Consider the following 253011-nt stretch of genomic DNA (forward strand, 5'->3'; position numbering starts at 1 on the left):
AGTGGCGAAGAAAGTTGATATTGCCTGGCTATCAAAAGATATAGCACTTGAAATCTTAAAGGCTTGAAGGTAAACAAGCGGCCATCTAGCTCAGAAGCAACAAAGCCCACATGGAAGAAGCACACCAGCCTGTGCAATCACAAGGTGTCAAGGGATCAGGCATCATCAGAACAAAAAATCTTACCATAGTGAATGAGCGGGGGAGTACAAACTGGAGACCCAAAGCCCATTTGTAGGCCACTGGACATACCCATATAGAATGGTCTTGGGGAGGAGATGAGCCAGTCAGGGTGCGATGTAGCAATGATGAAAAATACAACTTTCCTCTAGTTCCTAAATGCTTCCTCCCTCCCTCCCCCCACTGTCATGATCCAGATCCTACCTTGCAAGTCTGACTAGACCAGATGATGTACACTGGTACATGAGAACTGTAAACACAGGGAATCCAAGGCGGATGATCCCATCAGGACCAGTGGTGTGAGTGGTGATACTGGGAGGGCATAGGGAGGGCGGGTTGGAAAGGGGGAACCGATTTCAAGGATCTACATGTGACCTCCTCCCTGGGGGACATACAACAGTGAAATTGGGGAAGGGAGATGTGGGACAGAGCAAGATATGACAAAATAATAATTTATAAATTATCAAGGGTTCATGGGGTGGGGTGGGGAGGGAGGTGAAAAAAATGAGGACCTAATGCCAGGGGCTTGAGTGGAGAGCAAATGTTTTGAGAATGATGAGGGCAACGAATGTACAAATGTGCTTTCCATAATTGATGTATGTATGGATTGTGATAGGAGTTGTATGAGCCCCTAATAAAATGATTTAAAAAAAGAAAAATGAGGAGCTGATGCCAGAGGCTTAAGTGGAGAGCAAATGTTTTCATAATTATGAGGGCAACGAATGTACAAATGTGCTTTACACAACTGATGTATATATGGATTGTGATAAGAATTGTATGAGCCCCTAATAAAATGATTTTAAAAAAACAACCAGGAACAGACAACAACCTGAGATTAAGATGGATGATAACCCCTCAGGAACAATAATGGGAGTAACAATACCATGAGGGTAGGGGGAAGGTGGGGGGTGGGGAGAAAGGGGAACTGATTGTAATGATTGATGTATACCCCTGATCTCCACCCCCACCACCCAAGATAACAAACAACAGAAACATGGTTGGGGACAGTGGATGGTTTAAGATATGAAAATAATAATAATTTGTAATTAATCAAGGGTTCATGAGGGTGGGAGGGTGGGGGAGGGAGGAAAAACATGAATTGCTGATACCAAGGGGTCAAGTAGAAAGAAAATGTTTTAAAAAGGATCATGGCAACATACGTACAAATGTGCTTGACACAATGGATGTACGAATTGTTATAAGAGCTGTAAGAGCCCCAAGTAAAATGATTTTTTAAAAAAGATAGATGATAAAACTACTCAGAATTCAACCTAGATATAAAAATACCCAGAGAAAAACCTACCTGACTAAAAAAATCTGGAACCAAAAATATAAATTTATAATGAAGACAATTAAAAAGCAAATGGAATAGTGTAGTTACAGTAATTTCAAATGGAGAGGAACTCAAATACATTTGAAGATAGAACAAACTTTTAAACTTGGAAAGAAATAAACAATTTACAGGGTAACTTCAAAGAAAATTAATTAAGCTCATTAAAATAAAGTGAAAAAGTCATAAAGATTTCATAAACACAAAAGAGCAGCAATGAATAAAATGAAAGTCACAAATAAAATGAAGTTGTTGTTAGATGCCTTTGAGTCAATTCTGATCCATAGTGCTCCTATGCACAGCAGAAGTAAACACTGCCCAGTCTGGTGCCATCCTCAATTGTTTTTATGTTTAAGCCCATTGATGCAAGCATGGTGTCAATTCATTGAGAGCCTTCCTCTTTTTCTTTGCCCCTCTATTTAACCAAGCATGATATTAGTTTCTAGGGATTGGTCTCCCCTGATAACATGTCCAAAGTATGGAAGACAAAGTCTCATCATCCTTGTCTCATCAACCTTCAAAGATGGATACTTTCAATATTTTTCTCCAGCACAATTCAAATGAGTCAATTTTTCTTTGGTCTTCCTTATTCAATATCCAATTTTTACATGCATATGAGGCAAGTGAAAATACCATGGCTTGAGTCAGATGCACCTTAGTCCTCAAAGTAACATTCTTGCTTTTAGCACTTCAAAGCAGTCTTTTGCAGCAGATTTGCCCAATGCAACCCTTCTTTTGATCTTTTGACTTCTGCTTCATGGGCATTAGATGTGGATCTAAGCAAGACAAAACATTGACCACTGTAATCTTTTCTCCATTTATTATGTTGTTGCCTATTGATCTAATTGTGAGAATTTTGGTTTTCTTTACATTGAGTTGTGATCCATACTAGAAGCTGTAACCCTTGCTCTTCATCAGCAAGTGCTTCAAGTCCTTCTTGCTTTCAGCAAGCCAAAGTTATGTGATCTCCATATTACAAGTTGTTAATAAGCCTTCCTTTGTCTCTGATGCCACATTCTTTTTCTTTTAAAAAAATCATTTTATTGGGGACTCCTATAACTCTTATCACAATCCATACATCCATCCATGTGTCAAGCACATTTGTACATTTGTTGCCATCAACATTCTCAAAACATTTGCTTTCTACTTGAGGCCTTGGTATCAGCTCCTCATTTCCCCCTTCCCTCCCACCACATTCTTTTTCATATAACCCAGCTGCTCTGATTGTCTGTTCAGCATACAGATTGAATGAGTATGATGCTAGACTTGACACCTTTCCTTATTTTTAATTAATTAATAAATTAATTCTTTTTCTGAATTCCTAATTTTTAAACCATGCAGTATTTCTTTGTTCTGCTTCTTGATCCATGCGCAAGTTCCATCCAAGTTTCTTCTGACATTCATCTTGATCTTTCTTTCTTGTCTTTTTAATGACCATGTCTTTTGCTTACATCATGAATAATGTTCTTGATGTTCTCCTACAGCTCATCAAGTCTTTTGTCATTGGTATCCAATGCAGCAAATCTGTTCTTGAGATGTTAAAATTCACATGGGATAGACTCAAACTTGTATTTTGGCTCCTGTGGACTTTAAGATTTTTTTTCTTGAGCTTTAACCTTAATTTACATATGAGCAATTGACTATTCCACAGTCAGCCCTGGCCTGGTTTTTGCTACTAATATTGAGTTTCTCCATCATCTCTTCCCACAGATGTAGTCAATTTGCTTTCTTTGCATTCCTTCTGGAGAAGTCCAAGTGTATAGTCACCTTTTGTGGTGTCCTAAAAGATATTTCCTATGAACAAACAAGTTGTCGGTCCTGCAAAATTCTGTCATGTGATCTCCCAATTAATTTCTATCAGAAAGTCCATATTTTCCAACAACTGTCCCTTCCTTTTTGTTTCCAATTTTTGAATTCTAACCACCAATAATTATCAATTCATCTTAATTTCATGTTTGATCAATTTACAACTGAAGATGGTGGTAGAATTCTTCGATTTCTTCATCATTAGCTTTCTTGATTGGTGTATAAATTTGAGTAATTGTTTTTATTGGATTTCCTCAAAGGGAGATAGATATAATGTCACAGACAGCATTGTACTTCAAGATTGATCTTTTTTTTAAAGATAGCTCTTAAAATGTCCTTTTGGACAATGATTGCAACCCCATTCTTTTTGATTGTGTCATTCCTTGCATAGTAAACCATAGGATTTTCTATTTCAAAATTGCCATTACCTATCCATTTCAGCCAACTAGTGCATAGGATATTCATCTTTATGCATTCTGTTTCATTTTTGACGACCTTCAATTTTCCAAGATTCATATTTTGTAGGTCTCAAATTCTGATTATTAGTCGACTTTTGCAGTTTTTTGGGTCTTTCTTTAAGTAGTGCCCCATCAGCACATGAAGATCTAGAACAGGTTTTAATCCATTCATATCACCATAGTGGCCTCCTCCTCCTCAGTCACATTTAAAATGCCTTCTAACATGAGGCACTCAACACATAAATTTATGTGGAATTAAGGAACCAGTAACACCACAAAAAACACATAATGAAATGACAGCAATACTTTTAGTTATTAATAATTACCTAGAATGTAAGTAAATGCACCACTCATCAAGAGGCAGAGAACAGTAGAATGGATAAGAAAACAGGAGAATGGATAGGGCAAGATATGACAAAATAACAATCTGTGGATTATCAAGGGCTCATGAGGGAGGGGGGAGCGGGGAGGGAGGGAAAAAAAAGAGGACCTGATGCAGAGGGCTTAAGTGGAGAGGAAATGCTTTGAGAGTGATTAGGGCAAAGAATGTACGGATGTGCTTTATACAATTGATGTATGTATATGTGTGGATTGTGATAAGAGTTGTATGAGCCCCTAATAAAATGTAAAAAAGAAAAAATGGAAATGATTAGGACAAAGAATGTACAGATGTGCTTTATACAATTGATATATGTATGTGCATGGATTGTGATCAGAGTTGTATGAGCCCCTAATAAAATGTTGTTTTTTTTAAAAAAAGAGAGAAAACAGGACAAATCAATGTGTTATCTACAAGAGACAAGAGACACACAATAGAAAAAAATAAAGTGAGCAAATCAAAGTTTTAAACACACAAACCCACTCACACACAGCTAATGACAATCTAAAAGGAAGAGTGGCAATATTAACTTCTGACAAAATAGACTTTATGGCAAACTCTAATATTAGAGACAAAAATGCATTATATAATTATTAGAGTCAAGAGAACATAATCATAATAAATGCCTGTATACCTAATTAAAAAGAACCTCAAAGACATTAATCAAAGTCCTACAGTAATGAAGACAGAAAAAGACAATTCCATAATAATAGTAGGAGACTTTGAAACTACTTTAGTTAAAGGAGAGAGTAACTAGAAGGAAATTCAACAAAGATACAGAAGAACTAATCAATATGACATCATAGCATCTAGAGTGCTCCACCCAAAAAAGGCACATTGTGTATTATTTTCCAGAGCATCAGGACACAAAGAAAGTCTCAATAAATTTAAAAGCATCTAAATACTATAAAACATCTCAGAACACACCACCATAAAATTAGAGATCAGCAATAGGAAGATCAAGGAGAAAAACAAAATACAAGGAAATTGAATAACACCTGAGTTAAAAAATAGAAAGAAAACAGAAAAAAAAATTTAAAAGAAAGAAAGAAAATTACTTGAATCAAACAAGAATGAAAGGAAAATATACCAAAACGTTTGGGATATAGCAAAAGTGGTGCTCAAAGGTCAATTTATAATATTAAATACATACATCAAAAAGGAAGAGAGAACCAAAGCCAACATAACTTAACTCAACATCTATAATAATTAGAAAAAGAGCAGCAAAATAAGACTGCAGCCACCAGAGGAAAAGAAATAATACAGAGTAGAGCAGAAAAAAATGAAACAGAAAAACAATAAAGAGAATCAACAAAATAAGAAGTTGGTTCAATGAAAGGATTAACAAAATCAATAAACCAATGGCAAATCTACCAAATGAAATAAAGGAGAAGGTACAGATAACAAGAATAAGAAATTAAATGGGCAGCATTACAGCAGAACTAACTGTAATAAAAAGGATAATAACAGCATATTATGAAAAACCATACTCCATCCAATTTGGAAACCTAGAAGAAATGGAAACTTTTCTAGAAACACACTACCTTACAAAACTAACATGGATTAAAGCAGAAAACCTGAAAGAAAAAAACATCTAAATAAACCTATTAAAAATAAGAAATTAACAAAAAAATTTTAAAAACAACAACAAAAAATAAGAAATTGATTAAGTCGTTAAAAAAGTGTCAGTGGAAATAGTCTAGGCCAGATAACTTCACTGGCTAATTCTACCAAACATTCAGAGAAGAACTTACACTAATTCTATGACATAGGAAAAAATGGGAAATTTCTGAATTCATTTTATGAAGTGAGCATAACCCTGATACCAAAACTGGACTGAGATATCATTTTTTTAAAAGTACACACTAATATCCCTCCAGAACACAAATGCAAGAGTTATCCACAAAATCCCAGCCAAAAGAATGTAAAATATATTTTAAAAATACATCATGACCAGGTATGCAAGGATGGTTCAACATTAGAAAATCAATCAATGCAAGCCATTACAGAAATAAACTAGGGGCAAAGAACCACATGATCATATCCATTGACACAGATCATACTTATTTGACAAAGCAGAATACCCACTCCTGATTTAAAAACAAAACAAAACTTGCCAACAAAACAATAATAGTAAAGAAAGTCCTCAACATATACACAAAACCAACAGTCAACATGGAAAGAAATGGAAAATATTCGCCTAGCAAAAGGGAATGGACAGGATGCTTATCATCACCACTCCCATTCAATATTGTACTGGAAGTTTTAGCCAGAGCTATCAAGCAACAAAGGGAATGAAAAGCATCCAAAATTGGGAAAGAAGTAATTCTCTCTTTTTGCAGATGATTTAATCCTATACATAGAAAAGCTCAAAGACTTAGCAAGAAAATTGTTGGAATTAACTGAAAGATTTAGTAAAGTGGCAAGGTACAAAGTCAACATACAAAAATCAGTTGAATTACTCTACTAGTAGAGATGCAATCCTGTAATAGTTATGATCAACACGTAGATGCTTAGATAGATGTGTAGTAAGACTAAAAGATATGGGAGGGAGCACTGGAGTCTATCCACAAATATATATATAGGTTTGACAGAGGACAATTGTATATGTATACTTACCTTTGCTGCAAATATATCCATGAATGTAGTGGAGTATACAAGAGCCAACGTTATGAATACTTCTTAACTTTGAGGGAATGGATTTCTGAGCCTGGGCAATCCGGACCATAATATCAGAGGATACCAAGGTAAATTGACATAGCATAGTTCACAAAGACAGTTTTCTATATTTTACTTGTGCAAATAATGTCGAGTCTTAAAAGCTTTTGAACACGAACCATAAATTAAGTGGATTCCTGCCCCTCCCCCAAAAAGAATTTGTTCCAAAGGACGACATTGACTCTGCAGCCCCGGGAGATGAACATATCTGATCAGAGCACATGGGAGAAGATGAAGGGGCAGGAGGAGAGAGTGGAGCACAGCCTGGCCCACCAGGCCGTGATGATGATGTTCCTGAGTAGAGCAGCCAGTCCACAGAGAGAACAACATGGCTGGCCCCACTATGAGAAATGATGCCAACCAGTGACTAAGGGCGATACAGGGGACAGCACTGGAGACACAGTGTGGGAATTGCACCTGACCTGATCCCACCACACGGAGGCAAATCACTGGGGGAGTGCAGCGGAACAGCAAGGGAATGGAGTGGCAAGGTCCCCAGGGAATGCTTAAAGTGGACTTTGGGGCCAGGGCGTGGTGCCCCAACAGACTGGACTGGAAAACGCTCCTAAGGGCCAGCAAACGATCCCTGAACTAACTATAAGCTTTTCTCTTGTGAAAAAAAAGAAAGAAAAACTTAATTCAATCAATTTGCAAAAAAAAAGCTTTTGAACACAAATTCTAAGGTACAGTCTAAGGTACAAATATTGGTCTCTCCTCATCCAGAGGAAAGAAATGACTAAAATCAAAGGACACACAGAAACAATGAGTCCAATGGATTATTAGACCATGTAAACATCAGTCTCCACAAAAGACCAGAAGAACTAAATGGTACCCAGCTACTACTATCAACTGCTCTGGAAAAAAATCACATTAGAAACTCCTTGATACACTTTGAGAAACATTTGGAACCTAACTCAAAATCATAAAAGAAACGGGGCTTATTGTTTGGATAGACACTAATGGGACGCCCCCAGACTATGGCCCTTACTCTTTAAATCTGTAACTGAATTCACCTCTACATTAGATCAAAAGGGTAGCATTCAACCAAGGACAAAGTTCAGAGGGTTCGGAAAGAAGGAGGAATGGACACAAGAAACATGGAGGAAGTGGGATAAGTAATAATACATAGAGGGGACTGCAATAGATCAGCTAAATCAAAATGTATAGGAATGCAAAACTGATGATCTTTGTAAACCTTTACTTAATTCACAGTAAAAAGTTTATTTTTAAAAAATGAATATGCTAAGCACCTGTTAACATGATTGAAACTGGAGGACATCACGCTGAGTAAAATTAGTCCATCACAAATGGACAAATATTGTAGGAGACCATTATAAAAAGTCAAAAGATTTCACAATAAAAGAAACATTCGGTTGGTTAGCAGAGGCTGGAGGGGGAAGGAGGCATGAGAAGTAACAGGCTAGACAGATCGTAACGGGTAAAGGGGACAACAATTCACAAATGGGAAGTTGGTAAAAAAAGAACAATTATAGAGGAAGGGCAAAACACAAATGGAGGAAGGCTGGCAAGAGTTAAAGGCAACAGAAGTAAATACTCGTAGAAACAAAATTCTGCAATAAGGTGATCTAAGAGTAGATGATTAGACAGACATGAAGGCTGAACAGGTGTATGAAGGAGTAGGAGTATAACTTAAAAAACAAACAGAAACTCTCAAACTTCACTGCCATCAAGTTGATTCTAACTCATCACAACCTTCCGAGACTATAAATCTTTACTGGAGCAGAAAGCCTCTTTTTTTCTCCCACGGATTCAAACTGATGACTTTGAAGTTAGCAGCCCAATGCGTACACCACCAGGGCTTCTTGAGAGAGGAAGAGCATACCCACAAATATAGGTGTATATAGATTTGACAGAGGAGAGTTGTTTATGTGCATTTATCTTTGCTGCACATATATCCATGAATATGGTGGAACATACAGGAGGCAAAGTTATGAAAACATCTTAAGATACAATCACATTCCTTGGGGAATGAGTCTCTGGGTCTAGGGGGTCAGGACCATAGTCTTGGGGAGACCAAGGTCTATTGACTTAACATAGTTCACAAATGAAATATTCTACATATGACTGGGACCTTAAATGCTTGTAAACAGGCACCTAAATTACAATCATTGGTCTTTCCCTGTCTGGAAGAAAGAGTGATTAAAAAGAAAAAAAACATGGAATAATTAGTCCAATGGACTAATGCACCATGCAAACACCAGGCTCCACAACTCTGAGACAAGAAGAACTAGAGGGTGTGTGGCTACCACTATCAATCACTCTGAAAATGATCACATTAGAAAGGCATGGAGTTCTCTTACCTTCTATTCACCCCTCGGTAGCGGGCTTCATTCACGCTTCCCTAGCTTGGGGAGGGGGCGGAGGCTTGTGCCGGATTCCAGTGGGCTCAGCACACCTGTTATTTGCCTGAGCTCCCTGCCCTAGGTCCTGCTCTCAGCAGGAAGCCGCAGAGAGCAGCTGCTGCAGAACCGACCCAGCAGGTGGCTGCAGGCAGGGATGGTGAACAGTGAGCGGCCATGCATGGGCTCAGACTACTGAGGCAGCATGGAGTGTGGGGACGGGATGCCTCCAGTCACGAGGATCATGGGGCTTGGTTCCAGCAGCAGCAGCGGGGGGGGGGGGGGGGGGGAGGCGTTGTAGGGGGTGGAGAAGAACCTGGCGCTGCTCATCGCCAAATTCTGTCACTGCTCTAGGAGGCCAATGATGGTGTCTTAGGTCCCAAAGCAGCTGCAGACACTTTGGCTGTGAAGTGAAAAAGATTTTATGCTATCGCCAATATCTTGGAAGGAATTGACCCAGTTGAAACAAAAGTAAAAAAAAAAATAGCATCCACCGGAAAGATGTTATATTATAAGTAGCACAGCTGTAATACTAAAGAAGTCATAGGTAAATTAAGATATCATAAAGCGGCCATCTAACTAAGAAACAACAAAGCCCACAAGGAAGAAGCACACCAGCCTACCCCGACGCGAACGCTGAAGACAAAGTGGGTGCAAGGGCGAGTGAGGTGAAGAAAGCTGATGGTGCCTAGTTGTCAAAATATATAGAATCTGGGGTCCCATAGGCTGGAAGATAAACAAGAGGCTATCCAGCTGAAAAACAACAAAGCCTGCATGGAAAATGCACACCAGCCTGTGAGATGACAAGACATTGAAGGGATCAGGTATCAGGCATCAAAGACAAAAAAAAATCATAGCATTGTGAATGAGGGGGAGTGCAGAGTGGGGACCCAGGGCCCATCTGGGGGAAATTGGACATCCCCTTGCAGAAGGGTTGTGGGGAGGTGACGATCCAGTCAGAGTGTAGTGTAGCAATGATGAAACATACAATTTTCCTCTGGTTCTTGAATGCTTCCCCCCCCCCACTATCATAATCCCAATTCTACCTTACATAACCAGCTGGACCGGGAGATGTACACTGGCATGGATAGGAACTGGAAATACGGGAATCTAGGACAGATGAGCCCCTCAGGAACAGTGGTGAGAGTGGCGATATCGGGAAGGTGGAGGGAGGGTGAGGGAGAAACGGGAAACAGATGACAAGGGCTACATGTAAGCTCCTCCCTGGAAGATGGACAACAGAGAACTGGGTGAGGAAGATGTCGGATAGTGTAAGGTATGATAAAATAATAATTATTTATAAATTATCAAGGGTTTGGGGGAGGGGGAAGCGGGGAGGGAGGAGAAAATGAGGTGCTGATGCCAGGAGCTCAGGTGGAGAAAGGGTGTTTTGAGGATGATGGCAACATATGTACAAATGTGCTGGACACAAATGATGTATGTACGGATTGTAAAAATAGTTGTATGAGCCCCTAATAAAATGATTTTTCTAAAAGATATCTTAAAGCTGAAATTGAAGATCTAGAACTTGGTCAGCAGAAGTTATGGTTTACAGCAAAGCATAAAACATATGATGGACAACTCCATAAACAATTGAATTTCCTATGTAACTCATGAAGACATGTGTAATCATTTTAATGGTGATACATGGTTGACCATTCAAGCAACTTCTGTTACACAGCTACAGCTACCTATTGCAGAAATGGGCCAGAAGACAAAAGAAATATCCACATCCTGCTTATAAAGAGCCCATTTCCTCCAAGCTTGTGTTTTTTCTTGTTACCCCACCTGGTGACCTCAAACAACCTTTAGTCACCTAATCTGGTGTCAATTGAGGATTAAGTGGGTAGGGGTGGAGTCTAGCTTGTCAATCTGGAGATGGCCAATGAGACCTCTTTGAGGGCATGGCCTTCTCCTGAGAATTCTGGGAAATCCGGTACTTCCTTCTTGGAAGCAGGAGACCCTTCTCTCTCTGCTCACAATGGGAGACAGCAGCTGACAAGACACATGGACCCACCCTGATACAGAGACCCCTGACAGAGCTGAGATGTTTCCAGTGCCACTGAATCTGACTCACTGGCCTGTGGTCTTCTACATTCGGCATCATTGCATGTGTTTTGTGAGTCTGAAGAGGACTGAAATAGTTTATTGTGCCAAGTGGGATTAATTGAACGGCGGAGAGATAAATGTCTCAGTGAGCCTCACCTTTCTTGTCTCTCGCTCTTTGATTGTTGAACTGTGTGGCTGCCTTGCTTGTTCTGTGCCTCAATTTAGAGGCTACACTACCTGTGGGATGCCTAGCTGGTGGACTGTGTCGCTGAAAGTTGAGGTCCCTTTAAGTCCACATGCTTGGAATGTACAACTCTGGAGCTGGGAACCGACAGTTGTTGACCCGCCTTGCTGTTTGCTGCCTGGGTATATATAGCCCAGCTCTCTCTACAGAGGGGGGAACTGGCGGCCCTCAAGACTTAAAGGGGAGTGAGTTGCACTGAGCCATTTGTACTGTTTTATAATTTAACTATTCGTTTCTTGTATTATATATCTATCTGTATATGATTTAACGGTTCATTTCTTGTGTTATATATCTATCTTTATATATATATATATATAATTACTAGAAATCTGGTTTTGTCTCTCTAGAGAACCCTGTCTAACACATTTTGTGTTACCAGGAATGCTTCTAGAGAAATAAACCCATAAATATGGGCTTCTTAACTTGGCTCTCCAGCCTGGCTAGTCTTAACACTAGTGAGGCTACTTCAACACCCCCAAACATGGATAAATCTGCTACTCTTCCTAATCCATGGTGTCAAATAGCAAAGATAGTACCTAAAGTAGCACCAGTTATAGATGAGGTGCTGGTTAAAGGAGAGGTTCTGGGTGATCATATGTTTGATATTTTCCAGGAGTTTTGTAATGATGACAAGTATAGGGAAGCTGGTTGGCTGGTCCTTCTTACAATTGGATGCATGATTAAGGAGAGGGATGATCTCAGAGCCTCAAAAGTGCGCCTCAGGTGCAGACTAACGGATTTGAAAACTTCCATCTGTGCTACAAAGGAGACCCTTCTATCCTCTAGTAAAAGAGCTGACATTGCTGAGAACCAGGTCCAGAGTCTCATTATACTAGTGGCTGAATTACAAAGGCAGCTGAATTGCAGATCTAGAGTAGTGTCTGAAACCAAAGTAAGGGCATTAATTGGGAAAAGTTGGGATCCTGAAACATGGGATGGGAACATATGGGCTGATGATACAGAAGAGGAGGATATTGAAACACCTTAGAAACACCTGAGCAGATTAGCCAAACTATTCAAGTTGATATGCCAGGTGGGGCTGCATCAGTAGCATTGCCTGAGGGAGATGCCTTACAAGATGTTGCTGAGAGCACCCAGGAAACACCCTCACCACCCATTATTTCCACTAGACCTGTCACTAAAATTAAGTCTCAGAAAGCTCCTAAAGGTGAGGTTGAGATGATTATCCAAAAAGAAGTGTGCTATACTCATAAAGACCTGCTTGAATTTTCAAATACATACAAGCAGAAGCCTGGGGAATATCCCTGGGAATGGTTACTAAGGGTGTGGGATACTGGTGCATGAAATGTAATATTAGACCGGTCTGAGTTTCTGGATATGGGACCCCTAAGCACAGACTCTTCTTTCAATGTCTCTGCGAGAGAGGCTAAAAAAGGATCTAATTCTTTATTTGGTTGGTTCAATGGAGCATGGACTGCCAGATGGCCTAGATTAGACAACTTGAAGTACCTGACCTGCCTTGGTACACTGTAGAGGAAGGCATCCAAAAGCTTAGAGAAATTGGTGTGTTAGAAAGGATCTATCAGGATATTCCTATAGACCCAAAAAGGGGGTGTCCTGAGGACATACCCTTTACTACAACCATAGGAACAAGTTTGTGAAGTGGGCCCCAGCATCTCTTAAGACTCCTGTAATTGCTATTTTATGTGCACCAGGATTAACAGTGGGCACTGCCCTAAGCGAACTCTGACATTTGCCCACAATGGGGCTGATTGGTCCCTGTGATGGTAGAGGGCAGGTGTCAGCACTGAATCAACAGAGATAGGGTGGGTGTGGTTATAATAGACAACAAGGTTTCAATAGTAATCAAAGCAACCTGTCTTGTGTGGAAATATGGCATTGGCTGCTTAGCCACGGTGTTCCTAGGAATGAAATAGATGGGAAACCTACAAAATATTTACGTGATCTATGCTGGTGAAAGAATGGTAGATCAGATAAACAGCAAAATAGACAGTCACGATCGCTCAATCAATTCCCAGACCTGAGCCAGTTTACAGACCCACAACTCCTTGAATGAGAGGGAGGCCGGGTCCCTTTGAAGAAGGACCCTGCTACATCACTGAAGGTCTATACTGTTAGTCTTTCTTCTAGTCTTCCCCCAAAGGGATCTGCAGCTTTTCACATGAGTGACTGTTCATTGGGGGAAAGGAAATAAACTTTTCAAGGATTACTGGATACTAGCTTGGAACTGACACTAATTCCAGGAGACCCAAAATGTTTAGAAGGCCCACCAGTCAGAGTGGGGGCTTATGGAGGTCATGTTATCAATGGAGTTTTAGCTCAGGTACACTTCACTGTGGGTCCATATTAGTATCAGATATATGGGCTAATATTGGGTTTGTGGACTTCGTCTGGACTGGGTTGGGATGTTTTCTCAATGCTCAATTGATCTTTTATATAAATCTCTTTCTTATACACATATGTGTGTCCATGGATTTGTTTCTCTAGTCTACCCATACTAACACATTATGGTACATTTGGAGTGGGTACTAGAGAAACAAATCATAAAGATGAGAATAGATGTTTGTTTGAATTTTGCCTCATGATAGTGTTCCTTCTTTGGCTACCCAGAAGTCATGTATATCCTTGCAGTTTACTGAGTTGTTTTCTGCAAAGAATATAGGAAGTCAAAGTTTTGATTATTATGTTTGGTTGTAGTCTTTGGTTATTCCTGTTTGAAATGGTAAAAATGAATGTTGTTAATGTATATTTTGAGCTCAGGGATAGAAGTCACCATTTGAATTTCTCAGAGACCATGCTGTCTAGAGTAAATGGTTGACAGGTCAAAATGGCTGACAGAAAGCATGGATCTGTTTTGATGCTCTCAGAGGCCTAATCCCATATTTTTCTATCAATAGAACAGTTTAGATAAGGATTTAGATAAGCTAAATAAAAGTTGAACTTGACTGTTTAAGACTTGAATTTATGGCGTTTCATGATGCTCACTTTCCCAACACAATCACAGAAGACAAAACGGGTGAATAAGCAAATGTGGTGAAGAAAGCTGATGGTGGCTGGGTATCAAAAGATATAGCGTCATCCCCTTATGGAAGGGTTGCAGGAAGGAGATGAGCCAGTCCGGGTGTAGTGTAGCAAAGATCAAACATACAACTTTCCTCTAGTTCCTAAATGCTTCCTCCCCTCCCCCCTATCATGATCCCAATTCTACCTTACAAATCTGGCTAGACCAGAGGATTTACACTGGTACAGATAGGAACTGGAAACACAGGGAATCCAGGGCGTATGATCCTTTCAGGACCAGTGGTGAGAGTGGCAATACCGGGAGAGTGGGGTGGAAAGGGGATACCGATTACAAGGGTATACATATAACCTCCTCCCTGGGGGATGGACAACAGAAAAGTGGGTTAAGGGAGATGTTGGACAGTGTAAGGTATGACAAAATAATAATTTATAAATTATCAAGGGTTCATGAGGGAGGGGAGATCAGGGAGGGAGGGGGAAAATGAGGAGCTGATGCCAGAGGCTTAAATGGAAAGCAAATGCTTTGAGAATGATGAGGGCAATGAATGTACAAATGTGCTTTAAACAATTGATGTATGTATGGATTGTGATAGGAGTTGTATGAGTCCCTAATAAAACAATTTTTAAAAAAGAATTGAGTTTAGTATCTGATTCTACTTTGTTTATACTGATTTCTTCTGTTTATTATTGTAGATATAAGGATGTATAGAAATGTTTATTGGGAAGTATGAAAATAGTTTGTAAACCCATTTGTCATTAACCATTAAAATTGGATATTTAGATAGGTTTAGGATACACCAGCAGAGAAATCTCTGAAAACATAAGCCCCACCAAATGCTTTGGAGTACTTAGGACATTTGCATTCCAAGAGACTTGCCTGGGGACAAGATTGATCAAAGATTTTTAAAAAAGGAACTCTTTGGATTTGAAGTTTGAACTCTAGTGGTCTTTGTCAGAAGCTGGAAAAAATCTGGAACCATGAAGAAAACTCCTCCCTGGGACTGAATATTAAAGGGGGCCTGTGGGCAGGCTGAGATGCTTGCTAGGTGACCACCTGGATCTACTTGTTGAGTAAAAGTGGGAGAAATGCAGCAATAAAGAGATAGGTTGAGTTTGGCCACTGACACCCATGGAGAGCAAATGCTTTGAAAATGATTAGGGCAAAGAATGTACAGATGTGCTTTATGCAATTGATGTATGTATATGTATGGATTGTGATAAGAGTTGTATGAGTCCCTAATAAAATGTTTTTTAAAACCCCCAAAAAACAAAACAAACAAACAAAAAAGAGTTCCAGCTTCAGAAATGCTCAGGGGCAGTTCTACCCTGTCCCTGTGAGTCACTCTGAGTCTGCATTGACTCATGGCAGTGAGTGAGCTTGAGTGAGGAATACAAAAAAAAAAAAGAAGAAGAAGAAGAAGAAAGTGTCAAATTGACAAGGGGTGGTCTCTGGTAGTCACCTAATCTGGTTTCACTTTGAGGATTAAGGGGGTAGGGGTGGAATCTAGTCTGTCAATGTGGAGATAGCCAATGAGACCTCTGTGGTTATGGCCGTCTCCTGAGAATTCTGGGAAATCCGGTTCTTCCTCCTTGGAGGCAGGGGACACTCTCTCTCTGACACTCCCTGGGGAAAAAAGTGACCCATCAATATGCTGTATACAAGAGATACATCTTACATGCAAAATAAACAGATTAAAATTCAAAATATGGAAAAATATATCAAGCTAATAGCAATTTAAAAAGCAAGTACAGCAATACTGATTTCTGATATTAACGCAAAATTTAGCATAAAAGGCAAAAAAGCACTATATAATGATTAAAGGGTCAGTTGAACAAGGGGACATAACCATAATAAGTATGTGCTCAATGAAAGAGCTGGTGGGGATCAGAAGGGGGGTGTTGGTAAAAGGGAGCTGATGTCAAGGAGATCAGGAAGGAAAAGATTGTTTTGAAACTGATTGTGGTAGAAATTGTACAATACTGCTTGATGTGATTGAACTATGGAGTGCTATAATATCTGTATTAACTCTCAATAAAATGGTTCTGGAAAAATACATAAATCAAATTCCAAAAGAACTGGAGAGAGAAATAGAGAACTCTACAATAATAATAGGAACCTTTAATACACCACTTTTGATGAAAAACAGAATTAGTAGAAACTTAACAAAGACCCTAAAGAACTAAATAATATAATCAACCAATTTGACTTCATAGATCTATGCATGACATTTTACCCAACAACAGTATCATTCGTTTCCAACATACATGGGCCATTATGCAGATAAACTAACAAAGGGCAGATCAAGAAAAAATGTATATGGGAATTGAATAACACTGCTTAAAAACAACTGGGTGTCAACTATAGCCCAATCCCAGGGGGACGAATAAAGGAAAAGTGGTTGAGGGGCAACAGAGGACGATGTAAGATATGGAAATAATAATCTATAACTTATCAAGGGTTTGTGAGGGAGAGGGTGGGAGAGAGAGGGGGAAGAAATGGGGAGTTGATATCAGGGGTTCAAGTGGGAAGAGAATGCTTTGAAAATGAAGATGACAGCATATGTGAAAAGGTGCTTGACACACTGGATGTATGTATTGATTGTGATAAGAGGTGTAAGAGCCCCCAATAAAAGTATAAAGATAAATGAAGGGGGAAGTGCAGAGTGGAGACCCAAGGCCCAAGTGTCGGCCAATGGAGATCCCCTCACAGAGGGGTTTAGGAGAGGAGATGGGTTAATTAGGGTGCGAGGTAGTACCGATGCAGACACAGCTTTGCCCAGATCCTGGATGCTTCCTCCCCCCAACTACCATGATCTGAATTCTACCTTGCAGGGCTGGATAGGACAGAGGCTGTACACTGGTACATATGAGAGCTGGAGGTACAGGGAATCCAGGGTGGATGATACCTTCAGGACCAAGGGTGTGAGGGGCGATGCTGGGAGAGTGGAGGGTGAGTGGGTTGGAAAGGGGGAACTGATTACAAGGATCCACATGTGACCTCTTCCCTGGGAGAGGGACAGCAGAAAAGAGGGGAAGGGAGACTCCGGATAGGGCAAGATATGACAAAATAACGATGTATAAATTACCAAGGGCACATGAGAGAGGGGGGAAAGGGGAGGGAGGGGGAAAAAAAAGAGGACCTGATGCAAGGGGCTTAAGTGGAGAGCAAATGCCTTGAGAATGATTGGGGCAGGGAATGTATGGATGTGCTTTATACAATTGATGTATGTATATGTATGGATTGTGATAAGAGTTGTATGAGTCCCTAGTAAAATGTAAAAAAAGAAAAAAATGTTAAAAAAAGTATAAAGAAACAAAACAACAAAAAAAACCCAACTGGGTAGAAGAAGAACAATTTTTAAATGAATTTGAAAAAAAATCATTCAATCAAACAAGGATGAAGTACAGCATGCCAAAACCTTTGGGATACAGCAAAAAAAAAAATGCCCTCAGAGGGCAATTTATTGCAATTGTGTTAGGCTGGGTTGACGAGAGAAATTCAGAGACACTCATCTATGTGAAAGTCCTATGCATGGATTGTGATAAGAGCCGTAAGAGCCCCCAATAAAATTATTTAAAAAGAGAAAGACCTATATATCAAGAAGTAATTGTATATAAGGAAAACATCCTGGCCCAGTCCAGATCAAGTCCATAAATTTAAGACTAGTTCATAAGTCTAATACTAGTCCATAAATCCCTCTTCAGACTTGTGCAACCACAAGGAATAATGCAAAATGCAGGAAGCTCACAGGCTGGCGGATGAAAAGTCGTGTGGATCAAATGAAGTATCTCCAGGACTCCCGCAGGCCTCAGCATGATTCCTCAACAGGAAAGTGAAGGCAGAGAGGGAGAGAGGGTGGCACCTCTAAATGTTGTCATCAAGCTGTGAACTCATTGACAGGATAAACTCTCCTTTTCTTATAGGTGCCATGTTGGCACAAAAACCTGATCACAACAATAAAACAAAAAGGAAAAGACAACCAAAAATCAACACCTTATTCCAACATTTACAACAATTAGAAAAAGAGCAGCACAATAAGGCTATAACCAACAGAAGAAAGAAAATAATAAAGATTAGAGCAGAAATAAATGATACAGAAAACAAAAACAATAGAAATAATCAATGAGTTAAGCTGTTTCTTTGAAAAGATTAATAAAATTAAACTACTGGCAAATCTGACAAAGGAAAAGAAAGGGAAGATTCAAATGACATGAATAAGAAATGAGATGGGCATCCTTACAACAGAATCAACTGAAATAAAAAGGGTAACAGGATTGTATGAAGAACTGTATTCCAAGAAATTTGAAAACGTAAAAGAAATAAATGTCTAGAAACACACTTCCTACCTAAGGTAACATGGACTAATGTAGAAAACCTGAACAAATACATAGCAAAAGAAGAAACTAATCATGTCATTAAAAAATGCCCAGCAACCTCTTACTCAAGTACACCCTCAACACAAGAGCACTGGGTTCTAATAATCCAGCACTCTTAGATGCTCACCTTCTTGACATAATCGCTGAAGATAAAATCAGGTACATAAGCAACTGTGGTGAAGAAAGCTGATGGTGCCCGGCTATCAAAATATAGAGTGGCTGAGGTCTTAAAGGCTTGAAGATAAACAAGCCACCATCTAGCTGAGAAACAACAAAGTCCACATGGAAGAAGCACACCAGCCTGTGTGATCATGATGTGTCAATGGGATCAGGTATCAGGCATCAAAGACCCAGAGCAAAAAATCATAATGTGAATGGGGAGGGGGGTGCAGAGTGGAGGCTCAAAGCCAATCTGTAAGCAATTGGACATCCCCTTACAAGAGGGTCGTGGCGAGAAGACGGGTCAGTCAGGGTGTAGTGTAGCACAGATCAAACATACAAATTTCCTCTGGTTCTTTAATGCTTCCTCCCCTCCCCCCCATCATGATCCTAATTCTACCTTACAATTCTGGCTAGACCAGACCATGTACATGGGTACAGATAAGAGCTGGAAACACAGGGAATAGGACAGATAAACTCCTAGAGACCAAAATTGAGAGTAGCCATACCAGGAGAGTAAGGAAAAGTGGGAGGAGAAAGGGGGACCTGATCACAATGATTTACCTATAACAGACAAGGGGGTGGGGGGGAGACATCAGACAGTGCAAGACATGAAATAATAATAATAATTTGTAAATTATCAAGGGTTCATGAGGGAGGGAGGGAGGGCGGGAGAGAAAGGGGGAGAATGAGAAGCTGATACCAAGAGCTCAAGTAGAAAGAAAATGCGGGCTTAGCTAGGAACGCGCGTGCAGCTCCGGAGTGAAGGGAGTGCCGCCACCATCATGTCTCACCTGCCGATGAAGCTCCTGTGCAAGAAGATGGAGAAGCTGAATCAGAAATTTCAGGGAAACCTAAAGCTACAGGGGGCAGCAGGTGTGTGCATATCAGAAGGGCAGAATGGAGATGTGTCTCAACCAACCGTGGGAGATGAAAAAGATAGAAAATCCTTAAAACCATCTATGCAGATGGGCTTTTCAGGACCCCAAAATCAAAATGTGTCTAAAGAAACAGTGGAAAATGTAAAAATTAAAAATTCTCCTAAGAAACCTGTTATTTTATCCAATGGGGGAGCAACAACACAACCTCCTAATTCAAAATTGAAAAGGAAAAAAAAGAGAAAAAAATGGAGGATGCTGCCAGGCCTGATATAAAAAAGGCAAAAACTGAAGACACAGACAAGTCTAAAATCTGTGGCATCAAGACTCCGGCAGAAGCAGAAACAAGAATGGAACAGCCAGATGGTGACGAAGAGGATAATGAATTGCCCAACCTGCCCCTGGGACTGACGGGTGCTTTTGAAGATATTTAATTTACTTCACTGGCTAGTCTTGTCAGTGAAAACACTCTGAAGTCCATTAAAGAAATGGGCTTTACAAATATGACTGAAATTCAGCATAAAAGTATCAGACCACTTCTGGAAGGCAGGGATCTCCTGGCAGCTGCAAAAACAGGCAGTGGTAAAACACTCGCGTTTCTCATCCCTGCAGTTGAACTCGTTGTTAAGTTAAAATTCATGCCCAGGAATGGAACAGGAGTTCTTATCCTCTCCCAAACTCAGGAACTGGCCATGCAGACATTTGGTGGGCTGAAGGAGCTAATGACACACCACGTTCACACGTACGGGCTGATCATGGGGGGCAGTAACAGATCTTCTGAAGCACAGAAACTTGCTAACGGATCAACATCATTGGAGCCACACCAGGCCGCCTCCTGGACCATATGCAGAATACTCCAGGGTTTATGGATAAAAACCTACAGTGCCTGGTCATTGATGAAGCTGATCATATTTTGGATGTTGGATTTGAAGAGGAATTAAAGCAAATTATTAAACTTCTGCCAGTACGCAGACAGCCCATGCTTTTTTCTGTGACTCAAACTCAAAAAGTTGAAGACCTGGCGGGGATTTCTCTGAAAAAGGATCCTTTGTATGCTGGTGTCGATGATGACAAAGCCAATGCAACTGTGGATGGTCTTGAGCAGGGATACATTGTCTGTCCCTCTGAAATAAAGATTCCATCTGCTCTTTACATTCTTTAAAAGAACCAAAAGAAGAAACTAATGGTGTTCTTTTCATCCTGCATGTTTGTCAAATACCACTATGAGTTGTTGAACTACATTGATTTGTCTGTCTTGGCCATTCATGGAAAACAAGCAAAATAAGCAAACAAACATGTTTTTTTTTCCAGTTCTGCAATGCAGATTCAGGCACCTTATTGTGCACAGATGTGGCTGCTCGGGGACTGGGCATTCCGGAAGTCGACTGAATTGTTCAGTATGACCCTCCAGATGACGCAAAGGAGTACATTCATTGTGTGGGCCGAACAGCCAGGGGCTTAAATGGAAGAGGGCATGCCTGGCTCATTTTGTGTCCAGAAGAATTGAGTTTCCTTCATTACTTGAAGCAATCCAAGGTTCCACTAAGTGAATTTGAGTTTTCCTGGTCCAAAATTTCTGATGTTCAGTCTCAGCTTGAAAAACTTATTGAAAAGAACTACTTTCAAGCCCACACGGAAGCAGCACACCAACATAGGCGATCGTGAAGGGCAGAGGAGACCAGGTCTCCAACAACAAAGGTGGGGTGGTGGTGAGAATCACATCACCGTGAAAGAGGGAGAGTGCGTGATGGGGACCCAATGCCCATCTGGAGACAGCTGGACACCCCTTCCAAAGGGGTAGTGTGGAGGAGATGGGCCACTCAGGGTTCAGTGTAGCAACAATGAAACTAAAAACCTTCCCCTAGTTCCTGAACGCTTCCTCCCCTCCCAATCATCATGACCCCAATTCTACCTTGCCTTGCGGACCTGGTTATACCAGAGGATGTACAGCGGTGCAGTGTGGATCTGGAGGCACAGGGATTCTAGGACAGATGAACCCCTCAACACCAGCGGTGGGAGTGGCGATACCAGGAGGGAAGGGGGTGTAGAAAGGGAGAACCGACCTCGGAGATCTATGTGTAACCTCCTCTCTGGGAGATGGGCAATGGGGAGGCGGGGGAGGGGAGACGCCGGGAAGTGTAAGATAAGATATAATAATTATTTATAAACTATCAAGGGAACAGGGGTGGGATTGGGGAGGGAGGGGGACGGGGGGAAAAAAGGGAAACCGAGCTGATTCCAGGAACCCAAGTGGAAGGTGAATTATGAGAATGACGAGTGTAACGAATGTATAAGGGTGCTTTGCTCAATTGATGTATGTACAGACTGTGATAAGAGCCTTATGAGCCCCAATAAAAAGATTAAAAAAATAAAAACAAAACAAAAGAAAAAAAAGAACTACTTTCTTTATAAGTCAGCCCTGGAAACATACAAGTCATATATTCGAGCATATGATTCTCACTCTCTGAAACAAATCTTTAATGTTAATCATTTAAGTTTGCCTCAAGTGGCTCTGTCGTTTGGTTTTTAAGGTGCCTCCTTTTGTTGATCTGAATGTGAACAGCAATGAAGGCAAACATAAAAAGCAAGGAGGAGATGGTGGATTCGGCTACAAGAAAACCAAAAAATTCAAAAGTGCAAGATCTTTAAGAATATTGGCAAGAAATCATCTGACAGCAGGCAGTTCTCACACTGAAGACATGCCTTCCTTCTCTTGAATAACTGCCCCAAATGAATGTTCTTGACCTTGATCTAACCAGGAACTGCTGTAGCTGTAAGGATTTGGACTGATTTATCAGAAGTTTAAATTGCAAGGCCAGTGGACTGACTTCCAGCAAATCCTTTTTTGGGGGGGGGAGGGGTGGGGCATATATTGGAGGGGTTAGGGCTCACCATGGTCAAAAAAGGGAATATTTTTTATCTTCAACCAATGATAAAATAATTTCTTTTAAATAAAAAAAAGAAAATGCTTTTAAAACGATGATGGCAACATGTGTACAAATGTGCTTGAGACAATGGATGTATATATGGATTGTAATGAGTTGTATGAACCCCCAATAAAGTGATATTTTTAAAATGCCCAACAAAAGACATCCAGGGCCAGATATCTTTACTGGTGAATTCTACCAAACATTCAGAGAAGAGCTGGTGCCAATTATGCTCAAATTATTCCAGAGAGTAGAAAAGGATGATAAACTCCTGTATTAATTTTATGATGCAAGAATAGCCCTGATACTCAAACCAGGTAGTTTTTCTTGTTGTTAAATCATGGAGGTATGCACCCAATGATATCAAGTTGGTTGCAACTCAGCAATCTTATGTACAAGAGAACAAAAGAATTCCTGGTCGTCTGTCATCCTCACACTCCTTACAATGTTTGAGCTCTCTATTGCAGTCAAAATCTAATGATCAGAATTTGAAATGTAAGAATGGGTACAAATGTGCATCGTTGGCCATGGACATCTTCAAGAATTCCTAGCATAGATGAATGAGTGCTTCCAGAACTTTATTAGCTTATGGAAACATTTCATTTGGCATTCCATCAGTTCCTAGAGCCTTATTTTTGCCTAATATTTTCAGTGAAACTTGGACTTCTTCATTACCATTGGTTCTTGCTCATATGTTACCTACATCTTCTTTTATAAAAACTATTTTGTTAGACATAATCCAGATATACCATTCAATAGTTCAATCATATCAAAAAGTGTTATATATAATCACTACCACAATCAGTTTCAAAACATTTTCTTCCTTCTTGTATTGCTTGATATTAGTTCCCGTTATCCTCCCACTTCTTCTGCTGTAACTCCCAGGAACTCTTTTTTAAAAAATCGTTTTATTAGGGGCTCATACAACTCTTATAACAATCCATAAATACACCAATTGTGTAAAGCACACTTGTGCATTCATTGCCCTCATCATTTTCAAAACATTTGTTGTCCACTTAAGCCCTTGGCATCAGGTCCTCATTTTCCCTTTTCTTCCCGCTCCCCCCTCCCTCATGAGCCCTTGATAATTTATAAATTATTATTTGTCATATCTTTCCCAGTCTGACGTCTCCCTTCACCCACTATTCTGTTGTCCATCCCCCAGGGAAGAGGTCACATGTAGATCCTTGTAATTGGTTCCCTCTTTCCAACCTACTCTCCCTCTACCCTCCCAGTATCACCACTCACACCGCTGGTCCTGAAGGTATCATCCACCCTGGATTCCCTGTGTTTCCAGTTCCTATCTGTACTAGTGTCCATCCTCTGGTCTAGCCAGACTTGCAAGATAGAATTCGGATCATGATAGTGCGGGATGAGGGGGGGAGGGAGCATTTAGGAACTAGAGGAAAGTAGTATTTTTCATTGGTGCTACATCTCACCTTGACTGGCTTGTCTCCTCCCCTAGACCCCTCTGCAAGGGGATCTCCAGTGGCCGGCAAATGGGCTTTGGGTCTCCACTCTGCACTCCCCTCCCCCTTCTCATTCACTATGGTAAGATTTTTTTGTTCGGATGATGCCTGATACCTGATCCCTTCGACACCTCATGATCACACAGGCTGGTGTGCTTCTTCCATGTGGGCTTTGTTGCTTCTGAGCTAGATGGCCGCTTGTTTACCTTCAAACCTTTAAGACCACAGACACTATACCTTTTGATAGCCAGGCACCATCAGCTTTCTTCACCACATTTGCTTGTGCACCCATTTGTCCTCAGCGATCATATCATGGAGGTGTGCACCCAATGATATGGTTTTTTGTTCTTTGATGTCCCAGGAGTTCTTAATCTAGTTATTGCTTCTCTAGATTCACCCATCATCAATTTCATATATAAAAAACAACAACATAGAAAACACATATCACTATTTGAAATTTATGTGAACATCTAACAGAATTAACTTTAAATTTACTAAATAAAAAATAAATGTTTATATGCCAGATGACCATTTGTAAAATACTGTACTAAAAGCAACAATTATCCTAATTATAAGCAATAGCTAAATAGAATATCCACTACTTATCTATCTATAAGTTTGTTGTACTATGGTGGATTGTTTGTTGCTATGATGCTCAAAGCTATATCACTGATATTTTAAATACCAGCAGTCATCCACAGTGAACAGATTTCAGAAGAGCATCCAGACTAAGCCACAAAGAAGGAATAGGCTGTCCACTTCTGAGGAATTAGCAACGGAAAACTTTATGTACAGAATCAAAACATTATCAGATACTGAAAACTTCATGAAAAGAAGCAGAACATTGTCAGAGATACTGCCTAAAAATGCCTCAGGCCGGGGCACTCAAAATATGACTGAGGAAGAGCTGCCTTCTCAATGTAGAGTCAACCCTAATGATATGGATGGAGTAAAGCCTATGGGAGTAAAGAACCTTCATTTGCAGATGGGGCATGACTCAACAAGAGAATAAACGGTGACTCAAAATGAGAAGAAACAGCTGCAAACATCAACTAATAATTAGAACTTGGAATATAGGAAGCATGAATCTAGGAAAATTGGAAGTTGTCAAAAATGAAATGGAATATATAAAATTAACATTAGTTAGCTGAAATGGATTGGTAGTGATCATTTTGAATCAGAAAATTATATGGTTTTCTATGCTGGGAATGAAACAATCAAAAAGGAATGGCGTTACATTCATCACCAAAAAGGATATTTAAAGATCTGTCTAGAAGTACAATGCTATCTGTGATAGGATTATATCTACCCACATTCAAGGAAATCCAATCAATATAACTATTATTCAAATTTATGAACCAACCAGCAAATCTAGTGTTGAAAAATTTGAAGAATTCTACTACTGTCTTCAGTCTGAAATTGGTCAAACATGCAATCAAGATATATTGATAATTATTGGCAGTTGAAATACAAAAGTTGGAAACAAAGTGTTAATCTGGAAACTATAGCCTTGGTGATTGAAGTGAAACCAGAGATCGTATGATAGAATTTTACAAGGTTAACCATTTCCTTATCATAAATATTTTTCCCCCCAAAAGTGAAGGAGAATACATGTAGATTAAGCTCTTGGTGAATCCTCTCTGACCATGACCAGTGATATGAATTGCCTTGTTAATATGCAGAATGCATTGGAAAGAGGATTGTTGCATATACAGTTACATTAAAATTTGGACACTATCATTTGATATCCCTTAGGATCCATTTAAATTTGTTTTACTTTTTAATATTTTCTGCTTCCTTTTAGATTGAGGTTTGTATTTGTTATTCTTAGTTTAGTTTGTTTTTTGAAATGTTTTTCTGTATAGGAAATCCAGAATATGTAAAGCTATAGAGATAGTAACTGGATTAATGGTTCCTTGGGAGAATGGCAGGAGAGGTTGAATGAAATGGGAGTTAATAACAATGAGGACAAGAATGAAGAAAATCTTCTAAAACTGATTGTGGTGATGATTGTACAACTCTCCTTCATGTGATTGAATTACTGAATTGTATAATATGTGAATTATATGGCAATAAAACTGTTGAAAAAAACTTATTTCAACAACAGTAAAGGTAACTGTATATGTGGACTTCTCCAGATGGAATACACAGACATCAAATGGACTACATCCATGGGAAAAGACAATTGAGAAGTTTAATATCAGCAGCTACAACCAGGTGAGGGTCTGACTATAGAACATCATTTGCTGATATTTAAGTTCACATTGAAGCTGAAGAAAGTTAAAACAAGTCTACAGGAGTTAAATTATTACCTCCAATGTATCCCACCCGAATTCTGAGAACATCTGAAGAACAAATTTGACGCATTCAAACACTAATGACAGAAGATCTGATGAGCTGTGGGTTGATATAAAGAATATCATTCTTGAAGAAAGCAAACAGTCATTAAAAAGACAAAAAAGGAAGAAAAGATCAGCATGAGTGTCAGAAGAGACTCTGAAACTTCCTTTTATTGTTAGAGTAGCTAAGGCACATAGAAGAGCTGAATAAGATATTTCAAAGGGCAGCTCGAGAAGACAAAGTCAAATATTAAAATGAAATGTACATAGACTTAAGAGTTAGAAAACCAAAAGGGAAGAATATGTTTGGCATATATTAAACTGAAAGAACTCAAGAAAAAATTCAAGTATTGAGTTGCAATATTAAAAACTATGGGAAAAATATTGAATGGTGCAGGAAGCATCCAAAGAAGATGGAAAGAATACACAGTTACTGTACCAAAAAGAATTAGTCTACATTCCACCATTTCAAGAGGTAGTATATGATCAAGAACCAGTGGTACTGAAGGAATAAGTCTATGCTACACTGAAAGCATTAGCAAAAAGAAGACTCTGAATTGATGAAATAGCATTTGAAACACTTTAACAAGCTGATGAAGTACTGGAAGCATTCATTTGTCTATGCCAGGAATTTTGGAAGACAGCTATTTGGACAACTGACTGGAAGATATCCATATGTGTACTCACTCCACAGAATGGTGACCCAACACAATGTACAAATTATAAAACAATACCATTAATATCACATGCAAGTAAAATTTTCATGACGAGCATCAAAAAAGATTGCAGCAATACCTTCACAGGGAGCTGCCAAAGATTTGGCTGTAGTCAGAAGAGGATGTGGAGCAAGAGATATATATCATTGCTGATGTCAGATGTATCTTCACTGAAAGCAGAGAATACCAAAAAGATATTGAGTTATTTTTTATTGACTGTGCTAAGGCATTTGACTGTGTGGACCACAACAAACTACGGATAACTGTTAGGTAGCAGGATAGGAGCAGAGGGTTGTCCCTCTCCATGCCTGGAGGATCCCTACAGGAAGTTGCTGTGGAGAAGCAGGCAAGCTTCAGCCAGTCATAAAGACTACTGGGCATGCGCCAATTCAAGCCTGAGCCAGGTAGGGGGTACACCTGGGAGGCCCAACAAAAATTTCCATAGAACGCAAAAGTAGTATCGTAATATATATTTTAAAATGTCAACATAAGTACAATTTACAAATATAATACATTAAAAATTATGTATAGAATTTTATTCTTTGGCATACTTCTCATTTGAGTGAATTTTTTTAGTAGATTGCTGTCGTTGTTTACAAGGTCATGATATTTTTCGCAAGAATTTGTTAAATTATATTTCACACATAAAATGGCTTTCAAAGTCTCAACACTTAATTGTGATTTCTCTGATGTCCACACTTTATTTACCATAGGAAAAATACGTTCAGTCGCAGCACTAATTCTTGGTAAGAACAGCGCATATTCCACAATTTTTAGTGCGTTCTTGTATGGACCATGGTTTGTTTCAAAATGATGAAATATTTCTAACCATTTGTTCCTCTATTGTTATTTTTGCTGATGCCCAATATTTAACCTTTTCCTTACCAATATATTTTTAAAATAATGATACCTGCTTAAAAAGATCATTTTCGGAAATATTATTATATGGGAAATTTTGAGTAATATGATTGAATGATTTTTGCACATCATTCCAATTAAGTTCTTGTTTTAATGTAACCCAATGAAAATGGTCAATATCATTGTAATGTACCATTCACTCTTCTAAATAGTCTATGCAGTTACTATAGAACTTTTTAACGTGATTCATGATATCTGCACGATTTATTGCACCTTGTTCTTCTAACTGGCTTACACTATTACAGATAGTTAATGGAAGAAAATTAATTTCTAACCGCTCTTGACACTGAAATTTTAAATTATTAACTTCATTTGCTACTTCAATTACCGAAATTGTGTCACCTTCAATAATTTTATAGCATTTTGAAAAAGTGCTGCTTGATTGTGTACAAACTCTAGCCAAATTTTTGAAGATTCTTTTTCAAAAAACTCTTCTCAAATTCTAGGACATTTATCCTGTGATAGAAAGTAGGATTTCAAAGGATCATATATTTTCAAAATTTTTTCGACAGCTGGCAAAAGAGCTAACCAACGCATTTTACTGTATCCAAGTATTTTCTTATATTCGACTTCTGCAGTTTCACAAAATTCTTTAAGCATTTCAACGTGCACAGTGTATATATAAAAATAAGAATATATTTTAATAAGAATATATGGATATAAAATTATTTTGTCTAGTTTTTTGTTTAATTCTGAAAATGCCTATGGGGAAAGCACATTACACACACTTGCCTTGGATTTTGTTCTAGCACAGGCAAATTTTTTGTTGGTTAACTTTGGTTAATCCATAGATCTGAAGGAATGATTGTGATTAATAGCATGAAAAGACATGTCCTTCTGCTAATGCTAATTTCTTTTCTTCATCCCCATTTTCCAAAAAAAAATTCCTGTATTTTGGAGGAAGATGCAGCAGTATTTAAATATCTTTTATGTTTCTGTGTCTCTAAGTGCTTTGAAATATTCTTCCCACCATGTGAAATAGAAAATTCACCATTACATTTCTCACATTTTATCATGTAATCGCTTTTGGTATTTTTAATAAAAGGAAATTCACTTAGATCATCGTTGAATTTGCATTCTCTTTTTTTACTCATTATGTTAAAAATTAAAAAATATAATTTAAAATTATATTATAAATTATTATGTACATATTGCATAAAAACACAGCAAGTAGGTACATAATTACGTGAATATATTTTATTGTAAGTTTATAAATTAAATTAATTTTATTGTTATAAAGTAACTATATATTTTAAAATTATTTTAATTTTAATCCTATATTTCTTTCTAAGTAATAGCAATACTAACTTGTATTATTTTTTCTCTGAATTTGCAGTAACGTAAGTCATAAGTGTTACTTTCAAGGTCGGCACTAGACTTTTTGCCACCACTATAAAATATAAATAATACGGGTACTGTCTGCTAAATCCAAGAAAATTAATGTATTTATAAAATAAATAAATTACTTACCTAAATTATCTGAATAGCTGATTTGTTTACATCACTTGTTTAACTAGCACTAGCACCCAGTATGATGTGTATCGTCTGAGAGACAGTTACAAAATGTTTTCGTTGTTGCCAATGCCCCCAAATGCCATTGTTCATTAAGTCCAAACAACGGTGGTCTAATTCTAACAACTGATCAACAGTGTGAACTTAAATAAGCAGTTTTCGATAATCAGTTCTCAATAATTATTTGTTGTTATTAAGTTCAACATTATAAAATTAACAAAAATCATCAAGGAACCAAAAATCATATCATTGAAAATGTGGGTGAGTGCAGAGTGGAGACTCAAAGCCCATTGGCAGCCAACCGGACACCCCTTACTGAAGGGTTGTGGGGAGGAGATGAACCAGTCAGGGTGCAGGGAAGCAACAATTAAACATATAACTTTCCTCTAGTTCTAAAATGCTCCCCCCCCCACTATCATGATCCCAATTCTACCTTACAAATCTGGCTAGACCAGAGGATGTACATAGGTACAGATAGCAACTGGAAACAGGGAATTCAGGACAGATGACTCCTTCAGGACCAGTGGTGAGAGTGGCGATGCCTAGAGGGTGGAGAGAATGTGGGGTAGAAAGGGGGAACTGATTACAAGAATCTACGTATAGCCTCCTCCCTGGGGGAGGGACAGCAGAGAAGAAGGCAGGGGGAGATATTGGACAGTATAATATATGACAAAATAATAATAATTTATGAATGATGAAGGGTTCATGAGGTAGGGGGCAGTGGAGAGGGAGGGGGAAAATGAGCAGCATCTATTAAGGGCTCAAATAGAAGGCAAATGTTTTGAGAATGATGATGGCAACAAATGTACATATGTTCTTGACACAATGGATGGATGTATGGATTGTGATAAGAATTGTATGAGCCCCCAATAAAATGATTAAATAAATAAATAAATAAAATTAACAAAAATAATATGAAACTCATATCCAGGCGAAATAGCCACACGGCAGCCGAAAACCCTATATTCCCTTCCCGTTCTCCTGCCGTTCCTTCGCTTGTCGTGCATTCCTTCAAAAAATCGGGACTTTAAAAAAAACGCTGTGGGATGTGGGACAAATTGTTAAAAATTGGGACTGTTCCAATTTTTGTTAAAATTGTTTTAAAATTTTTTGTTAAAAATTGTTAAAAGCGGGACTTCTGGTCACCTTAGCTTAATTCAACCAATGGGGTCAACTAATATCTTTGACCATGCCTCCCAGCTGAAGGCCTCAAATACCGGGACCCCAGCCCCCTTCTGTTTTTCTTCGCCTTCCGTTCAGCTGTGCAGTTGTCTCTCTGGCCTCAGGCTTCCATGTTTGGGTGTGTATTCCCACAAGGTTGCCTGTGTTTAGTGACGGTAAAACCTGAAATTTCCATGCTATATAAAAACTCACTTGGATAACAAATCAGGCTTCGGCTTGAATTCTTTCTCATGTGAAGCCAAGAACTGAGGTATTTTCCATCCGAAAAACCTAACATAACCTTAAGAAAACTCTGAATTCTAGAATACTACATTATGCTCATTCAGAAACTGTACCTGGATCAATAGGCAATTGTGAAAACAGAAGAAGGGATTACTGCATGGTTCAAAATCAAGAAAGGTGTGTGTCAGGGCTGTAGCCTCTCACTGTACTTATTCAATCTGTATGCTGAGAAAATCATCAGTGAAGCTGGATTAGATGAAGGAGAATGTGGCATCAGGATTGGAGGAAGGCTTATTAACAATCTGTGATATGTGGATGACACAACCTTGCGGAAAGGGAGGACGTAAATCACTTGCTGATGAAGATCAAGGAGTGCTGCCTTCAGTATGGATTACAATTCAATGCAAAATATGAAAACAAAAAAATGCTCACAACTGGACCAGTAGATATTATCATGATATACAGAAAAGAATGAAATTGTCAAGGATTTCAGCCTGCTTGAATCCACAATCAATGTCATTGATGTATCAATCAAGAGATTAAATTGTGGGAAACTAACACTGAAGGAAATATGATGAGGACTTTATTCCCTAACTTATAACACAGGGAATCTGGAAAGCTGGTATTCCGTGCTAGGAAAGCCTCCACTTTGGTAAATTAGAGGTAAAATCCAAGTACATTATCCTGCTTTAAATATCGTTCCCACAGATTCTTCCTGTGGTTGTTATATAATCATTTGTCAATTTGAGGATTAAGAATACAAGGGTGGAGTCTAGCTTGTCAATTAGATCTTAGCCAATGAGGCCTCTCTATGGATATGGCCTTCTCCTGAGAATTCTGGGAAATCCAGTACTTCTTGGAGGCGAGAGACACTTCTCTCTCTGCTCACACTGGGAGACATAGCAGCTGACAAGAGACATGGACCCACCCTGATGCAGAGACCCCTGCCAGCGCTGAGATGTTTCCAGTACCACTGGATCCAAAGATTTTCTACCCACTGGCCTGTGATCTATATTCGGCATCATTGCATGTGTTTCATGAGTCTGAAGAGGATTTTATAGATTGGTATCAGACATATGGGCTAATATCGAACTTATGGACTTGGTCTGGACTGGGCTGGGACGTTTTCTCAATGTTCAATTGCTCTTGTATATACATTTCTTTCTTATACATATATTAGTATCTCTATGAATTTGTTTCTTTAGTCTACCTGGACTAAGACACTCCCTTAACAGCTATGCTGCCTTAAAGTGAGGCCATGGTTGATTGAATCTCCCTATAGAAGCAGACAGCCTTTTGCTATCTCTTCCCGCCATGTCACCCAACCCCCTCAGATCTTTCCCCAATGCAAGTATTAGGTTTCCTCACCTATGAGCTCAGGGACCTTTATGTAGTTTCCACCCACCTTGTGACACATGTAACCGCTGAATAAGCATGTCTTAGGCTACCTATAAATATCCCAAATAAGTAAGAGCTCTCTCTCTTCTCCCAGTTCCATGTGGACCATCAAGAAGGGCTGAGGTGAGCATGCGACCTTAAAATGTGTCTGGCACCTTTGCTGTATTCTCTAATCTTTTCTATCCTCTATGACTTTATAATAATTGTTATATATTATCACTGTACAGTTGCGCCTACTGGCCCTTCGGTTGTTGGAGGCTGGTTTCCTCTGACATTAAATGATATATTGCATTGGGTACATGCCTTCCTACTGTTAGTGTTCATTGTATATGTCTATCTATTGTGTGACTGAAATTGACCCACAGAGGTGTGTTCAGGTCCAGGCCTGAAGGATAACTAAGGGTCATAGTCTTGGAAGTGTATAATTACATTGATATGAAATTCTAGAAAGACATATCTAATATGCAGGGACAGAAAGCTTTTAAAGTGATTATATGGGTGTAGGGAGGTAGGGACTAACTGCAAGAATACAAGGGAAATATTTGGCATGATTGTGGTAAGATTATATCTTGATTGTGGTGGTGATGACATAATTGCACACATTTATCCAAATTCACTAATGTATATACACACATAAGTGTATTTTATCATATCTAAATTATAGGTAAATAAATTTGATCTAAAAAGAAAAAATACAATTTGACTATTAGTATTGATATATACTATAACATGGATGAACCTAAAAAATATTACACTAAAAATTATACTAAGTGAAAGAAGTTAAAAAAGACTGTATGTTATATTCCATTTATGTGATATATTCAAGAAGGCACGTTTATGGAGGTAAGTACAAAGTGGTATACACAAAAAATTGGAATTTTTTCAAAGCTCTGTATTTAAAGTTTTTTTTTAACAATTTATTGGGGCTCATACAATTCTTATCACAGTTCATACATATACATACATCAATTGTATAAAGCACTTCTGTACAGTCTTTGCCCTAATCATTTTTTTCTCCTCCTTTCTTTTTTTACATTTTATTAGGGACTCATACAACTCTTATCACCACCCATACATATACATACATCAATTGTATAAAGCACATCCATACATTCCCTGCCCCAATCATTCTCAAGGCATTTGCTCTCCACTTAAGCCCCTCGCATCAGGTCCTCTTTTTTTTTTCCCCTCCCTCCCCTTTCCCCCTCCCTCATGTGCCCTTGGTAATTTATACATCGTTATTTTGTCATATCTTGCCCTATCCGGAGTCTCCCTTCCCCCCTTCTCTGCTGTCCCTCTCCCAGGGAAGAGGTCACATGTGGATCCTTGTAATCAGTTCCCCCTTTCCAACCCACTCACCCTCCACTCTCCCAGCATCGTCCCTCACACCCTTGGTCCTGAAGGTATCATCCACCCTGGATTCCCTGTACCTCCAGCCCTCATATGTACCAGTGTACAGCCTCTGTCCTATCCAGGCCTGCAAGGTAGAATTCGGATCATGGTAGTTGGGGGGAGGAAGCATCCAGGATCTGGGGGAAAGCTGTGTTCTTCATCGGTACTAATATTTAAAGTTTTTTACAAAACAACATTATCACCTTAAAATTACTCTCTATTACACTTAATACATTTGTCAAATTTGTGATTCCATTCCTGGAAACATTTTTCAAACTCATTTGTTTGGATAGCTGACAGCACCTCCCTTGTTTTTTTCTTCACCTCTTCTGCATCATCACATCACTGTCCTTTCATGTCCCTCTAAATTGATGGAAACAAAAAGAAGTTGCATGGGGCCAGGTCAGATGAGTAAGGTGCATGGGGCAAGAGAGGCATGCTGTTTTATTCAAAAAAACTGACTCACTGAGATGGCTGTGTGAGCAGGTACATTGTCGTGTTGACAAAACCAGTCCCCCAACTGCCACCAATCAGGCCTTTTTTGTCATATACTGTTATGCAATCTTTTCAGAACCTCTAAATAGAAAGCCTGATTAACAATCTGATCTGGTGGAACGAACTCCAAATGCACTGAGTCGGCATTTTTGTCCATCCAGGATGTTGATAGATGTCCAGAATGAGATTTGTCATTAATCAACATTTCACATTTTTTGAAACAAGAAAACCACTCATACACTTGCGTTTTCCCCATAGCACTGTCCTTGTAAGCTGTGTTCAACATCACAACAGTTGCTGCAGCATTTTTCCCGATGGGAAACAAAATTTCACAGCTGCATGCTGTTCTCTTAAATAGGCCATCACAAAAAGTGAGGTTTGAGCGAAACTGCTTTTATGAAAAAATTCACTGTGACCAGAGAGAACCTTCTCAGGCACCACTGGGTGCACTAACTCAGAGCGAGTTGCTCGATGCTTGCTGAGCATGAAAAATGCATACTACAGAAGCTCCACTCCACCCAGTGCAATTTTGAAGGTTTTTTGGTACCCTCTCATAGATTAGTGATTTCCTGGGGCTATGGTGGGAACAAGGAATGATTTAGCTAGGTCTGGGGGAAATTTTTAAAATACAACAATAAAACTAATTTTAAAAGAAATTTGATTGTTTAAACAAAAATAATAATAATGTATTGTGGGGTATTGTGAAGTAAACAAACTGTATGGAAGCTTATTAATATAAGGTTTTTATATCCTTTGTGAACTGCTATAATGACATGTGATAAGTTAAAAGGTTGCTATTATCAACTTTTAAGCAATGACTAAAATAACAAAACAAAGACTGATAGCTAATAACTCAACAAAGGAGACAAAATGGAATAAAAATCCCAAAGAATGCAGAAAAATAGAAAAAGGAAACCAAGAACAGTTAAGACAAATAGAAAGATGATAGACCCAAATTTAACCCTATCAATAATCACATTTTTTTTTACTGTACAACCTGCTTCATTGCCTGAAGCCCATGGGGTAAAGCGAGGCAATGGTTCAGGGTGACAGTTTGCTTTCACATGGGACACTGTGAGAGGCCCACGGATCGGACCTGCCACAAATCCAAACCCATGCACAATAATCACATTAATATGCATTGTTTAAACACTTTATTTGAAGGGCAGAGATTATCAGGTTTGATAAAAAAATCAAGACTCAAAAAACAAGAAGCTTCAACTGTAAGCTGTCTGCAGGAAATGCTCTTTAAATATAAAAATAGAAATATAAAAGAACTCAAGAAATTCATTAAAATAGAATTTAAAGATAATGGAAAAGCTATACCAGCTGGGGTCTAAAAGGCTTGTAGTTAAACATCTATCAGGGAAGCAACAAAGTCCACATGGCTGCACACCAGCCTGTATGATCATGAGGTGTCGATGGGAAGAGGTATCACAAGTTCAAAAAATAGGCATTCAAATGGATATAATGGAAATCCAAAGTCCAGAACCAAGACAATTGGACAGTCCCTCTTAGAAGGGCCTCACAGAATGGAGGGTAAGTCCTGGGTGCGGTGTGGCACTGATGAACCACTTAATTATCCACTAGTTCTTTAAACTTTCCTCCCATTACTATTATAGTGTACACATGATATACCTCGTTGATCATTTCAAATTTGTATATGTTCATTTGTTCACTTAAGATTGCTCTGAACATGGTAGTCAAGATAGATGACCTCTCAGAGACACTAACAGGACTAAGGGTTCCCTGAAGGTATGGGAAGTGAGAGGCTGGGAGGAAGATAGGGAGCGGGGAGTTGATAGCATTGATCATTGTATGTCCCCACCCATGATGGGATTGAACAACAGAACTGTATGGGAAGGGAAGGGATCTAATGGAAGGAGTAAGGTATGTCAATAAAAAATACAAAAACATTATTCGAGGAAGAAAAAATAAAACAGACTAGGGAAAAAAAGATAATGGAAGTTTTCTACTAATTTTTTGAAGCTCCCTTTTAAGTTAAAAATAAAAAGATGTAGGAGGAAGGTGAGGGAGAATGGGGAGAAAGGGGGGACTGATCATAATGATCAACTTATAAAGCCCTCCCCCCAAGGGACTAACAACAGAAACATAAGTCAAGGGAGACAGCGGATGGTGTAAGATAAAAAAATAAAAATAATTTATAAATTATCAAGAGTTCACAAGGGTGCGAGGTTGGGGGAGGGAGAGGAAAAAACAGGAGCTGATACCAAGGGCTCAAGTAGAAAGAAGATGTTTTGGAAATGATGATGGCAACATATGTGCAAATGTGCTTGATACAATTGATGTATGGATTGTTATAAGAGCCCCAAATTACATGATTTATTAAAAATAATAAATAAAATTGGATATAAATAAATAAAAATAAAAGGATGTACATAAAATATTTCAGGAAAAGAATAAAAAGAGAATGCGTAGACTGGAAAAAAATTTGATGATGACATATTAGATATGCGACTAATTTCTAAAATTTCTAGAAAATGTTAAGACCTCAACAAGAAAAGCCAAATAATCAAATTTTTAAATGGGCATAATGTGGATCTGGGGTGGGGTCACCCAGAGAGGGAGGTGGCCCTGTCAGAAGGATGAGGGGCAGCATATGAGAGGGCAGAGGAAAAGGTCATGTTTCTTGGGTACATAAGTACATGTCTGTTGAGTGAAGAGGAGGGGCTGACCTTCAGGTGGGGGAGGAGAGACTGAGGATACTTTTGGGAACACTAGGTGGGGAGTGTCTTTAGTGGCGTGCAGCAGGTGGGCAAAACTAGGGTGTCTGGGAATATCCTGGGAACCCAGGTTGGGTGCTCTGGAATGCTGGGACACTGAATCCTGGATCTTCGGGGCCCAAGGCATACTTCAGAGGCTACATTGGTAAGACCCCATAGGGGAACTCCATTGGGTGAACTGGACTGTACCTCAAACACACTTGTAACCTGAGGACTTAAGCAAGAAAATAAATGGTATCTGAGAAAGCAGAAGATAGCTGTATCAAAAGTGATACACTTTGGTTGTGTTGTACATGAACTGAACAAGAACAACTCAGTTTTTGGTAAGAAGCAAAACAGTGTATTAAAGGGGACAGAAAGGAGAAAAAGAACCTGCGCAGGGACCAGCCCTCTGAAGAGAGAGGGTGGTGCCAATCGCTCACAGACTTGGGTTTTTAATAGGGTGGGGTAAACAAGTGGGCTTTACAATTGTACAAGCAAGCCAGCAGGAACAGAAGCAGACCTTGCAGTTAGCCTTTAGCTGAACATTTTGGGAACTTTATCTCTAAGTTTCTGATCACAATGTCCTGAACATTCCGGGGATCTTATCTGTAAGTTTCTGGTCATTACGTCCTCTAGCCCCTTTGTGCTTAAACAAATGTTACTAAGTTTTGATTTTCCAAGCATCTGAGTCATTTACAGGAATTTTCCCACCCACCCCCTTTCTGTATGACTTTTAAATACAAAATGGCTTTGCTGAGGCTATGTCCCACAGTTGGTGGACAAACAAGTTCTTGATATATCAAAGCTCTATATGCTGTATTAAAATACGTATTATTCCAACAATCCTGTGATGGTCTTTATGTTATACTTTGATTATGCTTGTTCATATTAGGGTGTATCTCAGAGATGTGTTGTCATTGGGGATCAACCTCTTGTAGCTGTTTTATTTGTTTCTCTGGTTTTTTGCAAATAAAACCCAGGGGTGTTGAGCCTATAAGGAAAGCAAATAAACAAGAGTTTCGGGGGGAGGGGCATAAAGAGAGGTGGGGACGTTAAGAGGGAGATGATATGAAGTACTCTAGGAAGGAAAAGTATGCTTGCAGACTGATTATGGAAGCAATTGTACAATTCTGTTTGACGTGATTGAATTATGGAATGATATGACATATGTATTAACTCCCAAGTTAAAGCAAAGTTAAAAAAAGCATAGATCCAGGAATGGGTTTTGGACTTGCACTAAATCCTAGCTCCAACTTAAGAACAATTAGTTCTTACATCATAGCCCTGATAGATGCTTACCCTTAGGAAGGGAACACAGAAGATATGAGTACTATAGCGAAATGTGGCAAAGAATTTAGATGGTGCCCAGCGATCAGATAAAATAGTGTCTGGGGTCTTAAAGGTTTGTCTCCAAACAAGCATCCATCTAAGTGAGATGTCAACTAAATCTACAAGGACGAAGCACACCTAATCAATCACCAAACGTTTGGAATCCATACAATCTGAGGTCAAAGGAGGGATCAATATCAAAGCCAAAATTGTGAGATTCTGGTGTGCAGAAGGCAATAGATGATGGTGGGAGCCCAAGACTCATTTGTGGAGCTACATGGGAAATAACCCTCCAGAGAACTCCTCCTATCTAACTGAGGCATGAGAGGAAAGTGGTCACAAAACAGAGTACTTGGGAGAGTTGAGTATAGAAGATCAAAGGCATAAATCTCACCTGAACAGTTAAAATTTTGTCAGTAGATCCCCCTGTGATGCAATCTGGACCTTATCTGATTTTCAAAATTTTCTGTATTTCCGGTTTTTACTGTTTGGTTTGATTTTTTTTGTTTGTTCATATTATAGTGTGTTTCAGAGGTGTTATGTCAATGGAGGTCACCCTCTTGAAGCTGTTATATGTTTTTCTGTATATGAAAACCAGGATTAATGAACCTATAGGGACAGCAAGTAGAATAAGGGGTTCAGGGGGAGGCCAGGTACAGTGATGGTGGTGGAGGAAAAGGGAGATGATGCCAAGGAGTCCATGTAGAAAAAGAAGGTTGAAAACTGATTGTGGTAGCAATTGTACAGTTCTACCTGACATGATTGACATATGGAATTATATATGTATTAAATCCCAAACTAATTTTAAAAATGGGCATAGGACATGAACAGATAAATCAATAAAGAAGACATTCAGGTGTCAACAAACACATGAAGAAATCCCATGATCATTAGCCCTTAAAGAGATGTAAATCAAAACAACAACAGGATACTGCCTCACTTCAGCATTAATAGCAATATTCATTAAAACTGTTAAAACAGCATTAATAGCAATGCTCATTAAAACAAACACCAGGGCAAAACATTTAGAGCATGCAACAGAGCAGCAAGGGGAGCAAAGCAATGAAGTCCCTAGAAAATACCAAAAATAACCCCACTCTGATACCCTGAGCCCACCCAAGCACCCTATGGCCTGCCCCTCATCTGTGGCCTTTCCTGGACAGCTCTCCTGGGTCCCTGGCTATCGAGGGCGAGAGGAGCCCAGGCCTGACGTGGCCGTGTTCTTCCTCTGCCTCCTCCCGGTTCGTCCCGATCCCTCCACACTGCCACAAAGCCACCCAGGGCAAGAAGGGCTGCTCCTCAGGGCTACCTGGCCTGTCACAAAGGCCTTTCTTTGGGTCCCACCGAGTGGCTTTGGATGGCACAGGGCTGGCTGTGATCTTTCCATCCAGACACACTCACATGTTTGCGCGCGTGCTCACACTGAAAAAAAAAAAGAAAATACCAAAAATAGACTTTGGGGCCAGGGCGTGGCACCTGTCAGACCCACCTAGAAAACACTCCTAAAGGTCAACAAACACACCTGGAACTATTTATAGGCTTTCCTTTTTTGTTGTTTTTTGGTGTTGTTGGTTTGTTTTTTCTTGTTTTGGTGATTATTATTGCCTCTGCATGTCTATATAGATAAGATAGGTGGGATAAATAATCCAGAGGCGAAAACAACAGGACTGACAGCTCTGGGGGACATGGGAGAGGGGGTAAGGAAGTGGGGTGTCAACAAACCCAGAAACAATGGTACAACAAGTAATCTAAAATTGGTGGGGAGGAGGGCATAGTATGTCTGGTGGGGCTTGATCAAGGGCAATGTAGCCAAGAGTAATTACTGAAATCCAAATTAAGGCCGAATGTGATAGTGGGACAAGAAAAAAGTAAAAGGAAATACAGGAAAGAATTAGGAAGCAAAGGACATTTACAGACGTCTAAATACAAGCATGTACATATGTAAATATATTTATATATAACAATAGGGAAATAGATCTATGTAAATATGTTTGTTAAGTATTAAGGTTTCAGATGGATATTGGGCCTCTATTCAATTACTCCATCAATGCAAGAACACTTTGTTCTAATAAACTGGCATTCTGTGATGCTCACCTTCCTGACTCGATCTCTGAAGACAAAATGGGTGCATAAGAAAATGTGGTGAAGAAAGCTGATGGTGCTCGGCTAGCAAATGATATAGTGTCTGGGGTCTTAAAGACTTGAAGACAAACAAGTGGCCCTATAGCTGAGAAGCAACAAAGCCCACAAGGAAGAAGCTCACCTGCCTGTGTGATCATGAGGTACTGATGGGATCGGGCATCAGGCATCAAAGACCCAGAACAAAAAATTTTCAATGTGAATGAGGGGGAGGGCAGAGTGGAGACCCAAAGCCCATCTGTAGACAATTAGACATCCTCCTACAGAAGGGTCACAAGGAAGAGACGTGTCAGTCAAGGTGCAATGTAGCACCAACAAAACATACAACTTTCCTCTAGATCTGTGGTTCTCAACCTTCCTAATGCCATGACCCTTTAATACAGTTCCTCATGTTGTGGTGACCCCCCCCCAATCTTGCAACTTCATAACTGTAATTTTGCTACTGTTATAAATTGGGTGACCCCTGTGAAAGGATCATTCTACCCTCCAAGGGGCTATGACCCACAGGTTGAGAACCGCTGCTCTAGATATTTAATGCTTCCTCCCTCCCACTATCATGACCTCAATGCTACCACACAGATCCGGCTAGACCAGAGCATGTACACTGGCACAGATAAGAACTAGAAACACAGGGAATCCAGGAGAGATAAACCCCTCAGGAACAATAATGAGAGTAGCAATACCAGAAGGGTAAGAGGAAGGTGGGGTAGAACCATGGGGTAGAACCATAGGTAGAACCCATAGGAAGGTAGGGTAGAACCGATCACAATGATCTACATATAACCCCCTCACAGGGGGACAGACAACAGAAAAGTGGTTGAAGGGAGACATTGGTCGTGTAAGACATGAAAAAAATAATTGATAAATTATCAAGGGTTCATGAGGAAGGTAGGGAGGAGCAGGGGGAAAATGAGCTGATACCAAGGGCTCAGGTATAAAGAAAATGTTTTGAAAATGATGATGGAAACATATGTACAAATGTGCTTGTCACAATGGATATCACACAGAATGGATTGTGATAAGAGATGTAAGAGCCCCCAATAAAATGACTAAAACAAATAACAAAACTGAAAACAATAGTGGTCAGCCTATTTAGATTTAACTATATTGGTTTCTTTCTACCTGAAGCAGTAAAGAAAACCAACAACTCAAGGAAATAATTAATCCAAAGGAATAATACCAATACAAATAATCTCCTCCGGCCGGGGAGCAGAAAAACTAGGTGATACCCGGCTACCACAATTGACCACTAAGATCAAGAACACAATAGAAGTCTTGGTTAGGTCTTGGTTAGAATGGGAGGAAATTGTAAAACAAAAACTCAAATTGATTTAAAAAATAGACCTGACTTATTTGTCAAATAGCAACTGGAGGAGCCCCTGATATTATTCCCTTAAGTTACCTTTCTATTGTGGAACTGAAGCGACTTCAAGAGTAACCAAATAATAGACAGTAAACCAAATAATAGACTGTCCTATAAAATAAATAGTAACACTTGTGTGAAATGTGCCCTAAGAACAACCAACCATGTCCCAACTATAAGGAACAAAATTATGAAAATTTGGACATAACTGAACACCTTGAGAGAATATATTGCTGAGCCTAGGCTATCAGGACCATAGTTTCAGAAGACACCAAATAGCAACTGGAGGAGCCTCTGGCATAACAGTTCGCAAAAGCAATGTTGTACATCCTAGATTGGTGAATTGTGGGGGGAGGTCAGATGCTCACAGGCATCTTCCCTGAAGGTGATCAGTTGCCAGACTGCAGAGGGCCCCACTCCCTGCTGTTAAAGACAATGGAGGCCTGCAGTCATCTATTTGGTTCCAGTAGGTAGGGTTTACACCCTACTGATAATGGTTCCTATGGAGATCTAGAGACTAGGTCAAAGTTAAACTGCCATCCTAAACCTAGGATCCGCCCATCTTGTCACATATATACCCCCAATCCCTCCTCTTCCTGTTGCGTGTATGTCCCTAGACCACCCCATCTCATTACTGTATTACCTACAGCATAGCCCCTTCCTGTGATGTATGTCCTCACCTGTAATTAGGGGGCTTGCATGTCCCCAGAGAAGATAAAAAGCCTGGGCTAGCATTAAAATCTCTCCCTCCACGTGAAACATCAAGCGGGGCTGAAGTGAGCATGCTACCATGAATCGTGTCTAACTCTATTTATTTCAATATTTCACTTCTATCTCTCATGCTCTCTATAGCCTTACTATGATCTTTACTTATTATCACTGTATAATTGTGCCTACTGGATCCGTAATGATGTGTTAGGGGCTGAATTCCCCTGACAGTGAATAGTGATTAGGTTCTTAAAAGATAATGAGCAGCTATTTAAGGCGTGTGACTATTGGTTTTTTTCCCATCCAGAGGAAAGAAAAGTGATTAAAATATGGCTGGCCCCACTATGAGACATGACATCCCTCACTGACCCATAGCCATACAGGGGACAAAACTGGACACACAGTGTAGGAATTCTGCCTGATCTGATTCCACCACACTGAGGCAAAACACTGAGGGCACGCAACAGAACAGCAAGAAGAACAGAGCAACTAAGTCCCCAGGGAATACCACAAGTAGACTTTGGGGCCAGGGCTTGGAACCCCATCAGACTCAACCAGAAAACACTCCTAAAGACCAACAAACAGTCCTTGAACTAACTACAAGCTTTTCTTTTTTGGTTGTTGTTGTGCTGTGTTTTTTTGTTTTGTTTTTGTCATTGGATTTTTGTTGTTGTTTTGTTTAATTTTGTTGCTGAGTTTTGCTCTGTCTTGTTTTTGTGCATGTTATTATCTCCGCAGATCTGTCTAAATAAGATAGGCTGGGTGAACAATCTGGAGGAGAAAACAATGAGACTGACAGTTCCGGGGGGACATGGGAGAGGTGGAGGTGGGGGGAAAGGAAGTGGTGTTAACAAACCCAGGGACAAGGGAAAAACAAGTGATCGAAATCGGTGGTGAGGAGGGTGTACGAGGCCTGGTAGGGCGTGACCAAGGGTAATGTAACTGAAAGGAATTACTGAAATCCAAATGAAGGCTGAACATGATAGTGGGACAATTGAAAGTAAAAGGAAATAGAGGAAAGAGCTAGGAGGCAAAGGACATATACAGAAGTCTAAATAAAGGCATGTACATATGTTAATACATTTATATATGAGGATGTGGAAATAGATCTATGTGCATGTATGCATAGGTTTCATATTAAGATAGCAGATGGATATTGGGCCTCCACTCAAGTACTCCCTCAATGCAAGAATACTTTGTTCTATTAAATTGACATTCCATGATGCTCACCTTCCTGACACAATCACTGAAGACAAAGTAGGTGCATAAGCAAATGTGGTGAAGAAAGCTGATGGTGCTCAGCTATCAAAATATGTAGCATCTGGGGTTTTAAAGGCTTGAAGGTAAAGAAGTGGCCATCTAGCTCAGCAGCAACATAGTCCACATGGAAGAAGCACAGCAGCTTGTGCGATCACGAGATGTCAAAGGGTTCCAGTATCAGGCATCATCTGAACAAAAAATCATATCATTGTTAATGAGGGGGAGTGTGGAGTGAAGACCCAAAGCTCATCTATAGTCAATTGGATATTCCCTTATGGAAGGGTCGCGGGCAGGAGATGAGTCAGTTGGGTGCAGTGTAGCAATGATGAAACATATAATTTTCCTCTAGTTCCTAAATGCTTCCTCCCCCCTCACTATCATGATCCCAATTGAACCTTACAAATCTTGCTAGACCGGAGGATTTACACTGGTACATGTAGGAACTGTAAACACAGGGAATCCAGGGCAGATGACCCCTTCATGACCAGTGGTGGGAGTGGCGATACCAGGAGGGTGGAGGGAGGGTGGGTTGGAAAGGGGGAACCGATTACAAGGATCTACATATAACCTCCTCCCTGGGGAATGGACAACATAAAAGTGGGTGAAGGGAGCTGTTCCACAGTGTAAGGTACAACAAAATAATAATAATTTATAAATTATCAAGGGTTCGTGAAAGAGGGGGGAGCAGGGAGGGAGGGAAAAATGAAGAGCTGATGTTAGGGCTTAAGTGGAGGGTAAATGTTTTGAGAATAATGAGGGCAATGAATATACAAATGTGCTTTACATAATTGATTTATGTATGGATTGTGATAACTGTTGTATGAGACCCTAATAAAATTATTTTTTAAAATATCTCCCAGGCCAGACGGCTTCACAGGTGAATTCTACCAAGCGTTCAGGGAAGAGCTGACACTGATCCTTCAGAAACTATTCCAGAGCATAGAAAAGGGTGGCAAACTCCCAAACTTACTCTACGAAGCCAGTATAACTTTGAAACCCAAACAGGGCAAGGATCCCTCAGGAATAGATAACTATAGACTGATATCTCTAATGAACATAGATGCAAAAATCCTTCACAAAAGATTGGCAAATAGAATACAAAAGTATATAAAACATATCATCCCCCCCAAAAAGAATTTGTTCCAAAGGACGACATTGACTCTGCAGATCTGGGAGATGGACATATTTGATCAGAGCACACGGGAGCAGATGAAGGGGCAGGAGGAGAGAGTGGAGCACAGCCTGGCCCACCAGGCCGTGATGATGATGTTCCTGAGTAGAGCAGCCAGTCCACAGAGAGAACAACATGGCTGGCCCTACTATGAGACATGATGCCCCTCAGTGACTAAGGGCGATACAGGGGACAGCACCAGAGACACAGTGTGGGAATTGCACCTGACCTGATCCCACCACACGGAGGCAAATCACTGGGGGAGTGCAGCGGAACAGCAAGGGAATGGAGTGGCAAGGTCCCCAGGGAATGCTGAAAGTGGACTTTGGGGCCAGAGCGTGGTGCCCCAACAGATTGGACTGGAAAACGCTCCTAAGGGCCAGCAAACGATCCCTGAACTAACTACAAGCTTTTCTCTTGTGAAAAAAAACAACAACATATCATCCACCATGATCAGGTGGGATTTATCCCAGGGATCCAGTGGTGCTTTAACATCCAAAAATCTATCAATATTTTACACCACATTGAGAAGAAAACGTTTAAGAATCACATGATAATATGGACAGACTCAGAAAAAAGCATTTGACAACAACCAATACACTTTCCTAATTAAGACACTCAAAAAGATAAGAATAGAAGGAAAATTCCTCAAGTTAATACAAGCTATCTATGAAAAGCCAACAGCCAACATAACAGTCAATGGAGAAAAGACAAATACAATCCCACTGAAAAAGGAAACCAGACAAGGATTCCCCTTGTCTCCACTTCTACTCAACATCATACTGGAGGTCCTAGCTTATAACACAAGACAGCAGAAGGACATTAAAGGTATCCAACTGGGAGAGGAAGAGGTGAAACTATCGCTATTTGCAGACGACATGATTCTATACATTGAAAATCCCCGAAGCTGCACAACAGGAGTACTGACAGTGATAGAGGAATATGGAAAGGTGGCAGGATACAAGATCAACAAGCAGAAGTCTATAAGTTTGCTATATACATCAGACAAGACCATGGAAGAGGAGACCAAGAAATCAGTTCCCTTCACAATAGCCAAGAACAAATAGAAATATCTAGGGATATAGTTAACCAAAAAATCCCCAAAAGACTTATACAAGGACAGCTACAGGACCCTATTATAGGAGGAAAAAAGCAACCTCCACAAATGGAAGAATATCCCATGCTCATGGATTGGAAGAGTAAAGATGTCAATCTTACCCAAGGCACTATATAATTTTAATGCTATCCTAATTCAAATACCAACAACCTTCTTCAAAGAATTGGAAAAGCTGACCACCAATTCTGGGAAGAAGCCCAAAATTAGCAGAGAATTCCTTAAGAAGGAGGACACAGTCAGAGGGCTCACCGTACCTGATTTGAAATACCTACTACACAGCCATAGTAGACTTGAATACCTATTACACAGCCATAGTAGTCCAAACAGCATGGTACTGGTATAATGACAGATACTCAAAGACAAATGGAAAATAACAGAAACCCCAGAAATAAAACCATCAGAACATAGACAACTGATTTGCGACAAGGGCCCTAAAAGCATCAAGTGGGAGGTGGAATGCCTTCTTTAACAAGTGGTGCTGGAATCAATGGATATCCACCTAGAGAAAAATTAAACAAGATTTGTACCTCACCCCATGCACAAGAACAGAGGTAGATCACACTCAAGGTGGTTCACAGACCTAGAAGTAAAACACCAAACTATCAGGACCATCAACGAAGGAATTGGGACTAACCTAAGAACACTGACTCAGAGAATACATAGGTTAACTGCAATAGGGAATGATACATACACAGGTGAACTTGAAATCAACAAGTGGGATTTACTAAGGTTAAAACACCAGTGTGCATCCAAAGACTTCACAAGAGGGTAACAAGAGAACCCACAGACTGGGAGAGGATTTTTAGCAATGACACAACAGACAAAAGGCTTATTACTAAAATCTATAATACCCTCCTAGCCTGCAAGAAGAGGAAAACAGTTAACCCCCTGAGGAAGTGGACAAAGAATCTGAAAAGAAGTTTCACAATAGAGGAGGCCCAAATGGCCAATAAGCATATGAAAAAATGATCCTGATCATTAGCCATCAGAGAAATGCAAATTAAAACACCATGAGATATCATCTATCTCCCTTGAGGATAGCTCAAATAATCAAATCAGAGAACAACAAATGTTGGAGTGGGTGTGGGGAGATAGGAACTCTCCTCCATTTCTGATGATATTGTAGATTTGTATAGCCTTTGTGGAAAGTGATCTGGCGATATTTAAACCAAATGTTAATTGAACTTCCGTATGACCCAGCTATGCCTCTACTGGGCATATACCCAGAAGAGGAAAGAAATAAACCACGACCAATTATATGCGCTCCAATGTTTATTGCGGTGCAATTCACAATCCCAAAGAATTGGAAACAACATATATTTCCATCAGTAGACAAGTGGATTAGTAAACTTTGGCATATACATACAATGAAGTACTATGCATCACTGAAAATCTCTGATGATCACAGGAAACACGTTTCATGGGAAGAGTTGGAAGAAATTATGCTAAGCAAAGTTAGCCAGTTATAGAAGACAAGTACAACATGAGTCCCCTGAGATAAGTACAATCAGCACAGGTTTAGAAGAAAGCTACTTATCTCACGTGATACGGATTGAGGTACAGGTAGTCAAGAAGATGTTGGACCAAACCCAAGGATGTACTGGTTAATCCAATACAAAGAAGGGGAAATGGGGGGAGAGAACTTGGCAGGGGAGAACATGGCACAGGGGGAGCAGGGCACTAACCCACCCAGGGCAAGAGTATTGGTTATATCTCCAAAGAATTGGGAGTGTGCATGCAGACCCCACCACGCCTGCACAGTATGCCTATATGGGGTCTAGACTGTCCCTTTCTCTATTTCCTTCTTGGCTTGCTTCCATGCAGGCATGGTAGGCTGGCCCCTCTCCCTAGTCTGTAGGTTTAGTGTTGTTCTCTTTGACACAAATATCTAGGGAGGGGTCAGTTTGACTCTGATTAGGGCCGGCCCTGTAGCCCATTCTGTTCATGCATTGCTTCAAGTGGTTACTTTGCCCTCAAGGTTTGGTGCCCTGCATGGAGCTACTAAGGCTCAGAGAGAACTGTAGGGCCAACAACAGCTCTCAAGACATTTTGTCCCTTCCCTGGAGTATACCGAAACAGAGGACAATACTAGGGAAACACAGCGGGGAGTGAGTCCAGTATGAATCACTCTGCAGAGGGGCAAAACAAGAAGGGAACATAAAAGAACAGCAATGGGAGCAAAGAAAAGACACAAAACCCCTGAGAAGTCCCCAAAATCAACTTTAGGCTAGGAGGGGCAGCTTCCAGAATTCCCCCTAGGCCAGTGGGGAGACAGTAATAAAGGTCAATGACAGACCAAGAATTATATATGCTCTTTATTTCTTTTTTCAAACTTTTGTTTTCTTTTTGTTTGGTCTCTGTCAGTGTTGGGTTGCCTAGTTATATAAAAGGCATGGGAAGCAACCTTGAGGAGAAAGCAATGGGACCAAAGGTCCTAGAGAGACTGGGCGGGGAGGGGGGGTGGAGGAAGTGGGGGAAGGGAGCAGTGAGCAAACAATGCCATAGACAGGGAACAATTAGGGAATTAAAACCAACAACAACAAGGACATAGAGATCCTGGAGGTGTTGGAGACACAGCAATCTAATTAAGAGGAATAGGGCGAGTGTGATGGTGGGGCAGGAGGAATGATCTATGAGGCAAAGGTATGGATAAAAGGTATAAGAATGGACATGTACATATGGGAATACATAATTCACAACAATAGAGGTTATTGGCCCGTGTACATATATTTATATGGCAATACACTGAGGTTGTGGACAGACTTCGGACCTCGGCTCATGCCCTCCCTCAATGCAATAACAATTTGTTTCAACAACCTGGCATTCTGTGATGCTCACCCTCCCAGCACAATAGCTGAAGACAAAATGGGTGCATAAGCAAATATGGTGAAGAAAGTGGATGGTGCCTGGCTATCAAAAGATACAGTGTCTCAGGTCTTAAAGGCTTGAAATGGCCATCTAAGAGAGAAGCAACAAGCCCACATGGGAGAAGCACACCAGTCTATGGGATCATGAGGTCTCACCAGGACCAGGTAACAGGTATCAGAAGACCCAAAACAGACAAACTAAAAAACATATTGTTGGGAATGAGGGGGGTTGGAGCTGAGACCCAAAGCCCATCTGTAGACAGGAAGGGATGAGTCGATCACAGTGCAATAAAGCACTGATGAAATACACAATACTCCTCAGGCTCCTTGAGGATTCCTCACAGTCCACTAACATGACCCTAGTACTGCCTTTCACTGTTGGCTAGACCAGGCCATGTGCACAGGTACTGATAATACAAAAGAGCTATTACACACAAAATCAAGAAACAGGAATGGGAGTAGCGATACCAGGAGGGCAGGGGGAAGGTAGGGAGAGGAGGGCAGAAATGGGGAACCGATCATGATGATCAACACAGAAACCATGGGGGAAGGGAGACAGCATTCGGTGTAAGATATGAACATAATAATAATAATTTATCATTTTTCAAGGGTCCATGAGGGTGAGGGGGAGAAGGAGAGGGGAAAAAGATGAGCTGACATCAAAGGCTCAATAGAAAATAAATGTCTAGAAAATGATGATGGCAACATATGTACAAATATGCTTTATACAATTGATGTATGGATTGTTACAAGAGCTGTAAGTGCCCTCAATAAAATGTTTAAAAATATATATCTTTCATTAAATGCAATCTTCTGCATCTGGTCTGAATTTCTGTCCATTTCCTGTTGATGTACTGCTGTAACCTGTTGTGGATTATCTTTAGCAAAGTTTTACTTGAGTGTTATATTCCTGATATTTTTGATAGTTTCCACATTTAAAACATTTGAAAAATTCTGTTGTACAAATTAAAGATGGATTTTCTGTAATTTTCACCTAGGATGTAGTTATACACTCTATTGTTTAAAAGATTATGCCTGTGATGAGGGTTCTACACCAACTACCACATCAGAAAACTCATCAGCTCAGGCTGAAGGGAATAGAGAAAAGCCAAAAGGAAGGAAAACCTTTTACCTTTTAGAATACCACAAGCAGGATGCAGGCCAAAGGAGCTCTATCCTGCCCTCCAAGAAAAGCGAAAGGTCATCTTTAGAACAGCTTGTAGATCCGCAGAATCGTTGGAAGGAGCACAGGAAGCAGCTTTACCAGCCTCAAAGGTTGGAGCCATGGCCTCCTCGGTTTCAAAGATTCAGCTTTTCAGCAACTTGCTCCTGGAAGGCAGCCCTACCACACACAAAGGTCCGGAGGATTGGGCCTCCATCCAAAGCTGAGGGGGTAAGGCTGACATGCATAAGGGGCAAGAGTACGTTGTTTGTCAGGGCCCAGGGGTAAGGTCCTCACTCAGGTGGACTAGAACAGTGGTTCTCAACCTTCCTAATACCATGACCCTTTAATATAATTCCTCAGGTTGTGGTGACCCCCCCAACCATAAAATTATTTTTGTTGCTACTTCATAACTGTAATCTTGCTACTGTTATTGTGTTAGTCTGGGCACTTTAGAGAAACAAATTCACAGAAACTCATGTTTAAGAGAGAGTTTTATATAAAGGTTAAGTGCACATCAAGAAAACATCCCAACCCAGTGCTGCCCAAGCCCTTAAGTCCAACATTAACCCAATAAAACATATGTCCAACACCAAACCACAAAGTCCTCCTCCAGCTCACAAAATACACGCAATGATGCCGACTGCAGGAGGAAAGCCGAATTTGTGAACATGTAAGCATCTCAGCATTGGCAGGGGTCTCCACACAGCTGCTCCAGCACCCAGGGCTGCATCAGGGTAGGTCCATGCGGCTTCTCCTCGGGGATATCTTGCAGGAAGTGAACCTTGTCCGCTGAAGCAGGGAACTATCTAAGGCAGTTGCACCCTGGTCCGACCAGCACAAAGTAAGAGACCCAAGAACCGGAAAGGCAAGGCTCACCGAGCCATTTATCTCTCCGCCCTTTAATTAACCCCATCAGGCGACCCCTGTGAAAGGGTTGATCAACCCCCAGAGGGGTCTCGACCCACAGGTTGAGAGCCACTGGACTAGAAGAGTGGGTCCACTCATAACACAGGAACCCAACTTGCTAAACTAATGGGTCTGGAAGGTAAACCTGAACCTAGGGTCAAGAGATCTTCATTCAGAATTCAGATGGTATGGACAACACCCAGAGTCTGGACAATGGGGCCCTTTTCCACATTGTGCCTGAGAAAATAGAATTGTTACTTTTCAAGCCTTCAGAACTAATATAATTTTTGTCTATTGAGTTTTTAAAAAAATAAATCATTTTATGGAGGGCTCATACAACTCTTATCTCAATCCATTGTGTCAAGCACATTTGTATATTTATTGTCATCACTATTCTCAAAACATTTTATTTCTACTTGAGCCCTTGGTATCAGCTCATTTTGCCCCTCCCTTCCTCACCCTCTCTCCCTCATAAACCCTTGATAATTTATAAATTATTATTTTTTCATACCTTACACTGTCTGATGTCTCCTTTAACCCACTTTTCTGTTGTCTGTCCCCCAGGGAGGACTTTATATGTAGATCCTTGTAATCGGTTCCCCCTTTCGACCCCACCTTCCCCTTCCCCTTCTGGTATTGCTACTCTCATTATTGGTCCTGAGGGGGTTATCTGTCCTGAATTCCATGTATTTCCAGTTCTTATCTGTACCAGTGTATATGCTCTGGTCTTGCCAGGTTTGTAAAGTAAAATTGGGATCATGATAGTGAGGATGGGTAGGGGAAGCATTAAAAAACTAGAGGAAAGTTGTGTGTTTCATTGGTGTTATACTACACCCTGACTGCCTCCCCATGACCCTTCCGTAAGGGGATGTCCAGTTGCCTAAAGATGAGCTTTGAGTCTCCACTCTGCACTCCCCTCATTCACAATGATACAATTTTTTTGTTCTTTGATGCCTGATACCTGATCCCATCAACACCTCACGATCACACAGGCTCATGTGCTTCCTCTATGTGGGCTTTGTTGCTTCTCAGCTAGATAGCCACTTGTTTATCTTCAAGCCTTTAAGACCCCAGATGCGATATCTTTTGATAGCCAGGCACCACCAGCTTTCTTCACCACGTTTGCTTATGCACCTACTTTGTCTTCGGTGATCCTGTCAGGAAGGTGAGCATCATGAAATCCAGGTTAATAGAACAAAGTGTTCTTGCATTGAGGGAGTACTTGAGTAGAGGCCCAATGTCCATCTGCTACCTTAATACTAAACCTACAAATATATATACATAGATCTATTTCCCTATCATTTATAAATATATTTACATATACACATGCCTTTATTTAGACCTCTGTAAATGCTCTTTGCCTCCTAGCTCTTTCTCAATTTCCTTTTTATTTTCCTCTTGTTCCACTATCATGTACAGCCTTCATTTGGGTTTCAGTAATTCCTCTTGGTTATATTGCCCTTGATCAAGGCCGACCAGGCCTCCTACACTCTCCTCACCATCGATTTTACATCACTTGTTGTTTCCTTGTCCCTGGGTTTGTTAACACCCACTTCCTTTCCCCCACCTCTCCCTCTCCCATGGCCCCCTGGAACTGTAGGTCCTGCTGTTTTCTCCTCTGTATTGTTTATCCTGCCTCTCTTATCTAGATAGATCTGCAGAGATAATATGCACAAAAAAACAGGAGCAAAACAAAGCAACAAAAGAAAAAACACAATAAAAACCAGTGACAAAAAATAAGAAAAGCTTATAAATAATTGAACATCTGTTTGTTGACCTTTAGGAGTGTTTTCCGGTTGAGTCTGATGGGGCACCATGCCCTGGCCCCAAAGTCTATTTTTGGTATTCCCTGGGGACCTACCATATATACTTGTGTATAAGTGGAGTTTTTCAGCACATTTTAATGCCGTTTTTGTGGTAAAATTGGGCACCTTGGCTGATATTCGGGTTGGCTTATACTCAAATATATATGGTAGTTGCTCTGCTCCCCTTGCTGTTCTGTTGCACACCCTTAGTGTTTCACTTCGGTGTGGTGGGATGTCTATTGAGTTTTAGCCTTTTTTGGGAACCATTATCCCTTCCTTTTCTCCAATTTCGGCCATTCGTAATAGAAATGTTTACTTTGTAACTGTTTCAACATTGTATTTTGAAAAAGAGATAACTTGTATTCCAGTTTTGGGAGGTTCACAGATGAACATGATCCCCCCCCCAGGGTAGAACATGCCTACCCAAGTAAAAAACCATACCCACTGTCATCATGTTGATTCCAACCCATAGTGATCCACAGGACAGTGTAGAACTGTTTTGTATAGGGTATCACAGATTGTAAATATTTATGGAAGTAGACTATGTAATAGTTACCCTAAATAAAGCCATTTTATATTAAGCAATCATTCTGCACCAGTCCTAAAGAGCAGCCTCAGGCCTTATAAAAAAGGGGAACCAAATAGCCCTTATTCCTAAAAAACCAGCAAGAGACTATCCTGGACCAGGAAATTGTGCAACCGCAAAGTCTGCTTCTGTACCAGCTTACTCAGTTGCGCTGCTTAACAGCAAGTTCTGCTCTGTACCAGCTTGCTTGCACAGCTCAGCAGTTTAATGAAAACTTATAAAAACCCAAGTCTGTAAGCAGGGGGACCGGCGATCCATTTTTTCTTTTCAGGTCGCTGGTCCCTGCGCAGGTTCTTCTTCTTTTTTGTTAATAAACTTTTCTATTTCTTTCAATCTCACGTCTCAGTTGTTCTTGTCCGGCTCATGTACAACATTTTGAAGGTTCCACCGAGATTCTTGGTGACCGGGTTGTGCATCAGCTGGACAAGCGAGACCCCGGGAACGGGTGATCTCCTGAGCCTGTGCCGCAACTAGGGGAAGGCCTTGGAGAGACGTTCCTCCACCCCAGTTGTTGGATTCTGTCTTGTACCACAACTAGGGGAAGGCCTCGGAGAGATGTTCCTCCGCCCCAGTTGTTGAATCTTGTCATGTGCCTCAACTAGGGGAAGGCCTTGGAGAGAAGTTTCTCCGCCCCAGTTGCTGGGCCCGGTCCTGAGCGCTATAGTAATTGGTGTGCACATCCTGAATTGGGAGAATAGGTTCGGTTGGACGCAACATTCGGACACTCCCAGAGGACCAGGGAGACGTCCCTGTGTTCTCCTGTTCCTGTAAGTTAATGGCCTGGTGGTCTTATTTTGTTATTTGTCTTGTATGTCTAAGATTGTTGTTCCTTGTTTATTGCTGTTTTCGTCCTTGTGTGGCTTGCTCTTGCTCCGGCTCGTGACCTGTTATTATTTGATTTCCAGTGGCCAGAGTAAAGATCATGGGACGACAGCAGTCGACCCCACTTCAGTGCCTCTTAATTAATTTTTTTCTGATTTTTCTAAAAGGTCTATGTCAAATTATGGATTCAAAACTAAGGCATTCAGCCTTAGGTCCTCCTGTGAGACGGACTGGGTTGCAGAAGTACCCAATTGGCCTTAGAGGGTACTTTTCCCTGCCCTCCTACATCAAGTTCGAAGGTTTGTCTATGGAAAACCAGGTCACCTGGACCAAATCCCGTACATTGATGTGTGGGTTAATATAGCCCCTAACCCTCCTCCATATATTCGAAAGTTTCTTCCTCCTAAGCAGGTCCTGGTGGCAATGGAGAAGGAAACCCAAGCTAAAAACAGGAAGCCTGAGAAACTTTATCCGGTCCTCCAGAGTGCTGAAGAAGAACTTGAAATTCGGCTGCCGCTGCCTCAAGCTCCCCTTGAGGCAGCCGGGCCCCTGGCCCCCTCCTCTGTACACCACGGCTGGGATGGGTCCAGCACCTGCCCCTGTAATGTCTGTGCCTTTCAGTCCTCCCCATACCCGGGGGTGGGGGGGTGGGGGGGGATGGGGGGACGACAATATATGTAAACACCAAGAGTGAGCAAAATAAGCCGGACGAGGCACCAGTCGGCATTTTCCCATTAAAACAAACAGTTCCACCCCCAGGAGCAGAGCAGGCAGTCCCCTTTATGGCTTATGTTCCTTTCTCTACTAGTGATCTTTACAAGAGAAAGCAACAAAACCCATCTTTTTCTGATAAGCCCCAGGGTTTAATCTCTTTACTGGAAACTATCTTCCACATCCATCAACCCACCTGGGATGTTTGTCAGTAACTCTTACAGGTCTTGTTCACTTCGGAGGAGTGGCAAAGAGTCCAGCAGGAAGCCCATAGTGTGCTGCTCAGGGCTGACGGACAGCCAGTAACTGCCCCCCATCTGCAAGAAGCCTTGTTTCCAACTCAGCCTCCTGCATGGGACCCCAATGATGCACAGGGCAGGGGAGCCCTGACCAGGTACCACCAATATCTGTTGCAGGGCCTCTGGGGGGCTGCTAGAAAGCCCATCAATTTGTCTAAGGTAAGCGAGACAGTGCAGAGAGCTGCAGGTGAGTCAACAGCCGCTTTCCTTGAATGCCTAATAGAGGCTTGTAGGCTGTATACTCCAATTGACCCTGAGGCCCCTGAAAATCGCCGGGCCATAAATATAGCATTTGTAGCACAGTCAGCCCCTGATATCCACAAAAAGCTAAAAAAGCTTAAGGGGTTTAAAAGTAAAAATCTTAGGAAGTTAATAAAGATAGCTCCCAAAGTTTTTAATAACAGGGAGGATCTACCTGTAACCTCCACAAAGCAGATGGCAAAAATCATGGTGGCTGCCGTGCAAGAAGAACAAGACCAAAAGCCCTGGCAAAAAAAAGAAATAAAAAGGCCCAACTATGTGTCACAACAGCCACATATGTGGGTTACCAGCTCCAGGCGGGCCAAGAAAGTTATCTACCAGCAGATCAATGTGGTCTTGCAGATACCTTTTCCAGAGACAAAGGGCATGGTGGAGTACTGCCATCTGTGAATAATTGGTTTTGCAGAAATAGCCAAGCTACTGTATGAAAGCAAAAAGGAAGAGGGACAGGAAGTTCTGAAAACTCCTGAGCAAGAAGCTGCCTTAAAAAAAAATTTTTTTAAGGGCTTTTCTGTCGGCCCCAGCCCTAGCTCTTCTGGATGTGCAGAAACCATTTAAACTGTTTGTAGCAGAAGGTAAGGGGGTCACTAAGGGGGTCCTTACGCAGCACCTGGGACCGTGGAGAAGACCCGTGGCCGACCTATTAAAAAGCTGGACCCAGTAGCCGCCGGCTGGCCCGGATGCATGCGGGGCATAGCAGCCACTGCAATGTTGGTAAAGCTCACGCTGGGCCAACACATTACTGTCACGGAGGACACTCGGTGCAAAGCCTACTAAGAAGCTCACCTGACCGCTGGATAACAAATGCCCGCGTGCTCCAATACCAGGTACTGTTGCTAAACCCACCCAGTGTCCAGTTTTCCAAAACAGCCACTCTCAACCCTGCAACCCTGTGGCCCAACAAGCTGGCCAAGGAGCCAATCCATAGCTGCACGGAAACCCAAGGAAACTCAAAAGCAATTAAAGAAAACAACCTGGCTAACCATGTGGCCAAGGAAGCAGCCGTGGGTGCTCAAAACCTGGGAGTGACAGTAGCCCTAGTCGAAGGTAAAAAGCCCCCTACTCTACTTCAACCTAAACTACCTGTTCACCCTATCTATTCTGAATCTGAACTTAAGTTAGCCCAATGGCTGACAGAAAAGGCAGCCCAGCTGGCTGCCAGACGGATGGCTAATCCTACCCGACCACTGCAGACTAGTCCCAGAAGCAGTTGGGCGAAAATTGGTGGACGATCTTCATAAAACTACTCATTTGGGGGAAACTAAGCTGTACCAATATCTGTCTACAAGGTACAAAACTCCGAGCCTCCAAAAGTGGACTCAAGCAGCTGCTGGAAAGTGCATCACTTGCACCCAAGTAAATGCCCCCACCAGGTTCGCCCACCACCTCAGCATCGAGAGCGAGGTCACTCCCTGGGCCAGTACTGGGAGGTGGACTACACTGAGGTAAAACCAGGACTGTATGGCTATTAATATCTGTTAGTCTTTGTTGACACCTTTTCAGGATGGACAGAAGCATTCCCAACCAAGGCAGAGACAGCCACCGTGGTATGCAAACTGCTTTTAACTGAGATCCTCCCCAGGTTTGGCATTCCTTTACAAATTGGCTCTGATAATGGCCCGGCATTTGTAGCTCAAATTTCTAACATTATTAGCAAAGCATTATGCATTAATTAAAAACTTTACTGTGCCCACCGGCCTCAAAGCTCAGGACAGGTAAAAAGAATGAATAAAACTTTAAAAGAAGCTTTAACTAAATTATGCACAGAAACTGGCGAAAGCTGGGTCAGAACTTTTGCCTTTTACCCCGTTGCATGCACGGAGTACTCCTTACTTCAAAAATCTAACACTATTTGAAATTCTATATGGCCGGCCACCTCCTCTCTTACCAACCTGTCTTACTAACGCTGACCTTTTAAAATCTATACAGGTAGTCCAAGAAATCTGCAGCACCAACAACGCCTTGGTGGAACGCCATCACCGCCTTCCAGAAGGGGCTGGACTCCATCTGGCCAATAGGCCAGACCTGGCTAAAAAGCCTGAACCTCTCTGTATTGGGTCTGGGTCAAAGGTGGACTGGACCTTACCAGGATTAATGTATTTTTAAACATCAAGTGCATTATTGAGAGAAAAACAAGTCACATCATTGTTAAAGCCCTTTCTGCTTATTTTATTTGTAATTTATAATTTGATTTAACTAAAGAAATGGGGGGAGAAAATTGCTGGAGAAAATAATAATAACTTAATTGATAACTTAAAAGAAGCTCAGTATATCTGCAGGGAAAAAGTAAAACAAGCCTTCAGAGCTATTGACCATGGAAATTACTATGTAAAAGGGCTACAGAAACAATGCTTACAAAGACTTGGCCTGGAAGCATGGCAACATGCACTTAGCAGCCCCAGGCACTTATTCTGAAGTTATGGAAGCATTGCAACTTCAACCAGAATTGTCTTTTCTTAACCTGGAAAGTGGAACCGGATATTTAAGTATAATGGTGGGCTTGATTTTAGGTAATTTTATTTTTGTAAAAATGTATTCTCAAGTAAATTAAGTTGTTTATATTTCTGTATATGATTTATAGGGTATATTACTTTTCATATCTTTTTAAGTGTGTGTATTCACAAAGTAATTTTTCTTAGATGTGTAAACACAAGGTAATATTCTTCTCATCCCAGTCCTAATTTTGGTAGTTATACTTAGGTCCTGCAGACCTTCAAAACTTACAGCAGTATGCGCCAATAGAGAGAGGCTGGAAAACAATCTACCTTTACCCTAAAAAGCTTACAAGGGGAAGGGCACTGTTAGCAAGGAGCCCACCAGTATAGTCAGTATCGTGCTACTGTCTCTGTAATCCCCTCCTTAACAGACCCTTATCTAGTGGTTGCGCCTGCAGGGATGTGGTTTGCCTGCTCCATTAGAATCACTCCCTGTTTGTTTTCCCTAACCTTGAGTGCCTCTAAACAGTATGAATTGTGCATATTGGTACATCTTTTACCCCAAGTGTACTTGTACTCCCAGGAAGCTGGATGGCAGCATTTCAATACTTACTCACGGGTTAAAAAAAATAAAATCACCCATCCTAGTTCCCCTGCTCTTGGGTTTAGGCATTGCTGGGTCCGCCTCAATGAGCACAGCTGCCCTAATACAAGGAAATAAAAACTATAAAATACCTAGCCATCAAATTAATAATGACTTGCAAAACTTAAATAACTGTCAGCCATTAAAAAGTTTTGCTTAACTCTTTAGCTAAAGTAATACTGCAAAATAGGCAGGGTCTTAATCTATTCCTCAAGCAAGGGGGTTTATATATGGTCCTGGAAAAAACTTGTTTTTATGCCAATCACTCAGAAATAATTAAAGATAGTCTAACCCTAGTAAAAAAAAAAAGACTTAATGAACGGAAAAAAAATTTTTTTAAGTCAAAAGGGATGGTTCCAACAAATATTCAACTGGTCTCCCTGGCTCACCACTTTAGTGTCCAGCTTAGCTGTCCCGCTACTCTTGCTCTTAGTAGGACTGACCTGCGGGCCGCTCATCATCAACAAGCTAGTCCAATTTGTGCAGGACCAAATACAATCTGTTAACTTGTTAGTGCTAAGCAAATCATATGAGCAACTAGTCCAGAGTAAGCCACCGCCACAGTCGTATAAAGGCACACACCTGGAAGATTCACAAGTGTAACAAAAACAGGGGAAACAGGGGAAAATATAATAGTTAGCCTAAATAAAGCCATTTTGTATTAAGCAATCATTCTGCACCAGTCCTAAAGTGCAGCCTCAGGCCTTATAAAAAAGGGGAACCAAATAGCCCTTATTCCTAAAAAAAACAGCAAGAGACTATCCTGGACCAGGAAATTGTGCAACCACAAAGTCTGCTTCTGTACCAGCTTGCTTGCACAGCTCAGCAGTTTAATGAAAACTTATAAAAACCCAAGTCTGTAAGCAGGGGGACCGGCGATCCATTTTTTCTTTTCAGGTCGCTGGTCCCTGCGCAGGTTCGCAGGTTCTTTTTTCTTTCTTTCTTCTTCTTCTTCTTCGTTAGTAAACTTTTCTATTTCTTTCAATCTCATGTCTCAGTTGTTCTTGTCCGGCTCATGTACAACAACTACTTTATCTTTTTCCTGTGCAGTAGCTGGTGAAGGTTAAAAGACTGACATCTCAGTTAGTAGTCCAATGCTTAATCTACTGTGCCATTAGGGCTCCTGAATATGCCTAAAATTTTATCTCTATTTGATTTTGATGATTCAAAAATGAGATTTTAGACTTGGATTTTAAAACTTCTGAGATGTGATGTAGTTAAAGTGCTTTGCATGTGGGCAGGACATGAATACTGGGGTGTCAAACGGTGAAATGTTATGAATTGAATTCTGCTTAACCCAAACACCTGTTGTAAATCCTAATCCTAGTAGAAGGTATAATCTCATTTGGGAATGTTTTTCTTTATTATGTTAATGAAGTATTATTAGTATAAGCCATGCCAATTTTATTTTTCCATTGTTGAATAATTAAATTTGGATGACTTTTCCCAAACCACATTAATATTCACCAGTTTAAAAAAACAAAACACTCGACTTCTGTATTAGTTAACTACCGTTATATAATTTATCTCCTTTTAGACAGTAATTTTATTGCCAATCTCCCTCTTTGTAGTTATACACACAATATATATTATTGCTGATAATATGTGACAATTTCTCAAAAGTCATATATTAGAATACTGGTTATTTCTGATTCTAGAATTTTTTTTCATATTTGTCAATGGTTTGTAGATTTTATTAATCTTTTTAAAGAACCAACATTCAGTCTTGTTGATTGTTTCTATATTTTTTCTCTTTTTTTGGTTCTAATTTTATTAGGGACTCATACAACTCTTATCACAATCCATACATACATCAATTGTGTAAAGTGCATTTGTACATTCATTGCCCTCATCATTCTCAAAACATTTGCTCTCCACTTAAGCCCTGGAATCAGCTCCTCGTTTTGCCCCTCCCTCCCTGCTTCCCCCTTCCTCATGAACCCTTCATAATTTATAAATATTATTTTGTCATATCTTGCATTATCCGATGTCCTCCTTCACTCACTTTTCTGTTGTCCATCCCCCAGGGAGGAGATTATATGTAGAGCCTCATAATCGGTTCCCCCTTTCCAGACCACCATCCCTCCACCCTCTCAGTATCGCCAGTCTCACCAATGGTCCTGAAGGGATCATCCGTCCTGGATTCCCTGTGTTTCCAGTTCCTATGTTTACCAGTGTACAACCTCTGGTCTAGCCAGATTTGTAAGGTAGAATTGGGATCATGATAGTGGGGGGAGGGGAGGAAGCATTTAGGAACTAAAGGAAAGTTGTATGTTTCATTGTTGCTACACTGCACCCTGACTGGCTTAGTCTCCTCCACACAAGCCTTCCAAAAGAGGTTGTCCAATTTCCTACAGATTGGCTTTGGGTCTCTACTCCACACTCCCTCTCATTCACAATGATATGATGTTGTTTTTTGATGCCTGATACCTGATCCCTTTGGCACCCAGTGATCACGCATGCTGGTGTGCTTCTTCCATGTGGGCTTTGTTGCTTCTGAGCTAAATGGCCACTTGTTTACCTTCAAGCCTTTAAGACCCCAGATGCTATGTCTTTTGATAGCCGGGCACCATCAGCTTCCTTCACCACATTTGCTATGCACTGGCTTTGTCTTCAGCGATTGTGTCAGAAGGTGAGCATCATGGAAAGCCAGTTTAATAGAACAAAGTATTCTTGCATTGAGGGAGTACGTGAGTGGAGGTCCAACATCCATCTGCTACCTTAATACTAAACCTATACATATATGTACATTGATCTTTTTCCACATCCTCATAAATATATTTACATATGTACATTCCTTTATTTAGACCTCTATAAATGCCCTTTGCCTCCTAGCTCTTTCCTCTATTTCCTTTTACTTTCCTCTTGTCCCACTATCATGCTCAGCCTTCATTAGGGTTTCAGTAATTCCTCTCAGTTACATTAACCTTGATCACACCCTACCAGGCCTCTTGCATCCTCCTAACCACCGATTTGGGTCATTTGTTCTTCCCTTTTCCCTGGGTTTATTAACACAGTACCTTTCCCTCCCCCTCCCCCTTTTCCCTGTCCCCCCTCCCGGAACTGTTGGTCTCTTTGTTTTCTCCTCTAGATTGTTCATCCAGCCTATCTTATTTAGACAGACCTGTGGAGATAATAACATGCACAAAAACAAGACAGAGCAAAACCAAGCAACAAAATAAAAACAAAACAACAATAAAAAACCAATGACAAAAACAAAACAAAACAAAAACACACAACAACCAAAAAAGGAAAGATTGTAGTTAGTTCAAGGACTGTTTGTTGGCTGTTAGGAGTGATTTCTGGTATGGGGAGAAGGCAGGTGTCCATGTAGTTGGGATTGGGGCTGGCCCCAAAGTCTATTTGTGGTATTCCTTGGGGACTTTGTTGCTCTGTTCCCCTTGCTGTTCGCTTGTATGCCCTTAGTGTTTTTGCTTCTGTGTAGTCGGATCAGACCGGGCAGAATTGCCACACTGTGTCTCCTGTGTTGTCCCCAGTAGGTCTATGGGTCAGTGAAGGATGTCATGTCTCATAGTGGGGCCGGCCATGTGGTCTTCTCTGTGGATTGGCTTCTCTGAGCAGGAATATCATCATCAAGGGTTGGTGGATCAGGATGTGCTCCACTCTCTCTTCCTCCCCCTTCATTTGCTCCCATGTGCTCTGATCAGACATGTCCCTCTCCCGGAGCTGCAGATTCAGTGCTGTCCTCTGAAATAAATTCTTCTGTGGGGAGGGGCAGGTGTCCACGTAGTTGGGATTGGGGCTGGCCCCTCAGACCTCTGCACTGGGTACCTACTCCATGCCGGCATGTTGTATTCACATCTTTGAGCACTGGCTTGAAGTATGGTTCTTTCCCTGTGGAGATATAAACAATACCCTCCCCTAGGGTGGGTTAGTGCCCTGTGCTATCCATTAAAGTTTTTTTTCTCTTTCCCCCACCCCTCCTTTTTAGTTGGCTACCATATGTATCCCTGGATTTGGTCTGGCCCCTAATTTTTCTCTTTTCTATTTCATTTATTTATGCTCTAATCTTTATTATTTATTTTTTTCTGGCGATATTTTACTGGTCTTTCTCTACCTGTTGGAGATGCTTGGTTAAGGTATTGATTTGGTTTTTATTTTTTTTTAGATGTATGAGTGTGGGAAGCAGAGAACAGGAAGAGAGTGTATACAGATGAATCCTTTATTCTCAAATATTAAGAAGACTAGCAGGCTGGGTTTCTGGGCTTAAGGGAGGCCTTCACCCTTTTGAATTGGAGATGAGTCCCAATCACATTCTCATGATTAATATTGTTCTTCATTATATCCTCCCATAATAATGCTACCTTAAAGTTACCTCTCAACAAGCACATGGTTGGTTGCTATGTAGCCGGCAGTTTTATCTATAGGAGCAGACAAGTGCTATTGCTCTCTAGGCTCTGAAGGCAGCCACTATCCCTTACCTGGCCCTAGCACTAGAGTTAGGTTACTCCTCCAATGTAGTTGGAGACCTTTAGGGTTAGGACACAATCCACTTTGTTACGGATATGGTTACCTATAATTATAAGGGCTTGCATCCTCCTAGTGTGTATAAAAGTCTTAGTTTGAAATATATTCTCTCTCGGCATAGACCTGGTTCCTGAAGTCATGGCGATCCCAGAGGTAAGCACTTGCATGCTTTATTTTGTCTTATGTCTCATTAATTTGACCTCTCAATTACACAACCACCCTTGGACACATTTGATTGTGGGGGCTGGTACCTGATATATTAATTTATTACTACAAATTGCCCTTCGAGTGCTGCTTTTTCTGTGTCCTAAAGGTGTTGATATGTCATATTTTCATTATCATTTGAATCAGGGAATGGTTTTTTTCTTATTTCTATTATTTAATTATTTTAAAGCAGGGTATTTGATGCTGTGCAGTATTTATCTATCTATCTATCTATCTATCTATCTATCTATTTATTTATTTATGCCTTAAGCCAATCTCTCGTGAGACTATGAAACAGAGATTGGGGGCGATAGATGTCATACCACATGAAGATAACCAATGAACCTTCCCCCAACAGCTACCCACAGAAAGCCTTCTCCTAGAGCCAGGACCTTGAATTTGGACTTCTAGCCTCCTAAGTTGTGAGAAAATAAATTTGTTTTGTTAAAGCTACTTGTTGTATTTCTGCTACAGCAGCATTATGTAACAGCCATTCATTACCATATATTATTGTTTTTCTTTTTTATATGGGCCCTACCTTTGCCACAAGACTCTAAGTTTCTCGCACACAGGAATATCTTTTAACCCCCTTTTCCTGCCCTCATAGCAGTGCAATGGAGGAACCCTCATGGCATGATGGTAAAGTTTCAGCTGTTAACCAAACTGTCAGTGGTTTAAACCCATCATCCTCACTGCAGGAGACAGATGTTGCAGTCTGCTTGCCTAAAGATTTATAACCTTGAAATACCTATGAGGTAGTTTAACTCAATGTCAACAAGTTTGGTTTATCTTCTTTTAGCACTGCACCAAATTGTACATAGATGTGGCTAGTGGTGAGGATGAAGAGGCGAATGCTGTGGTTAATCCTTAGAGGGCAGCATCATGTTATATCCTGCAACACTAATAAATAAAATTTTCTTTTTTCTTTGTTAGTTCAAGGATCGTTTGTTGGCCTTTAGGAGTGTTTTCCAGTCCAGTCTGTTGGGGCACCACGCCCTGGCCCCAAAGTCCACTTTCAGCATTCCCTGGGGACCTTGCCACTCCATTCCCTTGCTGTTCCGCTGCACTCCCCCAGTGCTTTGCCTCGGTGTGGTGGGATCAGGTCAGGTGCAATTCCTACACTGTGTCTCCGGTGCTGTCCCCTGTAGTGCCATGGGTCAGTGAGGGGCATCATGTCCCATAGTGGGGCCAGCCATGTTGTCCTCTCTGTGGACTGGCTACTCTAATCAGGAACATCATTTTCACGGCCTGGTGGGCCAGAATGTGCTCCACTCTCTCCTCCTGCCCCTTCATCTGCTCCCGTGTGCTCTGATCAGATACGTCCATCCCTCGGAGCTGCAGAATCAATGTCGTCCTTTGAAACAAATTCTTCTGTGGGGAGAGGCAATAAAATTTTCTTATATAGATGTTGTACAGCCTACAATAACAGCTTTTCCTTATATCTCTTAACCTCTCAAAGTCCCAAACTCTTTTAAAAGGTCTTATTATAAATTTTAGTTATTTTGAATCTTTCACATTTTACACATACACACAAGTAGAGAAAATAATATAATGTACACACTGGCCAAATAGGTGAATTGTAGAAAGTGACCTCAAAAACATTTTTTAAGTGACCTCAACACGTTTGCTACAAGCAGAGGTCTATGTAGAAAATTGAGATTGCTTTAGGTTTTGTTTCAGATTTGGTATGTTCTAGCTCTGTTTCATCATTTAGGCCCTAAATCATCAGTGTGCTTTGAGTGTCCACTGTCTGAAGATCATCTATACCAGGACTATTAATAGATGTAAACAAGTAGATATTAGTGCAGATTCCTGTTCCAAGTTATAGAGCTAAGGAACTGAGCTAGGGGCACAAAGCAGTTCTTATAACTGATCATTTTGCTGTGGTTTAAGAATCCCCTGAGTTGCACTGCTGTTCTGGAAACAGTCAGTTTGAGCAAATGGTGGGCATTGGCTGGTACTTAGAGGAAACTGGGAAGATGAATTGTATAGGTAGTAATTGCGAGAGGAATTCAGAGAAGGGAATTCATCCAGACTAGGAAAGTCAGAGAAGGCTATGCTAAAGGAATGACAGTGTAACTTTATCCTATTCCCATCTACCTTATGTTTGATCCATATGCCTATGCCTAGATGGAAAAAATTGATAGTGAACACCTTGCAGGTGATTTATCTGCCAGAGCAAAATTAAACTCTGGATTTCCTTTAAATGTGAGACCTATTGCTAAAGAAGGCCTCTAGCTGGAATGCCTTGTTGGTCAGAAATGGCTCTTTGTGGGGAGAGAGCTACCTCTAGTGGGCCTGTGTGATGCATACTCTGTGGACTAAATTTTCTTTAAAACAAAATGAGGTAGATTTTTTTTGTTTCATTTTTATGCCTGTGATATGGCCCTAATACAAACCTTAACTAATAAGACAGCAGAAGGAGGATGTGTCCATTTACTCAAATTCCCAGAGTGACAAAATGATTGTTTTTTTGATGTAACAAAAAGGGCATATGATTATTTATTCTTTCCTTTTATGTGTTGACACTTGAAAAATATTAATGTTATAATGATCAGATCAGAAATTAGAGCTATAATTAAGAATAGATTGAGGGTAAAATACTAACATAGTATTGATAAGGGAGAAAAATATGGGAAGTCAGTAAACATGTATTCTATTACCTTCAAACACTTGATTAATGAAAAATTGATGAGGATATGTTAGTATGATGACCTGTGTTTTTTTAAATCATTTTTATTGGAGGCTCATACAACTCTTATCACAATCTATACATACATCAATTGTATAAAGCACATTTATATATTCGTTACCCTCTTAATTCTCAAAATATTTGCTCTCCATGTAAGCCCCTGGCATCAGCTCATTTTTCCCTCCTTTCTCCCCACTCCCCTCTCCTTCATGAACCCTTGATAATTCATAAATTATTATTTTGTCATATCTTTCACTGTCCGTCTGATCTCTCCCTTAACCTGCTTTTCTGTTGTCCATCCCTCAGGGAGGAGGTTATATATAGATCCTTGTAATCCGCTCCCCCTTATCAACCCACCCTCTCAGTATTGCCACTTTCACCACTGGTCCTGAAGGGATCATCCATCCTGGATTCCCTGTGTTTCAAGTTCCTATCTGTACCACTGTACATCCTCTGGTCTAGTCAGATTTGTAAGGTAGAAGTGGGATCATGATAGTGGGTGGGGAGGAAGCATTTAGGAACTAGAGGAAAATTGTATGTTTCATTGTTGCTACACTGCACCGACTGGCTCGTCTCCTCCCGTGACCCTTCCCTAAGGGGGTGTCCAGTTGCCTACAGATGGGCTTTGGGTCCCCACTCCGCACTCACACTCATTCACAATGATATATTTTGTTCTTTTGATGCCTGATACCTCATCCCTTCAACATCTTGTGATCATACAGGCTGGTGTGCTTCTTCAATGTGGGCTTTGTTGCTTCTGAGCTAGATAGCTGCTTGTTTACCTACAAGTCTGTAAGACCCTAGACACTATATCTTTTGATAGCCAGCCTCAAGCAGCTTTCTTCACCACATTTGCTTATGCATCGGCTTTGTCTTCAGCAATTGTGTTGGGAAGGTGAGCATCATGGAATTCCAGTGTAATAGAACAAAGTATTCTTGCATTGGGCAGTACTTGAGTGGAGGCCCAAAGTCTATCTGCTACCTTAATAATAAACCTATAAATATATGCACATAAATCTCTTTCCCCATCCTCATAAATATATTTACATACGTACATGCCTTTATTTAGACCTCTGTAAATGCCCTTTACCTCCTAGCTCTTCTATTTCCTTTCACTTTCCTCCTGTCCCACTATCATGCTCAGCTTTCATTTGGGTTACAGTAATTCCCCTCGGTTGCATTACCTTTGATCATGCCCTCCAGGCCTCCTACACCATCCTCACCACCGATTTGGGTCACTTGTTTTCCCTTGTTCCTGGGTTTGTTAATAACACTTCCTTTCCCCCACCTCCCACTCTCCCATGTCCCCCCAGAACTGTCGGTCCCATTGTTTTCTCCTCTAGATTGTTCAGCCAGCCTATCTTATTTAGACAGGCCTGGGGGGATAATAGCATGCACAAAAACACGACAGAGCAAAACCAAGCAACAAAAGAAAAGAAAACAACAACAAAAACAAAAAGCCAATGACCAAAAAAAAATACCCACAGATATGGTGGGAAGGAAATGAGACCCCTAATTTGTCTGGCAGTATAACCACATTACAAAATCTTTCCCTCTCTAATGGTAGAATAGCAGAATTCTACTTACTAGACATCACAGTAGCTTTATTTATTTTTTAAGGGATAAATAGAAATGTATTTTAAATAAACATGCACTCTGTACACAGCCTAGGGAAACAAGGCTCAGTCATCAGCTGTCTTGCACAGCACATCAAAGCTGCCACAGGGTCCACACAGTTCTGCCAGCAGGGCGAGTAGCTGCCCATGTTCCTGCTGCACGTTGAATTGAAGGCCAGCCAGCTCACTGCATAGGCTCTGCCCCACCATAAGGCCCAGGGCCCGGCGCAGGACAGTAGCTTTTAACATTAATAAGTACGTCCTATGTGGCAAAGTCTAATAAACACTATACATACCTTCATTCATCTAAATGTCAGGTTAAAAACTTGCCCACGTTCACAGAACTTAGGAAGAGCTAAAACTGGATTTTTTAACCTAAGCAGTATGATTTCAGAGCTTGCATTCTTAGCCACTTCTTTGTATGGTTCAATCTGACTGGTCTACCCTTCTCTCCATTATTATGATGCCACTATTTTTAAGGAATAGAGGTGGTACCTTTGACATATTAAAATCAAAACCCATTGCTATCTAGTGTATTCAGATAGTGACTTACAGAACAGAGTAGAACTGTTCCTTTGAGTTGTCAAGGCTATAATTTTTTAAAATCATTTTATTGGGAGCTCATACAACTCTTATCACAACCCAGACATCCATCATTTGTATCAAACACATTTGTATATTTGTTACCATCATCATACTCAAACCATTTTCTTTCTATTTGAGCCCTTTATATCAGTTCCTCATTTTCCCCTCCCTCCCTCTCGAACCCTTGATACTTTATAAATTATTATTTTTCATGTCGTACACTGTCTGATGTCTCCCTTAACCCACTTTTCTGTTGTCTGTCCTCCAGGGAGAGGTTTATATGTAGATTCTGTGATCGGTTCCCCTTTCTACCCCACCTTCCCCTTCTCCTCCTGGTATTGCTACTCTCATTATTGGTCTTGAGGGGTTATGTCCTGAATTCCCTGTGTTTCCAGCTCTTATCTGTACCTGTGTACATGCTCTAGTCTAGCCAGATTTGTAAGGTAGAATTGGGGTCATGGTAGTGGGAAGGGGGGAGAAGAATTAAAGAACTAGAGGAAAGTTGTATGTTTCATCAGTGATATATTGCACCCTGACTGGCTCATCTCCTCCCTGTAACCCTTCTGTAAGGGGATGTCCAGTTGTGTATAGATGGGCTTTGGGTCTCTCCACTCCACACTTCCCCTCATTCATGATATGATTTTTTTTTACGGATTTAGCCCTCTAATCATGGTGGTATCTTGCATGTAGAATCTGGTGATCAGATTTGCTCTCAGATTCTAATACCTCTATGGGTCTGGTGATTTGAAATTACCACCACCACCCCCCATCCAAAAAGCTGTGTCCCACTGAGATTTTTGTGTTGTCCTTTTCTCTCTCCATTACTTTTTGCTATAGGAAAAGACTACTCAAAGTTAATTCTCTAAAGAAAAACAAATGAAGAAAATTTCCTGCATTTCCTTTTCAGGGAATGTAATCTTTCCCATTGAGACTTCTCTTGTGCATTCATCCCTGGGCTTAACTGTTCTGAGTCACTCTAAAGGCTGCCTTGCTATCTACTTATCCCTCCCTCCTCATGCATCTTCCCTCTCCCCCAGCTCTGTGTGTATGTGTTCAGATGTCTTTTGAGATCTTGTCATGCTCTAAAGGAGTTAAAGTACATATTATGTTGGATCAATGTCTTCAGTCAATGGGGCCATTCTCTTTATGACTATGTGGGATCTCAGATTTTGCTGGAGCCCTTGGGGCAATAAGAAGTCAGATTTTATATCCCAGGAGTCTGCTTCTCCTCCTGCCTCATTATATATACATGAGGGGAACCCCCCCAAAAAAACAGAATTGCACTGGGTAGAGTGGAGCTTTCATAGTATGCATTTTCTCCCTCTAGGTGAGCATCAAGCAACTCACTCTGAGTACTGCACCCAGTGGCATTGTCTGGGTAAGTTCTCTCTGGTCACAGTAAATTTTTTTTTTTTTTTGCTAAAGCAGTTTTGCTTGAACCTCATTTTATGATACTTGATTTAAGCATGCCGCTGTGAAATTTTGTTTCCCACTCTGGAAAAATGCCACAGAAACTGTTGTCATGTTGGCACAGTTTACAAGGACAGCTCTATGGGAAAAACTCAAGTGTATGAGTGGTTTTCTCATTTCAAAAAAGGTGAAATGTCCCTTGATGACAAACCTCATTCTGGACATCTGTCAACTTCCCAAATGGATGAAAATGTCGACTTGTAGTGCATTTGGATTTCTTTCCACCAGGTCAGACTGTTAATCAAGCTTTCTATTCAGAGGTTCTGAAAAGATTGTGTAACACTGTACAACAAAAATGCCTGATTTGTGGCACACAGGGAACTGGTTTTGTCACTATGACAATGAGCCTATTTACACAGCCATTTCAGTGGGCCAGTTTTTGGGAAAAGCAGCATTCCTCTCTTGCCCCACGCACCTTGGCTGGTTCCACATAATGTGTTTTTGCGAATGCAGAGGGACAAGAAAGGACAGAGATTTGATGAAGCAGAAGAGGTGAAGAAGAAAAAAAAGGGAGGTGCTGTCAGTCATTCCAAACAAATGAGTAAATGAGTTTGAAAAATGTTTCTAAGAATGGAATCGCAGACTTGACAAAGTTAAGCGTAATGGAGAGTGCTAGGAAGTGAAGGTGATAGGATGTTTTATAAAACAAATTTAAACACATAACTTTGCAGGAAAGACATTCTGTTTTTTTTTTGGGGGGGGATATATATATATATACATTTTATTAGGGGCTCATACAACTCTTTTTTTGAAGGACTAAGTCTTTATTGGGCTCAGACCAGGAGTCCATGGGTCTTTAGAACCTTGTGTACTTGTTGATCTTTGTCTCCAAGTTCTTCTCGGCCTGTTTCCGCAACCTCATGAGCTGCTGCTTCTTCCTGTAATGGATCTTGGCCTTCTCTTTCCTCTTCTCCTCCAGGGTTGCTGTCACCGCCTGGTACTTCCAGCTCACCTCATGGGCTAGTCGGCCCAGGTAAGCAAACTAGCGTGTGGGCTTCAGTCGCACCACCTTGAGGGCAGCAGGGACCACCATCCGTTTTTTCTTGTCATAGGGGGGTGGGATCCCATCAAACACTTTGAGCCAGTCCAGGGCAGCCTGGCCCCGCTTGGTCTTGTGGAGCAGCATGCCTCGCACGGTTCTTCAGAAGATGCGGCTTGGGGCCCGGAAGTGGTAGGGGCCACGGGAGTTGTTGGTGTTCATGTGCTTCCTGAGGAAAGCCAGGTACTTCAACTTGTTTCTGTAGAAGTTTCCTGAAATGTTGATGCTCTCACAGCGCACCACCACCACCTCATACAACTCTTATCACAATCCATACATATACATACATCAATTGTATAAAGCACATCTGTACATTCTTTGCCCTAATCATTTTCAAAGCATTTGCTCTCCACTTTAAGCCCTTTGCATCAGGTCCTCTTTTTTTCCCCCTCCCTCCTCATATATATATATATATATGTTCAACATCTTCATCTAACTCATGAGCCCTGATTGGTGTAGTGTGTAATGAGTTGGGTTGCTAACTACAAATTCAGTACTTCTGCTCCCATAGATTTACAGTTTCAGAAACCAACAGGGGCAATTCTACTCTGTCCTGTAAGGTCACTATGAATTAGAATAGATTTGATGGCAGTGATGTTTCCATCTAATTCCATTATTAGATAAAAATTAAAAATATATAACTCCACTGTGTACACACAATTTGACCCTGCTAAAATAGTATTATTTTTGTTTGTTTGGGGGAGACGGGAGTATGGTTATTTCTTTTGCTGCTGTTGGGAATATGTACTGTAAAACAGACCAATTCCACAGTTTCTACATATATAATTTAGTGAAATTATGTTGAGTTGTATAATCATTCTCATACTTTTTTTCTGAGATGTTCTTCTGTCATTAACCCAATCTCACTACCCCCTAAGGTTTCCATCTAATCTTTTAGGTTGCTATTGTCAATTTGATCCCATATGGTTCTCAAAGCAGCACAGTGCTTAAGGAAGTAATTTTTTACTAGCTAAGCTAAACTACCATTTAGTTTTAAGTAGTTTTCAATGTATACTTTTGGTTTAAGGTTTAAAGGTATCTCAAGCCAATAGTTTCAGGGGTTCATCCACCCTCTGTGGTTCTAGAAAATCTGGATTCCAAGAGAATTTGAAATCCTATTCTACATTTCCCCCAGTAATGGCAGCCAGGTACTATCTAGTTTTTCTGGTCTCACAGCAAAGAGGTGGTTGTTCTTAGAGGCAATTAAACATACCTTAAAAACCACAAACCAAGTGGAGAGCAAATGCTTTGAAAATGATTAGGGCAAAGAATGTACAGATGTACTTTATACAATTGATGTATGTATATGTATGGATTGTGATAAGAGTTGTATGAGTCACTAATAAAATGATAAAAAATAAATGGATCAAAATGGGAAAAAAAGCATTTAATAGACCTTAGTTGTCACTGTTAATATTTTTGAAATTATAATTATTTTCAAATGAAGTTAATAAAACCAAGCAAATTAAGATGGGCAGTATATGATAAAGTCAAGTCAGGAATTTAAATAACTTTGCTGATGTATAATTGACATATAATAAGTCATACATATTTAAAATGCCCACTTTCATAAGTTTTGACTTGTACGATTTATGAAATCCTCAGCATGATGAACATCTCCATCACCACTACAATTGGTCTCATGCATTCCTGTAATCTCTGCTTCACACCTTTTCCTGTCCCTCAAGCAGCATCCAGAAAACTAATGTTGTCTTTTGGCACTTGTGGTAGTGACATCATCTGTTGTCAATTTGAGATTTAAGAATGAAGGGATGGAGGTTCACCTGTCAACCAGGTTGCAGCTTGATAACCTCATCTGGAGTCACTAAGGAGATAAATAGCTGGCTGGAGGCGGGACACACGCTCACTCCCTGGGAGACATTGCAGCTGACAAGACACATGGAGCTGCATTAAAGACCCCTGCCAGTGCTGAGATGCTCATATCGCCTCTGGATCCACAAGACTTTCCACCCAGTGGCCTGTGATCATCCTTCATTCAGCATCATTGCATGTGTTGCATGAGTCTGTAGAGGAATTTATAGATTGGTATCAGACATATGGGCTAATATCAGACTTATGGACTTGATCTGGACTAGGCTGGTATGTTTTTTCAATATTCAATTGCTCTTTGATATAAAGCCTTTTCTTATATCAAAAAACAAAAACAAACCACTATTCCATTTCTTCCTCCTATCCCTGACTTAGGAGCTCTAGTGGTACAATGGGTTCAATGTTGGGCTGTTAACTGAAAGGTTAGTGGTTTAAATCTACTAGCAGTTCTGTATGAAAAAGATGAGGCTAATTGTTCTGGAGCAGTTACATTATATAGCAGTTCTACTCTGTCCTAGAGTCAGAATCTACTTTATAGCTATGGGTTTGTGATAGTTACATAATCTGTTGTCAATTTGAGACTTATGAAGGGGTGGAGTTTAGTCTGTCAATCAGGTCATAGTTTGATAACCTCATTTGAAGGCACTAAAGAGAAAAATAGCTCGTTGGAAGCAGGACACAGGTTCATTCTCTGGAAGACATTGCAACTGACAAGACACATGGAGCTATGCTAGAGCCTTGGAGCTGAAGGAGCCACGTGGAAACCCCTGCCAGGACTGAGATGTTTTCAATGCCACTGGATCCACAAGACTTCCCAACCACTGGCCTGTGATCTTCCTGTATTTGGCGTCATTGCATGTGTTTTGTGAGTCTGAAGAGGATTTTATAGATTGGTATTGGACATATGGGCTAGTATCGGACTTATGGACTTGATCTGGACTGGGCTGGGATGTTTTCTTTTTTTTAAACATTTTATTAGGGGCTCATACAACTCTTATCACGATCCATACATATACATACATCAATTGTATAAAGCACATCCGCACATTCCCTGCCCCAATCATTCTCAAAGCATTTGCTCTCTACTTAAGCCCTTTGCATCAGGTCCTCTTTTTTTTTTCCCCTCCCTCCGGGATGTTTTCTTAATGCACAATTACTCTTTAAATAAAGCTCTTTCTTATACACATGAGTCTCCCTGGATTTGTTTATCTAGTCTACCCAGACTAACACAGGTTTATTACTGACTCTGCTTCTTCCTCTGTTGTCCCATGGAATTAGAGACCAATGGTTATGCTATGGATAGTATGCTTGCAAGCACCACACAAGGAACTAGGAGGTATAATAGCACTAGACACATTGATAGGACAATTAACTGGGATGTCCCATGAAATCATGTCTCTAAGCCTCTAAATCAAAAGATCAAATCCCAAAAAAAGCTTTAACAGTTATGCTTTTTGTTTGTCTGGATCATTGTTGTAAATGTATCTATGTTTGCCATTTCAACGTTTCACAGATGTACAACTTAATGAGAGCAATTACATTAATTGACCATCACTTGTCTGATAGTTTATTGTACTGTGTTGCTATGATGCTGGAAGCTATATCATTGGTATTTCATATGCCAGACAGGTCACCCAAAGTGAACAGGTTTCATTGAAGCTCCAGACTAAGAACAAAGAAGGACTCCACTCTCAATTTGAGAGGAAGAGGCACTGAAATCTTATGCATAGCTTCTAAGCATTGTCAAATACTGAAAGCCTAAACTAAGGAAGCAGAACTTTGTTGGAGATACTGCTCGATGGGCCCCCTAGGTCTGAGGGCACTCAAAATGTGACTGAGGGGAGATGCTTTCCTGGAGGGAAGTTGACCATGCCAATGGGAGCCCTGTAAAGCCTGTAGGAGTGCAACCTTTGGGATCTTCATTTGCTGATGGGGCACCACTCAATGTAAAGAGAAACAGCTGCAAGAATCTTCTAATGACTGGAACTTGGAATGTGTGAAGTATGAATTTAAAAAATTGGTCAAAAATTAAATTGAAGGCATGAAGACCTAGGTATTAGTGAGCTTAAATGGATTGGTATTGGCTATTTTGAATCAGAAAACCATATGATTTACTATGCCAGGAATAACACAATCAAGAGGAATGGATGGCATTGCATTCATTGTCAAAAAGGATTGTGTTAGTCTAGGTAGACTAGAGAAACAAATCCAGGGAGACTCTCATATGTATATAAGAAAGAGCTTTATATAAAGTGTAATTAATTGTACATTAAGAAAACATCCCAAGAACTTTATATATAAGAGCAGATGAAGATTGAGAAAAGTTCACAGCACAGTTAAGATCAAGTACATAAGTCTGATATTAGACCATATGTCTGATACCAATCTATAAAGTCCTCTTCAGACTCACAAAACACATGCAATGATGCTGAATACAGTGTTTGCAGGGATCTCCACGTGGCTTCTCCAGCTCCAGAGGTCTGGATCCATCAGCCTCTCTCCATGTGTCTTCTCCACAGGGATGCCTCCCAGGGAGTGAGCATGTGTCTTACCTCCAATGAGCTATTTACCTCCTTAGCGCCTCCATATGAGCTCATTAAGCTACTACCTGATTTGGAGGCTACACTCCACACCTTCACTCTGAATCCTCAAATTAACACCAGATTATATAACTACCACAAGGATCTTACTAAATCCATCATGACGTACAATGATGACTGTGATTGGATTATAGCTATCCTCAAGGAAAGCCAATCAAGAAAACTATTATTCAACTTTATGCACTAACCACACAAGTTAGTGATGAAGAAACAGAATAATTCTACCAATTATTTCAGTCAGAAATCGATCACACATGCAATCAAGATGATTAGAATGCAAAACATGGAAACAAAGAGGAAGGGACAGTAGTTGGAAAATATAGACTTGGTGATAAAAAAAATGAGGCTGGAGATCACATGATAGAATTTTGCAAAACGATTTGTTCATAGCAAATACCCTTTTCAACAACACAAAAGGGGACTATACGTATGCATTTCCCCAGATTGAATACAAAGAAATCAAATTAACAACATCTGTGGGAAGAGCCCATGGAGAAACTCAATGTCAGCAGTTACAACCAGACCAGGGGCCGACTGTCGAAAAGACCATTAATTACACATAAAGCTGAATAAAATAAATCCACAAGAGTAAAAATATGAGCTTGAGTCTATCCCATTTGAATTTCAAAAACATTTCAAGAACAGATTTGATGCATTTTTTAAAAGTACTCATTTTATTGGGCGGCTCTTACAAATCTTATCACAATCCATCATTCAATTGTATTAAGCACACTTGTACCATCAACATTGTTGCAATCAATAATGTTGTCATCAACATTTCCAAAATTTACTTTCTATTTGACCTCTTGGTTATTTAATGCATTTTGAACATTAATGACATAACACCAGATGAGCTGTGGTAGGACATCAAGACTATCATTCATTATGAAAACAAAAGGTCATTAACAAACGAGAATGAAAAAAAAAGACCAAAGTGCATATCAGAAGTGACTCTGTATCTCAGAATAGTTAAAGCAAAAAAAAAAAAGAATAGTTAAAGCAAATGGAAGAAAGGACGAAGTCAAGGAGCTGAATAGAAAATTTCAAAGAGCAGCTTGAGAAGAAAAAGCCAAATATTATAACAAAATGTGAAAGGACCTAGAAGTAGAAAGCCAAAAAGGAAGAACACGCTCATCATATCTGAAATGGAAAGAACTGAAAAAAATTTCAAGCGTTAAAATTTGTTTAAAAAAGTTCAAGCCTTGAGTTGTAATTTTGAAAGATTCTACAGGAAAATTACTGAATGATGCAGGAAGCATTAAGAGAAGATGGAAAGAATACAGAGTCACTGTACCAAAAAAGTCACTGTACCAAAAAGAACTACTGTATATACTCGAATATATGCCAACCTGAGTATAAGCCGAGGTACCTAATTATTACCTGGGAAACCAGAAAAACTGATTGACTCAAGTATAAGCCTAGGGTGGAAAATGCAGAAGTTATTGGTGAGTTTCAATAATCAAATGAAAATAAAATTACTAAAAATTGAGACATCAGTGGGGTACTGTATTTAATTATTTATTTTAAATAAAAAGCATAAATAAAAGGACAAGTCATTTAACATTAGTAAACCAGCACAGTAAGTGGATAATAGATTCAACAAAAACAATTAGGTATCAAAAATGATACCTTAAGAGTACTATTCCCTGATCTCAATCAGCAACCAAGCTCAAACGTAAAGAGTTAAAATCCTTCAAAACTGGATTCCTCATTATCATCTGTATCCCAATGCAGAGCTTCAGCCGATGTGAGGTCATCATAGACGCTGTCCTCACTGAGATCGCCGTCATCACCATCACTGCTGTAATTTTCATACAAAGCTCAGTCTTCACTGCCATCCATAGCATGACTAATATTACATTTCTGGAAGGCACGTCGCACCATGTCTTCTGGAATGTCTTCCCATGCATCTCAAACCCACTTTGCTATTAACTCTATGTCAGGCTTCATGAGATTTCTTCCTTTTGTCAGTCAGGCTTGGCCAGATGGCATCCATTCATGCCACATCCTTTGCACACGGTCTTTAAAAGGCTTATTCAAAGATACATCCAGAGGCTGCAGTACTGATGTAAGCCCGTCTGGAATAACGGTTAAGTAACTTTACTAGATTTTGCCAATTTTTTTTTATGTCATCCGATAGGTGGGCTCTGAACATATCCCAAACAAATAACGATGGCTTTTTCTTTAAGGCTGCTCCTGGTCGTCGGTTCCAAATTTCTTCTAGCCATTGTTTTGTTCCGTCTTCATCCATCCAGCCTTTAACATGTGCATGCACAGTAATTCTTGGTGGGAAATTGATCTTTTTAGGCAAGGTCTTTCTTTCAAAAATAATGACAGGATGCAGCTTAGTTCCATTAGCCAAACATGATAGAACAACTGTAAGTATGGGTTTTTTTTCATTTTCTGTGGTTTTGAGAAAAATGGTTTTTTTCTCCTAAACTTGCCAGTTATGTTGCTCAGAAGATCAAAAGTCATGGCAGTTTCATCCATATTCCCAATATCTGCCAGGTCATAATTATAAATCCTTCTTTGTTTTATAATAAATGACTGGAATGACATAATTTTTTCTTCAAGGTCTTATGGCAATTTCTGGGAAATCTTTGTTCTTTGTCTCAAACATAGTAGGCCAAACGTATTCATGAAGCGGGTACACCATCCTGCTGATGCAGCAAATTTTTCAATGCCTGGTGCTTTATATTTGTCATCCTTAGCCATTTGTAGAGCACGTATGCAGATTCCCATGCGTGTTATGCAGTAAACATTTTCACGACACTCCATAACCCACTTATGCAATTCACTCTCTAGAGCCCCATAAAAAGACGTTAAACCACGATGAGCTTTTTTAGCTTTTGGAATCTGTTCCAAGTCAGCCTTCATTTTCCGCCACTCCCTCACTTGCTTTTCGTCAACACAGAATTCCCTACTTGCAATACTATTATTGCTCTCTTCTGCGCTTGACACAATCTTCATTTTGAAACCAGCCTCATATGACCTGCATTTTTGTTTTGGTTCAAGAGTATCCATTTCTAATAGGATAAAAAAACAAGACTTTGAAAAACAACTTTTATGGTAATGCCTTCCCACCCCCCGCGACATGTTAGCCGGGAGGAAGGGGGGAGTCCATGTGGGCGGGGGATGCAGATGTGAATTAACACAGAGACTACAGGGGAGAGACGGAGTGCAGTCACAGACACATCCTTACCAGTTCAGCTGCCGGCATAAGTAAATCACTACGGGTGCTTCTGTGAATTGGAGCAGTCCACGTCATAGGACGGCTCTGATTGGTTAGATGTGAGTAATCAAACATTCAAAGCCCTGCAGTGTCAGCGGGGGCTTTGAATGAATAGCAGAGAAACAGCAATCGCCCGCGAGATAACCTGCGAGATAACAGGCGCTCATCCCGTTACCTTGGGGGGGGGGGCAGCGAGATGTTACGCCTCGCTGGGATACCACTGACCTGTGTATAAGCCAAACCCCAGTTTTTCAGCAAATTTTTTTTGTGCTGAAAAACTCGGCTTATACACGGTAGTGGACATTCTACCATTTCAGGAGGTAGCATATGAACAAGAGCCAATGGTGCCGAAGGAAGAAATTCGAACTGAACTGAATGCATTAGCCAAAAACAAGATTTTAAGAATTGATGGAATATCCATTAAAATGTTTCAACAAAGCTGAAGCAGCACTGGGATCACTCACTTCTCTATGCCAGGACATTTGGAAGACAGCTACTTGGCCAACTACTGGGAAGATCAATATTTGTGTCCATTCCACAGAAAGGTGACTCAAAAGAATGCTCAAACTATAGAACGGTATCATTGATATTACATGCAAATAAAATTCTGCTTAAGTTCATACAACAATGGTTTCAGCAGTACAATTACAGGGAACTGCAAGTTCAGGCCAGATTCAGAAGAGAATATGGAACACGGGATATCATTGCTGTGTTAGCCTGGGTAAACGAGAGAAACAAATCCATAGGCATTCATATGTGTATAAGAAAGAGCTTTATAAAAACAAAAAAGAGCTTTATATACAAGAGCAATTGAATATTGAGAAAAGATCCCAGTCCAGACCAAGTCCGTAAGTCCAATATTAGCCCATATGTCCAATACCAATTTATAAAGTCCTCTTCAGACTCATGCAACACATATGATGACAATGAATGCAGGAAGATCACAGACCAGTGGGTGGAAAGTCTTGTGGATCCACTGGCAGTGGAAGCATCTCAGCACTGGCAGAGGTCTCCATGTGGCTCCTTCAGCCCCAAGGCTCTAGCGTAGCTCCATGTGTCTTATCAACAGGAATGTCTTGCAGGGAGTGTATGTACTACCTCTAGCGAGCTATTTATCGCTCAAGGTAGTCGACAGCCAAAAAATGTTTACCTGTGTTGTATTGACTATGCAAAGGCATGACTGTGTAGACCATAAAAAACTGTGGATAACCTTGAAAACAATGGGAACTCCCAAATACTTCATTGTGCTCAATTTAAACTTGTACATGGATCAAGCAGAACAAGGGAATACTGCATGGTTTAAAATCAGGAAAGATGTGTGTCAAGGTTGTATCCTTTTTACCATACTTATTTAATCTGTATTACATGAAGAAGATTATATGAAGAACAGCGTGGAATCAGAATTGGAGGAAGGCTTATTAGCAATCTATGGTATGCAGATGATACAATCTTGTTGCTGAAAGCGAGGAGGACTTGAAGATTTGCTGATGAACATCCAGGATTATAGCCTTCAGTATGGGTTACAACTGAATGTCAAGAAGATCAAAATCCTCACAATTGGACTAATAGTTAACATGATAAGTGGAGAAAAGGTTGAAGTTGGCAAGGATTTTGTCTTGCTTGGATCCACAATTAATATTCATGGAAAAAGCAGTCAAGAAATCAAAAGTAACAAAAATTCAAAAGTCATATTACATTAGGTAAATCTGCTGTTCAAGACCTTAGAGAGTTGAAGACCAAGATGTTACTTTGAGGATTAAGGTATGCTTGACCCAGGCCATCATATTCTCCACTGCCTCATATGTATGTGGAAGTTGGGTACTGAATAAGGAAGATCGAAGAAGAATCGATACATTTGAATTGTGGTGCTGGAGAAGAATATTGAATGGACTCCTAAAAGGGCAAACCGATCTGTATTGGTAGGTGTAAGGCTTGAGTGTTCCTTAGAGGCAAGGATGGCAAGATTTTGTATTATATACTTTGGACATAGTGTCAGGAGACCAATCCCTGGAGAAGGACATCATGTTTTGCAAAGTGGAAGGGCAGCAAACAAAGAGGAAGGCCCTCAATGAGATGGATTGACACAGTAGCTGAATCAAAGGGCTCAGGCATAGGAACAATGGTAACTATTGCACAGGACCATGTAATGTTTCATTCTGTGTACAACACGGTCACTATGGGTCAGAACTGACTCAATGGCACCTGACAAAAACAAACATTACTTCAACTGCTCAACCCTACTCTTAATCAATGTGATTTTTCCATCACTCATTGTAAACTTCCCTCTTCCGGGTTTTTTCCCTTAAGCTTTGGTCTTTACATGTTTGCCTGTTGTTACCATTCTATGTAAGTGTGGACACACAGTATTTGTCTTTTTGTTATTTCACCCAACAAAATATCTCAGAGGTGGATTTTAATAGTGGCTTCTGTTTTTCCTGCAAAATCCCCATATGGAAGCCTGGGTTTTGTTGGGGCAAACTTAATTTCCTCTAATAAATGAAAAAGTAATTCCCAAGTCTGTCATCCTCTTTGTATTATTAGGCTGATTTGATGGTCCTGAGTATATACAGACATCTTGATTTTATTCTTTAAAAGAATATGTATGAAGATCAACATGCTAATATTATTTTAAATTACTTATAATTTAATGGCAATAAACTTTTAAAAATAATAATAAATTTTAGAAAAAACAAGGCAGAGCAAAACCAAGCAATCAATATACAACAAACCAATGACAAAACAAAACAAGAAGGAAAACTTTGTTGTTAGTTCAATGATCATTTGTTGGCCTTTAGGAGTGTTTTCCAGTCCAGTCTGTTAGGGCACCACGCCCTGGCCTCAAAGTCCACCTTCAGCATTCCCTGGGGACCTTGCCGCTCCATTCCCTTGCTGTTCTGTTACACCCCCTTCGTGTTTTGCCTCAGTGTAGCGGGATCAGATTGGGTGCAATTCCCACATTGTGTCTCCGCTGTTGTCCTCTGTAGAGCTATGGGTCAGTGAGGGGGGGTCATGTCTCATAGTGGGGCCGGCCTTAATGGCAATAAACTTGTCTGATTTTACTGGTTTTAGAAAAAGAGTAGGCTTTCTACTCCCATAAAGAGTTAAGTCTCAGAAACCCACAGACAGTGCTAGCATGTTTTATAGGGTTACTAAGAGTCAGGATTGACTTGACGGCAGTGAGTTTGGTATTTTTTGGTTATTGCTTTCTAAAAATCAAAGCATTTCCACTCCTCCTCCTTTGAGTGGTTTCTAAATTTGCAAAGGATTAAATAACTGTCATATTGCACATATCCTGCTCTGCAACAACCAGGCTAGGAAACTGTATGCCTTAACACTGATTCTGCAGGCTTCTATCCCATCTATTCACCTCCAGGATTTAGTTTCATTTCTAGTTTATTAATGACATCAGTTAATATCCTGGAGATAATTTTCTTCACTTGTTATAATAATTCAGTAAGCAATTACTAATCTTCCTATTATGCTACAGGCATTATTGTAAAGTAAGACACATCATTTAACATCTGTTGCTATTTCCAGTTACCTCAGAAACTGGAGGTTTGCTTCATAAAAACAATTTCTTTGTTATAAAAATTAACTAATCTTGGCTGTTAAACTTGCGTCATGCCAGTGCACTATTAAATGTATAAGTAAGAAAAGCAAAACATGGTGCTAGGAGGGATCAGTTCCTAGAGGACTTCATGCTTGGTAAAGCATGGGGTCAGTGGAAAACTCTTGAGGGAAACTCTCAACAAGATGGATTGGCACTCTACTCAAGCACTCCCTCAATGCATGAATACTTTCGTTTATTAAATTGGTACTCTATGATGCTCACTCTCCCGACACAACTGCTGAAGCCAAAGTGGGTGAACAAGTAAATGTGGTGAAGAAAGCTGATGGTGCCCGGCTATCAAGAGATAGTGACTGGGGTCTTAAAGGCTTGAAGATAAACAAGCGGCCATCTAGCTCAGAAGCAACAAAGCCCACATGGAAGAACACACCAGCCTGAGTGAGCGAGTGATCCCAAAGGGATCAGTTACCAGGCATCAAAGAACAAAAAATCATCATATCATTGGCTGCACACCTGCATGATAGGATTGCTGAAGACAAATGGGTGCATAAGCAAATGTGGCGAAGAAAGCTGATGGTGCCCGGCTATCAAAAGAGATAGTGTCTGGGGTCTTAAAGGCTTGAAGATAAACAAGCGGCCATCTAGCTCAGAAGCAAAAAAGCCCACATGGAAGAAGCATACCAGCCAGTGCGATCACGAGGTGCCCAAGGGACCAGGTATAAGGCATCATGCAAAAAAAAAAAAAGAATATGTGTATGTGTGTGTGTGTGTGTATATATACCATATTGAATGAAGGGGGAAGTGCAGAGTGGAGACCCAAAGCCCAAAGTGTCGGCCACTGGAGATCCCCTCATAGAGGGGTTTAGGAGAGGAGATGGGTCAGTCAGGGTGCGAGGTAGTACCGATGAAGAGCACAGCTTTCCCCCAGATCCTGGATGCTTCCTCCCCCCAACTACCATGATCCGAATTCTACCTTGCAGGGCTGGATAGGGCAGAGGTTGTACACTGGTACATATGAGGGCTGGAGGCACAGGGAATCCAGGGTGGATGATACCTTCAGGACCAAGGGTGTGAGGGGCGATGCTGGGAGAGGAGAGGGTGAGTGGGTTGGAAAGGGGGAACTGATTACAGGGATCCACATGTGACCTCCTCCCTGGGAGAGGGACGGCAGAGAAGGGGGGGAAGGGAGACTCCGGATAGAGCAAGATATGACAAAATAACGATGTATAAATTACCAAGGGCACATGAGGGAGGGGGGAGCGGGGAGGGAGGGGAAAAAAAGAGGACCTGATGCAAAGGGATTAAGTGGAGAGCAACTGCTTTGAGAATGATTGGGGCAGGGAATGTATGGATGTGCTTTATACAATTGATGTATGTATATGTATGGATTGTGATAAGAGTTGTTATGAGTCCCTAATAAAATGTAAAAAAAGAAAAGGAAAAAAAAGAAAGAAAAGAAATGATTAGGGCAAAGAATGTACAGATGTGCTTTATACAATTGATGTATGTATATGTATGGACTGTGGTAAGAGTTGTATGAGCCCCTAATAAAACGTTTAAAACAAACAAACAAAAAGAAAAAAAAGATGGATTGGCACAGTGGCTGTAACAGTGAGTTCAAACCTAAGAACGACTGTATGAATAGCATAGGATTAAGCAGTGTTTAGCTGTGTTATATATATACAGGGTCACTAGGAGTAGGCACCTACCAGCAGTTTTACTGAGGTATAATTTAGAGAGTAAAGAATCTACCTATTCGTTAATACTTATCCCCACTGTAGCCCTAAGTAACCAATCATTTTTAATAGAATTTTCTTCTCTGGACATTTCCTACAAGTGGAGTCATAAAATGAGTGGTCTTATGTAATGGGTTTTTTCCAGTTGACATACTGTTTTCAAGGTCCACGAACTTTGTAAAGCATAACAAAGCTTCATTTTCCTTTATGGCTAAGAAGTAGCCCAGTATATATGAGGGTAAGTAAAAATATATTATTACTAAGGCTTTATGAATGGATTTATTCTAAACAAAATGTTTAAAATGGCTCTGTGATCAGTGGATGGCTGCAGACAAGTTCCCTCAGTAATACACTTACCTTAGTCTCATTAACTAACTAACTCTAAGTTACAGCCATCAAGTCAATGCTGACTCATAGCAGCCCTATAGGACTGGGTAGAACCATGCTTGTGGGTTTCTGATACTGTAACTCCTTATGGGAGTATAAAGCCCCATCTTTATCCCATGGAATAGCTGGTGGTTTTGAACTGAACTTTCAGATTGCTGCCCGATGAGCAACGACTACATCACCAGTCTCCTTAGGGTGCCATGTAAAAATTGATTTTAAAGTCAGGACTAGTATACAAATTTTAACAAAACTCAAGTGGACATTTCCAAATAATTCATGAGAATGCTGTCCCACATAAAACAAGTTCTTAGATGGGTCAAGGGTTTTAAGTTTGGGAATATTTCAAAAATGAGCCAAGAGAGGGAAGACCAGCAATGAATTAAGACACCATTGATGAGATAACTACTGAAGTTGGAATTTCACATAGCTCAGCATTTTCATTTTAAGCAAATATCTGTGCCTCTGTAAATTTTTGCTGAATGAGTGCCAAAATTTTTGTGTGAACAACAGCTAGCTCAAAGAGCTGATCTTGACTTTACACCAGTATTTTAAGCAATATTAAAGCTAATGAAGATGATTTTATAGAATGAATCTTAACTCTGGATGAGTCTTGGATTTACCAATGTGATTTTTAGAGAGCTAGGACCGACTAAACAGTGGCTTTTTAACAAATCATCCTATTGGGAGCTCTTACAGCTCGTATAACAATCCACATATTAATTGTTATCAAAGACATTTGTACCTATTGTCACCATTTTCTTTCTTTTTTTTTCATTCTATTTTTTTTAAATTTTAACAATTTATTGGGGCTCATACAATTCTTTTCACAGTTCATATATATACATACATCAATTGTATAAAGCACATCTGTACAGTCTTTGCCCTAATCATTTTTTTCTCTTTTCTTCTTTTACATTTTATTAGGGACTCATACAACTCTTACCACAATCCATACATATACATACATCAATTGTATAAAGCACATCCATACATTCCCCATTTTAAAAACATTTTTTCTACTTGAACCCTTGATATCAGCTTTTATCCCTCCCTCCCCCATCCTCCTGAATATAATAAATTATTTTCATATTATACACCGACTGCTGTTTCCTTTTACTCACTTTTCTGTTATTCATCCCCTAAATAGTGGCCTCTGAAAGGGTTTACTGGGTCAGTTAACCTCAAGATAGGTCAGTTTAGATTAAGGGTCCTCAAACTGTGGCCTGCGGAGGACAGTGATCTGGCCTTTCAGGTGTTTTTGCCCCATTTATTTTTTTACTTCAAATTAAGATATGTGCAGTGTGCACAGGAATTTGTTCATAGTTTTTTTAAACTATAGTCCGGCCCTCCAACGGGTCTGAGGGACAGTGAACTGGCCCACTTAAAAAATTTTGAGGACCTCTGGTTTAGATAGTTGTAGTGACTATTTTTGGGGGGTGGGGGTGACTCCCAAGGTATAATCTTGGACAGATCAGGATCACAGGGGCTCATTAGGAAGTTTTCAAAAAATTAAAATTGAAAACTGCCTCAGTAAGATAAAGTCCAGGAAAGTTGCACTGAGGAATGCACCTGCTTTCATGGTAGCAAGGGCATCCATTGTGAAACTTAATCCCATCAGAATAATGGTGATGCAAAAGAAAAAAAACATGCATCAAAAAAAATTTTTGAGAAAGAGAACAAAAGGCAACAATTATTCTTTACCAAATAATTTCAGCTACAAAATGTAAAAGGAATTTAATAATTAGAAAAATGATCCTTTTGCACTTTCCTAATATAATTGATTCAGGTAACTATCAGGAATGGATGTTAAACATGTGCAAAGATCTTGCTTTCCGGTAGAGTGTCTTGGAAAGTAGATTACCTCCACAGTGCTCTAGCCATCCCAGGGCCTGGGTGTGTTCTTGATGGGGACAATACAGGGGATCACAGTCATGAGTCCTGCCCCATCAGTCTGGTCCAGACAGCCTGTTGGATGGCCCTGGACTGACCTTGTAATCCCTTCTATCTAATAAGGTATGGGTCCCAATCATGGCTCCGTTCCTGTTGCTATAGTTCCACCTATAACTCTGAAGTATTGATCTGCCACCGATCACGATTTTGTGACAGTTTTCTTTGTTCAGTGCCTTCTTTAACTAGTATCCTGTGGATCCTTGGATGCTATTTTGACTTCATGCCGTGTCTGTCTTTGTTCCTCACAAGAAAGACTTAATAAATTTTGTCCTTAAATTATATTTTTGGGGTCTCTTTTTCACCTAAAGCAATTCCTAAAAAAGTTACATCATGAGAAAAAAACGACGTAATGAAGAGGTCTCTAGGAAATATATATTTAAAAATTAACATAATGAAAAACAAAAAAGACATTGGATTCTAGATAAAGAAAAATCAACCAAATGTGATGCACCAACCTTGGCTGATACTTGAGCTGAAAAGTGTAAGATGCCCCAATTTAGAACAATTGGGGCAATTGAGTACTACAAAAAAACAATCTTCCATCAAGTTGATTCCGATTCACAGCGACCCAATAGCATAGAGCAGAACTCCCCGAGGGTGTCCGAGACTGTAAGGGGTAGAAAGCAACAACTTTTTCCTGCATAGAAGCTGGTGGTTTCATACTTACTACTGACCTTGCGGTTAGCTGTCCAACACGTTACTATGGCTCTTCAATCTTAAAAGCTGCGGTGATGTAATTGTGCTTAAACAGCAAGATGTTTATTTTCAGGTGTGAGGAATTATTTTTGTAACTTACTTCCACGTGGTTTAGGGAAAACCCAACCCAACCCAATCCACGTGGCAAAATGTTAAATGTTGGTCTAGGTTCATGTTAGACCTTCCACTTTCAATTTCTCCTAAATAAAACGTTGAGAAAATAAAGCCAAAAAAACCCACCCAGTCATTCCTATTGGGAAATGTTAATTTGATACAACTACCTTACAATGGGGTTTTTTGGACCTTCTGGATAAAGTTGCAGGAGAAAAAGAGCTAAAATGGAAGTCCTGAACCTTACTTCCAAATATTGTGGCACAGCAACTTGAAACCGCCAGGACACAGGCTCTGGGACTCCAGCAACTCCTTCTGATTGGAGGAAGAACAGCTGTTTTGATTGGAAGCAATGCAAACGCCGTGTGCGCAGAAGTGGAAGGGGCGGGACTGAACTTTTTTATTGACCAATCCCTTTCCACTTACTCAGCCTTCCGGTCACGTCGGTTCAAATGAAAAGTCTTTAGTAAAGTAGGAACACCTAGTCCCCTTTCTCGCAGGACTGCCGGCTTTCCGTTTCCGTTTTCTTTATTCCGCTTCCGGTAGTGGTTGGTGGGGGGGTCAAGGAGCTCTGGAAGTCATTTCTTGCTGATTGATTTAGAAATTTCCGGTCTATGAGACCAGACTGGAATTTGCTGCGGCACTGCGTCGCTACCAGCGCTGCAGCCGCCGTCATGTCAGACTCGGACAGCGATGAAGATTCGGCTGCAGGCGGTCCATTTTCTTTAGCGGGGTTCCTTTTCGGCAACATCAATGGAGCCGGGCAGCTGGAGGGGGAAAGCGTCCTGGATGATGTGAGGGGGTGGGCGTGGGGAGAGGGATGGGGGTGGTGCGGCCGAGGCGTGTAGTGTGGGTTTGGGATAGTGAACGTTGAGCACTTGGGGCTTTCTTGGAAAGGGCGCAGTGAACGTAAGTGAAGAGGAACCGCGTGCCACCCTGCTATTTACTTGGGGAGCGGGGTAGGATGGGAGAGTTCCCTTGTGGGCGTGGGCTTGGCGAGGAGAGGAGCCTGATTGGCAGACACAGACCTCCTTGTAGGTAGGCGAACTGAAGTGGGCTACTTTGGAGAGAACACTACCTGCCCAGACGCTAGCAAAAGCAATCCTTTAACCGAATGTAGTCGTGGATTGCTTTCCAATCGTGTCTGGATATCTTGGAGAGTCTGGAAACTTTGCAATTTTAACATCGCTGTTTGGAGGTAGCTCAAGAAAATTGGACAGGACCTGGCACAAGTGATGCCAGCACCCACTGTTAAAGCAGTGGCTATTGGAACCATCTTTTCCAGTCCTCGTAGGATTTTAATGTAATGTTGCCCCTTGGCATTCCTGAAATTGGTTCCTGTGTCCAACTGAAATACCTCCTTTTATTCAGGTTCATTTTTTCAAGGAATAAATCTGTACATGCCCCGTAATCAAAGAGAGCAGAAACATCACCTGGCCAAGTGACCTCACTAGACTTAACCTTTAGCCTCAGAGGTACTACTTGCGCGTTCTTTTGGCCTTGGTTTTGAGAAACTTGGTTTTATCTTTAAAGTGTGGTGACTGAAATTGGATGAGGTACTTTAGTAAAGATCTGGTGAATGTGGAGTTTGGTAGAAGATTTACATGAGAGTTCTTGAACGTACTCCCCCCCCTATTGTTTTAACCTACTGTAGAGTCAGTTTTCATACGAATTTTTGGCTTTGTCATGGACCAGGGAAATGAGTCTTGCGGTGTGGGAAGCTCAGGTGTAGTTGTTGTCCTCCACTCTGGTGCTGTCCCTTTTTCCAGGAGTGTAAGAAGCACTTGGCAGGCTTGGGGGCTTTGGGTCTGGGCAGCCTGATCACTGAACTCACGGCAAATGAAGAATTGACTGGGATTGACGGTGTCCTGGTAAATGATGAAGGTGAAGTGTGGGTCATGGGAAGTAAGGAGGGGAGGAGGCTAGCCACTTGCTATATGTGTATTTTAAAGTGGGATTTATCTGAGGGCATGAGAGTTGCGTTCTATATGTTGACGATCTCCCCTTTTTAAATTTAACAGGATGGATTAAAAGTACGGAAGATGCTGTGGACTATTCAGATATCAATGAGGTAGCAGAAGATGAAAGCCGAAGGTATCAGCAGACATTGGGGAGCTTGCAGCCCCCTTGCCACTCAGGTGATTCTTCAGTATAATCAAGGGAGCAGTCAAGGCATTTCCTTGCTTCTTTATTCATTGCTCCTGTTTTCTGTGTGTTTGCTTTATCTCTGTCCCTTAGTTCCAAGTGGTTCCTGTCTTTTGTGTTCTGAGACAGTCTCACTATACTCAAGCTTTTTTTTTTTCATACCATTAAGACTTAATTCTTAGAGAATGCAAAAAAAAGGATGATACTACTTTCTTCCTTGTCACCTGGTATTTGAGTGTAGGGTTTGTGGCAGGAGTTCTGGTGGCATAATGGGTTATATGTTGGGCTGCTAAACCAACCGCAGGGTCAGCAGTTCAAAAGCACCAGTGTTCCCTGCTGAAAAAAGATGAAACGTTTTACTGTGGTAAGGAGTTACAGTCTTGGAAACCCACTGAGGCAGCTCTACTCAGCCCTATTAGGGTCGTTATGAGGCAGAATCAACTTGATGCGTGTAAGTTTGTTTTGGTTTCTGAGGGTTCATGCATGGCATTGTTCTAGATGCAGTCTTTGTCCTCAAAGGATTTATAGTCCAAGAAGAATTAAATATCAAATATAAATGAATCCATGTATTTATTGGCCCAGATTTTGATATTCAGCTACCTAGGTGCTGATAACAGAAAACAAAAACATTGTCCTTGAGTCACTTGTGATTCACAGTGATAAACACACTTAATGCTTTCTTTCAACTTAAATAGTTCTCCCTTGTATAAGATGGGAGATGCCTTGTGGAATCAAGAATGTCAGACCTGGAAAGGATGTATCTTAGCAGTTCTTAACCTCTTCATACATAAGGAATTCCCCAAAGTAAACAGTTAATAATCTGATCTGGAGCTCAGAGTTTAGTTGTCTTGGAATCGAGAGCTACTAGTCATAATTTATTATACCTTACACTCCCTCTGGCGACGTGAAATTGTGTTATGAGTTGTATATTCATTGTCTACCTTTTCTTTGAGTTTGATTTTTGAGTGCTGAGAAATATAGATAAAACCATGATAAATACTTGAACTTAGTCACTTGAAGACCAGGTAATGGATTTGACTGCTTTTAACTGTGTCTCATTTCACAAGACGTATCCCAAGAAAAATAGAGGATTGCTTATTTTAGGGGGAAAATGGAATATGCAAATACAAAAATAATTGTTCATAATAAGAAGACATAAATCAATTTACAAACTCATACTTCTGTGTAGAATATATTTAGTATTGAGTAGCCAGAATAAGTCAAATAGAGCTAATTTTAAAAAATTATTAACCATTTTATTGAGGGACTCTTACAAATCTTATAACAATCTATCATTCGATTGTATTAAGCACACTGGTACATATGTTGCCATCAACATTTCCAAAACATTTTTTTTCTACTTGAGCTGTTGGTATTGACTCCTCTTCTCCACTCCACCCCTGTGAATCCTTGATCAATTATATAATATTGTTAATTTGTATCTTAACTTTGTCTCCCTTCACCACATTTGTTATTTGTCCCCCTCAGACAGGGGCTATATATCCAACCTTGTGATTAGTTACCCCCCCTCTCACCACTCCCCTACCCTCATGATATCGATACTCCCACTACTGTTCTTGAGGGGTTTATCTGTCCTGAACTCCAGGTGTCTAGATCTCTTATCTATACCAATGTATATACTCTGGTCTAGTCAGATTTGTAAGGTAGAACTGGGTAATGGGGGTGAGGAAGCATTCAGGAACTAGGGGAATAATGTCTGTAGAAGAATGATTTTGTGTTTGTCGGTGTTATACTGCACCCTCATTTTATCGTCCCTTGTATCCCTTCTGTGGGGGTATGTCCAATTTTCTATAGATGGGCTTTTGGTCTCCATTCCAACCCCCCTTATTTGCATCGACAGAGCTACGTAATGTTTTTGAGTGTTAATACTTTATTTGACTAAGGCTAATGAAGTGATTTTTTTACTTGTGTTTTTTCTGAACAGTTTTATTGGCATATAATTTGTGTATCATAATTCAATGGTTTGATTGTTTAATCATATCCAGGAGAATTGTACAATCACAATCGCACCAACTATTTATTTATTTTGTTCGCTACATCAATTTTAGAGAGCACACCCTCCCCTCCATGGTGAAATCACCTTTAAAATGAGTTATGTAGTCAGAATCTGTTCTAATGCTCCCTCCCGGCTTCATTTTTTACTCCAGAAATCCCTACCATCCACTCGCATCCCTATATCCCCTTGTAGCAGTAAAATCATTATGGATCCACTCCTCCTGTGCTTCACAATTGGGAGACCCAACAAAACAATAAACACACTAAGATGATATGGATAAAAACATAATAGTATAAAAAACAAAAATACAAATAATGATGCAAGGAAAAGACCCCATCAACATTCAAAAAGCTGGAGAAGAAATTTCTGTAATGGAACTAGTAAGAGATAATTGCACCCAGAACAAATTCAGGTCGAGTCTACAGGGTGGTCAGCTGGCCAAGTACCTAGTTCGATCCAGCATAATCAAGATTACAATGCCCTCTGCCTGATAGGCTGATGGAGATTCTTGCCTGTGGCTAGAGTGGATCTGCCAGTGGCTCTATATGACTAGCTACTCTTCAGATGGGTTTGGGTCTCCTACCATTCCCCCATGGTCCTCCACAAAGTAGGTGTTCATAATTTTAGCTCTGATGCTTTTCTCCTCACCATATTTGAATTTTGTCGTTGCCATCTTTGGATCGCACAAGCTGGTGTGCTACCTCTGTGTGGATTTGCTTGACTCCTTGCTTACATGGCTGCTTATTTGAATACAGCTTTTAAGACCCAGACACTATTCTGATTGAGAGCTGGGCACTATCTGCTTTCTTCACCACACTTTGCTATAGCGTCCTTATCTTCAGTGATGATTTCATGCAGGTGAGTATTTAGTAGGGCCATGATGTAATAATTGATTGTTCTTAAGTTGGAGCTAGGATTTAGTGTGAGCCCCAAACCCATCCCTGGATGTATGCCTTTTTTTTGCTGCAACTTGGGAGCTAATACATATATCATTCCATAGTTTTGTCATTTCAAACATAATTGTACACTTGTTTCCATATTCAGTCTCCATAAGGAAGCAATTCTAATTCTCAGTAGGAGGTATAATTTTCAGGAATGGGTTAGGGGCCTTCTAGTTGGACTTTAATGAGCTGACTTTGTGGAAAAGGAATGCTACATTTGATAGTTTCTATTATGGAATGCTAAGTTGAAGATTCTGTTGTCCTCTAGGGGTACCTTAACTATGTCCTTAGCTTCCCCCTTGATTTATAAGGGTGGTTCTTTAGAAGTGGGTAGATGTCATTAGGGAATGCATCATGGAGATAAAATAGGAATACATTTTTCAGAGAGGTAAGTAACAAAGTAAGCAGCAGGGCATTTTGATTTGGAACCTGTATTTCTAAAGGTTTAGAAATAAAAAATATGTGATAGGGTTGGCTAACAGGTTTGTTCGAAAAGAGTAACAAGCAAGTGTTTGCTTGAAAGTACTGGAAAGAATATTTAACAATTACTGATGATACTTAAGATACTGGGAACAGTTTGACAGCACCTTGGGAGTTGGATGCTAGGTAGAATTATAAATCAGTGTGGATTGTTAAATAAGAGGCAGAGTGATAAAATGAAAAGAAAATGTTCTTTTAAGACTGTCTTAAGTTCAGAATGTCCCAGATTCAAAACCTAACTGTAGTTAAATCTGAAGCTTGAATTTTTCATTTGTAATTATTCCTTAGGGTTTTTGTTTATTATGAAAGTGGTAACACTTGTTTCATTAATTAAGTTTTTGTGATAACTTGAGTTTTGTTATGTGATGTGAAATCAACTCTACAGTGCCAGGGTTGTGTAGATACTAGTTTCCTTTTGAAAAGGATGATAACATGTGTACAAGTATACTTGACACAATGTATGTATGGATTGTTATAAGAGCCGCCAATAAAATATTTTTTAAAAAGGGAAAGTGGTACTTGTTTTGGGGTTTTGAGTAGAAAGGGGAGAAGTATCAGACTAACTTGGAGACTTTGCTAACATACTTGTAAGGCTAGAGGTCTGGATTTAGGTGACAGATGTGGAAAATGGTAGGACAAGAGGAACTTGGGATTTACTGAGAAAAATCAGTGGGACTTGGAAAAGGAGATACATTGAAAAGAGTACAAACTGTCATTAACCTAGGTTTGAATTCAAATTTTGTAATTAAAAGGTATATTACCCTGAATAAGTGACTTAAGTTCTGTTTCTCAGAATAGTTCATGTTATTGGGAAGATAAAATAACTACAAATACTTGGCACATAGTGAAAGCATAATAAATAGAAGTTGAGATGCCCGGGCCGTGCTTGGCGGTGCCCAGGCTCGCGGGCATTTCGCGAGAACAGTTCACGCAGCACCTCTACCTGCAGAGAAAACCACTTGTGTTGGAAGGAGTTGATTTGGGGCCATGTACAAGCAAATGGACCATGGACTACCTAAGCCTGGTTGGAGGGACGAAAGAGGTCAAGATTCATGTTGCTGCTGTTCCACAGATGGACTTCATTAGATGAGAAGTACTACTTATAGTCAATTGGGGAAGATCCTAGAAAGGATATTGCAGATATCAGAAAGCAGTTTCCTTTATTAGAAGGAGATATTAAATTCTCAGACTTCTTCAGAAAGGAACAGTTCTTTTCAAGTGTTTTTCATATTAGCTCACCAGGATTGCAACTCTGGACTCATTATGATATTATGGATAACTTCTTAATACAAGTGACAGGAAAAAAGCGTGTTGTACTATTCAGTCCTCGAGATGCCCAGTATTTATATTTATCAGGTACTAAATCAGAAGTACTGAATATAGATAAGCCAGACTTGGCAAAATATCCACTGTTTTCCAAGGCGAGAATATACGAGTGTTCCCTTGAAGCTGGAGATGTGTTATTCATTCCTGCCTTATGGTTCCATAACATAATTTCTGAAGAGTTTGGAGTGGGCGTGAACGTTTTTTGGAGGCACCTCCCTTCTGAGTGCTATGATAAGACGGACACCTACGGAAACAAAGACCTGGTAGCGGCAGCCAGAGCGGCCCAAATTTTGGACAGAGCTCTAAAGACACTGGATGAATTACCAGAGTAATACAGAGACTTCTATGCACGGCAAATGGTTTTACACATTCAAGACAAGGCCTATAGCAAGAACTTCGAGTAAATAGGGCCGTACTGATGGATGTAAACTTTTTAATAAAATTCAAATATTAAAAAAAAGAAGTTGCTATAATTACTGCTATTGATAATAATCTCTGAGTAGCATTGTGGGCTAGGCATTGGGGAGCTAACAAGTTTTGAGGTTTAAACCCACCAGCTGCTCCATAGGATAAAGATGAGGCTATCTGCTCTGCAAAGATTTATAGCTTTAGAAACCCTAAATAAAGGTCACTCAAGAGTTGGAATTGACTTGATGGCAATGGAAGTCGCTGGGTGATACAAAATGGTTAAGTGCTAGACAAATAATACCTTAAAGATTGGGTGAGAAAACATGCAGAGGCATCTTGGAAGCCTGACCTGGTGATCTAAAAGGTCATTCATGGCCCTATGTAGCAGTTTTTCTGCATATATTAGTTGAAATTGACAACAACTAATAGCAATTATCTGGAAAAGATATGTTGGGAGTTACGAGATTAATGGAGAGAGATTAAAGTCACAAGAAGGAAAAGTGAGGATAGCAGTAGTATTGATAGTAACAAGGAAACTAAAATGAAATAATTTCAGTGTGTTACAAGATAAAATCAAGTCTTACTGTCAAGTAGTTTCCAACTTATGGTGACCTCATATGTTAAAGTAGAACTGCACAATAGGATTTTTTTTCTGTAATTGTTAAAGAAGCGTATTAGGCCTTATGTGGTGCTGCTGTGTGGGTTTAAATTGCCAACCTTTAGGTTAGTTGTGCTAAAAAACCAAACCCATTGCCATTGAGTCAGTTGCAGTTCATGATAACCTATAGAACAGCACAGAACTGTTCGATAGAGTTTCCAAGGCTGTAATTTTATTTTTTGTTGTCTTCAACTTTTATTTTTGTTTATTTTTAAGGATCATTTTATTGGGGACTCTTAACAAGCCATACATTAGTTGTTTCAAGCATACTTGTACATATGTTGCCATCATTATTTCCTAAACATTTACACATTCTCTTTGAGCCAATGGTATCAGCTCCTCTTTTTACCCTCCCCTCCCCTCCCACCTTCGTGATCCCTTGATAAATTATAAATCATTACTATTTTCATATTACACCAACCGCTGTCTTCTTTCCCCTGCTGTTTCTTCCTCCTCTCCCCACTTTACCCTTACCCTCCTGGTATTTACTCCCATTTCTTTTCCTGAGGGTTTTTTCTGACCTGGATTCCATGTGCTCTGAGCTGTATCTCTACCTGTGTACATGCTCCGGTATAGCCAACAGTTAAAGGCAGGATTGGGGTCATGATAGTGGGGGGTGAGGAAGCCTCAAGGAACTAGAGGAATATTGCGCTTCATCAGTGCTATAGTTCACCCTGGTTGACTCATCCCTTCTTTGTGACCCTTTTGTAGGGGGATGTTGCACTGTCTACAGATGGGTTTGGGGTCTGCGCCAACCCCCCCTCATTCTCAATAATATGGTTTTTGTTTGGGGTTTTCTGTTGACTATTACCTGATCCTACTAACACCTCATGATTGCACAGGCTGGTGTGCGCCCCTGTGAGCTTGTTGCTTCTCTGCTACATGGCCACTTGTGTAACTTAAAACCTTTAAGACCTCAGATGCTATATTTTGTTTCAGTAATTTTATTAGGGGCTCATACAACTCTTATCACAATTCATGCATACATCCATTGTGTCAAGCACATTTGTACATTCATTGCCCTCATCATTGTCAAAACATTTGTTCTCAGCCTAAATTCCTGACATCAGCTTCTCATATTTTCCCCTCCCTCCCCACTCCCCCCTCCATCATGAACCCTTGACAATTTATAAATTATTATTTTTTCATATCTTGCACTGTCCGATGTGCCCTTTTCTGTTGTCTGTCCCCCAAGGAGAAGGTTATATATAGATCCTTGTGATCGGTTCCCCCTTTCCAACCCACCCACCCTCCACCCTCCAGTATTACCACTCACACCACTGATCCTGAAGTGATGACCCGCCCTGAATTCCCTGTGTTTCCAGTTCCTATCTGTACCAGCGTACATCCTCTGGTCTAGCCAGACTTGTAAGGTAGAATTGGGCTCATGATAGTTGGGGGAAGGAAGTCTTTAAGAATCAGAGGAAAGTTGTATGTTTCATCGTTGCTACATTGCACCCTGACTGGCTCGTCTCCTGGAGACCCTTCTGTAAGGGGATGTCCAGTGGCCTACAAATGGGCTTTGGGTCTCCACTCCGCACTCCCCCCCTCATTCACTATGATAAGATTTTTTGTTCTGATGATGCCTGATAACTGATATTTTGATAGCCAGGCACTATCAACTTTCTTCACCACTTTTGCTTATGCATCCATTTGTCTTCAGTGATCATATTAGGGAGGTGGGCACACGGTGATGATTTTTTGTTCTTTGTTGTCTGATAACTGATTCCTTTGGCACCTTGTGATCACGCAGGCTGGTGTGCTTTCATGTGGGCTTTATTGCTTCTGAGCTAAATGGCCACTTGTTTACCTTCAAGCTTTTAAGACACCAGACGCTATATCTTTGGATAGCCGGGCACCATCAGCTTTCTTCACCACATTTACTTATTCACCTGCTTTGTCTTTAGTGATTGTGTCAGGAAGGTGAGCATCGTAGAATGCCAGTTTAATAGAACAAAGTATTCTTGCCTTGAGGGAGTACTTGAGTGGAGGCCCAATGTCCATCTGCTACCTTCACAATAAACCTATAAATATATGCATATAGATCTATTTCACCATCCTCATATATAAATATATTTACATATGTACATGCCTTTATTTAAACCTCTATAAATGCCCTTTGCCTCCTAGCTCTTTTCTCTACTTCCTTTGACTTTCCTCTTGTCCCACTATCATGCTCAGTCTTCATTTGGGTTTCAGTAATTCCTCTTGGTTACATTACCCTTGATCATATCCTACCAGGCCTCCTACACCTTCCTCACCACCGATTTGGATCACTTGTTCCCTTGTCCCTGGGTTTGTTAACACTACTTTTCCCCTTCTCCTATGTCCCTCAGAACTGTTGTCCCATTGTTTTCTCCTCCAGATTGTTCATCCAGCCTATCTTATTTAGACTGACCTCAGATGCTAAATTTTTTTATGGGCTCCATCCCCTTTCTTCACCAAATTTGCTTATGCACTCATTTTGTGTTCAACAATCCTGCAGGGAGGGTCAGCATCACAGAATGCCAGGTGGTTAGAACGAAGTGCTCTTACATTGAGGGAAGCCTTGAGCAGTGGCCCAAAGTCCTTCCGTCCATTCCTCAATGTATTGATACATAATATATGTACCTATTCCAATACCTATTCCAATATTTATGAATTAATATATTTATGTAAGTGCCACACCTTTTTTTGTACCTCTATCCATAGCTTTGCTTCCTAGATATTTCCTCTTTCCTTTTACCTTTCACACCATCATGGTCACCCTTCTTCCTCTTGGTAATTCCTCTCAGCTAGATTGCTGTTCCTCCAACACCCCCAGGATCTCTACATTCTCCTCGTTGTGTATTTTAATTCCCTAGTTGTTTCTCTGTCTATGGCATTGTTTGCTCACTGCTCACTTCCCCCACCACCTCCACCCTCGAAGCCCCTCCAGAACCTTCAGTCCCTTTGCTTTCTCCTTGGGCTTTCTTCCCATGCCTGTCTTACATAGATAGGCAAACCCAGAATAACATAGACAATACAAAAAGAAAACCAAAAAAATTGAATAAAAGGAAAAAATAATAATAGTAGCTAGCAAAAAAAAACCCTAAAAAAGCAGATAATTCCAGGCCTGTCTGCTGGGGGGTGGGAGGGTTTCAGGGAACCACCCCCCTAGCCTGAAGTCTGTTTAGGGGGACTTCTCAGGGGCTTTGTGGCTTGGCTTTGCTCCTGTTGCTGATCTGTTATATTCCCTTCTTGGTTCCCCCACTGTGGGGTTTTCAGACATAATCACTCCCCACCATGTGTCCCCAATATTATCCTCTATTGTGGTATGCTCCATCGATGGGTCATCATGTCTCTAGGTGTTATCGGCCATACAGTCCTCTCTGTACCTTAGCAGCTCCTTGCAGGGATGTTGTCCTTCAGGCTTGGTGTGCCAATATCAGTCTAGACCCTCACTCTCTTTTTCCTTCTTGGTTTGCTTCCATGTGGGTGTGGCAGGCCAGCCCCTCTCCCCAACCTGTAACTTTAGTGTTGTCTGTTGTGGCATATACTTATAGGGAGGAAGTCAGTTTGACTGATTGGGGCTAGCCCTGTAGCCCACTGTCTTCATCTATTGCACCATGTGGTTACGTTGGCTTCAAGGTTTGTGTGCTGTGTTGGGGTCTGCATGCAGACACTCCCAATTCTGTGGAGATAAAACCAATACTACCCCTGGGTGGGTTAGTTCCCTGCTCCCCCAGTGTCCAAGGCTGTAATTTTTATGAACAAATTGCTACAGCTTTTGTGGAGTGGCTGTTGGGCTTTAGCCACTAACCTTTTGGTTATCATTTGCGTGTTTAACTATTGTGCTAACAAGTTAGTAAAATAAAACCAAAACTCCATGCCATCAAGTCGATTCTGACACAGCTCCTTATAGGCTGTAGTGGTTATGGTAGTAGATAGCCTAATCTTTCTCCCAACCAGTTAGCAAATGAGTGCAGATTATTTGTGCCATCCAGGCAACTTATGATATAAGATAGAGTTGTTGAATATCCTAGTGTAACATATTTAGATGATGCAATGGAATTGCAGAGGTTAAGAAGTCATGACAGTTTGGGTTTAATCTGGATGTGTAGGTGGTTAGTGTGTAGGGAGATTAGAAACAGTGTTCAGGATCAGAGGTTGAATGATGTCCATGATTCAAAAGAATTAAACTGTAGAAGGTTGGGAAAGAAAGTCCAATTTTATAGGACACGAATGAAGAATGATAATTTCAATTTATGAGTTTGAGTCAGGTGAAACAGGATTTGAACAGAGGAAGTGCCAAATGTTTCCTTTAGGTCTTGTGAGCACCCTACATTTCTGTATACTTAGTGTTAAGACATTTGTCTATATCATGAAGTTTTATTTGTCTATATCATTAAGTCTTTCCTTTGTGTGAGCTGCATCTTCTGTGTGTTCTTAAACCCCCCTTGTGGTCCTTTGAAGTTCTTGAATAATAGGGAATGATAACTTGAAATTGGTATTTTTGCTTTATTAGAGTACGATGATGATGACTATGATGCTGATTGTGAAGACATCGATTGCAAGTTGATGCCTCCACCCCCACCACCACCAATATCAATAAAGAAGGATAAGGACCAGGATGCTATTGCCGATGGTGAGTGGAGCCTGTCTGGTTTTGTCTTAAGTATCTATTCATTCATAAAGATTTTGGAACACACATAGGGCTATTAAATTAAAAATTGCTAAGAAAGGATGAAACTGAGGAATGATTCATTCAAATCTTCACTTTTGGGCATTGAAATAAAATTATACTTTTAAAGTAGTAAGCAATAGTATCTTCACATACATTCAAGAAAAAGTGGTTCTCAAGCCTAGCTACCCTTCAAAATCCCCTTCAAGTCTTTAAAAGATTTCCAACTGCTATTCCTGGAGAGTCTGAATTTAGAAGATGCATTAGAGTAGAGCCCAGAAATTTTAAAGTATTGCCCACAAGTGATTTGCAATGCAAATGATCTATATACTGGTATTTGGAAACTACCTGTTCACATGGCTGTACTTAAAAAAATAGTTAAATGAGGAAGGCAGCCTAGAATGTGCCTGGAACTAACTTTCAGCTAGATGTTCAGAGGTTGCAAATGTTGATGAGAGTTTTTAGCCATTATTTTATCTGTCTTTGTGCCTGTCAGAGTAACATAAGGTAGAACATTGGGGAAGAGCAACAGTTTTTGTCTTTATAATTTTTCCTATTACAATTTTAAACCATTTCCTTTTTAGTTTGCTGGCTAAATAACATGTTGTCTTTGTGTTTTAAGTCTTAACTTTAGGCTAAACAAATTTCATTGTTCTTTTCTGGGCTAAAAAAAATCTGGTATGTAGATCCCTAAACTGGAAGTGATAAGACCTGACTGTACATAAATTAATACACAAGTTTCCTATCGGTCACATTTATTTAACCTAATACACGTGTAAAAATTAATAAGTGTCATAATAGCATATGTTTTCTGTCTTCACAACCATAGTGCACTGCCTATAAGGTAAGATGAGGATGGTAGGAGATAATGAGTTGAAATGAGTAACCTGGGTGTTTGGGGCAATACTCTGCCATTGAGGCATGGGTCTAAAGCCTAGAGTGAGTATTAGCTGAATTTGAAGAAATATGCTAACAGTTACATGCCACAGGGGTTTCTCTTCCTTATTGCAGTGTCTGAAGATGGAGAAGGCATCATCTTGCCCTCCATCATTGCCCCTTCCTCTTTGGCCTCAGAGAAAATGGACTTCAGTAGTTCCTCTGATTCAGAGTCTGAGATGGGACCCCAGGAACCAACACATGCAGAATCTGAAGATGGAAAGCTGACTCTACCATTGGCTGGGATTATGCAGCATGATGCCACCAAGCTGTTGCCAAGTGTCACAGAACTTTTCCCAGAATTTCGGCCTGGCAAGGTACTTTCTATGGGAAATAGTTATGTTGCAAATTACTAATCTCTTCCAAATACTGAGTTGTCTTATGGGATGACGAATATAGACTAGTTAAAGGTCTAAGCCTATAGGGTCACCATGAGCTTGGTTTTTCTTGAAAGGCTTAAGGGTTTTCTTATTCAGTAACATATTGACTATAGGAACTTTTAATACTCTCAACAAATCTTACTGCCATAGAGTTGATGCCAACTTATAGTGACCCTGTAAGTATAGGATAGAAGTGCCCCTGTGAGTTTCCAAGACTGTAACTCTTATCGGAGTAGAAAGCCTCATCTTTTTCCTGTGGAGATGCTGGTGGTTTTGAGTTGTTGACCTTGGGGTTAGTAGCCTGACTTGGAACTCTTTATTGCCACTAGGGCTCCTTTTAATACTGTATTGTCTTTTTTTTCAAATTATATATCTTGATAAATATGATTTATGCTGCTGTCTTTAGACAGTATCTTGTTCTTTAAAAGAACTAGTCCAAACTACTACCGAGGGATGCTTTTTTATGTACTTGGTAGATGTTGAAATCTGAATTAGCGTTCTTTGTTCCTTTTCTAGAGTTTAGTAGATCTTTAGGGAAGTTTCCAGGCCCATGTATACCGCTATTCTATCTGGCACTGAGTTTTTGACAGAGTAACTTGTTCTGTATTTTAGGTGTTACGTTTTCTACGTCTTTTTGGACCAGGGAAGAATGTCCCATCTGTTTGGCGGAGTGCTCGGAGAAAGAGGAAAAAGAAGCACCGCGAGCTTGTACAGGAAGAACAAATTCAAGAGACAGAATGCTCAGTAGAACCAGAAGTCAACCATAAGTCTTTGTGGAACTATGACTATGCCCCACCACCACCTCCAGAGCAGTGTCTCTCTGATGATGAAGTAGGCAAAATAAAGACCTGAGATTAATCCCTACAAGGGGAATAAATGAATTACCCCTCACTTATGTCTAATTTAGAAATAATAACAGGCAAAATCCTGTGCTGATTATCAGTGAATTATGAGTTCAGTTCAGTGGGCTCCCCTGTGTCTATGGTCATAGAAAAGTTAATGGTGGTTGGAGGCGGGTAGAGGGTAGATGGTACGAAGATTGAGATGTTAAACTGTTTCATGATATACTTCCATTTTCTAAATTTAACTCCAGGAAAAGATTCTTGCTTTTGGATTCAGCCTTGTGACTTCTCCTAAGTCCCCCTTCTAACATTTAATTCTCTATAGTTTTAGATCATCTAGGATTGAGAAGCCTTTTCCCTTGTACTTTTCCTCTGTTACAGATCACAATGATGGCTCCAGTGGAGTCCAAGTTTTCCCAGTCAACTGGAGATACAGATAAAGTGACAGATAACAAACCAAGAGTTGCTGAGTGGCGTTATGGCCCTGCCCGACTGTGGTACGATATGCTGGGTGTTCCTGAAGATGGCAGTGGGTTTGATTATGGCTTCAAACTGAAAAAGACAGAACAGGATCCTTTGATAAAATGTAAACTGATAGAGGTAAGCAACACTGGGATGTAAGAAGGAATCAGTATGTCCATGGCCTATCAATTTTACTAACTTGGATGGGAGAAATTGGGTACTATTTCTTTGGTGGGGCATTTAGATGTCTAATAGTTTTGCTTGGTGTATAGTATATAAGCATGGCAACTAGGGTCCCGTTCCAAGGATTCTGTTTATGAAATGAATGTTGTATCATACTAGGAATGCAAGGAGGCAGATACTCCTCCATTATCAGGCACTTCTCAAGGACCATTTAAGATGTGCCTCTTACATGGGATTAAAAGTAGAAACGGACCAGTCAGTATTTACTGTTCCTTCTGTATTTCTGCAGGACTTTAGGATGCTTGATGAATGCAGTAGCACTGATCTCTTGGCTGATGAAAACTTCTTGATGGTGACACAACTGCATTGGGAGGATGATATAATATGGGATGGGGAAGATGTCAAACATAAAGGGACAAAGCCTCAGCGTGCAAGCCTGGCGGGCTGGCTTCCTTCCAGTATGACTAGAAATGCCATGGCTTACAATGTTCAACAAGGTGTGTGTGCTTTCATATGAGCTCTGTCCAGAACACTAGCTTACAATTCAGTCATCCTAAGTAGGCCCAGCTCTGTGATAATTATGGGCTGCTGATGGAGTGTAAAATATTTTGAGTCTGAGCCTTAATTATATATATTTTACTCTATTAATGAGTTAGAATGAACTCTGGGTTTTTTCTTATTAGAAAAATTTTAATAAATCATTTTATTGGGATATTAGAAGAATTTAAAGCCACTTTGAAGTTAAACATATTTAACTACTATATTTATAGTCTACTTTTGTTTCTAAAACCCCTTTGCTTTATTATAGAATTTTTTTTCTCTCCTTAAATGGGTTTAAATAAATAAATAAAGTAAGCCACGCTAAATGTAGAAAACTTTGAAAAAATACATTGGAGTGTAGTGTTCCCTCATGCCCCCAAACTATATATGTATACACGTATCACTAGTAGTCCTATACAGAGATTATCAACTGTTAATTTTGTGGCATATTTTCTTTCAGTCTTCTGTCTTTGTGTCTCTGGATAGTTTAGGTTATTTCTGTATTGATACTTTTTTGGTATACTATGCTTTTCACTTAGTTTTCTATGTCAACAAGTTCATTTAAAAAATTTAATATGTAATGACTGGAGACCCAAAGCCCATCTGTAGCCAATTGGACATCTCACAGAATGGTCACAAGGAAGAGATGAGTCAGCCAGGGTGCAGTATAGCACCGACGAAACACACAACATTCCTCTAGTTTTTAATTCTCTCCCCTAACTCCCCACTGTCATGACCCCAGTTCTACCTTACAAATCCGGCTATACCAGAGCATGTACACTGGTACAGATAAGCGCTCTTGACATGGAATCAGGACATATAAACTGCTCAGGAATAATAATGAGTGTAGTGATACCATGAGAGTAGGGAAAAGGGGGAACCAATCACAATGATTGATGTATAACCACTACCCCACCCCCGATAGGGACGGACAACAGAAATGGGGTTAAGGGAGATTGGATGGTGTAAGATATGAAAGTTATAATTTATCAAGGACTCACAAGGGTAGAGGAGGAGGGGAAAAAGAATTGGTACCAAGGGCTCAAGTAGAAAGAAAATTATCATGGAAACATGTATAAATGTGCTTGATACAATTAATATATGGATTGCTAGAAGAGCTGTAAGAGCCCCCAATAAAACGATTTATAAAAAAAATTGTGACTGGACTGGAAAACACTCCTAAGGGCCAACAAATGATCCTTGAACTAAAAAAAAAAACAGACCATTTAAACAACTCCCACCTAACAAATGTGGCCCTTAGTACAGAGAACAGTATCAAATAGCTTGTGTTAAGCAAAAGCAGGGTAATTATCTGTTCAACAAAACTACCTCAGTTCATGGAAATACTTTAGTAAGGCTTAAACTAGAAACATTTGGAAGCATCTGTATGCAGAAAGATAATGACCAAGATAGTGTCCTCATTAACAATGGAATAGTTTAAATAAGAGTTTATTATTTTTTCTCTTAAAATTGATGTGGGCCTAAATATTAATGTGAATTTAATTTATAGATAGTAACATTGAGTAAACCCTTTTAAAAGCAGTATACTTTATTTTACTCATTCATGAAAATAAATACTGAGAGAAAAATGTTACGGCAACATATACAAGTGTGCTTGATAAAATTGATGTATGGATTGCTATAAGTGCTGTAAGAGCCCACAATAAAATGATTTATCAAAAATTAGTAATTGTAAAAAATGTTTAATGGCATAGAAAATATGAAATGGTATATTTGGTAACCCCCACTTGTGCAAATTAAAAAAAATGCGAACATAGAGAACTAAAATATACTAAAAGATTCAGGGTGGTTATTTCTGGTCTGTAGGATCATAGCTTCAATTTTATTTTTTATATCTTTCTGTATTTTCCAAATTTTCTTCAGTTAACTGGATTATTTTGCAAGAAAACCAAAACCGTAATTTTCAGTAAAATAATTTTTTCTTTCCATTTTTCTAAGTACTTTGTAGCTGCATAATCTTATATTGACATATCATAATCTTTTGACATACAATTTACTACAAATTATATTTGTTCATATATTTTACCTTCATTTCTTGTTAGTAGTTTTATCATATCATTTATTACCCTAATTTATTTAATTGTCCTTTATTATTAAAAATTGAGACCATTTAGTTTTGACTATTATAAAAAGTGAAATGTACATATTTGCTACACTCTTTTGAAGTGAGAAATAGCATTGAGTTCATATGTTTTCAGTAGCTACATGAGTAATTAACATTTACTTCTCCACTCCAATCATGACTGTAATAGACATAAGTATTTAGTCTGTTATTAGGGTTTTTTTCTTCTGCTTTGACTAGGGTTTGCAGCCACCCTGGATGATGACAAACCTTGGTACTCCATTTTTCCAATTGATAATGAGGAACTGGTATATGGACGTTGGGAAGACAATATTATTTGGGATGCTCAGTCCATGACCCGGTTGTTGGAACCTCCTGTTTTGACACTCGATCCCAATGATGAGAACCTCATATTGGGTATGGTACTTTATCAGAGGCCAATATTCCTTTTCCATCTTTAACAGCTTGTTGCTAATTTCAAGGGGCGAGATGAAATCAGAACAATTGGAGAAAGTCGGTACTAGATGTTTCCAAAAAAGCAATGTGAGAGCACAAAGTTGTGGCTATCAATTTCTAGTATTTGTGAATTATTTAGGGAAAATACTTTTAAATACATAAAAGGAACACCTTTGAAATCAGGAGTGTAGTTTGTTTGAGTAGAGTGAATCATGGAATAGAAATGATCTCGATTGGGGAGGAACAGAGATCTAGTTAGGTATTTGTTGTAAAGATATGAGGAAAGGTGAATGAGTCTTCAGGGAGTGCCATGCCACAGTGACTTCTTTCATTCTCAGAAATTCCTGATGAGAAGGAAGAAGCTACCTCTAACTCTCCCTCCAAGGAGAGTAAGAAGGAATCATCACTGAAGAAGAGTCGAATTCTCTTAGGAAAAACAGGAGTCATCAAGGAGGAACCACAGCAGGTCTGTGAAGGAAAGGAGGGTCTTGGCGAGTAAAGGAAACCAAGAAAGCTAATGAGGAAGGATAATCTAAAGTTTTTCTTATTTAATGATCTGTTATTAGAACATGTCTCAGCCAGAAGTGAAAGATCCTTGGAATCTCTCCAATGATGAGTATTACTATCCCAAACAACAGGGTCTTCGAGGTACCTTTGGAGGGAATATTATCCAGGTAAAAAAGCATCTTTGGGGTGGGTGAGGACTCACTGTTTAGTTCTGATGGATTTGCCTAGTTAAAATTGGCCGGTCGAAACCTTTGCATTTCTTGTTTTTAGCATTCAATTCCTGCTGTGGAATTACGGCAGCCCTTCTTTCCCACTCACATGGGGCCCATCAAACTCCGGCAGTTCCATCGCCCACCTCTGAAAAAATATTCCTTTGGGGCACTCTCTCAACCAGGTCCCCACTCAGTCCAGCCTTTGTTGAAGCACATCAAAAAGAAGGCCAAGGTATGAATGAATCCTATTTAGGAAGGAAGAAAAGAAGGAAAAAATATATATATATATATATATATAGTGGTACAAATTGGGGAAATTAACTGTGCATTAGATAATATTGGAGAATTATTGATTATTTCCTAAGGTAGGATCCAACTCAAACCCTCTGCCAATAAGCTGATTCTTACTCTTAGTTAGCACATATAGGGTTTTTGAGGCAGATAGCTTCAACTTTCATCTGTACAGTGATTTGAATCATCGACTTTGCGGTTAGCAGTTAATTGCTTATCAGGCAGACAGATTATGATGTGGTTATTAGGAGAATGTCCTCTAAAATGTGCATCTAAAAATGGTAAAGTGTCATAAATGCAACTTTTACAATAGTTTGGCAAAATCTCTAGAGATATAGCTGAAGATAAAGACAGTCGTATTTAGGTGGTGGGTTAATATGAGTTCATGATACTAGTTGGTACAGTGTTTACAAAGTGGTGGGGGGTACCACCCTCTGGAGGGCACTGGAATGATCCAAAGGGCTGAAAAAGTAGATAGTTAACACTTTGTCCTGGGGCATGGGCTTTAGTATAAATGTTTTTAATTGTTACAGAGTGCCGAGGAGTTTAATTTCCTGAAAAGGAGGTGGTAGGCCGAATAAGTTTGGGAAACTATATACTGGTATTTGAACTTTATGTTTGAAAATTTCCATAATGAAATTGGTAAAAAGCAAGGTAGAAATTATCATCTGATTTGATCTCATTTTTGACCCATTTAAAAGTTTTATCAGTTAACAAAAAAGTACAGGGAAAATGCATGTGGATTACCATAAGTCTCCAGGGAATCCCTCTGAACATAGACCCAGAGTTGTGAATAGCCTTGTTATACAGAGTGTATTAGAGGATTGTGGCAGATTAAAATCTAACATCATTTGATCTCCCTTTTGACCCATTTTACAGTTGTTTTTAATATTCTCTGTTTTCTTTTCAACTGGAATTTTTCTCTTACTTTGTTACTGTTATTAGCCTTTTTGTTATTTGTTGTTTTGGTATGTTTTTGGTATATGAAATCCAAGATGGTTGCATCTATAGAGATAGTAACTGGATTAACAGTTTCTTGGGAGTATGGCAGGGGAGGTTAGGGGGAAATGGGGAGCTAATAACAGAGCAAAAGAAGAAAATGTTTGAAAATTAATTTTAATAATTGTATAACTCTTCTTGGTATGATTGATTTATATAATATATGGATTATATCCCAATGAAACGGTTCACTTAAAAAATAGCAAAGTAGAAGCTTTTTGGTAGGTTTGCCTCAGAATAAATCACATCAGTGAATGTAATTATTGCCCTTTCATGAAATAGACTGTTCTTATTCTGGACAGATGAGAGAACAAGAAAGACAAGCTTCAGGTGGTGGAGAGATGTTTTTCATGCGCACACCTCAGGACCTCACAGGAAAAGATGGAGATCTTATTCTTGCAGAATATAGTGAGGAAAATGGACCATTAATGATGCAGGTTGGCATGGCAACCAAGATAAAAAACTACTATAAACGGGTGAGTCTGCTCAAAAGGTCATTGTTAATTCAGTCATAGTTTAGGTTCCATCCAGGAATAATCTGTATATGTAATTTTTTTCATAGTGTAAGCTATTTGATAGAAAGATTGTATCGTTTTTGAAGTTAGTCATGTTAGCAAAATGCCATGCTCATAGAATATTTTGTGTTGACTTGTACTATCTGTGACAGTAACTTTAATATTACTGTGTTCTTCATAGAAACCTGGAAAAGATCCTGGAGCCCCAGATTGCAAATATGGGGAAACTGTTTACTGCCATACATCTCCTTTCCTGGGCTCTCTCCATCCTGGACAATTACTACAGGTGAGGAATTCTTTTCCTAAAGAAATTTATATGTGTCAGTCCAGACAAAAACAGTTGGATGAGACAATTCCTATATCGAGTATGAAGAAAATCAATATACTCCCAAAATGGTTATACTAGCTATATTTGAAATAAGTTTTAAGTATCTTTTTTTATAATATTAAAAATTTTAAATAATTTCTTCAAATGCACAATGGTAAGAAACCCAGAAATACCTGGGTAGCATAGGGAAATCAACCTAGATTAATAATTTTTGTAATTAATTCTTTTCAGTCACATCAAGCAGTATTATACAATTGCTACCACAGTTTCAAAACACTCTTTTTCTTGAACTCCTTGATATAAGCTCTCCTTACTCCACTCCCCCTACTGTACATCTCAAGAATCCTTATTCTGCTTATCTCTGTAGGTTCATCTGTCCTGGGTTTCATGTACCAAAAAAGAGAAAAACACTTACCAAAACTCAAGAGGGCTACCCACAATGACAAAATACATCAGAGAAAAAGCCCAATATGAAAAAAGCAAAACATACAAAAAGTTGAAAACCTGATCAGGCCTAATGTGTATCAGTGGGGAATCAAGTGACAAGTTCTAACTATTAAAGTCAGGGTCATCATTTTGATCTCCGATAGTCATCTCTCCAATGTAGTTAATTTTAAAAATGTTGATTAGTATGTGTAAAATTGATCTTTTTGGTTACGTGTGAATTTTGAACGATACCACTACAATGCCATGTAACCATATTACAATGCCTTTTGATTCTCCTTTGTTCTGGTGGATATAGAGGAACCATCTGGTAACTTTGCTTTTGCATTTTTTGTTAAAGGAAAGTACAGATCCCACCAGTGACATAGGAAGAAGTCTCTAGCACATTTCTTTTTTTTTTTAACAATTTATTGGGGCTCATACAATTCTTATCACAGTTCATACATATACATACATCAATTGTATAAAGCACATCTGTACAGTCTTTGCCCTAATCATTTTTTTTCTTCTCTTTTTTTACATTTTATTAGGGACTCACACAACTCTTATCACAATCCATACATATACGTACATCAATTGTATAAAGCACATCCATACATTCCCTGCCCCAATCATTCTCAAAGCATTTGCTCTCCACTTAAGCCCCTTGCATCAGGTCCTCTTTTTTTCCCCCTCCCTCCCTTTTCCCCCCTCCCTCATGTGCCCTTTCTAGCACATTTCTACTTTGACTCTTTTCTCCATTTCATTTCCCTTGGCAATCTTAATCCTTTTGTATTTGGTTTATTCCACTATCACTGTTTCTTACTTTGTTAAAAGTATTTGTGAAGTCTGTTTTGTGGAGAATGACACAAACGGTTCTCGACTGAAAGGCCTGCCTATATGCTTCTGTAAAGGCCATAGCCTTGAAAACCATCTAGAGTTTAATTCTACTCTTACAACAGGGATAGCCATGAGCAACTGGTTTGGACTTTACATCTGTCGTCTAGATTCTAGAAGATTGTGACCCTCTTAAGTTGCTTGGCATTTTCTCTCCCTGTAACTTTCTCTTGAAGTTTTCTAGGAATTCATCACCTTTATTTGTAATCTCTCAAGGTTTTCTTTCTGTCTTTTCCTGTATTTCTTTGTCTTACCTGTTTTACATTTACAATGTTTTATCTATATAGTGACAATCTCTTTTTCAGTCCACCTAAGAAGACATAGAATCACAGGCTTGTTGATTCCCATCTGCTTGCTATTTTAATTAACAAAATGTTTCTGTTCTCTCTGTGTATTGAATTTTATCTCTAGCACATCCTACCTCATTGGGTTTTTTGGTATTTAAATTAATTCACTCATAGAACAAAATGTAATGTTGCCTATTGTGTGTCTATTAGAAAAGGACATCCTGCTTATTAGTAAATTTGAGGGTTTGTGAAATGAAAATGAGGGAAACGTTCTTTGAGATAGTTTGACACAATGGCCATGTGATCATGAAGAGGTGTAGAACCAGACATTTTGTTTTGTTTTTCTTGGGGTCACCATAAGTTGAGCCAACTCGAAGGCAATTAACAACAACAGCATTTGTGTGTCAGGCTATTCCTGGAGTCTGTGGTAATAGTTATTGTTAGTTTATAAAGCAATTTTTGTATGTAGTACTCATAACGCTGCTATAAGGTATGAGCATTTTCATTTTATAGATTAGGAAAACACAGCACAGATATGTTACATAACTTGTTTGGTATCATACATTGAGTGGAAGAATTAGTGCCATCTCATCCCCAATCCTGTAGTTTTTCTATTACTGGTGAAAATTGTGTGTCTAACCCTATTTTCTTTTTCACATAATTTATGTGATTGTTGAGGTCATTATTAGTATGTATGGAGCGCAGATAAGCTTGACTTTTGTCTCCAGAGACAGAATTTCCTAGGACTTCTTTGAATATAATCTTTGTGTGTTTTTACTCTTGTTAGGCATTTGAGAACAACCTTTTTCGTGCTCCAATTTATCTTCATAAGATGCCAGAAACTGACTTCCTGATCATTCGAACAAGACAGGGCTACTATATTCGGGAATTAGTGGATATTTTTGTTGTTGGCCAGCAATGCCCCTTGTTTGAAGTTCCTGGGCCCAACTCCAAGAGAGCCAATACACATATTCGTGACTTTCTACAGGTAAGGATAGAGGAGTAGCGAGGAAGTCGGGGTTCACTTTGAAAGGTATGTGAACTTGAGGCCAGACCAGGAAAGATCAGAACACATTGCTGAAAAGGTCCCAGTTTAGACCTTTTATCCTTTACTTTGTCAAATTGAACGTATTTGGTTTGTTGGGCAGGTTTTTATTTACCGCCTCTTCTGGAAGAGTAAAGATCGGCCTCGGCGGATTCGAATGGAAGATATAAAAAAAGCTTTTCCATCCCATTCAGAAAGCAGCATCCGAAAGAGGCTAAAGCTTTGCGCTGATTTCAAACGCACAGGTTGTATCTAGTTATTCGTCTTTTCTAAACTTCTCAGGGGCTGAGGGAGGGGATGTGATGACCTGAGTAAAGGATAAGAAATATTGTAATAAACTAGAACTGATCATCATTGAAAGGAGAAAGTAAAATGTCATCTTATACTATGGAGGCACTTAGTGTTGTTTTCATTTTGACTGCCAGGAAGTAAGGTGTGATTGTTGGAAAGAAGTACTGTATGATTTAAGTTTTCTCATGGTGAGTGAAGTTTTTCCTAATGTTGAATTTTAAAGGAGAAATCTTGAAATACAGGTAGCATTTCAGTTGTCTTTCTTGGCCAGATAGATAATTATGGATAGGCCTTTTTCTTTATAGGGGACAGCTTGATTCATTCTTTTTTTTTTATTTCACTTGCTATCAATGAGTGTTGGGACTGTTGAAATTTAGAGCAGTTTCATATTCCATCTCTGTATCTTTCCAGGAATGGACTCAAACTGGTGGGTGTTGAAGTCTGATTTTCGTTTACCAACTGAAGAGGAGATAAGAGCTATGGTGTCTCCTGAGCAGTGCTGTGCTTATTACAGCATGATAGCTGCAGAACAGCGATTGAAGGTGAACACTTTCCACTCTTGATCACTGTCTGTGCCAATGAGTAGGGGGAGAAACTGTTTCTCAGACTTAAGACATCATGGCTAGTAGATGTTTACCAATTATTTAAAACTTAAAAGCTGTATTAAGTATTCTGTGTATTTCAGTTCTATGTCAGATATCGGTGGTAAGACTTAATGTACATTACTTTGAAAATGTTGGCTTATCCTTATGGATGGGGACTTAATTTTATTTTCTTTGTAAACCAGGGTTGTAAACAAGGTAAGTGCTTGTCAGTTTCCCTTGTCCTATGTGAATAAAGATGGAGATTGAGCTAGAATTGTGTTTTAGAGAAGCACAGTATCTTTATTAGGCCAAAATAGAAACAGTTCATCTAGAGTGGGACAGCATTGCACTGTTAACACTGAGTTAATGAGATTGAGCTGTTGGGTATCTCTTTACCTTTTGGGCCCTGATTGTTTATCAGCTGGTATCTTCTATTTAAGGATATTGACTGATGATACAGACCTGACTATGCATTTTTTATACTTATGCTGTACTTGGCCATTTAGTATAAAACCTGTGCTTTGTGTTTTATCAACCATTTGATTGATATACGGATGGATTTGTCCTTTTCAGGATGCTGGCTATGGCGAAAAGTCTTTTTTTGCCCCAGAAGAAGAAAATGAAGAGGATTTTCAGATGAAGATTGATGATGAAGTAAGATTTACAGTAGTTTCCATAGATTTTAATTAGAATATTCTATGTATCATTTTTAAAAACTTTATTCAGATATGATTAACATATAATAAACCATATATTTAAAATATACCATTTAGTATTTTTTAACATGTATAACCTGGGACAAGACAAATGCATATGATAAGATGTAACTATATCCACCACCCCCTAACTTATCTTAGTGCCTCATAGATAATGTTTTCCTGTTTCCACCTTTCCTATCTTTCTATTCCCTTGGCAATCACTGTTGTGTGTTTTCTCTCCAAACCAAACCCAACTCAGTCCCACTGAGTCAATTCCAACACATACCTGCCCTACTCAACAGATTAGAACTGCCCTCTGTGGGCTTCTGAAACTAGAGAAAGCCTCATCTTTTTCCCATGCAGTGACTGGTGGTTTTAAACTGCTAACCTTGCTCTTAGCAGTTCAGTATACAACCCACTACACAAACAAGGCCCTGTTTTCTCTCACTATTGGTTACCATATATACTAATGTATAAGACAACCCGAACATCAGCCAAAGGCAACTAATTTTACCACAAAAACTGCATTAAAATGTGCTGGAAAACTCGGCTTATACTCGAGTATATATGGTACATTTTCTAAAATGAAGTCATATAGCAGCTTATGTTTCTTTTTTTTTAACAATTTATTAGGGGCTCATACAACTCTTAACACAGTCCATACATATACATACATCAATTGTATAAAGCACATCCATACATTCCCCGCCCCAATCATTCTCAAAGCATTTGCTCTCCACTTAAGCCCTTTGCATCAGGTCCTCTTTTTTTCCCCTCCCTCCCCGCTCCCCCCTCTCTCATGTGCCCTTGGTAATTTATACATCGTTATTTTGTCATATCTTGCCCTATCCGGAGTCTCCCTTCCACCCCTTCTCTGCCGTCCCTCTCCCAGGGAGGAGGTCACATGTGGATCCTTGTAATCAGTTCCCCCTTTCGAACCCAATCACCCTCCACTCTCCCAGCATCGCCCCTCACACCTTTGGTCCTGAAGGTGTCATCCACCCTGGATTCCCTGTGCCTCCTGCCCTCATATGTACCAGTGTACAACCTCTGCCCTATCCAGCCCTGCAAGGTAGAATTCGGATCATGGTAGTTTGGGGGAGGAAGCATCCAGGATCTGGGGGAAAGCTGTGTTCTTCATTGGTACTACCTCGCACCCTAATTAACCCATCTCCTCTCCTAACCCCCTCTATGAGGGGATCTCCATTGGCCAACACTTGGGCCTTAGGTCTCCACTCTGCACTTCCCCCTTCATTCAATATGGTGTGTGTGTGTGTGTGTGTGTGTGTACACACACATATATACACATATATACACACACATATCTTTTTTTTTTTTTTTTGCATGATGCCTTACACCTGTTCCCTTTGGCACCTCGTGATCGCACTGGCCAGTGTGCTTCTTCCATGTGGGCTTTTTTGCTTCTGAGCTAGATGGCCGCTTGTTCACCTTCAAGCCTTTAAGACCCCAGACACTATCTCTTTTGATAGCCGGGCACCATCAGCTTTCTTCACCACATTTGCTTATGCACCCATTTGTCTTCAGCGATCGTATCATGGAGGTGTGCAGTCAATGATATGATTTTTTGTTCTTTGATGCATGACAACTGATCCCTTCGGGAATACTCGATCACACAGGCTGGTGTATTCTTCCATGTGGACTTTGTTGCTTCTGAGCTAGATGGCCGCTTGTTTATCTTCGCATCTTATGTTTCTTATATAACTTTCATTCAATTTAAAGTAGCTTGAGATTTAATTATGTCATTAATTTGAAAGAGTAGTTTAATCCTGCGTAGTGAAATATGTAGTTCATTCCAAACTATAGTACAATGGTTTTACCATTCACTTATTGGACATTTTGACTGTTTCCAAGTTTTGGCTGATAATGAATAGGGCTGCTATGAATATTGTTACATACATTTATGTATGGGTATGTGTTTGCTTTGTGGGGGTAAATACCAAAGGATATGGTGACTAAGATTGAATAATATGATAGGTGTATGGTTCTGTCCTAGTCACCATATTCTTTGGTAGATTATCATATTCTATCGTAGTTGAACTTTTGTCGAAACTGTTGGAAAACATCCATAAAGGTCAACAGACCTGCAACTATTTATAGTTTTTTGTTGTTGCTGTGTTTTGTTTTTGTTTTTTTCATGTCTATCTAGATAAGATAGGATAAGCAATCCTGAGGAGAAAACAATGACACCTACAGTCCTGGGGGGCATGGGAGAGGGGGAGGAAAGCAAGGGGGGAGCCAACAAACCCAGGTACCTGGAGAAACAAAGTGATCTAAAATTAATTGTGAGGAAGGCATAGAATGCCTGGTGCAGCTTGATCAAGTGCACTGTAGCTGAGAGGAATTACTGAAAGCTAAATTAAGGTCGAACATGATAGTGGGACAGGAAGAAATTAAAAGGAAGTAGGAAAGAACTAGGAGACAAAGGACATTTTTAGAGGTATAAATACAGGTGTATGTATACAAGTGTATACATAGCTAAATCTATTTTTATATAACAATAGGGACATAGTTCTATGGATATATATGTTAAATAATAAGGTAGCAGAAGGTAGCTGGGCCTCTACTCAAGTATTCCCTCAACGCAAGAACACTTTGTTCTAATAACCTAGCATTCTGTGATGCTCACCTTCCTAATACCATCACTGAAGACAGTGGGCGCATAAGCAAATGTGAAGAAAGCTGATGGTGCCTGGCTATCAAAAGATAGCCAGGATCTTAAAGGCTTGAAGGTAACGCAAGCTGCCATCTAACTGAGAAGCAACAAACCTCACATGAAAGAAGCACACCAGTCTGTGTGAAATTGAGGTGTTGATGGGATCAGGGATCGGACCTCAGAAGTCCCTGACAGTCAATCATGGGAACAAGGGGGAGGGCTGAGTAGAGACCCCAAACCCATCTGTAGACAGTCTGCATCCCCTCACAGAAGGGTCACAAGGAAGGAATGTGCAAGCCAAGGATAGCACCAATGAAACACAATATTCCTCTAGTATTTTAATGCTCATCTTCCCCCTCTTCCCACTATCATGACCCTAATTCTACCTTACAAATCTGGCTAGACTAGAGCATATACAGCAGTATGGATAGACCTGGAAACACAGGGAATCCAGGACAGATAAACCCCTCAGGAGCAATAGTGGGAGTAGCGATACAATGAGGGTACGGGGAAGGTGGGGAGAGAAAGGGGGAACCTATCACAATGATCACCATATAACACACACACCCCAAGGGGGATGAGCAACAGAAAAGTGAGTGAAGGGAGACAGCGTTTGGTGTAAGATGAAGATAATTTACAAATTAGGGTTCATGAGGGAGGGGAGAGAGGGGGATGGAAGAAAAAATGACCTGATACCAAGGGCTCAAGTAGATAGAAAATGTTTTGAAAAGGATGATAGCAACATAAGTACAAATGTGTTAGCACAATGGATGTATGGATTGCTATAAGAGCTGAAAGAACCCTCAATAAAATGATTTTTTTAAAGTGTCAAACTTTTCTAAAGTGACTATTTCCCATAGCCACCAGCTGTGCATAAGAGTTCCACCTAATCCATGTCTTCTTTATTAGTTGGTATGATCAGTCTTTTTGATGTTGGCTATTCTAATAAGTGTGTAGTGGCTTTTCTACTGGTCTCTCAGTGGCATGAATATTTTTAATTGACTGCTAACCGAAGAGTTGGTGATTAAAATCCACTCAGGAATCCCACAGAACACCTGGCAGTCTGCATCTATAAAGATTACAGCCAAGAAAATCTTAAGGAACACTTTAACTCTGTAACATGAAGAGTTGCCATGAGCTGGAATCAAATTGATTGCAACGGTTTGTTGAGTAATGGCTAAGGAGGTTAATTTTTTTTCATGTGCCTATTTACCATCCATATACTTCCTTTGGGGAAGTGTCTGTTACATATCTTTTGTCCATTTTTACTGTTATTTGGTTTTTTTTTATTACTGAGTTTTGGGAATTTATATTCTAGGATGAATTTTCTTTATCAGATGTATAATTTGTAGAGTGTCTTAGGAAAAGTAGAAGTCTAACTTACGTTCCTATGGTTTGGTGTCATATCTAAAAAACATTTTGCCTAATCAAAGGTCATAAGGTTTTTCTCTTTATACTTTGTTATACAAATTTTATTGTTATTTTTTGTCTCCCCCCTCCCACCTCTCCAAATTTTATTGTTTTAGGTCTTAATATTTAGCTCTATATCCCATTTTGAGTTAATTATTATATAGGGTACAAAATAGGGATAAAATTAATTTGTATCCAATCTGCTCTTTCTCTTCACTAATGCATTGAATTATTGACATACAATGAAATTATTGGTATGAATTTATTGCTGTCATTTTGCTGTTTTTTCTCATGGTTCTGCTGGTTTCTTTACTCTAAAAATTCTGTGCTGAGTTTATTTTGCTGATGAGTTATCTTTTCATTTCTGTTGTTTTGGTGTTGAGTAAACATTTATGAATCTGTTTTGATGAGATTACTCATTTCCTTGTGTTTACCCTGTAATTTATTTCTTCCCAAGTTTAAGACAGTCTGTTCTATTTTGAAAACTACTTGATTTCCTCTCAATTTGAAAGTTCTATAACTACATTATAATTGTTTTTGTTGCAGATTGATATCTCCAGTTCCCTATTTTCAGTCTTGTAGTTTTATTTTCCTTTGGGTTATTGTATATCTTGTTTGACTTCTGGGTGCTGTTGTCATGTAGATTAATCTAAGATTATCACCTACTATTAGTTCTCTGTCCTAAAAACTCCCCTTAGTGTTTCTTGTAAGGTTTTTAAAAATTCCTTAATTTCTATTTTGAAGTATCCTATTTGAAGAAAAATTTTGCTGAGTATATGATCCTTGCCTGTCATTTTTTCTTTCAGTTTTATGTAGCTCATCCTGTACTGTATTCTTGCTTGGATGGTTTCTGCTAAGAAATTAGAGTGTGGTTTTACTAGTTCCCCTTTGTATGCAGTGTTCTATGAAGCCTGAGCTACTCAGAATTCTTTTCTTTTTGAAAGTTTGATTATAATTTTGAAGTTTGAATATTATTTTCTTTTGGTGTCTCTCTTGTTAGGTGTTTTTTCTTCTTTGGGTTTCATTCACCTTCCTAAATGCATAACTTCTTGTCATTTATGATGTTAAGAAAGCTTTGTTCAGGCAATTCCTGAACAGTTTTACTCTGCTTTTTGTTTCTTTCTGTCCTGGAATTCTAATTATTCTTGATGGTGCTGCACATCATTCTCAGGCTTTCTTTGGATTTTTTCATTGTTCCTTTAGGAGATTAGTATTGATTTATCTTCAAACTCATCAGTTCAGCCTTACATTGATGCAGTTCTCCTTTGCTCTTATATTGCAGTTTATCTTTCTGAAATCTTAGTATTAATCTCCTGGAATTCTATTTGCTGGTTGTGTATGGTTTCTAAGTTTTCATTTATTTTTGTCATTTTGTTCTAGAGATAGGTGGAAGATAAATACCAAAGAGTGGAATGACTGCATTTTCCAGTGGTTTCCTGAATTCTTCTAAATATTTTCTCCTGTTTTCCTACTCTTTCTTTAAATCCAGTGAAGAGATCTATAAACTATTCTTTTGAATTTCTTCTCAAATAGATTCAAGTCTTCTGTTACCTTTTTGAGCCATTGTTTCTGATTTCTTAGTGTGACCTAACTTGTCTCTTGTCTATGAGATGCTGCTATTAGGGGCCACCAAGTAGATTCCCATTTATAACAACAGAAGGAAATACTATTCTGTCATGTGCCTCCCCACAATCTATATTTGAGCCCATTGTTGAAGCCACTGTGTTAGTACATCTCATTAAGAGCCTTCCTCTCTTTCCTCTGCTTTTCGTTTTACAAAGCATGATGTCCTTTTCTAGGGACTCGTTTCTTCTGGTAATATGTCCAGTGTATATGAAACAAAGTCTCACCATCTTCTTTTTTTTTAATTTTAACAATTTATTAGGGGCTCATACAATTCTTATCACAGTTCATACATATACATACATCAATTGTATAAAGCACATCTGTACAGTCCCTACCCTAATCATTTTTTTCTCCTCTTTTCTTTTTTTACATTTTATTAGGGACCCATACAACTCTTATCACCATCCATACATATACATACATCAATTGTATAAAGCACATCCATACATTCCCTGCCCCGATCATTCTCAAAGCATTTGCTCTCCACTTAAGCCCCTTGCATCAGGTCCTCCTCACCATCTTTTCTAAACATTCTGGCTGCACTTTTTCCAATACTGGTTTGTTTATTCTTTCCATAAGAAAATGGTGCCTGGCATGTAGTTAAGAGTTCTGTTTGCAAACAGAAGCAGAACATGAGTACAGAAGCATTGCTTGTGCTCTTCTTTAAAGATTAAAATGAATAATTAAAAAATGAGTAATGTGTGGATGTCTAAAAATTTGGGAAAGTAAGGACTTGTTGAATGACCTTCAAGATTGAATCTTAGAGAATTGGCTGCTATTAGCTAATTGCTGAAGCTTGTATACTGTTTTAATTCCTTAATTACTGAGCCGGGTCTATAATACTCAGGTTCCTGAGAAGGATAGGCTGCTTTGGTTAAACATTCAGTGCCATTGAGTGGATTTTGACTTGTTTTTTTTTTTTTAATTTTTTGTTGTTTTTGAGACCATATACCAATCCAATAATTTCTGATGTACTCTTGATGGAATTTTATGAATGAAGCAACCATTCTCACCTTTTCTGAGCTGTTTCTTCCCCATTAACAGTAAACTCACTACCCCCTGATATTCCTATCCAATCTTTCACCTTGTTAGGCATTTTGATCCCATATACATTGGTCTTAAAAATGCATAATGAGTAAGGCAAACTTAAAAAAAAACTTTTTAGCTAAACTTGTACTTGGTTTTGAGATTTCAGAGGATATTTTTGCTTTTAGCTTTAAAGATCTCAAGGCAAACTTTCATAAGTTTATCCGGTTTTTATGGCTCCAGAAAGTCTGTAGTCAATGTGAATTTGAAATTCTCTTCTGTTTTCCCCTCATTTGATCAGGATTTTGCTATAGAATCTTTGGCCAAATAGTTCAATAATAGTAGCCTGGCACCATCCAGTTATTCTGATCTCACAACAAAGAAAATTACCACACTTTCCTTTTCCTCCTATTCTTGACTCTCCTTGCTCCATTGCTTCAAGCAGATGCAGACCAAAAGTTCCTTGGTGGGGTACTTGCAAGCTTTTAAAACCTGAGGGACTCTACAAATAATTTGGAGGTATGAGCAGAAGCATTAACTTGTCATTAGAACAATTAAGTGGGATGTCTCATGAACCATTGCCCTAAGCTTCCAAATCAGGGAACTAAATTCTTGGTTGGCTATATATAAGCAGCCACAGCAGCTAGTAGCTACTCCTTTTATTTTGTGGGGGAAATAATCATTATTCTTAATATGAATATATCACCAAACTTCAGCCAATTCAACTTTTTGCAGGCACACAACTTATTTACAGCATTTTTAATAATTAGTGGTACAGCCCATCAACATGATTTTTCCATCAGAATTTAATACTAAATGAGCATTCCCTCCCTACCCCCACCCCCTCCCTCCCTCCCTCCCTCCCTTCCTTCTTTCCTTCCTTCCTTTCCCTGGTAACCACTTATAAACTTGTCTTTGTACATTTGCCCGTCCTTGTTTTTTGCATGTGAGGTCATATAATATTTGTCCTTTTGTGATTGACTTATTTTACATTGCATAATGTCTTCAAGTTTTATCCATATAGTAGTAGGTATCAAGATTTCCTTTGTCCTACTGACTGAGTAGTATTCCATTGTATGTTTGTGCCACATTTTCTTTATTCATCTGCTGATGGCCATTTTGGTTGCTTACCCATTATAAATAGTGTTACAGTGAAAATTGGTGTAGAAGTCTGAAGTTTCTGGGGAGTATACCCAGGAGAGGAAATGCTGGGTTATGATGGTTTTACTAGATCTTTGAGGAACCACTATACTGGGTTTTTTTTTTAATCTTTTTATTGGGGGCTCATACAACTCTTACCACAATTCATACATACATCAGTTGTGTAAAGCACATTTGTACATTCATTACCCTAATCATTCTCAAAACATTTGCTTTCCACTTAAGCCCCTGGCAGCAGCTCCTCATTTCCCCCCTCCCTTCCCTATTATACTGTTTTTACAACATCTGTAGCTATCTTGCATTTCTAGCAGTAATGGATAAGAGTTCCAATTCAATTTCCCTACACTTTCACCAACGTTTATTTTCTGACTCTTTTTAAAAAGTACTATTCATCCTAGTGGGAATGAAAATGGTACTCATGTTTTTTATTTCTACATATGATGGTTAATGATACTCATCATCTTTTCATGCATTTGGTGTCCATTTGAATGTTTTCTTTAGTGAAATTCATATTTAAGTCTTTTGCCCATTTTATGATTGGATTACTTGTGTGTTGTTAAGTTGAAACTTCAGATAAATGTTGGTAATTAGATTGTTATATTCCACAACTTTAATAACTTTTCAACCCTCCCAAAACCTTGTTATGCCATTTCATTTTTTTCTTCTTAACTTTTGCTGGCTTTTATCTTCTACTTCCCCAAATTAATACATGTCTACCCTCTACTCTATTTCTCCATCTCTCCCTTCCCCTCCACCTTTAGTAGCCATTAAAGTCTGTTTTGGAAAGGTAACCTTTATGTTAATTTTTTTGTATTAGTGATCTCACACAATGTTTGTCCTGTTGTGTTGGCTAGCTTCACTTAGCATAATGTTCTCCAAATTCATCAATGTTATGATGTGTTTCAGTTTCAACATTATTTGTTAAAACCAAAGTTTTTCCATTCTTCCCCCATGGGCATTTTGATTGTTTCCATCTTCTTGCTGTTGTGAATAGTACTGTGATGAACATGGGTCTGTGTATATCTGTTCTTACTTTGTTCCTTGTTTCTCTAGGGCAGTGGTTTTCAACCTTCCTAATGCCACAACCCTTTAATACAGTGCATGTTGTGGTGACCCCCCAACCATAAAGTTATTTTTATTGTTACATCATAACTCTAATTTTGCTACTGTTATGAATCGGGTGACCCCTGTGAAAGAGTCGCTCCACCCCCCCCAAGGGGTCGCGACCTACAAGTTGAGAAACACTTAAGTACATTAAGTAGTAGAAAGATTGCTGGGTATTTCTATTCCCAGTTGTTTGAGGAAGTGCCATAGTGCTTTGGACAATCAATGGTTGTAAAATTTTACAGTCCACCAATGCATGAGGCTTCCAATCTGTCTGTACCCTACCCTCCACAGCATTTATTTTCTGTTCTTGTGTTTAACTTTATTATCAATGACAGTTTGAGGTAGTATCTTATCATTTTCATTTTGTTTGAATAGCTAGTGATTGCAAGCATTTTTCCCCCATGTTTGTTGGCCACCTGGGTGTCTGGTGAATTCTGTCCCTTTCCCATTTTTTTATTGACCTACTCGTCTTTCTTGTTGAGGTGTTGCAATTTTCTATAGATTTTTTAAAGAATAGTCTTGTCCAATATATCATTTTGCCAAAATTTTTCCAACTCTGTAGGTTCTCTTCTTACTCTGAGTGAAGTCTTTTGATGCACATGTGTGCCTTATATTTAGGAGATGCTATTCATCTAGTTTTACCTTCTGTTCTGTGTATGTGTGTTTCAGTGTATTTAATGGTATGTTTATGCTGTATATTTGAACTCTCAAGTTAGTCCTACTTTTTCATTGATGATCTTTATAGTTCTAAGGTTGACATTTAGGTCTTTAATCTGTATCTTGAGTTGATTTTTTTAATGCAGTTGAGGTATCGATCTTGTTTGTAGGAATTCACTTTTGCAAATATAATTTGCTGAAGATACTTTCACTGTCCATCTCATTTAATATATTTCGCCCCTTTGTGAAAAATCTGTTGTCTGTAGGTGGATAGAATATTTCTATGTTCTCTATTCTGTTCTATTGGATATTGGAATACATATGTATTATACTATTACTGAACTATTCTGACTAACATGGCTATGTAATAGGTTTTGTGTTCTAGAAGTGAGGGGGCTCGTACATTGTTCTTCTTTAGTAGTGCTTTGCTTATCCTGAGTCTTTTACCTTTTCATAAAAAATTATTGATTAGTTTTCACCCTTTCTTTAAAGAATAATGTTAGGATCTTTATCAGCATTATATGTATACATTGCTTTGGTTAATATTGACATTTTCTTTTCTTTTTTTTTTTTTTGGCCTTTCCATTTTATTTCATATTCCCGCCACCATAACGACTCTTTAATTTATACTAAAAACCATAGAGGATTCTTGAAGGGGTGGCAACAAAGGAACAGGGGTGTAAGAGACTGAAGACCAGGTGGAGAGTCAGCGAATCGTCTTGACTGGGCTCTTGAAGTTGCTGGCGGCTTGGAGCTGCAGCTGGTAGGCCATCGGGTGGATCTTGAAACCATAGAGCCTGGGTACAAACTGGTTGGCAGGCCTCTTGGGCCGGTACTCGGGGTGCACCATGAAGAGCATGTGAAGGAAGCCAGTGCCGAAGTAGGCGCCGTCCGTGTGGTGATGCCTGGATGATTTGGGCGTGTACACGTCCATGCACTTGGGGCAGTAGAGCTTCACCATGGCCTCGCCTGGGATGTCCGACAGGCCAATGGGAAGCATTGACTGGTTCTCACAGTACACACGGGGACAGTAGCCAAAGTCTCCCTGCTGGTACTTTTCCAACATCTGAGCGATGCCACGGTTGGTGAGGATGTAGCGGGCGTGGATCAATCCATACAGCATCTCTGCTGCCTGCTCGATCAGGTCACGCTGGTTGGGATTGTCTTCCAACTCTTCATCAGGCTCTAGGTCCAAGATCATGTCTAGAGCCTGTCGATAGTGGGGGCACCTGCTCATTGAGTCCTGTGAGGTTGAACTTATCTTGGATGTACTCTTATCCACTTCGCAGAAGAATTCATTGCCACGAAGCCCACAGAACCAGGAGATCCAGGACACCTCCTCTGAACTGCTCATCTTCACATCGGCTGCTGGGTGGGGGCCGGGACTGGGGCAGGGAGGGGAGTCGTGACCGAGGGGCGGCAGTGACCGCTACAACGAAGGCTGCGGACCCAACCGCGGCAAGCGAAGTGCGGTGGGTCAATATTGACATTTTCACAAGGTTAAATCATCTGTTATCATTGAAGCTGCCTCCGTTTATGTTTGTCTCTCTTAGTTTCTTGGATAATGTTTTCTAGTTTTCTTTAAGTCTTCTGTTTCTTTGGTTAGGTTTATTCCTAGGTAATTCATTATTTGGATTATTTGGGTAGCTATTTTAAATGGTATTGTTTACTTGATTTCCTTTTGAGAGCTGTCAGTGTATGGGAATCCATTTGATTTTTTTTATTCTTTAATATTTTTTACTCTAATATTTAACACATGAGTTAACCCTTAACCTACCCCTGAACGCTTAATACTTAACACATATGTTAACACTTAACACTTTACCTAACTCTGACATTAAACCTAACCCCAATCCTGACCCTAATCCTTAACTCATTTAAAATTTTTTAAAAATAAAAGATCATTTTATTGGGGGATCTTACAGCTTTTATAACAATCAATTGTATCAAGCATATTTGTACATATGTTGCCATAATTATTTTTTAAACATTTCTATTGAGCCCTTGGTATCAGCTCCTCCTTTTTTTCCTCCCTCCTCCTCCCACCCTGGTGACACCTTGATAAATTATAAATTATTGTTTTCATATCTTACACTGCTGTCTTCCTTCCCCCACAGTTTCTATTGTTTGTTCCCGTGGACAGGTGTGTGTGTGGTTATGTGACAATCTTTATGATCAGTTCCCCTTTACTCACCTCTCCTCCCCATCTTCCCCGTCCCTTGCGGGTATTGCTATTCCCATCTCTTCCTGGATTTGGTGTGTCCTGAGCTCTTATCTCTTATCTGTACCTGTGCACATGCTCCTGCAATGAAAGGCAAGACTGGGCTCATGATAGTGGGACATGAGGAAGCCTCAGAGAATCCATTTGATTTTCATATCTTATTCTTATACCCTGCCATTACAGTTTAGTCTCCTATTGCCAACAAGTTTCTTGTCAAGTCTTTGGGGTTTCTTGTCTATAGAATGATATCTGCAAAAAGAAGTGTTTTTCTAAGACTTTCAGAACAAAAGTAAAGAGGGGTGATAAAGGGCATTTGTGTGGTTCCTATTCTTAAGGGGAATGCTTTCAGTTTTCTCCCCACTGGAGTGTGGTTTTGCATATGTGCCCCGTATTACCTTGAAGAATCTCCCTTCTAATACATACTTTCTTTTAAAAAATTATTTTATTGGGGCTCATACAGCTCTTAATCACAATATTTACATGCGTCCATTGTGTCAAGCACGTTTTTATATTTGTTGCCATCATTTTCAAAACATTTTCTTTCTACTTGAGCCCTTGGTATCAGCTCCTTATTTTCCCCCACCCTCTCTCCCTCATGAACCCTTGATAATTTATAAATTATTATTATTTTCTCATGTCTTACTGTGATATCTCCCTTCACTCACTTTTCTGTTACTCATCCCTGCGGGAGGGGATTATATTATAGATGATTGTGATCGGTTCCCTCCCTCTCCCCTTCTGTTATTGCTACTCTCATTATTGGTCCTGAGGAGTTTATCTGCACTGCTTTCCCTGGGGTTCCAGCTCTTATCTGTACCCATGTATATGCTCTAGTCTAGCCAGATTTGTTAGGTTGAATTGGGGGTCTTGATAGTGGGGGGAGGAAACATTAAGAAAGTAGAGGGAAGTTATATGTTTCATCGGTGCTATACTGGACCCTGACCGGCTCATCTCTTGTTGTGACCCTTCTGTCGGGGATGTCCAATTGTATACATGTGGGCTTTGGGTCTCCACTCGACACTCCCCCTCATTCACATTGATAGGGTTTTTGTTCTGGGTCTTTAGTGCCTGATAACTTATACCATCGATACCCCATGATCGCACAGGCAGGTGTACTTCTTTCATGTGGGCTTTGTTGCTTCTTAGATAGATGGCCTCTTGTTTATCTTCAAGCCTTTAAGACCCCAGATGCTATATCTTTTAATGGCTGGGCATCATCAACTTTCTTCACCATATTTGCTTATGCACCTGCTTTTGTCTTCAGCGATGGTGTTCGGAAGGTAAGCATCACAGAATGGCAGGTTATTAGAACAAAGTGTTCTTGCACTGAGGGAGTACTTGAGTAGGGGCACAGTATCTGTCTGTTACCTTAATACTAAACCTATACATCTGTGCACATTGATTTATTTCCACATCCTCATATATAAATATGTTTACATGTGTATATTTAGACCTCAATAAGTGCCCTTTGCCCTCCTAGTTCTTTCCTCTCATCCCACTATCACGTTCAGCTTTCATTTGGGTTTCAGTAATTCTTCTCAGTTATATTGCCCTTGATCAATCCCTACCAGGCCTCCTACACCTTCCTTGCTATCCATTTTAGATCACTTGTTGTCCCTGGGTTTGTTAACACCCACTTCCTTTCCCCTGCCTCCCCCTCTCCCATGTCTCCCTGGAACCATCAGTCCAGTTGTTTTCTCCTCCAAATTTTTTATCCCTCCTATGTTATCAATGTAGACCTGCAGAGGTAATATGCACACGAAAACAAGACTGCAAAACAAAGCAACAAAAGAAAACAACAAAAAACAATAAGCCTGTAAATAGTTCCAGGTCTGTTTATTGACCTTTAGGAGTATTTTCCTGTGGATTCTAATTGGGTGCCACAACCTGGCCCCAGTATTCCTGGGAACTTCATTGCTTTGCTCCCCTTGCTGCTCTCTTGCACCCTCTCTTGCACGCCTTGGTGTGGTTGGGTCCGATTGGGCACAATTCCCGCACTTTGCCTCCAGTGTTCTTCTTAGCCCTATGGGTGTATGTCTCGTGGTGGGGCTGGCCCTATGGTCCTCTCTCAGCAGGAATGTCATCCTCTGGTCTTGGTGGGCCAGGATGTATTCCACTGTCTCTCCTTCCCTCTTCATTTGCTTCTGTGTACGCTGATCAGACGTGCCCCTTTCCCTGAACTGTAGCTTCAGTTCTGTCCTCTGAAATGAATTCTTCTGGGGAAAGGTGATGGGGTGTTCACATAATTGGTGTTAGGGCCAGCCATGCTCATTTCATTTCTTATCTGTGCTATTTGTATCTTTTCCTTTAAGTTTGCCAGTAGTTTATCAATTTTGGTAATCATTTTGTTTCATAATTTTCTGTTTTCCGATTAGTTTATTTCTGCTTTATTGATGATAATAGATAATGAGAGTAGTCTTTATTTCTTTTCTGGTAGCTGACAGTTTACTTTGCTGCTCTTGTTTTAATTGTTATAGATGGTGGGTTAAGGTGTTGATTTTCGTTATTTGATGTGTGTGTTTATTGCTATAAATTGCCCTCTAAGTACTGCTTTTGCTGTGTCCCAATGGGTTTGTTATATTTTCATTCTAGTTTGTTTCAAAGAATTCAAAGTTTTCATTCCTTATTTTTTCAATTACCCCATAGTTTTTAAGTCAGGTGTTCAGTTTCCATGTATTTGATTTTCTTTCTTTTGTCCTTTTATTGTTTTTTTAATCATTTTATTGGGGACTCTTACACCTCTTATCACAATCCATCCATTGTGTCAAGCACATTTGTACATATGTTGCCATCAGTTTCAAAACCTTTTCTTTCTACTTGAGCCCGTGGTATCAGCTCCTCTTTTTTTTTCCTCTCCTACCCTCCCACTCCCACTAACCCTTGATAAATTATAAATTACTTTTTCCTGTCTTGTTGCTGTGTATTATTGATTTTTAATTTTATGTTAAGATCTGAGAAAATAATAGCTCACTTTTTAAAATTTAATAAGATTTGCTTTTGTGGTCTAATGTATGATCTTCTTTGAAGTATGTTCCTTTAATTATTATTATTATTTTTTTTGGTCTTTACTAAGATTTTTTTCTAGTTGTCTTTCCTCAAGAGTGCTATATTGAAATATCTTAATGTTACTGTAGTATTGCCTGTTTCTATCTTCACCCCTACAATAATTTGATTAATTTACTTTGAGGGTCTTCAGTTGGATACACACATTTGTAGTGTTTGTTTTCATGTTCATTCGTCTGTCCCTTATGTAATGACGTTCTTTGCCTCTCATGTTAGATTTTGTCTTGAAATCTATTTGACAAAAGATTAATATTGCCACTTTGGTGTTTTGGATTTTATTTTTTATTGCTACTAGCTTGATGAAGGAGCCTAGTGGTGTAGTGGGTTATGATGTTGCACCACTAACTACAAGGTTAGCAGTTCAAAAACACTAGCTGCATTGTGGGAGAAAGATGAGGCTTCCTACTCCCATAAAATCTATGGTCTCAGAAACCCACATGAGCACTTCTACTCTGTCCTGTAGGGTCGCTCTGAGTCAGAATCAACTTGATGGAGACGAATTAGGGTTGGGTTTTATTTGCTTGAGTCTCCTCTCCCTCTCCTCTATCCTTTGGGTTTTTTTTTAAGTCTCTTTTTGTCATTCTTTCTGAAGTGTATCTCTGTCTCAACTGTTGAGTTTAATCTGTTCCTATTCAGCAACCTTTTTTTTCACCTCAAGAGGAGCTACACACTAACCAATGTTATTAGCTCTCCATCCCCCCCCCCGAATGAATTTTTTATAAAAATGAATTTATTGATGTCATTTTATGTTCTTTTGTGGTGTTAGTCGTGTCTTTGTTACTTGTAAATTTCTATGCTAAGTTTCTTTTGTTTGTATTTTATTTTTCCTTTTTTTTTACTGTTTACTAGATCTTTGTGATTTTCTTCTTTTTTATTTGATGTGGTTTATCCATTTTCTTTGAGACTAATGTTATTGAAGCCAAGTATGTTCTCTCTTTAGAACTACTTAACTTTCTCTACGAACCTTTTCCTCTGTACTATCCTCTCTTAATTTATTTGTAATTATTTTCATTGTGGAATAATATCTCCGACTCCCTATTTTTGTAAGTTAGTTTTATTTTGGGTACAGCTCTAAGTGTTTTGATTCTGAGTGGTGCTATCTCAGGTTGATGTCTGCTGCTCTTGTTGGTTTTCTTTTATTGTTACATCATTTTATTGGGTACTCTTACAGCTTTCATCGTAATACATACATAAATACATAAATGTGTCGAGCACGTGTACATATGTTGCCATCATTTTCAAAGCATTTTTTTCTACTTGAGCCCTTGATAGCAGCTACTCATTTTTCTCTCCCTCCTTCACCCTCCCTGCCACATGAACCCTTGATAAATTATAAATTATTATTTTCATGTCTTACATTGCCCAATGTCTCACTTCACCCACTTTTCTGTTGTTTGTCCCTTTGGCGGGAGGTGTTATATGTCGATCATTGTGATCCATTCCCACTTTCTTCCCCCCCCTCCCCTTCCCATGGTATATCTATTTCATTATTGGTCCTGAGTGGGTTATCTGTCCTGGATTCCCTGTGTTGTGGGCTTTTATCTGTACCACCGTACATGCTCTGGTCGGGCCAGATTTCTAAGGTAGAATTAGGGTTTTGATAGTTGGAGGGGAGGGAAGCATTAAAGAATTAGAGGAAAGTTGTATGTTTCATCGGTGATATCCTGCCACCCTGACTGGCTCATCTATTCCTTGTGACCCTTCTGTAAGGGGGTGTCCAATTGTCTACAGATGGGCTTTGGGTCTCCACTCCATACTCCCCCCTCATTCACATTAATATGAATTTTTCTTCTGTGTCTTTGATGCATAATACCTGATCCCATCAACATCTCATGATGACACCGGCAGGTGTGCTTCTTTCATGTGGGCTTTGTTGCTTCTCTCCATTATCTTTTCATTCCATTTTATTTCCACAAACTTTTTGAAGACCTCTCATATATATGGCTATATATAGCTAAAATTTAGATACATATTGCAAATTATTAGTAAGCATGAAGTTCTGAGATACTAAAAGATACTGAATAATTTTGGGAAAGTTTGTATGCTAGTTACTTAAACTGGTGTCACCTTGAGATTAAGAGTCAAGTCTAGCTTGTTATCAGGTCACAGTTTGAGGACCTCATTTGGAGGCATGATAGATATAGATATAAATAGCTCACTGGAGGCCAGACAGACACTCTCTTTGCCTTGGCTTCCTCTTGACAAGACACATGGAGCTATGCTGATGTAACCAGAACCCTGGAGCTGGAGGAGCCCTGTGGAGATCCTTGCTAGTGCTGAGATACTTCTACCACCACTGGATCCACCAGACTTTACATGCACTAGCCTGTTATCTTCCATTGCATGTGTTGTGTGAGTCTGAAGTGGAAAATTAAAGACTGGCCTAATATCAGACTTTTGAACTTGATCTGGACTGGGTTGGGATGTAGTCTCAATATACAATTGCTCTTTTATATAAAGCTCTTTTTTTAAATCACTTTTTTGGGGGCTCGTATAGCTCTTACCACAATCCACAAATACATCCATTGTGTCAAGCACATTTGTACATGTGTTGCCATCATCATTCTCAAAACATTTGCTTTCTACACGAACCCCTGGTATCAGCTCCTCATTTTTCCCCTCCATCCCTGGGCCCCCTCCCTCACGAACCCTTGATAATTTATAAATTATTATTTTCTCATGTCTTACACTGTCTTCACCCACTTTTCTGTTGTCCTTCCCCGAAGGGGAGGATTATATGCAGATCCTTGTGATCAGTTCCCCCTTTCTACTCCACCTACCCCTTACCCTCCTTGTGTCACTACTCTCATTACTGGTCCTGAGGGGTATCTCTGTCCTAGGTTCCCTGTGTTTCCAGTTCTTATCTGTACCAGTGTACATCCTCTGATCTAGCCGGATTTGTAAGGTAGAAGTGAGATCATGTTCGTGGGTGGGAGGAAGCATTTAGGAACTAGAGGAAAGTTGTACAATGCAACTTGACTGGCTCATCTCCTCCACACAACCCTTCCTACAGAGGACTTTGGGTCCCCACTCTGCATTCCCCCTCATTCACAACAATATGATTTTTTGTTTTTGTATACCTCATACCTGATCCCATCGACACCTCATGATCACACAGACTGGTGTGCTTTTTTCATCTGGGCTTTGTTGCTTCTCAGCTAGATGTATGCTTGTTTATCTCTTTTTTGGTTTTCTGTCCAAATATTTTTAGTCTTATTTTTACAAATTCATTAAATTTCTGCTTATCTGGAAAAGACCTTTTATGTATCCTTATATTTGAGAGAGAATTGTGCTGGATATAACATTCTTGGTTCACATTTTTTCCCTTCAATTTAAATATGTGTTAGTCTGGGTTGACTAGAGAAACAGATCCAGAGACACTCAAGTATATAAGAAAGAACTTTCTAGATCAAGTCCACAGGTCCAATATTAGCCTGTGTAAATTCCTGTTAAGATTCACACAACACATGCAATGATGCGGAATGCAGGAAGATCACTGGCTAGTGGCTGAAAAGTCTTGTGGATCCAGTGGCGATGGAAGCATATCAGTGCTGGTGTGGGTCACCATGTGGCTCCTCCAGCTCCAGGGTCCTGACTTCATCAGTGTAGTTCCATGAGGCTTGTCAAAAGGAGTGTCTCATAGGAAGAGTGTGTATCTGTCTTCCACTGAACTAGTTATCTCTGTCACACCTCCAAATAAGGTCATCAGGCTGCAACCTGATGGCCAGGCTAGACTCCACCCCTCCCTCAAGTTGGACAGTAGATTATGTAACTGCCACAATATGTCATTCATACTGCCTTATTGTCTGCATTATTTCTGTTGAGAAATACAAGCTCATTCTTAATTGTTTCCCCTGTGTAGTTAACCATTCTTTTTTCTTTTCTTTTTTAGAAAAAGCCTTTGTGTTCTGAATTAGGAGATGGGTTACAAGAAAATTATAGTTTTACGTTCTAACAATCATACACACTTTTAAGTTGCAATCCCCTCAATGTACCATTGCTCATCCCACTTTCTCCTTGTTTCATGTTTCCATTCCTCCTTCACTCCTAGCCCTCTGAACTTTGTCCTTGGGTAAGTGCTGTCCTTTTGATCTTAAATCATTGGTTATTTCTAATTCATAGGTGAGTTCAGTTTTAGACTGAAGGCTAAAGGTCATAGGCTTGGGGGGTCCCACCTGTCTGTTCAATCAGTAATCATGGTCTCTTTTATGATTCTGAGTTCTGCTCCCCATTTTCTCCCACTGTATGCAGGATCTTATGTGATCCTATAGAAACAATTGGTAATGGTAGCTGGGCACCATCTAATTCTGCTGGTCTCAGAGTTGTGGGAAGTGGAGTTTGTGTGATCCACTAGTGCATTGGACTAATCGTTTTGTAAACTTTTAGAAATCATTTTATTCGGGGCTCCTACATCTCATCACAATCCTTACATCCATGCATTGTGTCAAGCATATTTGTTTTCATCAACATCATCATTCTCAAAACATTTGCTTTCTGCCTGAGCCGTTGGTATCAGTTCATTTTCCCCCTCCCTCCCCAGTCTCCCCTCCCTCATGAACCCTTGATAATTCATAAATTATTATTTTCTTATATCTTACACTGTGCGCCATCTCCCTTCAACCACTTCTGTCCATCTCCCAGGGAGGAGGTTATATGTAGATCCTTGTAATCGGTTCCCCCTATCCTCCCCAACCTCCCAGTTTTGCCACTCTCAGCACTGGTCGTGAAGGGATCATCTGTCTTGGATTCCCTGTGTTTCCAATTCCTATCTTTACCAGTGTACATCCTCTGGTCTAGCCAAACTTACAAGGGAGAATTCGCATCATGATAGTAGGGGAGGATTTCCAGTGGCCTGCAAATGGGCTTTGGGTCTCACTCCTCCCCTCATTCACTATGGTAAAATTTTTGTTCTGATGATGCCTAATACCTGATGCCTTCGACACCTCGTGATCACACAGGCTGGTGTGCTTCTTCCATGTGGGCTTTGTTGCTTCTGAGCTAGATGGCCCCTTGTTTACCTTCAAGCCTTTAACACCCCAGATGCTATTATCTTTTGATAGCCAGGCTCCATCAGCTTTCTTCACCACATTTGCTTATGTACCCGCTTTGTCTTCAGCAATCTTGTCGGGAAGGTGATCGTCATGGAATGCTAGTTTAATATAACAGCATTCTTGCATTGAGGGAGTACTTGAGTGGAGGCCCAATGTCCATCTGCTACCTTAATACTGAACCTATAAAAATATGCACATACATCTATTTCCCCATCCTCATATATAAATATATTTACATATGTACATGCTCCCAATTAGACCTCTAGAAATTACTTTTGCCTCCTAGTTCTTTCCTCTACTTCCTTTCACTGTCCTCTTGTCCCATTATCATGTTCAGCCTTCATTTGGGTTGCAGTAATTACTCTCAGTTACAGTACCTTTGGTCACACCCTACCAGGCGTCCTATACCCTCCTCACCACCGATTTGGATCACTTGTTGTTCCCTTGTCCCTGGGTTTGTTAACATCGCTTCCTTTCCCCCACCTTGCTCTCTCCCATGTACCCCCGGAATCGTTGGTCTCATTGTTTTCTCCTCCAGGTTTTTCATCCAGCCTATTTTATTTAGACAGACCTGCGGAGATAATAACATGCACAAGAACAAGACAGAGCAAAACAAAGCAACCGAAGAAAACAAAACACCACCAACAAGTCAATGACCAAAAAAACCCCAACAAGAACAAAAAAAGAAAAGCCTGTAGTTAGTTCAAGGACTGTTTGTTGGCCTGTAGGAGTGTTTTCTGGTCGAGTGTGATGGGGTGCCAAGCCCTGTCCCCAAAGTGTATTTTTAGTATTCCCTGGGGACTTAATGATTCTTTTTCACACCCAAACTGCTGTAAGGATTCTTTCCTTGTCCTTGATATTGAAAATTTTGACTATGGTATTTCATGGTGATTTTCTTTGGGGGTCTATGTTATCTGGGGTTCTCTCTGATTTTCTTTGGATTTCTCTTTTTTATTATTTAGCATTTCTCTAAAAATTTAATCAAATTTGGCTAAGCATTTCTTTCCTTATCTCTCCATAAGCAGATTAATTTGTTTACTCTCTAGGGTGGTGGCAGGCTCAGTGGTTTCATGTTCACCTCAAGCTTAGCAGTTAAATCCATGAGCTGATCATCAGATAAAGTTGAGGCTTTTTGGTCAAGGAGAATTACAGTTTAGGAAACCCACAGGCTCGTTGTGTGGCAGTGAGTTTGTGTTTTTGTCTTCCTGCTATACTTGTGTCCTCTGTACCTAGTGAAAAGCTCTCCTCTGAATTGCCTCAGAGAGCTTGGGCCGAGTATTCTCATTTTATCCCTTTTACCTCATTTGTCTAAAATCTGGATTGAAAGATACAGATTTTGTTTTCCAGATATCTAAATCACTCTCATTTAAAGGCATCACAGTATCATGAACTTTGCTCCCTTGGCATTTAGAAGGTGTCTTTGGATCGATTGCTCTTCTCATAGATTGCTATAGAGTAATTTGTCTTCAAGCTCACTAATTTGGTCTTCCATTGCTTCAATTTTACTGCTTTGCTCTTTCAAAGTGTTGTCTAATTCTAATATTACTCCTTTTATTGGGGGCTCATACAACTTAATTCTAGTATCTTAGTATTAATCTTCTGGACTTCTAGTTGAAGTTCTTTCATCTTTCATTTTGTCACATTACTCTTGTATTTGACCTCTTCTGTAGTTATTCCCCCCCACCATAATGTTCGAAATTTTTTCTTTATTCATAAAAGTATCTGGGAATTTTTCATTCAAATTTCTATTCAATTAGTTCCGATGGCCTTTCTTCTTCAGATCTTTTGGCTCTACGTATTGTTCATTTGTTTGTGCCATTTTTTCTAAATGTGAACTGAGATACTGTCTATTGTTTCTGAGATTGTGATGTAACAGTTGGAGGTGGGACGATGCCTGGATCATGTGAGCACACTTGATTCTGTCAGATGGTGTACGAAAGGAATGATAAAAACAAAATAGAAGAAAACAGTAATAATTAAGATTTTTTAAATTTTTAAACAATTACACAATCTCCCCGTGTACACACACACACAAACACCCAGGCATTCACACTCAGTATATCCATGCTAGAACCAGCAGCTGCTTTCTCTTTTTCAGTTACTAGTGTGTGGTTCAGTCCAGGGTGCAGAGAGTGGAGTTTAGTCACAGATGTGTGAGTGTAAGCTCTCAACTTTTCTGGTCAATGAGGTGGTCGGGAATTTCTCTTTTTGTCAAAGGCCATAAAAGAAGGGGAAAATAATCTAGGAAATTTTAAAAAATGAGAACTGGTTGCTACTTTCTTCAAGGTCCCAGACTTTAGTCTGACTTCTGTAGTCATTGGGGGGGGTGTATGTATTAGGGTTGGGTTTCCCCCCTACCCCACCCTGTTGTGGCTAATGCTTTATTAATATAAAAGATACAGGACAAAACAGTAACAGAGAGCTCTACCGTGCACTGCTTCTTTCTGGCCTAGGGCAGATCAGATAGGAGAGTCTTGTCCTAGAGTCAAGTGAGTAGTCCCAGTCTTTGCCTGTCAGAGTGAACCAGTGTTTTTCTCTTAATCAGCTTTCCAAGTCTTTTCTCTTGTATATAGTTTTTCTGCCTGACCCACCCACTTTTCAGGCTGCACTCTCAGCTCCCTATATGCAAAAAGAGAGGCACAGCTTGCCACTGGGGGCATTGGAATTGGTACAGTCATTGCTCCATTCACCCGGGAGGTGTGGGGACCCAGGGAGTGCATGTTTTTCTCTTCAACTGTGAACTATGGAGAGGGGTGATTCTACTTATAGTTGTCTTGGCCATCCAATTCCTTTGGTTATTGGGTACTGAAGAGTCTCCCACACTAAAAGCAAAACCCTTTGGCTCCATACCACCAGCAAACATACATTTCCCTGTCTGTTGGAAGACTGCAAGTGGATTTGCCCCTTGGTTTCCCAGGTGTATTTGACTTCCAGGTTTATCCTCCAAATGCCCTTTCTGCATATTTATTGTTGAGGATATTGTTGGGGATATAAGAGTGCTAAGACTGTTTTAAGTCACCATCTTTAGCTGGAAGTTGAGAAAACAACTTTTTTTAAAATACAGCAGACTCATGGGATTTTTGAGCAAATGAGAGAGCTCACAACATTATGTTTTTAGAGGAAAGCACATTTTAACCTCAAAACCTTGGGACAAATATTGGAAACTAGATGATAACCACAGCCATGGCTTCTGGGATTTTAAAAGTCCTAGAGTTGTTACTTTGGAGTACTGGGTCTGTTATTTAATTTGCATAGAGTTAAGAGTTGGAACAAGAACTTTCAACTTAGTAATAGTGATTAGAATTGCATTTTGATTCACTCAGCTAAGTAACACATCATTTAAGAATAGAAACTGGTTGAAAGAGGAAAATATTCAGAGGTAGGCTAAGGAGACCGGAGGAAAGTTCTAGGGAAGGAACGGAACTTAATCTTTCCTATTATGTTGTGTCACCTCAGGTTCGAGTAGTATTGACATTTTAGCAATATTAAGTCTTGTAAGATTTGAACATGATAGATCTTTCTAGTTATTTAAATGATCATTAATCTCTTTCAGCAGTGTTTATTTTTTTTCCAAAGCCATCTTATTGGGAATTAATACATATATCAATTCCATAGTTCAGTCATATCAAACAGTATGATACAATTGCTACCACAACACAATCTGTTTCAAAGTATTCTTTTCCTTCCTGAACTCCTTGACATCAGCTCCCTTTTACTCCCCCCCCCCACTACCACCCACCCCCACCCACCCCCCAAAAAACCTTATTCTACTTGCTGTCCCATGGATCCTGGGCTTTATATACTGATATATATATATATATTCAGGAGGGGGACCCCAAATGGCAACACATCTGAGATGAACCCCAATATGAACCAACCAAAAATCAAGAAAATGGTGGACATCAGATCAGGCCCAATGTGCATCAGAGGGGGAATCAACTGACAAGGTTTTAACCGTTCACGTCAGGTTTATCCTTTTGATCGTCTAGTCATTTCTCCAATGCACTATGTTTAGTAGTATTGTAAATAGAGCTGGTTCCCTAATTTCCCTTTCTGATTTCTCACAGTGGTTATATGGAAGCAATCACTAAGCTGTGCAGAAAATTTGAAAGGCAGCACCTGGACAATTTACTGGCAGACATCCAAATTTGTACCCATTCCAAAGAAAGGTGGCCCAACAAAATGCGCAAATTATAGAACAATATCTTTGATAACCAAATGCAAATAAAATTTTGCTGAAGCTCATTCAACAGTAGTTGCAGCAGGACGTGGAAAGGGATCTTCAAGAGATACAGGTCAGATTCAGAAGAGGACATGGCACAAGGGATAGCAAAGCAGAGAATACCAGAAAGATGTGGTGAACAGCAATGGAGGTCTATATTTGACTTCCTCTGTCTCCCCTATTGCCATGAGGCAGGGTTTAGACAAGCCTCTGACCTCCATCCTTCATTTCCTGTTCTGACCCCAACCATTTCTCCCACTTGATCCATGTTGGGTTCAATAATTCATTGCAGTGGCCACACTCAACTAAGACCATACTCAGAATTACGGGGTTTTATTAGCAAAGTTAATAGGTTACCACAAGTCAACATTAGCAAAGCAGTAAGCATACAGTGATTTGTGCCTTCAAAACCAGCAGCCAAGTCTCTTTTTGATTCTTAGTCTCTCAGCCCCATGGTACCCTGGCCTTTGCCCCCATGAGCCAGGAAGCCAAGCCTGTCTGTCCCTCTGTTCCACAGGTTCAGGTCAGATAAGGTTAAGGTACCCCATAATTTTGGTTCTGAGTCTCCATGACACAGTGTCATGTGTCTGGTCTTGGTTGCCTTCCCTACTTTATACAAAGAATTTGGTGGGTTTTTTTTCTCTTTTCTACTGCTTCAAAGATGGCTCTATGAGACAGCCAGGGGAGTAGTAATGAAAACTGACCAACCCTCTCTTTGTATTACACCAGCACTATTTTGCATAGTCCCACCCAATCATTTGGTGCAAGTTAACAGATTTGGGTAGGAGAGCCATATTAAGAAATTACACTCCACCATCAATGCTTACTTGTGTTTTATTGACAGTACAAAGGCTTTTGACTATGTGCATCGTAGCAAACTATGTATACCTTTGAGAAGAATAGGAATTCCAAAACACTTAATTGTACTTAATACCTTTGAGAAGAATAGGAATTCCAAAACACTTAATTGTGTGAATCTTGTACTAAGATCAAGAAGCCGTAGTGTAAACAGAAGAAGGGAATACTACATGGTTTAAGATCAGGAAAGATGTACATTAAAGTTGTATCCTCTCACTATACTCATTTGATCTGTATACTGAGTAAATAATCAGAGGCTGGACTATATGAAGAATAAAGTGGCTTCAGGATTGAAGAAAGGCTTATTAATAATCCGTGATATGTATATATCCCAACCTTATGTGCTGAAATTGAGGGGACCTTGAAGTACTTGTTGATGAAGATCTAGAATTACAGCTTTCAGTATGGATTACAACTCAAATATAAAGAAAACCAAAATCCTCATAGCAATGCAAATTGTCAAGGATTTCATCTTGCTTGAATCCACAATCAGTGCTCATGGAAGCAGCAATCAAGAGATCAAATAACATGTTGCATTAGGTAAATCTGCACTAGACCTCTTTAAAGTGTTAGAAAGCAAGGATATTACTTTGTTGACCGAGGTGCACCTGACCCAAATCCTTAATATTTTGTTGCGTTGTATGCATATGAAAATTGAGCATTGAATCAGGCAGACCAAAGAAGAATCAGTGCAGTTGAACTATGGTGTTGGCGAGAATATTGTAAGTACGTACCACCAACTGTTAAAAAAACAAACATAACTTTCTTGGAAGAAGTATGGCCAGAAAATTCTTTAAAGCAAGGATGAAGAAACTTCATCTCACATACTTTGGACATGTTCTATGGAGAGACCAGTCCCTGACGACATCATGAGTGGTAAAGTAGTGGGACCCCTGACAGGGTGAATTGCCACAGTGACTGCAACAATGGGTTCAAACTTAACAATTGTGATGATGGCACAGGATAGAGTCGTTTGTCATTCTGTTCTGTGTAAGGTCCCTATGGGTCTGGACCACCTGTGATTGCCCTTAACAATAACAACAAAATCATTAAGAGAAGTGTAGCTCATTCTAAAGAAGTCATACAAGCAGTTGGAGAATCAGATACACATTTTCATCACTTACCAACTGGTTAAGTTCTAAAGAACCAGTTTTTATGTAAAGATGGTATTATATGTAGAAGAGGCAGAGATTGCTCCTAAGCCAGGACCCTTGAAAACTGCTGTGCCCCCAGCACTACTGTGCTGTAGACCTCAAGACCCTGTTGGGCCTAGCAGCTAGAATAGAGGTCAATTGACAGCTCTGGGTCTCGGCCACTTTAGTAATATGGGGGATCCAGATATTCATGGGGGTTGTTACCCATATCATATGCAGCCGTCCTCTCAACAACCTCAGATACCTCCTGTTGCTTTACAGGCTAGCAGGACCTCACAAAGATGAGCAACTGGCTAGCTATATTTGGAATTTCAGGTCCTGGAAAATCACAACTGCTTGTAAGAGGACATCTACAGTCTGGGCCACAAAGGATAAAGGGGGTGGTTGGGTTCTGCAGCCCCCAGGGCTCTTGAATAGAAAGGAGCAACAACTTTTTCTGCCCCTATCTCATAAGTTGCTACTCACGCCTTCTTGAAAGGGCACCTTCAAATCATCTTTAGTCACCTCTTTCCAGTCAAGATCTATAACTGGTGAGAATGGGATCATAAAGAGGCCTACTAGAGAGCTGGGTGTTTTATCTACAAGTCTGACAGACATGGGCAACTTTGCAGGCTGAGAGCTGGACACGGAGCAAAATAGATGCTTTTTTCCCCCTTTGCTGTTGTACTATTATTTACTATTGTAAATGTGAAATGTCAGAGAAAACACCAGAAAAACCAAACCCACTGCCATTGAGTTGATGCTGACTTATAGCAACCCTCTAGAACAGGGCAGTTCTGCCCCTGTTAGTTTCTGAGACTGTATTTCTTTATGGGTATAGAAAGGCTGGTCTTTGTCCCACAGAGTGGCTGCTGGTTTCAAACTGTAGACCTTGCAGTTATTAAGCCAACCGATGATCACTACACCACCAGGGCTCCACATCAGATAACAAGATTGTCCAAATTACTTCATCATTAGTTTGGATATAACCCTAACATTGAGAACTACTAATGAATTACATGAAATAGGAGTCTGAAAAACATCGTTGTTCCACATCTTTCTTTTTACTCTCGTTGGCTGAGGTTTTAACCTTTATTTAACATAATATCAATACCATAGGAAAGAAGCTAAGCAGTGAACAATTTTATAACAATTGGTCCCTGGACTGTTGAAGAATATATTGAATTTCACATTATTTTAATTGTTTTGACTTTGTTGCTATGGCTAGGAAGTAGAACAAAATGCTTTTTGTAGCTATAAGAATTTTTTTTAATACCTCAGGTTCGCACAGCTCCTTGGAACACCACAAGAGCTTTCATTGCTGCCATGAAGGGCAAGTGCCTACTGGAGGTAACTGGGGTGGCAGATCCCACAGGATGTGGTGAAGGATTCTCGTATGTGAAAATTCCAAACAAACCAACACAACAAAAGGTAAGACTATCTGTTAATTTCTAAAAGGAGAAAATGAAGGGGGAAATAGGGATAGGGAAGACTAGAGGACCCAAAATGAAGGATGACTTAAGGGATTACTATAAAGAGTTCAGCTTACTAAGAGTCTCTCGTGCTTTTGTTTGAGGTAGGATGATAAGGAGCCTCAACCAGTGAAGAAGACAGTAACAGGAACAGATGCAGACCTCCGTCGCCTTTCTCTGAAAAATGCCAAGCAACTTCTACGTAAATTTGGTGTGCCCGAGGAAGAGGTGGGTTTGGAAGGGGAAAATTTAGAGACTCCTAGAGGCTTTGTATATAGAGAAGATTCTAAGACAGATATAAGGGATCATTTGAAGAACTTTATGGGTTAGGTTATAGTAACTGGGTTTTGGGTACTTTTACAGGCATTTACTTTCTATTAAATATAAGTTTTGAGGGTTTTTTTTGTTTTGCTATTTTGTCTGGCATGTATGTGTGTTTTAATTTATCCCTGAGAATCCTTGAGTGACTTGTGAATGTTTGGGTATCTGTATTACAGATTAAAAAATTGTCCCGCTGGGAAGTAATCGATGTGGTACGCACAATGTCAACAGAACAGGCCCGCTCTGGAGAGGGGCCCATGAGCAAATTTGCCCGAGGTTCAAGGTTTTCTGTGGCTGAGCATCAAGAACGTTATAAAGAGGAATGTCAGCGCATCTTTGACCTACAGAACAAGTATGTTGTTTTACTGCTTCGAAAATCCAAGCAGAAAAGAAAAGGGGTCCCACATTTTTAAAGTGAAGAGGTCACTTTAAAATGTTATTTGGTGAGTGGATAACTGAGATTTCAGGGTAATATCTGTTTATAATATTACTACTAGAATACCCAGAAAGTTCAAAGCAACTTTGCAAAGGTTTTCTTTTTTTTTTTTTTAATTTTAACAATTTATTGGGGCTCATACAATTCTTTTCACAGTTCATGCATATACATACATCAATTGTATAAAGCACATCTGTACAGTCTTTGCCCTAATCATTTTTTTCTCTTTTCTTCTTTTACATTTTATTAGGGACTCATACAACTCTTACCACAATCCATACATATACATACATCAATTGTATAAACCACATCCATACATTCCCCGCCCCAATCATTCTCAAGGCATTTGCTCTCCACTTAAGCCCCTTGCATCAGGTCCTCTTTTTTTTCCCCCCCTCCCTCCCCATTCCCCCCTCCCTCATATGCCCTTGGTAATTTATACATCGTTGTTTTGTCATATCTTGCCCTATCCGGAGTCTCCCTTCCCCCCTTCTCTGCTGTCCCTCTCCCAGGGAAGAGGTCACATGTGGATCCTTGTAATCAGTTCCCCCTTTCCAACCCACTCACCCTCCACTCTCCCAGCATCGTCCCTCACACCCTTGGTCCTGAAGGTATCATCCACTCTGAATTCCCTGTACCTCCAACCCTCATATGCACCAGTGTACAGCCTCTGTCCTATCCAGCCCTGCAAGGTAGAATTCGGATCATGGTAGTTGGGGGAAGGAAGCATCCAGGATCCGGGGGAAAGCTGTGTTCTTCATCGATACTACCTCACACCCTAATTAACCCATCTCCTCTCCTAAACCCCTCTATGAGGGGATCTCCATTGGTCGACACTTGGGCCTTGGGTCTCCACTCTGCACTTCCCCCTTCATTTAATATGATATATATATATATACATATATATACATACATATACACATATATACACATGCATACACACACTTATATCTTTTTTTTTTTGCATGATGCCTTATACCTGGTCCCTTGGGCACCTCGTGATCGCACTGGCCGGTGTGCTTCTTCCATGTGGGCTTATTTGCTTCTGAGCTAGATGGCCGCTTGTTCACCTTCAAGCCTTTAAGACCCCAGACACTATCTCTTTTGATAGCCGGGCACCATCAGCTTTCTTCACCACATCTGCTTATGCACCCATTTGTCTTCAGCGATCCTATCATGGAGGTGTGCAGTCAATGATATGATTTTTTGTTCTTTGATGCCTAGTAACTGATCCCTTTGGGACCACTCGATCACACAGGCTGGTGTGTTCTTCCATGTGGACTTTGTTGCTTCTGAGCTAGATGGCCGCTTGTTTATCTTCAAGCCTTTAAGACCCCAGTCACTCTCTCTTTTGATAGCCGGGCACCATCAGCTTTCTTCACCACATTTACTTGTTCACCCACTTTGGCTCCAGCTGTTGTGTCGGGAGAGTGAGCATCATAGAGTTCCAATTTAATAAAAGAAGGTATTCATGCATTGAGGGAGTGTTTGAGTAGAGGCCCAAGGTCCTTCTGCCACCTTAATACTTGACCTATAAATATAGACAGATAGATCTATTTCCCCATCCTCCTATATATATTTGCATGTACATGTCTTTGTCTAGACCTCCATGAATGCCCTTTGACTCCTAGCTCTTTCCTCCATCTTCCTTGACTTTCCTCCTGCCCTACTACCATGCTTCATCGCCACCTGGGCTAGAGTATACCTCTTCTCTAAGCAACCTTACCCTTGATCGTTTCCCACCAGGCCTGCCACTCCCCCTTCTCTACCATTTGGGGTCCCATGTTTTTCCCTTGTCCCTGGGTTTGTTAACACCACTTCCTTACCCCCCTACCCCCCCACCCCAAGTCCCCCCAGAACTGTCGGTCCCGTTGTTTTTCCTCCAGATAGTTCATCCAGCCTGTCCTATTCAGACAGACCTGTGGAGTCACTAACATGCACGAAAACTAGACAGAGGAAAACAAAGCAACAGTATACAACCAGACAACAAAACAACAAAAACAAACCACTGACAAAGAACAGAATAAAACAGTTCACAAGAGAAAAGCTTGTAGTTAGTTCAGGGATCGTTTGCTGGCCCTTAGGAGCGTTTTCCAGTCCAGTCTGTTGGGGCACCACGCCCTGGCCCCAAAGTCCACTTTCAGCATTCCCTGGGGACCTTGCCACTCCATTCCCTTGCTGTTCCGCTGCACTCCCCCAGTGATTTGCCTCGGTGTGGTGGGATCAGGTCAGGTGCAATTCCCACTCACAAAGGTTTTCAAAGGTTAAGAGCAGCCAGGCCTAGGGTCCATGGCAACTCTGACCAACAAAAACACTAGTGACACAAAAGGTTCTTCTGATAGCTTAGTGATGGTAGGATGATAATGCACTATTAAAAATAAAACAGTGTGGGAGGGTGGAAAGAAAAAAACAGTGTTTAAAAACAAAATATCAAATCATTGTGAATGGGGGGAGTGCAGATTGGGGACCCAAGACCTATCTGTAGGCATCTGGACATCCCCTTACAGAAGGGTCGCTGGGAGGAGATGAGCCAGTCAGGGTGCAGTGTAGCAACGATGAAACATACAACTTTCCTCTAGTTCCTAAATGCTAACCCCCACTACCCTCCACTATCATGATCCCAATTTTACCTTAGAAATCTGACTAGACCAGAGGGTGTACACTGGTACAGATGGGAACTGGAAACACAGGGAATCCAGGACAAATGATCCCTTCAGGACCAGTGCTGAGAGGCGATACCAGGAGGGTGGGTTGGAAAGGTGGAACAAATTACAAGGATCTACATATAACCTCCTCCCTGGGGATGTACAATAGAAAAGTGGGTGAAGGTAGATGTCGGGCAGTGTGAGATATGACAAAATGATAATTTATAAATTATCAAGGGCTCATGAGGGAGGGGAGAGCAGGGAAGGAGGGGGAAAATGAGCTGATACCAAGGGCTCAAGTAGAAAACAAATGTTTTGAGAATGATGATGGCAACAAATATACAAATGTGCTTGACATGATGGATGTATGGATTGTGATGAGTTGTATGAGCCCCCAATAAAGTGATTACAAATAAATAAATAAACTGTTCTAACCTGTTGCTTGGGAATTATTAAAATAGTTGCTGTGGTTTTTCACCCCTGACTAAACATCTAGAAAAAGTTTATAACACTTTTTTGTTAGGGTTCCATGTCTTTCTGGATACTCATTTTAAAAATATATTGAAATGAAAATCATATAATAAAATTAACTATTAGAACAATAGTATTTGGTACATTCACAGTGTTGTGCAATAATGCCCTCGAATTCCAAAACTGTTTCACCCTCCAAAGTTAAATGGGTATTTCTCTTAAGAATTGTTTCCCAATCTCTCACTCAAGCCTAAAACTATGTTGGTTCAGCTTGTTCTATACTTTAAAAGCATTACAACCTCAGAAACTTATAGGGGCAAGTCTGTGCTATCCTATAGGGTAACTATGAATCAGGATTGACTTGATGGCAGTGAGTTTTATACTTTAAAAACTTTACCCTATTTTTTATATGACATGTGTCTTTCTCTTTAGGGTTTTGTCATCAACTGAAGTCTTATCAACTGACACAGACAGCAGCTCAGCTGAAGATAGTGACTTTGAAGAAATGGGAAAGAACATCGAGAACATGTTACAGAACAAGAAAACCAGCTCTCAGCTATCACGTGAACGGGAAGAACAGGAGAGGAAAGAGCTACAGCGGATGCTACTGGGTGAGAGGTTAGGGTTTGGTAGATAAATTAGAAAGATGAGGTTTAAAAAGAAATGTGAAAATAAATACTACTCAGGCAAAGTGGTGAGAGAGGAAGGAGGGAATGAGTAAAGAGAATCCTGTTGAGGTAGAGAGATTTTTGCAGAGCTATAAAGTTGTACTTCTGGTGAGCGTTATAATCATTTGTCTACTGTGTGGAATTTATTAATTAATTTGGGGAGTGACGTTAAACCCCTGAATTAATGTAAAATTCTGGACAAATGTATTTTTTCTGGAAATAAGAAGCAGCTTCCAAATTACCAACCAGAAACTGGAGAAGATCAGAGGTAGAGATGAACTGAGTTAGGATATGGACAGTGAGAAGAGGGAGAATGAAGAAAATCAAGGTGAAGGTAAAGATTTCACTTTGGCTTTACTAGAAGTAGGGCACCATTAAAGTGAAAGATTTAGAGAAAGAATCAGGTTTAGGAAAGGAAGGTATAACGTCCTTATAACTAGGATAAGTAAAAAAATATTACAACCTTCATTAAACAATATCAAAATGTGAGGCTATTTTTTCTTTACATATCTTACACTTACGTCTCTACAACCTTGAAGGAAGTGTTTCTATATCTTACTTTTCCCTGAAGAATTCTGCCTTTGATTTATACCTAGTCAAAATGACAGTTTTGGCATCCTCAAAGGACACAATTTATATTCTTTTTCAATGTTCTTTGAGTTTGGGTAACAAAGAACTGAAGGGAGCAGATCAGAACTGTGTAGGGTAGATAGGGTAAGGTTTTCCAACAAAATTTTTATATGATAGCTTTTGCCACCCTCAAAGAATGAATGAGTATAGTCTCCATGGGGAAAAATGTGTATCAGTGGAGCTTTCTTGTCTCACCATTGAGTTTTCAGGGATTTTAAAAATAGTTTTATTGAGATATAATTAGCATATCATAATTCAATAGTTCGGTCATATCAAGGGTTGTATGTTCATCACCACAATCAACTTTTGAACATTTTCTTCCTTCTTGTACCCATTTTCCACCAACCTTCTCTTCCATGCCTCCAGGTAATAATTAAGCTAGTTACTGTCTATAGATCCATTCATCCTGACATCCCTATACAGGAAAACTTTTTCTTTTAAAATGACCAAATAAAACAGAGAAAACCTTCAATTGAAAAGAAAACGGGAAGCCTTTTGCCTTGGAGAGAGCCTGGAAACAAGATGGGTCACCAGCAGCTCTACTGGAGCCACCCGCGAAAATTCGGCCAGGGTTCCCGTTCTTGCCGCGTGTGCTCAAACCGGCACGGTCTGATCCGGAAGTACGGCCTCAATATGTGCCGTCAGTGTTTCCGTCAGTACGCGAAGGACATCGGCTTCATCAAGCTGGACTAAGTTGTCTTTGGATGGACAATCCAACACCGCCACCCAAAAGAAGAAACAATGCCAACTATTTGTACATAAAATAAAAAAAATTCAAGTCTGAAAAAAAAAAGAAAAGAAAAGAAAACGGAAAATCTTTAAAAACTAGAATAAATTCAAAATGAGCCCAAAGGGAGATCAAATGACAAGATAATACATGATAGCCTAACTACAGCTCCTAAAATTCGCCTTACAATGCTCTGCTTGACATTAAAGTTACATTAGTAGACTATGATCAGTGAGGATCCACTAGAGACTCAGTCCATTTAGGGAACCCTGCAATTGGATTTGGAGTTTTATTAATTTACAATCAGTCACACAGGCTGGTGTGCTGCTTCTGTGTGGACTTAACTGGTTTTCAGGCAATCCTTTAAGACCCCAGATGCTATTTTTTCTGGTAGCCAGACATAATCTGATTTCTTCACACTTTGCTGTAGCACCCATATCTTCAGCGGTCACCTCATGAGTGCATGTACTAAGCTAGTACTTGCACTCATGCTCATTCATAATATAAGAACTAGTTGTTCTTATATTAGGGCTATAATGAAGTGTGAGCTCAATCCTATATATCTGGTTTATATATATCCCTGGTTCACTTTAGAGACATCATTATCATTTTATTGGAGTACACCATAAATTTTTATAATCCCCCATGATCATCCTATGTTCCTTTGAGAAAATCTATCAAGATTAATTACCCCTTTGGAATTTAGTAGTTGCCATAGTCTTCTGAGCTGACTTCTCTGCCTTGAACCCAACTAGCCCAGGCCGAGAAGATCCTCTTGGGCCTTTTAAAAATTTTTTGGAAGGCATACTGTGATACTAAGCTTGTCTGAAGCCATTCACTGATCCAGAGACATATTTATATATGTGGAATAACTGGGAGCCCTTGTGGTGTAGCGATTATGCATTGGGCTGCACTCTATATGATCAGCAGATCGAAACCAGTCACTCTGCATAAGAAAGGCAGTTTGCTGCTCCTATAAAAGCAGTTACAGTCTCAGAAATCCACATGGTTTTCTGAGTTGGCATTGACTCGATAGCAGTGAGGTTGTGTGTGCGCGTGTGTGTGTAATAAACCCATGCATTTATGAACTGGAACCCTATTAGCAATACTTTCTGACTTACCCTTGTATGTGTATTTTTTGTATTTGTGAGTCAAGGGTCAAGGAGCCTAAGCTGACCTCTTCTGGTCTCCCTATTGCTATGAGGCAGGTGTCAGACATGTCTCTATCTTCTGTCTTTTTTTGGCCTGTCTTGACATCAACTGTTCTTCCCCTGAGTCTACTTTTCTGCTGGATTCAATAATTTATTGCAGTGACCACACAGAGCTCAACAGACAAAACTCACAAAGAAGTTTATTAGGGACTTTAACAAGTTACCACAAATCAAGGTCAGTAAATGATAAGGATACAGTCATTGGTCCACATCAGCACCTTTCATAAGTTAGAAGCCAAGTTTTTCTCTGGTTGTCACCTCTCAACAATGTGGTCCCTTGGCTTCTTCCTCTGAGCAAAGAAGCCATCCTCTTACTCTGTCACACGGTTTTATAGTCTTGGCACTGCTCGTGGTCCTCTTGCTTTGGCCTTGGTTGTCAGCCTAGCTCCTTCACTGCAGTCCCTGGTCCATCTGGTCTTGGCCTCTGCTGCTTCCGACAGATTTCTAATGTGCTTCGCTGATGGACCCCCTTTCTGGTGGTCCTGGGTTTTCTTTCTGTTCCTGCTAATGCCGCTTGTCCTTTAAAGCCTGGGAAGTGGCAGCAAAATCTGACGAATCCCCTCTACTAGTCATATGCATAACCTATTTGCATAGGCTCACCCAAGCATTTGGTGGGAGTTACAGACTAGAAGAGTCATATTAAGAAATTTCATTGGGAGAGAGGGGAGAAATGGGGAACCGATTATAATTGACATATAACCACCTCCCTCTCCCCAGGGGACAAACAACAGAAACGTGGTCGAAGGGAGACAATTTGAAGGTGTAACATGAAAATAATATTTATAATTTATCAGGGGTCCACAAGGGTGGGAGAGTAAGGAAAGGAGGGAAAAAGAGGAACTGATACCAAAGGCTCAAGCAGAAAGAAAATGTTTTGAAAATGATGATGGCAACATATATACAAATGTGTTTAATACAGTGGATGTGTGGATTGTTATAAGAGCTGTTAGGAGCCCCTAATAAGTGATTTATTGATAATAATAAAAAGAAAGGAAAGGCCTTCCCCAGCCCGCCCACTATGACGGTTACCTACAGCTGCATTGCTAATGGCTGAACCATCCTAACAGAGCTGGCCCTGACAGGCGGCTCCTATCAGGAGGCAGTGGCAACAGTGCTCAGACTAGTTCTTCTTAGTGCTGAACCAAGGATCATAACTAAAATTGGAAGGTTAGTGATACTTTTTTGCAAGATCCTTTGATGTCACAAGAACATTTTTCTCCTTCAAATGCAGTTGCTGCAGATTTTCAGCAAGTATTAGGAAAATATATGGATGACATTGTTTGGTGGTTCAGTTGTCAGTGTTCTGGTTTTCTTTACACTGAATCACAATCCATGAAGGCTGCAGGGTTTGATCTTCTTCATCAGCAAGTACTTCAAGTCACTGTTGCTTCCAGCTTTCCCATGCCAACCACCAGTAATGACCAGCGCACCTTGATTGTATGTTTGATCCATTTCAGACTGACGAACTTGGTAGAATTCTTCAATGTCTTCATCACTACCATTAGTGGATAGTGGATGAAGTTCAATAAAAGTCAAGGAGAAAACAGTATTTCTACACTGAGAAGTCAAGTGAATGATGTAGCAAATATTATGACACAAACTATTGATACAATTTTGGAAAGAGAAGAAATACTGAATAACTCTAATAATAAAACAATTCATCTCCAAAAAAAAAAGAAAGGAAAGGAAATTTCACTCAACCACTACTTATAAAAGCAGGAAAATGAGCATTGAAACTTAAGTTTTGAAAGGACAACTCAATGTACTATTGAAACTCATGTTTTCTATAGACCCATTGTCTTGTGGCATAGTGAACTTAGAGGTCTCCACTGAACTCCAAGAAAATGGTCATTTGGGGAAAAGAGTGCATTTTTTTGTGTTGTTTTTTTTTCCTGCTATGCAGCAGCAGGCTCAGCAGCATCAGGAAACAATCATAGAGATGATGACACAGCTTCTGTGACTAGCCTTAACTCTTCTGCCACTGGACGCTGTCTCAAGATTTACCGCACATTTCGAGATGAGGAAGGAAAAGAATATGTTCGCTGTGAGACTGTCCGAAAACCAGCTGTCATTGATGCCTATGTACGCATACGGACCACAAAAGACGAAGAATTCATGTGAGTGTGCTGTTTTCCCCTTTCTAGTGTGATAAGGAGAATAATGATGATGGGGAATGTTCATGGGGATGAGCTCTTGATTTGAATAGTACCAAATTAAAAGAATTTTCAATTCACTACAAAATAAAGTTGCAATTAAAACCATGATCTGATGTGTAAACCCCCACCTAATTCAACACACACACACACACACCCAGTGTGAATTTAATTGCATAGGTCCTTTGCATAGTGGGATACAGACGTGCTTTCATTTCAGTCTGCATGGATCTTAGGTCTGACTTGTTTGGTGTCAGGAAAATCTTTAAGTTTACTTATGATCCTTTGATCTCTCCCCTCCTTATTCAGTCGAAAGTTTGCCCTTTTTGATGAGCAGCATCGTGAAGAGATGCGAAAAGAGCGACGAAGGATTCAAGAGCAACTGAGGCGGCTTAAGCGAAATCAGGAAAAGGAGAAACTTAAAGGTCCTCCTGAAAAGAAGCCCAAAAAAATGAAGGAACGCCCTGACCTAAAAGTAAGTATAATGTGATATAACTATAGCTAAGAAAAGAAAGGAAGAAAAATCCACTACTATCAAGTTGCTTCTGACTCATAACCTGCTAAAGAGTTTCTGAAACTGTGAATTTCATCTTTCTCATGTGGATCTTCTAGTAGGTTTGAAATGCTGACCTAACACTTAACCCACAGTACCACTAAGGCTACTTATACAACTTCTCCCTGATCTTTTGGCTTCTTTACTGAGTATGAAGGCAGTATGTGGAAAGCTGATTTTCAACTATATGGCTACTTTGCTATTAACAGTACTAGTGTAAAATGTACCAAAACTTCAACTATTCTCATTGGATGTACCCTTACATATTTGAGATATTTTCTAAGAATTGAATTAGGTCTTTATACACATGCACACATCATCATGTACTTTTATGAATGAATGCATCTGGTTTTGAAATTATACATATCTCCAAAAGACAAAAATAAAATACAAATTACTTTGTATAACTTAGACATCCCACATGTTACTGTACACTGTGATGTGACTGTAATGTACATTATAACATGAAGCAATTGTGTTAAGAGTGGAAAGAGCTTTGGACTTGGAGACAATACACTGCATGGGAAAGTACTTTATAAATAATAAATTATTCAAAGTTAATAGATAACTTTAACTATTGTGGTATTGCTTTCTTACATGCGTTAGATAAGTAAAATACAGTATTGACCTCATTTTGTAGTTTAAACTAATGTCTGAGATGGAGACTTAGTGTCATTGATCTTTTCCCTGCTTCTGACTTGGGTTTGGGATACAACCCATGCTGCTTGAGTGTGCAAGTGAATGCAAACTTGGGCTTCAATATCCTTTCCCCTGTCTATAGAATGTTTTCATAGCTCAAAAGTTAAACTGGAGTGGAATTCATCGTCTCTTTTATAGTTTGTAAAGAAGTGTTAAATCTCTGGATTTTGTTTAATTTTAATGTTTTCTATAATGTGGCTTCTGAGTATTAGGTGCCTAACAGTTTTAGTAGAGCAAAAGTTCTGAGACCATCCTTGTATCTCCTGCTTGTATGTATGAGGGGGCAGCCTACTTAATTCTGACATATTGGCACTTCTTTTTGCAGCTGAAATGTGGGGCATGTGGTGCCATTGGACACATGAGAACAAACAAATTCTGTCCCCTTTATTATCAAACAAATGCACCACCCTCCAACCCTGTTGCTATGACAGAGGAGCAGGAAGAGGAGTTGGAAAAGACAGTCATTCATAATGATAATGAAGAACTTATCAAGGTAGAAGGAACCAAGATTGTCTTGGGGAAACAGCTAATTGAAAGGTAAGAGATAGGAAATACTACTGGAGAGATCTATTAGAGGTTGATAATATTGATGGGTGGCCTCAGGTAGAGTGGAGACAGTGGATAATAAGGGTACTTGTTTTCTCTTAAAGAGTATCAGAACTTGGATGAGTTTTCTCAGTAATCCTTGCCAATAATGAAAATCAGTCTCTTGACCTAAAGCACTTATTAGGCTCACTGCTTGTCCTTGGTCATACTACCTAACTTTTCTGTCTTTCCTTGTTTACATGATGATTTAAAAAAATACCCTAGCAGGTGGACATTGGGCCTCCTCGCGCACACTCCCTCAATACAATAGCACCTTGCTCAGCTGCACGGTCATTCCCTGATACCCACCTTCCCGATATGATCACTGAAGACAGACGTGTGTATAAGCAAACATGGTGAAGAACACTGATGGTGCCCGGCTATCAAAAAGATATAGCATCTGGGGTCTTAAAGGCTTGAAGGCAAACAAGCAGCCATCTAGCTCGGAAGCAACAAAGCCCACATAGAAGAAGCACACAGCCTAAGTAAATACAAGGTGTTGAACGGACCAGGTAGCAGACACCAAAGAACAAAAACCATCATTGTGTGATCACCTTCATCACATAAATGCAGAAGACGAGTGTGTGCATCAGTAAGTGGTGAAGAAGGCTGATGGTGCCCGGCTATTGAGAGATATAGTGTCTGGGGACTTAAAGGCTTGAAAGTAAACAAGCGGCCATCTAGCCCAGAAGCAACAAAGTGCACATGGAAGCAGCACACCAACATGTGTGATCATGAAAGGCCGAGGGGACCAGGTTTCAAACAACAAAGGGGGGGTGGGGAATCATCACCATGAATGAGGGCAGTGCGTGATGGGGAACCAATGCCCATCTGTAGACAGCTGGACATCACTTGCGGAGGGGTAGTGGGGAGATGAGTCACTCAGGGTTCAGTGTAGCAACAATGAAACTCAAAACCTTCCTCTAGTTCTTGAACGCTTCCTCCCACCCAATTATCATGATCCCAGTTCTACCTTGCGGACCTGGTTAGACCAGAGGATGCACAGCGGTGCAGTAGGGATCTGGAAACAGGGAATCTAGGACAGATGAACTCCTCAGGACCAGCGGTCAGAGTGGCAACATCGGGAAGGAAGGGGATGTAGAAAGGGAGAACCGATCTCTGGGGTTCTACACGTAACTTCCTCTCTGGGGGATGGGCAACAGGAAGGTGGGTGAGGGGAGACACTGGGCAGTGTAAGATAAGATAAAATAATAATTTATAAATTATTAAGGGTTCATGAGGGAGAGGGGAGCGGGGGTGGAAGGGGAGGGGAAAAAGGAAAATGGGCTGATTCCAGGAACCCAAGTGGAAGGCAAATTTTGGGAATGATGAGGGCAACGAATGTATTAGGGTGCTTTACTCAATTGATGTATGTATGCATTGTGATAAGAGTTGTATGAGCCCCAGTAAAATGATTTATTAAAAATACCCTTAGAATAATTAAAATGCTAAAATGAAAAAAAATTAAATTTTTAAATGCTAAAATGAGAGCAATTACATGAAGCATATAATATAGTATATGGCATATTATAGGTTCAATAAGTGTTAATTTTCTCTTCCTGTTCTACATTTACTTGTTTTTTGTAAGACATTTAACTTCAAAATGTTCTGACAGTGGACCATTTAAAAAGATTATGGAGACATACAGACTCTGATTATACATCTCTCTTAATCTTCAGAGACTTAATAGTCAAGCTAAGTTTTTGCATTTAAAAAAATTGCTAACTTTGACTTGAAAATTGTAAGGCAACAGAAGTGGAAAAAATACAATGCAGGGTTCTTAAATTCAACAAGTGTTAAACATTTTGCCATACTTGTTTTATATAAGTAAAACTTCTTCCCCATAAACCATTTAAAAATAAGGTGAAGGCATCATGACATTTTACTCCTAAATGCTTTAGGACCTAACTCCTAAGTTTGAGAATCTTTTAGCATACGATTAGCACATCTATGAAAATTAACATTAATTCAATAATACTTAATATTTAGCCCTTATTCAAGGATCTCCAGTTAATTTTAATAATGTCTGTACTATCTCCTTCCTATTTATGATTCCATCCAATCCAAATATTAGATTTGGTTGTTAATTTATTGTTTTTAGTGTCTTTTGATCTAGAACTGTCCTTTCACCCTTTGCATTTTCATGAAAGACACTAAAAAATTTTTTTTTTAAGTCCAGGCCAGTTGTTTAAAAATTTCCCAGAGTCTGAATTTGTCTGAATGTTTCTTTGTCAATTAGATTCAGATTAAATGTTTTTGCCAAGATTACCACATAGGTGATTTTATGTACTTACTGTACCACAACAAGAAGCATAGAATGTCAGGTTGTCCCATTACTTTGATCAGCTCCTTAAAAGAGGTGACCCTCAGATTCTTCTTTGCAATTATTTGGGGTGATAATTATGAATATCTTGCTCCCTAAAATTATCTTTTAGTGGTTTTAGCATTCATTGGCAATCATTGCTTGACTCAGTTATTACCATGAGGATGGCAAAATAGTCATTTCTTAAATTCTAGCATTCCTTCTACATTTCTAACCATTCTTCCATGAAGAAGTTTTCCCTTAATTTTTTTTAACTTTTTATTGTGCTTTGGGTGGAAGTTTAGAGCAAATTAGTTTTCCATTCAATTTCTACATGTTTTGTTTTACATTGATTGCAATTCCCTCAATAGAATGACACTTCCATTTTCCTTTTCGTTTACCATTTGAATTCTGTCCATTCATCCTGCCTTCATAACTTTATCCCTGGACAAATGCTGTCCTTTTGGTCTCATATGATTGATTGTTCTAAAGAGTGGGCAGCTCCCTTATAAACCTGTTCTTTATCTGAAATTTGAGCCTCGGGGGTGAGGTCAGTTTCAGGCTATTCAGAGTCCAAGGGCCATAGTCTCAAGGAATCCCCTTTTTATTTCAATAGTATGGATTTAATTCTTTTTGGTGGTCATGTTGTTTGAGATTTAACCCCTTCAAGCCAGATCCTGTGACCGTTTGAAATTATTGTAATTTTTAAAGTATGTCTTTGCATTCTGAAAGGAGCCCTGGTGGCATATAGGTTATGCGTTGGGCTGTGATCTGCAAGGTCCACAGTTTGAAACCAACCCTTGGGAGAAGGACTTTCTCCTGAGTAGAAGGGGCTTTTTATACTCCCCTTAACAGTTATAGTCTTATAACGCACAGAGGCCATTTGGTTTGGGCTTTTTGTTTGTTTGTTTTTTTGCATTCTGATATGATATGTTTGAGATTCTGCTTGAACTTTTCCTGCCCCAAGCCTAGATAGAATCAATCATTTCTCCAAGGAGCCCACATTCCTTTTATCTTGGGAAAGATTATTTAGAAACCAAGATTTGGGTGACAGGTATGCTAATTGTTACTAAGATATCATTATTTCTAGATATCATTATTTCTAGTGGACAGAAATGGAAATTATGTTTTCAGACATTAGTGTGTTAGCAATACCTCCAATTCACATTGTACTTACACATTTCCCCTCACCTTCCCCTATTTTTATCCCTAACTGATTTCATTCATTTTTTCTATGATGTACACAAAATTGTTTCAGAATGACTATATAAATAACACTGCCAACGAAATCACATAAAGTTTCAGGTATTCTTTGTGGTTTTGTTGTCCAACTATATGGATCTATTATTTTTGTGTTTAATTACTTTGTTGCTGTTTGTACTCATTTGGGGATTCTTTATCATTATTGATTTAATATATCGATATCCATATTTCCCCCCAATGTAAAAATTTTAACAAAATATTTACCATTTCAACAGTTATTACATGTACTGTTTAGTGACATGAATTGCATCTTGTGCAGCCATCACCACTATGGGTTTCCAGATCTTTTCATCATCCTTAATGGAAACTCAATACCTTTACAGCAATAATAGTTATGTTTTGAAACAAATTAGAAAAGAGAAATGCGATCATTTTGATCCCTTACAATGGAAGGGAAGAAGGTTGCTGATTAAGGGAAAACCAAACTAGTTTGTATTTTTCATACCAGTTTGTAATTCCTTTCTGTTTTCCGTTCTTGAATGAGTAAAATTCCTAGATCCTTAACCCTAAGATAGATGAAGTTGTCAACTTGTGTAGTTCTATATTAATTTGGAGATCCTATAATACAGGAGCCAGGGAACTTTTTTTCTGCCAAGCATCATATGAGGACCATACTGGTCAAATGTTTACTTAACTCACACCTAATATGATGGCTAGAACTGATTTTCTCAGGTGAAGTTTATAATGTTAGCTGACATTGATTTTTTGGGCCTTATATGGGGCTCGCTGAACCAGATGTTCCCTACCTCTGGCATAATACTTTCTCTGAGTCTTAAAAGGCCTGGCCCTTGGTTTGACTTACTCATTCCTAGAGTCAAATACTTTGAACTTTAGCATTGGAGATGCATTTTTTTTTCTGGGAAGTAGAAATAGGCTTCATACTGTGAAATTTTTATTAATTACAGTGCAGATGAGGTTCGCAGAAAATCTCTGGTTCTCAAATTCCCTAAACAGCAACTTCCTCCAAAGAAGAAACGGCGTGTTGGAACCACTGTTCACTGTGACTATTTAAATGTGAGTATCTGTATTGCTTCTTCCTGACCACGTGGTGATTCTCATTGATTTTTTCCAGTCTTCTAAGCCATGAGTCTGACATAGCCTCAAATTTCCCTTTGGCCTTGCCTTGAGAATCATGTGTTCATTACAAGATACCAAAATATATTTGTCATATATATATGTATAAATGTATATGTTTGTGTAGCTAGAAAATGTTGGCCATTTGCCTAAAAGAGTATTTTTATTTCTTTGACTCCTTAGAGACCTCATAAGTCTATCCACCGGCGCCGGACAGACCCCATGGTGACCCTTTCATCTATCTTGGAGTCTATCATCAATGATATGAGAGATCTACCAAATGTGAGTTCATTGCATCAGTTATCTGTACTAGGATTGGCAAGGCCTTTTGTTTAGTTTGACGTCAGATGGAGGAGGGTGGACTTATAGATCTGGGATATAAGGTTTGTTTGTTTTTTTAAGATAGTTTAGTAGAAGGCACAGACCTGCTGTGCTCCATCTAAAGATTCATTAAGTTGATGGCCAGGTAGAGAGATAAGATTTGAGAGTCTCTAGGAATTGACTCTGGCAAGTGTTATGGATGCTTATGGATGGGGTTGGTTCTTGTTTGCACAGACATACCCTTTCCACACACCAGTCAATGCAAAAGTTGTAAAAGATTATTATAAAATTATCACTCGACCAATGGACCTGCAAACACTCCGTGAAAATGTGCGTAAACGACTCTACCCATCTCGAGAAGAGTTCAGAGAGCATTTGGAGTTAATTGTGAAAAATAGTGCAACTTATAATGGTAAGAGTCATGTATTCCTTGGCTGCAAAAGTCATCTTTCTGGCCCTAATTTACCTCTTTGTTGTTGTTAGATGTGGAGTTGATTCTGACTCAAGGCAATCCATATGTTCATAATAGAACTGCGCCAGAGGGTTTTCAAGATTTTGACCTTTCAAAAGCAGACTGCCAGGCCTGTCTTTTTTTATTATCCCTATTAATGTATCCACTGGAGAATTTGGATTTGATCTGTTGAACAAGAACAGTTGAGTAGCAAGTAGATGGAGAAACAAGCTGTCATGGTAGAATTATGCCTATGATTATATTTGCTTTGTGTGAATCAGATTTGAGTGTATAATGTGTATTAGAGATTATTATATGTTTGTGTTATTCAAAAGCTAAAAAGGCAGGGAGGAAGAAATTAACTGCCGATGCTTGATTGTGGGTAAATAATAAAACTTGTATCTACAAAAGGAAAAAATTGTGTTTCCAGTTGTATCCTTGAGTCAGATTCAGGGTGTAAAGATTAAGACCATTAATAGTAGACCATTAATCATGTCTGCTACTTAATGAGCTGAGTTACCTTGGACAAGTTATTTAGCCTCTTCATTTTTCTCATTTGTAAAAATGGGACAGTGGTAATTATTAGTCTTTTGTGTGTGTGAGGTAAAAAACAGTAATTCTGCAATAGCTATATGTACAATTCAGGGAAATTAACATTCTTCAAGTTGTACAACCGTTATTATCCTTTTCCAAATTATTCTATCAGCATTAACAAACTCAATTCACTCTAAGCAAAAACTTTTCCCACCCTACACTTAGTAGACATACTAATCTTTGGTTTCTATATATTTGCTTATTTCATGTAAGTAAACCTATATAGTATTTATTCTTTTGTCACTGAAATTTCACTCGGCATAATGTTTGCATTATTAGATGTATCCATACTGTGATGTGTATCAGATCTTTTCTTGTTAAGGCTACATAACATTGCATTTTGTGTATACCATGTTTTGTTTATCTGTTGCTGGACATTTCTATTGCTTCCACCTTTGGACTGGTGTTAAAAATGCTAAACACTGGGTCCCATAGCTTTGCCCACTCTACATTTTCTTATAAAAATGTTATGGCTTTTCCATTTAGTTCCTTGATAACATTTTGAATTGTTTTTTGTGTATGATACGAGGTTTAGCTCCTGATTCATTTGGTATGTGTGAAAATTCAATTTCCATAATACCTTATTTTAAAATAATGTTTTGTTGTGTGTTTTTTTGTGGTTTATACAACAGTTTTAGGTCCCATTCAACAGTTTCTTTCCAAATTGTTTTGTGATATTGGCTATATTAACGTTTTCAATATTTCCGTTCTGATTATTCCATTTCCATTCATCTAATTTTCTCAATTCCTGGTATGCTCATCTTTGTTTTAAAGTAATTGTCCATTTAATCTTATGTAGGGAATTTTAAAGGAACAGAGGAGTTTTTTGTTTGTTTTTGAGGCATGTCTTTTAAAAAATTTTTATTTTTAGACATGTCTCTTAAAATTATTTTATTGAAGGTTCTTACAGCTCTTTTTTGTTAATAAATCATTTTTATTGGGGGCTCCTACAGCTCTTAACAATCCATACATCAATTGTATCATGTACATTTGTACATATGTTGCCATCATAATTTTTCAAGCATTTTCTATTTTGAGCCCTTGCTCTCAGCTCTTCAGTTTTCTCTCCCTCCTACCCTTATGAACCCTTGATAAATTATAAATTATTACTGTTTTCATATCTTACACCATCTGCTCTCTCCCTTCACCTACATTTTTGTTGTTCATCCCTCTGTGGGGTGGCGTTACATGGTCCATCCTTGCAATTGGTTCCCCTTTCTCCCCCTTTTCCCCCTACCCTCGTGGTATGGCTACTCCCATTGCTGTTCCTGGAGTATTTATCTCTCCTGGATTTCATATGTTGAGAGCTCTTATCTGTACCAGTGTATAGACTCTGGTCTAGCCAGGTTTGTAAGGTAGAACTGTGGGATAGTGGTGGCAAAGGAAATAAAAAAGCACTAGAGGAATGTTGTATGTTTTGTCAGTGCTATACTGGGAACAGTGTTTTTATGGGTTTGTTTGTTTGTGTTCTTAGGAATTTGAGAGTCTGCTCCACATTTTCTTCCTATTCTAGCAAGGTCCATCTATTGTGGCCCTGAGTAGATCAGCTGATAGTGATAACTAGGCACCATCTAGTTCTGGTCTCTGGGTAGATGAGGATATGGTTCATGTAGACTACTGGGCACTGGAACAATGTAGGGGAGTTGCAAAATCAGATGCCTACACTTTATCCTGGATTAAAGGGTTATCGCACAAAAGTTTTTAATTGTGGGGGGGCACTGAGTAATTTTTTTTCTAATGGGGGCAGTATGCCAAATTTGAAGACTATTTGTGTATAGACTAGTTTCTTCTTTGTGGCTTTGGTTTCCTTTTTAGTTTGCTCTGGATAAGTAGAGACCAGTTGTTGTATCTCAGATGGCAGAAACTACTCACAAATTTAAGATTGACTGACTTGCTTTTGGTATGTCATTTATGTTGTGACATGTTATCAGTTCTTTACATTTTTTAAAAATACAACTTAAAATAATTGATCTTAGTACTATAATCACAAGGGGATAAGCATAATTATTTCTGGGAAGAACATTGAAAGCTGTCTCAAATATGAATTATACAAAAGATAGATTATGTTACTTGAACAAAACTTAGAATTTTACTTTTATGGTTTATAAAATAGTATTTTGTGACAAGTGAGATGAAATGCAGTATCATTATTGCTATTTTATATACAAGATTTTTAAAACAAAAAAATAATTTCATTTTAGTAGTACTCTTTCAATTTCAGCAACATCTGGAATTTGTTCCTATTTAAAAACTACTGATATGATTCAATTCCATAATAAGGTTTTTGAGAATGTTCCTTTTTTTAATAGTTTCCATGGATGATTATTTTTTGTGAGAAAGCATTTCAGATATTTCTTATCTTCCATAGTTAGTGACTTGATTATCTGACAAATCATTCCAGCAGCCTTTAAGTCTGACATATCCTGTGTAAAGTGATCTCCATTATTATTATAGCAGCCATTTTTATTTAAATAATCATGAGCAGATAATCTAATCTAGCATACTCTTTTTTTATTAATATGCATTCTATCTTAAGTACCATTAAAACTGAGGTGTACCAGGTCACTGAGAAACACATTTTTATTTTAGAGTTGTTAAAATGTGAGGAAATGTCCCATTATCTTAAAATCATTGAAATACTAAAGCTGACATTTAGTGATCCTTTACTCTTTGCCAGGCTCCCTGCTAATAAACAGGTAAGGTTTAATCATTTAGTTCTTTTAATAACCTTATTTTTTACCCACCTACTACCCTTGAGCTAAAAGGCCGGGGAGGAAATTTTTGTTATTGAGCAAGCAAGAAATACTTGCACCTAGAATAATTTCAGGTTGGATCCAGAGGGAGGTGAACTGACCAACTATCCAGTTCAATCCAGTATAATCATAATTACAGTGATCTCTTATCTGATGGTAAAGCTGTTCATACCCTTGGCTGTAGCTAGAGGGGATCTGCCAGAGGCTTAATCTGACTAAATACTCTGCAGATGGGTTTTGGGCTCCCTTTGTCCTCTATAGCATTCTAAAAATTGGGTATTCATAATTTGGACTCTGATACTTTTCCCTTTGTCATATTTGAATTTCGTTATTGCCGTCTTTGGATCACACAAGCTGTTGTGCTTCTTCCATGTGGACTTAGTTGACTCCTCGCTTAGATGGCTGCTTGTTTGAATACAAGCCCTTAAGACCCCAGACTCTATTCCAATTGAAAGATTGGTGCCATCTGCTTTCTTCACCACACTTTGCTGTAGCACCCTTATTTATCTTCAGTGATCATTACATGAGGGTGAGTATCAAGTGGGGCCATGGGGTTAGAGTTAAGTGGCAGCCCAGAATCCATCTGCTTGTCCCTGGGATATGCATGACTCAGGTTTACTTTGGTGGTAATATGGCAAATTCAAAATCCCATAAGGCCAGCTACCCCACCAGCAGCAACAAACCAACTAGCAGACAACAAAAGACAAAACACACAAACAATACAACCAGCCTAAAGGCAAGAAAACAAGAACCCATATAAACAGGAAAGTATAGCATTGTCAATCATCCCCCTGGGGTATAAGGTGGTTGCACTTGTAACCTCATCAATTTTTCCAATAATACATCATTCTAGACACTAGTTATGAGGAGTCTATGCCAGTACAGTTTCACTGTGGGCCATAACCCATGAGTTCTTTATTTTTAATCATTTTATTGGGGACTCGTACAACTCTTATCACAATCCATACATCCATCCATTGTGTCAAGCACATTTGTACATCTGTTGCCATCATTATTCTCAAAACATTTGCTTTCTACTTGAGTCCTTGTTATCAGGTCCACATTTTCCCCTCCCTCAATGTTCCCCCTTCCCTCATGACTCTTAATAATTTATAAGTTATTATTTTAGCATATCTTAACACTGTCCGACATCTCTCTTCATCCACTATTCTGTTGTCCATCCCCCAGGGAGGAGGAGGAGGTTATATGTAGATTCTTGTAATCGGTTCCCCCGGTATCACCACTCTCAGCACTGGTCTTGAAGGGACCATCTTTCCTGTGTTTCCTGGATTCCCTGTGTTTCCTGTTTCTATCTGTACCAGTGTACACCCTCTGGTCTAGCCAGATTTATAAGGTTGAATTGGGATCGTGACAGTTGGGGGGAGGAAGTATTTAGGAACTTGAGGAAAGTTGTATATTTCATCGTTGCTACACTGCACCCTGACTGGCTCGTCACCTCTCTGTGACCCTTCTGTAAGGGGATGTCCAGTTGCCTACAGATGGGTCTTGGGTCCCCAATCTGCACTCCCCCTCATTCACAATGATTTGATTTTTTTGTTCTTCAATGCCTCATACCTGATTCCCCTAACCCATGATTTCTTGCTCCACACACTTCAGTCTCCCATTTGATTGAGTTCTGTTCACCCTAAGAATGTGGATTAATGCCGGGGGGGGGGGGGGGCACGCGGGAATCTTCCTGTATCAATTCTTCCAAGTTCAAATCCCTGCTCAACAGATCAAAATCTGTTATGTTGCTGCAAGGGAGGCATCAAGGTACTGAATATATGGTGATTATTGGACCCTTTCTATTGGACTCCCACCAAACCAGGTATCCCCCCACCCCCCAAGGTCCAATAATCACCACTTCCACAGGTCTGGGGTGGCCACTGTGTGCTTCTCCTCACATCTGAGTACCCCTGTCCTTAGTCCAAGGGTTCAGGCACCTTTGAGGGCAGGGCTCAGTTCATTCTACTGGGCCTTTATGTTAAGTCCCTCTGGTGTAGTTCCTGGCTTATTGCCATCCTGGCTGCAAGGTTAATGTCCAAGGTCATCTCAGTGTTTAATCTATGTCATGCTTCATTGAGGGTTGGGTAGAAACATTTGTAGTGTCTACCCAGGATCATAAAATCTAGACCATTGTCCCCTTAGGTTCCCTGTAGTCAATGTTTAGCACCCTTTCCCGATGTGAGGTTACTTCATCCCCCAAAACTCACCATACTCACCAACAGAACTATCAGGGTCTCCGAAATGTAGATGTTCCTGTCCCTCGGTCTTGGCTTGATTTCCCCGCAAGGTTATCCTTCCATTCCTGTGGGAGGCCCACTGATTTGCCCCGGCCTTGTGTCAATGTTATATAGCCTCAAGTGGATGGTCTTTTCCCATATCCCCTCCTCTTTGAGGAGTGACCCCAGACAATGTGGGGGAGTCTCCTTCACGATGGCTCTTTTAAGTGCCAGTAGGTAACCTTCTCCACTTTTGTTCAGGATTTAATCCCTAAGATTTGTTTAATTGGTGTTTATCCTTATAGTAAATTCATACAATATTTGCCCTTTTGTGGTTGACTTCACTCAGCTTCATGGTTCCCAGGTCCTTCCATGTCTAACATACTCTTAAAGGTAAATTAATTTTGAAAATACTATTACTAACACTGATATGTAAAATCAGCTTTACAACTTTTGGGTACTAAATCTGATTTTTGTGTTATATTTTTTTCAAATCTTTCTTTAATGCAGTTTCTTTTTTTTTTTCTTTTTGGGCAAAAGCCAAGTCAGTGAAGGGGAAATCTTGTCAAGAATGGTGGGGGTCTCCACATTCAGTTTCTTAAACATAAATGGTCAGGGCCTGCTTAATCCGCTTTTCAGTAGTTATCCAACCTTTTTTGGTTACTTTAAAACAAAAGTCTCACTTGCCTCTGAGGAGCATTCTGGCTGTACTTCTTCAAAGACAGGTTTGTTGGTTCTTTTCCCAGCCCATGATGTTTTCCTTATTCTTCACCAGCACCGTAATTCAAATTTATCCATTCTTCTTTGGTCTTCCTTATTCAATGTCCAACTTTCACATCCATATCCATGGCTTAGGTCAGGAGCACCTTGGTCATTAAAGTAACTTCCTTTCTTTTCAACACTTTAAAGAAGTTTTGCACAGCAGATTTACCCAATGCAATGTGGTGTTTCATATCCATTAACTGCTTCCATTAGCATTGATTGTGGATTCAAACAAGACAAGACCCATGACAACTTCAACCTTCTCATGATGTTACTTATTGGTCTTGTTGAAGTATGAGGAGGGAATATATCCTGACATACACCTTTCCTGAATTAAACCACACAGTATTCCTTTGTTCTCTTTGCACAACTACTTCATTATACATATATAGGTTTTGCATGCGCACAAGTAAACTTTTTTAATACTATATATTAGACACTAAGAAATGGAGATAAGATTGGTTTCTATCTAAACTAGCAGTTAGGCTAGTGCCCAGCACATAGTAGGTGCTTAAGTAAATGTAGAGTCCCCATATAGTGCTTCCTTAAAATTTGGCAGTTGAAGTCCTTTCAAGAAGAAAAACCAGGTTATCATCTTTCTAAAATTCAGCCACTAAAAACTCCCTGGAGAGAGTAATTAGAGTGGAGAGTTGCTATACTCTGTTTAGAGTGGGAGGACAAGTAAGATGGGGACCTACAAAGTCTTCCCAGTCCAAAAAGACATTTGCCTTTCTCACTACTTCTTTGAGATTGGGGATCCTTGGCATCATTGTGGTTATATGTTGGGTTATGATCTGCAAGGTTAGCAGTTGAAACCACCAGTCGCTCTCCTTGGGAGAAAGACGGTGCTTTCTACTCCTGTAAAGAGTTAGTCTCAGAAACCCACAGGGGTTCTGTACTACTGGGTCACTATGAGTGTCAGTATTGATCCAATGACATTGAGTTTGGGGTCTGTTTGTTTTGGGGGGTGTCCCTTGAGATTAAAGGAAAGACTTTGAGATCTTCCCAGGGCAGGATATGGTTCTGTTTGAGGGTGGAATGCCTATGTTCTGCATTGGGAATTAAAGTTAAGATGTAAATTTTTAAGCAGTGGTGGCAAGGAACCATCTGGAGCAAAGTTCTACTCTGTCACACAGAATAATTATAAGTCAGAATCAACTTGACAACTAATAGTTTTAAGTAAATGCATTAAAAAGGTACCATTTCTTATTTTTCCTGTATAACTTAGGTCCAAAGCACTCGTTGACTCAGATCTCTCAATCCATGCTGGATCTCTGTGATGAAAAACTCAAAGAGGTAAGACCTGTAAAACATTTAGAGTGAAAGAAAGAAAGATCGTAGAATTTGAAGGTGGTGGACCCTAGGGTTGAAAAAGTTGGGAATATAAAAAAAGGAACAGTAAAGAAAAGTGGGAGTAGCAGGTATTTAGTATGTGTGGGCTGGAAAGGACTTAGAAGTCATGCAATAACTCTTTTCCTTTTTAAGATGGAAAAATGTGTCCACAGAGGAAAGCTTTGTCTTTGGCATCATGACTATAAAACAGTAGAGCTAAGATCTAGAATGTACTTAACTTTTTAGAAATCATCAAGGAAAATAACGTCCTAGGCAGTCAGCTGGAGCTACCAAAAGAAATATTGTGGCAGTTTATAAACAAAAACATGATATGATTCTATTAATAATTAAGTAGACATTTCAACAAAAGCCAATAAATGAAGTGAGAAGATTTTCAATGTGATTCTCATTGAGGAACTGCAAATGTAAACTATTATTACTGTTTTTAGGTACCTTTGAGCTGGTTCAAACTCAGAATGGCCCTATGTCATTTAGAATGAAATATTACCTGGTCCTGCACCATTTCAGTTCATGTCATTAAATGAATGCCTACCTCAACCACCGTTAAATATTACTTTGTATCCAACAGAAAGGCTGAAATAAAAGGATAGGACTAAGTATTGGCAAGGATGTGGAGCAACTTGAAAGAGATGATGGTAGATTGCCACAATGGGCTCAAATAGCAATGATTTCGAGCATGGTGCAAGACTAGACAATGTTTCTGTTTTGCATATGGTTAATATGAATTGGAATCAATCCAATGGCACTTAACAACAAGTGTCTGAAATTAATTTATTGGAGTAGTTTCCCTTATACAATCATCACTAAGCAACAGTAATTAACACTCAGTGTTGAATTGTAGCAGTAATTTAACAGTAAAATCTGAGTGTGATATATATTGCTAAATTGCTGAAGATGTTATAAGGATTAAGCTTTTAAAAGCCCAGAAGTGTATATTTTTGATCATCTTTAAGAATAGAACCTAGAATACATAAAGGAGTGTCTGACACATCCCTTTAGCGCACCGGTTCTCAACCTTCCTAATGCCACAACCCTTTAATACAGTTCCTCATGTTGTGGTGACCCCCCCCCCCAACCATAACATTGTTTTTGTTGCCACTTCATAACTAATTTTGCTACTGTTTTGAATCAGGCGACCCCTGTGAAAGGGTTCTTCTCCCGCCCACCCCCCAAACAGGTCGTGACCCACAGATTGAGAACCACCACTTTAGAGTCCTCTTCTGTAGCAATCATTTATCTGGACTTTTTGTAGGCAAATAGACAATATGATGTTAAGGTTTACTGAGTAAGGACAATAGACAGCTGAACATTAAATTATCCCTAAAATTTTTTATAGTGATTACGCTTCTGAGAAACTCCTGCCATTGTTTTATTTCAGAAAGAAGACAAATTGGCTCGTTTAGAGAAAGCTATCAACCCTTTGCTGGATGATGATGACCAAGTGGCATTTTCTTTCATTCTTGACAACATTGTCACCCAGAAAATGATGGCAGTTCCAGATGTAAGTGTTCTCTGTGTTATTGTGAGAATAGTACAGGATAAAGGAAAAGAATGTAAGACATTCATGCATATGCTAGTTAGGGAACCAGGATGGAGAGAGTCTGTTAAGTCAGACTGATATATAATTTTTATAAAATGGTCTTTTTGCTGTATGCACCTATAGAGAGATACTTCATGGTAACAACAAATAACCCTAAAGAGAATTTAGGGTGCCAGCTAATAAACTATTGATTTAGCAATGCTTTTTCTCAAATGACAATCCGATAAATTAACTGAGTTTTCTCTTTTGCTGTACCAGTTGATAGCCATAGAATTTGCCATGACTGTTTTTAGAAGTAAATTGACAGGCATGGCTTGTGAGGCACCTCTGGCTTTACTAACTTCTACCTTTTGGTTAGCAGCGGAGTATGTTACCTGTTTGTACCAATGTGTGCATGTGATATATGTCATGTTATAAAATTTCTGGCTGAGATTATAGAATAAGAAATTTTAATTGTAATTAAAGTGTAGAGATTTTTACCTTAGGGCATAAGAGGCCCTAATGGAGTGAGGAAATAATTAAAATTGTATACAAAGGTTTATATGATTGTGTGGTTTAATATATAAGGGTTCTAAAACTTTTGTCAATGTATTGGGAATATTTGTGCCCTAGCTAAGTTTGAGAATTTCTGATAGAGTGGTATCCGTTCCCATGCTTTCTTTTTATTAGTCTTGGCCATTTCACCACCCAGTCAATAAGAAGTTTGTGCCAGATTATTACAAAGTGATTGTCAACCCAATGGATTTAGAGACTATACGTAAGGTGGGTGATCCAATGTAAAATCCCATTTTGGAATTAAGTGCCTTTGTATATGTATCTGAGTGCCTGATTCTTTTAATCACAGAAATTCTTTTAATCACAGAACATCTCCAAGCACAAGTATCAGAGTCGGGACAGCTTTCTAGATGATGTAAACCTTATTCTGGCCAACAGTGTTAAGTACAATGGTGGGTATTTCTCCCTTTATTCTATTGTGGTGAAAACACGTATAACAAAACAGAACCATCTCAACAATTTCTATAGTAACATTGATAATATTCTTCAAGTTAAGCAACTGTTCTCATTATCCTTTTCTAAATTGCAATTAATGTTCAGTGGTAAAAATAATGCTTACTAATTTTTTAATTTGGGGGAAACAAAAGATGAGAATAAAAGTCAAATGGATATTACTTTGGACTTTGAGCCATTATTATTTTTTCATGAAATGTAAAAACTGACCTATATGCCTAAAGCCTTAAAACTGGGGGCAAAATGCAGTGATAAACAATGGATACCTTCCTAGCTTACTGTTTTGCTCAGTATATGAATTGATAAAATAATGTGATCGTCAAAAACTTTGTACAAAATCATGGAAACAGGTATTTAACAAAAATATCAATGTGTAAAGCTATTATTTCTCAACATATCCCACTTAGGTCTATACACTTATGAAGATAGCATTTCTAAATCTCTTAACTCTTCCTTGAAGATTTGGTTCTCTTCAATTTACACCCTGTCAAAATAGGAATCTTGGCATACGCACAAGACTCAAATCTTGTTCCTTTATCGTGTTCTCAGTTTGGGAAACAAAAGGAAGCTTGAAGGGACAAGATCAGGGCTGTAGAGTGGTTAGGGTACTGCTTCCCAAAGGATAGCTGCTGCTACCCTCAAAAAAATGAGCAAGTATGGTGTTGTGATTTTTTAAAATCTTGAGTAAAAATTTCCTGGCCTCTTAACGATGCAATTTTCAGTTTTCTTAAAACTGCTTTATAATAAAGCCCTCATGATCACCCAGTGTCCTTTTAGAAAAATGTATCAAGATTAACTCTTTGGGATCAAAACAAACAAAAGACTAGTCACCACAACCTTTAGGACTGACCCCTCTGCTTTTAAGGTACCCTGAGGATACCAAGACAAATGTATTACTGAGAATTTAACCTGCAGCCATCCACTGCAGAGACATGGTTAGACACATTTTGTTAGGAATAAATCTATTCATTTGTGAACTAGAATCTTAGTAGAAGTACTTTTTTTAAGATTTACTCTCCTATAGGCCAGGCTCTGTATTAGCTACCTACCGTATATACTCAAGTATAAGCTGAGTGTTTCAGCACATTTTAAAAAAATCACTTTATTGGAGGTTCATACAACTCTTATTACAATCCATACATACTTCCATTGTGTCAAGCACATTTGTTGCCATCATCATCCTCAAAACATATGCTTTCTACTTGAGCCCTTGGTATCAGGTCTTCATTTTTCCCCTTCCCTCCCCGTCCCCTGACCTCACAAACCCTTGTATAAATTATTATTTTGTCATGTCTTACACTATCCAACGTTGCCCTTCACCCACTTTTCTGTTGTCCATCCACCAGGGAGGGGGTTATATGTAGATCCTTATGATCGGTTCCCCTTTTTACCCCACCTACCCTCTATCCTCCTGGTATCACCACTCTCATTACTGATCTTAAGTGGTTCATCTGTCTTGGATTCCCTGTGTTTCCAGTTCCTATCTCTTCCAGTGTATATCCTCTCGGCTAGCTGGGTTTTTAAGGTAGAATTGGGGATCATGATAGTGGTTGGGAGGAAGCATTAAAGAACTAGAGGAAAGTTGTATGACTGGCTTGTCTCCTCCCTGCGACCCTTCTTTAAGGGATGTCCAGTTGCCTTCAGATGGGTTTTGGCTCCCCATTCTGCACTCCCCTTCATTCACAATGATATGATTTTTTTGTTATTTGATGCCTCATACCTGATCCCATCGGCACCTCATGATCAAACAGGCTGGTGTGCGTCTTCCATGTGGGCCTTGTTGCTTCTCAAGTGGATGGCTGCTTGCTTATCTTCAAGCTTTTAAAACCCCAGAGGCTTTATCTTTTGATAACCAGGCACCATCAGCTTTCTTCACCATATTTTAGAACATTTTTATGCAGTTTTTGTGGTAAGATTAGGTGCCTCAGCTGATACTCAGGTCGGGTTATACTCAAGTATATATTGGTAATCCTTTGAAAGGGAAGATGTAGTCATTCTCTTCCTGTAATTCACAATCTAGTTGAAGGAGAGAGACAGTAAGAAAATAATTTAACAAGGGCTATAGTGGAAGGACTCATGAAGTACACTTGTTAGGTGCTATTGAATGGGCCCCAACTAAACAGAAGGAAGTACCTCCCCTAGAATGCATTTTCTTCACAATTGTTATGCTTGAAGCAATTGTTGTACCCATCATGTCACTCCATCTCCTCGCTAAAGGATGGGACAGTGTCTCTTAACTTGAGGAATAGGAAAGATTTCATAATGAAACTAGTGAAGTTTCATTTTGAATTAATTACTTGTCAAGCAAACATTTACTGCGACATATAATATGGGCTGGAACCGATAAAGTCAAATTAGATACAGTCTCTAACCTCAGATTGACTATAGAAAAGAAAACTTTTAATACCATATTATGATTGGAAGCGTGTTCAGAGTGCCACAGGAACATAGAATGTCTAAATCAGAGTGGGGTTAGAGGAAATATTCTAGAAGAGGATTTTTTCCCCTCTTAAGCTGAATTGTGGATGGCAAATGTGTGGCTCTGGATAACAAAAATGAGAGGAGAAAATGTTCTAGGCAAAGGGAATGGAATAGCAATATGTTAAAATATATATAGCAATATGTAAAGATACAAGAGACCTTAATTATATGGTAAGTTTGAGAAACAAATTCTTTTGTGGTTGCAGTTAAGTGCATGTGTTGGTGAATTGATTGGTCATGTGTTTTGAGAGGTAAGCAGGATGTACATCAAGAAAATCTTTATGTGCCAAGCTGAACAGTTTATACTTGTCCTAAGTGGGAAGGCATCGATGGAATTAAGCCAGCAAATGGCAATCAGATGCATATTTCAGGACAATGACTCTAATAAATAGTCTATGGAGAATAGAGGGGTAGAAATACTGGAGGACAAAGGAACAAGCTAGGCTTATTTTGGTAATCAGGAGGAAAGAATTTTAGACCTTAAATAAAGAGAGATGAACTCTAAAGCTAATAAAGAGGTTAGAATTTCTAGAAATTTAACATGGTAGAGTAGCAACAGCCAGGTATCCTACTACTAATTACATATAAAATAATACTTTAACTGAAAATTTGTTTATTCCGCCAAATATGAACTTGTCTGTCCACTTGATAGTTAATATTCATTTAATAATGTATAAGTGATAACTAGCTATAGAAGTGAAAGAAACTGTTAAACTACATTGGAAATGTTGAATCAAATGGAACTTAGTCTTGGTATTTGCAGAATTGCTGTAATGATTATTCAGCAGTATTATTATTTTTATGTGACTGCTAAATAGTGGTGATGTAAATATACTGTAACCAAATACAAAAGAACATTTTAGTGTTCCTGAATTCATTCTCACACAGATAGAACCTTTTTTGGGAAAACTAGAATGGTTTCCCATGTCCTTCTCAAGACTGGATATAATAATTTTTTCCCTTCAGTTTTTAACTCTGATGCTTATTAAGTAATGCTGGATCATGTTAAACCTCTGTACACCGTATTCTCCCACTGTTCAAATAGTACACAGAAGAGTTCTAGGTGAGTCTAGAAATAAATATGCACAGATCATCTCCCCATTTGTTTTGTTTTTTCCCTTTGAGTCAGTGGCCACGTAATGTGACCCATGGAATACATTCACCTGACCAAGACAGGTATAATCAGCCCTACAGCTTCCCAGAATTTTTCAGTTATGCACACTTGAATTTTTACTCAATTACACAAAAACAAATTCATCTAGCTTTTCTCCTCTGGCTCCTCCCCAGTATCTGCCCCAGAATATTTGGTGGCACCCATATGCAATCCTAGGGTGTTTCATGTTTCTAGTGCCTATTAGGCTTGCACATCTATCACTTTTTGGTGGCAATGCAATATGGGGTTGCCCTTTAATGTTCTTATCTGTGGAAAAATGGTTGAATTTGTCAAGGATTTCATTTTACTTGGAAGAAACAATCAAGAAATTGAACATTGTCTTTTTTTAAAAAAACATTTTACTAGGGGCTCATACAACTCTTATCACAATCCATACATATACATACATCAATTGTATAAAGCACATCTGTACATTCTTTGCCCTAATTTTCTTTCTTTTTTTTTTTACATTTTATTAGGGGCTCATACAACTCTTATCACAATCCATACATATACATACATCAATTGCATAAAGCACATCCGTACATTCTTTGCCCTAATCATTTTCAAAGCATTTGCTCTCCACTTATGCCCTTTGCATCAGGTCCTCTTTTATTTTCCGCCTCCCTCCCCACTCCCCCCACGATGTCTTTATTGCATTGAACAAATCTGGGGCACAAAACCTCTTTAAGGTATTGAAGAATAAAAATGTTACTTTGAGGACCCAAACCATGGTATTTTCAGTCACCTCACATGCCTATGAAATATGGATAGTGAATAACGAATACCACAGAGAAATTGATGCATTTGAATTGTGATTCTGGCAAATAATACTGAAACTTTCCATGGAAGAACAAGCATCTATCTTATAAGAAGTGCATCCAGATTGTTCCTTAGAAGCGAGGATGAGTAACACTTTGTCTCACTTACTTTTGACCTGCTATCAGAAGAGGCCAGTCCCTAGAAAGAGACTTCATGCTTGGTAGAGAGTCAGAGAAAAAAAAGAAGACCCTGAATGAGATGAATTGACAAGATGGCTGCAACAGTGAGCTCAGCCATAACAATTGTGAGGATGATATAAGATGGGGCAATGTTTCTTTGTGGTATTCATTGGGTTGCTATGAGTCAGAACCTATTCCACAGTACTTCACATGTATTCAGTCCTTCCTGAGTGATCCCTCCCTTGCAAGTATGAGTAAATAATATAATGTGATCAAAATTTTACAAAGAACTCAAGATTTATTTTTGTTATATTGTGCGGACAAGTTGACATTTGGCTGATTTACCAACTTTTTCATTGTTGTTGCTGCTGTTAGATGTAATGAGTTAGTTCTGACTCAGTGACCCTGTGTGCAACAGAATGAAACACCACCCAGTCCTGCCCCATTTTCAACAATGGTTATGTTTGAGCCCATTATTGCTGCTTCCGTATTACCAGTCCATCTTGTCAAAGACCTTCCTCTTTTTCACTGTCCTTCCACCTTACCAAGTACGATGCCCTTCTCCAATGACTAGTCTCTTGATAACACACCTAAACTACCCACTGTTATTAAGTTGATTGCCTATGTTGGATTTTTAAAAATCATTTTATTGGTAGGTCTTACAGATAAAACATTCCATAGTTCAATCATATTGATCAGTATTGTACAATTGCTACCACAATCAGTTTTGAAACATTTTTCTAATTGAACTCCTTGATAACAGCTCTCCTTTAGCCCCCTCCCTCCTCAACCCTGTCCCCCAAGAACACCACCCTTTTTCCCCTTATAATAATTTTTTGTTTGTTTTTGCCATGCCTTACATAATCCAATATATCTATGCACATACAATTCGGTTGTTTGATCCCATCAAGTGGGGTTATACAGTCATCAATGCTATCAGCTCCCTAGGATTTCTTTATGGGCGCAGACAACTTCATCTTTCTCATGCAAAGCAACTGGTGGGTTCAAATTATAGTTTCTCCCAATTTGCTTCCTAACTGGCACCATTGGTTCCTCTCTTTTTTGTTTTTAAAGTTATTTTTACTCATTCCCTAATTAATATTACTGTTAACTTTTATTCCCTTATAAGAAGGAATACTATGTTTCCATTCTTATCAATTGTTGGCTGTTACTCTATTCAAAGCAGTTTACTTCTTTTGTGTTAAAGCTTGTAAAGCTTTTTCATCTCCCCCAAACAGAAAGTCTACTCATTAGTAACTTCTCATTCCTCTTTATTCCCAGCCTCTTAAGACAAACTCTTGGCATCCTTGCATCTAAGGAGCACTGTGGCCGAACTTCCAAGCTAGATTGATTTTTAAATGCTTCAACTTTCTGGGTACATCCTGAGATGGCTTCTTAACTAAAATTGCTGTCTGGTTTCTGTCTCTGTGAGGTTTTTTATTCTAGATATTTCATATTAGTGGGATCATACAATGAATTTCTTTTGGGGACTTAGGTCACTCAAATGTTTTCAAATTTATCCATGTTATAACTGAGTAGTATAGTCAACTGTTTGTTTAGACCACTTCTTTTTCTATTGGTCTTTTGCTGGACAATTGGATTATATCTACCTTTTGGCTATAAAGAATGCTGCAGTGAACATTTGTATACAGGTATCTATTGTGAGAGTCTTTACTTTCAATTCTTTGGATATATACCTAGCAGTGGAATTGCTGGATTGTTCTGTAATTCTGTTTAAACTTTTGAGGAACTGTTAAATTGCTTGAATAGCTTTTTACATGAACTTATCCTTACATCCTACTCCATAGGTACTGAATCATTATCAGAAGCGTTTTATGCATATGGAATTTAAAAAGAACATTAAGCAAAGAAACCAATTGGAGTTATTTATAGTAGTCCCAAAAGTCACATTCTTTATCAGTTTAAAGAGGTAAAGTTGTCTCTTCTGAAAAACCCAAACTTACTGCTAGTCCAAACAAAGCCATAATAATATAAGTAATTGGTAGAAGCATTTATATTTAATATTTGGCTAAATTAAAAGTGCTCCATAATCTACCAATAGGTGGGAATGGGCTATTTGTGATAAGATTCCCTTTCCTAAAGATTTTTAGTTTTTTTATTTTTTAGTTCTTTAATCACGAATTGCATATTCCTTCTTCATTGCTCTTAAAATCAAAAAACATTTTTAATAAGCCATCACAGGATGTGCCAGAATGGTTGGAGCATGTGTCATAAAGCCTGAGAGTTTGAAGTTTAAAATGGCTCACTAGGAGTCTACAATCTGGATTGCATAACTCGGCCATCAAATCTATGCTGACTCATAGTCCCTTCTGGGTTTCCAAAACTGTAACTGTTTAGGGGGGGAGTAGACTGTCTTTCTCCTGCGGATCTGCTGGTGGTTTCAAACTGCTGACCATGCAATCGCAGCCAGGCGTGTAACCAGTATAGCACCAGGACGCCAATGTATTTAATAGTTATTGTTAAATTATTGTTCTGTTGTTGAGAATGTACAAAGCAAAACATATACTAATTCAAGTTCCTACACATACAATTCAGTGACATTGATTCTGTTCTTCAGGTTCTACAGCCATTCTCCCTCTCCCTTTTTAGAATTGTTCCTGTCCTATTAATGTAAACTCATTGCCTCTTAGGGTTCCTGTCTAATATTTCAAGTTGATACTGTCAACTTGATCCCATATAGGTAGATCTTAAAAGAGCATCGTGTTCATAACAGGCCTCCCCCCCCTTTTTTTTCTGTTGTGAAACTAATTCTCTTTATAATGGAAAAGTGTGGTGATAAAGGCATTCAAAAGCAATTTCAATCAGCTGATAAATGGGCCGGCACGTTTAAATAATGTTAAATCTTATCATTTATGAATTATACATTCTTTAGTAGTAAAGATGAACTACAGATTGGTTTTAGAATTTTTTGAAATACTTAAATATTTTTAGTTTAAGATTTAAAGTTGATCTCATGGCATTGGTGTTAGAGGTTCATCCAGCCTCCATGTCTGTAGAACAGCGATTCTCAACCTTCCTAATGCTACGACCCTTTAATACAGTACCTCATGTTGTGGTGACCCTCCCCCCCCAACCATAAAGTTATTTTCGTTGCTACTTCATAACGGTAATTTTGCTACTGTTCTTAATTGGGTGACCCCTGTGAAAGGGTCCTTTGACCCCCAAAGGGATCACAACCCACAGGTTGAGAGCTGGTGCTCTACAATGTCTGGATTCCATGGGCAGTTAATATTCTTTTCTGTTCCGCCTTTTCTCCTATTTGCTCAGAATTCTTCTATCTCGATCAAGGTGTTCAATAATGGTTCCAGGCACCATCTAGTTCTTCTAGTGTCATAGTAAAGGGGGCAGTTAGGCCACACCTGGAGTCTTCATCTCCTGTTTCTAGCTCTCCTTCTGTTATTCCAGTAGAGATCAATTGTTGTACCTTAGAAAGATAGCTGCTTGTAAGCTTCTAAGACCCCAGTCCCAGGAAGAATGCAATGAAGTAGGAGGTGAAACAAAAGCACTAAACATGTTATTAGGACAATTAACTAGTATCCATGAAAATCGTGACCCTAAATTTCCAAACCAATGAACCAAATTTCAGCAGCCAGTCATTTTTTTGTATTTTTAAAATTGTTTTTATAAATATAACAACTTTTGCCAATTCAACTTTTTTTATATGTATAATGTATTGGCAACAATTATATGACTAAGCTGTATAGTCCTGCCCTTAATCAGTATGGTTTTTCCATTACAATAAACCAGAACTTCATAAGCATTATCCCCTTTTGTACTCCCATCCTTGATAACCACTAAAAAAATTGGTCTGTAAGTTTTCCTGTTCTTATGTTTGTATTTAAGTAAGGTCATATCTTATTTATCCCTTTGTGATGGAAACGCTTAAGAGTTCATTACCTAGTTTTATGGAGTCTTGACCTATAAATCTGTAACTTTATATTCAAAGATTCAAAATTATTTTTCACCTGAGATCTATCTTTAACAGTTCTGCCCAGTATTTTCTGTTTACACTTCCTTAAACGCTAATCTCTATAGTTTAGTGAAAGTGCTATAGAGTTCTTAAGTATTTTCAGGTAAAACTTGGAGCAGAAAGCCAAAGATGATTGTATAGCTCACTTCCTTTATTTTTGTTCTCTCGGGTTAGCACAGTTCTATACTTTCTGTTGGCATGTATCTAAAAACAATTGTGTCATATATTTTTTACAGATATTTAGTTGTGCATAGTGGAAGGATTAGTACATTAGGACTTAATTGTTCCTTCATGCCCAGGAGTCTCTTAGTTTTGTTCATGGTTCTGTTCATATACAGAAACTTTTATTTTTATATTATTATACTTATTAGTCTTTTCCTTTCTGATTTCTTTCTTTGGTAAACTTATTTAAATGATTTTATACCCCCATAAAATACTCATCTACATCGTTTAATATTTTTAATATTTAAATATTTGTTTGGAATATAAAGATAAAAAATACCTAATTTTTAAAATAATTGGTCAAATGTCCAAACCATGTTTATGAAATATAATCTATCCTGTTCTACTAATTGAAATGCTATCATACTATTCATAATTCTATATTCTTGAACCTGTTTCTGGCCTTATTGATCTGTTCCTCTACTATCACATCCTTTTTATCAAGTTTCTTAGTTACTGTCACCTCATTATTCTAAATTATAGGATCATACTTATTAGGCTTTAACTTGTTCTGAGGTAAATAGTATCAAGGGTTTTGTTAAGTTATGTCTTAAATTGGCAAAAGCAAATTTCTATAGTCATCTTCTCATCTCTGAATTTGTTTATTCATTTATTTGCATTTTCCCCCAAAAAACTGTTTGTTTCCTTAACTATTATAAATTAGTTGAAGGTTTATAGAAAAAATTATCAGTTTTTTATTAAACAGTTCACACATATTTTGTTTAAACTTCTTCATTGTGATGCCTTTAATGTACCATCACCTATCCCACTTCCTCCCCGTGTTTCCCTGTTTCCTTCCCTCCTCCTCAGAAATGCTTAATTTGGGAATTATTTAATAATGTGTGATTGAGATTACAATATTAAACAGCTTGAGTTTAAGAAGGCATTTGATATTCTTTTTTTTAAGAGAAATAAATAAAAGGAGGCCGGTGACATTTATGGAGCTTTTCTGTGGCATCACACATTACCATCAACATGAAGTTGATGTCTTCATGAAATTTCATTACTCTTGCAGTCTTTTCATCAGTAATGAAGACCAATCTACTAGAAGTGTAAAGAGATTAGGATTCTAAAAACTTGAACTTCAGGCTTATAATCAGTTGAAATATTCTTTATTATAAGACAGTTACGGTTGTTGTGATCTGTTTCCTAAATATCTTAGAATTGAGATAGTTTTCATTCTAGTTTGTGTTTTGCACAGGCAACTTATATAAGACCACAATTTTATTTTCATTTTTAAGGACTACATTGTCTATACTTGTGAGAGGTGTTACCTGAAAGACACTTTTTGTTCATATAAAGGCTTGTAGAAATGGCATGTCAGTTTCACGTGTACATTTTTTGTCCTGGTAAATAGTTATTTCTGTGAAGTTTTTCTGATACCTCATCCACTCCTAGAATTGGTTACTTCCTTTGTGCCTTTACTGAAACTTACATGCATTTTTCGTGGCATTTTAGTCTCCTTTTGGTGGTTTAATGGTTACATGTTGGGCTGCTAATCTATAGGTCCACAGTTCGATACGTGACTTCTTACTCCTATAAAGAATTATGATCTTGGAAACCCACAAGGGCAGTTCTAACCTGTCTATAGAGTTGCTATGAGTCAGCATCAACTCGATGGCAGAGTTTAATTGTTGAGTTTTGTTACACTAGACTTATATCGGGTTTTTTTTTCTTTTTATGTAAATGCCTATCACCTAGGAAGCACTCCGAAATGACAAAATGAATAGGAAGGAATATTAAACACTATTATTAGGAAGTGTTTGAGGCAGGGATTGAGAACTCAAATGTTTGTAGACTCCAGGCATAAATGAATTCATCAGACCTGTTATGGACTGCAACAGTCTGGGGAGCACATGCCATATCTAAATATTTTTATTAAGATATAATTTACTTATAGAAAAATGCATATATTATGTCATGGGTATATAATTCAACCCATTTTCAGAAACTGAACTGATTTTTTAATGCCCATATAAACTGGATTGGCATGAAGACCACCAGTTTGCACCTAAGGTTATATATAAAGAACTGTGTAGTTTAATTAATAATCATATGTGAAAATATCTTAAAGAGCCAGATCAATATATGAACCTTGTTTAGATTTTGGTTTGAAGGGATCAAATGTAAAAGCACAGCTGAAACAATTAGGGAACATTTTAATATTGACTAGATATTTTTGATCTGATAATAGTAAAAGAACTGGCATAGGAAACTAAATTGGCCATATGTTGATAATTATTGAAGCTGGCTAACGGGTACTTGAGGATTGGTGTACGAGGGGGTACCCCCACAAAACCGGAATTGCATTGGGCAGAGCAGAGCTTTTGTAGTATGTATTTTCCTCCACTAGGCGAGCGTCAAGCAACTTGCTCTGAGTTTAGTACTCTCAATGGCGTTGCATGAAAAGGTGAATTTTTTTTATAAAAGCAGTTTCACTTGAATCTCATTTTTTTGTGATGGCCAATTTAATAGAACAGCGTACAACTGTGAAATTTTGCTTCCTGCTTGCAAAAATGCCACCGAAACCGTTGTGATGTTGAACATTTATTACAAGAATAGTGCTATGGGAAGAGCTCAAGTATATGGGCGATTTTCTTGTTCCAAAAAAGGTGAAATACTGATTGATGACAAAACTAGTTCTGGATGTCTGTGAACTTCCCGAACGGATGAAAATGTCAAGTTGTAGTGCATTTGTAATTCCGTTCCACCAGGTCAGACTGTTAATCAAGCTTTCTATTGAGAGGTTTGAAAAGATTGTGTAACAGCGTGCAACAAAAAAAGGCCCTGATTTATGGCAGATGGGGGACTGGTTTTGCCACCACGGTGATGCACACGCAGCCATCTCAGTGCGCCAGTTTTTGGCCCAAAGAAAGCATGCCTCTCTTGCCCCACGCACCATACTCACCTGACCTGGTTCCATGTGACTTCTTTTTGTTTCTGCAAATGACGAGGGCCATGAAAGGACAGCGATTTTTGAGGAGCTAATACCAAGGGCTCAAGTTGAAAGAAAATGTTTTGAAAATGATGATGGAAACATAAGGACAAATGTGCTTAACACAATGGATGGATGGATTGGGATGAGAGCTGTATAGGCCCCCCCCCAATATAATGATTAAAAACAAACAAACTGATTTGACAAAAAATGAGGCAGTGCTGTCAGCCATCCAAACAGATGAGTTTGAAAAATGTTTTCAAGAATGGAGTCCTTGGAGAGGCCTGAGTACTCAGCCTCCATACCAACTATGTGGACTGCCCCTCCCCCCAGAAGAATTTACTTTAGAGGATGGCAGTAAAGCTGCAGCTAGGGGAGAGGTACATGTCTGATCAGAGCACATGGGAGCAAATGAATGGGGAGGAAGAGAAAATGGAGCACATCATGGCCCACCAGGTCTGGAGGACAATATCCCTGCTCCAAACAGTCAATGCAGAGTGGACCACGTGGCTGATCCCACTATGAGACACAACACCCCCTCCCTGACACAGGCCCTATGGGGGACAACACTGGAGACTCAGTGTTGGATTGGCCCGGACTGACCCTGCAACACTGAGGCAAAACACTAAAGGCAGAGCAGCAGGGGGAGCAGAGCAGAGAGTTCCCCAAGGGAGTGCAAAGGATAGACTCGGGCCAAAGTGTGGCACCCCACCGGACTTAACTGGAAGACACGCCTAGAAGTCAAAAATCAGACCTAGATCTATTTACAGGGTTTTCTTTTTAAAATTTTAATATTTCCCCCTTTTTTGTTAATTCTTTTATGTGTCATTGGTTTTCTTTTTTGTTGTCATTGTGTTCTCCTTAGTTGCTTTGTCTTGTTATGCTTTGTTTTTTGGGTGCATATTATTATCTCTGCATGTCTATCTAGATAAGATGGGCTAGATGAACAGTCTGAAGGGGAAAACGACGAGACCAATGGTTCCGGGGGGACATGGGAGAGGGGCAGGCGTGGATAAGGAGGTGGTGTTGACCAACCCAGGGACAAGGGAGCAACAGGTGATCCAAAATTAGTGGCAAGGAGGATTTGAGAGGCCTGGTAGAGATTCAGCAAAGGCAGTGTTACTGAGAGAAATTACTGAAATGCAAATGAAGGCTGGGCCTGATAGTGGGGTGAGAGGAAAGTAAAAGGAGCTAAAGGAAAGAACTAGGAGGCAAAGGGTATCTATAGACCTCTAAATGCAGGCATGTACATATATAGGATGTAAATATATTTATGTAAATATATTTATATAGGATGGTGGGGAAATAGATAGCAGATGGACATTGGACCTCCACTCAAGTACTTACTTAATGCAAGAACACTTTGTTCTATTAAATTGGCATTCCATGATGTACACCTTCCCGACACAATTGCTGAAGACAAATGGGTACATAAGCAAATGTGAAGAAAGCTGATGGTGCCCGGCTGTCAAAAGACATAGTGCCTGGAGTCTTAAAGGCTTGAAGGTAAAAAAGCAGCCATCTAGCTGAGAAGCAACAAAACTCACATGGAAGAAGCACACCAACCTGTGTGACCATGAGGTGTCGAAGGGTTCAGGTATCAAGCATCAAAGAACAAAAAATCATACTATTGTAAATGAGGGTGAGTGCAGAGTAGAGACCCAAAGTTCATCTTTAGGCAACTGGACACCCCTTACTGGAGGGTCATCGGGAAGAGACGAGCCAGTCAGGGTGCAAGGTAGCAACAATAAAACATAATACCTTCCTCTAGTTCTTGAATGCTTCCTCCCCCTACTATCATGATCCCAATTCTACCTTACAAATCTGGCTAGACCAGAGGATGTACACTAATAAAGGTAGGAACTGGAAACACGGAATCCAGGACAGATGATCCCTTTAGGACCAGTGGTGAGAGTGGCGATACCTGGAGTGTGGATGGAAAGTGGGGTAAGTGCTTGCTTCGGCAGCACATATACTAAAATTGGAAAGTGGGGTAAAAGGAGAACTGATTACAAGGATCTAAATATATTGTCCTCCCTGGGGGATGGACAACAGAAAAGTAGGTGAAGGGAGACATCAGACAGTATAATATATGACAAAATAATAATTTATAAATTATCATCAAGGGTTTATGAGTTGGGGGAGGAAAGGGCAAAAATGAGCTGATTATGACTCAAGTAGAAAGCAAATGTTTTGATATTGATGGCAATAGATGTACAAATGGGCTTGACACAGTGGATGTATTTATGGATTGTGATAAGAATTGTACCAGCCCCAATACAATGACTTAAAAAGAAACAAAAAAATTAAATGAAGAATGAAAAAAAAAGAATGGAATCCCAGATTTGACAAATGTATGAAGATTTCTTTGAAGGTGATAAGATTGCCTGTTAAAAAAAGTTAAATATACACCTTTGAGCGGAAATTCTGGGTATTTTTGTGTACCCCCTCGTATAATTATATATTTGTATGTGTTTGACATTTTTCACCTCCAAAAGGCCAGCAAGCGTCCAAGTAACAGCTTTACATGATTTTCTGGGTATAAAGTAATGGGTGGGTCTTTATGGCAAAAAATAGAATATAAAATTCTGACTCATTGAATATTGGAAAGGTAATTAGCATTTCTTCTTTTTCCCTCATTTAAAGGGCCTGAGAGTCAGTATACGAAGACTGCTCAAGAGATTGTGAACATCTGTTACCAGACATTGACAGAGGTAGGTGTTAAGCTCCTTGATATATAGCTTTCTGAATTTTTGTGCTCCTTTGGGTGAAGAATTTTGTCTTGCTTGGATCCATAATCAATCCTCATAGAAGCAGAAGTCAAGATTTCAAGTACCGTATTATACTCATGTATAAGCCGAGTTTTTTCAGCACATTTTTAATGCCGCTTTTGTGGCAAAATTAGGCGCCTTGGCTGACATTAGGGTCGGCTTATACTCGAGTATATACAGTAATGCTTTTCTGCCTTCGCTGTCACCATGACACCTGTGAAAAAGCCTTTGGTGAATGGGGGCAAAAGAAGTGGGTTCTGAAGTTCACCCTTAGTTGTACCCACCCTATAGACGATGGAATCATGGATGCTACCAATTTTGAGCAGTTTCTTCAGGAATGAGTCAAGGTAAATGGGAAACCTAGTAATCTCAGGGGAGGAGTCATAACCAATGAAAGAAGCAACAGCAAGATTACTGTAACCTCTGAGGTTCCTTTTTTTCAAAAGGTATTTGAAATATTTTACCAAAGAATATTTGAAGAATAGTAGTCTACATGATTGGTTGCATGTGGTCGACAACAGCAAAGGAAGTTACGAAGTAATGCTACTTGTAGATAACTGAGACAAAGAAGAGGAAGATGAGGAGGGATTCCCCCCTAAAATGAGGATTTCAAGTGATGCATTATGTTAGCTGCTGCATAAAACCTCTTTAAAGTATTGAAAAGCAAAAAGAAAAGCTGATAACCAAGGACTCAAATGGAAAGTAAATATTTAGAAAATAATTATTGCAGCATATGTACAAATATGCTGGATACAATTAATGTACGGATTATTGTAAGAGCTTTAAGATTTCCAATAAAATGATCTTTTTTAAAATGTTGAAAACAAGATTGTGACTGTAAGGACTAAGGTGCCCCTGACCCAAGTCCTGGTATTTTCATCTGCCTTCTGTGCATGTGAAAGGTTGACATTGAATAAGGAAGACTGAAAAAAAACTCCATTTGAATTGTGGTGCTAAAGAAGAATATTGAAAGTGGTGGACAAATGCTCCTTAGAGATAAGGATGGCAAGACTGTTTCACATACTTTAGACATGTATTTCCAATGAGAGACCAATCCCTGGAAAAGACATCATGTTTGGTAAATTAAAAGGGTAGTGAAAATGAGAAAGACCCTCGACGAGATGGCTTGTCAGGGTGACTGTTACAATAGTCTGTAACAGCAGTTGTGAAGATAGCACAGGAAAAAGTGTTTTATACATAATCACTATGAGTTGGAATCAACTCGCTACACCTAACAATAGAACGTGGGTTATGCCTTCTCTATCTTGTTTTAAAATGTAACATCCAAACTGCCATCCCCTATTTCGTTCACTGCTTTATTTTATATCTATCACTTTGTGTTTTAACATGTTATTCATGGATATTTAATTATTTTGGCTATCATCTGTATGCTGCCCCTGACTCTTAGAGCTCTTATAACAATCCATAAATCCATATGTCAAGCACATTTATACATATGTTGCCGCCATCCTTTTCAAAACATTGCTTTCTACTTGAGCCCTTCACATCAGCTCATTTTTTTCCTCTTTCCTCCCTTCCCTACCCTCCCACCCTCATGAACCCTCGGTAAATTTTAAATTATTATTATTTTCATATCTTATGTTGTCTCCCTTCAACCATGTTTTCTGTTGTTCGTCCCTCTGGCTGGGAGGTATACGTTGATGATTACAAATTCCCCCACCTTCCCCCTACCCTCTAATCAGTACTCCCATTATTGTTCCTGATGGGTTACCTGTCCTGGATTTCCAGTGTCAAGAGCTCTTTGTAGCAGTGTACATGCTCTGGTCTAGCGGGATTTGTAAGGTAGAACTGGGGTCATGATAGTGGGGGAGGCTGGGAGGAAGCTTTAAAAACTAGAGGGATGTTGTATGTTTCATCAGTGCTATACTGCACCCTGGCTGCCTCATTCCTTCTTTGTGACCTTTCTGTGAGAGGATGTCCAATTGTCCATAGATAGATGGGCTTTGGATCTTTAGATGCTTGATACCCAATGCTGTCAACACCTCATAATCACTTAGGCTGGTGTGCTTCTTCCATGTGGACTTGGTTGCTTCCCTGCTAAATGGCCACTTGTTTATCTTCAGACACTATATCTTATAATAGCTGCGCACCATCAGCTTTCTTCACCACACAAAATAGAGATTGTGTGAACTGGACCACGAAAGGCTGAAACTTGAGTCTGGGCAAAATACCCTAGAACAGTGGTCCTCAACCTTCCTAAGGCTGCAACCCTTTAATATAGTTCCTCATGTTGTGGTGACCCCTAACCGTATAATTATTTCCAATGCTACATCATAACTGTCATTTTGCTACTATTATGAATCATAATGTAAATATATGATATGTAGGATATATTTTCATTGTTAAAAATTGAACATACCATATGTACTCATGTATAAACTGAGTTTTTCGATACATTTTTAATGCAGTCTTTGTGGCAAATTTAGGTGCCTCTGCTGATATTCTTGTTGACTTATACTTGCGTATATATGGTAATTAAAGCATAGTGATTAATCACAAACAATATGTAATTATTGAAAATATTTCTAATTACGAATAAATGGAATTTTGTCTTGAAGCATGGTGTAGCATGGGTAACAGTCTAAATATAACAACAGTAAACTACATGGTTACATTTTGCGACAGTGTGCATAAAAAGCCAGTGTCAGTTGAGATAGCTTCTTTCTCACCAGATCAGACATTCTCAGGCAGTCTTTGCAAGAACACAATGAAGATCATCTTCAACAAGTCTACTTCTGTATTTAGACTTGATAACCAACAATCTGGAAAACCCTGTTTCACAAAGACATGTTGTTGGAAATGGAAGAAGGGGCAATACAGTCTCAGACAGAACATAATATGAGTGCAAACACTTGATCCAGAATTTTGTAACTGGCATTGTAGAAAAATCGGTTCTCGCTGCATCGTGGTTAATAAGTTCAATGAGCTCCTCTTGTGCTGTCTCAGGAACATCTTCAACTTTGACTGTGAGTGGGCTTCTAGCAAGTGCAAATGGGGTGTCAGGTACACTTGGAAAGTAGGATGAAATTTCATCTGCAAGTGTGTGCAAGTGTTCTTTCACAGACATTATCATCATAATCTTGTCTGGTTCAGTGTCATGATCCTCAAAGCAAATAAGGTAGGAAACATGTAAATTTTATTTTCATCCAATTTTTTTTTTTTTTTGGCCAAAGCTGAAATTTCATTTGGAATGATCAGATCTTTTCAGATAAATCGAGGCATGTTGCATTTGGTCCTTGCAGTGATAAGTGTAACTCATTCAAGGTGGCAAAGATGGCAACCAAGTAAGCTACTTTTTGCTGTTCACATTTATCGCTGAAAAGTGCTTCGAACTATGTTCTTGCTTTCTGATTAAAAAACGTTTTGATTTCATCACAAAGCTCAAAAGCACATTTTAAATCTTTTCCTCTTGACAACCATCTCACTTCGGTGTGAAATAGCAGACCACTGTTCGACGCATTGAACTCGTTGCTCAGTTGCAAAAACAGTCTGCTGTCTAAAGTGCTTGCCTTTACAAAATTGACAGAACTTTTAACGCTTTTCATTACTTCTTGTAACCCTTGTGGCAATGTCTTTGTTGCTAATATTTGCTGATGAATCATACAGTGAGTTGCGATTTTTGGTGATTCATTCAGTACCAAACATTGAAATTCAGATCAACATCCTAGCATAGCTGGAGCACCGTCTGTGCAAACATCACAAACCTTTTCCCAAGAGATCTTATGCTCTTTCAGAAATGAACCAACTGTGTCACATACATCATGTGCAGTAGTTGTTGTTTCAAGAGGTTTGCAAAAAAGAAACTCATCTATAAAGTCGCCATCATTAATATACCTCACGTAAACCAGTAACCGTGAACAGTTTGTAGCATCTGTAGATTCATCAAGCTCGATGCTAAATATTGGAAGTGGAGCAGATTTGATTTCCTGGATAACCTGATCAAGAATATCAGCAGACATGTCATCTATTCTTCTGTGGACAGTGTCGTTAGATAAGGAAATTGCACTAAATTTCATAACAAATTTGTCTCCGATCATAACTCTTAATAATGTCTGGCTGCTGGCAGCAGTAAATCTTCAGCAGTGGAGTGAGGTTTCATAGCCCTGGAAATTCTGAGTGCCACCAATATGAAGCTTCAATGACTGCTACGTTTTGTTTGTGGTACTTGTCATCAGTGTCAAGTCTGGCTTTCTTGAGTCCATCAGCTTTGCTTCTAAAATAGTTGGTATCCTTGTTGGCAAAGCTTGGTTGCTTGCCATCAAAGTGGCATTTTAGTTTGTTCGACTTCATAGATTTGGCAGGTAGAACTTCACAACAAATAACACATTGCTGTTTCTCAATTCCTGCTGTAATTATTGAGGTAAAACTATACTGTACAGAAAACCCTCAGTATATTTTCTTTTCTTAACATTCTTCTCTACGTGGTCTATTGTCATGGTATGGTTTGCTAATGAAAATAATATATAACGGTATGGCATAGTTCAGTCAGTACAATTCCTTAAAGTTTCCTATGATTTACCATTGTTGGGGTTTTTATATACCTATTACTATCACATGGGGGACGTATTCACATCAGCCATAGCTGAATATAAAAAAACTGGTCAGCATCCAGATTAAGTTCCATGGTATAGTTTGTTGTTGTTGTTTGCAGTAGTTGATGATTTTACAGTACATGATTTTACATTTACCCAGTAATTATAATTGATGAAGTGTCGTTTTACCTCCAGTACTGCTGCTTTCAACACAGCAGGTGCTTTCTACATAGTAGCTGCTCTCTACACGTGTGACTGGTCCACATAAGTACATTATAGTGCCAACCCTGTCACATACACCTGCATTTGTATGGGGTGTACGTGATGGGGTTGGCACGACGATGTCATCATGCCGGATACTCACGTGGGCAGCCCTGCTGGAGACAGAGGAGTGGTGTCTAGGTTCCTAAGAGCATTGGAAATAAGTGTTTTCCCATGGTCTTAGGTGACCCCTGTGAAAAGGTTGTTTTACCCCCAAAGGGGTAGCAAACTCACAGGTTGAAAACCCACTGCTTTATTTCTTTTTACTTTACTCCTGTCCCACTGTCATGTTTGACCTTCATTCAGCTCTCAGTAAATTCATCTTGGCTACATTGCACTTGATGAAACTCCACAAGGGAAGACATGAACTTTTGTTTCATTTACGTTTGTATCCCCAGTGTCTAAAACATTTGTTTAATATATTTTATTAATTAATAAATTATTTTAAATTATAGACTGTGTTCCTAATTATATGTTTTCTTATTTCAGTATGATGAACATTTGACTCAACTTGAGAAGGATATTTGTACAGCTAAGGAAGCAGCTTTGGAGGAAGCAGATTTAGAAAGCTTGGACCCAATGACCCCAGGGCCTTATACACCTCAGGTGAGTCAAAGGACTAGAAACTTTCTCTTCTAGTTTTCTTGTTGGTTTGGGGAATTGGGAGCATGTTAGCAGATCTACTTACTGAGATACCATTCTTCTCTGTCCTTCCTCTTCATATGCCTTTCGTGTGCTTTCTTGTCTTCTCAAAGGCTAAGGTGAGTGAGGACCATGGGTCTTGGTGGCCTTGTTGAATTCAGAAGAGACAGCTGTGGGTGAATGTGTGGGGTGGGGATTTTAGTTGTTTACTCAAGATTTGAGAGTACACTTTAGTGGCTTTTGTGTCCAAAGGCATCCTTTGAGTCTCTGGAGCTGTCTTGTTTATGAATTGGAGCTGTAAGAACATCCCCTAGAGTGTACACTTCTCAGAACCATGGGCTACATTATTCCTGTGTCCTATAAATCCTGATTATTCCCTCAAAGATATCTTTGGGTAGCTTAGATATTCACTTTTCCTGGATTGGCTCTCTCCTAGTAAATGATGACAGGTAATTATAATGTTCTCATTTACATTAAAATTTGTCAAAGACTAGGCAGCAGATGAATATATATATGAATATATATATTTTTTGTCTTTCTCGTCTGCCTGAACCTGTAATTTGTATTTTATGTGTACTCTTAGAAGGCTGGCATATTTGAAGAAGAGAAATTAGCAGAATATGACTGGTGTTTGGTTTCTTTATTGGAGGCAGTATGCTAGAGTAAAAAATGCATGATCTTTTGCATAAAACAGGTCTGGGCTTCAGTAATTCCTCTGCTATTGTTAGCTTTGTAATCTTGAAAAATTAAACTACCCACTGATTCAGTTTCTTCATTTAAATTCACTTGAAAAATTTTATAAACATAAATAGGCTTATATGCCTGGCATTTAGACATTCAGAAAATGTTTTCTTCCTTCATTGTATGAAAATTGTCTATAAAGTTTCTAGAGGCCCTTTCAAATTTAGCCAAATGTTTTATTGCTAAATTTCCCATTATCCACAGGATTTTTATTTCATGCTACCCAGGTTTCACTCTGAACTGATCATGCAACCAATATGATCTCTACCTATCTCTTTCTCTCTTGCTTTTACCCCCAAACCTAGGTTATTGAGGGACCAGGTACAAAGAACTCTCAGATACTTCTTATAGGCCCCGAACAAGGAAAGGCTCTTGGAGTGTGTGGGCAGATTGGGTTAATGGGGGTTGGGTGAGTGATGTTGCCCGGGAAGAGACTGTTGTCTAATAGGCCCACAGTTTTCACAAGGCCCTTTGTATTAAGTGGAAGCCTGGGTATTAGCCATCATTCCCTAGGAGAGTGTAGCTACTAAGTGTTAGTTGGTGGGCTCTAATCTAGGAAACCTAAGCTTAGTATTTGTTAAGTCGGAGCTTCACGCTCAGAGGTTATCTTCCTTTCTTTCCTTCCCTTCATAACTTACTTGAAGTAAAAATCTAGCAACTGTTCTCTCTTCTGAGCAATGTCTTTTTTTTTTTTGGTGTAAAGTCTCCTAAGAGTAGTACAATTTTCTGCTTTGTTAAATTCTATTTCAACCTTTCATCATTCTTTTCACTCATACATACTAACCTCACAATCCTCTAAATTTAAGGTAGATGCTCATGAGTGATGCTTGTTACTCATTATTCTCAAACCCAAATGTTATTACAGAGTATATGCATACGTTTGATGGGTTATACATGACAATAATAATAACTTTCAAATTCTGAATCATGGTAGTCACATTTCATTCATTTATTCAAACTATAGCTTACATTTGCATTATACATTCAACTTAACTCTTTATCTGAAACTGCTGGCTTTGCATTTCTCGTGCAGCCATTCCTTATATTTCATGACAGTTAAGATTTTTCAGAATTTGATTCCCTGATTTTCCCTTCTCTTCCATAACTGTTGTATCTCCTCTGTAATGCTTTGAATTCTGATTGTCTGCTCTTTAGCTAAAACCCTCTTCTCAGTCTTGCCTGCTTACTTGTTTGCTTTATTAATAAAGTAATCTATATGGGTTTTCTCTTGATAAAAGTGACATGCTCATTGTAAAATAAATGGCAACTATAGAAAAGAAAATAATTCCAAAACCCAGAAAGAACCAACCACTATGAACACTTTGGTGTGCTTCTAATCTGTGTATATGTGAGTATACATATGTAGACACACTTTTTAAATGAAATTAATCAAGATGGTTGTGTCTTTTTTCCCCTCTACATTACATGAATATTTTATCATTTAAAGAATCTTTTAAAAGCATGGTTTTAAAAATAGCAACATAATATTTCTACCCTTTGCCAAGATTTTTAGGTATCATTCCTAGCTGCCTCTGTATTACTCCTTCCTTTCCTACTGTCGTTTAATGATTTGTGAAAAGAGCTCTCTTTTTTTCAGAAGAAGCAAATTATTTATTAACAGGCGTTAGGTAAGGAATTTACGTATACTTCTTAATTCTTGCAACAATCTTATGATAAGGTAGACTTTTATGTTATCGTCCATGTAAGTGGTGGAGCCAGGACTCAGACCCAGGACAGTTTACTCCGAAACCCTTTTGCAAGTTTACATCATACAATTTTTTGTCAGTTTACATTATTACCATTTTGCCTTATAGGATTCAAAAATAAGCTCCTAGCTATTGAATGCATTCTTAGCTCTTATCAGAATGAATGTCCTTTTTCTTCATTTTCTCTTTGAAATCAAACTCGTTGCCATTGAGTTCATTCTGACACTTAGTAAGCCTATAGGATAAGGGTATATTGGCCCTTTTGGATTTCTAAGACTACCTTCTGACAGCAAAAACCCCTCATTTTCCTCCTGCCGAGCAGTTGGTGGGCTCAAATGGCTGACCTTATAATTAGCACATAATCCAGTATGCCACTAGGGCTCTACTCATTTCCTCTTAGCTATCTCTAAAACCAAAACATAACACTAATCATAAAACTGTGGACCTGAGAAACATTAAGACATGTTAGGTTATTGACCAAAATTTATAAGCATCTCAAATACCTGTCTGAAACTATATTTTCTCTTTAACTGGATTGCTCTGCATGATCGTTTTCTGCAGTGAATGCTCTATAGGGAGTTCTTTATATTTCTTACTCTTACCTAAACAAAAATTAAGTTGTGCATTTTGTGCCACAGCCTCCTGATTTGTATGATACGAACACATCCCTCAGTATGTCTCGAGATGCTTCTGTATTTCAAGATGAAAGCAATATGTCTGTCCTAGATATCCCTACTACCACACCAGAAAAGCAAATAACACAGGTAGGATGTTCTTTTTCTCTTAGTGAGATTGATAGTATTCTTGGAAGGTAGAGGGTGGAGGCAATGGTGTTGTTATATGGCACGTATCAAGCATGACTAGGCTCCTTAACCCTGAGAGTGAAGGCTTAGGTAATTTCAAGGTGGGATTGGTGGTGGGTCACATGACTGGCAGAGTGACGCACAGCAGAACTTCGGGAAAGTCTTAATGTAAAAAGTATAAAGCATCAGGGCAACCTGACAAGTAACTAGAAAAGCTAACTGCATTCAGAGACGAGTTCAAAAGAATCACCCTGCTGCTTTTAATGTATGTATGTTATAACAGAAATTAAATTCTTGGTTAAATAAGAAATAAGACACCAAAAAAAGAAATAAGTGACCTGTTCTACAGGTATCAGAAGAAATTCCTTATCTAAAACCAAAAATTTTACCAGCTATTTTCCATCAGGGTTTCACTGAAGAGTATAAAACTCAGGAGACTTTTGTTTTTTCTTCTTTTTTAAAATTGTTTTATTGGGTAGCTCTTAACTGATAGTATAACATTCTACCATTCAGTCACATCAAGCAGTATTTATTATACAATTGCTACCACAATCAGGTTCAAAACATTTTCTTTAATCATGAACTCCTTTATATCAGGTCCCCTTTGCCCTCCCCCACTATACCACCCAGGAACCCTCTTTTTTTTTTGGCCATATCTTACACGATCCTATCTATCCATTCACATACAATTCTGTTGCTCAATCCCAATGAGTGTGGTTATACAGTTATCAGTGCTATCAGCTCTCCACCCCACCACCTCTCGTCCCATAACCTCCAGGAACCATTTCTCCTGTTGCTGTTTCTGAAGGGTTATCTTTTTTGATTTTCGTGCACCAAATGATCTTACATATACAGATGAACGTACGCAAGTCTAACATGCTTAATGACGTAAAACAAAAGTCATAATAGTGAGGGGAGGAAATGTTAAGAACTATAGGATAATTAAGTGGTTCATCAATGCCATACTGCACCCTAGATTTATCAGCCCTTCTGTGTGGCCCTTCTGTGAGGGACTGTCCAATTATCTGTCTCAAAGAGTCCAACATCGGCTAAGGAAAATGTCGGTTAAAAAAGGAGGAAGAGTCTCCTTTTGATGATACAGTAAGAGTAGACCAAGGACCTTTTTGTTCTTTGGATTTTTACCCTACCTGTTATTTCCAAAGAATTAGTGGGAGAAAATGTACATGCCTCGAGCTGTGTAAACAGCCTCCACTAGCAGTGGGATTGGCTAGGATATCAGGGAGGAGCATCAGTCCTGGGTGAGAACCCTTGGTTAACTCCTCCTACTGGCATGTCCCTCAATGATATGCTATTTGTGTTCCTTACTCAGATGCACCAGGGCCGAGGTAGGCTGGGCGAGGAAGACTCTGATGTAGATATTGAAGGGTATGATGAGGAGGAGGAGGATGGGAAACCTAAGACTCCAGCCCCAGTGAGTATGCTTACAGAAAGCTTATGGTTACATTATATACTTACATGATAGGAGCCCCAATAGTATGGGGCAGGCCAAATCACAAGGTGATATCAGAAGGTCTCTATAGTCAGCCCCCAGTCTGACTTTAATACTTGGAACCAGCTAAACAAGTTTATCCACAAAATGTTTGTGAGGCAGCAAGGGTGGCTGGTGGTGGCTTTTATTCCCCAACTTTGTCAATGATGGGACACTGACCTTCAACTGTTCTTATTCAGGAAGGTGAAGATGTAGATGGGGATCTTGCTGATGAAGAGGAAGGAACTGTACAACAGCCGCAAGCCAGTGTCTTATATGAAGACTTACTTATGTCTGAAGGAGAGGATGATGAAGAAGATGCTGGGAGTGATGAAGAAGGAGATAATCCCTTTTCTGGTAACTCTAACTCCTTTTGTTGCTGTTCCCTATATAGTTCACCATGGCACTCTGAAGGAATAGATAGGAATCTATTGGTTGCATATGCAGTTATCAGATGATGACTCTTTTACTGTCTCATCAACAAACTTGACAATTCTAAGTACCCCATCATAGAATAATCATACTCTTTAGTCTCAGAGAAAGTGAAGATTTAAAAAAGTGCTGAAATAGCAGCTCTGAATTAAGTACTTGCTAAAGATGAGAAAGAACTATGAGGCAACAAGGAAAGCCAAGGGGGGAAAAACTCGTATTGGAGATGTTCCCCTGCAGTAGCAAGGGAAAGGTATGGGAGAAGAAAATTGGCTTGGGGATGCTGGGCAAAGAGATTGGATTGAGGTTCTTTAAAAGGAAATGATTATTTGAATTCCATTTCTGAAATAGATCTTGCCAGTGTCGTAGATGTGTGGAAGTTACTGATTTTTGGAAGACCAAGCCAACGATGTTAATTCTGTCAACCTCATCTATGGATGAGCCAGGAACTATCTCTTTTTATAACTTCTCCATATTTTTACAGCTATCCAGTTGAGTGAAAGTGGAAGTGACTCTGATGTGGGATCTAGTGGGATTAGACCCAAACAGCCACGCATGCTTCAGGAGAACACACGGATGGGCGTGGAAAATGAAGAAAGCATGATGTCCTATGAGGGAGATGGTGGGGAGGCTTCCCGTGGTTTGGAAGATAGCAACATCAGGTAACCTGCAGCAACATGCTACATGGCAGTGGTATTAGTGCCCAGCTATGATGTCAGAAGGCTCAGCATCAGGTTAGTTTCATCCATGAGACATTTCCTGAGCATCTACTAGGTCCGGACACTGTGCTAGACCCTAGGAATACAGAGAAGCAAGACTTCCTATCCTGCCTGTGAGGAGCTTACAGTCTAGTGGAAGAGACTGACACAAACAAACATTATTACAAATACAGTATGATAAGTGCTATAGCATGAGTAAATTCAAAACACCAAGGCAACATTGAGGATGGGAGTATCTCAAGAGTAATCAGGGGATTTTTTTAATATATAAATCATTTTATCGGGGGCTCTTAGAACATTCCATATATCAATTGTATCAAGCACATTTGTACATATGTTGCCATCATTATTTTCGAAACATTTTCTTTCTACTTGAACCCTTGGTATCAACTCTTCTCCCTCCCCCCCCCTTCCCCACCCTCCCACCCTTATGAACCCATGATAACTTATAAATTATTTTTATTTTCATATCTGAACGTCTTACTTTTAACTGAGCCTTAAGAATTGAATAAATCACGAAAAACTTGATGCCATGGAGTCGATTCTAGCTCATAGCAACTCCTTAAGGTAGGGTAAAAATGCCCCTTTGGGTTTCCAGAATTGTAATTCTTTACAGAATAAAATGTCTCATCTTTCTCCCACAGAGCAGCTAGTGGTTTCAAATGGCTGGCCTTGAAGTTAACGGTTCAACGCGTAACCAAACCACTAAACCATCAGAGCTCCTCTAAAGGCGGAATAGGAGTAGATAGGGTAACAGCAGATGGGGAGATTTTTGTGGGTGGTTTAATACATTTAAAGACATAGAAAGGAACACAACGTCACATAAAGTATGTTGCAAAGTTAAAGGAGGTGGGTGGGAGTTGAGACTCCAGAAATAGCAAGGGAATATATTGGGGAAGAGCCTCAATGGCATTTTCAGATACTTAGATTTTGTCTTATGGATAATGGTAATTGTCTCTTTAAGGAAAAGAAAGTAACTTAAATGTGTGTATTAAATAATAGGGCGATGTGGGACATACTACGAGAATCTGTTATGAGCAGAGGGGAGATGAAGAGATGTTTTCCAAAGCTATTTAGAAGGTAAATCAGTTGAATATAGGTGATACGGAAGTCAAATGAATATGGAAATTTCATTGCAATAGGAAAGGGGAAGAATGGCTATTTAAGTGGGGTGGGAAAGGAGTGAAAAAATGAAGTTGGCTTTGAACATCAAGCAGGCTAGCCTTATTCATTCATTTGTTCTACAAATATCACCAGTACAAAAATAACTAAAATCTGATCCCTTTCTTTAAGGAGTTCAGTGTAGCAAGGGACCTAAACAGATAAACAGAAAACCACAATATAGCATGATGTGTGAATCCTGTGATAGGCAACCACAGGATTTTTCTGAAACTTACATAGGAGTTAGGATAGGGGAGCTGTTTAGAAAAGGATGCAAATAGAATTTAACTGAATGAAGAAAATAAAGGGCATTCCAGAGAACATGGGCACATGTGAAGACAGACAAATGTAGAGAATACAAGTACCTCAGTATGGCTGGAACTTTTGATTGCTCACTGTAAGAATTTAAATCAGTGTAAAAATTTAAATTCTTTACAGTGTAAAGTATAGCAACTAACTCATGAAGGGCCTGAAAATTTTGGACTGGCATTAAATGAGTATTGTATGATCAGGTTTACATTTTAGAAAGATTATTCTTCCCCAAAAGAAGTCAAAAGACATGAACTAACGATTCAGAAAATATACAAATGGCTGGTACCCAGATTAAAAAATAATTTTTCTTAAAAAAAATAATAATTTTTCTAATAGTCACAAAAGTTCAGTAAGGAAATCAAAGATGACATTTTTACCTGTCCAACTGGCATAGATTAAAGTGAATGGGAAATTTCATTGTTGGGAGAGAATGTGAAGGAAAAGAAGGTAACGTAAATTGATACTCCTAGGAAATATAGCAATTTATCATTATAAATCAATAACTTAAAAATATATGCTTCCTTCTTGGCCCAAAATTACATGTGTGGAAATCATTCAACGGAATAATAAAATATCAAGGTGTTTGTTCAACAATGTTAGCAGCATTATTTCTAACAGTGGAAAAATTGGAGACCACTTAAATGCCCCAATGAGAAATTGTTGCATAAATCATGTTAACAGCCATAAGTGCAATACTGGGTAGCTATGAAAATACTATAGATGTATACTTAACAAAACAGAGAGGTGTTCATTTGTCATTAGTCGGGAGCAGGGTAACAGTTTTCCTAAAGAGTATGTAGAGTATCCCAACTGGGTAAATTAAAAAACTGTTTCAGCATATAATTATATAGGGGAAAAAATTGAAAGATCATATCCTTAATCTCTGGTAGTGGGGTTATCAATTTTTTAAGTAAAATTAAGAATAAGCAAACAAAATCAAGAGAACTTTTGCAGAAATATGAAGAGTGAATATGAATAATTTTGAGGAGAGTAAGACTGGAGGCATGAAGACTATTTCAGTAGTGTAGGCCAGACATCACAGTGGGCTAAATTAATAAAGGCAAACAGCGTAGGAATGGAAAGGAGAGGAAAGATACAATATACAGTGAAAAGGTAAACTATTCATGACTGTTCGTTAACTGAATATGTAAATGAAGGAAGCTATCACCATTTACAGTCATATAAGCTGGCAGTATGCATTTTTCAGATGTAAACGTTTCTTTAATTCACATTCTTGTATGTGAATTAAATTGGCGTGGTGTTTCTGTACAGGATCATTTTTCCTTTAAGAATCTGTAGAACAGTCCAGAACCAGTTACTGTAGTGTTCAGGAGAGATGAGATGGGCTTATCCCTTAATAATAGAGTGGGACTGGTCAGCTAGAGAGGATGGTGCCTGAACTTGAGAGATGACATGTTTCTCTTCTCAGTTATGGGAGCTATGAGGAACCTGATCCCAAATCAAACACCCAAGACACAAGCTTCAGCAGCATTGGTGGGTATGAGGTATCAGAGGAGGAAGAAGACGAGGAGGAAGAGCAGCGCTCTGGGCCAAGCGTACTCAGCCAGGTCCATCTGTCAGAGGATGAGGAAGACAGTGAGGATTTCCACTCCATTGCTGGAGACAGTGACTTGGACTCTGATGAATGAGTTTTCCTTTGGGCTTCCTTGCTCAGCCATCCTGGTTCTCCAGCTTAGGTGGTTCACTTTTACCCCAATTGGTTTATATTTGTACAGTGTCTGGTCCTAAGATCATCAGATTAACTAACACCTAGCCTTTAAAAAAAAGTAAATTATACTAAATCTCTCCTGATCTTCTTCCTGGTATAATGTCACAACCCCCTTCCAACACCCATAATAACGAGAGTGCTCTTTCTTCTCCATTGCCTTTTAAATCCAATGTATTGTTCTTGGTAACATTTTTTCCCTGGTGAAGGAAGAAAAATTATGAAAGGACTAATAACTGTGACCTTGATGTATAAAAAAAAATTGCAAGCATGGTATCTCAACTTTTAATTTGCAAGGTGGAACCAGGTGACTGTAGCTCTGCTGGGATAGAGAATTAGATTCTGTACCTTGCTACATTTAAAAACATAAACCTATCAGATAAAATGCCCATTATTTTTATTTTTCATTTAATTGTGCTGTGCTTTGTTTCTAAATGGACTCAAAGCAGATAATTATAAATCCCTTGAAACAGCCTGTATGTCAGAAATGATATGTTGTTGTTTGTTTATCCCTGTACTTCCAGAGGAAGTGCTAATTTCCTTAGTGCAAACAGAATGTATTCTGTTTCTTTTCATGCTTAGGATATGGTTTTGTGTATAGTAACTACTCAGAAAAGGTTCGTAAAATCATAAATCCCACAAAGATAATGTTTTTGAGCATCTGCTTGATGATAAGCCCTCTGTCAGATCCTTAGGATGGAACGGTAAATAAGACATCTCTTTTACCCAGTGTTCACCATTACCATGAGAATGAGAAGATTTAATTGAAAATATGTTAATGAATCATTACAAAACTATGAGATAAATGCAATAAAGTAGGTCAAAAATATAGGGGGAAATAGATCATGTCTAGAAAAGTTAGGAAGTCTTCCTAGTGATGTTGTTATATTGGTTTTAGATGGAACAGTCCAAGTCGTGGAAAGGCCAAAGTCTAGAAATGGCAGGGTATATTCCTAGTTTGTTTGTTTATACCTGCCTGTTCCATAAAGAATTTAAAGTGATTTAAAGCATTGAGTTCTAGAGTGGCTACAGAAAGGACTGAAAGATGAGAAAAAATTATCTTCAAAAGCTTCATTTACCATTTGCTACTAATTACTGTGAATTTTATTATGGGATATGAACTTAAGAGTAGTACTATAATAAGATTTATGTTTTAGTAACTTTCTGTATATTGAATGATGAAAAAGACTGAAGAATCATATGTGTAATTTGATCTCATTTTTGTAAAAGACAATAATGTATATATTTGTGTTTATATATACTTGTGTATACCCCAAATCTGAAAGAATATACACCAATCTGTTCACAATGATAACCTCTGGGGAATGGTATTAGAAGGGTAAAAGTTATGTGGATGGGGTAAGGTATTATACTTTTATTTCTGTGTTTAAAATATTAAAAATGCCTTTTAAGTATGTATTTTATAATAAAAATTTTTGAATTCCAACAACAGTGTGGAGAGTGGTTTGGAGAGAAACAAAATCTAGTTCAAGTATGCGAAAATGGGCCCTAAACTGGTCTTTGAGGCATTGTGGTGAAGAGGAAGGAAGGAGGGAGGGGTATGGAGGATAGATTTGAGAGCTCGTTAGGGAATCAATTTCACCAGAATTTGATAACCAAGTGACATTTGGGAGGTGAAAGAGAAGGTGGCTTCCAAAATTGTGGTTTGGATGTTAGGGTCAGTACACGGTATTTATTCATCCTATATTTATCAATCCCCCTATTTTGGAGTGGGTGGGAATTCAGACATGCTATTTTTTATTGTAAAAGTATACAAGAGGTTTATAAGTCTAAAAGAGGTAAACATGTAAATAAGTTAGTTTAAAAGTGATCATTTAGGTAAACAAGCTGCCATCTAGTTCAAAAGCAACAAAGTCCACATGGAAGAAGCACACCAGCCTGTGTGATCACGAGGTGCTGAACAGATCAGGTATCAGGGAGCAAAGAACAAAAAATAATATTGTGTGCTCACCTTCCTGATAGGATTGCTGAAGACAAATGGGTACATAAGCAAAAGTGGTGAAGAAAGCTGTGATGGAGCCTGGCTATCAAAAGATATAGCATCTGGGCTTGAAGGCAAACAAGTGGCCATCTAACTCAGAAGCAACAAAGCCCACATGGAAGAAGCACACCAGCCTGTATGATCACTAGGCGTTGAAGGGATCAGGTATCAGGCATCAAAGAACAAAATCATATGCGGAATTGGGGTACCAAAGCCCATCTATAAGTAACTGGACATCCCCTTACAAAAGGGTCACAGGGAGGAGACAAGCCAATCGGTTCAATGTAGCAACAATGAAACATACAACTTTCCTCTACTTCCTAAATGCTTCCTCCCAACTATCATGATCCCAATTCTACCTTACAAATCTTGCTAGACTAGAGAATGTACAATGGTACGGATAGGAACTGGAAACAAAGAATATAGGTCGGACGATCCCTTCAGGACAAGTGGTGAGAGTGGTGATACTGGGAGGGCGGGGGTGGGAAAGGGGAATCGATTACAAAGATCTACATATAAACTCCTCCCTAGGGGACGGACAACAGAAAAATGGATAAAGGGAAACGGACAGTGTAAGATAGGACAAAATAGTAATTTATAAATTATCAAGGGTTCACGAAGGAAGGGGGAAAATGAGCTGATACCAAGGGCTCAAGTAGAAAGCTAATGTTTTGAGAATGATGGCAACAAATGTACAAATGTGCTTGACACAGTGGATGTATGTATGGACTGTGATAAGGAGTTCTACGAGCCCCCAATAAAGTGATTTTTTTAAAGTGATACATTCAAATTCATTTTTATAAGGTGCCGTGGTGAAATGAAGGAAAGGGAAGTCTTCATAGTAGGAAACCCTGGAGTTAGGGCCAAGGTCAACTAATATGGCCCTGTTACGTTGCAGTCCATTACTCATGGCATCACCATATTAATGGGATACAGAATTGGTGGATGTAATTAACTTCTGAGTTAATTGCCTTGTTGGATGCATAAGATACGACAAAATAATTAAAAATTATCAAGGGTTCATGCGGGGAGGGATAGGGAAAAAAGCTGATACCAAGGGCTCAAGTAGAAAGCAAATGTTTTGAGAATGATGAGGGAAGCAAATGTACAAAAGTGCTTGACATTGAATGAATGTGTAGATTGTGAGAAGAGTTGTACAAGCCCCCAATAAAATGATTTAATTTTTAAAAATTGAAAACAATTTTATTTTGATTTTATGTGCATGCATTAATACTATCTAGGTAAACTCTTAAAAATATTTTTGGAGTTTCAAGAGTATAACAAAATCTTTTTGGGGGAACTTTTTATTAGGGAGTCATACAAGTCTTATCACAATCCATACATACATCAATTGTATAAAGCATATCCACATTCTTTGCCCTCATCATTTTCAAAGCATTTGCTCTCCACTTAAGCCTGTGTATCAAGTCCTCTTTTTTTCCCCTCCCTCATGAGCCCTTGATAATTTATAAATTATTATTTTGTCATATCTTGCCCTGTCTGGTGTCTCCCTTCACCCTCTTCTCTGTTGTCCGTCCCCCAGGGAGGAGGTCGCATGTAGATCCTTGTATTCAGTTCCCTCTTTCCAACCCACTCACCCTCTACACTCCCCGTATCGCCCCTCACACCCCTGGTCCTGAAGGTATCATCCTCCCTGGATTTCCTGTGCCTCCAGCTCCTATCTGCACCAGTGTACATCCTCTGCTCTATCCAGACATTGCAAGGCAGAATTCGGATCATGGTAGTTGGGGTGGGGGGAGCATTTAGGAAGTGGAGGAGAGTTGTATTCTTCATTGGTGCTACATCGCACCCTGACTGACTCATCTCCCTAGAACCCTCTGTGAGGTGATCTCCAGTGGCCGACGAATGGGCTTTGGGTCTCCACTCTGCACTTACCCCTTCATTCACTATGGTAAGATTTTTTTTTCTGATGATGCCTTGTACCTGATCCCTTCGACACCTCGTGATCGCACAGGCTGGTGTGCGTCTTCCATGTGGACTTTATTGCCTCTCAGCTAGATGGCAGCTTGTTTATCTTCAAGCCTTTAAGACCATAGATGCTATATCTTTTGATATCCGGGCACCATCAGCTTTCTTTGCCACATTTGCTTATGCACCCGTTTGTCCTCAGCGATCGTATCATGGAGGTGTGCACCCAATTATGTGATTTTTGTTCTTTGATGCCTGATAACTTATCCCTTCAGAACCACATGATCACACAGGCTGGTGTGTTCTTCCATGTGGGCTTTGTTGCTTCTGAGCTAGATGGCCGCTTGTTTATCTTCAAGCCTTTAAGACCCCAGACGCTATGTCTTTTGATAGCCAGGCACCATCAGCTTTCTTCACATTTGCTTGTTCACCTGCTTTGGCTTCAGCGGTTGTGTCGGGAGGGTGAGCATAATAGAATGCCAATTTAATAGAAGAAAGTATTCATGCATTGAGGGAGTGCTTAAGTAGAGGCCCAAGGTCCTTCCGCCACCTTAATACTAAACCTATAAACATAGACACATAGATCTATTTCCCCATCCTCATGTATATTTGCATATGTACATGTCTGTCTAGACCTCTATAAATGCCCTTGACTTTCTGTCTAGACCTCTATTTCCCTTGACTTTCCTCCTGCCCTACTATCATGCTCCGTCCCCACCTGGGTTATAGCTATATCTCTTCGTTACCTTACCCCTGAGCATTCCCTACAAGACCTGCCACTCCCACCTCACCACCAATTTGGATCCCTTGTTCCCTTGTCCCTGAGTTTGTTAACACCACTTCCTTACCCCCCACCTTCCCCTATCCCCAGTCCCGCTGGAACTGTCGGTCCCATTGTTTTTCCTCCAGATAGTTCAGCCTATCTTATTTAGACAGGCCTGTGGAGATAATAACATGCACAGAAACGAGACAGAGGAAAATAAAGCAACAGTATACAACAAAACAACAACAAACCACTGACAGAGAACAAAGCAAAACACATCAAGAAAGAGAAGCTTGTAGTTAATTCAAGGATCACTTGTTGGCCTTTAGGAGTGTTCTCCAGTCCAGTCTGTTGGGGCACCACGCCCTGGCCCCAAAGTACACTTTCAGCATTCCCTGGGGATCTTGCCGCTCCATTCCCTTGCTGTTCCTCTGCACTCCCCCAGTGCTTTGCCTCCGTGTGGTGGGATCAGGTCAGGCACAATTCCCACACTATGTCTCCGGTGCTGTCCCCTGTAGTGTCATGGGTCAGTGAGGGGCATCATGTCTCATTGTGGGGCCAGCCATTCCCTCTCTGGACTGGCTGCTCCAGTCAGGAACATCACTCACAGCCTGGTGGGCCAGGCTGTGCTCCACTCTCTCCTCCTCCCCCTTCATCTGCTCCCGTGTGCTCTGATCAGACATGTCCCTCTCCCATAGCTGCAGAGAACATTGTCCTTTGAAACAAACTCTTCTTGGGGGAGGGGCAGGCATCCACTTAATATTTGGTGCTGGGGCCAGCCTCCACTGGTTCTCTATGCCACGCCTTAATGTTGCATTCATACCTTGAGGCACTGGGTTGAAGTCTGGTCCGTCCTTCCCTGTGGAAATATAAACAACACCCTCCCCTTGGGTGGGTTAGTGCCCCATGCCCCTGCTCCCCTTTTCTTCCTTATATTCATCCTTTTTTTTCCTTTCCCCACCTCCTCCCCAGTTGTCTACCATGCGCATCCCTGGATTTGATCTGGTCTCTGCCATACTACACGATCCTCACCCCAAGAATGTTTGTGTACAGTAGCTTTTTCCCTATGCCCCTTTTGTACTTTTTTTTTAAATACCTCAGCAGGCTCATGTACTTGTCCTTTTGTGCCTGACTTACTTCGCTCAGCATGATATCCTCCAGTTCTTCCCATGCTGTTATGTGCTTCATACGTTCATCACTGCTTTTTAGTGATGCGTAGTACTCCATTGTATGTATATACCACAGTTTTTTAATCCAATCGTCAGTTGATTGAATTTTGGGTTGCTTCCAGCTCCTTGCAATTGTGAACTGTGCCGCAATGAACATTGGGGCACATATGTCTGGCCTTAGTTTGTTTCTTGCCTCTTCTGGGTATATGCCCAGTAGGGGGGAAAATATACAGAGCAAAACATGTACCTATTCCACAATTTCTATATATATAGTGAAGTGTCCTTGGTTTTATTCTTTGCTTTGTGTTAACAATCATGCTATTTCTACTCATATCGTTTCACTACCATTAAATTAGGTTCACTGCCCCATAAAAAAAAGAAAGAAAATACAGAGCAAAAAATAGAGTGACAAGGAAAAGGCAAGAGACAATTGCTTGGTTTCTGTTATCAATAGTAGTGAAAAGAGAAAAAAAGAATGTAGAGGTGAATTGTAGCAATGAAGTCTAGAATTAGTTCATTCAGACCTACGACCTCTAATCTCTGGACTGACACAAAAGGGAAAAGTTATGTTAGAAAACGGGAAGTACTCCTATAACCTCTGATCACCAAAAGGTATCCCGGGAGGGGAATGGAAAACCATGAAACCAGGGGCTATAGTGTAAAAAGCATTGTTGCAATTTGTGGACCTGTATCATCAGCTTCCCGAGTAAGGAACCATTACTAAAATAAGACATTTTTTTTGTTTTGAATGCTACTGAGTTGTAAAGTATGAATTCATACAAGACCCACAGCTCACTATAGAATAGTCATGAATGGTTGTACTAGATCCAGTCACAAGAAAGATTAACTGCGAAGTAACACCCAGCATGGTGGACTGGATAAAATTTGCAGTGAGACTAGTTTACCCTGAGAAGGGAATTGCCTGTCTCTCACCTTAAATGCTTATTGGAACACTCCCAAGAAAGCAGCTGATCAGTTAATGTGTTGCATGTGGAAACAATACGAGACAGGCTTTTTGGTAATAGGGATATTCATCCAATAGTAATCTTTCTGCAGGTTGTGACAAATAGTGGTAATCAAGGGGAGCCCCTTTTACATAGGCACCCCATGTAACTTTACTACTACAAAACAAAGCAGCAATCCAAGAAGTGTCAGATGTGTTGACACAACTCCCTCACATGGGTTTTACAGATGCAAGGAACATAAGAGTAATTAATAGGAGAATGGGAAGGGGCAATTAGGAAAGGACTTATCCCAGTAGGAAAAAGATTTTTAGGTGCCTACTAAGAAATGGAATGAGTACAGCAATCACTGATGGAACTGATAAGAAGCTAATATAGCTCTACAGGTGGTTGGGTGGACCCATGGTAACTTCTGCTGGTTCCCCAATCTTTTTTTTTTAATGGTTCCCCAATCTTAAGGTCTAAAGTTGGTTGTCTTCACCCCAGCCAGGAGGTATTTAAGAGTCTCATGCTCTACCGACTGAGCTAGCCGGGCACACACTCCAGGAGGTATTTAATGGTGGGAATTCTCACCTGGGACCCTGTGGAAGTAAGAGACTCATGTCGTTGATGAAGATAAGAATTGACAAGGGGGCCATGGTCTGCTCCAACCTCAGCAGGGGAACCTGAGGCCAAATGAGGATGTGTGCACAAAATGGCCTAGGGGTGGGGAAGAGAAACCCTTTGGGGGCTCCTAAGCACAGGAGCCCAATGCAGGAATCTCCAAACCTATATGGATTTTGGAGAGGACTCTTATTCCATACCTGGGAATATGGCTTGCTCCTTAAAACTGTCCATAAAAAACTGCATTTGAATGGGGGCCTGTGCAGACTATGAGTTACAGAAAGTCTGATTCACCTTGCCGTTAGTCCCTCAGGATACAGTCATGATTTGGGGAAGTGTATGCCACATGTGCTTATGCAGACTAGAGCTTATGGCAAAAACCTGACAACACTGCCCTATGATGAGTAGGAAGTTTGTAGAAGCTGCAACATGGTGTACATCATTTGAAAGGCAATGGCTTGCCTGCTACTGGGCTTGGAGTGAGGCTGCCTCAATGACAGATGGACATAAAATCATGAGATTTGAAGACATGGTGGAGCTTCCGGGGGACAATGGGCACAACTCAATTCCTAAAGCTAATGTTCTATGTCCTTACTTGGTTTCTAGAACTGGGGGCCAGCTGTCCACCCTGACGCCGAACTGTGCCCATCTCAAGAGTGTTTTCTCAGCGAACACAACTACCCATGAACTGCCCTCCCTTGGCAAGCCTCCCTGCAATGAGGGGGCCTGCTTATCACTTTCTCAGCCTACTCTTCCCCAGAGGGACCTGACTAAGCAGGAATAACCCCCACAAACTGTTGGGTAATGCCCTCAGGGGGAACAAGGTCTCTGCCCACAGAGTTTTCTTGGGTAGCATGTGATGTACTCCTTATGCCGATTGCCCTTCTCTTGAGATGGAGCCTTGTCGTGTGACTTTTCTCTGCTTCCTGGGGCACTTGCAGCATCACTAGTGGCATTTTGTATGGGTTCCCTGGCATTAGTCAAGCCTCAGATCACTTTTGCCTGTGATATGCAATTTACTGGCTAGACTAACTGCGAATGCAGAGATAATTCACATCATGCTGCCGCCTTTTAAAAAAAATCATGATCAACTGAAAAAAGATTGGAGTTGTCCTGTCACTTGGATCCACATTCACCACCATGGAAGCAAGCAGTCAAAAGACTCCAAGGATGTATTGAACTGGGTAAATGTGCCGCACAAGACTTCTTTATAGTGTTACACAGAAAAGTTGTCCCTATGAGAACTAAGGTGTGCTTGACCCAAACTAAGATATTTTCAATGGCCTCAGATGCATGTGACAAGTGGGAAATAAATAAAGAAGACCAGCAAAGAATTGATGCCTTTGAACTATGATGTTGGCAAAGACTATTGAAAGTGCCAAAGACTGCCAGAAGAACAAACAAATCTGTCTTGGAAAAAGTATAGCCAGAATGTTCCTTAAAAGTGAGGATAGCTTACAAGGATCTACATATAACCCCCTCCCTGGGGGACAAACAACAGAAAAGTGGGTGAAAGGACATGTCGGGCAGTGTAAGATATGACAAAATAATAATTTGTAAATCATCATGGGTTAATGAGTGGGGAAGGAGGAGGAAAATGACCTGGCGCCAGGGGCTAATGTGGAGAGCAAATGTTTTGAGAATGAGGGTAACGAATGTACAAATGTGCTTTATACAATCGATATATGTATGGATTGTGGGAAGAATTGTGTGACCCCTCCCCCACAATAAAATGATTTTTTAAAGGATAGCAACACTTTATTTCATGTACTTAGAATATATTATCAGGAAGGACCAGTCCCTGGAGGATACCATGCAAAAAAGAGGAAGCCCTTCAAAGAGATGAATAGACACAGTTGTTGAAAACATACCAAGAATGGTGAGGATGCAGCTGAAGTGGGCAATATTTCATTCCGTTATACATAGAGCTGCTGTGAGTTAGGCCCAACTTGATGGCCATGGGTAAATCTGCTGCAAAAGACCTCTTTAAAATCTGAAAGAGGAAGGATGAACCTTTGAGGACTAAAGGTGTGCCTGGCCCAAGCCATGGTTTTATCAATAATCTCATATGCATAGATATTAAATAAGACAGACTGGAGATGACTCTATGCATCTGCATTATGGTTCTGGGGAAGAATATTGAAAGTACTGTGAACTGTGAGAAGAACAAACAAAACTGCCAGAATGTTCTGTAGAAGCAAGCATGGAGAGATTTTGTTTCATGTATATAGGACATCAGAAGAGACCAGTCTTAGGAAAAGATTATCAAACCTGACAAAGTAGAGGGGCAGCAAAAAAGAAAACCCTCAATGAGATGGATTCACACAGTGGCTGCACCAATAGGCTCAAATATAACAGCCAATGTGAGGAGGGCGCAGGACCCGGCAGCGTTTCATTCTGTTGTACATATGGTCACTGAGTTGGAACTAATTTGATGGTACCACACAACAAATAACCACATAAAACCATTATCTAAACCAGTGCTATATTACTAGTATTTCATCTACAGACATTTGTATTTCTGTGCATGTCTCATTATTGTCCTTCATAGCTATGTTAGTCTGGGTAGACTAGAGAAACAAATCCACAGAAACTCATATGTATATAAGAGAGCGATTTATATAAAGGGTAAGTGTACAGAAAGAAAGCATCTCAACCCAGTGCTGTCCAAGCCCATAAGTCCAACATTAGCCCATTTGTGTGACACCAATCCACGAAGTCCTCCTCAATCTCACAAAACACACGCAATGATGCCGACTGCAGGAGGAAAGCTGAAGCAGTGAGTGTGTAAGCTTCTCGGTGCTGGCAGGGGTCTCCACGTGGCTGCTCCAGCACCCAGTGCTTCAACAGAATAGGTCCATGTGGCTTCTCTGGAATGTTTTGCAGCAAGTGAGCCTTGCAAGCTGAAGCAGGGAACTGACTAAGGCAGCTGCACCCGGGTCCGACCATTAGAGAGCAACAGACCTGAGAACAAGAATGTCGCTCACAGACAGAGCCATTTATCTCTGTGTTCTTCGATCAATCCCACATGTGTTTATCAACCAGGTTGGCAATAAACCTTAACTATGTCGATAGCTCCCCCCCCCCAAAAAAAATGAGATCTAAGATCCTCATAATGTCTTGGGTAATGGTAGGGGAAAACTCAAATAAGAAAGGTAGTGCCAAAAATAGTTCCATGGTAAAATGGTAGTTGTTCATACAGGAACAAGTTACTGGGGTGTGCAAGGTGGCACCCACTGTATCCATAAACAAGTAGGCCCTTTCCCATAGGCCCTGCCCTGGAACCACCTGAGAAACTTCCAGAGCCCATTGCCACATGGACAGTGTACTATGAACAACTTTCTGCTGACCAATAGAAGGTTGTTTGGTGCCAGGGTACATGGACAAATCTGATGTGGAAAGTTGCTGCATTAAGACCAACAGATGGAAAGACCTTAATTCAAAAAGGCACTAAGAAGTAACATAGAAGTCAGCAAGAACAAGTGCCTTACAAAAAAGGTGGCAAAAAAGAAGCTAAGAAGAAAGTGGTTGATTAATATTCCAAGAAAGATTGGTATAATGTGAAAGCACCATCTATGCTCAATAGTGGGAAAACAGTAGTCACTAGAACTCATGGAACCAAAATTGTATCTGTTGGCCTCAAGGGTCGAGTTTTTGAAGTGAGCCTTGTTGATCTGTAGAATAATGAGGTTGCATTTAGAATATTCAAGCTAATTACTGAGGACGTTCAGGGCAAAAACTGCCTGACCAACTTTGATGGCATGGATCTTACACATGGCAAAATGTGCTGTATAGCCAAAAATAGACCACCATTGACGGTATTTTTGATGACAAGACTATTGATGGCTATCTGCTTCATCGTCTGTACTGTGTTGGTTTTATGAAAAAATGCAACAGAATCAGAAGACCTGAAAAAAATTTTTAAGAATCAGACGACCTCTTATGCTGAGCATCAACAGCTCCACCAAATCTGAAAGAAAATGATAGCAATCATGACCCAGGAGATATAAATAGACAAATGACTTGAAAGAATTGGTCTATAAGTTGACTCCAGACAGCATTGGGAAAGCTATAGAAAACACTTGCCAATCTATCCTCTCTATGATGTGACAAAAAAGTAAAATTGCTGAAGGAGGAACCCAAGTTTGTATTGGAAAAACTGATGGAGCTTCAAGGTGAAGGTGGTAGTTCTGGAATAGCTACTGGAAATGAGACAGGTGAAAAAGTGGAACAAGCCAATGGCTATGAGCCACCAGTTCAAGAATCTGTTTAAAATTCAGATTTTTAATGGTGTCAAATAAAAGATTTTATTTGGGGAGTCGGGGCAAGAACAGGACAGCTCAGTAGGCTGAACTGCATGCTTTTTTCCTAGCTGTGATGGAAGAGTTGGACAATGATGAAAACCCAAATGTTTGGATTTTTACTGGTTCATGAGTAGTGACCAATAACCTGACTATACAGTCATCCAAAGGGACAATGGCAAACTGAACTTTAAAGGAACACCTGTGTGGGGCAAGGACCTATGGAAAGCACCATGGAGATTTAAAGGGCACATCAGAGTAAGGCATGTCCATGCCTATCAAAATAACCCCCTTCCTAGATCAGAAGCTGATTGGAACCAGCAAATGGTTATGCTGGTACACTCGCTTAAGGTGGCCAATTAGGTTCATGAAATGAGTGGACACGAAGGGGGGCAGATTGCTGCAGCAGTGCAGAGGTGGGCTGAATCTAGACATATCTCTCTTATACCCTCTGGGGCACAAAATGTCAATAGGGACAATCTGTCTACCAGCTGAAAAGACAAAAAATTGCAGATGAATATGGGACAGATTGTTCGGGGGAAGGCCTTGCACACAGGTGGCAAAACTATTATATTGAACCTATACCAGTGGCATCAGGTGGCTGCTCCAGACTGGGCTTTGCATATACAGTAACACATGGCAGATGCTAAAAACGTCAAGGGGTTAGAACAAAAGATACTGTACCAGTTTGGGACACCAAGTTAAATATCCTCAAACCAAGGAGCACACTTTACAGCCCACAGGGTATAGCAGCGGACCAAGAAACGTCATATTAGAAGGACATACTACCCTCAGAGTTTGACAGAAAATTGGAATGGGCAGTTTTGAAACATTTGCTATCCAGAACCGTGGGAGAGAAGGCATGAGGGGCTGACTTTCACACCTTCATGAGTGAATAAATGGGATCCCATTCATGAATGGGAATGGACTGAGGAAGAAGTACTTGCTAAACTGGCCTTGCTGCCAGTCAGCCATCCAGACTGGTAGAGCAACGAAACTTGGTGTCATTTCTCAACGTGGAAAAGTTTGGGTAAAAATAAATTACAAATGTAAGGAAGGAGACATAATAACTGAAGGGAAAGGAATGAGTAAGTTATCAATGAATAAATTAATTATGCAATGGGGAAAATCTAATATGCTTTTTCCTCAATAGAGACCGTGGGAATAATTTCCTCTCAGTTCAAGTTATGAATTGGTTAAGAGAAAAGCCAGGGGGATGGTCTGAGTTATGGTCAATTAATAAGGACCTTTTAGCCATGGTTTCTTATAGGATATGGTGCTGAACTTCATATGCTTGTGACTATAGTCTTTTTTGGAGGGCATTCTCTACTATGCTGATTGCAGGAATGGCCTGGGATTGAGCCGACCTCAATGGTGGGTGTGGGCCAAGCCACACTCTTGTTCCTTGGGGTAGTCATTAAGACCTCATCTTAGTAAGAGTGAAAAGACTTGCTGTAGTGGTTTTACGTTGGGCTGCTAATTGCAATGTCACCAGTTCGAAATCAGCCATTGCTTGGAACAATGATGGAATTGGTCCTCCTGTTAAGAGTTGCAGTCTCGTCCCTGCCACTATTATGACCCCAACTCCAACTTAAAAATCCTGCTAGACCACAGCATGTACACTGGTACAGATAAGAAATGGAAATAGGGAATCCAGGACAAATAAACCTCTCAGGACCAATAATAAGAGTAGCAAGACCAGGAGGGGAAGAAGAAGGTGGGGGGAGAGAGGGGAAACCAATTACAATGATCTACATATAACTCCCTCCCAGGGGGATGGACAACAGAAAGAGTGGGTGAAGGGACACAGTGGTTGGTGTAAGAAAAGGAAGAAAATTTTTATAAATTATCAAGGGTTCATGAGGGAGGGAGGGGGTGAAATGAGTTGATATCAAGGGCTCACGTAGAAAGAAAATGTTTTGAAAAGGATGATAGTAAGAAATGTACAAATGTGCTGGACACAATGGATGGATGGATGTGTTGTGATAAGAGCTGTACGAGCCCCCCCAATAAAATGATTTTTTTTAAAGTTACAGTCTTGGAAACTCACGGCGGGGGGGTGGGCAGTTCTACCCTGCCCTATAGGGTCTCTATGAGTCAGCATCGATTCCATGGCAGTGAGTTTGTTTTTTAATGGACCCACACCCTTTATTTCCTTGAAAACATCTTTGATTTTTACCTTCTTAGATGTGACTTAAGACACCATCTTATAAATGCTGGTTTAAGCATGCAGTGTCTCACCTGAGAAACCACACGTCTAATTCCTGACTGAGTTTTGGTGCAAGCAAGAAGACCTGCTATGGCTTTTGAACATTTTTGACTTCTGTCTCAGGACCCTGCATTTGGCTCACCTTTGTCTGACTCTCAGATTTTGGACAGAACAGCACCTACCACCAAGTGAGGTATTTCCTCAAAGTGTTGTGAGTTTCTGTGGGATGTTGTATTGAATCGCAGAATGCAGGTATGTGAGGGAATATACTCAGGGGAGGAGTAGGTGGGGTGGGATGGAGCAGAGTAGCATCTTGGAACAGCAGTCGGACATTTGGGACATCTTTAATCTCCCAACTCCTTGGGACTAGTCTAGTATTAATTCTGACAAAATACTTAATAGCAACAGCCCTTGAGATAAATTATGATGAGTGAAGAATTTACCAGACAGGAAGAATGAGAGGGCATTCTAGACCAACGGAGGCATGAAACAGCATGGTCAATTCATATGGCTTTAATATAAGGAACATTTTTGGTATGGGGATTACAAGTTCGGAATCAAATGTTTATTTGAGATCATTCTGGCAACACTAAACTTGGTGTCCACAGGAGGGGCGTGCAAGAACTATTTGTAGAATTGGTCAAGGTGCAGATTTGGGAGAGCTATATATGCTTAAAAACTTATTCTAAATAAAATAGGACTCTCTCGAAGGATCACTCTAGCAGAAATTTGTAGTAATGATTGTAGAAGAGCAAGGCATTATCAGTTCTAAGAGACAGCTTTGAGAAAATGTAGGAAGGAGAATGAATCTATGAGACTTGGTGATTGATTTTATGTGGAAGATGACTGTCATCCAGCAAATATTGATGGAGCCCTGTGTCAGTGTCCAAGAGGAAAGGCACTCTGACATAAATACTTCAAGTGGGTAGCTATGAAGATAATAAATTTAGTTTTCTCTAGTTCTAGAAATAGAAATTCAAAGCATTGACAGGGCTGTGCTCTCTCTGTCAACTCTCAAGCAAGATCTTTGTCCCTTTCAGCTTTTATAGCCCTAATCATTACTTAACTTATGGAGCGATCCTCGCATCCGGTCTTTCCCTTGTGTGTATTTGTCTTCATTTTTATAAGACATCCGTTATATAGAACTAGGACCAATGCTATTATAGTGTAATGTGATAAATAACTCCTGCAAAGAATGATCTATTCCCCCCCAAACAAGATTACATCCCCAGGTACAGACAGGGTGATGATGTGGGACCTGGAAAGGTGACCGATCCAGTTTGTGTTTCCTAAATGAGTTCCATATCAGTGGAAAAATAATCAAGGGTAGTTGGGTAGTTTAAGCTTCTTTTGTAAGGTTAGGATGATAGGAATTAAAGTATAATGTTTACCTAAATATAATAATTTAGCAGTGGCTCTCACAAAGAGCTCACTGAGGAAATGGTCACAAGACCTGAATACAAGTTTCACAAGGGTGGAAATCCAAATGGCCAATAAACACATGAGAAAATATTCCTGAAAAAAAATAAATAAAAGAAAATGTTCCTGATCATTAGCCATAAGGGAAAGGAAAAGTAAAACAACTATGAGATACCATCTAACATCCTCATTAATAGCCCAGTTCAAAAAATCAGAGAGCAACAAGTGCTGGAGAGGGTGTGGTGAGATAGGAACTCTCATCCGCTGCTGGTAGTCCTGTAGATATATGCAGCAGCTATGGAAATAGATCTGGTTATACCTAAAACAAATGGAAATTGAGCGACCTTAAGATCCAGCATTCCCCCTACTCGGCAGAAGAAGTAAGAAACAGACCAAGACCAAACATCTGTGCTCCAGTGTTCATTGTGGCACAGTTCACAATTGCAAAGAATTGGAAACAATCTAAATTTCCATCAACTGACGAATGGATTTAAAAACTCTGGTACAGGGGAGGGAGGGGGAAAAAAGGAGGAGCTGATGCCAGGGGCTTACGTGGAGAGCAAATGTTTTTAGAATGATGAGCCTAATGAATGTACAAATGTGCTTTATACAATCGATATATGTATGGATTGTGATAAGAGTTGTATGAACCCCCAATAAAATGATTTTAATAAAAACAAACAAAGACCTGGAACTGTTTTGTTTTGATTTTTTATTTTATTATGTTTTGTTTTTGTTTTTCTTTCACCCTGTGTCTATATAAGATAGGCAGGACAAACAATCCCAAGGAGAAAACTATGGCCCAGTGGTTCCAGGGGGACATGGGAGAGGAGGGGGTGGGGAGGGTGAGGGAGAGCCAACAAACTCAGAGACAAGGAACCAACAAGGGATCTAAAATTGATGGTGAGGAGGATGTATAATGCCAGGTGGGGCTTGATGAAGAGCAATGTATCCTAGAGGAAATACTGAGAGCTGAATGGAGGGTGAGCATGATAGTGGGATAGGAGGAAGGTCAAAGGAAATAGAGGAAAGAAATAGGAGGCAAAGGCTATTTATAGATGTATCGCTATAGGCATGTATAAATGTAAATATATTAACTTATAATAAAAGGGATAGAAGCCAATGTACATATATTTATGACAAGTATTAAGATAGTAGACGTTGGGCCTTTACTCAAGGCCTCACTCTATACAAGAATACTTTGTTCTGATAGCCAGGCACTCTTTCATACTCACCTTCCCGACACAATCACTGAAGACAAAAAGAGTGCATAAGCAAATGTGGTGAAGACAGAGGATGGTGCCCTGCTATCAAAAGCTATAGCGTCTGAGGTCTTAAAGGCTTGAAGTCAAACAAGCGGCCATCCAGCAGAGAAGCAAATAAGCCCACATCGAAGAAGCATGTCAGCTTGTGTGATCATGAGGTGTCGACGGTATCAGGTATCAAAAAATCCAAAACAAACAACTATATCAATGTGGAAGAGGGGGGTTGGAGTGGAGACCCAAAGCCCATTTGTAATAATTGAATATGCCCCCACAGAAGTGGTAAAAGGAAGGAAGGGATGATTCAACCCAGGTGTAGTGTAGCACCAACGAATTACACATCATTCCTCTAGTTCCTGAATACTTCCTCCTTCCCACTACCATGACCCAGTTCTAACTTACAAATCTAACTAGACTGGAGAACACACATTAATACAGACATTGTAAGATACAAAATAACAATAACTATATAATTGATCAAGGACACACCAGGGTAGGAGTGTGGGGAAGGGAGGGACAAAAAAGAGGAGCTTATACCAAGGGCTCATGTATAAAATATTTTGGAAATGATGATGGCAACATATGTACAAATATGCTTGATACAATTGATGTATGGAATGTTAAAAGAGCTGTAAGAGCCCCCAATAAAATGATTTTTTAAGTTGCTCTCCACAACACTCAAAATAAACAACTAGTGTGCTTGTTAAAAACAAAAACACTGATTCCAACTCAGCGCTCTGAGTTGGAATATCTAGGGAAGAAGACTGGTATTATGTATACATTTTATACAGATTGCTCATGTCTGATTTTTATCTGGAAAGTTTGGGAAACCCTGATCCCAAATTAACCCTATCCTTTATATCAACTATTCTTAAAACTAGTGTGCATTAGAATGGAGGGTTGCCTATTGTAAATTTTAATTCCTGAACCTGGACTGTGCATTTATAATATGTAGACCAGGTAATTCCAATACATAGTCCTTAAAATAAGAATAGCAACAGTAGAAATATAATTATTCAGTAAACGTAAGTACTTTAAAAGAAATATAGAATCACAATTTTTAAAATTTTTTATTGCAAATGTATGCTTGCTCTTTGGTTTGCAAGAACTTAATAATTAAGATTTGTTCTGTTTTTAATAGTGGTTTAAAAATAGGACCCACTGCCACTGAGTCGATTCTGACTCAAAATAATATAACCATATATAAGGTTTCCAAGGTTGTAAATTATTAAGAGAGCAGATAACTTCATTGTTCTCCCATGGAGTCACTGGTAGGTTTGAACTACCGACCTTGTGGTTAGCAGTTCAGCGCTTAGTTAAGCCACTAGTGCCACCAAGGCTCAAGCATAGTTAACAATTGTGAGGATGGTGCAGGACTGGGAAGTATTCAATTCTGCTTTTGTTTTTTCCAAAACCATTTTATTGGGAGCTAATACAGATATATCATTCGATAGTTCAGTCACCTCAAGCAGTATTGTACAATTGCTACCACATTCCATTTAGAACATTCTCTTCCTTCTTGTACTCCTTGACATCCACTCCCCTGTCCTTCCCTCCCTCACCCCCACCCCACCCCCACTCCAATTCTGTTGTACGCAGAGTCGCTATGGTTTGGAACCAATTCAACAACATCTAACAACAATACAGACAGTGCTGAAATAAATGTAAGCAGAATTAAAAGACATTTTCATAGGTGAAAGCATACCTTATCAATGATCACAAAATTATTCACTCTTCTGTGTGTCCTTCTTAAGGAAATATAAATAATTTATGGGAAGGAGAAGGTTTTATTTGAAAATTGGAAGCAGCTTAAAAGATCAAAACTAGAGAAACAGTTAAATGCTTAGGAAGGAAAGATAATTTATAAATGAGAAATGAAAATAATCATTCCTAGAGTGTCAGAGATGTTTTAGCTCCAAGTACCCCAAATGTAAGGATGATAGCATATCACTATTGAGTATAAAAAATATTGAATATATCAGAAGATATTTGAGACAACTCAATTCCTAAATTTCTTTGCCCTAGTTTTTGACCTTCTGCCTATCTTTGAAAATGTTAGTATAGTATCAGGAACATTGGAGGGTAAGTCAAAATGTGTTGCTACCTGGGTTTTAGTTCATGCATTTATGGACTTATTCCAAACAAAACTTGTTGAAACGTTTCTCTGCGATCAGTGGGTGGTTGCAGACAAGTTCTTTCAGTATTTTTCTACTCTCCTTGGGGTGTGTTAAAAAAAAAAAAGACAGTGCTACAGCTCTTTTAGAATTTGTGTAGCAGGTTTTCTGGTTTTCCCGGAATCCTCCCCCCCCCCCACACACACCAAAAAGAAAAAAAAAAGAATAGGTGCCAAAAGTTTGTGAAGATTAGCTAGCCCCCAAACTTGATCTTTCATTAGGCTTAGAAGCAAGATAAAGATAATAAAATTGACTCTATGGAATTAATAAGTACCCAGGAACAAGTCTTGTATTTATCAATAGAATCCAAAATGCACTGTCCAATGAAAACAGTAGCTTCTCTTTTTTTATCGTTTCATTAGGGGCTCATACAACTCCTATCACAATCCATACATACATCAGTTGTGTAAAGCACAACTGTACATTCATTGCCCTCATCATTCTCAAAACATTTGCGCTCCACCTAAGCCCCTGACATCAGCTCCTCATTCCCCCCCAATCCCCCCTCCCTCATGAACTCTTGATAATTTATACATTATTATTTTGTCATATCTTGCCCTGTCCGACGTCTCCCTTCGCTCACTTTTCTGCTGTCCATCCCCCAGGGAGGAGGTCATTTGTAGATCCTTGTAATCGGTTCCCCCTTTCCAACCCACCCTCCCGCCACCCTCCAGTATCGCCACTCACACCACTGGTCCTGAAGGGATCATATGTCTTGGATTCCCTGTGTTTCCAGTTCCTATCTGTACCAGTGTCCATCCTCTGGTCTACCCGGATTTGGAAGGTACGATTTGGATCATGATAGTGGGGGAAGAGGAAGCATTTAGGAACTAGAAGAAAGTTGTATGTTTCATCGTTATTACATTGTACCCTGACTGGCTCGTCTGCTCCCTTCTGTAAGGGGATGTCCAGTGGCCTATAAATGGGCTTTGGGTCTCTACTCCGCACTCCCTCACTTATTCACTATGATATGCTTTTTTGTTCTAATGATGCCTGATACCTGATCCCTTTGACACCTCGTGATTGCACAGACTGGTGGACTTCTTCCATGTGAGCTTTGTTGCTTCTCAGCTAGATGGTCGCTTGTTTACCTTCAAGCCTTTAAGACCCCAGATGGTATATCTTTTGATAGCCAGGCACCATCAGCTTTCTTCGCCACATTTGCTTATGCACCATTTGTCTTCAGTGATTGTATCAGGGAGGTGAGCACACAGTGATATGATTTTTTGTTTTTTGATGCCTGATAACTGATCCCTTCGATATCTCGTGATCACACAGGCTGGTGTGTTTCTTCCATGTGGGTTTTGTTGTTTTGGAGCTAGATGGCCGCTTGTTCACCTTCAAGCTTTTTAAGACCCCAGATGCTATATCTTTTGATAGCCAGGCACCATCAGCTTTCTTCACCACATTTGCTTATTCACCCGCTTTGTCTTCAGCGATTGTGTTGGGAAGGTAAGCATCATAGAATGCCAATTCCATAGAAGAAAGTATTCTTGCATAGAGGGAGCACTTGAGTAGAAGCACAATGTCCTTCTGCTACCTTAATACTAAACCTATAAATATATGCATAGATCTATTTCCCCATCCTCATATATAAATATATTTGCATATGTACATGTCTTTATTTAGACCTCTATAAATGCCCTTTGCCTCCTAGCTTTCCTCTATTTCCTTTGACTTTCCCCTTGTCCCACAATCATGCGCAGTCTTCATTTGGGTTTCAGCAATTCCTCTTGGTTACATAACCCTTGATCACACCCTACTAACCCTCCTATACCCTCCTCACCACCGATTTGGATCACTTCTTGTTCCCTTGTCTCTGGGTTTGTTAACACCACTAACTTTCCCCCCACCCCTCCCCTCCAATGTCTCCCCGGAACTGTCAGTCTCGTTTTCTCCTTCAGATTGTTCATCCAGCCTATCTTATTTAGACAGACCTGCAGAGATAGTAACATGCACAAAAGCAAGACATAGCAAAAGCAAGCAACAATATACAACAAAACAACAACAACAAACCAATGAGAAAAAAACAAAGCACAATAAGAAAGAAAAGCTTATAGTTAGTTCAAGGATTGTTTGTTGTCCTTTACGTGTGTTTTCCAGTCCAGTCTGTTGGGGCACCACGCCCTGGCCCCAAAGTCCACCTTCAGCATTCCCTGGGGACCTTGCAGTTCCGTTCCCTTGCTGTTCTGTTGCACCCCCTTAGAGTTTTGCCTCGGTGTGGCAGGATCAGATCGGGCGCAATTCCCACACTGTCTCCAGTGTTGTCCACTTCCACTGTAGGGCTGTGCGTCAGTGAGGGACGTCATGTCTCATAGTGGGACCGGCCATGTGGTCCTCTCTGTGGACTGGCTGATCTAATCAGGAACATCGTCCTCAAGACCTGGTGGACAAAAACAGTAGCTTCTGAGAGAGTCTACTGGACCACTTAAATTCAAGGCAGATAGGACAGCAACTGATGTTTGGTATCCCAAAGGGGTAATCTTAACAGATTTTTTTTAATACAATCATGGGGTCTTATTAGGAAATTTTTTTTAATTGAAAACTGCAATTGTCAGAAAAAGACCAGGAAAATTACACCAAGGATTTTCCCCCCTTGTTTTCAACATCACAACAATGCATGTGATCATTCTTTGAGAGTAGCAAGGGCTATTGATACTATAAGAATTTCATTGGCAAATCTAACCCAATCCACCATACAACCTTTGGACTTCTGTTTGTTTCTCAAACTCAGAACACTGAAAAGAGACACAATTTGTGTCATCTCAAGGAAGCCCATTCTGACGTGCAAATGAAAGCAAGCAGGATTCTCATAGTGTTCCAGGAAGGATTAGAGAGGTTGAACCACCCTTTGCCAAGTATATAGAACTAGTGGAGGATATGTTCTAGCACATTTTGATATATTTGTTTAATAAAGGTTTCTATGATTTTATAGCAATACTCTTTGACTTACCCTCATATTATGACCCAGGCTAGCATTTTATTTCTTCCCCAACACATTGGGGGAGTTTCCTCAGTAATAAAATGTTTAGATTTTCAAAGGAGAGAGTGGCTATCCCTTAGATGTGTGTGTGTGTTTGTTTGTGTGGGGGAGTGCATCAGAATCTAGGATGAAGATTTGTTTTTGTATGTTTGTGATGAACTTGTCACTCCAAGTCCAAATCCATTTCTTTTCATCATACTTGGCCTCCTTTTTTTTTTTAAAGCAACTCAGACTACTGTTTAGGTTTTGAGGGATAAGGAAGCTGGAGAGATTTTTTTTCCAAGAAATAATCAGGTATTAGGCATCAAAGAATAAAAAATCATATCATTGTGAATGAGGGGTAGTGTAGCGTGGGGACCCAAAGCCCATATGTAGGCCACTGGACATCCCCTTACAAAAGGATCACGGGGAGGAGACAAGCCAATCAGGGTGCGATGTAGCAACGATGAAACATACAACTTTCCTCTAGTTCCTAAATGCTTCGTCCCCACACACTATCACCATCTCAATTCTACCTTACAAATCTGGCTAGACCAGAGGATGTACACTAGTACATATGGGAACTGGAAACATAGGGCATCTAGGATGGATGATCCCTTCAGGACCAGTGGTGAGAGTGGCAATACTGAGAGGGTGGAGGGAGGGTGGGGGTAGAGAGGGGGAACTGACTATAAGGATCTACATATAATCTCCTCCCTGGGGGACGGACAACAGAAAATTGGGTGAAGGGAAACGTCGGACGGTATAAGACATGACAAAATAATAATTTATAAATTATCAAGGGTTCAGGAGGGAGGGGGAGGGAGGAGGGAAGGGGAAAAATGAGCTGATGCCAGGGACTTATGTGGAGAGCAAATGTTTTGAGAATGATGAGGGCAATGAATGTACAAATGTGCTTTATATAATTGAAGTATGTATGTATTGTGATAAGAGTTATATGAGCTCCCCATAAAATGATTTTTCTAAAAAGAAATATATATATTTACATAGGCCATCTCAAGAAATTAAATCTCCACAAGTGGTTTTTTTTTTCTCTTCCCCCATCCTTCCTCCCTCTCCCTTCAATAACCTATCCCTGTTCCCACCCCCAACCCTGGTTTCCTCCTATTCATCAAAGTCTTGTCTATTGGTGTATAAACCACATTTCCTTTTTCTTGTTTCTCCTTATAACAATAGTGTTATAAGATTGACTGGGGAACCGATTACAAGGATCTACATGTGACCTCCTTCCTGGGGGACGGACAACAGAAGAGTGGGTGAGGGGAGACGTCGGACATGGCAAGATATGACAAAATAATTTATAAATTATCAAGGGTTCATGAGGGAGGGGGAGCGGAGAGGGAGGGGAAAAATGAGCTGATGCCAGGGGCTTAGATGGAAAGCAAATATTTTGAGAATGATGAAGGCAATGAATGTACAAATGTGCTTTACACAATTGATGTATGTATGGATTGTGGTAAGACTTGTATGAGCCCCTAATAAAACTATTTAAAAAAACGAGACAAAAATATTTACTGAGTTTGCTAAGCATAATGTTCTGTAGCTTTGTTCATGTCTTGCAGTGTTTAAGAGAGTTGCAATTGTTTTTTATTGATGCATAATATTTCATAGTATGAATGTACCAGAACTTGCTTATCCATTCCTCTATAATTGTTTCCATGCTTTTGCTATTATGGAAATTGCTGCAATAAGTGTAGGTGTGGATATATCTATTTATGTTGTATTCTTGATTTCTTTAGGGTATATACCCAGTAAAGAGATTGTTGGATCATAAAGGACTTGTGTTTGCTCTTGTTTATTTTTATCTTCATAGTGGAATGTTGTCTTAATTTATTTAGCTTAGTTTAACTTTGTTGCTGAAGTAGAATGATTTCTCTATAATTATTTCTTTTTTTAAGTCATTTTATTGGGGCTTCATACACTCATCACAATCTATACATGCATCCATTGTACATTTGTTTCCCCTCATCATTCTCAAAACATTTGCTTTCTACGTGAGCCCTTGGCATCAGCTCCTCCTTTTTTCCTTCCGTCCCCCACCCTCCCTTCCTCGTGAGTCCTTGATAAATGATAAATTATTGTTGTTTTCATATCTTACTTCATCCACTGTCTCTCTTCACTCACTTTTCTGTTATTCATCCTCCTGGGAGCGGGGCAGTTATATGTTGATCATTGTGATTGGTTTCCCTTTTCTCCCCCCACTTTCCCCTACTCTCCTGGTATCATTGCTGTCATTATTGGTCCTGGGGTTTTTTTATTTATTATCAAATACTTTTATTGGGGGCTCTTACATCTCTTTTCACAATCCATACATTCATCCGGTGTGTCAAGCTCATTTGTACATATGCTTCCATCATCATTTTCAAAGCATTCTCTTCCCACTTGAGCCTCTGATATCATTTCCCCATTTCTTCCACCTCCCTCTCCCACCCACTCTCCCTCACGAATCCTTGATAAGTTATAGATTATTATTTCCATATCTTACATAGTCCTCCGTCGCCCCTCGCCCACTTTTCCATTGTTTATCCTGCTGAGAAGGGGTTATAGGTTGATATTTGTAGTTCTCAGGGCTTTATCTGCCCTGGATTCCCTGTGTTTCTAGTTCTGATCTGTATCAGAGTACATCCTCTGGTCTAGCCAGGTTTGTAAGGTCATGATAGTGGGGGGAGGAGAGGAGGCATTAAAGAACTAGAGGAAAGATATATATTCCTTTTCTTTTTTTTTTTAGGAAAGTTGTATCTTTCAACAGTGCTTTACTGCATCCTGACTGGCTCATCTCCTCATAAACCCTCCTCTGTAAGGAGATTTCCAATTGTCTACAGATGGGCTTTGGGTTTCCACTCTGCCCTGCCCCTCATTCACATCTATATTTTTTGATTTGGGTCTTTGATGCCTGATACCTGATCCCATCGACACCTCATGATCACACAGGCTGGTGTGCCTCTTCTTTGTGGGCTTTGTTGCTTCTCAGCTAGATGGCCAATTGTTTAGATTCAAGCCTTTAAGACCCCAGATGCTATATCTTTAGATAGGCAAGCACCATCAGTTTTCTTCACCACATTTGCTTATGCACCCATTTTGTCTTCAGCGATCATGTTGGGAAGGTGAGCATCACGGAATGCCAGGTTATTAGAACAAAGTGTTCTTACATTGAGGGAGTACTTAAGTAGAGACCCAATGCCCATCTGCTGCCTTAATATTTAACATATAAGTATGTGCACATAGATATATTTCCCTATCATATATAAATACATTTACATATGTACATGTCTGTATTTCGACCTCTATAAATGTCCTTTGCCTCCTAGTTCTTTCCTCTATTTCCTTTTACTTTCCTTTTGTTCCACTATCATGTTTGGCCTTTATTCTATCTTCAGTTTTTTATAACTTGGTCATCTTATATTTTGTTCTTAAGAGATCCATCTTCAAGATCACTGATTCTTGACTCCGTTGCTGTTTTGTCCTTTCACAATGCTGTCCTGGTGCAATATTTTGTTGTTTGCCTTTTGTATTTCTGTTTGAAGTTGTACTATTTCTAACTTTTCACTCATTTTGTCAGTATGTTCCTTCGAGGTACTTCTGAATTCTTGAATTATGGCTTGTGTTTCTTCTCTATCTGTATCAAATTTTTCTACCAGTTGCTTAAATTAACTGGAGACCATGGCTATAATCTCTCTCTTGGGATGATCAGTTTTCCTCTTCCAGGAGCTCCTCTGATTCCACATCTGTGTGTGGTGGTATAATTACTTGTGCTGTTTTCTCTGTTTCTGGTGTGTAGAGATTTCTGCTTTCAAAACAGTGTTATTATTAGTTAATTTGTTTTGTATGTTTGACTCTGAATACAGAGTTCTCCCCACACATCTGTTGTGGAACCTGGGTAGTCAAGGTTGGCCAGGCAATTCAGCACTAGCTAGCCTCAACTGGGGCTGAAGTCAGCAAACTAATATGGGCTCTTCCAAACTCCTGGTTTTGAGGCTGGTTGCTAAGTCATCAGGGAGTACCTGGCAATTATTGATCAAACCAGCCCATTGAGGGAGAGAAGTGACTAATTATAATAGCATTTACCAAAACCACTTCCTGTGAGGCCTTTCTGTCAGTGTTGAGCCCAATTACTATTTGGGCATTAACTTCTGGGCAGACAAGTATTAGCACTCTGAGCTCTAGGTTACCCATTACTGAGCTTACCATCTCCCCTAATATGTGCCCTCTTGCACCAGCTCAGAGATGGTCAGTTCTCCTGACGTTCCAGGGAAACTGTGCCACAATCCAAACTACAACAGGTCCAGTCAGACTCTGGGACCTAGTTCACTGCAGACCCAAGTCTCTCTAATCTGGCTGGTGTGCAGTGAGCAAGTTGGGGCCCTCCAAGTCAAGTCCCTACTCTGCCACTCCCCAAATCATGCTGAAGGAGCAGAATTGATAAGAAGGGCCAGTGGCTGTATATGCCCCACTATGATTCCATGCCCCTGGAATCAGCCAGGGTGAAACAGAATCCTTTCCCCTTTTTCTAGTGTTCTCCTTGTCAGTTTCTTCTTGGCACCTTTGGCAATTGTTAACTTTTCTCAGAGGCGGGTCTGGGACTCAGGCTGTAACAATCTATCCACAACTTCAAAAGGTTTTTTTAGAGAGGGATTCAGAGTCACGTTGTTGACCTTCCAGGGAATAGAGATGTCTTGTTTTTCAAAACCTACTAAATGATAGAGAGCCCAGCCTCTCTGCCCTTCAGTGCCTGGTTTAGACAATTTGACGGAATTTCTCCAATATCACAAAAATTCCTAGGTCACAATACTTAAATTCAAAACTAATTACTTCCTATGAGCATAGGCATTTTCCTCCTAGTTGGTAAAATATTTTGTGGAAAAAATTTTCCATTTTAACCATTAAAAAAAGCCATTTTATTGGAGGCTCATACAACTCTTACCACAATCCATACATCCATCCATTGTGTCAAGAACATGTGTACATTTGTTGCCATCACCCACAAAACATTTTCTACTTGAGCCCTTGGTAACACCTCCTCATTTTTCCCCTCCCTCCCAACCCCCCCCATTTTAACCATTTTTAAGTACATAATCCAATGACATTAATTACAACAACATTCACTAGGATGTACAAAGGAGCTCAGTGACACAGGTAAGTGTAGGCTGCTAATCCAAAAGTCAGCAATAGATGAGACAGTTCACTTCTGTAAATATGTCCAGCCTCAGAAATCCTAGGGAGCAGTTCTAATCTGTCTTAAAGGATTGCTATAAGACTCTACTAAACAGCAGTGATTTGGGGGGTGCCTCTAAAAAACAGTGGGTACCAAAAGTGTGCAAAGATTAGCTAGCTAAAAGAGTTGTGGCCTATCCATTTCCAACAAGTTTGCACCCCACCCCAAATAGAAATTCGGTACCTTTTAAGCTATAACTGTCCACCCTCATCCCCAAGAAATGTATGTCTCTATTCTCTTGAATGGCTGGTGTCATCAGCCTGTGATACCTTCAAGTACTCATCTTCTCTGTAAGAATGGATTTGATACCAGAACATCTCCCCTCTGCAGTTGATGTTGGGGAATATTGATGAATTTGGTCTCTGCTCAGAACGCTCTTATGACTTTCAGACCATCCTTATTCTGTTAATATATTATTTCATTGAATGAGCTCAGTATAATTATTAAAATAGAAGCTTTTCCCTCCTGGTACACTCCACCCTATGTTGTTGTTAGATGTCGATAGGTGTCAAGTTGGTTCCAACCCATAGCACCCCTATGTATGACAGAAAGAAACACTGCACGGTCCTGCGCCATCTTTGCCATTGTTTCTTGTGCCTGAGCCCATTGTTGCAGCCACTGTGTCAATCCGTCTCATTGAGGGCCTCCCTCTTTTTGGCTGTCCCTCCACTTTGCTAAGCATGATGTCCTTCTCCAGGGACTGGTCTCTCCTGACAATATGTCTAAAGCAGTGGTTCTTAACCTTCCTAATACCTCAACCCTTTAATACAGTTCTTCATGTTGTGGTGATCCCCCAACCATAAAATTATTTGTTAAGCATTTTATTAGGGGCTCATACAACTCTTATCACAATCCATACATATACATACATCAATTGTATAAAGCACATCTGTACATTCTCTCCCTGATCATTTTCTTTTTCTGTTTTTTTTTACATTTTATTAGTGGCTCATACAACTCTTATCACAATCCATACATATATATATATATATATATATATATACACATCAATTGTATAAAACACATCTGTACATTTTTTGCCCTAATCATTTTCAAAGCATTTGCTCTCCACTTAAGCCCTTTGCATCAGGTCCTCTTTTTTTCCCCCCTTCTTCCCCGCTCCCCCCTCCCCATAAAATTATTTTCATTGCTATTTCATGACTGTCATTTTGCTATTGTTAAGAATCGGGCAACCCTGTGAAAGGCTCACTAAACCCCCAAAGGAGTCACGACCCACAGGTTGAGCACCGTGTATCTAAAGTATGTAAAGCAAAGTCTTGCCATCCTTGTCTCTGAGGAGCACTCTGGCTATACTTCTGCCAAGACAGACTTGTGTGTCCTTTTAGCAATCCATGGTACTTTAGATATTCTTCTCCAATACCATATTCAAATGTATTGATCATTCTTTGGTCTTCCTTATGCAAAGTCAAACTTTCACATGCATCTAAGATAATGGAAGATACAATGGCTTGTATCAGGCGCACTTTAGTCCTCAAAGTAAAATCCTTCCTTTTCAATACTCTAAAGAGGTCTTGTGTAGCAGATTTACCTAATGTAATGTGCCATTTGATTGTTTGACTGCTGCTTCCATGAGCACTGATTGTGGATCCAAGCAAGACAACATCCTTGACAACTTCAACCTTTTCTCCATTTATCGGGGAAATAATGTTTCATAGATCTTTTCTACCACTGGCTTATTTTAAGTCCCTTATTTTTTTCCTTTATTGTATTTGAAATTAAGAACCAGTTTGTGATGGTTAGAGTTTATGTTAACTAGCCACTCTTGGGTGAATGTAGGGGTGGAATCCAGCCTATCAGTCAGACTGCTGCCTGATGACACCTCTTTGGGATGTGGTGTTTTGTATAATAGAAAATCCTAAGCATAGCTAAATTCTCTTTGGCCCTTTGAATTCTGTTGAAGCTTGATCCTTCATCTGGTTTGTCAATCTTCTGTTGTATTGCCTGCCATCCCAGGAGCTGTTAGTGGACTACTGACAGTGGATTCATTCAGCCAACCTCAGATTCATTTACCTCTGCATTCACCAGACTGTGCCACCACCACACCCCACACACTCCACTGTCCCACTTTTTCATTCTGCTTCTTGTTCATCATCTTCCACAGCTACACAAGTCAGGAGAAATCTGACTTAAATTGGACTTATCTACTTCTACAACTGTGTAAGCCACTTCTCAATGTAAAAATCTTTCTATATATAAACATATACAAGCATCACTGGTTTTGCTTCTCTAGAATACCAACCTAACTCACAGTTCATGCAGGAAAAAAGAATACATAATAGATATTTAGATAAAATATAATTAATATAAAACCATTAAGTGTGTACCTACCAATTAGTTTATGAAATTATATTTTTCAATAGTTTAATTTTTAAGTAGTTTTAGAGTTAACGAAGAGTTAGAAAAATAGGACAGAGAGTTCCTATAAACCAGTGGTTCTTAACCTTCCTAATGCCACGATCCTTTAATACAGTTCCTCATTTTGTGGTGAGCCCCCTAACCATAAAGTTATTTTTGTTGCTACTTCATAACTGTAATTTTGCTACTGTTATGAACCAGGTGACCCCTGCGAAAGGGTCGGTCAGCCCCAAAGGAGTCACGACCTACAGGTTGAGAACCGCTGCTGTATACCATTCATCTGGCGTTGCCTCACATTAACTTGATACTTACCGTGGGGTAGTTGTGTGTCATGGAGTTGGCTTCAACTCATAGCAACCTGAAATAAAACATTGTCTGGTCCTGCACCATCTTCACAATTGTTATTATTTTTGAGTCCATTGTTGCCGCCAGCATGTCAATCCATGTCATTGAGGATCTCCTTTTTCACTGACTTTCTACATTCCTAAGCATTATATCCTTTCCCAGGAACTAGTCTCTCTCTTTTTATATGTCCAACATATGTGAGACAAAGTCTAAGCAACATTCTGGACATACTTCCTCCAGGGCAGATTTGTTTGTTTTCTTGGAAACCCATGGTATATTTAGTATTTTTCACCAACACCTTAACTCAGGCATAAATTCTTCTTCAGGCTAACTTCTTCATTGTCCACCTTTCTTTTTTTCCCTTTTCATTGTCTTCTTTACATGTTCATGTAAGGCTATTGGAAATTCCACGGTTTGGGTCAGGCACACTTTAGTGCTCAAAGTGACTTATTTGTTCTTTAACACTTATAAAAGATTGTGCATCAGAATTGCCTAATGCAATATGTCATTTGATCTCTTGACAGCTGTCTCCATGACTGTTGATTATGGGACCAAGTAAAATGAAACCCATGACAGTTTCAAACTTTTCTCCATTTATCATGATTTCTGTTGGTCTAGTTGTGACGATTTTCGTTTACATTGAGTTTTAATCTATACTGAAGGCTGTATTCTTTGGTCTTCATCAATAAGTACTTTAAGTCCTCCTCACTTGCAGCAAACAACATGTGTCATCTGCACATACAAGTTGTTAATGAGCCTTCCTCCAGTTTTGATACTGCATTTTTCTTTACATAGTCCAGTTTATATGATTATTTGCTCAGCCTACAGATTGAATACGTATGATGAGAGGATGCAACCCTGACATGCCCCTTCTGTTTGAATGACTATTTCTTGGTCTATGTACAGGTTCTATATGAGCATGATGAAGTGTTCTGGAATTCCCATTCTTCCTAATGTTATACGCAGTTTGATATGACCCACATAGTTGAATGCCTTTGCATAATTAATAAAATACAAGTAAACATCTTCCTAATAATCTTTCAGTCAAGATCTATCTCAAATCAGCAATGATATTCCTTATTCCACATCTTCTGAATCCCACTTGAATTTCTGGTAGCTCCTGCCATGTACTGCTGCAACTATTTAAAAATTATCATTAGCAAAATTTTACTTGCACTAGTGATTGTTTGATAATTTCCACATTCCTTTACGTCATCTTTCTTTGGAATGGGTGGAAATACAGATCTCTGGTAGCCAGTTGTCTGTCTTCCAAACTTCACTTTTTTAAAATATCTCAATTGGTATTTCATTAATTCCTGGAGACATATCTTATGTTAATACCTTCAGTGAAGCTTGAATTTCTTTCTTCAATACCCTCAATTCTTGATCAGAGGAGGGGGTGCCCAGAAACAGAAAATTTTTTCAAAGCTATGTATTTAATTTTTTTAATAACACAACTTATCACCTTCAAAGTACTCTCCATTATGCTTAATACATTTGTCAAACCTGCAATTCCATTTTTGGAAACATTTTTCAAACTCATCTATTTGGATGGCTGACAGCACCTCCCTTGTTTTTTTTTTCTTCACCTCTTTTATGTCATCAAATCACTGCCTTGTTATGTCACTCTTCATTCAGGAAAACAAAAGGAAGTCACAGAGAGCAAGATCAGGTGAGTAAAGTGTGTGGGGTGAGAGGCATGCTGTTTTTGCTGAAAACTGGCGCATAGAGATGGTTGTGTGAACAGGTGCATTGTCATGGTGGCAAAACCAGTCCCCTGTCTGCCACAAATAAGGCCTTTGTTTGTTGCACACTGTTGCACAATCTTTTCAAAACCGCTGAATAGAAAGCTTGATTAATAATTTGACTTGGAACAAACTTCAAATGTACATCTAGAATGAGGTTTGTCATCAATCAACATTTCACCTTTTTCAAAATGAGAAAACCCCTGTACACTTGAGTTTATCCTATAGCACTGTCCTTGTGAGCTATGTTCAACATTACAACAGTTTCTGCTTTCCTAAGCAGGAAACAAAATTTCACAGCCACATGCTGTTCTGTTAAATTGAGCATCAAAAACGAGGTTTGAGCAAAACCACTTTGATGAAAAAACTTTACTGTGACCAGAGAGCACCTTCCCAGGTGACACCCCTGCATGCACTAACTCAGAGCGAGTTGCTCAGTGCTCGCCTACTGGGAAAATGTGTACTCTTCAAGCTCTGCTCTGCTCAGCCCAGCGCAATTCTGGGTTCTTGGGAGTACCCCCTCGTATACTACCTCTTAAAATGGTTGAATGTTGATCAATTATTTTTGATAAAGCGATTCAGTGTATTCCCTCCATGGTACACTTAACAAAACTAAGAAATTAGCTTTAGTACAATCCTATAAACTGTAGACTTCATTCAAGTATTACTAGGTTTTTCACTAATTACCTTGTTCTGATCTAGGATCCAATTAAACATACCACATTGCATTTCTTAGGAAGCAGTAGTCAAGTGCTCAAACAATGCATTGCATTCAGTAAATCTGCTGTGCAAAACCTCTTTAAAGTGTTGAAAAGCAAGGATGTTACTTTGAGAACTAAGGTGAACCTGACTCAAGTCAAGGTACTTTCAATTGCCTCATATACATGTGAAAGTTTGACAATGAATAAGGAAGACTGATGAAGGCGGTGCCTTTGAATTAGAGATCTGGTGAAGAAATTAGGGAATACAATGGACTGCCAAAAAAACAAATAAATCTGTCTTGAAAGAAGTACAGTCAGAATGTTCTTTAAAAGCAAAGATATTGAGACTTCATTTCACATCCTTTGGACATGTTATTAAGAAAGACCAGGCCCTGGAAAAGGGCATCATTGTTGGTAAAGCAGAGGGACAGTGAAGAAGAGGAAGGCCCTCAATCAGATAGCTGGAGACAGTGACTGCAACAATGGGCTCTAACATAAGAACAATTATGAGGATAGTGCAAGATAAGGCAATGTTTCATTTTGTTGTACATAAGGTTGCTATGAATGGGAGTCAACTCGGCACCTCACAACAAATTAAAAAAATACAAGAAGCTTACATAACAACAAAAAGACATACACAAATAGATCTATGTGTCTATATTTATAGGTTAAGTATTAAGGTGGCAGAAGGACCTTGGGCCTCTACTCAAACACTCACTCAATGCATGAATACTTTCTTTTATTAAATTGGAACTCTATGATGCTCACTCTCCCGACACAACTGCTGGAGCCAAAGTGGGTGAACAAGTAAATGTGGTGAAGAAAGCTGATGGTGCCCGGCTCTCAAAAGAGATAGTGTCTGGGGTCTTAAAGGCTTGAAGGTGAACAAGTGGCCATCTAGCTCAGAAGCAAAAAAGCCCACCTGGAAGAAGCACACCGGCCAGTGCGATCATGAGGTGCCAAAGAGACCAGGTATAAGGCATCATGCAAAAAAAAAAAAGATATATGTGTGTGTATATGTATATATATATGTGTGTGTATGTATATGTATATACCATATATATATATACCATATTGAATGAAGGGGGAAGTGCAGAGTGGAGACCCAAGGCCCAAGTGTTGGCCAATGGAGATCCCATCATAGAGGGGTTTAGGAAAGGAGATGGATTAATTAGGGTGCGAGGTAGTACCGATGAAGAACACAGCTTTCCCCCAGATCCTGGATGCTTCCTCCCCCCAACTACCATGATCCAAATTCTACATTGCAGGGCTGGATAAGGCAGAGGTTGTACACTGGTACATATGAGGGCTGGAGGCACAGGGAATCCAGGGTGGATGATACCTTCAGGACCAAGGGTGTGAGGGGCGATGCTGGGAGAGTGGAGGGTGATTGGGTTGGAAAGGGAGAACTGATTACAAGGATCCACATGTGACCTCCTCCCTGGGAGAGGGACGGCAGAGAAGGGGTGGAAGGGAGACTCCGGATAGGGCAAGATATGACAAAATAAAGATGTATAAATTACCAAGGGCACATGAGGGAGGGGGGAGCAGGGAGGGAGGGGAAAAAAAAGAGGACCTGATGCAAAGGGCTTAAGTGGAGAGCAAATGCTTTGAGAATGATTGGGGCAGGAAATGTATGGATGTGCTTTATACAATTGATGTATGTATATGTATGGATTGTGATAAGAGTTGTATAAGTCCCTAATAAAATGTAAAAAAAGAAAAGAGGAGAAAATAAAAGAAAATGATTAGGGCAAAGAATGTACAGATGTGCTTTATACAATTGATGTATGTATATGTATGGACTGTGATAAGAGTTGTATGAGCCCCTAATAAATTGTTTTAAAAAAAGACATACACAGTGTTTTGATATAGGGTTGCACAGCCTATTATTGTAATTGCTGCCAATAAATTGTACATATGTAAAAAGTTGAATTGGCAAAAGTTGCGTGATAGATACTTTTACAATGACAAAAAAAGTAGCTACTGAGGTAGCTTATTGTGGGAACAGGTCTGGCATGCAGGGGAGTGAGGGAGATGGAGTCACCTATGCACGCACACAGACTCTGGAGACTCTGATGGCGTAGATCTATTTTATTATTGTCTTTACACAGTTTATATAGGGAGTATATGCCAATCAATTGTTACCACGCTTAATTCCTTGTTCTTATAACTGACCCTTATAAGGTTATGTAATTGTGCAATGAGGAAGTGTAGGGCTTTGCTGTGGGCTAGAGCAACGAGAGGAATGTGCAAGCTTACAGAACTGACTAGTTTTGGGGCCATTTTGTCTCACCAGTGTGCTGGGACCCATTTTAATAGACAGTTTGCTGCTTCTCAGGCCCACTCGAGAAGGCTAACAGCGTTCTGCACTTTCTACACCATTCCTCCTTTGTGCATTCTAATTCCACAGCCATCACCCCACAGCTTATATGTGAATAAAACAAAACTCATGGAATTTGGTTTCTTGGTTTGGAGGCTTAAGGTCATGGTGTCTTGGAGCATCCCAATTATTGGCCTAATAACATATTTAGTGCTTTGTTCTACCTCTTAGCTTCTTGTGTAGTGCCTGGGATTTTAAAAGCTTGCAAGCAGCCATTCAATGCAAACAATTGGTTTCTATTTGCATGGAACAGCAGGGGAAAGAGAATCAGGAATAGGAGGAGTACAGGGAATGTGTGGCTAATTGCCTCACAATCAACTACCTCCTTTTGCCACAAGACCAGAAGAACTGGGTGATATTTGGGTACTTAAAAAAAAAAACATTTTACTGGGGGCTCCCACAACTCTTATCACAATCCATACATATATCCATTGTGTCAAGCACTTTTGTACATTTGGTTCCTTCATCATTCTCAAAATATTTGCTTTCTACTTGAGCCCTTGGTATCAGCTCCTCATTTTCCCCTCCCTCCCTGCTCCCCCCTCCCCATGAACCCTTGATAATTTATAAATTATTATTATTTTGTCATATCTTACACTCTGTGACGTTCCCCTTCACCCACTTCGCTATCTGTCCCCCAGGGACTTGGGTACTTTTACTGAACATTTTAATCAAATATTCTATAGAAAAATCCTGAATAAAAGGGAGAAACTCAAAACAGAATTTCAAATTCTTGTGGAATCTAGATTTTGTGGTGTCCTGAAGGTTGGATCAACCTCTGGAACTGTTGCTCTTTAAACCTTTAACCAAAACTAGCCCTTATAAGTCTACTTAAAATCAGATAATAGTTTAGCTTAATTAGTATGTGTGTGTGTGTGTGTGTGTGTGTATTAAGCTTTTTTACTCATTTTATTGGGGGCTCGTAAAATGGTTATCCATACATACATACATTGTGCCAAGCACATTTGTTGCCATCATCATTCTCAAAACATCTGCTTTCCACTCTAGCCCCTGGCATCAGCTCCTCATTTTCTCCTCCCTTCTCGTTCCCCTCTCCCTCATGAACCCTTGATAATTTACAAGTCATTATTATTTTGTCATATCTTACACTGGGAATTATGCTTTAAAAAAAACTATGTGATCAGATTGGCAAGAACTAGAACGATTAAATAGGAACCGACGGAAGCAAGGAATCTGTGTTATTCTGTGAGGAACAACTCAGAAAAGGAGTGTGAAAATAGTTGTACATGCACTAAATTGTGCATGTACAAACTGTTGAATGATTTCATATTTTGCTGTGTATATTCTCAATGTTACTGCTAATAAGGATCGTTTCCCTGGAGAAGATGAATCAATTCGCTAACTCCAAGTTAGAGGGAAAAATAGAAATTTATTAGAAAATAACACCAGCGTGGATGCCGACAACAACGCAAGCTGACTTAACTTGCGTGCTGTTTGAAATCAGAAAACATAGCAAATATATTAGTTTTTATTCTGGAATTCACACTTTGGGGAGTCATATAGACTCAAGTTTCAGGATAATCCTTGGAGATGGTTATTGACCCTGGCCAAGTAGCACAATAGGGTTTTTTAAAGTCTTAGTCTCAGGATGTCGTAATTGACTCACCAAATAACAGGACTTAGCTTTTGGTGCCTATCAGGAAAATGAAAGAAGAACCTTAGTGTTATCTCGTTCCTCCAGAAGACATCCACACCCAACCTGTTTGCCCCTAAGCAATCAAAAACAAGGTAGTGTACATTAGGCTAACTGCATTTATATGGTGGATTTCCTAACTACAGAAAGTTTAAGTAAAAGAACTTGGGCTATATCAACAACAACAACAAAATAACATTTAGGGAAAAAATATTATCAGCCTAAGAAACCCTATGAGACAGTTCTGCTTTGTTAATACAGGGTTGTTGTCAATTGGAATTTACTCAGGTGCAGTTAAATATGTAAAATGACACACACAGAGAAAAAAAGACTGGAAAAAATGAACAGACCATTGAATTGTGGGGCAAGTCCAAGCATCTACTATATGTGTATATGTATATCCATATATATTTGTATGTGTGTGTATATATACTTACATATAATGATTTATATTATATGTCATTATATGTAATGGAAATTCTTGAAGGAGGGAAAGGTCAAAAAAATATGTGACTTTTATTTATTTATTTTTAATTAATAAATCTTTTTATTAGGGCTCATACAGCTTTTATCACAATCCGTACATACATCAATTGAGCAAAGCACCCTTATACATTCGTTGCACTTGTCATTCTCATAATTCACCTTCCACTTGGGTTCCAGGAATCAGCTCGGTTTCCCTTTTTTTCCTCTTCCCCTTATTTTTTTTTATTGACAATGCCAAGGCAGTAAACTTCTTGGATCATAGTAAACATTGGTTAGCCTTGAGAGGAATGTGATTTGCAGAACCTTTCATTGTGCACCTGCTGAGGAAAGTTAGGTCTCATTTTTGTATCCCCTCAAAATATTTACTAAATGAATATGGTGAAGAAACCATCAGAGGAATTTAATTGTATGAGACCGAATGTACCATCAGGAATGGAGGACAGCAAGAACATGGTCGTGCTGGTAACAAAATGGGATTGCAAAACCAAATACTTAACTTCTACCAAAATACAAACACACACCACCACCACACATGACAACCATGACCAATAACAACATCAAACCCTTGGTACTCTTTCCTTTTGGATAATTGATGCATTTGTCTTCAATACTTTTAAAAATCGTTTTAGTAGGGGTTCGTACAATTCTCATCACAATCCATATGTACATCAATTGTGTAAAGCACATTTGTACATTCATTGCCCTCATCATTCTCAAAACATTTGCTCTCCACCTAAGCCCCTGGCCTCAGCTCCACATTTCCCCCTCCCTCCCCACCCCCCCAAAATGTGACCATAATGGCTCAAAACTTAGCAAGTCTTATGAAAACAGTGAATCCACAGAGCCAAGAATCTCAACACATGTCAAACACAGTAACATGGAGAAAAACTACATGTCATAACTAAATGGTCTTAAAAACAATGATAAAGCAAAAGTTTTTTACAGCCAGTAGTGAAAGCGGGTATGTGTGCGCGCGCGCGTGTGTGTGCAAATTGTTATGTACAAAGAAATAAAGATCAGAATGACAGTAGATTTTTTATTAGAAGTAATACAAACAAGATAATTGGGCTAAAAAGGTAATTTGGGCAGCTACTTTAAAGTACTGAAATTAAAAGTTATCAACCTAGAATTCTGTGCTCAGTGCCTATAAAAAGGTTAGCAAGAGGTAAACCTTAAACTGAAAATATACCCTGAACTCCTCTTTAAACCAAACTCAATTAGAAAATATTGTCTGCCTTGAGCATGGTTCTCTTTTAAAGAATTATCTGTGTGTGATCAAATTGACAAAGTAACAGATTAGGTGAAAGGTTTAGGGGGCCAGTGAGTTTGTCTTAATAATAGTGAAATAATTTGGGAAAGGATATCAAGAAAGGTGGCACAACTTGAAGAAAATAACCAATGTCTTCGAATTGTAGACCTAGAAATTGTTAAATTTGTATGTCTTCTTGTATATATTTTCATTAAAGGGGGGGGTGTAGTAAAAGAGGAGTCCTTGTGATAGAACTGTTCTGTATTTTGATTGTGAAAGTGGTAACACAAACCTACACATATGATAAAATTGCATAAAACTACACACACACAACATGCATGTAAAACTGGTGAACTCTGAATAAGGTCAGTATGTCATATCCATGCCAAATTTTTATTGTGTTAGTGTATTGCAGTTATTTAAAGTGTTACTACTGGGGTAAACTTGGTGTAGGGTAGATGGAATTTCTGCCCTTTTTTTCTGGATAATTGTATCTTTTCACTACTCTTGGTTCTTACAAATACTGCCAAAACCTATGGGTGTGGTGCCAGAAAGATTATTATTGGTATAATAAAGAAACATTAAACCACCACTGAGAATGAACATAGGAGCTATGGAAGCATTAGGCTGCTAACTGCAAGGCCAGCAGTTTGAAACCACCAGCCACTCCTCAGGAGAAAGAATTACAGTCTTAGAAATTGACAGGGGTAACCTGTCCTATAAATGTCACTGTGAGTTGGCATTGACTTAATGGCAGTGAATTGAGCTTTAGAAAATGACCATTAAATTCACCACAGTAAGCACTTTATTTATTGGTTTCAGATGAGAGACTTTAAAAAGAAAGCACTATAAATACAGTTAAAAAAATAAAACAAAACCCTTTTGTGCTCTTTCTTCTATTCCTCACCTTCTTTCAAAGCAAACAAGTAATATTTTGTTACTGTGTTTTCTCCCTTAAACTTTTTATGTATCTAGTGCTTCTGTTTGAATCTGACGTAGTTAGTTTAGTGTGCCAACCTGGCCGATAAACACATGTGGGGTTAATTGAAGGGCGGAGGGATAAATGGCTCTGGTGAGCCTCGTCTTTCTAGTTCTCCGGTCTCTTGTTTTGTGATGGTCCCACCAGGGTGCAGCTGCCTTAACCAGTTCCCTGCTTCAGCTGGCAAGGCTCATTTCTTGCAAGACATCCCTGAGAAGAAGCCACATGGACCTACCCTGATGCAGCCCTGGGTGCTGGAGCAGTGGTGTGGAGACCCCTGCCAGCGCTGGGAGATGTTTACACATCAGTGACTCGGCTTTCCTCCTACAGTTGGCATCATTGCGTCTGTTTTGTGAGATGGAGGAAGACTTTGTGGATTGGTGTTGGACATATGGGTTAATGGGTTAATGTTGGACTTGTGGGTCTTGGAAGCACTGGGTTGGGATGTTTTCTTGATGTGCACTTAACTTTTATATAAAACTCTCTCTTATACATGAGTTTCTGTGGATTTGTTTCTCTAAAATACCCAGACTAACACAGTATCCATAAACAATTTGTAGAACAACTTTAGATACTTCACAGATTTACATGAAAGGACATTAATTTACCAGGTTCTTTTTCATTCAGCACTGTTTTTCTATTAAGTAGAGATCTAGTCAATTCTATTTTTAAGCTCTAGTTAACTCCTATATATAAAATTTCATTGTACAAAAAACTACAGTTTTATTAGTCTATTACTGAATATTTAGGTTGGTGTTAGTTCTTTTGCTGTTATAAATAATGCTGAGATGAACCTCCTTGGACATTTTCCTTGGACAGGACTTCTTTGGGCATATATAGTAGAAGATGGAATTGTTGATCTATATATATATTTCTTCTATTTGTGATTTTTAATTATTACCTTTGAATCTATAGATATCTCAAGAAGCTAAAACATCAAAAGGTAGAAAATCCAGAACAGAATCTCTAATTATTAGGAACTCTGGAATTTCTAGAGCAGGAGAACTGGATGAATCCCTGAAACTTTTGACCTGAGAGAATCTTTAAACCAAAAACTGAAAAATATCCTTTGAAGTCTTTGCAAAATCAAACAATGGTCTAGCTAAACTATTAAATAATATCTTCCTTGAGCAGTATGCTCTTCTAAGAACTATCTATATGACTTCAAAGTGACAACAGCAACTTGAAAACTTGGATACGAACTTTGAAGCGCAGGAGTTTATGTTACTGGAGAAACAACTCAGGAACAAGAGTGTTAAATGGTTGTACAACTTGAAAAATGTAGTCCATGTGACTAAACTGTACCTGTTGGAAATGTTGAATTGCTGTATGTTTGCTGTGCATATTCTTTTGAAAAAATAATATTATTGGGGGCTCGTACAACTCTTACCACAATCCATACATACATCCATTGTGTCAAGCACATTTGTTGCCATCATCATTCTCAAAATATTTGCTTTCTACTTGAGCCCTTGATATCAGCTCTTCATTCCCCCCTCCCTCACAAACCCTTGATAATTTATAAAGTAGTATTATTTTGTCACGTCTTACACTGTCCGACATCTCCCTTCACCCACTTTTCTGCTGTCCGTCCCCCAGGGAGGAGGTTATATGTAGATTCTTGTAATCGGTTCCCCCTTTTACCCCACCTTCCCTCCACCCTCCTGGTATCGCCACTCTCACCACTGGTCCTGAGGGGTTCATCTGTCCTGGATTCCCTGTTTCCAGTTCCTGTTTTTAACCAGTGTACATCCTCTAATCTAGCCAGATTTGTAAGGTAGAATTGGGATCGTTATAGTGGGGCGGGGGGGGGGGGTGGCACAGCATTTAGAAACTAGAGGAAAGTTGTATGTTTCATCTTTGCTACACTGCATCCTGACTGGCTCGTCTCCTCTCTGTGACCCTTCTATAAGGGGATTTCCAGTTGCCTACAGATGGGTCTTGGTTCCCTTATCTGCACTCCCCATCATTCACAATGATTTGGTTTTTTGTTCTTTGATGCCTGATATCTGATCCCTTCGACACCTCATGATCACACAGGCTGGTGAGCTTCTTCCATGTGGTCTAGATGGCTGCTTGTTTACCTTCAAGCCTTTAGGACCCCAGACGCTTTATCTTTTGATTGCTGGGCACCATCAGCTTTTTTCACATTTGCTTATGCACACGTTTGTCTTCAGTGATCGTATCAGGAAGGTAGGCACCAACTAATATGTTTTTCAGTTCCTTGATGTCTGATAACTGGTCCCTTCCACACCTTGTGGTCAGACAGGCTGGTGTGCTTCTTCCATGTGGGCTTTTATGTTTCTCAGCTAGATGACCGCTTATTTATCTTCAAGCCTTTAAAACCACAGACACTATATCTTTTGATAGCCGGCCACCATCAGTTTTCTTCACCACATTTGCTTATGCACACATTTTTCTTCAGCAATTGTGTCGGGAAGGTGTGCATCCTGGAATGCCAATTTAATAGAACACTATGTTCTTGCATTGAGTAACTGCTTGAGTGGAGGCCCAATGTCCATCTGCTGACTAAACCTATAAATATATGCATGTAGATCTGTTTCCACACACTTTTATGTAAATATATTTACATATGTACATTACAGTTTTTAGACCTCTATAAATACCCCTGGTTGCCTAGTTCTTTCCTCTATTTCCTTTTACTTTCCTCTTGTCTCACTATCATGCTCAAGTGATTTTGGATCACTTGTTGCTCCCCTGTCCCTGGGTTAGTCAGCACCACCTCCTCACCCCCGCCTCACCCTTTCCTGTGTCCCCCGAGAACCATTGGTCCCGTTGTTTACTCCTCCAGACTATTCATCCAGTCTATCTTATCTAGATAGATCTGTAGAGATAACACTATGCACCAAAAATCAATCCATAGCAAGATAGGCGATGAAAGAGAACACAGTGATGACAACAAAAAAGAAAACCAATTACCCATAGAAGAGTAAATTAATTAAAGGAAAAAAAAATTAAAAAGAAAGAAAAACCTGTAACTAGATCAAGGTCGACTTTTGATCTCTAGGTGTGTCCTTTAGTCAGGTCCGCTGGGGTATCATGCTCTGGCCCCAGAGTCTGTCCTTTGTACTCCCTCGGGGGCTACCTGCTCTGCTCCCACAGTTGTTCTGCCACATGCTTTTAGTGGTTTGCCTCGGTGTCATGGGGTCAGTCCAGGCCAGTCCCAACACTGAGTCTCCAGTGTTGTCCCCTTTAGAGCCCTGGATGGGTTCTTACTTTGTGTCCAGAAAGCAGGTGTTTTGAAAATGATGATGGTAACATACGTATGAATGTGCTGGACACAAATGATGTATGTACGGATTGTGAAAAGAGTTGCATGAGACCCACACACACACATACACACACACACACACGCACACACACAGATTTATACAGTACGAGGGAATATAACAGCTAATTAGTCCACACAGCAGTACAGAAAGCTGAGTTCAATTCACTTTCGTGGAACAGTTAATATAATGGAGGTCCTTCAGCTCATCAGGGCTGCTGGGTCAAGGAAGCAGGTAGCTGAGTCTTCCCTTGGGCAATGTAGGCAGTCCACCCACAGGTGCACCCACCAACCGTCAGCAGCTCAGGAGCTTAGCAAATCAGGCCCAGATGGGATATGGAACTCAAGCGATGCATGACAGCAGTATCCACCATCCTCAAGCTGAAGCCATATACTCACCAGTAGCGTGGCAAAACAGGTCTTGAAGGAACCTCAAGCTCTAGCAACACGATCCATGGATTGGCTGTCCCAAAGGTAGTGTAGCTCACAAGTTGAAGCAGATAACTAGCTAAAGCTGGTCTGATGACCAGAGAGCAAGAGAGAGGGGTGTACCTTCTTGCTGAACCATTTATCTCTTTTCCCTCCAATCAAACTGTGACCTTATTAATCCCACATTTTTCTTTTTGCCTGGTTGGTACAATAAACCTACCTATCACATTTGATTTTTAATGTTTTTAAGTTTGGTCTCCTTAAAGAGATAGAAGTTCATATTGTATTGATTTTTTAAAATTATTTTATTGGGGGCTCGTACAACTCTTATCACAATCCATACATACCACCATCGTGTCGAGCACATTTATACATTTGTTGCCATCATCATTCTCAAAACATTTGCTTTCTTGTTTTCCCCCCACAGAGGTAATTAGTTTCTGCATTGAATGATTCATATACATTTTGTTTTGTAGCATTAGTTGCAATCCCTTCAATGTAACAGCACTCTTCAAGTCCCGCCCAGGGTTTCCATCTTTCATGTCTCCTCTTGCCTTCTGAATTTTTATTTTGAGCAAATGCCCAGAGTCACCAGAAGAAATTATTTTCTGCATGCTTCTTTGCTTCTGATGGGGAGAAATCAATAGTTATATCTTGGGCACTTGAAAACTTCTGTTTTATTGAAAACTTTTAAGCCTGGCTAACTCTATGAATTGCTATGAAAGGTATCACATTAAAAGGTCCTGGATAGAGTGAGAGAAAAATGTGTAAACAAAACTCAAAACCATAAAAGAGACCAGGTTTACTGGTTAGATAAAGACTGACAGAATCCCCAAGACTATGGCCCTTGGTAAACCTTCAGGCCTAAACTGAACTCATAACTCAACTTCTTTTCTTTCTCCCTACCTTCCCTCCCAGCCTCCCTTCCTCCTCTCTTTTTTTTTTCTCTCTCTCTCTCTTATCTTATTTTTATTTTATTTTTTTTACATTTTATTAGGGGCTTATACAACTCTTATCAAAATCCATACATATACATACATCAATTGTAAAAAGCCCATCCGTACATTCTTTGCCCTAATCATTTTCAAAGCATTTGCTCTCCACTTAAGCCCTTTGCATCAGGTACTCTTTTGTTTTCACCTCCCTCCCCGCCCCCCTCCCTCATGAGCCCTTGATAATTTATAGATTGTTATTTTGTCATATCTTGCCCTATCCGGAGTCTCCCTTCCCCCCTTCTCTGCTGTCCCTCTCCCAGGGAGGAGGTCACATGTGGATCCTTTTAATCAGTACCCCCTTTCCAACCCACTCACCCTCCACTCTCCCAGCATCGCCCCTAACACCCTTGGTCCTGAAGGTATCGTCCACCCTGGATTCCCTGTACCTCCAGCCCTCATATGTACCAGTGTACAGCCTCTGCCCTATCCAGCCCTGCAAGGTAGAATTCGGATCATGGTAGTTGGGGGGAGGAAGCATCCAGGATCTGGGGGAAAGCTGTGTTCTTTATCGGTACTACATTGCACCCTGACTGACCCACCTCCTCTCCTAAACCCCTCCTTCCCTTCCTCCTCTCTTTCAACTGTTTTTAACTTGTACATTAAGTGGGGTTTACATTTCAGGCCATCAATATGTAATAAAACAATTTATACTGTTAATCAAACTCCCCAATAGTTTATCTTTTTTTCTGCTCCTTGATTTCTCCACTCCCACTTGTCTTTTACTGTCTTCCACTTCATCCAAATAAACATCCATCAACTAATGAAACTATTGTTTTATCTTCCCTCCTTTGCTCGCACCCTTTGGCAATCTCCGACGTCAGTTCCATTTGGTATTAAAGTTGTGTTGTACTTTTTTTACTCCTTATAACAGTGTTCTTATATAATACTTGTTTTTTGTGATTGTTGTATTGTGGTGGCTTGTGTGTTGCTGTGATACTCGAAGCTATGTCACTGGTATTTTAAATACCAGCAAGGTCACCAAAAGTGAAACGGTTTCAGAAGAGCTTCCAGATGAAGAACAGACTACAAAGAAGGACTAGGCTGTTCACTTCTGAGGAATTAGCCACGGAAAACATTGTGGGTAGTAGTGGAACACTGTCAGACATGGAACACATCATGAATACCAACAGAACATTGTCAGATATAATGTCACAAGCTGAGCCTTCAGGTTGGAGGGCACTAAAAATATGATGAAGAACTGCGTTTTCAAAGTAGAGCAAAACTTTTAGGTATTTATTTACTGATGGCACATGACTGAAAATGAGAGGGAAATGCTGCAACTATCAAGAGTTGGAAATTAGAAAGTACGAAGTATGCATTTAGGAAAACTGAAAGTTGTAAAAAATGAAATAGACCATACAAAGATCATTAGGGAGCTGAAATGGACTGGTATAGGTCATTTTGAATCATATCATATGGTATACTATGCCAGAGTAGCGATACCATGAGGGTAGGGGGAAGGTTGGGGGAGGAAGAGGGAACCGATTGCAATGATGGACCTATAACACCCCTACCCCCAGGTGAAGGGAGACAGCAGGAAGTATAAGATATGAAAATAATAAGAATTTATAATTTGATCATAGGAAAAAATTTATACTTTATCGATGGCTCATGAGAGTGAGAGGGTGGGTGAGGAAGGGAAAAAATGAGCTGATGCCAAGGGCTCAAGTAGAAAGAAAATGTTTTGAAAATGATGATGGCAACATATGTACAGATGTGTTTGACACAATGGGTGTGTGGTTTGTTGTAAGAGTCCCCAATAAAATGATTTTAAAAAGATATCTTGCAAAAATATCTTGCATATTTACATTTCATTACCCAAAAGTACATCCATTCATAAAGCTAATTAAATAAATCTTTCTAAATATGAGATTAAAACATCATTTCCAGCATGTGAGAAGAAAATTTATTTATTTTACCATATGGGTATGCTTCTTCAACCTTATCTTTGGAAAATGGACCATTTAAAGAAACAACACATTTTTTTCTAAAATTCGCATTCAATTTTACTTAGGGTTAAATATACATGAAGTGTGCCTTTTTGTTTTAAACTTGATATGCTTTCATGCTTCTTAATTTCCCCTTTTTTCTTGCCGTTTTATACTAAGATACTTTATAAGATATTTGGTTTTCGTGGAGCGTGGATGGAGAACATATACCAATTCGGCAATTTCTACATGTACAATTCAGTGACATTGATTACATTCCTATCTTTCTTTTCTGACTTGTTTGTGAGACAAAACTCACGGCCTTATCTAACCTTTTGAGTTACTATTGTGAGTTAGATTCTATGTAGATATATCTTAAATTAGCATACTGCTCAAGACAGGCAGTATCCCTTTATTCTTTTATTTATTTTTTAACATTTCACTGTGTAGTGGGTGAAGGTTAACAAAGAAGGTAATCAGTTTTCCATTCAACAATTCATATACATTTTGTTTCATCTCCCTCCCTGCAATCCCTTCCAGGGAACACCACTCATTCCACCTTCTCCCTGCTTTTCTTTGTTTCCCGTTGCTCCTTCTTAACCTTTCTGGACTTTGTCCTTGGGTAAATGCTGCCCTTTTGCTTTCAAAGAATTGGTTACCTTAAAGTGTGCAAACTTCTCTAATTTAATTATTTCCCTGTATTTGTATTGAGAATCTTATTTTTCAAACCTCTGAGAGTTTAAGAGATTTCATAATTGTTATTTTAACAGATGTTAATGTTAGGTAGCTTAGCCTAGGGAACTGGGAAGTCCATTATGCATGCCCGGGAGAGCCAGCAAAAGACAAAAGCTGGATTTTCCCGCCGGTGGGCTTGGATGGGCGTTACACCTGGAGCAGCCCACCTGGGCCGGGTGATTGCAATTCAGCCAATGGAATTGACCTGGGGTCGTTCACCACACCTCCCCCCCCCCGGGAACCCTTAAAAGGCAGGGACCGGAAGGGAGAGGCTCTCTTGGTCTTGTCTTGTCTTGCTTGGGTGGTCTGGTCGTCTTCGTGGGAGGAGAGAGATCCTTGCGTGACCTGGGGCAGTCTCTGCCAGGCCGCATGGTCAAAGGAATCCTATGGGTGCCGCGTAAAACCTGATGCTTCTTTGAACTAAATTCACTTGGATCACGAGCCCGGCTTCGGCGTGAAATCTTTCTCGCGTGGAGCCAAGGACCGAGGCTGAGATTTAGGCCGGAGAGAGAAACCTAACGTTACTAAATGTTTTCCCCCCTTTTTATTCTTTGTCCTCAGAGCTGCTCATAAAATCATAACTATGGTGGGCAAGCTGCGTCAACTGCGTCTGTGAGGCCATCCATGGTATCCCTGAGAGTCACTTTATTAAAACATCCTCTTCCAAGGGCACAGGAGGGAGGGAGGAGTGGGGAGGGAGGGGAAAAAAAAGAGGACCTGATGCAAAGGGCTTAAGTGGAGAGCAAATGCTTTGAGAATGATTGGGGCAGGGAATGTATGGATGTGCTTTATACAATTGATGTATGTATATGTATGGATTGTGATAAGAGTTGTATGAGTCCCTAATAAAATGTAAAAAAAGAAAAGAGGAGAAAAAAATGATTAGGGCAAAGAATGTACAGATGTGCTTTATACAATTGATGTATGTATATGTATGGACTGTGATAAGAGTTGTATGAGCCCCTAATAAATTGTTTAAAAAAACAAACATCCTCTTCTAGACACTTTACATGCATTATTTAATTTAATCAGTAAAGAGATGCCCCCTCCCCCAGGGGGACAAACAACAGAAATGTGGGTGAAGGGAGCTAGCGGGCAGTGTAAGATATAAAAACAATTTTAGAGGGGCCGGCCCAAATCCCAACTACGTGGACACCTGCCCCTTCCCCCAGAAGAATTCATTTCAGAGGACAGCATTGAATCTGCACCTCTGGGAGTGGGACGTGTCTGATCAGAGCACATGGGAGCCAATGAAGGGGGAGGAAGAGAAGTGGAGCACATCCTGGCCCACCAAGCCTTGAGGATGATATTTCCGCTCAGAGCAACCAATCCACAGAGAAGACCACATGGCTGGCCCCACTATGAGGCATGATATCCCTCACTGACCCGTAGCCCTACAGGGGACAACCCTGGAGACACACTGTGGTAATTGCGTCTGATCTGATTCCACCACACCGAGGCAAAACACTGAAGGTATGGAATGGAGCAGCAGGGGGAACAGAGCAACAAAGTCCTCAGGGAATACCAAAAATAGACTTTGGGGCCAGGGCTTGGCATCCCAACAGACTCAACTGGAAAACACTCCTAAAGGCCGGCCAACAAACAGTCCTTGAACTAACTACAAGCTTTTCTTTTTTGTTGTTGTGTTTTGCTTTGTTTTTGTCATTGGTTTGTTGTTGTTTTGTTTTATTTGGTTGCTTGGTTTTGCTGTCTTGTTTCTGTGCATGTTATTATCTTCGTAGGTCTGTCTAAATAAGATAGGCTGGATGAACAATCTGGAGGAGAAAACAATGGGACCGACATTTCTGGGGGGACATGGGAGAGGGGGAGGTGGGGGGAAAGGAAGTGGTGTTAACAAACCCAGGGACAAGGGAACAACAATTGATCCAAATCAGTGGTGAGGAGGGTGTAGGAGGCCTGGTAGGGCGTGACCAAGGATAACGTAACTGAGAGGAATTACTGAAACCCAAATGAAAGCTGAACATGATAGTGGGACAAGAGAAAGTAAAAGGAAATAGAGGAAAGAGCTAGGAGGCAAAGGGCATATATAGAGGTCTAAATAAAGGCATGTACATATGTAAATATATTTAGATATGAGGATGTGGAAATAGATCTATGTGCATATATGTAAAGGTTTAGAATAAAGGTAGTAGATGGACATTAGACCTCCAGTCAAGTACTCCTTCAATGCAAGAACACTTTGTTCTATTAAACTGGCATTTCATGATGCTCACCTTCCCCGACACAATCGCTGAAGACAAAGCAGGTACATAAGCAAATGTGGTGAAGAAAGTGGATGATGCCTGGCTATCAAAAGTTATAGCTTCTGTGGTCTTAAAGGCTTGAAGGCTAAAAAGTGACCATATAGTTCAGAAGCAACAAAGGCCACATGGAAGAAGCACACCAGCCTGTGTGATCACGAGGTGGCGAAGGGGTCAGTTACCAGGCATCATCAGAACAAAAATTCGTATCATTGTGAATGAGGGGGAGTGCGGAGTGGTGAGCCAAAGCCCATCTGTAGCCAATTGGACATCCCCTTATGGAAGGGTTGCGGGGAGGAGATGAGCCAGTCAGGGTGAAGTGTAGCAATAATGAAACATACAACTGTCCTCTAGTTCCTAAATGCTTCCTACTCTCCCACCCCTCTCCCCACACACACACTTATCATGATCCCAATTCTACTTTATAAATCTAGCTAGACCAGAGGATGTACACTGCTGCAGATGGGAACTGGAAACACAGGGAATGCAAGACAGATGATCCCTAGAGGATCAGTGCTGAGAGTGGCCATACCCAGAGGATGGAGGGACGGTGGGTTGGAAAGGGGGAACTAATTACAAGGATCTACATGTGACCTCCTCCCTGGGGGATGGACAACAGAAAAGTGGGTGAAGGGAGACGTTGCATTGTGTAAGATATGACAAAATAATAATTTATAAATTATCAAAGGTTCATGAGGAAGGGAGGAGTGTGGAGGGAGGGAAAAATGAGCCAGGGGCTTAAGTGGAGAGCAAATGTTTTCAGAATGATGAGGGCAATGAATGTACAAATATGCTTTACACAATTGTATTATGTATGTATTGTGATGAGTTGTATGAGCTCCTAATAAAATGATTTTTAAAAACCCAATAATTTATAATTTATCAAGAGGTCACAAGGGGGGGAATGGAAGAGGAGCTGATACCAAGGGCTCAAGTAGAAAGGAAATGTTTTGAAAATGATGATGGCAATATATGTACAAATTTGCTTGATACAATTGATGTATGGATTGTAATAAAAGCTATAAGAACGCCCCGTCAAACAATTTATAAGAGAGAGAGAGAGAGAGAGAGAGAGAGGCCCTTATCCCCATTTTAAAAGTTAGGAATTTGAGGATACTAAATGCGGTTAAATCATGTTCCCAGTGTCAAATAATCAGTAAGAGATGAAGTTATTGAACTCTAAGAAACACGGGTTTTTCAATTGTGTTTGTGTCATTCCAATGATTGCTCCCCCTTCCATACTCCATTCCCACATTGTAACTTTGTCTTTCATATTACTGTGGTTTTCTAACATTTCTCCTAAGTTTTCAATATTCTCTTTATAGGAGACACTATTATCCATTCTCAGACTCCTGCTTTATTTATGTTTTATTAGCTGCCCTCCCTCCACTTAAGAAATCTTAAAAAATTATGGTGATGACAAATCAAAGGTAGTCCTTCAAATCTTTAACTCCCACTTTTCTTTTTTTTAAATCATTTTATTAGGGGCTCATACAACTCCTATGGCAATCCATAATACATGAATTGTGTAAAGCACATTTGTACATTCATTGCCCTTATCATTCTCAAAACATTTGCTCTCTATTTAAGACCCTCACATCAGCTCCTCATTTTTACCCCTCCTTCCTTGCTCCCCCTCCCTCATGAAACCTTGATAATTTATAAATAATTGCTTTGTCATATCTTGCCCTGTCCGACATCTCCCTTCACCCACTTTTCTGTTGTTCGTCCCCCAGGGAGGAGGTCGCATGTAGATCCTTGTAATCGGGTCCCCCTTTCCAACCCACCCTCAACTCCCACTTTTCTTTGCCACTAACTTGCTTCACACTTTTTTGTTTCTTTTTTTTTTTCCGTTAGGGGAGAGCGCGAACGCAGTCCCCACTACCACAAATTCTGTAGTCGAGTTTCCCACATTTGAGGAAATCGCAGGGGTCAGCACATCCGGAGTGCAATGGATGAGCCTCGCCCTGCGAAAATCACCACTTTTTTGTTTCTTGACATGTCATGTCCTCAGAATATTGTTTTCCTTTACATTTTATTTATTTTGCGATTGTTGTCGAGAATACACACAAAACGTACAAAAATCCAACAGTTTCTCTGTGTACAGTTCAATGACATTGCCTACATCCTTTGAGTGGTGCGACCCCTCTCACCCTCATTTGTTCCTTCCTTGTTGGTATGAACATACTATCACTCAAGTTTCCTGTCCTTCAAATTGCTGTTGTCTAATTGATCCTGTTAGGTTTCTGGCGTGGGGTACACCTTGGTTCTCTACGTTACCCATTGAAAGAAATTGCTGAAGTGTGTTTTGTAATCCAAATGAGTTTTTATGAAGGAAAGGAAAAGGTGCAGATTTTACAGTCTCAAAAGGGTACTCACTATTTCTGGAAGGCATGCCAAGCTGCGCGGAAGCCACATTGGGGTTCACAACTGGGCACAAACAACTACGTGGAGAAGAGCACTCACATGTGTGGAGCTGGGGAGTCCAAGAGAACAAGCTCTTAGGGCCCTGAGAGGGTTCTGAGGGGGCACGCTGGCACGTGCACCCTGCACCTCTAGAGGCCCTCCTTACATGATGCCCCTGAGTGAGGGCAGAGCAAAAGAGACCTGCGGCAGGCCAAAAGGGGGTGCCAAAAGCATGTGCAGAGCGGTGCTTCCTGCCTTTATTCTCTCCTGTCCCCTGGCTGGGGAGATGTGCTTGAAGGTATTGGTTGACTTCTGTGACTGAGTTTAGGCCCACCTGGGTGATGGCATGGCCTGGGTGGAGGCTAAGTTTGGGGTTTCACGTGTGCTAGGGGGTCCTAGTCTGTGCATGCTCAGTTGGGGTTTTCCACAGGTGTCCAAAGGCTGCCTGATTTCTTTCCAGCACCTCTATGTGGGCCTTTGCAGAAGTTGGAAAGACAACCCCACTTATCCCTAAATATAGTTACCTTTCATTCCCATGTAACCCAAACAAAAACTTATTGCTATGGAGTAGATTTTGACTGGTAGCAACCCTATTGGAAAAACAGAACTGCTCCATAGGGTTTCAGAGACTATATGAAAAAAAGCCTTATTTTTGACACTTTTGTTGTTGTTGTTGTTGCTTTTTCTTTTTTAGGGAAAAGAATGGCTTCATTTAGACAAACAGATGCCAATCATTTGTGTGCTTCTGGACATCAAGAGTTGGTTCTGGTTAAAGGGAGTTTAATGAACTGAAAGTCACATAAGATAAAACCAACCATTTGAAAATGAACAAATAAGTGGCCATTAGTCTGTTCATAAGGTTCTACCTCTCCCACCTCTACCTAGTTTTAAACCATTTTCATCACTCCCAAAGGAAATCCCATACCCATTAAGCAGTTGCTCTCCCTTACCTCCTCTCTTCAATCCCTGGCAACCACCAAGCTGCTTTTGGTTTCTATGGATTTGTCTTCTCTGAATAGTTCATGTAATTAGAATTATACCTTATGTGACCTTTTGCATTGGACTCCTTTGGCATGGCATAATATTTTTAAGCTTATCCATGCTGCAGCATATATTGGGACTTCAGTCTCTTTCATGATTTAATATTTCATTCTATGTACAGTTTGCTTATATATTGATGGGCTTTTGGGTTGTTCCCACTTTTTGTCTATTGTCAATAATGCTGTTGTGAACATATAGTTTGAATATCACTTTCCAGTTTTTTGTATTTGGAGTGTGCTTTTTATGTAGAAAATCACAATGAGCAGCAGCAGAAAGACTGGGGGAGGTGTTAAGGAGAATCACATAATCTACAGTGTGACAATTTTGCACATGGATGAAAGAAAATTCATAATAAAATCTCCAAGTGTTCCTTTTTTAAAAAAATAAAATAAATAAACCCAACAGACCTTGCTCCCTACCCCTAAACTCTGTTGCATATAAAACAGTTATAATCACAAGAGATTTTGAGAGCAATAAAAGTTTATAAACTGTATAAAGTTTTTTTTTCTTGCTCCCAAAGTGTAAGATTCAGGGTTTCCCTTGGGCTTCTCCAGTAAGTAATTCCTCATTTTATCTAGCAAAAATAAATGAATCTGTTGAGAATAAATCTAGGTAAAGAAGTGGCCATCCAGCTCAGAAGCAACAAAGCCCACATGGAAGAAGCACACCAGCCTGTGTGACCACGAGGTGTCAAAGGGATCAGATATCAGGATTCAAAGAAAAAAAATATCATTGAGAATGAGGGGCAGTATGAAGTGGGAACCCAAAGCCCATCTGTAGACAACTGCCCATTCCCTTATGGAAGGGTCATGGGGAGGAGATGAGCCAGTCAGGGTGCAGGGTAGCAACAATGAAACATACAACTTTCCTATAGTTCTTAAATGTTTCCTCCCATCACTATCATGATCCCAGTTCTATCTTACAAATATGGCTAGACCTGAGGATGTACACTGGTAAAGACAGGAACTGGAAACACAGGGAATCCTGGACAGATGACCCCTTCAGGACCAGAGGTGAGAGTGGCGATACCAGGAGGATGGAGGGAAGGTGGGGTAGTTAGGGGGAACTGATTACAAGGATCTACATATAACCTCCTCCCTGTGGGACGGACAACAGAAAAGTGGGTTAAGAATAAATCTGTTTTAAAACATCAATCTATTAAGGTATATTTACCTGTGTCAGCATATATAACAAAATGCCACAGGTATAGCAATGCATCAGCATGAACCATGACTGGTCAACTTGCAGAGGTGGTAAGTTGCAGAGCCAAATAATGAAGACCTTGAATAATGAAAAACCTCCATGTTCCGCCTCCCTGGTTGAATGTCCAAGTAGATCAACTATAGGAATATGGCTTTCTGCATTTGATTGTTTATAAAAGCTAAACCTACCATTTGAATGTTCAAAAGCAGCGCGACGTGTTTTATCATGGGAGTGAAAGCTTGAGCTGTAGCCATCTAACTGAAAAATACAAAGTCCACATGGAAAATGCACACCAGCCTGTGAGATGACAAGGCATCAAAAGGATCAGGTATCAGGCATCAAAGACAAAAGAAACCAAAACAAAACCATAGCATTGTGAATGAGGGGGAATGCAAAGTGGGGACCCAGGGCCCATCTGGGGGAAATTGGACATCCCTTGCAGAAGGGCTGTGGGGAGGTGACGAACCAGTCAGAGTGTAGTGTAGCAACTATTAAACATACAATTTTCCTCTAGTTCTTGAATGCTTCCTTCCCCCTCCCCCTCCACTATCATGATCCCAATTCTACCTTACATAACCAGCTGGACTGGGAGATGTACACTGGCATGGATAGGAACTGGAAATATGGGGAATCCAGGACAGGTGAGCCCCTCAGGAACAGTGGTAAGAGTGGCGATATCGGGAAGGTGGAGGGAGGGTGAGGGAGAAACGGGAAGCAGATGACAAGGTCTACATGTAACCTCCTCCCTGGAGGACGGACAACGGAAAACTGAGTGAGGGAGACATCGGATGGTGTAAGATATGATAAAATAATAATTATTTATAAATTATTAAGGGTTCGGGGGAGAGGGGAGTGGGGAAGGAGGAGAAAATGAGGAGCTGATGCCAGGGGCTCAGGTGGAGAGTGAGTGTTTTGAGAATGATGATGGCAACATATGTACAAATGTGCTGGACACAAATGATGTATGTATGGATTGTCAGAAGAGTTGTATGAGCCCCTAATAAAATAATTTTTTTAAAAAGCTTGAGCTGAAAAGGTAGTGGCCATCAGTATTTTCCCAAACAAACAAACAAACAAACAAAAATAACCATGTGGGACATTTGCTAGCTTTTCCCCCTGCCTATCAGCACATCCCTAGTACTATCTCGTTTTGCAAATTCTTTTAGTTCCTTAGCAAGGCTTATCACAATCAGTGAGTTTGTGTGAGGGCTACTTTGCAGTGAGGCATAAACTCTTGCAAACTCAGGAGCAGAGTTAGCATCAAATGCAAATGATACTTCCTGACAAGTGGGTATCTGGGCCATTATCGTTCCCTTGGACTTGGTTATTCTGCACTGGAGGTAAAAATGTTGAAAGAGAAGAGACAACATTATGATTAGTTTTTGATTCTGCTTCATGACTCCTGTGGTGTCAATGAACACCCCACTCGTGTACTGATCCACACAGGTATCTGGAGCAACATTAAGATCGTGCTCTTACCACTGGTCCCATGGTGTGATGGTGAGCACTCTGGACTCTGAATCCAGATCGTGGTCTGCCTGATTCTCATCTTTAGGGAGAGAGTTCTCTTTCCCTTAAGAAGAAACTGCAGAAGCTTCACTGGGAGAAGACCTGTCTAGGTAGTAACTATATGACGTTGACTAAGAATATTTTCTTTCATCTAAAGGCACAGTAGTTGGAACAGTACCTGGAAAATATGGAATTGGTGATAGAATTGGAGCTGGAGATCACATGATAGAATTTTGCAAAATCAATGACTTGTTCATAGAAACCCCTTTTTGCAGCAACAAAATGGACTTCCCCAGATGGAATACACAAAAATGAAATTGACTACAACTGTGGGAAGACATGATGGAGAAGTTCAATATCAGCAACTAAAACCAGACTGGGGGCAGCCTGTGGAACAGATCATCCACTGCTCATATGTAAGTTCAGGATAAAGCTAAAGAAAATGAGAACAAGTCCAGAACAGTCCAAATATGACCTTGAGTCCATGCCACTTGAATTCTGAGAACATCTCAAGAACAGATTTGACACATTGAACACAGAAGAGCTGATGAGCTGTGGGAGGACATCAGTACCATTATTCATGAAGAAGGCAAAAGGTCAATAAAAAGCCAGAAATGTACCATTGATGTATGGGATGTCATAAGAGCTGTAAGAGCCCCTAATAAAATGATTTTTTTTGAAAGACAGAAATGAAAGAAAAGATCAAAGTGGATGTCTGAAGAGACTTTGAAGCTCGCTATTAATTGTAGAGTAGCTAAAGCAAATTGGAAAAAAGGATGAAGTCAAGGAGCTCAACAGAAAAATTTAAAGAGCAGTTTGAGAAGAAAAAGCCAAATATAACAAAATGTGCAAGGACCTAGAACTAGAAAGTGTTTGGAAGAACACTCTCAGCATATTTGAAACTGAAAGAATTGAAGAAAAATGCAAGCCTCCAATTGCAGTTTTGAAAGATTCTATGAGCAAAATATTGAGTGATGCAGGAAGCATCAAGAGAATATGGAAAGAACACAGAGTCACTGTACCCAAAAGAACTAGTGGACATTCCACCATTTCAGCAGGTTGCATATAAGCAAGAACCAATGGTGTGGAAGGAAGATGTTCAAACTGTATTGAATGTATTAGCCAAAAACAAGGCTTCAGGAATCAATGAAATACCCATTGAAATGTGTCAGCAAGCTGATGAAGCACTGGAAGCACTTGCTCCTCTATGCCAGGAAATCTGGATGACAGCTACCTGGCCAACTGACTGCAAAAGATCCAGATTTGTTTCCATTCCCAACAGAATGCGCAAATTATAGAACAATATCACAGATAGCACGCACAAGTAAAATTTTGTGGAAGATCATCTGATAATGTTTGCAGCAGAACATTGAAAGAGAACTGCCAGAAATTCAGGTCAAATTCAGAAGAGGACGTGGAACTAGGGATATCATTGCTGATGTCAGATGGATCTTGACTGAAAGCAGAAAATACCAGAAAGATGTTTACTTGCATAAGCAAATATGATGAAGAAAGCTGATGGTGCCCGGCTATCAAAAGAGATAGTGTCTGGGGTCTTAAAGGCTTGAAGGTGAACAAGCGGCCATCTAGCTCAGAAGCAAAAAAGCCCACCTGGAAGAAGCACATCGGCCAGTGCGATCACGAGGTGCCAAGGTACCAGGTATAAGGCATCATGCAAAAAAAAAAAAGATATAAGTGTGTGTATTTATGTGTATATGTGTTTATATGTATATATATACCATATTAAATGAAGGGGGAAGTGCAGAGTGGAGACCCAAGGCCCAAGTGTCGGCCAGTGGAGATCCCCTCATAGAGGGGTTTAGGAGAGGAGATGGGTTAATTAGGGTGCGAGGTAGTACCGATGAAGAACACAGCTTTCCCCCAGATTCTGGATGCTTCCTCCCCCCAACTACCATGATCCGAATTCTACTTTGCAGGGCTGGATAGGGCAGAGGCTGTACACTGGTACATATGAGGGCTGGAGGTACAGGGAATCAAGGGTGGATGATACCTTCAGGATCAAGGGTGTGAGGGATGATGCTGGGAGAGTGGAGGGTGATTGGGTTGGAAAGGGGGAACTGATTACAAGGATCCACATGTGACCTCTTCCCTGGGAGAGGGACAGCAGAGAAGTGGGGAAGGGAGACTCCTGATAGGGCAAGATATGACAAAATAACGATGTATAAATTACCAAGGGCACATGAGGGAGGGGGGAAAGGGAAGGGAGGGGAAAAAAAAAAGAGGACCT

The 253011-nt window shown here is 39.7% G+C and overlaps 2 protein-coding genes, 3 non-coding genes and 5 pseudogenes across 15 annotated transcripts; 6 read left to right on the plus strand and 4 right to left on the minus strand.

Moving 5' to 3' along the window:
* Positions 1–19846: 19846 nt before the first annotated feature.
* LOC142434844 (ATP-dependent RNA helicase DDX18-like) lies at positions 19847–22634 on the plus strand (annotated as a pseudogene).
* A 12861-nt stretch (positions 22635–35495) lies between these two features.
* LOC142435406 (small nucleolar RNA SNORA42/SNORA80 family) lies at positions 35496–35628 on the minus strand. The gene has a single exon (XR_012781468.1). It is a non-coding gene; the product is annotated as a small nucleolar RNA SNORA42/SNORA80 family (small nucleolar RNA).
* A 35015-nt stretch (positions 35629–70643) lies between these two features.
* On the minus strand, positions 70644–71159 carry LOC142434636 (large ribosomal subunit protein uL13 pseudogene; annotated as a pseudogene).
* A 16397-nt stretch (positions 71160–87556) lies between these two features.
* TAF1 (TATA-box binding protein associated factor 1) lies at positions 87557–211974 on the plus strand. 11 transcript variants are annotated; one of them, XM_075539435.1, is made up of 41 exons: positions 87557–87820; positions 88796–88910; positions 89048–89164; positions 99488–99607; positions 100655–100896; positions 101572–101790; positions 102183–102401; positions 102736–102943; positions 105310–105486; positions 105864–105991; positions 106092–106199; positions 106303–106476; positions 107837–108010; positions 108231–108335; positions 110772–110972; positions 111133–111274; positions 111732–111862; positions 112478–112558; positions 140093–140242; positions 140392–140511; positions 140781–140956; positions 144589–144767; positions 149296–149509; positions 149855–150020; positions 151123–151334; positions 155853–155961; positions 156205–156303; positions 156577–156754; positions 164353–164420; positions 165856–165978; positions 166687–166779; positions 166880–166964; positions 181395–181462; positions 186823–186939; positions 190061–190186; positions 191556–191657; positions 191915–192071; positions 192628–192805; positions 193507–193612; positions 193865–193942; positions 195765–195903. In XM_075539435.1, the coding sequence occupies exons 1-40, from the start codon at positions 87641–87643 to the stop codon at positions 193937–193939; spliced, it is 5742 nt and encodes a 1913-aa protein (XP_075395550.1). In that variant the 5' UTR covers positions 87557–87640; the 3' UTR covers positions 193940–193942; positions 195765–195903. The 11 variants fall into 11 exon arrangements, with proteins under 11 accessions (XP_075395550.1, XP_075395545.1, XP_075395546.1 ...); XM_075539430.1 differs by lacking the exon at positions 193507–193612 and having other exon boundaries at positions 195765–197511; XM_075539431.1 differs by lacking the exon at positions 193507–193612 and having other exon boundaries at positions 149299–149509; positions 195765–197511.
* LOC142434301 (tRNA wybutosine-synthesizing protein 5-like) lies at positions 93430–94339 on the plus strand (annotated as a pseudogene).
* LOC142434078 (casein kinase II subunit beta-like) lies at positions 122888–123660 on the minus strand (annotated as a pseudogene).
* LOC142433983 (small ribosomal subunit protein uS14) lies at positions 145928–146262 on the plus strand. Its single transcript, XM_075538629.1, has one exon. It carries the CDS (start codon positions 145977–145979, stop codon positions 146145–146147), a length of 171 nt encoding a protein of 56 aa, XP_075394744.1. The 5' UTR covers positions 145928–145976; the 3' UTR covers positions 146148–146262.
* On the plus strand, positions 181727–182149 carry LOC142434695 (large ribosomal subunit protein eL22 pseudogene; annotated as a pseudogene).
* A 2949-nt stretch (positions 211975–214923) lies between the features above and the next one.
* LOC142435286 (U7 small nuclear RNA) lies at positions 214924–214983 on the plus strand. Its single transcript, XR_012781372.1, has one exon. It is a non-coding gene; the product is annotated as a U7 small nuclear RNA (small nuclear RNA).
* Positions 214984–246458: 31475 nt separating this feature from the next.
* Positions 246459–246623, minus strand: LOC142435121 (U1 spliceosomal RNA). Its single transcript, XR_012781261.1, has one exon. It is a non-coding gene; the product is annotated as a U1 spliceosomal RNA (small nuclear RNA).
* Positions 246624–253011: the final 6388 nt, after the last annotated feature.

The sequence above is a fragment of the Tenrec ecaudatus genome, chromosome X (genome assembly GCF_050624435.1).
Source record: "Tenrec ecaudatus isolate mTenEca1 chromosome X, mTenEca1.hap1, whole genome shotgun sequence".
In the NCBI taxonomy this organism is placed as follows: domain Eukaryota; kingdom Metazoa; phylum Chordata; class Mammalia; order Afrosoricida; family Tenrecidae; genus Tenrec; species Tenrec ecaudatus.

Excerpts from the sequence above, each read along its gene's own strand:
- TAF1 (XM_075539430.1), top strand. The coding sequence starts at position 87,641 with ATGAGACCAGACTGGAATTTGCTGCGGCACTGCGTCGCTACCAGCGCT. Across the intron at positions 101,791-102,182 it reads AGTGTCTCTCTGATGATGAA|ATCACAATGATGGCTCCAGT; the intron begins GTAGGCAAAATA and ends CCTCTGTTACAG. Across the intron at positions 105,992-106,091 it reads TCAAGGAGGAACCACAGCAG|AACATGTCTCAGCCAGAAGT; the intron begins GTCTGTGAAGGA and ends ATCTGTTATTAG.
- LOC142433983 (XM_075538629.1), top strand. The coding sequence starts at position 145,977 with ATGGGTCACCAGCAGCTCTACTGGAGCCACCCGCGAAAATTCGGCCAG.